At 32.1% G+C, this 288,358-nt stretch overlaps 1 protein-coding gene across 2 annotated transcripts; it reads left to right on the top strand.

Annotated features, from left to right (window-relative positions):
* Window positions 1–110,291: 110,291 nt before the first annotated feature.
* LOC143079341 (kelch domain-containing protein 10-like) lies at window positions 110,292–280,943 on the top strand. Of its 2 annotated transcripts, XM_076254601.1 has the most exons (10): window positions 110,292–110,434; window positions 122,154–122,290; window positions 136,854–136,938; window positions 155,528–155,682; window positions 186,956–187,098; window positions 218,551–218,635; window positions 230,359–230,425; window positions 243,924–243,971; window positions 252,273–252,412; window positions 280,634–280,943. In XM_076254601.1, the coding sequence occupies exons 1-10, from the start codon at window positions 110,344–110,346 to the stop codon at window positions 280,838–280,840; spliced, it is 1,158 nt and encodes a 385-aa protein (XP_076110716.1). In that variant the 5' UTR covers window positions 110,292–110,343; the 3' UTR covers window positions 280,841–280,943. The 2 variants fall into 2 exon arrangements, with proteins under 2 accessions (XP_076110716.1, XP_076110726.1); XM_076254611.1 differs by lacking the exons at window positions 218,551–218,635; window positions 252,273–252,412.
* Window positions 280,944–288,358: the final 7,415 nt, after the last annotated feature.

Raw genomic sequence — 288,358 nt, 5'->3', positions numbered from 1 at the left:
ACAGTTTATACCATACATAAACTGAATTGTTTATTATAATTTCCAGACCTTTAGGAAATTATCCCTTACTTGTCAAATGTTTTCCTATTTAATCCTATTTATTACAAAATGACAAACGTTAACAGTAAACATGAACTTCAATGAACAATTTCAATAATCCTAACTTTAAAAGATAAACTAGAAATAAAGCTTTAAAAGAGTCCGCTAAAAATGAAATATTCCTTTTAAACTTTGAAAACGCAATTTTTACTATTTTCCTTTACAATTTAACCTTTAAAAAAATAAGTTTCTAAGAAAAATTAACCATTTTGACTAGAATAAATAACGAGCAAATAAAAATACCAACTGTAAGAACCAAAAGTTTAAGCAGAACTGACGACCAAGCGTCGAAATTACGTCAATGTTGGATTGTTGGATTGTTGGATGGTTGGATTGTTGGATCGCGCGCTTGCCGTCCAACCAAATATTTGAATTCTTAAATAAATTACAAAAATCGCAATAATATACAATTTAAGTAACCTTTATATAATAAACAAAGTTTGCATGGTACTAAACAAATTTCTATGGTAACTAAAAATACAACAATATATACAGCGCCACCGGAAGTCACAATACGTAAACAACATTGCAAAAAGTTATGTGTGTCACCGGCGGACCAAAATGATAAATATCAAGGATAGTGAGCATGAACATCTTCAAAACATTGAAGACGTTTACTATAAATACTAAAAGGAATTCCAAGAAGTATGTGAAAACAGTTGCCAACACGTAAAAATAGTGTTTTTATTGAACAATCGTCCAAAGTGACACATGGGTTTTACTGCGCATGTCACTACATTTCATTCATAAAATTCTAGTACAGGTGCGTGGAATTTACTACGATTTACTACGATTGCTACAATTGGATCATCCCAAAAATACAAGACCTACAGTTGGATTATTCAGTGGATTATTACTATGAACTGGTAAATTATTACATGAACTTCAACTGGTTTATCAAATATATACAAATGACAGTAATTCAATATTTCTACAAGAATCATAATATTGTAATTGTTCTCACTTTACTTTATTAAATGTTAATTAAAACTTATTTGCTTCAATTATCATATGTTCCAGACTACAAGTATTACAAGTAGTATAAAAAAAGGGATCTCCTGTAGTTTCCTACATCATAACTTACATAAAAAATACAGAATATTAGACCGTATGCTTTATTAATACCAATTTAAAACATACATCAAAAGTATCTTGCATGTCTATAACACGTCACAATAAAATACATGTACCCTAGTCGTCGTACTCTACAATATAAACGAATATGTAGTATGATTGCCAAAACAATAAATGTCTTACAAATCTAAATCGCCCACTGGGAGGGAACTTTGATGATCTACTTTCACCTCTTCATCATCCACTAGGATTACATTACTATGGAACGCCATGACTGCCTTTTGTTAATGATCAGTATTATATTAAGTGCTCACAACATTATATGCAGTGCTCACACCATTATATGCAGTGCTCACAACATTATATAAAGTGCTCACAACATTATATTAAGTGCTCACAACATTATATGCAGTGCTCACATTATTATATGCAGTGCCCACAACATTATATGCAGTGCTCACAACATTATAGTAAGTGCTAAAAACATTATATTAAGTGCTCACAACATTATACGCAGTGCTCACAACATTATACGCAGTGCTCACAACATAATATGCAGTGCTCACAACATTATACGCAGTGCTCACAACATTATATATTAAGTGCTCACAACATTATATTAAGTGCTCACAACATTATAAGCAGTGGTCCAAATATTATATGCAGTGGTCACAACATTATATGAAGTGGTCAAAACATTATATGAAGTGCTCACAACATTATATGAAGTGGTCACAACATTATACGTTTTTTGTTGTATGATGAGATCATTCGGTAAACTTCCTTTTTTATATAATGTGGAAAATTACCGAATCCATAATTGGTAAATTACGGTAATGCCCAGCAAACAAATTTAAACAGTTATTAAAGTCATGTTATCATAAGGCAGTATACAATATTTTGAATCTGATTGAAATAGACAGACAGAATATTTTATTATTGTGTCACATACATACTAATACAGAACAATATCATACATCATAATATTTTGTATAAAAATACAAATAAAAATTTAAATCGAAGTTAAAATATCGGTATCCAGCCATAACTGATTTATGAGACACTTTTGCTTTAAAACTTATTCTAACATTACAAATGAATAAAAAAAAAACTTTTAAATTACATTAAAAAAAACAAAAAAACATACGGTTATAAACAATATTTTCTGCGAATAAACATAAAATTTAAGGATTTTGCTAAAAAGGGTTGTATACAGTCATGTGACATCAGAAAAATAAATTTGTCGTCATGATTAAAATCGTAAAAATTTAGGTTAATAGCACTTGCTTTTAAATATAGACCATATCGCAGATCTGAATAAAATTCACAATGCATTAAAAAATGTTTTTCGTCTTCTACACAAATCAACTGTACAATATTTACATTTTCTGTCATTAAGAAGAGTTTTTGGCTTGGTGTAACGATCTGTCTCTATAGCTTAAGGTAGAGACCCACTTCTTAAGTTAGATAAAATACGTCTATGTTGTCTATCTTTTACATTTTTGAGATATGAAAAGGAAAAGATGAAACTAAGAGGTTGAAGTAGTTCTGTTCGTCGTAAGAAATACGAATGGCAAAATGTAAGTTAAATAATAAAATGTTTATTTAATGAAATATCGAAGGAAAATTTGTATGATATATTCCTCGAGTTCATTTCCTACTGAAGAGCAAGGTGCCACTTTATAGTCCCGTACTCAGTTTTAAAAAGCTTAATTACCTTTTAAATAAGCTTCCTATAAAACATAAGTGCCATATTACGCTAGCTTATATATGTCACGATAGAGTCATTTTTGGCATCGAATTTCAGAATTTGACATTTTTACATAAATAAGTATCTAACAGGTATGGAAAATGCAGTTTAAAGCATTTCATTGTAGGTGTTTAACATAACTTTACATCAATTATTCCATTTTTTTTTACATGTTAGCGGGATACCAACCCTCCCTCTAACCTGGGACAGTGGCGTAACAGTACAACATATAGTTGGTATCCCGCTAACATGTTAAAACCCGCCGCACAGTCTGTATATATATATATATGGCTGTCCCAAGTCAGGAGGAGCCTTCATTTCAGTGGTTGTCGTTTGTTAATGTGTTTTATACATGTTAGTTTTTCTATCGTTTGTTTGTACATAAATTAGGAATGTTTTGCGTTTATCATTTCGGGGCCTTTTATAGCTGACTATGCGGTATGGGCTTTTGCTCATTGTTGAAGGCCGTACTGTGCCCGTTCAGTTGTTAATTTCTATGATGTAATTTTGTCTCTTGTGGAAAGTTGTTTCATTGGCAAGCATACCACTTTTGTTTTATATATATTAACCCTGCAAACAGACGAACAAACGTAGTAAACGTTTTATTCATCCCCACAAACTCGGTGATAACTTTAAATGAAGATGTTAAACTGGGTCTTGAAAGGGTAAATTTTTCTTATGTAAGTTTATATTTCTATATAAGACTGCTGATTATACTTAGAAGACAAACTACTTGGTGTGCTAAAAAGCTTGTAAAAAATGGAATAATTGATGTAAATTTATGTTAAACACCTACAATGAAATGCTTTAAACTGCATTTTCCATATCTGTTAGATACTTATTCATGTAAAAATGCCAAATTCTTAAAATCGATGCCAAAAATGACTCTATCATGACATATATAAGCTAGCGTAATATGGCACTTATGTGTTATAGAAAGCTGACTGTTTTATTTAAAAAGTAATTAAAATTAAGCTTTTAAAAACTGAGTACGGACTATAAAGTGGCACCTTGCTAAAGTTCTTCAGCAGGAAATGAACTCGAGGAATATATCATACAAATTTTCCTTCGATATTTCATTAAATACACATTTTATTATTTAACTTACATTTTGCCATTCGTATTTCTTACGACGAACTTCAATCATTTACTCTTAGTTTCATCTTTTCCTTTTCATATCTCAAAAAAGTAAATGATAGACAACATAGACGTATTTTATCTAATTTTAGAACTCTTTAGCTATAGAGACAAGCCAAAAACTCTTCTTATTGACAGAAAATGTAAATATTGTACAGTTGATTGTGTAGAAGACGAAAAACATTTTTTAATGCATTGTGAATTTTATTCAGATCTGCGATATGTAGTATATTTAAAAGCAAGTGCTATTAACCCAAAATGGTGTGAGCACTGCATATAATTGGTGTGAGCACTGCATATAATGCTGATCATTAACATAAGGCAGTCATGGCGTTCCATACATTACACTACAACTATTCTTTTTTCACTGCCTGTTAACTTTCTTAAATGTTTGAGAGATTATGGACTTGACAAAGGACGCATCAATACATTTTCTGCAATATACAGACTTGTCAGTATAATTTTTTGTTGTAGCTCTTTCCGTCTTTCAAACCAGTAAAATCAGAAATTTTACATGAGGAAAAGAGGAAATTCCTTCGATGTAGCGTACGATGGTACGAATTTCATTTTGCTATATACATATATAATTAGATTAGCATGAAAATAAATACGCAGACTGGTGGTCATTTCGATAATATATATATATAGTGATTGCTTGTTGAATTTATTACATGTGACTAGAAAATAAAGAAAAAAAGGAACTGAATAATAAAATATCAAGAATTATAATACTTAATTATCCAATTATTACGCAAAAACGTTATATTTTAAAGATCGGAGTTCCGTTTCTTTCCTATATATACTATGGTATGGATCATCCCTACCAAATCACCCCAGCTTGAGTTTCTTTGTTTTGAATGCTTTTCTTTGTTTTGAAATATTTTGGCGGGAGTGCTAAATCCACTATTAAACATTGAGAAAAGACACACATTTAAGATTTATGTCGAAAAAATCCATTGTCTATTCAGGGATTCGTACTAAGGACCTTTCGCATATCAACCCACGACGCATACCCCTACACCAGGACGTCTGGATACCAACGTACAGATGTGCTGTGTTTAAAAGAAACATTTTTGTCAGATTCTGTCCAAAACAAAGAGTTAAGATTAAGGGTTATGATACAAACAGAAAAGACAGATTTGGAAAATCTGGCGGTGGGTTTTTAATTTCTATTTCTAACATGTTAACCACAATAAGACGATATGAATTGGAAAATGATGATATAGAATCAATGTGGATCGAAATTATTTTTGTTCATCAAAAACCTATATTAATTGGTAACATTTATAGACCACCAAAAAGTAATGCAGAGTGGGTTACAAAATTTGAATTAATGTTAACAAATGTCGATATTGAAGATAAGGAAATGATTATTTTGGGTGACTTTAATATTAATTTGTCGTCGAGAAAGATTCCAGCTAAATGGTCACATTTAAAAAACATTTTTAACTTGTCTCAAATAGTCTAAGTTCCTACTCGAGTCACACAAACATCTTCCTCTTATTTTTACTAAAGTATTAAATCATCATGCTCCACTCATTAAAAAGAGAGTAAAACGTTTGTATCAAAATGAGTGGATGAATGATGAAATTCTAGATAGCATGAGAAAACGTGATTTTTATCATAAGAAAAAAGATATGTATAGTTATAGACTTTGGAGAAATAAAGTCAAATATGTCATCGAAAACTCTAAACAAAATTATTATACCAATATCATAGAACAAAAAAAGAGCATCAGCAGTAAATTATGGAAGCACCTACATACTGTTAGCGGTACCAACAATCATACCAGTATAAAAATCATAAGTGATTGTAACAAAAAGGAAATTTTAGAACCAAAAGGCATTGCTGATGTTTTTAATGCTTATTTCACAAATATCACAGATAATCTTAATATAGATCAAAACATCAACAATTCTAGTAGTTGTTTTAACAAACTTGGTGATTTTATATCGGGTCATGTACCAGATGATGTGTATTTTTCTATACTTGTGTGTTTGCAACTAAAAGCACTAGATGAATCAAAAGCAACAGGCCTTGATACCATAAGTGCAAAAATTTTAAAAGATGTCTTCTTATGCTATTTCACTACCACTTTGTCATATTTTTAATTTGAGTATCAAAAAATGTAATTTTCCATCCTCATTTAACCTGGAAAAAGTCATACCAGTTTATAAGAACAAAGGCTCAAAACAGGATGTTTTTAATTATAGACCAATTGCAATTTTACCACTCATTTCTAAAATCCTTGAAAAACATGTGAAAACACACTTAGTAAAATATCTTAATAAATACAAGTTATTGTAGTGAATGCAGTCAGGCTTTCGTGCAAACCATTCTTGTCAAACTGCTTTAACAGCTTTAATAGATAAATGGCTTTAAAGCCATTGTTGATGGCGATCTTGTTGGAGCAGTATTTCTAGAGCTAGCAAAAGCCTTTGATCTTCTCAATCATAAACTGCTTATTCAAAAATTAAACAAATACAAAATAGCTTATACTTCATTACGTTGGTTTACATCATATTTGGCTGACAGATCTCAGAAAGTATCTATTTCAAATACATTATCAGACGTACAAAAACAAAAAACGGGTGTACCTCAAGGATCCGTATTAGGACCGGCGTTGTTTTTAATTTTTATTAATGATCTTCCTTTGTCTAATCCTAATCATAACACCGATTTATTTGCTCATGATAGCACCATATCAGTCAGTCATTGGACAAAACAAAAGTTGCATCAGTAATACAGTTTTACAAGATATTTTTCGTTGGTGTGATGACAATAAAATGGCTGTAAATGTATCTAAAACGAAAGCTATATGCATATGGATCTAAACAAAAGCTTTCCGTTACATCAAATGAAAACAATGGACAACAAATTATAGAAAGTACATGTGAAAAAGTTCTAGGTGTTTTTATTGATGCATCTCTATCTTGGTCTTCTCATATCGATTATATAATCAAAAAAGTTAACTCATCTTTAGCTTTACTAAAAAGGATAAAGAAATATTTAAATCATAAAGCTAGACAAATGTACTATAACGCTTACGTTTTACCTCACTTAGATTATTGTTGTTCAATATGGGGAAACTGTAATAACTTTCTATCAGATAGTTTACTAAAACTGCAAAAAAAGGGCAGCAAGAATAATTTTAGACGAACATGATTACACCAAACCTTCAAGAAAATTATTTCACGAATGTAACATTGTGCCAATCACACATAGAATACTTTATTACAAATCATTACTACTGATGTATAAGGCAAAACATGGCTTAGCTCCAGAATAAATGTCAAGTCTTATTGTATCAGCTTCTGCAAACCAAAAATATAATACGAGATTTTCATCCTCAGATAATTTTATTATTCCAAAACCAAATACAGAGTTGTATAAGTCTAGTTTCTCGTACAATGGACCAAAAGTGTGGAATGCTCTTCCTAATTCAATAAAAAAAATCAAATACAATATCCCAATTTAAACATCAATACAAATCGATGTACTTTTAACATTACCATCATATTTATTTACACAAAAGACAAATAAATAACATTGGAAACCTTCTTCGAAAGAATCCAAGCGACAAAGTGAATAAAACTAAATATTATAACCTGAAGAAACAGTTGAAAACAAGGGTCAATCACAAAAAGAAATTATTTAAACAAAACATATATAACAAACTAACTATTAATTTTGATAACAATTCACAGGAATACTGGAAAACATTTTAAAGTCACTAAAACCTAAAGGCAATGAAGATAGAGATGTGGGGTATATTTATGAAAATACTAAAAATGCTGAAAATCACTTAAAAGACCAAGGCGCTTGTAAAAATGTTAACTTGGGTTTCCAAAAAAAAAACATAGAAAAATCCTTAAAAGAAGCTAAACTTGATCCAAAATGAGAACAGACTCCCCTATACCACACATTCTGAAGTTAAAAAGATATTAATAAAAATTAAAAAGGCAAATCAGCTGGGCCGGATGCAATTCCTAATGAAATATTCAAGCACACTAGTTGAGTAACCTTAAAAGCTATAACAAAACTTTTTAATTTAATACTTTCGTCTTGGTGCTACCCTACGAACTGGATGGAACCTATCTTTTTTTTTTATACCGGATCATAAAACATGGGACAAATCAGGCCCAAACAACTTAAGGGTATAGTGTTAACTAATTCCGTAGCAAAATTATTTAGTGCCATTATAAATAACAGAATAACAAATATTCTAGAAGATAAACTCAACAAATCCCAATTTGGATTTAGAGAAAAACATAGGACCACAGATAGTATTTTTATATTGAAATCTTTGATAAATAAATATATACACAAAAAGGAGCAAAAACTATATCTTTGTTTCATTGATTTAAAGAAAGCCTTCGACTCCATATGGAGAAATGGGTTATTATATAAATTAACAAATATGGGTAAAAAAATATATAAAAAACCAACTTAACCAGACTAGAATTTGCTTTAAACATAAAAATTTACAATCAAATCCATTCCATATTCAAAGAGGGGTACCACAGGGAGATTCACTAAGCCCCACCCTCTTTAATATATTTATAAATGATATTAGTGATCTCTTCAATAGCCAAGACTCAAACCCAGTCTCTCTAATTGAATCAAAAATAGGAAGCCTTCTATTTGCTGATGATCAGGACCCGGTTGCACGAACGTTAGTGAAATTTAACTCCTTGTCTGTAATTAACTATGAACTGTACAATGCTATGTATTAGAGATGAAATATCCCTTGACGAAATATCTTGCAGGCTTGGATATTTTGAGCACAGAAAGTTCACAAGCTCATCTATCTGGTTTTCGGAGTAACTAGACTCAACTGAGGGTTCCAAGAAAGGTATAAGGTGAACATCATTTGCTCTGGGTAAATTGTACCTTTCAGTATAATTTTCTAAGTAGCTCTGAATCTCTGCATGCATATTTTTAGCTTTCTCTACCAGACCAACTGCAAAAACAGTCAAGCGAATTTAAAAAGTGGTATATTAAAAGAAAAATGGTATGATATGTTGTATATATATGATAAATTAATTGAGTCAGGCACCGTTTATCACCCCCCCCCCCCTCCCCCGAGTTTATTTGGCTATTATCTTAACAATTATAAGAGATAGGTAGCACAAGTAACGATGTCTGAGTTGTGGTCCCTTATGGAGCAACCATTTGATTTTCTAGAGGGGGGCATGGATTTTACCCCCGCGACACACTTGGCGAAAAACAAGTATTTTCTTTCGCAACAAGGCAAAAACATTTTTTTTTATTTCAATTATACCGCCGTTGAAGCAAGTAAACTAAGATGAAAAAATATTTTTTTTTAAATTTCGGAAATTTTTTTGTTTTCAAAAAAATCCACCCACTACACCCCACCCCTCCCATCCCATCCCAACTTGAACACTCGCATATTCTCTCCCCTCCCCCGATTTTCAAATGGTTGCTCTCTTAAAGGTCTGTTTTCGTCGATTTTGGTTTATAACTGATAATGTTGCATAGCCCTGATTAATTAAGCCTCAAATGCTGGCTATTCTGTAATTACTTGGTGAAGTACTGTTTAATTCAAAATGTATTCATTGTCTTTTTTTTTATAAATTAAATTGCCCCATTTTTTTTTTTGCAGTTATTCTTTATTTCTTATTCCCCATTATTCTCTGTTTTAAATATTTTGCCTATTTCTCTCCGTATTCTTTCTGTGATTCATTCTTGCCAATTATTCTCTTTTCTGTAAAAACCCATCCACACCCTTATGGTCATAGTTACCCTTGGGTTGCCCCACAGTTGCCCCTGTTCTGAGGCGATGCAAAAGAAATTTGTGTTGTGACGAAAGCTTTATTTGTATTAATTTATTGTCTCATACAACGTGAAAACAATAGAAAAGAAAAAGATGCATCTGATCTTAACTTAACAGATTTTTTATATATATAAGCAATCAATCAGTCAATTTTATTGTCATAAAACATCTATAATGCTCGTGTTGAAGGCCGTACTTTGACTTATAATTGTTATTTTTTTTAAAACATTGTGACTTGGATGGAGAGTTGTCTTATTGGCACTTATACCACATACATGTATTTTTATTTATATATACATTATGTTTGTATAAGAAAGTAGTCATGAAGGGCTAACTTTTTTTTAACTTTCTACTCGGCCATTAATTAATTTGGGTGGCCTCTTCTGTGTATACACGTTTTAAAAGATGACGTCACGTCATGTTCTTGATATAAGTGTGCATGATTGGAATGTCAACATTGGAGTTGGATTATACACTCGAGTTTTACTGGAAATTTAGACTTTTTAATCGATAGACATTCAGTGAAAAGTCAGAATGACTATAAACATGTTCATATGTATGATTTTAGAAAACGTCAAACTTGTAATCATGCAATCTAAAGGAAAAAAAAAGGATTGAGTGTGTTCAATAATCGCTTGCTCTGTTAGATTGAGTACATATAAAGAGAAGGAATAACCAGTATTTGAAAGGTAAGTTCTTTTTTCTTCGAAATCGTAAAAAATGTGATTATTTTGCATTTTGTGACGTCATTAAAATGACTGTAACCCCAGCGTTTGTGAACAAAACAAATAGATACATGACAATAAAGAAAGATTGTCTAGCTAATACATGTATCTGTATATTTCATATAAAGTTATTTAGCATATGCATAATAAAATAATCGTACTCTCAAACACTGGAGGCATAGTGGACTCAAAACCACAGGATTTGGCCTGTCTTTCATCATTTCAATGATTTTTTCTTCCACGGCTTTGGTGCCGGCCCTCCTCCAGTCAATTTCGCCTTTTTTTTTACTTCAGGATATGTTTTTTTTGCATTCTGTTGTAAGTTTCCCCATTTATATATTACTTGCTTCATCGTTCTTTTTTGAAGTCCCATTGCGTTAATTTTAGAACATATTTCTGCCCACTTTTCATTTTTTTTGTTATTTGTTAGGGTGTTTGTTTGCTTTGATTTTAACACGAACTCATCCTTTTCTACAAGTTCTTGTAATTAAGTTATTTCTGAGATGCTCCAGTTTGGTTGCCTTTATCTCTTAGACGCCATGTCTGCCAAAAGTACGCGAAATTGCGCGAGGTCGAACATAACTGATTGTTAAATACCAAACTACTAGTTAAACGTAAATTAGTAAACTCAAACGTAACTAACTGTTGTGCAACGGATTTTTAATCAATAGTTACGTAACTTGCAGTTAAAATTTAAACTAACAGTTAAAGGCTTAACAGTTATTAAACTAACTGACGTTCGTGCAACCGGATCATTATCTCAGAAAGTCAAGAGGGACTTCAAAACAGTTTAAATAAATTAAAAGATTACTGTGAAAACTGGCAACTAACAGTGAATACTAAAAAATGTAAAACTATGACAGAAGGGCAATCAAAATGCAAAATTTTTCAGAAAAAGTGCAAAATCCTGCATTCTGACGATCTACTGGCACTTAAATTTTGTTCATGAAAACCCTAGTTTTTATGGGCAACAATTTTACATGACTTTTAAAAAAAAAATCAACTTCAAACTATACAATGAGCGTCACTGATGAGTCTTGTGTACACGAATTGCGCGTCTGGCGTACTTCATTATAATCCTGGTACCTTTGATAACTATACAAATTTGAAACATGAAACATGTGTCGAAAAGGCAACAATTAGATTTTATCAAACAAACGTAGAATATTTGGCTAAAATAGATACTAAAACTTTGTGTCACACACCTTGCCAGTGGACTTGACATGCTCCTGATTGGATTTTTTTTACAGAAAAAAGCAAAATGCTTGCAATTCCGTATGCATACCGGTTGCAGGAAATTAAGAAACTAAATTTTCCGCGCTCAACGTAGACAGACCAAGGAACAGATTATCAAAATTCCTTTTACAAAGACCAAGAAATAAACATGATCTACGGAATTTCTCATATATCAAGTCTGGGTAAGGCAAACGAGGAAAACTATGGCACTACGAACAATCTATTTACATTTTGAAAATGGTTACACCACAATAACGATCAATGAGTTCATAATGACAATGCTCAAACTGTTAAAGCAATGAGTTGAAATATAGTAGCAACATAGCAATGTTCAAACAACTTAAGAACAAACAAGGTTGGAACATTATCAGCTGATCCAGAGAGGGACATCCCAAATTCACCGTTATTTCTAAAGGCATCATGATTAGTATAGATACTCAGATGCACACACATATTGACTATTGTAAATCGTAATCCAATGTTTCATTGTCTACATAAAAATAAAAAAATAAAAAATGATAATTAACAATGTTGAAAAAGGTGTTCGATATAGCCTGTGCCAATGTGGCGTAAAAGCAACCAACAATCAATCAACCATATATTCCAGTGGGAAAAGTTGGTTATCGTGAAAAAACCGAGGAGATGCGTTTAGGCAATATAATGGAATAGCCTTTTCTAATAGGTTAAACGGGTTTGTTGTAACTCGTCTTAACTCTGGCATCAGCGACTATTTTTGTATTTCTATATATATTGGCATGCAGTTGGTGACCAAAAAAAAAATTTGTAAGAGTTTCGCGGAACCCAGTGTCTCGCCTACTTTATGAAGCTAATACATGTTTTAGGAACTTTAACTGCAGATTGTATTAATAATTCTAACTGGAAGAAAACTATGTTCATAATACAGTAACATGCAGAAAAACAGGAAATATATTTTTACAAAATTTCCTTCTTGATACAAAATTTCCTTCTTGATATTAGCTTTTGCTCATAAACAAACGTCTGTCCAAGTTTGGTAGAAATCCAGGAAGTTTAAGAAAGTTTTTAAATTTTAAAAACTTAAATCATGCACAGAGTTAATGTTATGTTAACTGGCAGAAAAAACTAAGTTCGTTTATAAGTAAAATAGGGAAAAAAGCATTTTTGTTTTACAAAATTTCCTTCTGGATATTATCTTTTGATCATAATTATTAAGTTAACAAGCTTCTATTGAAGTTTGGTAGAAATCAATAATAGTTTAAGAAAGTTATAAAAATTTCAAAAACGTTAACCACAGAGTGAATATTTGTTAGGACTGTGACGATGGAATGAGGGATTGCTATGTTTTGCTTTTTTTCGACAAAAGTCGAAGGCTCCACAAAAACTAGTCACTAAGGCTATCATTATGTACTTTATTTTTAAGGATCATGCAAAGGTTGGGACGTCTACTATGTGACTGTTGCTGGATTTATTTCCACGGCACATATTCGTAACACTTGCTTTCATATTTTAGGTGTCAGATACATATATATATAGGTAAAAATAGCCCTACTCTGACACAAACTAGTGTTTTTAATGTCATTGTTTACTTAAACTAACCAACAAATTTGCAAAAATGCAACTTTTGGTGAAAGAGAAATAAATTTAGACCATTTTGAGTAAAAATTACTGCATGGTCTATGAGTTTGCATTAAAAATTCAGGATTAAGACGCTCGTACATGAGTACTCTTATTTAAGATTTCCAGAAAACCCGGGGTTATTTTGGTAGTTAGTACCTGTGTTCTCAAGGTGATATTTTCTTATTGGAAGGTAGGTTAAAAATTGGCATGTATATATATGCAAAGAATCGATACAGGTATGATTCAGTATATATGTTACAGGGAATTTGTGAAATCAGAGATTTTGTAAAATCACTGAACTAATTAGTGATTTTAAAAATGACTAGTGATTTTACAAAATCCCTGAAATAATTAAGATTTTTTTTACAGATTGACTGATTAAATTCAGGGAATTTGTAAAATAAATTAATTCATTTTTATTAAGGATTTCTGTGAAAAAAAGCCTACTACAGTAACACTCAATAAGTTTAAGGTTAATCTAGGCTAATATAAAAAAGAAGATGTGGTAAGATTGACAACTATCAACAAAAGACCAAAATGACACAGACATTAACAACTATAGGTCACCGTACGGCCTAGTCAGCTATAAAAGGCCCCGATAAGACTATGTAAAACAATTCAAACGAGAAAACTTTATTTTAATATTATAGTTTTCATGCACTATACAACTGACATACTGTAGAACAATGGGCCATTCAAGTTAATGTCTGCTAAAAGGGGATGGATGGCTCAGGCACAGATGTCTTTAAATTAAGAGCAAACATACACACACAAAAGTTATTTCAAATAATTGAGGGAAAATTAAAGTGCAAAATATAGAACCGCGGAAAATATGATGAAATTTTGGAACATGTTGTCAATGAGCTTCAGAAAGAAGACAACACAAGCTCCAACACTACCTTGTTTGAAAGAAAGTTACTGTTTATTATAGTTTTTCTGTATTTACAAAACAAGCACCTACACTTCCTTGTTTGAAAGAAAGATACTGTTTATTATAGTTTTTTTCTGTAATTACTGAATAAGATAAAACCAATTATGTGAAAATTTTAAAATCAAATATAAAAATGGAAATTAAGGTTATTTGCTGTCATTAAAGAAAAAAATACATATATTAAAAAAAACACATTTCAAATAGCAAGTTATACTTAATTGTAATCAGGGATTTTACACAACCACTGAAACTTTTAGTGATTTTACAAAATCACTGATTTTACAAATTCCCTGTAACATATATACCTGGTTTCTTTCTATTAAGTGAAATATTTAGAAAGCTGGGAAACTTGCAAATTTTGTTGAACAGATAAGGATTTGGTCTGACATCTTTTAGCGTCATGGAACGCTAAATATCTTTAGCTTTTTTTCGAAGCACACAGCAGAATGTAAATTTTTGGTGTGTATATAAAACTCCGAAATTACGGGAAATAATATACAACCGAAAGTAAAATCACAAAAATACTAAACTTTGAGGAAAATTCAAAACGGAAAGTCCATAATCAAATTGAAAAATCAAAAGATAAAACACACCAAACGAATGGACAACAACTGTCATAGTCCTGGCTTGATACAGACATTTTCTTATGTAAACATAAGCGCAAGACGGAATTTTTGAATGTTTGGTTCTTTTTTTTTTAATTTTCTTTTTTTTTTTTTTTTTATAAAATTTACTTAACAAAGCTTGTAAAAATGTATTTTTAAAAGTTTCACACTAACTGTTCAATGATGAAAAAATCGTAAATTTCCAGAAAATTACTCGAATTCTGGTTTTCGTATATATGTTTTGTTCAAAATGCAACGTTCTTAGCAAACACTATTAAATTCTTTTAAGAAAAACAAATAGGCATATCGACTTAGCACAACCGAAAGACACGATTTTTTTTACCATAGCACAATACCATACTGACGGGATGTATAAGTACCGTGCCACGTCAAATAGATATTACCAACAATTGGCTTAACAATAAAAGTATGTATGGTGTTGTTGAAATTGGTTTATATTCCTAAGGTCCTGCTGGTACCTAGATTGTATGGATCTCTCTGAAATTATACTTCAAGGTTTCTTACTACAAAGGAAAGGCTGGAATTGAGTTTTGGAGTTCTTGCTCGATGGGGGGTTTCAATTAGTGAGGGGCCAAACTAGAGGCTCTCAAGAGCCTGTGTCGCTCACCTTGGTCTATGTGCATATTATCAATGGACACAGATAAATTCATGACAAAATGGTGTTTTTGTGATGGTGATGTGTTTGTAGATCTTTCTTTACTGAACATTCTTGTTGCACAATTATCTCTATCTATAATGAACTTGGACCAGTAATTACAGTGGAAAATATTTCCTAAACATTTACAAAAATTAACAAAAATTTATGAAAATTGTTAACAATTGACTACAAAGGGCAATAACTCCTTAAGGGGTCAATTGACAATTTTGGTCATGTTGACTTATTTGTAAATCTTACTTTGCTGAACATTATTGCTGTTTACAGTTTATCTCTATCTATAATAATATTCAAGATAATAACCAAAAACAGCAAAATTTCCTTAAAATTACCAATTCAGGGGCAGCAACCCAACAACGGGTTGTCCGATTGATCTTAAAAATTCAGGGCAGATAGATCTTGACCTGATGAACAATTTACCCCATGTCAGAAATGCTCTAAATGCTTTGATTTTTGAGTTATAAGCCAAAAACTGCATTTTACCCCTAATTGGCCCAGTAGTTTCAGAGGAGAAGATTTTTGTAAAAGTTAACGACGACGGACGACGGACGACGGACGACGAACGCAAAGTTATTGGAAAAGCTCACTTGGCCCTTTGGGCCAGGTGAGCTAAAAAGGGGTCCAAATAAGCAGTTTTGTATTTTCAGTCAATAACTTGTGTTCAAGTGTATAAATCTCTCTGAAATTATACCACAAGTTTCCATACTACAAAGGGATGGTTATAGGGGGTAATGGATCTAATCATTAAGCAATTAGGGACAAAAAGGGGGGAAACAAGGTTTTTTTTCTGGTTAAAGGACAATTTAGACAATTTAAATGCAGTGTTAGGGAGGTAATCAAATTCCGAAAATTTTTTTAAAGAATACGGACGCCATCACGAGTTGGTTGACCGTTATGGTATAACCGTTTCACAAATGATATCGGATATGTTTCTTACGTCGTAAGTACAATCACCTTCCCTTTCATGAATGTGACCTAACGAATTAGACTATTTACCGGATTTGTTATCACATAAGCAACACGACGGGTGCCACATGTGGAGCAGGATCTGCTTACCCTTCCGGAGCATCAGATACAGTACTTGCAACCTTAGGCGTTACTATTTCAGCGATCAATCAGCCGTCATCGATCAGTCAAGTTCGCGTCAAACTCACGTCAGCAATCCGTCAGACTTATAGTAAAAGTAATAGACTGATCGGACTGATCGGACAAATTATTTAGTACCGATTGACCTCAATAAGTCACATGATAAACTAATACAAATTACGGAATCTTAGTTTCGTTTAATTTAATTAAAATGGCAACTCGTGAAAATCGAACGTTCAATGATACATTTTGTTTATTAATTATTTAGCAAAGTTTTATGAATTGAAATGAAAAGAAATGTACAGAAAAAAATTAAATTAAGTTATTACATTGGTTGCAATGAATTACATTGATTTCCCAGTTAGATAAAAACCGATAATTTCACATGTGAAATAAACGTGGTTATTTCACTCTCTGACGTCATACAACAATAGGCGTTGTCAAGACGTCGATAACGTCGGATCAAAACAAATTGTCAATGCGTAGAAAAAAGATATAGTTCCTTACATTTTCTACATTAATTTCATAAAAAAAAGCCATTTGCCAATGTAATAAAAAGAATAACTAATCGCCGTATTTGAATATCAAAAATAAGACAACTTGTGACCGAACGCCGCTATGGATTAAACTCGTGCTGCGCACTCGTTTAATCCATGCGTCGTTCGGTCACGCGTTGTCTTATTTTTGATATTCAAATACGGCGATTAGTTATACTATAAATATCATCATTAAAAAATGGTCTTTTTTCGTTTTATTAAGGTTATATATATTTTCAAACCCGGCGAGTTCTAAAACGGTGTCTACATCGCGATTTTGATTTTATTATTTTACAAACATACTCGGGAAAAACAAAATGAAAGGATCAGTTATTGAAAAATGTAGTCTATTTTTTTTTTATTTTTTAAATTTTTGTATACTTACAGTGGCGGATCCAGAAATTTTTTTTGGGGTGGTCCCAAATGAATATTGAATGGTTTGAAAAAGGTTAAAAAATACCTTCGACATTATGGAAGATCATGAATTTGGACAACACCATGCAATGCACATATTCCTAGGTAAAGGAATTTAAAGAGATGTAAAACTGATTTTTATTTAAGACTCTTTACAATATCTTGCAATCTAAAATAGCACAACATACAACTGTCATCTGAATTAGACAAGCTGTAAAAAAAGTTTAGCTAAAATGTTCCAAATCGATAAAAATAGTTTTACGTAAAATTGTTCAAAATTTACTAATTTAAGAAAGAGTCGTTTATCAGGTCATTCAACATTATGTGTCGCGGTTGTTTTCTTGCAAAGTTATCTATAATTTGTTTCATGTTTAGTTCCAAACCGTAGTGCAGATGCATCAACGCAAGTCCGTTTAAACGCGATTGTCCCATAGTTGTTCTCGGGTAGGTTTTTAAAAGTGATAACTCACTGTTGGATCGCTCACATTCGCAACTCGTCACCCCATGGTAGCTATGATTTTTATGATAACAGAAATATTTGGAAAGTCTGTTTTGCAACATACTTTCAGAGCACCGGCTACAGTTTCTGGTTTTGAAAGCATTGACTCGCAAGTCTTTTGCTACAAACGCAGTTCGGACACCATTGCTCAAAGAGATAATTTAATTCATTCATAATGATTGTTTTTTCAATATGTACATAAATGAAATTTAAAACCGAGACTCCGTTAGTTGGACAATGCAATTATATATGGCAATTTCACTTAAAAATACAAAAATAATTTGTATTAACCTTTCAAAATAAGAAGTCAACTTTTTCATATTGACGAGCTGTTTTGACAATGTATACAGGCGAAACGCATTAATCCGTATTATATCATTGTGACAACGACAGGTATCCAGGTAATCCATAACCAATTAGTGCGATGAAAGGATTAATCTTAAGTGTTAATTTGTCAATTAGCTAGTTAAAGAAAATAGACATTTAAAAAAAAATTTGAGGTTCGTCATGGGGGTGGTCCGGTGCGCCGTGGGACCACCCCCTGGATCCGCCACTGACTTATCATCATAAAATTCTTTCAAAAAAACTTATCATAATCACGGACTTTCTATATTCCTGTCACAATCGACGCCTTTAAAATAACAAATTACAAAAATAAATGCTGTTCTTTTAACAAGAAATATGAATAATTTTAAACAAATAAAATAGTATCATTTTTAATAAAAAGAAGAATAATTTTGGTTATTTTAAACAATGCGAATAAAATTTTAGTATGATTTCCGACATTTTTTTTTAATTTTATGAAAAAAACACTATTCTTAACTATAAAAAGTACAAAATTCCAATGGCGGTCAATAATTTTCAGTAAAATGAAGAAATATTTGCATTTTAGGCAACGCATACAAAAAATTTAATATCTTTTTCCTTAAAGTAAGCATATTTTATGAAGAACAGCCAATCATGAAATGTACAAAAAGTACTGAAATCATATGACGGTTAATAATTTGTATCAAAATAAATCAAAAACTGCATTCTTATTCAACAAAAATAAAAGTTTAAGTAGTTTAAGTCTCATTATATCTCAATTCTAATTAGAAGACTTGTCTCAGGATGGTAAAAATTACTAATTTCAAATAAAATAGTATCATTTTTAATAAAAAGAAGAATAATTTTGTTTATTTTAAACAATGCGAATAAAATTTTAGTATGATTTCTCTGACATTTTTTTAATTTTATGAAAAAAAACTATTCTAAACTATAAAAAGTTCAAAATGCCAATGGCGGCCAATAATTTTGAGTAAAATGAAGAAATATTTGCATTTCAGGCAACGCGTACAAAAATTTAATATCTTTTTCCTTAAAGTAAGCATATTTTATGAAGAACAGCCAATCATGAAATGTACAAAAAGTACTGAAATCATATGACGGTTAATAATTTGTATCAAAATAAATCAATAACTGCATTCTTATTCGACAAAAATAAAAGTTTAAGTAGTTTAATTTTCATTATATCTTCATTCTGATTGGAAGAAATGTCTCAAGATGGTAAAAATAACTAATTTCAAATAAAATAGTATCATTTTTAATAAAAAGAAGAATAATTTTGGTTATTTTAAACAATGCGAATAAAATATTAGTATGATTTCTCAAACATTTTTTTAATTTTATGTAAAAAAAACTATTCTAAACTATAAAAAGTACAAAATTCCAATGGCGGTCAATAATTTTCAGTAAAATGAAGAAATATTTGTATTTTAGGCAACACGTACAAATTTTTTATATCTTTTTCCTTAAAGTAAGCATATTTTATGAAGAACAGCCAATCATGAAATGTACAAAAAGTACTGAAATCATATCACGGTTAATAATTTGTATCAAAATAAATCAATAACTGCATTCTTATTCCACAAAAATAAAAGTTTAAGTATTTTAATTCTCATTACATCTCAATTCTAATAAGCATACTTGTCTCTGGATGGTAAAAATAACTGATTTCAAATAAAATAGTATCATTTTTTATAAAAAAAGATTTATTTTGGTACTGCTAAACAATGCAAACAAAATTTTAATAACATTTCTTTGATATTCTTTTAATTTCATGAAGAAAAAAACCTATTCGAAACTATAAAAAATCAAATGGCGGTCAATAATAACCATGTTCGTAGGAAGAAGTTTATGTTAACAGAGTCATATAATATAATTGTGTCTCTGATGTTAACAATATTTATTATCTTACCTCCTATACATTTCCAGGAAAATGATTGGTTAAAAGCGTCCGCGTGCAAACCGTGTATATTTAATATTAGGTTAGTAGGGAGGCGGGGCTTATCTCATACACGGTTAGTAGTGGAGTTACGTCCCTTTATATTCCTTATTAGGTAAGAAGGGGGCGGGGCTTATTTCATACACGGTTAGTAATGGTGTTATGTCCCTTTGTAAAAAACAAAACGGTACTGAGAAAAAATCTTAAAAGTTCCAACAGACGAAGAAATTGATGATTAAGATTGAAACAAATTCATAAAACACATTTAAACCTTACAAGTCGTTATTGTTGGCATCTGTTTTTGTAGGATCAATGGAAGTATTTTCTTAGCGCTAACAGTATTGAAGACTTGCTCGTTTTGAGAATCACTAGTCTTAATTTCACACGTTAAGATAGTCGGTAAGATAAATTCGTTACATAGTGTGCTAGTGACGTAATACGGTATATATGGGGTCAGTAAATTCCATATGGGGATTCGAGCTTCGCTCTCACCCCATATGGAATTTACTGACCCAATATATACCGTATTAGGTCACTAGCACACTATGTAACTAATAATACAAAACTATTAATCAACACAAACAATTTAACGCTCTAAACGTCTTATTCTGTTATACTATTTTCACTTTTTTATTGCAACTAATTTTATACAAATTAACGTGTAAATTAAGGTGTCTTCGTAGAGGTCCGCGTTCATCGATTGTAAACTCTGTCGAGTTCGGTTTACATAAGAATTTTAAATATATACGTATCCGTCCGATCCGTGCACATATTTATTTATTGATTGATCGGTGACAGTTGTCAGGGTAACTCTCACATAGATTATTTGACTTATGTGACGGATCCTATGGGTCACCGATCACTCATCGATCAGTCAAACATTCGTCACCGATCATTCACCGATCAGTCAAGTTCACGTCAAACAGTAACGCCTAAGGTTGCAAGTACTGTATCAGACCTAGTTTTTTGTGGAGTTCGTGTTGCTTATCGATTTATGAGTTTGACTGTCCCTCTGGTATCTTTTGTCCCTCTTTTATATCGAGAAATCGAGAAATCGAGAAATCGAGAAAGCGAAATCGAGAAATCGAGAAATCGGGTAATCGAGAAATCGGGTAATCGAGAAATCAAGAATGCAAAAACGCGAAATCGAGAAATCGGGAAAGCGAAAACACGAAATCGAGAAATCTATTTCATTTCCCGTTTTCGCTTTCGCGTTTTCGCGTTTTTGCTTTCTCGATTTCCCGATTTCCTGATTTCTCAATTTCGCGATTTCGCTTTCTCGATTTCTCGATTTCCCGATTTCCCGATTTCTCGATTTCGCGTTTGCAAAGTGAAAGGAGAAAACGCGAAAACGCGAAATGGCCGCATCCGGCCACCATAATAACTTCAACATATATTAAATCTGCCTGTTAAGTTTCAGGGATCTGAGTTGTCGAGACTATAGGAGGAGTTGACTACATGAATTGGTACCCACTTTCCTGTGCCAACTCAACTTCACCATTGTATAACCGGTTTTGGTCTTCGCCCAACCCAGCAAAAATTAAAAACAGTTACAAAATAATAAATGACAATGCATTAAGGAATATACTTTGTTTAAAACTTAAAACAGAAAAACAAATCAGAATATTTGCTATTGCAATTACAATAAAAACATTCGTAAGGGTTCCGGAACCCAGTGTCTTGCCTACTTATGTTGGAAGTCACAGGCTAAAAAAAAGAGGAACCAGGTGCTCCGCAGGGTGCAGCTTTATACGACCGCAGAGGTCGAACCCTAAACAGTTGGGGCAAGTATGGACACAACATTAAAGCTTAATACAGCTCTGAATTTGAATTTGTGATCAAATTCTTGACATAATATGAGTTTCTGATTCAAAACAAATTTCAAGATCTTACAAATCTATTATGCAATATTGTGCAATTAAAGATTTCTTCTTCAAACTTTTTAAAAATTTGGAAAAAAAATTGAAAACTACTCCCTTTTTCTGGCAATAAGTCCAAAACCTGACATTTCTTTATACATTATTTACAAGTAGTTTAAGGGAGGTCAATCCGAACATACCAAACATTGTATGTTAACTGTTTTTGAATTACCTCCCTTACACTGCTTTTAAATTGTCTTAATTGTCCTTTGACCAGAAAAACCTAGCTTCTCACCTTTCCCCCTAATTTGGCCTTTTTTAACCCCTGATTCCTAAACATTTTGAGTCATAACCCCCCAAAGTCATTACTAACCATCCCTTCATGTTATTGAAACTTGTGGTATAAATCTAAAGTAATTGTCCGAAAACTAAATGCGTCTTCGGACGACGCAGACAACGACGACGACATGATACCATTATACGACGCGGTCGTATCAAAAAATTAATAACCAGTGCTCCGCAGGGCGCAGCTTTATACGACCGCAGAGGTCGAACTCTGAACAGCTGGTGCAAGTATGGACACAACATTCAAGCTTGAGACAGCTTGAGACAGCTCTGAATTTGGATTGTGATTAAATAGTTGACACAGCAAAGGTTTCTGACACAGAATGAATGTGGTCTTATGAACTTAAAATGTTTTTTTTTGCTTTTGAGGAATTCACTATGCTGTTGAATATTTATCCTTTGATATTTGAAGAAATTTTCTTTTTCATTTCTGAAATCTGAAATAAGAAACCAATGTTTTTTCCTCCCCCTTTTCCTTATTCCAAAAATGATCTCAATTCAAATTTTTAACGGAGTTTTCAACAATAACTACTCATTTAGATACATCATAAAATATAAAATGTCATACAGTCATGATTTAAGTTGATTTGACTACTATTCTGGACAAAGAAAGATAACTCCAATGCAACATTTTATATTGGCAAATTTCCAATGAAGTTCATTAAACTAAAGTTTTTGGCAAATTTCCAATATACATAATTTAAGAGCAGTTTAGGTGAGACATTAAAATGAGTTTCAAATTACCAACGTTGCACTGCTTTTAAATTATGTTTAAATCAAACTAAGTTTAATTTTGGACCCTTTGGACCTTAATGTAGATCAATTTGAAAACGGGACCAAAAATTAAGAATCTAAATACACGGTTAGATTCGGTATATCAAAGAACCTCAATAGTTCAATTTTTGATGAAATTAAACAAAGTTTAATTTTGGCCCCTTTTGGCCCTAATTCGTTGGGACCAGAACTCCCAAAACCAATCAAAACCTTTCTTTGTGGTTATAAACCTTGTGTTAAAATTTCATAGATTTCTATTAACTTATACTAAAGTTATTGTGCAAAGAAAAATGCTTATTTTGGGACCTGTTTTTGGCCCCTTATTCCTAAACTAGGTTCCATATAATGAAGGAAGGCTTGGTGTCAATCAGGCATGGGGTAATCGTAATCAGTAATCGTAATCAGCTGTAATCGATTACATTTTGCAGTGCAATCCTATGTAATCAGTAATCATGTCATTTCTGATTACAAGTAATCATAATGTAATCGATTACATGGCAAAAAACAGGTGTAATCATGATTACTTTTAGATTACTTTAAGATTACATTCATAAGATTACTTGATGATTACAAATCTTGTATAAATATTAAAATAGTTTTTGATAGACAAGATGAAAATAAGAAAATGTAAAGCTTGAATGAAAAATCATGAAACTAGTATCACAATGATGGGACCTTGTTTAATGTGATCATCTACATAACAAATTTGTATAACCAAGTGTTTTATTTTGTTTTAACAGTTTACAAAAAGAAATTTACTGTCCAGTATTTCTTTGTGAAATATGAGCTCTAATGATACAACAATATGCCTTGAAAGCATTTGTTTTCCTTGATTGAAAACTTTTGATATTAACTCCAATTTCACATTAGTTTACCCAATTTTTTTACATAAATACATTGAAATTCAAAGGCAGAAAACATTTAGTTCCTAATAGACTTTAATGGTCGGCATGAATATATAAGCCCACTTAATTCAAAATGGAAGTTAAAACCAGGTTTCATTTATTGACAAAATTGAATGAATTTTATTTTCCATAAATTCGTGTATAATATGTGTTTTCTTATTTTTATTCTTTATTAACTTTATTAGCCTTAAGGCTCACCAGTATAAACAAGTACATTTTGTACATGTACAGTGTATACATATGGCATAAATATTGCAAACAATATGCATAGTAAACAATAGGTGACGTCAGAAGTTTCATCAATACAATAAACTGTTGCTTAATATAAAGAGAAATGTATAATCTTTCCTAAGTTACAAAACTGTTTTGTGTTTTCACCTGACAATAATTCTATTAATTTCAAGTAGATCAAGTATTAAAAATTTTCAAACAAATAATGACAATCAACCACTTTTAACTTTATTTATATCGTTATTAAGACAATAAAATTTTAATACCCAAGCCCACCCATTGTTTGTTTAAAAAAATGGAAGTAGTGATTAACACCTGTAAAAACATTAATGGATGTGTCAATTATGTCCCAACAGACAATAAAACTATACTTAATTAATTTTTCCTTATTTTCAGTTTTTTTGTTAATTAGGCAGTTGGTTACAATTTGTAGTTAAAATTAAAGTTACATCTTTTACATAGAGAAAGGACACTTGTCTATAGCTATTTTATCAAATTACACATGTTACACTGTAACTGTAACTGTCTTGTCTATAAATTCTTTTAAAAGATGAATAAATTAGGGCTTTTAAAAAAAATCACCAAAATAAGCGGATAAAAAGTTATAAAAAAACTTTGATATAGCAATATACAATGTAATCATAAGTAATCTAAAGTAATCATGATTTCAATAAAGAAAAGTAATCTAATGTAATTGATTACATATGAAATAGGGTGTAATTGTAATGTAATCGATTACATATTATTAGCAAAGTAATTGTAATTTAATCGATTACATTTTAAAGTAATCGACCCCATCCCTGGTGTCAATTTGGGGTTTATATCCCTGAACATTTAGGAATAAGGGCCAAAAAAGGGCCCAAATAAGCAGTTTTGTTTTGTATTTTCAGTCAAAAACTTGTGCATTCTAATTCAACAACGTTTGTAACGTTCATTTTGATTGGATAACGTCACTTATTTACATGGCATCAATACTCTAGTTCAGGGAAAGCTTGTTCACGACCTAGAATTCTGAGTGGGTCAAGCGTTTAATTAAAATTCATGCGAGAATATGCGAGATTTGGATGAACTGGGGGCAAAGTCATTTATGGTACACATCAATATTCGGTGTTTAATAGGCGTTTATTAAGAAGCCTGCCGCTTTCCCGTTTACCTGTGAAGTCGATGAGTGTCATCTGTTTTTTGTTTGTTTATGTTTATGTGTAATAAAGTAAAATAAATAATATTTTGAAAATTTTTGGTACATAGTGTTTAAAAATTACGGGAGAAAATTGGAAAAGAAATTTGAAATTACTGCTTGAAAATAGCCAAAACGAAATGTTTGATAAAGAAGGAACGAGGTCCTTCAAGTCCCTGGAAGCTGTTAAGAACTTTGAAGAAGTTTATGTGCAGAAATATAATTTTTTGTCGATTGAGAATAATTTCCAGAAACATGCTGGCGTAATGGCATTAATTGCCAAAACAGTATATCATACAATGGTGACACTACATAATTTATTCTCTTTAGCTTTTTTTCGGGAGAATATAGATAAACAACCTAAACCATATGATTGTCATGTAAGACGGAGCATTTTGAAAAGTTGTTTCTGGTCATAACACATAGTCGTAATGAATGGTATTATGCGATGTATTCAATAAAAAATAAACATCATGGCTTCATAAATGTTATGCCGTTTTCAATATTGTATAAATAATCTGACCGTTGAACCTTGGTACAGTATATATACGTTCCTTGTTCAAATCATAATAAAATAAGTTCCCATAAAATCAAACAGCTACAAATCGTCATATGGAATTAAAATCTTAGCAAAAAAGCCGCACTCACTTATAAGATATATACAATGTCTTTACTCTGACTGTTGCATTTTGATCAAACGAGTGAAAGTCCATCGCAATGTAGAACAAAATAGTTTCAACATTCATATATCATTATTATGATCTTGACCTGCATGGATATGCATTTAACTTGCAACTTGACGATTAAACAAAACGGTTATTGATGACTGCACGAAAATCTTTAACCTCAGACAAAACATGAAATTAACTGTTCAGGAAAAACGAAGTCCATCTAGTAGTAAAATACGGAAAAATGAAAATAAATATTTGCAAAATTTTGCCCTGGATACTGTATTTTGGACATAAAGAAGCTCCCAATTTCCCGAAATTCCATTATGTTTGACAACGATTTTGATGTAAAACAAAACTTTGACCACAGACAGAACCTACATGCTGAATAAGTCGGCGTGAATGCTGACAACGGAACCTATCATCGCTAAATATCGCTTTCGCGAATCTTGTCAAAAAGAAGGATGTATGTCAAAAGATCCAAGTAGGCAGCCATTTCACTCATAAATCTTAAAGACCTCCTTGCTTTCGACAAGACGACAATACTTGTTTTCTTTTTGTCTAGGAGGGGGGGGGGTCCTTTTTTCTATAGTAATTGTAGTATAGCAAAAAAAATCTCATTTAGTATCATTTTTCTACCTACTAACGTAAATTTTCTGACACAAAAATAAATATACGACAGAACTGTTCATTAAAAGTTTGTAACCAAATGCCAAACTATATATATATATGTGTGTGAAAATTTACTTTCTGAAGATACAACAAAAAAATATAAAGATTTTTTTTTCTGTTTAAGATCTTAATAAATCTCATTGAAATTAACTAGATATTCTGTATACAATATTATGTATGCTTCACAATAGATCAAAATAAAATGCTGAACGACCCAGATCCCCCTCCTTTCAAAAATTGTCAATATCCGACGCATTTGAATTAAGCACAAAAAATTTATGTAAATACACGCATGCAATCAGGGCTAGCATTTTGAACATATATTTTAATGGTATCTAACTGTCAGAACATGATTACGATTATTAAGGGTATATTAATTGTCTCTAACTGTCGCCTGGTGAGATTTATAGTTTAAGGTAAAACTTTATGATACCATATAGCCTAGGTGTTGATTGACTTTTATTTTTATGACCTAAGATCAGTTCCTCAGATATGGTAATGAAATAGCACAATATACAGACGATCTGCTAAGTGAACACCACAGCATGAATCTGTCCATTTTTGCGTGAAGGTAACCGAAGGTAACACTCAAAGTTAGGTGACATATATATCAAACCGTTCCTTTTGTAATTAAGATTAATTAACATAACGGTCAAAATAGTCTGTTTTAATATGTCAGTGGAATCTTCAGTTTTAGAAGATTGTAACAAACTTTGTATTTATAAACGATATAAAGTAGTATTTGGTTTTGAAAGATACTTAGATTTTCATTGTAATGTATCTATATTAACAAAATTGTGTAGCGGCACACTTAGATTAAATGTTGATGTTGGTCGTTATCTGAATACTCAAAGAGAAAATATAATTTGGATATGTTGCAATATGAATGTTTTTGAGGACGAATATCATTTTGTTTTATCATGTCCTACGTATAGATCTGTGCGTATAGAATTTTATATTTATTCTACTATTCTTGGCCAAATGAAATCGGCACAAGTTAGATAATTTATTCTAAATCTCTGACAGTAAAACTATGCATTTATTCCGTGAAATGCAGCCACTTGAAAAAATAGATCACATGTAATGTCATAATATTATTGTATACTCTGTAACTTCTGTTCTCTGCTGATTTTTGTTTGTCATATGTTGTATATATTTTCGTTTGCCATAGCATGTGAAAATAAAGTATGCATTAATCTTACTACAGTAAAAACGATGCCGATCTGATAAGTCAATAAACTGATAATGCCCCCAGTTTATCAAATCTCGTATCTAATTATTCGATAACGCAAAATCACGATCGATCTTGCACATGCGCATTGTTTCCCTGAACTTAATAGGCCCAAGACCACAATTAATGACCCCGCTTTTCGTTGTTCACGAATATAGTTCCCTTTAATTTAAGTGTATTTCTTCTTAAATTTTTTTCTTTCCTTTTCTCAAACATTTCTTAGCTTTTATAAGGTGGAAATGAAAGAAGAGAGGTGAAATAATTTTTTAGATGTTTTATTTTAACTGATTTTGATTTGGAAAGAGTGATTAGGTCAGGTGCAAAAAGGTGATATTTACAGTTTTCGGAACATCTCTTGACTTGTCCATAGGGGTATGGATGTGTATTGGCTAAATTTGTAAGTTGTAAACATGCAATGTTTCTGAAACTTGGACATATTTTTGGACTTGTACTGTACATTACACACACAAAAGATCTGCCAAAAAGAACAGTTCAATTTTTTTTTATGAGACAAAACGTTATAAAGAACTAATAGAGGAATTAATTGTGGTCTCGGGCCTAAGAGGTGCATTTCAGCAAATTTTGAATTTATATTTTGACAACTTCTCTGAATGATCTATTGGTATTGATTTGTCAAACTATAGGAGAAGAAATGATTTCCACTTTTATTTGATAGAAATTTGTAAAAAAAAAGTCACTTTTCAGCCAATATGCCCAAAAAGTAGCTTTTTCACTTTTTTCAATATTTTTGCAAAATCAGCATCCTTAATTTTTCTCTGACAATTTTTTTCTGATATCTATTTGTGTTTGTGGTATTTATTTCATGTGCTTTACTCATTTGTGAACTCTGAATACAAAGAAAAGTGGATAAAAGCATAAAAAGAGTATAAAATGAGCTGTTTTAATAGTCTAGGTCTAGCGGTCCGTACGAAGCAAGTGAAATATGAAGTTCTATGCACTTTAAAATTGTATTTCTTTAAACAGATTGCACTGAATCTATATGAAAAGCACTTATTACTGGTTGTTTAAACCTGTCTGTTTCACAGAATACCTTTATTTTCTTCTGTTGGATGGCTGGTGGTTAAAATATTGGCATTTTAAGACTGAAATTCCATGCAGGTTTTAAACAGTAAATTGAAAAAACTTTGCATCAGACCATACTTTCTACATATACAATTAAAAGCAACAGTCTTGTTACATCCAGGCTTCAAATTTGATCATATCTCAGCAAGAATTTTGGCAAAAAGAAGCATATTTTCATCTCCAATATCATTTATATGCAATTAAATATGGAAATATAGGGAACGGCCAAAATTGACAACTTGTTATTTTAAGCTTGACATTGCTTAATACCATGTAAAACTCATGTGTTATGCTTTTTGAAACTTATATTTACATGAAAAGAACATTTATGATATGTTAAAAGTTTTGTTTTAACTTAGAAACTTCAGAAAATTGTTATAAGTGGAAAATATTACATTTCATATAAGGCCTCGCTTCATTTGAAAACCTCTATTTTTTGGCATAGGCACATATAAAATTAACTTTTGTCAAATTTTTATAAGTCTCATACATTAAGTATGCTATCATTAACTTTGAATATATAATATCTTATGCATTGAGACATAAAAAAGTGCAATTTGGTGTTTCGGGGGATTTTTGAAGCGAAAAATTTGAAAGTTGAAATTTTTCTATTTCAACGTCACAATTCAGCAACCAAAGTTGAGATATAAAAAATGCCACATTTTCTATAATATGTATCATATGGCTTTGAAACTTTGTAAACTGACTCATAATACACTAAGCTTAAATCATGCCAAGTTTTATTGGAATTGGTCAAGTTTTTGGCCCCTAATAGGCCCAAGACCACAATTAATGACCCCGCTTTTCGTTGTTCACGAATATAGTTCCCTTTAATTTAAGTGTATTTCTTCTTAAATTTTTTTCTTTCCTTTTCTCAAACATTTCTTAGCTTTTATAAGGTGGAAATGAAAGAAGAGAGGTGAAATAATTTTTTAGATGTTTTATTTTAACTGATTTTGATTTGGAAAGAGTGATTAGGTCAGGTGCAAAAAGGTGATATTTACAGTTTTCGGAACATCTCTTGACTTGTCCATAGGGGTATGGATGTGTATTGGCTAAATTTGTAAGTTGTAAACATGCAATGTTTCTGAAACTTGGACATATTTTTGGACTTGTACTGTACATTACACACACAAAAGATCTGCCAAAAAGAACAGTTCAATTTTTTTTTATGAGACAAAACGTTATAAAGAACTAATAGAGGAATTAATTGTGGTCTCGGGCCTAAGAGGTGCATTTCAGCAAATTTTGAATTTATATTTTGACAACTTCTCTGAATGATCTATTGGTATTGATTTGTCAAACTATAGGAGAAGAAATGATTTCCACTTTTATTTGATAGAAATTTGTAAAAAAAAGTCACTTTTCAGCCAATATGCCCAAAAAGTAGCTTTTTCACTTTTTTCAATATTTTTGCAAAATCAGCATCCTTAATTTTTCTCTGACAATTTTTTTCTGATATCTATTTGTGTTTGTGGTATTTATTTCATGTGCTTTACTCATTTGTGAACTCTGAATACAAAGAAAAGTGGATAAAAGCATAAAAAGAGTATAAAATGAGCTGTTTTAATAGTCTAGGTCTAGCGGTCCGTACGAAGCAAGTGAAATATGAAGTTCTATGCACTTTAAAATTGTATTTCTTTAAACAGATTGCACTGAATCTATATGAAAAGCACTTATTACTGGTTGTTTAAACCTGTCTGTTTCACAGAATACCTTTATTTTCTTCTGTTGGATGGCTGGTGGTTAAAATATTGGCATTTTAAGACTGAAATTCCATGCAGGTTTTAAACAGTAAATTGAAAAAACTTTGCATCAGACCATACTTTCTACATATACAATTAAAAGCAACAGTCTTGTTACATCCAGGCTTCAAATTTGATCATATCTCAGCAAGAATTTTGGCAAAAAGAAGCATATTTTCATCTCCAATATCATTTATATGCAATTAAATATGGAAATATAGGGAACGGCCAAAATTGACAACTTGTTATTTTAAGCTTGACATTGCTTAATACCATGTAAAACTCATGTGTTATGCTTTTTGAAACTTATATTTACATGAAAAGAACATTTATGATATGTTAAAAGTTTTGTTTTAACTTAGAAACTTCAGAAAATTGTTATAAGTGGAAAATATTACATTTCATATAAGGCCTCGCTTCATTTGAAAACCTCTATTTTTTGGCATAGGCACATATAAAATTAACTTTTGTCAAATTTTTATAAGTCTCATACATTAAGTATGCTATCATTAACTTTGAATATATAATATCTTATGCATTGAGACATAAAAAAGTGCAATTTGGTGTTTCGGGGGATTTTTGAAGCGAAAAATTTGAAAGTTGAAATTTTTCTATTTCAACGTCACAATTCAGCAACCAAAGTTGAGATATAAAAAATGCCACATTTTCTATAATATGTATCATATGGCTTTGAAACTTTGTAAACTGACTCATAATACACTAAGCTTAAATCATGCCAAGTTTTATTGGAATTGGTCAAGTTTTTGGCCCCTAAGAGGTGCATTTCAGCAAATTTTGAATTTATATTTTGACAACTTCTCTGAATGATCTATTGGTATTGATTTGTCAAACTATAGGAGAAGAAATGATTTCCACTTTTATTTGATAGAAATTTGTAAAAAAAAGTCACTTTTCAGCCAATATGCCCAAAAAGTAGCTTTTTCACTTTTTTCAATATTTTTGCAAAATCAGCATCCTTAATTTTTCTCTGACAATTTTTTTCTGATATCTATTTGTGTTTGTGGTATTTATTTCATGTGCTTTACTCATTTGTGAACTCTGAATACAAAGAAAAGTGGATAAAAGCATAAAAAGAGTATAAAATGAGCTGTTTTAATAGTCTAGGTCTAGCGGTCCGTACGAAGCAAGTGAAATATGAAGTTCTATGCACTTTAAAATTGTATTTCTTTAAACAGATTGCACTGAATCTATATGAAAAGCACTTATTACTGGTTGTTTAAACCTGTCTGTTTCACAGAATACCTTTATTTTCTTCTGTTGGATGGCTGGTGGTTAAAATATTGGCATTTTAAGACTGAAATTCCATGCAGGTTTTAAACAGTAAATTGAAAAAACTTTGCATCAGACCATACTTTCTACATATACAATTAAAAGCAACAGTCTTGTTACATCCAGGCTTCAAATTTGATCATATCTCAGCAAGAATTTTGGCAAAAAGAAGCATATTTTCATCTCCAATATCATTTATATGCAATTAAATATGGAAATATAGGGAACGGCCAAAATTGACAACTTGTTATTTTAAGCTTGACATTGCTTAATACCATGTAAAACTCATGTGTTATGCTTTTTGAAACTTATATTTACATGAAAAGAACATTTATGATATGTTAAAAGTTTTGTTTTAACTTAGAAACTTCAGAAAATTGTTATAAGTGGAAAATATTACATTTCATATAAGGCCTCGCTTCATTTGAAAACCTCTATTTTTTGGCATAGGCACATATAAAATTAACTTTTGTCAAATTTTTATAAGTCTCATACATTAAGTATGCTATCATTAACTTTGAATATATAATATCTTATGCATTGAGACATAAAAAAGTGCAATTTGGTGTTTCGGGGGATTTTTGAAGCGAAAAATTTGAAAGTTGAAATTTTTCTATTTCAACGTCACAATTCAGCAACCAAAGTTGAGATATAAAAAATGCCACATTTTCTATAATATGTATCATATGGCTTTGAAACTTTGTAAACTGACTCATAATACACTAAGCTTAAATCATGCCAAGTTTTATTGGAATTGGTCAAGTTTTTGGCCCCTAATAGGCCCAAGACCACAATTAATGACCCCGCTTTTCGTTGTTCACGAATATAGTTCCCTTTAATTTAAGTGTATTTCTTCTTAAATTTTTTTCTTTCCTTTTCTCAAACATTTCTTAGCTTTTATAAGGTGGAAATGAAAGAAGAGAGGTGAAATAATTTTTTAGATGTTTTATTTTAACTGATTTTGATTTGGAAAGAGTGATTAGGTCAGGTGCAAAAAGGTGATATTTACAGTTTTCGGAACATCTCTTGACTTGTCCATAGGGGTATGGATGTGTATTGGCTAAATTTGTAAGTTGTAAACATGCAATGTTTCTGAAACTTGGACATATTTTTGGACTTGTACTGTACATTACACACACAAAAGATCTGCCAAAAAGAACAGTTCAATTTTTTTTTATGAGACAAAACGTTATAAAGAACTAATAGAGGAATTAATTGTGGTCTCGGGCCTAAGAGGTGCATTTCAGCAAATTTTGAATTTATATTTTGACAACTTCTCTGAATGATCTATTGGTATTGATTTGTCAAACTATAGGAGAAGAAATGATTTCCACTTTTATTTGATAGAAATTTGTAAAAAAAAGTCACTTTTCAGCCAATATGCCCAAAAAGTAGCTTTTTCACTTTTTTCAATATTTTTGCAAAATCAGCATCCTTAATTTTTCTCTGACAATTTTTTTCTGATATCTATTTGTGTTTGTGGTATTTATTTCATGTGCTTTACTCATTTGTGAACTCTGAATACAAAGAAAAGTGGATAAAAGCATAAAAAGAGTATAAAATGAGCTGTTTTAATAGTCTAGGTCTAGCGGTCCGTACGAAGCAAGTGAAATATGAAGTTCTATGCACTTTAAAATTGTATTTCTTTAAACAGATTGCACTGAATCTATATGAAAAGCACTTATTACTGGTTGTTTAAACCTGTCTGTTTCACAGAATACCTTTATTTTCTTCTGTTGGATGGCTGGTGGTTAAAATATTGGCATTTTAAGACTGAAATTCCATGCAGGTTTTAAACAGTAAATTGAAAAAACTTTGCATCAGACCATACTTTCTACATATACAATTAAAAGCAACAGTCTTGTTACATCCAGGCTTCAAATTTGATCATATCTCAGCAAGAATTTTGGCAAAAAGAAGCATATTTTCATCTCCAATATCATTTATATGCAATTAAATATGGAAATATAGGGAACGGCCAAAATTGACAACTTGTTATTTTAAGCTTGACATTGCTTAATACCATGTAAAACTCATGTGTTATGCTTTTTGAAACTTATATTTACATGAAAAGAACATTTATGATATGTTAAAAGTTTTGTTTTAACTTAGAAACTTCAGAAAATTGTTATAAGTGGAAAATATTACATTTCATATAAGGCCTCGCTTCATTTGAAAACCTCTATTTTTTGGCATAGGCACATATAAAATTAACTTTTGTCAAATTTTTATAAGTCTCATACATTAAGTATGCTATCATTAACTTTGAATATATAATATCTTATGCATTGAGACATAAAAAAGTGCAATTTGGTGTTTCGGGGGATTTTTGAAGCGAAAAATTTGAAAGTTGAAATTTTTCTATTTCAACGTCACAATTCAGCAACCAAAGTTGAGATATAAAAAATGCCACATTTTCTATAATATGTATCATATGGCTTTGAAACTTTGTAAACTGACTCATAATACACTAAGCTTAAATCATGCCAAGTTTTATTGGAATTGGTCAAGTTTTTGGCCCCTAATAGGCCCAAGACCACAATTAATGACCCCGCTTTTCGTTGTTCACGAATATAGTTCCCTTTAATTTAAGTGTATTTCTTCTTAAATTTTTTTCTTTCCTTTTCTCAAACATTTCTTAGCTTTTATAAGGTGGAAATGAAAGAAGAGAGGTGAAATAATTTTTTAGATGTTTTATTTTAACTGATTTTGATTTGGAAAGAGTGATTAGGTCAGGTGCAAAAAGGTGATATTTACAGTTTTCGGAACATCTCTTGACTTGTCCATAGGGGTATGGATGTGTATTGGCTAAATTTGTAAGTTGTAAACATGCAATGTTTCTGAAACTTGGACATATTTTTGGACTTGTACTGTACATTACACACACAAAAGATCTGCCAAAAAGAACAGTTCAATTTTTTTTTATGAGACAAAACGTTATAAAGAACTAATAGAGGAATTAATTGTGGTCTCGGGCCTAAGAGGTGCATTTCAGCAAATTTTGAATTTATATTTTGACAACTTCTCTGAATGATCTATTGGTATTGATTTGTCAAACTATAGGAGAAGAAATGATTTCCACTTTTATTTGATAGAAATTTGTAAAAAAAAGTCACTTTTCAGCCAATATGCCCAAAAAGTAGCTTTTTCACTTTTTTCAATATTTTTGCAAAATCAGCATCCTTAATTTTTCTCTGACAATTTTTTTCTGATATCTATTTGTGTTTGTGGTATTTATTTCATGTGCTTTACTCATTTGTGAACTCTGAATACAAAGAAAAGTGGATAAAAGCATAAAAAGAGTATAAAATGAGCTGTTTTAATAGTCTAGGTCTAGCGGTCCGTACGAAGCAAGTGAAATATGAAGTTCTATGCACTTTAAAATTGTATTTCTTTAAACAGATTGCACTGAATCTATATGAAAAGCACTTATTACTGGTTGTTTAAACCTGTCTGTTTCACAGAATACCTTTATTTTCTTCTGTTGGATGGCTGGTGGTTAAAATATTGGCATTTTAAGACTGAAATTCCATGCAGGTTTTAAACAGTAAATTGAAAAAACTTTGCATCAGACCATACTTTCTACATATACAATTAAAAGCAACAGTCTTGTTACATCCAGGCTTCAAATTTGATCATATCTCAGCAAGAATTTTGGCAAAAAGAAGCATATTTTCATCTCCAATATCATTTATATGCAATTAAATATGGAAATATAGGGAACGGCCAAAATTGACAACTTGTTATTTTAAGCTTGACATTGCTTAATACCATGTAAAACTCATGTGTTATGCTTTTTGAAACTTATATTTACATGAAAAGAACATTTATGATATGTTAAAAGTTTTGTTTTAACTTAGAAACTTCAGAAAATTGTTATAAGTGGAAAATATTACATTTCATATAAGGCCTCGCTTCATTTGAAAACCTCTATTTTTTGGCATAGGCACATATAAAATTAACTTTTGTCAAATTTTTATAAGTCTCATACATTAAGTATGCTATCATTAACTTTGAATATATAATATCTTATGCATTGAGACATAAAAAAGTGCAATTTGGTGTTTCGGGGGATTTTTGAAGCGAAAAATTTGAAAGTTGAAATTTTTCTATTTCAACGTCACAATTCAGCAACCAAAGTTGAGATATAAAAAATGCCACATTTTCTATAATATGTATCATATGGCTTTGAAACTTTGTAAACTGACTCATAATACACTAAGCTTAAATCATGCCAAGTTTTATTGGAATTGGTCAAGTTTTTGGCCCCTAAGAGGTGCATTTCAGCAAATTTTGAATTTATATTTTGACAACTTCTCTGAATGATCTATTGGTATTGATTTGTCAAACTATAGGAGAAGAAATGATTTCCACTTTTATTTGATAGAAATTTGTAAAAAAAAGTCACTTTTCAGCCAATATGCCCAAAAAGTAGCTTTTTCACTTTTTTCAATATTTTTGCAAAATCAGCATCCTTAATTTTTCTCTGACAATTTTTTTCTGATATCTATTTGTGTTTGTGGTATTTATTTCATGTGCTTTACTCATTTGTGAACTCTGAATACAAAGAAAAGTGGATAAAAGCATAAAAAGAGTATAAAATGAGCTGTTTTAATAGTCTAGGTCTAGCGGTCCGTACGAAGCAAGTGAAATATGAAGTTCTATGCACTTTAAAATTGTATTTCTTTAAACAGATTGCACTGAATCTATATGAAAAGCACTTATTACTGGTTGTTTAAACCTGTCTGTTTCACAGAATACCTTTATTTTCTTCTGTTGGATGGCTGGTGGTTAAAATATTGGCATTTTAAGACTGAAATTCCATGCAGGTTTTAAACAGTAAATTGAAAAAACTTTGCATCAGACCATACTTTCTACATATACAATTAAAAGCAACAGTCTTGTTACATCCAGGCTTCAAATTTGATCATATCTCAGCAAGAATTTTGGCAAAAAGAAGCATATTTTCATCTCCAATATCATTTATATGCAATTAAATATGGAAATATAGGGAACGGCCAAAATTGACAACTTGTTATTTTAAGCTTGACATTGCTTAATACCATGTAAAACTCATGTGTTATGCTTTTTGAAACTTATATTTACATGAAAAGAACATTTATGATATGTTAAAAGTTTTGTTTTAACTTAGAAACTTCAGAAAATTGTTATAAGTGGAAAATATTACATTTCATATAAGGCCTCGCTTCATTTGAAAACCTCTATTTTTTGGCATAGGCACATATAAAATTAACTTTTGTCAAATTTTTATAAGTCTCATACATTAAGTATGCTATCATTAACTTTGAATATATAATATCTTATGCATTGAGACATAAAAAAGTGCAATTTGGTGTTTCGGGGGATTTTTGAAGCGAAAAATTTGAAAGTTGAAATTTTTCTATTTCAACGTCACAATTCAGCAACCAAAGTTGAGATATAAAAAATGCCACATTTTCTATAATATGTATCATATGGCTTTGAAACTTTGTAAACTGACTCATAATACACTAAGCTTAAATCATGCCAAGTTTTATTGGAATTGGTCAAGTTTTTGGCCCCTAATAGGCCCAAGACCACAATTAATGACCCCGCTTTTCGTTGTTCACGAATATAGTTCCCTTTAATTTAAGTGTATTTCTTCTTAAATTTTTTTCTTTCCTTTTCTCAAACATTTCTTAGCTTTTATAAGGTGGAAATGAAAGAAGAGAGGTGAAATAATTTTTTAGATGTTTTATTTTAACTGATTTTGATTTGGAAAGAGTGATTAGGTCAGGTGCAAAAAGGTGATATTTACAGTTTTCGGAACATCTCTTGACTTGTCCATAGGGGTATGGATGTGTATTGGCTAAATTTGTAAGTTGTAAACATGCAATGTTTCTGAAACTTGGACATATTTTTGGACTTGTACTGTACATTACACACACAAAAGATCTGCCAAAAAGAACAGTTCAATTTTTTTTTATGAGACAAAACGTTATAAAGAACTAATAGAGGAATTAATTGTGGTCTCGGGCCTAAGAGGTGCATTTCAGCAAATTTTGAATTTATATTTTGACAACTTCTCTGAATGATCTATTGGTATTGATTTGTCAAACTATAGGAGAAGAAATGATTTCCACTTTTATTTGATAGAAATTTGTAAAAAAAAGTCACTTTTCAGCCAATATGCCCAAAAAGTAGCTTTTTCACTTTTTTCAATATTTTTGCAAAATCAGCATCCTTAATTTTTCTCTGACAATTTTTTTCTGATATCTATTTGTGTTTGTGGTATTTATTTCATGTGCTTTACTCATTTGTGAACTCTGAATACAAAGAAAAGTGGATAAAAGCATAAAAAGAGTATAAAATGAGCTGTTTTAATAGTCTAGGTCTAGCGGTCCGTACGAAGCAAGTGAAATATGAAGTTCTATGCACTTTAAAATTGTATTTCTTTAAACAGATTGCACTGAATCTATATGAAAAGCACTTATTACTGGTTGTTTAAACCTGTCTGTTTCACAGAATACCTTTATTTTCTTCTGTTGGATGGCTGGTGGTTAAAATATTGGCATTTTAAGACTGAAATTCCATGCAGGTTTTAAACAGTAAATTGAAAAAACTTTGCATCAGACCATACTTTCTACATATACAATTAAAAGCAACAGTCTTGTTACATCCAGGCTTCAAATTTGATCATATCTCAGCAAGAATTTTGGCAAAAAGAAGCATATTTTCATCTCCAATATCATTTATATGCAATTAAATATGGAAATATAGGGAACGGCCAAAATTGACAACTTGTTATTTTAAGCTTGACATTGCTTAATACCATGTAAAACTCATGTGTTATGCTTTTTGAAACTTATATTTACATGAAAAGAACATTTATGATATGTTAAAAGTTTTGTTTTAACTTAGAAACTTCAGAAAATTGTTATAAGTGGAAAATATTACATTTCATATAAGGCCTCGCTTCATTTGAAAACCTCTATTTTTTGGCATAGGCACATATAAAATTAACTTTTGTCAAATTTTTATAAGTCTCATACATTAAGTATGCTATCATTAACTTTGAATATATAATATCTTATGCATTGAGACATAAAAAAGTGCAATTTGGTGTTTCGGGGGATTTTTGAAGCGAAAAATTTGAAAGTTGAAATTTTTCTATTTCAACGTCACAATTCAGCAACCAAAGTTGAGATATAAAAAATGCCACATTTTCTATAATATGTATCATATGGCTTTGAAACTTTGTAAACTGACTCATAATACACTAAGCTTAAATCATGCCAAGTTTTATTGGAATTGGTCAAGTTTTTGGCCCCTAATAGGCCCAAGACCACAATTAATGACCCCGCTTTTCGTTGTTCACGAATATAGTTCCCTTTAATTTAAGTGTATTTCTTCTTAAATTTTTTTCTTTCCTTTTCTCAAACATTTCTTAGCTTTTATAAGGTGGAAATGAAAGAAGAGAGGTGAAATAATTTTTTAGATGTTTTATTTTAACTGATTTTGATTTGGAAAGAGTGATTAGGTCAGGTGCAAAAAGGTGATATTTACAGTTTTCGGAACATCTCTTGACTTGTCCATAGGGGTATGGATGTGTATTGGCTAAATTTGTAAGTTGTAAACATGCAATGTTTCTGAAACTTGGACATATTTTTGGACTTGTACTGTACATTACACACACAAAAGATCTGCCAAAAAGAACAGTTCAATTTTTTTTTATGAGACAAAACGTTATAAAGAACTAATAGAGGAATTAATTGTGGTCTCGGGCCTAAGAGGTGCATTTCAGCAAATTTTGAATTTATATTTTGACAACTTCTCTGAATGATCTATTGGTATTGATTTGTCAAACTATAGGAGAAGAAATGATTTCCACTTTTATTTGATAGAAATTTGTAAAAAAAAGTCACTTTTCAGCCAATATGCCCAAAAAGTAGCTTTTTCACTTTTTTCAATATTTTTGCAAAATCAGCATCCTTAATTTTTCTCTGACAATTTTTTTCTGATATCTATTTGTGTTTGTGGTATTTATTTCATGTGCTTTACTCATTTGTGAACTCTGAATACAAAGAAAAGTGGATAAAAGCATAAAAAGAGTATAAAATGAGCTGTTTTAATAGTCTAGGTCTAGCGGTCCGTACGAAGCAAGTGAAATATGAAGTTCTATGCACTTTAAAATTGTATTTCTTTAAACAGATTGCACTGAATCTATATGAAAAGCACTTATTACTGGTTGTTTAAACCTGTCTGTTTCACAGAATACCTTTATTTTCTTCTGTTGGATGGCTGGTGGTTAAAATATTGGCATTTTAAGACTGAAATTCCATGCAGGTTTTAAACAGTAAATTGAAAAAACTTTGCATCAGACCATACTTTCTACATATACAATTAAAAGCAACAGTCTTGTTACATCCAGGCTTCAAATTTGATCATATCTCAGCAAGAATTTTGGCAAAAAGAAGCATATTTTCATCTCCAATATCATTTATATGCAATTAAATATGGAAATATAGGGAACGGCCAAAATTGACAACTTGTTATTTTAAGCTTGACATTGCTTAATACCATGTAAAACTCATGTGTTATGCTTTTTGAAACTTATATTTACATGAAAAGAACATTTATGATATGTTAAAAGTTTTGTTTTAACTTAGAAACTTCAGAAAATTGTTATAAGTGGAAAATATTACATTTCATATAAGGCCTCGCTTCATTTGAAAACCTCTATTTTTTGGCATAGGCACATATAAAATTAACTTTTGTCAAATTTTTATAAGTCTCATACATTAAGTATGCTATCATTAACTTTGAATATATAATATCTTATGCATTGAGACATAAAAAAGTGCAATTTGGTGTTTCGGGGGATTTTTGAAGCGAAAAATTTGAAAGTTGAAATTTTTCTATTTCAACGTCACAATTCAGCAACCAAAGTTGAGATATAAAAAATGCCACATTTTCTATAATATGTATCATATGGCTTTGAAACTTTGTAAACTGACTCATAATACACTAAGCTTAAATCATGCCAAGTTTTATTGGAATTGGTCAAGTTTTTGGCCCCTAAGAGGTGCATTTCAGCAAATTTTGAATTTATATTTTGACAACTTCTCTGAATGATCTATTGGTATTGATTTGTCAAACTATAGGAGAAGAAATGATTTCCACTTTTATTTGATAGAAATTTGTAAAAAAAAGTCACTTTTCAGCCAATATGCCCAAAAAGTAGCTTTTTCACTTTTTTCAATATTTTTGCAAAATCAGCATCCTTAATTTTTCTCTGACAATTTTTTTCTGATATCTATTTGTGTTTGTGGTATTTATTTCATGTGCTTTACTCATTTGTGAACTCTGAATACAAAGAAAAGTGGATAAAAGCATAAAAAGAGTATAAAATGAGCTGTTTTAATAGTCTAGGTCTAGCGGTCCGTACGAAGCAAGTGAAATATGAAGTTCTATGCACTTTAAAATTGTATTTCTTTAAACAGATTGCACTGAATCTATATGAAAAGCACTTATTACTGGTTGTTTAAACCTGTCTGTTTCACAGAATACCTTTATTTTCTTCTGTTGGATGGCTGGTGGTTAAAATATTGGCATTTTAAGACTGAAATTCCATGCAGGTTTTAAACAGTAAATTGAAAAAACTTTGCATCAGACCATACTTTCTACATATACAATTAAAAGCAACAGTCTTGTTACATCCAGGCTTCAAATTTGATCATATCTCAGCAAGAATTTTGGCAAAAAGAAGCATATTTTCATCTCCAATATCATTTATATGCAATTAAATATGGAAATATAGGGAACGGCCAAAATTGACAACTTGTTATTTTAAGCTTGACATTGCTTAATACCATGTAAAACTCATGTGTTATGCTTTTTGAAACTTATATTTACATGAAAAGAACATTTATGATATGTTAAAAGTTTTGTTTTAACTTAGAAACTTCAGAAAATTGTTATAAGTGGAAAATATTACATTTCATATAAGGCCTCGCTTCATTTGAAAACCTCTATTTTTTGGCATAGGCACATATAAAATTAACTTTTGTCAAATTTTTATAAGTCTCATACATTAAGTATGCTATCATTAACTTTGAATATATAATATCTTATGCATTGAGACATAAAAAAGTGCAATTTGGTGTTTCGGGGGATTTTTGAAGCGAAAAATTTGAAAGTTGAAATTTTTCTATTTCAACGTCACAATTCAGCAACCAAAGTTGAGATATAAAAAATGCCACATTTTCTATAATATGTATCATATGGCTTTGAAACTTTGTAAACTGACTCATAATACACTAAGCTTAAATCATGCCAAGTTTTATTGGAATTGGTCAAGTTTTTGGCCCCTAATAGGCCCAAGACCACAATTAATGACCCCGCTTTTCGTTGTTCACGAATATAGTTCCCTTTAATTTAAGTGTATTTCTTCTTAAATTTTTTTCTTTCCTTTTCTCAAACATTTCTTAGCTTTTATAAGGTGGAAATGAAAGAAGAGAGGTGAAATAATTTTTTAGATGTTTTATTTTAACTGATTTTGATTTGGAAAGAGTGATTAGGTCAGGTGCAAAAAGGTGATATTTACAGTTTTCGGAACATCTCTTGACTTGTCCATAGGGGTATGGATGTGTATTGGCTAAATTTGTAAGTTGTAAACATGCAATGTTTCTGAAACTTGGACATATTTTTGGACTTGTACTGTACATTACACACACAAAAGATCTGCCAAAAAGAACAGTTCAATTTTTTTTTTATGAGACAAAACGTTATAAAGAACTAATAGAGGAATTAATTGTGGTCTCGGGCCTAAGAGGTGCATTTCAGCAAATTTTGAATTTATATTTTGACAACTTCTCTGAATGATCTATTGGTATTGATTTGTCAAACTATAGGAGAAGAAATGATTTCCACTTTTATTTGATAGAAATTTGTAAAAAAAAGTCACTTTTCAGCCAATATGCCCAAAAAGTAGCTTTTTCACTTTTTTCAATATTTTTGCAAAATCAGCATCCTTAATTTTTCTCTGACAATTTTTTTCTGATATCTATTTGTGTTTGTGGTATTTATTTCATGTGCTTTACTCATTTGTGAACTCTGAATACAAAGAAAAGTGGATAAAAGCATAAAAAGAGTATAAAATGAGCTGTTTTAATAGTCTAGGTCTAGCGGTCCGTACGAAGCAAGTGAAATATGAAGTTCTATGCACTTTAAAATTGTATTTCTTTAAACAGATTGCACTGAATCTATATGAAAAGCACTTATTACTGGTTGTTTAAACCTGTCTGTTTCACAGAATACCTTTATTTTCTTCTGTTGGATGGCTGGTGGTTAAAATATTGGCATTTTAAGACTGAAATTCCATGCAGGTTTTAAACAGTAAATTGAAAAAACTTTGCATCAGACCATACTTTCTACATATACAATTAAAAGCAACAGTCTTGTTACATCCAGGCTTCAAATTTGATCATATCTCAGCAAGAATTTTGGCAAAAAGAAGCATATTTTCATCTCCAATATCATTTATATGCAATTAAATATGGAAATATAGGGAACGGCCAAAATTGACAACTTGTTATTTTAAGCTTGACATTGCTTAATACCATGTAAAACTCATGTGTTATGCTTTTTGAAACTTATATTTACATGAAAAGAACATTTATGATATGTTAAAAGTTTTGTTTTAACTTAGAAACTTCAGAAAATTGTTATAAGTGGAAAATATTACATTTCATATAAGGCCTCGCTTCATTTGAAAACCTCTATTTTTTGGCATAGGCACATATAAAATTAACTTTTGTCAAATTTTTATAAGTCTCATACATTAAGTATGCTATCATTAACTTTGAATATATAATATCTTATGCATTGAGACATAAAAAAGTGCAATTTGGTGTTTCGGGGGATTTTTGAAGCGAAAAATTTGAAAGTTGAAATTTTTCTATTTCAACGTCACAATTCAGCAACCAAAGTTGAGATATAAAAAATGCCACATTTTCTATAATATGTATCATATGGCTTTGAAACTTTGTAAACTGACTCATAATACACTAAGCTTAAATCATGCCAAGTTTTATTGGAATTGGTCAAGTTTTTGGCCCCTAATAGGTGCATTTCAGCAAATTTTGAATTTATATTTTGACAACTTCTCTGAATGATCTATTGGTATTGATTTGTCAAACTATAGGAGAAGAAATGATTTCCACTTTTATTTGATAGAAATTTGTAAAAAAAAGTCACTTTTCAGCCAATATGCCCAAAAAGTAGCTTTTTCACTTTTTTCAATATTTTTGCAAAATCAGCATCCTTAATTTTTCTCTGACAATTTTTTTCTGATATCTATTTGTGTTTGTGGTATTTATTTCATGTGCTTTACTCATTTGTGAACTCTGAATACAAAGAAAAGTGGATAAAAGCATAAAAAGAGTATAAAATGAGCTGTTTTAATAGTCTAGGTCTAGCGGTCCGTACGAAGCAAGTGAAATATGAAGTTCTATGCACTTTAAAATTGTATTTCTTTAAACAGATTGCACTGAATCTATATGAAAAGCACTTATTACTGGTTGTTTAAACCTGTCTGTTTCACAGAATACCTTTATTTTCTTCTGTTGGATGGCTGGTGGTTAAAATATTGGCATTTTAAGACTGAAATTCCATGCAGGTTTTAAACAGTAAATTGAAAAAACTTTGCATCAGACCATACTTTCTACATATACAATTAAAAGCAACAGTCTTGTTACATCCAGGCTTCAAATTTGATCATATCTCAGCAAGAATTTTGGCAAAAAGAAGCATATTTTCATCTCCAATATCATTTATATGCAATTAAATATGGAAATATAGGGAACGGCCAAAATTGACAACTTGTTATTTTAAGCTTGACATTGCTTAATACCATGTAAAACTCATGTGTTATGCTTTTTGAAACTTATATTTACATGAAAAGAACATTTATGATATGTTAAAAGTTTTGTTTTAACTTAGAAACTTCAGAAAATTGTTATAAGTGGAAAATATTACATTTCATATAAGGCCTCGCTTCATTTGAAAACCTCTATTTTTTGGCATAGGCACATATAAAATTAACTTTTGTCAAATTTTTATAAGTCTCATACATTAAGTATGCTATCATTAACTTTGAATATATAATATCTTATGCATTGAGACATAAAAAAGTGCAATTTGGTGTTTCGGGGGATTTTTGAAGCGAAAAATTTGAAAGTTGAAATTTTTCTATTTCAACGTCACAATTCAGCAACCAAAGTTGAGATATAAAAAATGCCACATTTTCTATAATATGTATCATATGGCTTTGAAACTTTGTAAACTGACTCATAATACACTAAGCTTAAATCATGCCAAGTTTTATTGGAATTGGTCAAGTTTTTGGCCCCTAATAGGCCCAAGACCACAATTAATGACCCCGCTTTTCGTTGTTCACGAATATAGTTCCCTTTAATTTAAGTGTATTTCTTCTTAAATTTTTTTCTTTCCTTTTCTCAAACATTTCTTAGCTTTTATAAGGTGGAAATGAAAGAAGAGAGGTGAAATAATTTTTTAGATGTTTTATTTTAACTGATTTTGATTTGGAAAGAGTGATTAGGTCAGGTGCAAAAAGGTGATATTTACAGTTTTCGGAACATCTCTTGACTTGTCCATAGGGGTATGGATGTGTATTGGCTAAATTTGTAAGTTGTAAACATGCAATGTTTCTGAAACTTGGACATATTTTTGGACTTGTACTGTACATTACACACACAAAAGATCTGCCAAAAAGAACAGTTCAATTTTTTTTTATGAGACAAAACGTTATAAAGAACTAATAGAGGAATTAATTGTGGTCTCGGGCCTAAGAGGTGCATTTCAGCAAATTTTGAATTTATATTTTGACAACTTCTCTGAATGATCTATTGGTATTGATTTGTCAAACTATAGGAGAAGAAATGATTTCCACTTTTATTTGATAGAAATTTGTAAAAAAAAGTCACTTTTCAGCCAATATGCCCAAAAAGTAGCTTTTTCACTTTTTTCAATATTTTTGCAAAATCAGCATCCTTAATTTTTCTCTGACAATTTTTTTCTGATATCTATTTGTGTTTGTGGTATTTATTTCATGTGCTTTACTCATTTGTGAACTCTGAATACAAAGAAAAGTGGATAAAAGCATAAAAAGAGTATAAAATGAGCTGTTTTAATAGTCTAGGTCTAGCGGTCCGTACGAAGCAAGTGAAATATGAAGTTCTATGCACTTTAAAATTGTATTTCTTTAAACAGATTGCACTGAATCTATATGAAAAGCACTTATTACTGGTTGTTTAAACCTGTCTGTTTCACAGAATACCTTTATTTTCTTCTGTTGGATGGCTGGTGGTTAAAATATTGGCATTTTAAGACTGAAATTCCATGCAGGTTTTAAACAGTAAATTGAAAAAACTTTGCATCAGACCATACTTTCTACATATACAATTAAAAGCAACAGTCTTGTTACATCCAGGCTTCAAATTTGATCATATCTCAGCAAGAATTTTGGCAAAAAGAAGCATATTTTCATCTCCAATATCATTTATATGCAATTAAATATGGAAATATAGGGAACGGCCAAAATTGACAACTTGTTATTTTAAGCTTGACATTGCTTAATACCATGTAAAACTCATGTGTTATGCTTTTTGAAACTTATATTTACATGAAAAGAACATTTATGATATGTTAAAAGTTTTGTTTTAACTTAGAAACTTCAGAAAATTGTTATAAGTGGAAAATATTACATTTCATATAAGGCCTCGCTTCATTTGAAAACCTCTATTTTTTGGCATAGGCACATATAAAATTAACTTTTGTCAAATTTTTATAAGTCTCATACATTAAGTATGCTATCATTAACTTTGAATATATAATATCTTATGCATTGAGACATAAAAAAGTGCAATTTGGTGTTTCGGGGGATTTTTGAAGCGAAAAATTTGAAAGTTGAAATTTTTCTATTTCAACGTCACAATTCAGCAACCAAAGTTGAGATATAAAAAATGCCACATTTTCTATAATATGTATCATATGGCTTTGAAACTTTGTAAACTGACTCATAATACACTAAGCTTAAATCATGCCAAGTTTTATTGGAATTGGTCAAGTTTTTGGCCCCTAATAGGTGCATTTCAGCAAATTTTGAATTTATATTTTGACAACTTCTCTGAATGATCTATTGGTATTGATTTGTCAAACTATAGGAGAAGAAATGATTTCCACTTTTATTTGATAGAAATTTGTAAAAAAAAGTCACTTTTCAGCCAATATGCCCAAAAAGTAGCTTTTTCACTTTTTTCAATATTTTTGCAAAATCAGCATCCTTAATTTTTCTCTGACAATTTTTTTCTGATATCTATTTGTGTTTGTGGTATTTATTTCATGTGCTTTACTCATTTGTGAACTCTGAATACAAAGAAAAGTGGATAAAAGCATAAAAAGAGTATAAAATGAGCTGTTTTAATAGTCTAGGTCTAGCGGTCCGTACGAAGCAAGTGAAATATGAAGTTCTATGCACTTTAAAATTGTATTTCTTTAAACAGATTGCACTGAATCTATATGAAAAGCACTTATTACTGGTTGTTTAAACCTGTCTGTTTCACAGAATACCTTTATTTTCTTCTGTTGGATGGCTGGTGGTTAAAATATTGGCATTTTAAGACTGAAATTCCATGCAGGTTTTAAACAGTAAATTGAAAAAACTTTGCATCAGACCATACTTTCTACATATACAATTAAAAGCAACAGTCTTGTTACATCCAGGCTTCAAATTTGATCATATCTCAGCAAGAATTTTGGCAAAAAGAAGCATATTTTCATCTCCAATATCATTTATATGCAATTAAATATGGAAATATAGGGAACGGCCAAAATTGACAACTTGTTATTTTAAGCTTGACATTGCTTAATACCATGTAAAACTCATGTGTTATGCTTTTTGAAACTTATATTTACATGAAAAGAACATTTATGATATGTTAAAAGTTTTGTTTTAACTTAGAAACTTCAGAAAATTGTTATAAGTGGAAAATATTACATTTCATATAAGGCCTCGCTTCATTTGAAAACCTCTATTTTTTGGCATAGGCACATATAAAATTAACTTTTGTCAAATTTTTATAAGTCTCATACATTAAGTATGCTATCATTAACTTTGAATATATAATATCTTATGCATTGAGACATAAAAAAGTGCAATTTGGTGTTTCGGGGGATTTTTGAAGCGAAAAATTTGAAAGTTGAAATTTTTCTATTTCAACGTCACAATTCAGCAACCAAAGTTGAGATATAAAAAATGCCACATTTTCTATAATATGTATCATATGGCTTTGAAACTTTGTAAACTGACTCATAATACACTAAGCTTAAATCATGCCAAGTTTTATTGGAATTGGTCAAGTTTTTGGCCCCTAATAGGCCCAAGACCACAATTAATGACCCCGCTTTTCGTTGTTCACGAATATAGTTCCCTTTAATTTAAGTGTATTTCTTCTTAAATTTTTTTCTTTCCTTTTCTCAAACATTTCTTAGCTTTTATAAGGTGGAAATGAAAGAAGAGAGGTGAAATAATTTTTTAGATGTTTTATTTTAACTGATTTTGATTTGGAAAGAGTGATTAGGTCAGGTGCAAAAAGGTGATATTTACAGTTTTCGGAACATCTCTTGACTTGTCCATAGGGGTATGGATGTGTATTGGCTAAATTTGTAAGTTGTAAACATGCAATGTTTCTGAAACTTGGACATATTTTTGGACTTGTACTGTACATTACACACACAAAAGATCTGCCAAAAAGAACAGTTCAATTTTTTTTTATGAGACAAAACGTTATAAAGAACTAATAGAGGAATTAATTGTGGTCTCGGGCCTAAGAGGTGCATTTCAGCAAATTTTGAATTTATATTTTGACAACTTCTCTGAATGATCTATTGGTATTGATTTGTCAAACTATAGGAGAAGAAATGATTTCCACTTTTATTTGATAGAAATTTGTAAAAAAAAGTCACTTTTCAGCCAATATGCCCTAAAAGTAGCTTTTTCACTTTTTTCAATATTTTTGCAAAATCAGCATCCTTAATTTTTCTCTGACAATTTTTTTCTGATATCTATTTGTGTTTGTGGTATTTATTTCATGTGCTTTACTCATTTGTGAACTCTGAATACAAAGAAAAGTGGATAAAAGCATAAAAAGAGTATAAAATGAGCTGTTTTAATAGTCTAGGTCTAGCGGTCCGTACGAAGCAAGTGAAATATGAAGTTCTATGCACTTTAAAATTGTATTTCTTTAAACAGATTGCACTGAATCTATATGAAAAGCACTTATTACTGGTTGTTTAAACCTGTCTGTTTCACAGAATACCTTTATTTTCTTCTGTTGGATGGCTGGTGGTTAAAATATTGGCATTTTAAGACTGAAATTCCATGCAGGTTTTAAACAGTAAATTGAAAAAACTTTGCATCAGACCATACTTTCTACATATACAATTAAAAGCAACAGTCTTGTTACATCCAGGCTTCAAATTTGATCATATCTCAGCAAGAATTTTGGCAAAAAGAAGCATATTTTCATCTCCAATATCATTTATATGCAATTAAATATGGAAATATAGGGAACGGCCAAAATTGACAACTTGTTATTTTAAGCTTGACATTGCTTAATACCATGTAAAACTCATGTGTTATGCTTTTTGAAACTTATATTTACATGAAAAGAACATTTATGATATGTTAAAAGTTTTGTTTTAACTTAGAAACTTCAGAAAATTGTTATAAGTGGAAAATATTACATTTCATATAAGGCCTCGCTTCATTTGAAAACCTCTATTTTTTGGCATAGGCACATATAAAATTAACTTTTGTCAAATTTTTATAAGTCTCATACATTAAGTATGCTATCATTAACTTTGAATATATAATATCTTATGCATTGAGACATAAAAAAGTGCAATTTGGTGTTTCGGGGGATTTTTGAAGCGAAAAATTTGAAAGTTGAAATTTTTCTATTTCAACGTCACAATTCAGCAACCAAAGTTGAGATATAAAAAATGCCACATTTTCTATAATATGTATCATATGGCTTTGAAACTTTGTAAACTGACTCATAATACACTAAGCTTAAATCATGCCAAGTTTTATTGGAATTGGTCAAGTTTTTGGCCCCTAATAGGTGCATTTCAGCAAATTTTGAATTTATATTTTGACAACTTCTCTGAATGATCTATTGGTATTGATTTGTCAAACTATAGGAGAAGAAATGATTTCCACTTTTATTTGATAGAAATTTGTAAAAAAAAGTCACTTTTCAGCCAATATGCCCAAAAAGTAGCTTTTTCACTTTTTTCAATATTTTTGCAAAATCAGCATCCTTAATTTTTCTCTGACAATTTTTTTCTGATATCTATTTGTGTTTGTGGTATTTATTTCATGTGCTTTACTCATTTGTGAACTCTGAATACAAAGAAAAGTGGATAAAAGCATAAAAAGAGTATAAAATGAGCTGTTTTAATAGTCTAGGTCTAGCGGTCCGTACGAAGCAAGTGAAATATGAAGTTCTATGCACTTTAAAATTGTATTTCTTTAAACAGATTGCACTGAATCTATATGAAAAGCACTTATTACTGGTTGTTTAAACCTGTCTGTTTCACAGAATACCTTTATTTTCTTCTGTTGGATGGCTGGTGGTTAAAATATTGGCATTTTAAGACTGAAATTCCATGCAGGTTTTAAACAGTAAATTGAAAAAACTTTGCATCAGACCATACTTTCTACATATACAATTAAAAGCAACAGTCTTGTTACATCCAGGCTTCAAATTTGATCATATCTCAGCAAGAATTTTGGCAAAAAGAAGCATATTTTCATCTCCAATATCATTTATATGCAATTAAATATGGAAATATAGGGAACGGCCAAAATTGACAACTTGTTATTTTAAGCTTGACATTGCTTAATACCATGTAAAACTCATGTGTTATGCTTTTTGAAACTTATATTTACATGAAAAGAACATTTATGATATGTTAAAAGTTTTGTTTTAACTTAGAAACTTCAGAAAATTGTTATAAGTGGAAAATATTACATTTCATATAAGGCCTCGCTTCATTTGAAAACCTCTATTTTTTGGCATAGGCACATATAAAATTAACTTTTGTCAAATTTTTATAAGTCTCATACATTAAGTATGCTATCATTAACTTTGAATATATAATATCTTATGCATTGAGACATAAAAAAGTGCAATTTGGTGTTTCGGGGGATTTTTGAAGCGAAAAATTTGAAAGTTGAAATTTTTCTATTTCAACGTCACAATTCAGCAACCAAAGTTGAGATATAAAAAATGCCACATTTTCTATAATATGTATCATATGGCTTTGAAACTTTGTAAACTGACTCATAATACACTAAGCTTAAATCATGCCAAGTTTTATTGGAATTGGTCAAGTTTTTGGCCCCTAATAGGCCCAAGACCACAATTAATGACCCCGCTTTTCGTTGTTCACGAATATAGTTCCCTTTAATTTAAGTGTATTTCTTCTTAAATTTTTTTCTTTCCTTTTCTCAAACATTTCTTAGCTTTTATAAGGTGGAAATGAAAGAAGAGAGGTGAAATAATTTTTTAGATGTTTTATTTTAACTGATTTTGATTTGGAAAGAGTGATTAGGTCAGGTGCAAAAAGGTGATATTTACAGTTTTCGGAACATCTCTTGACTTGTCCATAGGGGTATGGATGTGTATTGGCTAAATTTGTAAGTTGTAAACATGCAATGTTTCTGAAACTTGGACATATTTTTGGACTTGTACTGTACATTACACACACAAAAGATCTGCCAAAAAGAACAGTTCAATTTTTTTTTATGAGACAAAACGTTATAAAGAACTAATAGAGGAATTAATTGTGGTCTCGGGCCTAAGAGGTGCATTTCAGCAAATTTTGAATTTATATTTTGACAACTTCTCTGAATGATCTATTGGTATTGATTTGTCAAACTATAGGAGAAGAAATGATTTCCACTTTTATTTGATAGAAATTTGTAAAAAAAAGTCACTTTTCAGCCAATATGCCCAAAAAGTAGCTTTTTCACTTTTTTCAATATTTTTGCAAAATCAGCATCCTTAATTTTTCTCTGACAATTTTTTTCTGATATCTATTTGTGTTTGTGGTATTTATTTCATGTGCTTTACTCATTTGTGAACTCTGAATACAAAGAAAAGTGGATAAAAGCATAAAAAGAGTATAAAATGAGCTGTTTTAATAGTCTAGGTCTAGCGGTCCGTACGAAGCAAGTGAAATATGAAGTTCTATGCACTTTAAAATTGTATTTCTTTAAACAGATTGCACTGAATCTATATGAAAAGCACTTATTACTGGTTGTTTAAACCTGTCTGTTTCACAGAATACCTTTATTTTCTTCTGTTGGATGGCTGGTGGTTAAAATATTGGCATTTTAAGACTGAAATTCCATGCAGGTTTTAAACAGTAAATTGAAAAAACTTTGCATCAGACCATACTTTCTACATATACAATTAAAAGCAACAGTCTTGTTACATCCAGGCTTCAAATTTGATCATATCTCAGCAAGAATTTTGGCAAAAAGAAGCATATTTTCATCTCCAATATCATTTATATGCAATTAAATATGGAAATATAGGGAACGGCCAAAATTGACAACTTGTTATTTTAAGCTTGACATTGCTTAATACCATGTAAAACTCATGTGTTATGCTTTTTGAAACTTATATTTACATGAAAAGAACATTTATGATATGTTAAAAGTTTTGTTTTAACTTAGAAACTTCAGAAAATTGTTATAAGTGGAAAATATTACATTTCATATAAGGCCTCGCTTCATTTGAAAACCTCTATTTTTTGGCATAGGCACATATAAAATTAACTTTTGTCAAATTTTTATAAGTCTCATACATTAAGTATGCTATCATTAACTTTGAATATATAATATCTTATGCATTGAGACATAAAAAAGTGCAATTTGGTGTTTCGGGGGATTTTTGAAGCGAAAAATTTGAAAGTTGAAATTTTTCTATTTCAACGTCACAATTCAGCAACCAAAGTTGAGATATAAAAAATGCCACATTTTCTATAATATGTATCATATGGCTTTGAAACTTTGTAAACTGACTCATAATACACTAAGCTTAAATCATGCCAAGTTTTATTGGAATTGGTCAAGTTTTTGGCCCCTAATAGGCCCAAGACCACAATTAATGACCCCGCTTTTCGTTGTTCACGAATATAGTTCCCTTTAATTTAAGTGTATTTCTTCTTAAATTTTTTTCTTTCCTTTTCTCAAACATTTCTTAGCTTTTATAAGGTGGAAATGAAAGAAGAGAGGTGAAATAATTTTTTAGATGTTTTATTTTAACTGATTTTGATTTGGAAAGAGTGATTAGGTCAGGTGCAAAAAGGTGATATTTACAGTTTTCGGAACATCTCTTGACTTGTCCATAGGGGTATGGATGTGTATTGGCTAAATTTGTAAGTTGTAAACATGCAATGTTTCTGAAACTTGGACATATTTTTGGACTTGTACTGTACATTACACACACAAAAGATCTGCCAAAAAGAACAGTTCAATTTTTTTTTATGAGACAAAACGTTATAAAGAACTAATAGAGGAATTAATTGTGGTCTCGGGCCTAAGAGGTGCATTTCAGCAAATTTTGAATTTATATTTTGACAACTTCTCTGAATGATCTATTGGTATTGATTTGTCAAACTATAGGAGAAGAAATGATTTCCACTTTTATTTGATAGAAATTTGTAAAAAAAAGTCACTTTTCAGCCAATATGCCCAAAAAGTAGCTTTTTCACTTTTTTCAATATTTTTGCAAAATCAGCATCCTTAATTTTTCTCTGACAATTTTTTTCTGATATCTATTTGTGTTTGTGGTATTTATTTCATGTGCTTTACTCATTTGTGAACTCTGAATACAAAGAAAAGTGGATAAAAGCATAAAAAGAGTATAAAATGAGCTGTTTTAATAGTCTAGGTCTAGCGGTCCGTACGAAGCAAGTGAAATATGAAGTTCTATGCACTTTAAAATTGTATTTCTTTAAACAGATTGCACTGAATCTATATGAAAAGCACTTATTACTGGTTGTTTAAACCTGTCTGTTTCACAGAATACCTTTATTTTCTTCTGTTGGATGGCTGGTGGTTAAAATATTGGCATTTTAAGACTGAAATTCCATGCAGGTTTTAAACAGTAAATTGAAAAAACTTTGCATCAGACCATACTTTCTACATATACAATTAAAAGCAACAGTCTTGTTACATCCAGGCTTCAAATTTGATCATATCTCAGCAAGAATTTTGGCAAAAAGAAGCATATTTTCATCTCCAATATCATTTATATGCAATTAAATATGGAAATATAGGGAACGGCCAAAATTGACAACTTGTTATTTTAAGCTTGACATTGCTTAATACCATGTAAAACTCATGTGTTATGCTTTTTGAAACTTATATTTACATGAAAAGAACATTTATGATATGTTAAAAGTTTTGTTTTAACTTAGAAACTTCAGAAAATTGTTATAAGTGGAAAATATTACATTTCATATAAGGCCTCGCTTCATTTGAAAACCTCTATTTTTTGGCATAGGCACATATAAAATTAACTTTTGTCAAATTTTTATAAGTCTCATACATTAAGTATGCTATCATTAACTTTGAATATATAATATCTTATGCATTGAGACATAAAAAAGTGCAATTTGGTGTTTCGGGGGATTTTTGAAGCGAAAAATTTGAAAGTTGAAATTTTTCTATTTCAACGTCACAATTCAGCAACCAAAGTTGAGATATAAAAAATGCCACATTTTCTATAATATGTATCATATGGCTTTGAAACTTTGTAAACTGACTCATAATACACTAAGCTTAAATCATGCCAAGTTTTATTGGAATTGGTCAAGTTTTTGGCCCCTAATAGGCCCAAGACCACAATTAATGACCCCGCTTTTCGTTGTTCACGAATATAGTTCCCTTTAATTTAAGTGTATTTCTTCTTAAATTTTTTTCTTTCCTTTTCTCAAACATTTCTTAGCTTTTATAAGGTGGAAATGAAAGAAGAGAGGTGAAATAATTTTTTAGATGTTTTATTTTAACTGATTTTGATTTGGAAAGAGTGATTAGGTCAGGTGCAAAAAGGTGATATTTACAGTTTTCGGAACATCTCTTGACTTGTCCATAGGGGTATGGATGTGTATTGGCTAAATTTGTAAGTTGTAAACATGCAATGTTTCTGAAACTTGGACATATTTTTGGACTTGTACTGTACATTACACACACAAAAGATCTGCCAAAAAGAACAGTTCAATTTTTTTTTATGAGACAAAACGTTATAAAGAACTAATAGAGGAATTAATTGTGGTCTCGGGCCTAAGAGGTGCATTTCAGCAAATTTTGAATTTATATTTTGACAACTTCTCTGAATGATCTATTGGTATTGATTTGTCAAACTATAGGAGAAGAAATGATTTCCACTTTTATTTGATAGAAATTTGTAAAAAAAAGTCACTTTTCAGCCAATATGCCCAAAAAGTAGCTTTTTCACTTTTTTCAATATTTTTGCAAAATCAGCATCCTTAATTTTTCTCTGACAATTTTTTTCTGATATCTATTTGTGTTTGTGGTATTTATTTCATGTGCTTTACTCATTTGTGAACTCTGAATACAAAGAAAAGTGGATAAAAGCATAAAAAGAGTATAAAATGAGCTGTTTTAATAGTCTAGGTCTAGCGGTCCGTACGAAGCAAGTGAAATATGAAGTTCTATGCACTTTAAAATTGTATTTCTTTAAACAGATTGCACTGAATCTATATGAAAAGCACTTATTACTGGTTGTTTAAACCTGTCTGTTTCACAGAATACCTTTATTTTCTTCTGTTGGATGGCTGGTGGTTAAAATATTGGCATTTTAAGACTGAAATTCCATGCAGGTTTTAAACAGTAAATTGAAAAAACTTTGCATCAGACCATACTTTCTACATATACAATTAAAAGCAACAGTCTTGTTACATCCAGGCTTCAAATTTGATCATATCTCAGCAAGAATTTTGGCAAAAAGAAGCATATTTTCATCTCCAATATCATTTATATGCAATTAAATATGGAAATATAGGGAACGGCCAAAATTGACAACTTGTTATTTTAAGCTTGACATTGCTTAATACCATGTAAAACTCATGTGTTATGCTTTTTGAAACTTATATTTACATGAAAAGAACATTTATGATATGTTAAAAGTTTTGTTTTAACTTAGAAACTTCAGAAAATTGTTATAAGTGGAAAATATTACATTTCATATAAGGCCTCGCTTCATTTGAAAACCTCTATTTTTTGGCATAGGCACATATAAAATTAACTTTTGTCAAATTTTTATAAGTCTCATACATTAAGTATGCTATCATTAACTTTGAATATATAATATCTTATGCATTGAGACATAAAAAAGTGCAATTTGGTGTTTCGGGGGATTTTTGAAGCGAAAAATTTGAAAGTTGAAATTTTTCTATTTCAACGTCACAATTCAGCAACCAAAGTTGAGATATAAAAAATGCCACATTTTCTATAATATGTATCATATGGCTTTGAAACTTTGTAAACTGACTCATAATACACTAAGCTTAAATCATGCCAAGTTTTATTGGAATTGGTCAAGTTTTTGGCCCCTAATAGGCCCAAGACCACAATTAATGACCCCGCTTTTCGTTGTTCACGAATATAGTTCCCTTTAATTTAAGTGTATTTCTTCTTAAATTTTTTTCTTTCCTTTTCTCAAACATTTCTTAGCTTTTATAAGGTGGAAATGAAAGAAGAGAGGTGAAATAATTTTTTAGATGTTTTATTTTAACTGATTTTGATTTGGAAAGAGTGATTAGGTCAGGTGCAAAAAGGTGATATTTACAGTTTTCGGAACATCTCTTGACTTGTCCATAGGGGTATGGATGTGTATTGGCTAAATTTGTAAGTTGTAAACATGCAATGTTTCTGAAACTTGGACATATTTTTGGACTTGTACTGTACATTACACACACAAAAGATCTGCCAAAAAGAACAGTTCAATTTTTTTTTATGAGACAAAACGTTATAAAGAACTAATAGAGGAATTAATTGTGGTCTCGGGCCTAAGAGGTGCATTTCAGCAAATTTTGAATTTATATTTTGACAACTTCTCTGAATGATCTATTGGTATTGATTTGTCAAACTATAGGAGAAGAAATGATTTCCACTTTTATTTGATAGAAATTTGTAAAAAAAAGTCACTTTTCAGCCAATATGCCCAAAAAGTAGCTTTTTCACTTTTTTCAATATTTTTGCAAAATCAGCATCCTTAATTTTTCTCTGACAATTTTTTTCTGATATCTATTTGTGTTTGTGGTATTTATTTCATGTGCTTTACTCATTTGTGAACTCTGAATACAAAGAAAAGTGGATAAAAGCATAAAAAGAGTATAAAATGAGCTGTTTTAATAGTCTAGGTCTAGCGGTCCGTACGAAGCAAGTGAAATATGAAGTTCTATGCACTTTAAAATTGTATTTCTTTAAACAGATTGCACTGAATCTATATGAAAAGCACTTATTACTGGTTGTTTAAACCTGTCTGTTTCACAGAATACCTTTATTTTCTTCTGTTGGATGGCTGGTGGTTAAAATATTGGCATTTTAAGACTGAAATTCCATGCAGGTTTTAAACAGTAAATTGAAAAAACTTTGCATCAGACCATACTTTCTACATATACAATTAAAAGCAACAGTCTTGTTACATCCAGGCTTCAAATTTGATCATATCTCAGCAAGAATTTTGGCAAAAAGAAGCATATTTTCATCTCCAATATCATTTATATGCAATTAAATATGGAAATATAGGGAACGGCCAAAATTGACAACTTGTTATTTTAAGCTTGACATTGCTTAATACCATGTAAAACTCATGTGTTATGCTTTTTGAAACTTATATTTACATGAAAAGAACATTTATGATATGTTAAAAGTTTTGTTTTAACTTAGAAACTTCAGAAAATTGTTATAAGTGGAAAATATTACATTTCATATAAGGCCTCGCTTCATTTGAAAACCTCTATTTTTTGGCATAGGCACATATAAAATTAACTTTTGTCAAATTTTTATAAGTCTCATACATTAAGTATGCTATCATTAACTTTGAATATATAATATCTTATGCATTGAGACATAAAAAAGTGCAATTTGGTGTTTCGGGGGATTTTTGAAGCGAAAAATTTGAAAGTTGAAATTTTTCTATTTCAACGTCACAATTCAGCAACCAAAGTTGAGATATAAAAAATGCCACATTTTCTATAATATGTATCATATGGCTTTGAAACTTTGTAAACTGACTCATAATACACTAAGCTTAAATCATGCCAAGTTTTATTGGAATTGGTCAAGTTTTTGGCCCCTAATAGGCCCAAGACCACAATTAATGACCCCGCTTTTCGTTGTTCACGAATATAGTTCCCTTTAATTTAAGTGTATTTCTTCTTAAATTTTTTTCTTTCCTTTTCTCAAACATTTCTTAGCTTTTATAAGGTGGAAATGAAAGAAGAGAGGTGAAATAATTTTTTAGATGTTTTATTTTAACTGATTTTGATTTGGAAAGAGTGATTAGGTCAGGTGCAAAAAGGTGATATTTACAGTTTTCGGAACATCTCTTGACTTGTCCATAGGGGTATGGATGTGTATTGGCTAAATTTGTAAGTTGTAAACATGCAATGTTTCTGAAACTTGGACATATTTTTGGACTTGTACTGTACATTACACACACAAAAGATCTGCCAAAAAGAACAGTTCAATTTTTTTTTATGAGACAAAACGTTATAAAGAACTAATAGAGGAATTAATTGTGGTCTCGGGCCTAAGAGGTGCATTTCAGCAAATTTTGAATTTATATTTTGACAACTTCTCTGAATGATCTATTGGTATTGATTTGTCAAACTATAGGAGAAGAAATGATTTCCACTTTTATTTGATAGAAATTTGTAAAAAAAAGTCACTTTTCAGCCAATATGCCCAAAAAGTAGCTTTTTCACTTTTTTCAATATTTTTGCAAAATCAGCATCCTTAATTTTTCTCTGACAATTTTTTTCTGATATCTATTTGTGTTTGTGGTATTTATTTCATGTGCTTTACTCATTTGTGAACTCTGAATACAAAGAAAAGTGGATAAAAGCATAAAAAGAGTATAAAATGAGCTGTTTTAATAGTCTAGGTCTAGCGGTCCGTACGAAGCAAGTGAAATATGAAGTTCTATGCACTTTAAAATTGTATTTCTTTAAACAGATTGCACTGAATCTATATGAAAAGCACTTATTACTGGTTGTTTAAACCTGTCTGTTTCACAGAATACCTTTATTTTCTTCTGTTGGATGGCTGGTGGTTAAAATATTGGCATTTTAAGACTGAAATTCCATGCAGGTTTTAAACAGTAAATTGAAAAAACTTTGCATCAGACCATACTTTCTACATATACAATTAAAAGCAACAGTCTTGTTACATCCAGGCTTCAAATTTGATCATATCTCAGCAAGAATTTTGGCAAAAAGAAGCATATTTTCATCTCCAATATCATTTATATGCAATTAAATATGGAAATATAGGGAACGGCCAAAATTGACAACTTGTTATTTTAAGCTTGACATTGCTTAATACCATGTAAAACTCATGTGTTATGCTTTTTGAAACTTATATTTACATGAAAAGAACATTTATGATATGTTAAAAGTTTTGTTTTAACTTAGAAACTTCAGAAAATTGTTATAAGTGGAAAATATTACATTTCATATAAGGCCTCGCTTCATTTGAAAACCTCTATTTTTTGGCATAGGCACATATAAAATTAACTTTTGTCAAATTTTTATAAGTCTCATACATTAAGTATGCTATCATTAACTTTGAATATATAATATCTTATGCATTGAGACATAAAAAAGTGCAATTTGGTGTTTCGGGGGATTTTTGAAGCGAAAAATTTGAAAGTTGAAATTTTTCTATTTCAACGTCACAATTCAGCAACCAAAGTTGAGATATAAAAAATGCCACATTTTCTATAATATGTATCATATGGCTTTGAAACTTTGTAAACTGACTCATAATACACTAAGCTTAAATCATGCCAAGTTTTATTGGAATTGGTCAAGTTTTTGGCCCCTAATAGGCCCAAGACCACAATTAATGACCCCGCTTTTCGTTGTTCACGAATATAGTTCCCTTTAATTTAAGTGTATTTCTTCTTAAATTTTTTTCTTTCCTTTTCTCAAACATTTCTTAGCTTTTATAAGGTGGAAATGAAAGAAGAGAGGTGAAATAATTTTTTAGATGTTTTATTTTAACTGATTTTGATTTGGAAAGAGTGATTAGGTCAGGTGCAAAAAGGTGATATTTACAGTTTTCGGAACATCTCTTGACTTGTCCATAGGGGTATGGATGTGTATTGGCTAAATTTGTAAGTTGTAAACATGCAATGTTTCTGAAACTTGGACATATTTTTGGACTTGTACTGTACATTACACACACAAAAGATCTGCCAAAAAGAACAGTTCAATTTTTTTTTATGAGACAAAACGTTATAAAGAACTAATAGAGGAATTAATTGTGGTCTCGGGCCTAAGAGGTGCATTTCAGCAAATTTTGAATTTATATTTTGACAACTTCTCTGAATGATCTATTGGTATTGATTTGTCAAACTATAGGAGAAGAAATGATTTCCACTTTTATTTGATAGAAATTTGTAAAAAAAAGTCACTTTTCAGCCAATATGCCCAAAAAGTAGCTTTTTCACTTTTTTCAATATTTTTGCAAAATCAGCATCCTTAATTTTTCTCTGACAATTTTTTTCTGATATCTATTTGTGTTTGTGGTATTTATTTCATGTGCTTTACTCATTTGTGAACTCTGAATACAAAGAAAAGTGGATAAAAGCATAAAAAGAGTATAAAATGAGCTGTTTTAATAGTCTAGGTCTAGCGGTCCGTACGAAGCAAGTGAAATATGAAGTTCTATGCACTTTAAAATTGTATTTCTTTAAACAGATTGCACTGAATCTATATGAAAAGCACTTATTACTGGTTGTTTAAACCTGTCTGTTTCACAGAATACCTTTATTTTCTTCTGTTGGATGGCTGGTGGTTAAAATATTGGCATTTTAAGACTGAAATTCCATGCAGGTTTTAAACAGTAAATTGAAAAAACTTTGCATCAGACCATACTTTCTACATATACAATTAAAAGCAACAGTCTTGTTACATCCAGGCTTCAAATTTGATCATATCTCAGCAAGAATTTTGGCAAAAAGAAGCATATTTTCATCTCCAATATCATTTATATGCAATTAAATATGGAAATATAGGGAACGGCCAAAATTGACAACTTGTTATTTTAAGCTTGACATTGCTTAATACCATGTAAAACTCATGTGTTATGCTTTTTGAAACTTATATTTACATGAAAAGAACATTTATGATATGTTAAAAGTTTTGTTTTAACTTAGAAACTTCAGAAAATTGTTATAAGTGGAAAATATTACATTTCATATAAGGCCTCGCTTCATTTGAAAACCTCTATTTTTTGGCATAGGCACATATAAAATTAACTTTTGTCAAATTTTTATAAGTCTCATACATTAAGTATGCTATCATTAACTTTGAATATATAATATCTTATGCATTGAGACATAAAAAAGTGCAATTTGGTGTTTCGGGGGATTTTTGAAGCGAAAAATTTGAAAGTTGAAATTTTTCTATTTCAACGTCACAATTCAGCAACCAAAGTTGAGATATAAAAAATGCCACATTTTCTATAATATGTATCATATGGCTTTGAAACTTTGTAAACTGACTCATAATACACTAAGCTTAAATCATGCCAAGTTTTATTGGAATTGGTCAAGTTTTTGGCCCCTAATAGGCCCAAGACCACAATTAATGACCCCGCTTTTCGTTGTTCACGAATATAGTTCCCTTTAATTTAAGTGTATTTCTTCTTAAATTTTTTTCTTTCCTTTTCTCAAACATTTCTTAGCTTTTATAAGGTGGAAATGAAAGAAGAGAGGTGAAATAATTTTTTAGATGTTTTATTTTAACTGATTTTGATTTGGAAAGAGTGATTAGGTCAGGTGCAAAAAGGTGATATTTACAGTTTTCGGAACATCTCTTGACTTGTCCATAGGGGTATGGATGTGTATTGGCTAAATTTGTAAGTTGTAAACATGCAATGTTTCTGAAACTTGGACATATTTTTGGACTTGTACTGTACATTACACACACAAAAGATCTGCCAAAAAGAACAGTTCAATTTTTTTTTATGAGACAAAACGTTATAAAGAACTAATAGAGGAATTAATTGTGGTCTCGGGCCTAAGAGGTGCATTTCAGCAAATTTTGAATTTATATTTTGACAACTTCTCTGAATGATCTATTGGTATTGATTTGTCAAACTATAGGAGAAGAAATGATTTCCACTTTTATTTGATAGAAATTTGTAAAAAAAAGTCACTTTTCAGCCAATATGCCCAAAAAGTAGCTTTTTCACTTTTTTCAATATTTTTGCAAAATCAGCATCCTTAATTTTTCTCTGACAATTTTTTTCTGATATCTATTTGTGTTTGTGGTATTTATTTCATGTGCTTTACTCATTTGTGAACTCTGAATACAAAGAAAAGTGGATAAAAGCATAAAAAGAGTATAAAATGAGCTGTTTTAATAGTCTAGGTCTAGCGGTCCGTACGAAGCAAGTGAAATATGAAGTTCTATGCACTTTAAAATTGTATTTCTTTAAACAGATTGCACTGAATCTATATGAAAAGCACTTATTACTGGTTGTTTAAACCTGTCTGTTTCACAGAATACCTTTATTTTCTTCTGTTGGATGGCTGGTGGTTAAAATATTGGCATTTTAAGACTGAAATTCCATGCAGGTTTTAAACAGTAAATTGAAAAAACTTTGCATCAGACCATACTTTCTACATATACAATTAAAAGCAACAGTCTTGTTACATCCAGGCTTCAAATTTGATCATATCTCAGCAAGAATTTTGGCAAAAAGAAGCATATTTTCATCTCCAATATCATTTATATGCAATTAAATATGGAAATATAGGGAACGGCCAAAATTGACAACTTGTTATTTTAAGCTTGACATTGCTTAATACCATGTAAAACTCATGTGTTATGCTTTTTGAAACTTATATTTACATGAAAAGAACATTTATGATATGTTAAAAGTTTTGTTTTAACTTAGAAACTTCAGAAAATTGTTATAAGTGGAAAATATTACATTTCATATAAGGCCTCGCTTCATTTGAAAACCTCTATTTTTTGGCATAGGCACATATAAAATTAACTTTTGTCAAATTTTTATAAGTCTCATACATTAAGTATGCTATCATTAACTTTGAATATATAATATCTTATGCATTGAGACATAAAAAAGTGCAATTTGGTGTTTCGGGGGATTTTTGAAGCGAAAAATTTGAAAGTTGAAATTTTTCTATTTCAACGTCACAATTCAGCAACCAAAGTTGAGATATAAAAAATGCCACATTTTCTATAATATGTATCATATGGCTTTGAAACTTTGTAAACTGACTCATAATACACTAAGCTTAAATCATGCCAAGTTTTATTGGAATTGGTCAAGTTTTTGGCCCCTAATAGGCCCAAGACCACAATTAATGACCCCGCTTTTCGTTGTTCACGAATATAGTTCCCTTTAATTTAAGTGTATTTCTTCTTAAATTTTTTTCTTTCCTTTTCTCAAACATTTCTTAGCTTTTATAAGGTGGAAATGAAAGAAGAGAGGTGAAATAATTTTTTAGATGTTTTATTTTAACTGATTTTGATTTGGAAAGAGTGATTAGGTCAGGTGCAAAAAGGTGATATTTACAGTTTTCGGAACATCTCTTGACTTGTCCATAGGGGTATGGATGTGTATTGGCTAAATTTGTAAGTTGTAAACATGCAATGTTTCTGAAACTTGGACATATTTTTGGACTTGTACTGTACATTACACACACAAAAGATCTGCCAAAAAGAACAGTTCAATTTTTTTTTATGAGACAAAACGTTATAAAGAACTAATAGAGGAATTAATTGTGGTCTCGGGCCTAAGAGGTGCATTTCAGCAAATTTTGAATTTATATTTTGACAACTTCTCTGAATGATCTATTGGTATTGATTTGTCAAACTATAGGAGAAGAAATGATTTCCACTTTTATTTGATAGAAATTTGTAAAAAAAAGTCACTTTTCAGCCAATATGCCCAAAAAGTAGCTTTTTCACTTTTTTCAATATTTTTGCAAAATCAGCATCCTTAATTTTTCTCTGACAATTTTTTTCTGATATCTATTTGTGTTTGTGGTATTTATTTCATGTGCTTTACTCATTTGTGAACTCTGAATACAAAGAAAAGTGGATAAAAGCATAAAAAGAGTATAAAATGAGCTGTTTTAATAGTCTAGGTCTAGCGGTCCGTACGAAGCAAGTGAAATATGAAGTTCTATGCACTTTAAAATTGTATTTCTTTAAACAGATTGCACTGAATCTATATGAAAAGCACTTATTACTGGTTGTTTAAACCTGTCTGTTTCACAGAATACCTTTATTTTCTTCTGTTGGATGGCTGGTGGTTAAAATATTGGCATTTTAAGACTGAAATTCCATGCAGGTTTTAAACAGTAAATTGAAAAAACTTTGCATCAGACCATACTTTCTACATATACAATTAAAAGCAACAGTCTTGTTACATCCAGGCTTCAAATTTGATCATATCTCAGCAAGAATTTTGGCAAAAAGAAGCATATTTTCATCTCCAATATCATTTATATGCAATTAAATATGGAAATATAGGGAACGGCCAAAATTGACAACTTGTTATTTTAAGCTTGACATTGCTTAATACCATGTAAAACTCATGTGTTATGCTTTTTGAAACTTATATTTACATGAAAAGAACATTTATGATATGTTAAAAGTTTTGTTTTAACTTAGAAACTTCAGAAAATTGTTATAAGTGGAAAATATTACATTTCATATAAGGCCTCGCTTCATTTGAAAACCTCTATTTTTTGGCATAGGCACATATAAAATTAACTTTTGTCAAATTTTTATAAGTCTCATACATTAAGTATGCTATCATTAACTTTGAATATATAATATCTTATGCATTGAGACATAAAAAAGTGCAATTTGGTGTTTCGGGGGATTTTTGAAGCGAAAAATTTGAAAGTTGAAATTTTTCTATTTCAACGTCACAATTCAGCAACCAAAGTTGAGATATAAAAAATGCCACATTTTCTATAATATGTATCATATGGCTTTGAAACTTTGTAAACTGACTCATAATACACTAAGCTTAAATCATGCCAAGTTTTATTGGAATTGGTCAAGTTTTTGGCCCCTAATAGGTGCATTTCAGCAAATTTTGAATTTATATTTTGACAACTTCTCTGAATGATCTATTGGTATTGATTTGTCAAACTATAGGAGAAGAAATGATTTCCACTTTTATTTGATAGAAATTTGTAAAAAAAAGTCACTTTTCAGCCAATATGCCCAAAAAGTAGCTTTTTCACTTTTTTCAATATTTTTGCAAAATCAGCATCCTTAATTTTTCTCTGACAATTTTTTTCTGATATCTATTTGTGTTTGTGGTATTTATTTCATGTGCTTTACTCATTTGTGAACTCTGAATACAAAGAAAAGTGGATAAAAGCATAAAAAGAGTATAAAATGAGCTGTTTTAATAGTCTAGGTCTAGCGGTCCGTACGAAGCAAGTGAAATATGAAGTTCTATGCACTTTAAAATTGTATTTCTTTAAACAGATTGCACTGAATCTATATGAAAAGCACTTATTACTGGTTGTTTAAACCTGTCTGTTTCACAGAATACCTTTATTTTCTTCTGTTGGATGGCTGGTGGTTAAAATATTGGCATTTTAAGACTGAAATTCCATGCAGGTTTTAAACAGTAAATTGAAAAAACTTTGCATCAGACCATACTTTCTACATATACAATTAAAAGCAACAGTCTTGTTACATCCAGGCTTCAAATTTGATCATATCTCAGCAAGAATTTTGGCAAAAAGAAGCATATTTTCATCTCCAATATCATTTATATGCAATTAAATATGGAAATATAGGGAACGGCCAAAATTGACAACTTGTTATTTTAAGCTTGACATTGCTTAATACCATGTAAAACTCATGTGTTATGCTTTTTGAAACTTATATTTACATGAAAAGAACATTTATGATATGTTAAAAGTTTTGTTTTAACTTAGAAACTTCAGAAAATTGTTATAAGTGGAAAATATTACATTTCATATAAGGCCTCGCTTCATTTGAAAACCTCTATTTTTTGGCATAGGCACATATAAAATTAACTTTTGTCAAATTTTTATAAGTCTCATACATTAAGTATGCTATCATTAACTTTGAATATATAATATCTTATGCATTGAGACATAAAAAAGTGCAATTTGGTGTTTCGGGGGATTTTTGAAGCGAAAAATTTGAAAGTTGAAATTTTTCTATTTCAACGTCACAATTCAGCAACCAAAGTTGAGATATAAAAAATGCCACATTTTCTATAATATGTATCATATGGCTTTGAAACTTTGTAAACTGACTCATAATACACTAAGCTTAAATCATGCCAAGTTTTATTGGAATTGGTCAAGTTTTTGGCCCCTAATAGGCCCAAGACCACAATTAATGACCCCGCTTTTCGTTGTTCACGAATATAGTTCCCTTTAATTTAAGTGTATTTCTTCTTAAATTTTTTTCTTTCCTTTTCTCAAACATTTCTTAGCTTTTATAAGGTGGAAATGAAAGAAGAGAGGTGAAATAATTTTTTAGATGTTTTATTTTAACTGATTTTGATTTGGAAAGAGTGATTAGGTCAGGTGCAAAAAGGTGATATTTACAGTTTTCGGAACATCTCTTGACTTGTCCATAGGGGTATGGATGTGTATTGGCTAAATTTGTAAGTTGTAAACATGCAATGTTTCTGAAACTTGGACATATTTTTGGACTTGTACTGTACATTACACACACAAAAGATCTGCCAAAAAGAACAGTTCAATTTTTTTTTATGAGACAAAACGTTATAAAGAACTAATAGAGGAATTAATTGTGGTCTCGGGCCTAAGAGGTGCATTTCAGCAAATTTTGAATTTATATTTTGACAACTTCTCTGAATGATCTATTGGTATTGATTTGTCAAACTATAGGAGAAGAAATGATTTCCACTTTTATTTGATAGAAATTTGTAAAAAAAAGTCACTTTTCAGCCAATATGCCCAAAAAGTAGCTTTTTCACTTTTTTCAATATTTTTGCAAAATCAGCATCCTTAATTTTTCTCTGACAATTTTTTTCTGATATCTATTTGTGTTTGTGGTATTTATTTCATGTGCTTTACTCATTTGTGAACTCTGAATACAAAGAAAAGTGGATAAAAGCATAAAAAGAGTATAAAATGAGCTGTTTTAATAGTCTAGGTCTAGCGGTCCGTACGAAGCAAGTGAAATATGAAGTTCTATGCACTTTAAAATTGTATTTCTTTAAACAGATTGCACTGAATCTATATGAAAAGCACTTATTACTGGTTGTTTAAACCTGTCTGTTTCACAGAATACCTTTATTTTCTTCTGTTGGATGGCTGGTGGTTAAAATATTGGCATTTTAAGACTGAAATTCCATGCAGGTTTTAAACAGTAAATTGAAAAAACTTTGCATCAGACCATACTTTCTACATATACAATTAAAAGCAACAGTCTTGTTACATCCAGGCTTCAAATTTGATCATATCTCAGCAAGAATTTTGGCAAAAAGAAGCATATTTTCATCTCCAATATCATTTATATGCAATTAAATATGGAAATATAGGGAACGGCCAAAATTGACAACTTGTTATTTTAAGCTTGACATTGCTTAATACCATGTAAAACTCATGTGTTATGCTTTTTGAAACTTATATTTACATGAAAAGAACATTTATGATATGTTAAAAGTTTTGTTTTAACTTAGAAACTTCAGAAAATTGTTATAAGTGGAAAATATTACATTTCATATAAGGCCTCGCTTCATTTGAAAACCTCTATTTTTTGGCATAGGCACATATAAAATTAACTTTTGTCAAATTTTTATAAGTCTCATACATTAAGTATGCTATCATTAACTTTGAATATATAATATCTTATGCATTGAGACATAAAAAAGTGCAATTTGGTGTTTCGGGGGATTTTTGAAGCGAAAAATTTGAAAGTTGAAATTTTTCTATTTCAACGTCACAATTCAGCAACCAAAGTTGAGATATAAAAAATGCCACATTTTCTATAATATGTATCATATGGCTTTGAAACTTTGTAAACTGACTCATAATACACTAAGCTTAAATCATGCCAAGTTTTATTGGAATTGGTCAAGTTTTTGGCCCCTAATAGGTGCATTTCAGCAAATTTTGAATTTATATTTTGACAACTTCTCTGAATGATCTATTGGTATTGATTTGTCAAACTATAGGAGAAGAAATGATTTCCACTTTTATTTGATAGAAATTTGTAAAAAAAAGTCACTTTTCAGCCAATATGCCCAAAAAGTAGCTTTTTCACTTTTTTCAATATTTTTGCAAAATCAGCATCCTTAATTTTTCTCTGACAATTTTTTTCTGATATCTATTTGTGTTTGTGGTATTTATTTCATGTGCTTTACTCATTTGTGAACTCTGAATACAAAGAAAAGTGGATAAAAGCATAAAAAGAGTATAAAATGAGCTGTTTTAATAGTCTAGGTCTAGCGGTCCGTACGAAGCAAGTGAAATATGAAGTTCTATGCACTTTAAAATTGTATTTCTTTAAACAGATTGCACTGAATCTATATGAAAAGCACTTATTACTGGTTGTTTAAACCTGTCTGTTTCACAGAATACCTTTATTTTCTTCTGTTGGATGGCTGGTGGTTAAAATATTGGCATTTTAAGACTGAAATTCCATGCAGGTTTTAAACAGTAAATTGAAAAAACTTTGCATCAGACCATACTTTCTACATATACAATTAAAAGCAACAGTCTTGTTACATCCAGGCTTCAAATTTGATCATATCTCAGCAAGAATTTTGGCAAAAAGAAGCATATTTTCATCTCCAATATCATTTATATGCAATTAAATATGGAAATATAGGGAACGGCCAAAATTGACAACTTGTTATTTTAAGCTTGACATTGCTTAATACCATGTAAAACTCATGTGTTATGCTTTTTGAAACTTATATTTACATGAAAAGAACATTTATGATATGTTAAAAGTTTTGTTTTAACTTAGAAACTTCAGAAAATTGTTATAAGTGGAAAATATTACATTTCATATAAGGCCTCGCTTCATTTGAAAACCTCTATTTTTTGGCATAGGCACATATAAAATTAACTTTTGTCAAATTTTTATAAGTCTCATACATTAAGTATGCTATCATTAACTTTGAATATATAATATCTTATGCATTGAGACATAAAAAAGTGCAATTTGGTGTTTCGGGGGATTTTTGAAGCGAAAAATTTGAAAGTTGAAATTTTTCTATTTCAACGTCACAATTCAGCAACCAAAGTTGAGATATAAAAAATGCCACATTTTCTATAATATGTATCATATGGCTTTGAAACTTTGTAAACTGACTCATAATACACTAAGCTTAAATCATGCCAAGTTTTATTGGAATTGGTCAAGTTTTTGGCCCCTAATAGGCCCAAGACCACAATTAATGACCCCGCTTTTCGTTGTTCACGAATATAGTTCCCTTTAATTTAAGTGTATTTCTTCTTAAATTTTTTTCTTTCCTTTTCTCAAACATTTCTTAGCTTTTATAAGGTGGAAATGAAAGAAGAGAGGTGAAATAATTTTTTAGATGTTTTATTTTAACTGATTTTGATTTGGAAAGAGTGATTAGGTCAGGTGCAAAAAGGTGATATTTACAGTTTTCGGAACATCTCTTGACTTGTCCATAGGGGTATGGATGTGTATTGGCTAAATTTGTAAGTTGTAAACATGCAATGTTTCTGAAACTTGGACATATTTTTGGACTTGTACTGTACATTACACACACAAAAGATCTGCCAAAAAGAACAGTTCAATTTTTTTTTATGAGACAAAACGTTATAAAGAACTAATAGAGGAATTAATTGTGGTCTCGGGCCTAAGAGGTGCATTTCAGCAAATTTTGAATTTATATTTTGACAACTTCTCTGAATGATCTATTGGTATTGATTTGTCAAACTATAGGAGAAGAAATGATTTCCACTTTTATTTGATAGAAATTTGTAAAAAAAAGTCACTTTTCAGCCAATATGCCCAAAAAGTAGCTTTTTCACTTTTTTCAATATTTTTGCAAAATCAGCATCCTTAATTTTTCTCTGACAATTTTTTTCTGATATCTATTTGTGTTTGTGGTATTTATTTCATGTGCTTTACTCATTTGTGAACTCTGAATACAAAGAAAAGTGGATAAAAGCATAAAAAGAGTATAAAATGAGCTGTTTTAATAGTCTAGGTCTAGCGGTCCGTACGAAGCAAGTGAAATATGAAGTTCTATGCACTTTAAAATTGTATTTCTTTAAACAGATTGCACTGAATCTATATGAAAAGCACTTATTACTGGTTGTTTAAACCTGTCTGTTTCACAGAATACCTTTATTTTCTTCTGTTGGATGGCTGGTGGTTAAAATATTGGCATTTTAAGACTGAAATTCCATGCAGGTTTTAAACAGTAAATTGAAAAAACTTTGCATCAGACCATACTTTCTACATATACAATTAAAAGCAACAGTCTTGTTACATCCAGGCTTCAAATTTGATCATATCTCAGCAAGAATTTTGGCAAAAAGAAGCATATTTTCATCTCCAATATCATTTATATGCAATTAAATATGGAAATATAGGGAACGGCCAAAATTGACAACTTGTTATTTTAAGCTTGACATTGCTTAATACCATGTAAAACTCATGTGTTATGCTTTTTGAAACTTATATTTACATGAAAAGAACATTTATGATATGTTAAAAGTTTTGTTTTAACTTAGAAACTTCAGAAAATTGTTATAAGTGGAAAATATTACATTTCATATAAGGCCTCGCTTCATTTGAAAACCTCTATTTTTTGGCATAGGCACATATAAAATTAACTTTTGTCAAATTTTTATAAGTCTCATACATTAAGTATGCTATCATTAACTTTGAATATATAATATCTTATGCATTGAGACATAAAAAAGTGCAATTTGGTGTTTCGGGGGATTTTTGAAGCGAAAAATTTGAAAGTTGAAATTTTTCTATTTCAACGTCACAATTCAGCAACCAAAGTTGAGATATAAAAAATGCCACATTTTCTATAATATGTATCATATGGCTTTGAAACTTTGTAAACTGACTCATAATACACTAAGCTTAAATCATGCCAAGTTTTATTGGAATTGGTCAAGTTTTTGGCCCCTAATAGGTGCATTTCAGCAAATTTTGAATTTATATTTTGACAACTTCTCTGAATGATCTATTGGTATTGATTTGTCAAACTATAGGAGAAGAAATGATTTCCACTTTTATTTGATAGAAATTTGTAAAAAAAAGTCACTTTTCAGCCAATATGCCCAAAAAGTAGCTTTTTCACTTTTTTCAATATTTTTGCAAAATCAGCATCCTTAATTTTTCTCTGACAATTTTTTTCTGATATCTATTTGTGTTTGTGGTATTTATTTCATGTGCTTTACTCATTTGTGAACTCTGAATACAAAGAAAAGTGGATAAAAGCATAAAAAGAGTATAAAATGAGCTGTTTTAATAGTCTAGGTCTAGCGGTCCGTACGAAGCAAGTGAAATATGAAGTTCTATGCACTTTAAAATTGTATTTCTTTAAACAGATTGCACTGAATCTATATGAAAAGCACTTATTACTGGTTGTTTAAACCTGTCTGTTTCACAGAATACCTTTATTTTCTTCTGTTGGATGGCTGGTGGTTAAAATATTGGCATTTTAAGACTGAAATTCCATGCAGGTTTTAAACAGTAAATTGAAAAAACTTTGCATCAGACCATACTTTCTACATATACAATTAAAAGCAACAGTCTTGTTACATCCAGGCTTCAAATTTGATCATATCTCAGCAAGAATTTTGGCAAAAAGAAGCATATTTTCATCTCCAATATCATTTATATGCAATTAAATATGGAAATATAGGGAACGGCCAAAATTGACAACTTGTTATTTTAAGCTTGACATTGCTTAATACCATGTAAAACTCATGTGTTATGCTTTTTGAAACTTATATTTACATGAAAAGAACATTTATGATATGTTAAAAGTTTTGTTTTAACTTAGAAACTTCAGAAAATTGTTATAAGTGGAAAATATTACATTTCATATAAGGCCTCGCTTCATTTGAAAACCTCTATTTTTTGGCATAGGCACATATAAAATTAACTTTTGTCAAATTTTTATAAGTCTCATACATTAAGTATGCTATCATTAACTTTGAATATATAATATCTTATGCATTGAGACATAAAAAAGTGCAATTTGGTGTTTCGGGGGATTTTTGAAGCGAAAAATTTGAAAGTTGAAATTTTTCTATTTCAACGTCACAATTCAGCAACCAAAGTTGAGATATAAAAAATGCCATATTTTCTATAATATGTATCATATGGCTTTGAAACTTTGTAAACTGACTCATAATACACTAAGCTTAAATCATGCCAAGTTTTATTGGAATTGGTCAAGTTTTTGGCCCCTAAGAGGTGCATTTCAGCAAATTTTGAATTTATATTTTGACAACTTCTCTGAATGATCTATTGGTATTGATTTGTCAAACTATAGGAGAAGAAATGATTTCCACTTTTATTTGATAGAAATTTGTAAAAAAAAGTCACTTTTCAGCCAATATGCCCAAAAAGTAGCTTTTTCACTTTTTTCAATATTTTTGCAAAATCAGCATCCTTAATTTTTCTCTGACAATTTTTTTCTGATATCTATTTGTGTTTGTGGTATTTATTTCATGTGCTTTACTCATTTGTGAACTCTGAATACAAAGAAAAGTGGATAAAAGCATAAAAAGAGTATAAAATGAGCTGTTTTAATAGTCTAGGTCTAGCGGTCCGTACGAAGCAAGTGAAATATGAAGTTCTATGCACTTTAAAATTGTATTTCTTTAAACAGATTGCACTGAATCTATATGAAAAGCACTTATTACTGGTTGTTTAAACCTGTCTGTTTCACAGAATACCTTTATTTTCTTCTGTTGGATGGCTGGTGGTTAAAATATTGGCATTTTAAGACTGAAATTCCATGCAGGTTTTAAACAGTAAATTGAAAAAACTTTGCATCAGACCATACTTTCTACATATACAATTAAAAGCAACAGTCTTGTTACATCCAGGCTTCAAATTTGATCATATCTCAGCAAGAATTTTGGCAAAAAGAAGCATATTTTCATCTCCAATATCATTTATATGCAATTAAATATGGAAATATAGGGAACGGCCAAAATTGACAACTTGTTATTTTAAGCTTGACATTGCTTAATACCATGTAAAACTCATGTGTTATGCTTTTTGAAACTTATATTTACATGAAAAGAACATTTATGATATGTTAAAAGTTTTGTTTTAACTTAGAAACTTCAGAAAATTGTTATAAGTGGAAAATATTACATTTCATATAAGGCCTCGCTTCATTTGAAAACCTCTATTTTTTGGCATAGGCACATATAAAATTAACTTTTGTCAAATTTTTATAAGTCTCATACATTAAGTATGCTATCATTAACTTTGAATATATAATATCTTATGCATTGAGACATAAAAAAGTGCAATTTGGTGTTTCGGGGGATTTTTGAAGCGAAAAATTTGAAAGTTGAAATTTTTCTATTTCAACGTCACAATTCAGCAACCAAAGTTGAGATATAAAAAATGCCACATTTTCTATAATATGTATCATATGGCTTTGAAACTTTGTAAACTGACTCATAATACACTAAGCTTAAATCATGCCAAGTTTTATTGGAATTGGTCAAGTTTTTGGCCCCTAATAGGTGCATTTCAGCAAATTTTGAATTTATATTTTGACAACTTCTCTGAATGATCTATTGGTATTGATTTGTCAAACTATAGGAGAAGAAATGATTTCCACTTTTATTTGATAGAAATTTGTAAAAAAAAGTCACTTTTCAGCCAATATGCCCAAAAAGTAGCTTTTTCACTTTTTTCAATATTTTTGCAAAATCAGCATCCTTAATTTTTCTCTGACAATTTTTTTCTGATATCTATTTGTGTTTGTGGTATTTATTTCATGTGCTTTACTCATTTGTGAACTCTGAATACAAAGAAAAGTGGATAAAAGCATAAAAAGAGTATAAAATGAGCTGTTTTAATAGTCTAGGTCTAGCGGTCCGTACGAAGCAAGTGAAATATGAAGTTCTATGCACTTTAAAATTGTATTTCTTTAAACAGATTGCACTGAATCTATATGAAAAGCACTTATTACTGGTTGTTTAAACCTGTCTGTTTCACAGAATACCTTTATTTTCTTCTGTTGGATGGCTGGTGGTTAAAATATTGGCATTTTAAGACTGAAATTCCATGCAGGTTTTAAACAGTAAATTGAAAAAACTTTGCATCAGACCATACTTTCTACATATACAATTAAAAGCAACAGTCTTGTTACATCCAGGCTTCAAATTTGATCATATCTCAGCAAGAATTTTGGCAAAAAGAAGCATATTTTCATCTCCAATATCATTTATATGCAATTAAATATGGAAATATAGGGAACGGCCAAAATTGACAACTTGTTATTTTAAGCTTGACATTGCTTAATACCATGTAAAACTCATGTGTTATGCTTTTTGAAACTTATATTTACATGAAAAGAACATTTATGATATGTTAAAAGTTTTGTTTTAACTTAGAAACTTCAGAAAATTGTTATAAGTGGAAAATATTACATTTCATATAAGGCCTCGCTTCATTTGAAAACCTCTATTTTTTGGCATAGGCACATATAAAATTAACTTTTGTCAAATTTTTATAAGTCTCATACATTAAGTATGCTATCATTAACTTTGAATATATAATATCTTATGCATTGAGACATAAAAAAGTGCAATTTGGTGTTTCGGGGGATTTTTGAAGCGAAAAATTTGAAAGTTGAAATTTTTCTATTTCAACGTCACAATTCAGCAACCAAAGTTGAGATATAAAAAATGCCACATTTTCTATAATATGTATCATATGGCTTTGAAACTTTGTAAACTGACTCATAATACACTAAGCTTAAATCATGCCAAGTTTTATTGGAATTGGTCAAGTTTTTGGCCCCTAATAGGCCCAAGACCACAATTAATGACCCCGCTTTTCGTTGTTCACGAATATAGTTCCCTTTAATTTAAGTGTATTTCTTCTTAAATTTTTTTCTTTCCTTTTCTCAAACATTTCTTAGCTTTTATAAGGTGGAAATGAAAGAAGAGAGGTGAAATAATTTTTTAGATGTTTTATTTTAACTGATTTTGATTTGGAAAGAGTGATTAGGTCAGGTGCAAAAAGGTGATATTTACAGTTTTCGGAACATCTCTTGACTTGTCCATAGGGGTATGGATGTGTATTGGCTAAATTTGTAAGTTGTAAACATGCAATGTTTCTGAAACTTGGACATATTTTTGGACTTGTACTGTACATTACACACACAAAAGATCTGCCAAAAAGAACAGTTCAATTTTTTTTTATGAGACAAAACGTTATAAAGAACTAATAGAGGAATTAATTGTGGTCTCGGGCCTAAGAGGTGCATTTCAGCAAATTTTGAATTTATATTTTGACAACTTCTCTGAATGATCTATTGGTATTGATTTGTCAAACTATAGGAGAAGAAATGATTTCCACTTTTATTTGATAGAAATTTGTAAAAAAAAGTCACTTTTCAGCCAATATGCCCAAAAAGTAGCTTTTTCACTTTTTTCAATATTTTTGCAAAATCAGCATCCTTAATTTTTCTCTGACAATTTTTTTCTGATATCTATTTGTGTTTGTGGTATTTATTTCATGTGCTTTACTCATTTGTGAACTCTGAATACAAAGAAAAGTGGATAAAAGCATAAAAAGAGTATAAAATGAGCTGTTTTAATAGTCTAGGTCTAGCGGTCCGTACGAAGCAAGTGAAATATGAAGTTCTATGCACTTTAAAATTGTATTTCTTTAAACAGATTGCACTGAATCTATATGAAAAGCACTTATTACTGGTTGTTTAAACCTGTCTGTTTCACAGAATACCTTTATTTTCTTCTGTTGGATGGCTGGTGGTTAAAATATTGGCATTTTAAGACTGAAATTCCATGCAGGTTTTAAACAGTAAATTGAAAAAACTTTGCATCAGACCATACTTTCTACATATACAATTAAAAGCAACAGTCTTGTTACATCCAGGCTTCAAATTTGATCATATCTCAGCAAGAATTTTGGCAAAAAGAAGCATATTTTCATCTCCAATATCATTTATATGCAATTAAATATGGAAATATAGGGAACGGCCAAAATTGACAACTTGTTATTTTAAGCTTGACATTGCTTAATACCATGTAAAACTCATGTGTTATGCTTTTTGAAACTTATATTTACATGAAAAGAACATTTATGATATGTTAAAAGTTTTGTTTTAACTTAGAAACTTCAGAAAATTGTTATAAGTGGAAAATATTACATTTCATATAAGGCCTCGCTTCATTTGAAAACCTCTATTTTTTGGCATAGGCACATATAAAATTAACTTTTGTCAAATTTTTATAAGTCTCATACATTAAGTATGCTATCATTAACTTTGAATATATAATATCTTATGCATTGAGACATAAAAAAGTGCAATTTGGTGTTTCGGGGGATTTTTGAAGCGAAAAATTTGAAAGTTGAAATTTTTCTATTTCAACGTCACAATTCAGCAACCAAAGTTGAGATATAAAAAATGCCACATTTTCTATAATATGTATCATATGGCTTTGAAACTTTGTAAACTGACTCATAATACACTAAGCTTAAATCATGCCAAGTTTTATTGGAATTGGTCAAGTTTTTGGCCCCTAATAGGTGCATTTCAGCAAATTTTGAATTTATATTTTGACAACTTCTCTGAATGATCTATTGGTATTGATTTGTCAAACTATAGGAGAAGAAATGATTTCCACTTTTATTTGATAGAAATTTGTAAAAAAAAGTCACTTTTCAGCCAATATGCCCAAAAAGTAGCTTTTTCACTTTTTTCAATATTTTTGCAAAATCAGCATCCTTAATTTTTCTCTGACAATTTTTTTCTGATATCTATTTGTGTTTGTGGTATTTATTTCATGTGCTTTACTCATTTGTGAACTCTGAATACAAAGAAAAGTGGATAAAAGCATAAAAAGAGTATAAAATGAGCTGTTTTAATAGTCTAGGTCTAGCGGTCCGTACGAAGCAAGTGAAATATGAAGTTCTATGCACTTTAAAATTGTATTTCTTTAAACAGATTGCACTGAATCTATATGAAAAGCACTTATTACTGGTTGTTTAAACCTGTCTGTTTCACAGAATACCTTTATTTTCTTCTGTTGGATGGCTGGTGGTTAAAATATTGGCATTTTAAGACTGAAATTCCATGCAGGTTTTAAACAGTAAATTGAAAAAACTTTGCATCAGACCATACTTTCTACATATACAATTAAAAGCAACAGTCTTGTTACATCCAGGCTTCAAATTTGATCATATCTCAGCAAGAATTTTGGCAAAAAGAAGCATATTTTCATCTCCAATATCATTTATATGCAATTAAATATGGAAATATAGGGAACGGCCAAAATTGACAACTTGTTATTTTAAGCTTGACATTGCTTAATACCATGTAAAACTCATGTGTTATGCTTTTTGAAACTTATATTTACATGAAAAGAACATTTATGATATGTTAAAAGTTTTGTTTTAACTTAGAAACTTCAGAAAATTGTTATAAGTGGAAAATATTACATTTCATATAAGGCCTCGCTTCATTTGAAAACCTCTATTTTTTGGCATAGGCACATATAAAATTAACTTTTGTCAAATTTTTATAAGTCTCATACATTAAGTATGCTATCATTAACTTTGAATATATAATATCTTATGCATTGAGACATAAAAAAGTGCAATTTGGTGTTTCGGGGGATTTTTGAAGCGAAAAATTTGAAAGTTGAAATTTTTCTATTTCAACGTCACAATTCAGCAACCAAAGTTGAGATATAAAAAATGCCACATTTTCTATAATATGTATCATATGGCTTTGAAACTTTGTAAACTGACTCATAATACACTAAGCTTAAATCATGCCAAGTTTTATTGGAATTGGTCAAGTTTTTGGCCCCTAATAGGCCCAAGACCACAATTAATGACCCCGCTTTTCGTTGTTCACGAATATAGTTCCCTTTAATTTAAGTGTATTTCTTCTTAAATTTTTTTCTTTCCTTTTCTCAAACATTTCTTAGCTTTTATAAGGTGGAAATGAAAGAAGAGAGGTGAAATAATTTTTTAGATGTTTTATTTTAACTGATTTTGATTTGGAAAGAGTGATTAGGTCAGGTGCAAAAAGGTGATATTTACAGTTTTCGGAACATCTCTTGACTTGTCCATAGGGGTATGGATGTGTATTGGCTAAATTTGTAAGTTGTAAACATGCAATGTTTCTGAAACTTGGACATATTTTTGGACTTGTACTGTACATTACACACACAAAAGATCTGCCAAAAAGAACAGTTCAATTTTTTTTTATGAGACAAAACGTTATAAAGAACTAATAGAGGAATTAATTGTGGTCTCGGGCCTAAGAGGTGCATTTCAGCAAATTTTGAATTTATATTTTGACAACTTCTCTGAATGATCTATTGGTATTGATTTGTCAAACTATAGGAGAAGAAATGATTTCCACTTTTATTTGATAGAAATTTGTAAAAAAAAGTCACTTTTCAGCCAATATGCCCAAAAAGTAGCTTTTTCACTTTTTTCAATATTTTTGCAAAATCAGCATCCTTAATTTTTCTCTGACAATTTTTTTCTGATATCTATTTGTGTTTGTGGTATTTATTTCATGTGCTTTACTCATTTGTGAACTCTGAATACAAAGAAAAGTGGATAAAAGCATAAAAAGAGTATAAAATGAGCTGTTTTAATAGTCTAGGTCTAGCGGTCCGTACGAAGCAAGTGAAATATGAAGTTCTATGCACTTTAAAATTGTATTTCTTTAAACAGATTGCACTGAATCTATATGAAAAGCACTTATTACTGGTTGTTTAAACCTGTCTGTTTCACAGAATACCTTTATTTTCTTCTGTTGGATGGCTGGTGGTTAAAATATTGGCATTTTAAGACTGAAATTCCATGCAGGTTTTAAACAGTAAATTGAAAAAACTTTGCATCAGACCATACTTTCTACATATACAATTAAAAGCAACAGTCTTGTTACATCCAGGCTTCAAATTTGATCATATCTCAGCAAGAATTTTGGCAAAAAGAAGCATATTTTCATCTCCAATATCATTTATATGCAATTAAATATGGAAATATAGGGAACGGCCAAAATTGACAACTTGTTATTTTAAGCTTGACATTGCTTAATACCATGTAAAACTCATGTGTTATGCTTTTTGAAACTTATATTTACATGAAAAGAACATTTATGATATGTTAAAAGTTTTGTTTTAACTTAGAAACTTCAGAAAATTGTTATAAGTGGAAAATATTACATTTCATATAAGGCCTCGCTTCATTTGAAAACCTCTATTTTTTGGCATAGGCACATATAAAATTAACTTTTGTCAAATTTTTATAAGTCTCATACATTAAGTATGCTATCATTAACTTTGAATATATAATATCTTATGCATTGAGACATAAAAAAGTGCAATTTGGTGTTTCGGGGGATTTTTGAAGCGAAAAATTTGAAAGTTGAAATTTTTCTATTTCAACGTCACAATTCAGCAACCAAAGTTGAGATATAAAAAATGCCACATTTTCTATAATATGTATCATATGGCTTTGAAACTTTGTAAACTGACTCATAATACACTAAGCTTAAATCATGCCAAGTTTTATTGGAATTGGTCAAGTTTTTGGCCCCTAATAGGTGCATTTCAGCAAATTTTGAATTTATATTTTGACAACTTCTCTGAATGATCTATTGGTATTGATTTGTCAAACTATAGGAGAAGAAATGATTTCCACTTTTATTTGATAGAAATTTGTAAAAAAAAGTCACTTTTCAGCCAATATGCCCAAAAAGTAGCTTTTTCACTTTTTTCAATATTTTTGCAAAATCAGCATCCTTAATTTTTCTCTGACAATTTTTTTCTGATATCTATTTGTGTTTGTGGTATTTATTTCATGTGCTTTACTCATTTGTGAACTCTGAATACAAAGAAAAGTGGATAAAAGCATAAAAAGAGTATAAAATGAGCTGTTTTAATAGTCTAGGTCTAGCGGTCCGTACGAAGCAAGTGAAATATGAAGTTCTATGCACTTTAAAATTGTATTTCTTTAAACAGATTGCACTGAATCTATATGAAAAGCACTTATTACTGGTTGTTTAAACCTGTCTGTTTCACAGAATACCTTTATTTTCTTCTGTTGGATGGCTGGTGGTTAAAATATTGGCATTTTAAGACTGAAATTCCATGCAGGTTTTAAACAGTAAATTGAAAAAACTTTGCATCAGACCATACTTTCTACATATACAATTAAAAGCAACAGTCTTGTTACATCCAGGCTTCAAATTTGATCATATCTCAGCAAGAATTTTGGCAAAAAGAAGCATATTTTCATCTCCAATATCATTTATATGCAATTAAATATGGAAATATAGGGAACGGCCAAAATTGACAACTTGTTATTTTAAGCTTGACATTGCTTAATACCATGTAAAACTCATGTGTTATGCTTTTTGAAACTTATATTTACATGAAAAGAACATTTATGATATGTTAAAAGTTTTGTTTTAACTTAGAAACTTCAGAAAATTGTTATAAGTGGAAAATATTACATTTCATATAAGGCCTCGCTTCATTTGAAAACCTCTATTTTTTGGCATAGGCACATATAAAATTAACTTTTGTCAAATTTTTATAAGTCTCATACATTAAGTATGCTATCATTAACTTTGAATATATAATATCTTATGCATTGAGACATAAAAAAGTGCAATTTGGTGTTTCGGGGGATTTTTGAAGCGAAAAATTTGAAAGTTGAAATTTTTCTATTTCAACGTCACAATTCAGCAACCAAAGTTGAGATATAAAAAATGCCACATTTTCTATAATATGTATCATATGGCTTTGAAACTTTGTAAACTGACTCATAATACACTAAGCTTAAATCATGCCAAGTTTTATTGGAATTGGTCAAGTTTTTGGCCCCTAATAGGCCCAAGACCACAATTAATGACCCCGCTTTTCGTTGTTCACGAATATAGTTCCCTTTAATTTAAGTGTATTTCTTCTTAAATTTTTTTCTTTCCTTTTCTCAAACATTTCTTAGCTTTTATAAGGTGGAAATGAAAGAAGAGAGGTGAAATAATTTTTTAGATGTTTTATTTTAACTGATTTTGATTTGGAAAGAGTGATTAGGTCAGGTGCAAAAAGGTGATATTTACAGTTTTCGGAACATCTCTTGACTTGTCCATAGGGGTATGGATGTGTATTGGCTAAATTTGTAAGTTGTAAACATGCAATGTTTCTGAAACTTGGACATATTTTTGGACTTGTACTGTACATTACACACACAAAAGATCTGCCAAAAAGAACAGTTCAATTTTTTTTTATGAGACAAAACGTTATAAAGAACTAATAGAGGAATTAATTGTGGTCTCGGGCCTAAGAGGTGCATTTCAGCAAATTTTGAATTTATATTTTGACAACTTCTCTGAATGATCTATTGGTATTGATTTGTCAAACTATAGGAGAAGAAATGATTTCCACTTTTATTTGATAGAAATTTGTAAAAAAAAGTCACTTTTCAGCCAATATGCCCAAAAAGTAGCTTTTTCACTTTTTTCAATATTTTTGCAAAATCAGCATCCTTAATTTTTCTCTGACAATTTTTTTCTGATATCTATTTGTGTTTGTGGTATTTATTTCATGTGCTTTACTCATTTGTGAACTCTGAATACAAAGAAAAGTGGATAAAAGCATAAAAAGAGTATAAAATGAGCTGTTTTAATAGTCTAGGTCTAGCGGTCCGTACGAAGCAAGTGAAATATGAAGTTCTATGCACTTTAAAATTGTATTTCTTTAAACAGATTGCACTGAATCTATATGAAAAGCACTTATTACTGGTTGTTTAAACCTGTCTGTTTCACAGAATACCTTTATTTTCTTCTGTTGGATGGCTGGTGGTTAAAATATTGGCATTTTAAGACTGAAATTCCATGCAGGTTTTAAACAGTAAATTGAAAAAACTTTGCATCAGACCATACTTTCTACATATACAATTAAAAGCAACAGTCTTGTTACATCCAGGCTTCAAATTTGATCATATCTCAGCAAGAATTTTGGCAAAAAGAAGCATATTTTCATCTCCAATATCATTTATATGCAATTAAATATGGAAATATAGGGAACGGCCAAAATTGACAACTTGTTATTTTAAGCTTGACATTGCTTAATACCATGTAAAACTCATGTGTTATGCTTTTTGAAACTTATATTTACATGAAAAGAACATTTATGATATGTTAAAAGTTTTGTTTTAACTTAGAAACTTCAGAAAATTGTTATAAGTGGAAAATATTACATTTCATATAAGGCCTCGCTTCATTTGAAAACCTCTATTTTTTGGCATAGGCACATATAAAATTAACTTTTGTCAAATTTTTATAAGTCTCATACATTAAGTATGCTATCATTAACTTTGAATATATAATATCTTATGCATTGAGACATAAAAAAGTGCAATTTGGTGTTTCGGGGGATTTTTGAAGCGAAAAATTTGAAAGTTGAAATTTTTCTATTTCAACGTCACAATTCAGCAACCAAAGTTGAGATATAAAAAATGCCACATTTTCTATAATATGTATCATATGGCTTTGAAACTTTGTAAACTGACTCATAATACACTAAGCTTAAATCATGCCAAGTTTTATTGGAATTGGTCAAGTTTTTGGCCCCTAATAGGTGCATTTCAGCAAATTTTGAATTTATATTTTGACAACTTCTCTGAATGATCTATTGGTATTGATTTGTCAAACTATAGGAGAAGAAATGATTTCCACTTTTATTTGATAGAAATTTGTAAAAAAAAGTCACTTTTCAGCCAATATGCCCAAAAAGTAGCTTTTTCACTTTTTTCAATATTTTTGCAAAATCAGCATCCTTAATTTTTCTCTGACAATTTTTTTCTGATATCTATTTGTGTTTGTGGTATTTATTTCATGTGCTTTACTCATTTGTGAACTCTGAATACAAAGAAAAGTGGATAAAAGCATAAAAAGAGTATAAAATGAGCTGTTTTAATAGTCTAGGTCTAGCGGTCCGTACGAAGCAAGTGAAATATGAAGTTCTATGCACTTTAAAATTGTATTTCTTTAAACAGATTGCACTGAATCTATATGAAAAGCACTTATTACTGGTTGTTTAAACCTGTCTGTTTCACAGAATACCTTTATTTTCTTCTGTTGGATGGCTGGTGGTTAAAATATTGGCATTTTAAGACTGAAATTCCATGCAGGTTTTAAACAGTAAATTGAAAAAACTTTGCATCAGACCATACTTTCTACATATACAATTAAAAGCAACAGTCTTGTTACATCCAGGCTTCAAATTTGATCATATCTCAGCAAGAATTTTGGCAAAAAGAAGCATATTTTCATCTCCAATATCATTTATATGCAATTAAATATGGAAATATAGGGAACGGCCAAAATTGACAACTTGTTATTTTAAGCTTGACATTGCTTAATACCATGTAAAACTCATGTGTTATGCTTTTTGAAACTTATATTTACATGAAAAGAACATTTATGATATGTTAAAAGTTTTGTTTTAACTTAGAAACTTCAGAAAATTGTTATAAGTGGAAAATATTACATTTCATATAAGGCCTCGCTTCATTTGAAAACCTCTATTTTTTGGCATAGGCACATATAAAATTAACTTTTGTCAAATTTTTATAAGTCTCATACATTAAGTATGCTATCATTAACTTTGAATATATAATATCTTATGCATTGAGACATAAAAAAGTGCAATTTGGTGTTTCGGGGGATTTTTGAAGCGAAAAATTTGAAAGTTGAAATTTTTCTATTTCAACGTCACAATTCAGCAACCAAAGTTGAGATATAAAAAATGCCACATTTTCTATAATATGTATCATATGGCTTTGAAACTTTGTAAACTGACTCATAATACACTAAGCTTAAATCATGCCAAGTTTTATTGGAATTGGTCAAGTTTTTGGCCCCTAATAGGCCCAAGACCACAATTAATGACCCCGCTTTTCGTTGTTCACGAATATAGTTCCCTTTAATTTAAGTGTATTTCTTCTTAAATTTTTTTCTTTCCTTTTCTCAAACATTTCTTAGCTTTTATAAGGTGGAAATGAAAGAAGAGAGGTGAAATAATTTTTTAGATGTTTTATTTTAACTGATTTTGATTTGGAAAGAGTGATTAGGTCAGGTGCAAAAAGGTGATATTTACAGTTTTCGGAACATCTCTTGACTTGTCCATAGGGGTATGGATGTGTATTGGCTAAATTTGTAAGTTGTAAACATGCAATGTTTCTGAAACTTGGACATATTTTTGGACTTGTACTGTACATTACACACACAAAAGATCTGCCAAAAAGAACAGTTCAATTTTTTTTTATGAGACAAAACGTTATAAAGAACTAATAGAGGAATTAATTGTGGTCTCGGGCCTAAGAGGTGCATTTCAGCAAATTTTGAATTTATATTTTGACAACTTCTCTGAATGATCTATTGGTATTGATTTGTCAAACTATAGGAGAAGAAATGATTTCCACTTTTATTTGATAGAAATTTGTAAAAAAAAGTCACTTTTCAGCCAATATGCCCAAAAAGTAGCTTTTTCACTTTTTTCAATATTTTTGCAAAATCAGCATCCTTAATTTTTCTCTGACAATTTTTTTCTGATATCTATTTGTGTTTGTGGTATTTATTTCATGTGCTTTACTCATTTGTGAACTCTGAATACAAAGAAAAGTGGATAAAAGCATAAAAAGAGTATAAAATGAGCTGTTTTAATAGTCTAGGTCTAGCGGTCCGTACGAAGCAAGTGAAATATGAAGTTCTATGCACTTTAAAATTGTATTTCTTTAAACAGATTGCACTGAATCTATATGAAAAGCACTTATTACTGGTTGTTTAAACCTGTCTGTTTCACAGAATACCTTTATTTTCTTCTGTTGGATGGCTGGTGGTTAAAATATTGGCATTTTAAGACTGAAATTCCATGCAGGTTTTAAACAGTAAATTGAAAAAACTTTGCATCAGACCATACTTTCTACATATACAATTAAAAGCAACAGTCTTGTTACATCCAGGCTTCAAATTTGATCATATCTCAGCAAGAATTTTGGCAAAAAGAAGCATATTTTCATCTCCAATATCATTTATATGCAATTAAATATGGAAATATAGGGAACGGCCAAAATTGACAACTTGTTATTTTAAGCTTGACATTGCTTAATACCATGTAAAACTCATGTGTTATGCTTTTTGAAACTTATATTTACATGAAAAGAACATTTATGATATGTTAAAAGTTTTGTTTTAACTTAGAAACTTCAGAAAATTGTTATAAGTGGAAAATATTACATTTCATATAAGGCCTCGCTTCATTTGAAAACCTCTATTTTTTGGCATAGGCACATATAAAATTAACTTTTGTCAAATTTTTATAAGTCTCATACATTAAGTATGCTATCATTAACTTTGAATATATAATATCTTATGCATTGAGACATAAAAAAGTGCAATTTGGTGTTTCGGGGGATTTTTGAAGCGAAAAATTTGAAAGTTGAAATTTTTCTATTTCAACGTCACAATTCAGCAACCAAAGTTGAGATATAAAAAATGCCACATTTTCTATAATATGTATCATATGGCTTTGAAACTTTGTAAACTGACTCATAATACACTAAGCTTAAATCATGCCAAGTTTTATTGGAATTGGTCAAGTTTTTGGCCCCTAATAGGTGCATTTCAGCAAATTTTGAATTTATATTTTGACAACTTCTCTGAATGATCTATTGGTATTGATTTGTCAAACTATAGGAGAAGAAATGATTTCCACTTTTATTTGATAGAAATTTGTAAAAAAAAGTCACTTTTCAGCCAATATGCCCAAAAAGTAGCTTTTTCACTTTTTTCAATATTTTTGCAAAATCAGCATCCTTAATTTTTCTCTGACAATTTTTTTCTGATATCTATTTGTGTTTGTGGTATTTATTTCATGTGCTTTACTCATTTGTGAACTCTGAATACAAAGAAAAGTGGATAAAAGCATAAAAAGAGTATAAAATGAGCTGTTTTAATAGTCTAGGTCTAGCGGTCCGTACGAAGCAAGTGAAATATGAAGTTCTATGCACTTTAAAATTGTATTTCTTTAAACAGATTGCACTGAATCTATATGAAAAGCACTTATTACTGGTTGTTTAAACCTGTCTGTTTCACAGAATACCTTTATTTTCTTCTGTTGGATGGCTGGTGGTTAAAATATTGGCATTTTAAGACTGAAATTCCATGCAGGTTTTAAACAGTAAATTGAAAAAACTTTGCATCAGACCATACTTTCTACATATACAATTAAAAGCAACAGTCTTGTTACATCCAGGCTTCAAATTTGATCATATCTCAGCAAGAATTTTGGCAAAAAGAAGCATATTTTCATCTCCAATATCATTTATATGCAATTAAATATGGAAATATAGGGAACGGCCAAAATTGACAACTTGTTATTTTAAGCTTGACATTGCTTAATACCATGTAAAACTCATGTGTTATGCTTTTTGAAACTTATATTTACATGAAAAGAACATTTATGATATGTTAAAAGTTTTGTTTTAACTTAGAAACTTCAGAAAATTGTTATAAGTGGAAAATATTACATTTCATATAAGGCCTCGCTTCATTTGAAAACCTCTATTTTTTGGCATAGGCACATATAAAATTAACTTTTGTCAAATTTTTATAAGTCTCATACATTAAGTATGCTATCATTAACTTTGAATATATAATATCTTATGCATTGAGACATAAAAAAGTGCAATTTGGTGTTTCGGGGGATTTTTGAAGCGAAAAATTTGAAAGTTGAAATTTTTCTATTTCAACGTCACAATTCAGCAACCAAAGTTGAGATATAAAAAATGCCACATTTTCTATAATATGTATCATATGGCTTTGAAACTTTGTAAACTGACTCATAATACACTAAGCTTAAATCATGCCAAGTTTTATTGGAATTGGTCAAGTTTTTGGCCCCTAATAGGTGCATTTCAGCAAATTTTGAATTTATATTTTGACAACTTCTCTGAATGATCTATTGGTATTGATTTGTCAAACTATAGGAGAAGAAATGATTTCCACTTTTATTTGATAGAAATTTGTAAAAAAAAGTCACTTTTCAGCCAATATGCCCAAAAAGTAGCTTTTTCACTTTTTTCAATATTTTTGCAAAATCAGCATCCTTAATTTTTCTCTGACAATTTTTTTCTGATATCTATTTGTGTTTGTGGTATTTATTTCATGTGCTTTACTCATTTGTGAACTCTGAATACAAAGAAAAGTGGATAAAAGCATAAAAAGAGTATAAAATGAGCTGTTTTAATAGTCTAGGTCTAGCGGTCCGTACGAAGCAAGTGAAATATGAAGTTCTATGCACTTTAAAATTGTATTTCTTTAAACAGATTGCACTGAATCTATATGAAAAGCACTTATTACTGGTTGTTTAAACCTGTCTGTTTCACAGAATACCTTTATTTTCTTCTGTTGGATGGCTGGTGGTTAAAATATTGGCATTTTAAGACTGAAATTCCATGCAGGTTTTAAACAGTAAATTGAAAAAACTTTGCATCAGACCATACTTTCTACATATACAATTAAAAGCAACAGTCTTGTTACATCCAGGCTTCAAATTTGATCATATCTCAGCAAGAATTTTGGCAAAAAGAAGCATATTTTCATCTCCAATATCATTTATATGCAATTAAATATGGAAATATAGGGAACGGCCAAAATTGACAACTTGTTATTTTAAGCTTGACATTGCTTAATACCATGTAAAACTCATGTGTTATGCTTTTTGAAACTTATATTTACATGAAAAGAACATTTATGATATGTTAAAAGTTTTGTTTTAACTTAGAAACTTCAGAAAATTGTTATAAGTGGAAAATATTACATTTCATATAAGGCCTCGCTTCATTTGAAAACCTCTATTTTTTGGCATAGGCACATATAAAATTAACTTTTGTCAAATTTTTATAAGTCTCATACATTAAGTATGCTATCATTAACTTTGAATATATAATATCTTATGCATTGAGACATAAAAAAGTGCAATTTGGTGTTTCGGGGGATTTTTGAAGCGAAAAATTTGAAAGTTGAAATTTTTCTATTTCAACGTCACAATTCAGCAACCAAAGTTGAGATATAAAAAATGCCACATTTTCTATAATATGTATCATATGGCTTTGAAACTTTGTAAACTGACTCATAATACACTAAGCTTAAATCATGCCAAGTTTTATTGGAATTGGTCAAGTTTTTGGCCCCTAATAGGTGCATTTCAGCAAATTTTGAATTTATATTTTGACAACTTCTCTGAATGATCTATTGGTATTGATTTGTCAAACTATAGGAGAAGAAATGATTTCCACTTTTATTTGATAGAAATTTGTAAAAAAAAGTCACTTTTCAGCCAATATGCCCAAAAAGTAGCTTTTTCACTTTTTTCAATATTTTTGCAAAATCAGCATCCTTAATTTTTCTCTGACAATTTTTTTCTGATATCTATTTGTGTTTGTGGTATTTATTTCATGTGCTTTACTCATTTGTGAACTCTGAATACAAAGAAAAGTGGATAAAAGCATAAAAAGAGTATAAAATGAGCTGTTTTAATAGTCTAGGTCTAGCGGTCCGTACGAAGCAAGTGAAATATGAAGTTCTATGCACTTTAAAATTGTATTTCTTTAAACAGATTGCACTGAATCTATATGAAAAGCACTTATTACTGGTTGTTTAAACCTGTCTGTTTCACAGAATACCTTTATTTTCTTCTGTTGGATGGCTGGTGGTTAAAATATTGGCATTTTAAGACTGAAATTCCATGCAGGTTTTAAACAGTAAATTGAAAAAACTTTGCATCAGACCATACTTTCTACATATACAATTAAAAGCAACAGTCTTGTTACATCCAGGCTTCAAATTTGATCATATCTCAGCAAGAATTTTGGCAAAAAGAAGCATATTTTCATCTCCAATATCATTTATATGCAATTAAATATGGAAATATAGGGAACGGCCAAAATTGACAACTTGTTATTTTAAGCTTGACATTGCTTAATACCATGTAAAACTCATGTGTTATGCTTTTTGAAACTTATATTTACATGAAAAGAACATTTATGATATGTTAAAAGTTTTGTTTTAACTTAGAAACTTCAGAAAATTGTTATAAGTGGAAAATATTACATTTCATATAAGGCCTCGCTTCATTTGAAAACCTCTATTTTTTGGCATAGGCACATATAAAATTAACTTTTGTCAAATTTTTATAAGTCTCATACATTAAGTATGCTATCATTAACTTTGAATATATAATATCTTATGCATTGAGACATAAAAAAGTGCAATTTGGTGTTTCGGGGGATTTTTGAAGCGAAAAATTTGAAAGTTGAAATTTTTCTATTTCAACGTCACAATTCAGCAACCAAAGTTGAGATATAAAAAATGCCACATTTTCTATAATATGTATCATATGGCTTTGAAACTTTGTAAACTGACTCATAATACACTAAGCTTAAATCATGCCAAGTTTTATTGGAATTGGTCAAGTTTTTGGCCCCTAATAGGTGCATTTCAGCAAATTTTGAATTTATATTTTGACAACTTCTCTGAATGATCTATTGGTATTGATTTGTCAAACTATAGGAGAAGAAATGATTTCCACTTTTATTTGATAGAAATTTGTAAAAAAAAGTCACTTTTCAGCCAATATGCCCAAAAAGTAGCTTTTTCACTTTTTTCAATATTTTTGCAAAATCAGCATCCTTAATTTTTCTCTGACAATTTTTTTCTGATATCTATTTGTGTTTGTGGTATTTATTTCATGTGCTTTACTCATTTGTGAACTCTGAATACAAAGAAAAGTGGATAAAAGCATAAAAAGAGTATAAAATGAGCTGTTTTAATAGTCTAGGTCTAGCGGTCCGTACGAAGCAAGTGAAATATGAAGTTCTATGCACTTTAAAATTGTATTTCTTTAAACAGATTGCACTGAATCTATATGAAAAGCACTTATTACTGGTTGTTTAAACCTGTCTGTTTCACAGAATACCTTTATTTTCTTCTGTTGGATGGCTGGTGGTTAAAATATTGGCATTTTAAGACTGAAATTCCATGCAGGTTTTAAACAGTAAATTGAAAAAACTTTGCATCAGACCATACTTTCTACATATACAATTAAAAGCAACAGTCTTGTTACATCCAGGCTTCAAATTTGATCATATCTCAGCAAGAATTTTGGCAAAAAGAAGCATATTTTCATCTCCAATATCATTTATATGCAATTAAATATGGAAATATAGGGAACGGCCAAAATTGACAACTTGTTATTTTAAGCTTGACATTGCTTAATACCATGTAAAACTCATGTGTTATGCTTTTTGAAACTTATATTTACATGAAAAGAACATTTATGATATGTTAAAAGTTTTGTTTTAACTTAGAAACTTCAGAAAATTGTTATAAGTGGAAAATATTACATTTCATATAAGGCCTCGCTTCATTTGAAAACCTCTATTTTTTGGCATAGGCACATATAAAATTAACTTTTGTCAAATTTTTATAAGTCTCATACATTAAGTATGCTATCATTAACTTTGAATATATAATATCTTATGCATTGAGACATAAAAAAGTGCAATTTGGTGTTTCGGGGGATTTTTGAAGCGAAAAATTTGAAAGTTGAAATTTTTCTATTTCAACGTCACAATTCAGCAACCAAAGTTGAGATATAAAAAATGCCACATTTTCTATAATATGTATCATATGGCTTTGAAGACTCATAATACACTAAGCTTAAATCATGCCAAGTTTTATTGGAATTGGTCAAGTTTTTGGCCCCTAATAGGCCCAAGACCACAATTAATGACCCCGCTTTTCGTTGTTCACGAATATAGTTCCCTTTAATTTAAGTGTATTTCTTCTTAAATTTTTTTCTTTCCTTTTCTCAAACATTTCTTAGCTTTTATAAGGTGGAAATGAAAGAAGAGAGGTGAAATAATTTTTTAGATGTTTTATTTTAACTGATTTTGATTTGGAAAGAGTGATTAGGTCAGGTGCAAAAAGGTGATATTTACAGTTTTCGGAACATCTCTTGACTTGTCCATAGGGGTATGGATGTGTATTGGCTAAATTTGTAAGTTGTAAACATGCAATGTTTCTGAAACTTGGACATATTTTTGGACTTGTACTGTACATTACACACACAAAAGATCTGCCAAAAAGAACAGTTCAATTTTTTTTTATGAGACAAAACGTTATAAAGAACTAATAAAGGAATTAATTGTGGTCTCGGGCCTAAGAGGTGCATTTCAGCAAATTTTGAATTTATATTTTGACAACTTCTCTGAATGATCTATTGGTATTGATTTGTCAAACTATAGGAGAAGAAATGATTTCCACTTTTATTTGATAGAAATTTGTAAAAAAAAGTCACTTTTCAGCCAATATGCCCAAAAAGTAGCTTTTTCACTTTTTTCAATATTTTTGCAAAATCAGCATCCTTAATTTTTCTCTGACAATTTTTTTCTGATATCTATTTGTGTTTGTGGTATTTATTTCATGTGCTTTACTCATTTGTGAACTCTGAATACAAAGAAAAGTGGATAAAAGCATAAAAAGAGTATAAAATGAGCTGTTTTAATAGTCTAGGTCTAGCGGTCCGTACGAAGCAAGTGAAATATGAAGTTCTATGCACTTTAAAATTGTATTTCTTTAAACAGATTGCACTGAATCTATATGAAAAGCACTTATTACTGGTTGTTTAAACCTGTCTGTTTCACAGAATACCTTTATTTTCTTCTGTTGGATGGCTGGTGGTTAAAATATTGGCATTTTAAGACTGAAATTCCATGCAGGTTTTAAACAGTAAATTGAAAAAACTTTGCATCAGACCATACTTTCTACATATACAATTAAAAGCAACAGTCTTGTTACATCCAGGCTTCAAATTTGATCATATCTCAGCAAGAATTTTGGCAAAAAGAAGCATATTTTCATCTCCAATATCATTTATATGCAATTAAATATGGAAATATAGGGAACGGCCAAAATTGACAACTTGTTATTTTAAGCTTGACATTGCTTAATACCATGTAAAACTCATGTGTTATGCTTTTTGAAACTTATATTTACATGAAAAGAACATTTATGATATGTTAAAAGTTTTGTTTTAACTTAGAAACTTCAGAAAATTGTTATAAGTGGAAAATATTACATTTCATATAAGGCCTCGCTTCATTTGAAAACCTCTATTTTTTGGCATAGGCACATATAAAATTAACTTTTGTCAAATTTTTATAAGTCTCATACATTAAGTATGCTATCATTAACTTTGAATATATAATATCTTATGCATTGAGACATAAAAAAGTGCAATTTGGTGTTTCGGGGGATTTTTGAAGCGAAAAATTTGAAAGTTGAAATTTTTCTATTTCAACGTCACAATTCAGCAACCAAAGTTGAGATATAAAAAATGCCACATTTTCTATAATATGTATCATATGGCTTTGAAACTTTGTAAACTGACTCATAATACACTAAGCTTAAATCATGCCAAGTTTTATTGGAATTGGTCAAGTTTTTGGCCCCTAATAGGTGCATTTCAGCAAATTTTGAATTTATATTTTGACAACTTCTCTGAATGATCTATTGGTATTGATTTGTCAAACTATAGGAGAAGAAATGATTTCCACTTTTATTTGATAGAAATTTGTAAAAAAAAGTCACTTTTCAGCCAATATGCCCAAAAAGTAGCTTTTTCACTTTTTTCAATATTTTTGCAAAATCAGCATCCTTAATTTTTCTCTGACAATTTTTTTCTGATATCTATTTGTGTTTGTGGTATTTATTTCATGTGCTTTACTCATTTGTGAACTCTGAATACAAAGAAAAGTGGATAAAAGCATAAAAAGAGTATAAAATGAGCTGTTTTAATAGTCTAGGTCTAGCGGTCCGTACGAAGCAAGTGAAATATGAAGTTCTATGCACTTTAAAATTGTATTTCTTTAAACAGATTGCACTGAATCTATATGAAAAGCACTTATTACTGGTTGTTTAAACCTGTCTGTTTCACAGAATACCTTTATTTTCTTCTGTTGGATGGCTGGTGGTTAAAATATTGGCATTTTAAGACTGAAATTCCATGCAGGTTTTAAACAGTAAATTGAAAAAACTTTGCATCAGACCATACTTTCTACATATACAATTAAAAGCAACAGTCTTGTTACATCCAGGCTTCAAATTTGATCATATCTCAGCAAGAATTTTGGCAAAAAGAAGCATATTTTCATCTCCAATATCATTTATATGCAATTAAATATGGAAATATAGGGAACGGCCAAAATTGACAACTTGTTATTTTAAGCTTGACATTGCTTAATACCATGTAAAACTCATGTGTTATGCTTTTTGAAACTTATATTTACATGAAAAGAACATTTATGATATGTTAAAAGTTTTGTTTTAACTTAGAAACTTCAGAAAATTGTTATAAGTGGAAAATATTACATTTCATATAAGGCCTCGCTTCATTTGAAAACCTCTATTTTTTGGCATAGGCACATATAAAATTAACTTTTGTCAAATTTTTATAAGTCTCATACATTAAGTATGCTATCATTAACTTTGAATATATAATATCTTATGCATTGAGACATAAAAAAGTGCAATTTGGTGTTTCGGGGGATTTTTGAAGCGAAAAATTTGAAAGTTGAAATTTTTCTATTTCAACGTCACAATTCAGCAACCAAAGTTGAGATATAAAAAATGCCACATTTTCTATAATATGTATCATATGGCTTTGAAACTTTGTAAACTGACTCATAATACACTAAGCTTAAATCATGCCAAGTTTTATTGGAATTGGTCAAGTTTTTGGCCCCTAATAGGTGCATTTCAGCAAATTTTGAATTTATATTTTGACAACTTCTCTGAATGATCTATTGGTATTGATTTGTCAAACTATAGGAGAAGAAATGATTTCCACTTTTATTTGATAGAAATTTGTAAAAAAAAGTCACTTTTCAGCCAATATGCCCAAAAAGTAGCTTTTTCACTTTTTTCAATATTTTTGCAAAATCAGCATCCTTAATTTTTCTCTGACAATTTTTTTCTGATATCTATTTGTGTTTGTGGTATTTATTTCATGTGCTTTACTCATTTGTGAACTCTGAATACAAAGAAAAGTGGATAAAAGCATAAAAAGAGTATAAAATGAGCTGTTTTAATAGTCTAGGTCTAGCGGTCCGTACGAAGCAAGTGAAATATGAAGTTCTATGCACTTTAAAATTGTATTTCTTTAAACAGATTGCACTGAATCTATATGAAAAGCACTTATTACTGGTTGTTTAAACCTGTCTGTTTCACAGAATACCTTTATTTTCTTCTGTTGGATGGCTGGTGGTTAAAATATTGGCATTTTAAGACTGAAATTCCATGCAGGTTTTAAACAGTAAATTGAAAAAACTTTGCATCAGACCATACTTTCTACATATACAATTAAAAGCAACAGTCTTGTTACATCCAGGCTTCAAATTTGATCATATCTCAGCAAGAATTTTGGCAAAAAGAAGCATATTTTCATCTCCAATATCATTTATATGCAATTAAATATGGAAATATAGGGAACGGCCAAAATTGACAACTTGTTATTTTAAGCTTGACATTGCTTAATACCATGTAAAACTCATGTGTTATGCTTTTTGAAACTTATATTTACATGAAAAGAACATTTATGATATGTTAAAAGTTTTGTTTTAACTTAGAAACTTCAGAAAATTGTTATAAGTGGAAAATATTACATTTCATATAAGGCCTCGCTTCATTTGAAAACCTCTATTTTTTGGCATAGGCACATATAAAATTAACTTTTGTCAAATTTTTATAAGTCTCATACATTAAGTATGCTATCATTAACTTTGAATATATAATATCTTATGCATTGAGACATAAAAAAGTGCAATTTGGTGTTTCGGGGGATTTTTGAAGCGAAAAATTTGAAAGATGAAATTTTTCTATTTCAACGTCACAATTCAGCAACCAAAGTTGAGATATAAAAAATGCCACATTTTCTATAATATGTATCATATGGCTTTGAAACTTTGTAAACTGACTCATAATACACTAAGCTTAAATCATGCCAAGTTTTATTGGAATTGGTCAAGTTTTTGGCCCCTAATAGGTGCATTTCAGCAAATTTTGAATTTATATTTTGACAACTTCTCTGAATGATCTATTGGTATTGATTTGTCAAACTATAGGAGAAGAAATGATTTCCACTTTTATTTGATAGAAATTTGTAAAAAAAAGTCACTTTTCAGCCAATATGCCCAAAAAGTAGCTTTTTCACTTTTTTCAATATTTTTGCAAAATCAGCATCCTTAATTTTTCTCTGACAATTTTTTTCTGATATCTATTTGTGTTTGTGGTATTTATTTCATGTGCTTTACTCATTTGTGAACTCTGAATACAAAGAAAAGTGGATAAAAGCATAAAAAGAGTATAAAATGAGCTGTTTTAATAGTCTAGGTCTAGCGGTCCGTACGAAGCAAGTGAAATATGAAGTTCTATGCACTTTAAAATTGTATTTCTTTAAACAGATTGCACTGAATCTATATGAAAAGCACTTATTACTGGTTGTTTAAACCTGTCTGTTTCACAGAATACCTTTATTTTCTTCTGTTGGATGGCTGGTGGTTAAAATATTGGCATTTTAAGACTGAAATTCCATGCAGGTTTTAAACAGTAAATTGAAAAAACTTTGCATCAGACCATACTTTCTACATATACAATTAAAAGCAACAGTCTTGTTACATCCAGGCTTCAAATTTGATCATATCTCAGCAAGAATTTTGGCAAAAAGAAGCATATTTTCATCTCCAATATCATTTATATGCAATTAAATATGGAAATATAGGGAACGGCCAAAATTGACAACTTGTTATTTTAAGCTTGACATTGCTTAATACCATGTAAAACTCATGTGTTATGCTTTTTGAAACTTATATTTACATGAAAAGAACATTTATGATATGTTAAAAGTTTTGTTTTAACTTAGAAACTTCAGAAAATTGTTATAAGTGGAAAATATTACATTTCATATAAGGCCTCGCTTCATTTGAAAACCTCTATTTTTTGGCATAGGCACATATAAAATTAACTTTTGTCAAATTTTTATAAGTCTCATACATTAAGTATGCTATCATTAACTTTGAATATATAATATCTTATGCATTGAGACATAAAAAAGTGCAATTTGGTGTTTCGGGGGATTTTTGAAGCGAAAAATTTGAAAGTTGAAATTTTTCTATTTCAACGTCACAATTCAGCAACCAAAGTTGAGATATAAAAAATGCCACATTTTCTATAATATGTATCATATGGCTTTGAAACTTTGTAAACTGACTCATAATACACTAAGCTTAAATCATGCCAAGTTTTATTGGAATTGGTCAAGTTTTTGGCCCCTAATAGGTGCATTTCAGCAAATTTTGAATTTATATTTTGACAACTTCTCTGAATGATCTATTGGTATTGATTTGTCAAACTATAGGAGAAGAAATGATTTCCACTTTTATTTGATAGAAATTTGTAAAAAAAAGTCACTTTTCAGCCAATATGCCCAAAAAGTAGCTTTTTCACTTTTTTCAATATTTTTGCAAAATCAGCATCCTTAATTTTTCTCTGACAATTTTTTTCTGATATCTATTTGTGTTTGTGGTATTTATTTCATGTGCTTTACTCATTTGTGAACTCTGAATACAAAGAAAAGTGGATAAAAGTATAAAAAGAGTATAAAATGAGCTGTTTTAATAGTCTAGGTCTAGCGGTCCGTACGAAGCAAGTGAAATATGAAGTTCTATGCACTTTAAAATTGTATTTCTTTAAACAGATTGCACTGAATCTATATGAAAAGCACTTATTACTGGTTGTTTAAACCTGTCTGTTTCACAGAATACCTTTATTTTCTTCTGTTGGATGGCTGGTGGTTAAAATATTGGCATTTTAAGACTGAAATTCCATGCAGGTTTTAAACAGTAAATTGAAAAAACTTTGCATCAGACCATACTTTCTACATATACAATTAAAAGCAACAGTCTTGTTACATCCAGGCTTCAAATTTGATCATATCTCAGCAAGAATTTTGGCAAAAAGAAGCATATTTTCATCTCCAATATCATTTATATGCAATTAAATATGGAAATATAGGGAACGGCCAAAATTGACAACTTGTTATTTTAAGCTTGACATTGCTTAATACCATGTAAAACTCATGTGTTATGCTTTTTGAAACTTATATTTACATGAAAAGAACATTTATGATATGTTAAAAGTTTTGTTTTAACTTAGAAACTTCAGAAAATTGTTATAAGTGGAAAATATTACATTTCATATAAGGCCTCGCTTCATTTGAAAACCTCTATTTTTTGGCATAGGCACATATAAAATTAACTTTTGTCAAATTTTTATAAGTCTCATACATTAAGTATGCTATCATTAACTTTGAATATATAATATCTTATGCATTGAGACATAAAAAAGTGCAATTTGGTGTTTCGGGGGATTTTTGAAGCGAAAAATTTGAAAGTTGAAATTTTTCTATTTCAACGTCACAATTCAGCAACCAAAGTTGAGATATAAAAAATGCCACATTTTCTATAATATGTATCATATGGCTTTGAAACTTTGTAAACTGACTCATAATACACTAAGCTTAAATCATGCCAAGTTTTATTGGAATTGGTCAAGTTTTTGGCCCCTAATAGGCCCAAGACCACAATTAATGACCCCGCTTTTCGTTGTTCACGAATATAGTTCCCTTTAATTTAAGTGTATTTCTTCTTAAATTTTTTTCTTTCCTTTTCTCAAACATTTCTTAGCTTTTATAAGGTGGAAATGAAAGAAGAGAGGTGAAATAATTTTTTAGATGTTTTATTTTAACTGATTTTGATTTGGAAAGAGTGATTAGGTCAGGTGCAAAAAGGTGATATTTACAGTTTTCGGAACATCTCTTGACTTGTCCATAGGGGTATGGATGTGTATTGGCTAAATTTGTAAGTTGTAAACATGCAATGTTTCTGAAACTTGGACATATTTTTGGACTTGTACTGTACATTACACACACAAAAGATCTGCCAAAAAGAACAGTTCAATTTTTTTTTATGAGACAAAACGTTATAAAGAACTAATAGAGGAATTAATTGTGGTCTCGGGCCTAAGAGGTGCATTTCAGCAAATTTTGAATTTATATTTTGACAACTTCTCTGAATGATCTATTGGTATTGATTTGTCAAACTATAGGAGAAGAAATGATTTCCACTTTTATTTGATAGAAATTTGTAAAAAAAAGTCACTTTTCAGCCAATATGCCCAAAAAGTAGCTTTTTCACTTTTTTCAATATTTTTGCAAAATCAGCATCCTTAATTTTTCTCTGACAATTTTTTTCTGATATCTATTTGTGTTTGTGGTATTTATTTCATGTGCTTTACTCATTTGTGAACTCTGAATACAAAGAAAAGTGGATAAAAGCATAAAAAGAGTATAAAATGAGCTGTTTTAATAGTCTAGGTCTAGCGGTCCGTACGAAGCAAGTGAAATATGAAGTTCTATGCACTTTAAAATTGTATTTCTTTAAACAGATTGCACTGAATCTATATGAAAAGCACTTATTACTGGTTGTTTAAACCTGTCTGTTTCACAGAATACCTTTATTTTCTTCTGTTGGATGGCTGGTGGTTAAAATATTGGCATTTTAAGACTGAAATTCCATGCAGGTTTTAAACAGTAAATTGAAAAAACTTTGCATCAGACCATACTTTCTACATATACAATTAAAAGCAACAGTCTTGTTACATCCAGGCTTCAAATTTGATCATATCTCAGCAAGAATTTTGGCAAAAAGAAGCATATTTTCATCTCCAATATCATTTATATGCAATTAAATATGGAAATATAGGGAACGGCCAAAATTGACAACTTGTTATTTTAAGCTTGACATTGCTTAATACCATGTAAAACTCATGTGTTATGCTTTTTGAAACTTATATTTACATGAAAAGAACATTTATGATATGTTAAAAGTTTTGTTTTAACTTAGAAACTTCAGAAAATTGTTATAAGTGGAAAATATTACATTTCATATAAGGCCTCGCTTCATTTGAAAACCTCTATTTTTTGGCATAGGCACATATAAAATTAACTTTTGTCAAATTTTTATAAGTCTCATACATTAAGTATGCTATCATTAACTTTGAATATATAATATCTTATGCATTGAGACATAAAAAAGTGCAATTTGGTGTTTCGGGGGATTTTTGAAGCGAAAAATTTGAAAGTTGAAATTTTTCTATTTCAACGTCACAATTCAGCAACCAAAGTTGAGATATAAAAAATGCCACATTTTCTATAATATGTATCATATGGCTTTGAAACTTTGTAAACTGACTCATAATACACTAAGCTTAAATCATGCCAAGTTTTATTGGAATTGGTCAAGTTTTTGGCCCCTAATAGGTGCATTTCAGCAAATTTTGAATTTATATTTTGACAACTTCTCTGAATGATCTATTGGTATTGATTTGTCAAACTATAGGAGAAGAAATGATTTCCACTTTTATTTGATAGAAATTTGTAAAAAAAAGTCACTTTTCAGCCAATATGCCCAAAAAGTAGCTTTTTCACTTTTTTCAATATTTTTGCAAAATCAGCATCCTTAATTTTTCTCTGACAATTTTTTTCTGATATCTATTTGTGTTTGTGGTATTTATTTCATGTGCTTTACTCATTTGTGAACTCTGAATACAAAGAAAAGTGGATAAAAGTATAAAAAGAGTATAAAATGAGCTGTTTTAATAGTCTAGGTCTAGCGGTCCGTACGAAGCAAGTGAAATATGAAGTTCTATGCACTTTAAAATTGTATTTCTTTAAACAGATTGCACTGAATCTATATGAAAAGCACTTATTACTGGTTGTTTAAACCTGTCTGTTTCACAGAATACCTTTATTTTCTTCTGTTGGATGGCTGGTGGTTAAAATATTGGCATTTTAAGACTGAAATTCCATGCAGGTTTTAAACAGTAAATTGAAAAAACTTTGCATCAGACCATACTTTCTACATATACAATTAAAAGCAACAGTCTTGTTACATCCAGGCTTCAAATTTGATCATATCTCAGCAAGAATTTTGGCAAAAAGAAGCATATTTTCATCTCCAATATCATTTATATGCAATTAAATATGGAAATATAGGGAACGGCCAAAATTGACAACTTGTTATTTTAAGCTTGACATTGCTTAATACCATGTAAAACTCATGTGTTATGCTTTTTGAAACTTATATTTACATGAAAAGAACATTTATGATATGTTAAAAGTTTTGTTTTAACTTAGAAACTTCAGAAAATTGTTATAAGTGGAAAATATTACATTTCATATAAGGCCTCGCTTCATTTGAAAACCTCTATTTTTTGGCATAGGCACATATAAAATTAACTTTTGTCAAATTTTTATAAGTCTCATACATTAAGTATGCTATCATTAACTTTGAATATATAATATCTTATGCATTGAGACATAAAAAAGTGCAATTTGGTGTTTCGGGGGATTTTTGAAGCGAAAAATTTGAAAGTTGAAATTTTTCTATTTCAACGTCACAATTCAGCAACCAAAGTTGAGATATAAAAAATGCCACATTTTCTATAATATGTATCATATGGCTTTGAAACTTTGTAAACTGACTCATAATACACTAAGCTTAAATCATGCCAAGTTTTATTGGAATTGGTCAAGTTTTTGGCCCCTAATAGGCCCAAGACCACAATTAATGACCCCGCTTTTCGTTGTTCACGAATATAGTTCCCTTTAATTTAAGTGTATTTCTTCTTAAATTTTTTTCTTTCCTTTTCTCAAACATTTCTTAGCTTTTATAAGGTGGAAATGAAAGAAGAGAGGTGAAATAATTTTTTAGATGTTTTATTTTAACTGATTTTGATTTGGAAAGAGTGATTAGGTCAGGTGCAAAAAGGTGATATTTACAGTTTTCGGAACATCTCTTGACTTGTCCATAGGGGTATGGATGTGTATTGGCTAAATTTGTAAGTTGTAAACATGCAATGTTTCTGAAACTTGGACATATTTTTGGACTTGTACTGTACATTACACACACAAAAGATCTGCCAAAAAGAACAGTTCAATTTTTTTTTATGAGACAAAACGTTATAAAGAACTAATAGAGGAATTAATTGTGGTCTCGGGCCTAAGAGGTGCATTTCAGCAAATTTTGAATTTATATTTTGACAACTTCTCTGAATGATCTATTGGTATTGATTTGTCAAACTATAGGAGAAGAAATGATTTCCACTTTTATTTGATAGAAATTTGTAAAAAAAAGTCACTTTTCAGCCAATATGCCCAAAAAGTAGCTTTTTCACTTTTTTCAATATTTTTGCAAAATCAGCATCCTTAATTTTTCTCTGACAATTTTTTTCTGATATCTATTTGTGTTTGTGGTATTTATTTCATGTGCTTTACTCATTTGTGAACTCTGAATACAAAGAAAAGTGGATAAAAGCATAAAAAGAGTATAAAATGAGCTGTTTTAATAGTCTAGGTCTAGCGGTCCGTACGAAGCAAGTGAAATATGAAGTTCTATGCACTTTAAAATTGTATTTCTTTAAACAGATTGCACTGAATCTATATGAAAAGCACTTATTACTGGTTGTTTAAACCTGTCTGTTTCACAGAATACCTTTATTTTCTTCTGTTGGATGGCTGGTGGTTAAAATATTGGCATTTTAAGACTGAAATTCCATGCAGGTTTTAAACAGTAAATTGAAAAAACTTTGCATCAGACCATACTTTCTACATATACAATTAAAAGCAACAGTCTTGTTACATCCAGGCTTCAAATTTGATCATATCTCAGCAAGAATTTTGGCAAAAAGAAGCATATTTTCATCTCCAATATCATTTATATGCAATTAAATATGGAAATATAGGGAACGGCCAAAATTGACAACTTGTTATTTTAAGCTTGACATTGCTTAATACCATGTAAAACTCATGTGTTATGCTTTTTGAAACTTATATTTACATGAAAAGAACATTTATGATATGTTAAAAGTTTTGTTTTAACTTAGAAACTTCAGAAAATTGTTATAAGTGGAAAATATTACATTTCATATAAGGCCTCGCTTCATTTGAAAACCTCTATTTTTTGGCATAGGCACATATAAAATTAACTTTTGTCAAATTTTTATAAGTCTCATACATTAAGTATGCTATCATTAACTTTGAATATATAATATCTTATGCATTGAGACATAAAAAAGTGCAATTTGGTGTTTCGGGGGATTTTTGAAGCGAAAAATTTGAAAGTTGAAATTTTTCTATTTCAACGTCACAATTCAGCAACCAAAGTTGAGATATAAAAAATGCCACATTTTCTATAATATGTATCATATGGCTTTGAAACTTTGTAAACTGACTCATAATACACTAAGCTTAAATCATGCCAAGTTTTATTGGAATTGGTCAAGTTTTTGGCCCCTAAGAGGTGCATTTCAGCAAATTTTGAATTTATATTTTGACAACTTCTCTGAATGATCTATTGTTATTGATTTGTCAAACTATAGGAGAAGAAATGATTTCCACTTTTATTTGATAGAAATTTGTAAAAAAAAGTCACTTTTCAGCCAATATGCCCAAAAAGTAGCTTTTTCACTTTTTTCAATATTTTTGCAAAATCAGCATCCTTAATTTTTCTCTGACAATTTTTTTCTGATATCTATTTGTGTTTGTGGTATTTATTTCATGTGCTTTACTCATTTGTGAACTCTGAATACAAAGAAAAGTGGATAAAAGCATAAAAAGAGTATAAAATGAGCTGTTTTAATAGTCTAGGTCTAGCGGTCCGTACGAAGCAAGTGAAATATGAAGTTCTATGCACTTTAAAATTGTATTTCTTTAAACAGATTGCACTGAATCTATATGAAAAGCACTTATTACTGGTTGTTTAAACCTGTCTGTTTCACAGAATACCTTTATTTTCTTCTGTTGGATGGCTGGTGGTTAAAATATTGGCATTTTAAGACTGAAATTCCATGCAGGTTTTAAACAGTAAATTGAAAAAACTTTGCATCAGACCATACTTTCTACATATACAATTAAAAGCAACAGTCTTGTTACATCCAGGCTTCAAATTTGATCATATCTCAGCAAGAATTTTGGCAAAAAGAAGCATATTTTCATCTCCAATATCATTTATATGCAATTAAATATGGAAATATAGGGAACGGCCAAAATTGACAACTTGTTATTTTAAGCTTGACATTGCTTAATACCATGTAAAACTCATGTGTTATGCTTTTTGAAACTTATATTTACATGAAAAGAACATTTATGATATGTTAAAAGTTTTGTTTTAACTTAGAAACTTCAGAAAATTGTTATAAGTGGAAAATATTACATTTCATATAAGGCCTCGCTTCATTTGAAAACCTCTATTTTTTGGCATAGGCACATATAAAATTAACTTTTGTCAAATTTTTATAAGTCTCATACATTAAGTATGCTATCATTAACTTTGAATATATAATATCTTATGCATTGAGACATAAAAAAGTGCAATTTGGTGTTTCGGGGGATTTTTGAAGCGAAAAATTTGAAAGTTGAAATTTTTCTATTTCAACGTCACAATTCAGCAACCAAAGTTGAGATATAAAAAATGCCACATTTTCTATAATATGTATCATATGGCTTTGAAACTTTGTAAACTGACTCATAATACACTAAGCTTAAATCATGCCAAGTTTTATTGGAATTGGTCAAGTTTTTGGCCCCTAAGAGGTGCATTTCAGCAAATTTTGAATTTATATTTTGACAACTTCTCTGAATGATCTATTGGTATTGATTTGTCAAACTATAGGAGAAGAAATGATTTCCACTTTTATTTGATAGAAATTTGTAAAAAAAAGTCACTTTTCAGCCAATATGCCCAAAAAGTAGCTTTTTCACTTTTTTCAATATTTTTGCAAAATCAGCATCCTTAATTTTTCTCTGACAATTTTTTTCTGATATCTATTTGTGTTTGTGGTATTTATTTCATGTGCTTTACTCATTTGTGAACTCTGAATACAAAGAAAAGTGGATAAAAGCATAAAAAGAGTATAAAATGAGCTGTTTTAATAGTCTAGGTCTAGCGGTCCGTACGAAGCAAGTGAAATATGAAGTTCTATGCACTTTAAAATTGTATTTCTTTAAACAGATTGCACTGAATCTATATGAAAAGCACTTATTACTGGTTGTTTAAACCTGTCTGTTTCACAGAATACCTTTATTTTCTTCTGTTGGATGGCTGGTGGTTAAAATATTGGCATTTTAAGACTGAAATTCCATGCAGGTTTTAAACAGTAAATTGAAAAAACTTTGCATCAGACCATACTTTCTACATATACAATTAAAAGCAACAGTCTTGTTACATCCAGGCTTCAAATTTGATCATATCTCAGCAAGAATTTTGGCAAAAAGAAGCATATTTTCATCTCCAATATCATTTATATGCAATTAAATATGGAAATATAGGGAACGGCCAAAATTGACAACTTGTTATTTTAAGCTTGACATTGCTTAATACCATGTAAAACTCATGTGTTATGCTTTTTGAAACTTATATTTACATGAAAAGAACATTTATGATATGTTAAAAGTTTTGTTTTAACTTAGAAACTTCAGAAAATTGTTATAAGTGGAAAATATTACATTTCATATAAGGCCTCGCTTCATTTGAAAACCTCTATTTTTTGGCATAGGCACATATAAAATTAACTTTTGTCAAATTTTTATAAGTCTCATACATTAAGTATGCTATCATTAACTTTGAATATATAATATCTTATGCATTGAGACATAAAAAAGTGCAATTTGGTGTTTCGGGGGATTTTTGAAGCGAAAAATTTGAAAGTTGAAATTTTTCTATTTCAACGTCACAATTCAGCAACCAAAGTTGAGATATAAAAAATGCCACATTTTCTATAATATGTATCATATGGCTTTGAAACTTTGTAAACTGACTCATAATACACTAAGCTTAAATCATGCCAAGTTTTATTGGAATTGGTCAAGTTTTTGGCCCCTAATAGGTGCATTTCAGCAAATTTTGAATTTATATTTTGACAACTTCTCTGAATGATCTATTGGTATTGATTTGTCAAACTATAGGAGAAGAAATGATTTCCACTTTTATTTGATAGAAATTTGTAAAAAAAAGTCACTTTTCAGCCAATATGCCCAAAAAGTAGCTTTTTCACTTTTTTCAATATTTTTGCAAAATCAGCATCCTTAATTTTTCTCTGACAATTTTTTTCTGATATCTATTTGTGTTTGTGGTATTTATTTCATGTGCTTTACTCATTTGTGAACTCTGAATACAAAGAAAAGTGGATAAAAGCATAAAAAGAGTATAAAATGAGCTGTTTTAATAGTCTAGGTCTAGCGGTCCGTACGAAGCAAGTGAAATATGAAGTTCTATGCACTTTAAAATTGTATTTCTTTAAACAGATTGCACTGAATCTATATGAAAAGCACTTATTACTGGTTGTTTAAACCTGTCTGTTTCACAGAATACCTTTATTTTCTTCTGTTGGATGGCTGGTGGTTAAAATATTGGCATTTTAAGACTGAAATTCCATGCAGGTTTTAAACAGTAAATTGAAAAAACTTTGCATCAGACCATACTTTCTACATATACAATTAAAAGCAACAGTCTTGTTACATCCAGGCTTCAAATTTGATCATATCTCAGCAAGAATTTTGGCAAAAAGAAGCATATTTTCATCTCCAATATCATTTATATGCAATTAAATATGGAAATATAGGGAACGGCCAAAATTGACAACTTGTTATTTTAAGCTTGACATTGCTTAATACCATGTAAAACTCATGTGTTATGCTTTTTGAAACTTATATTTACATGAAAAGAACATTTATGATATGTTAAAAGTTTTGTTTTAACTTAGAAACTTCAGAAAATTGTTATAAGTGGAAAATATTACATTTCATATAAGGCCTCGCTTCATTTGAAAACCTCTATTTTTTGGCATAGGCACATATAAAATTAACTTTTGTCAAATTTTTATAAGTCTCATACATTAAGTATGCTATCATTAACTTTGAATATATAATATCTTATGCATTGAGACATAAAAAAGTGCAATTTGGTGTTTCGGGGGATTTTTGAAGCGAAAAATTTGAAAGTTGAAATTTTTCTATTTCAACGTCACAATTCAGCAACCAAAGTTGAGATATAAAAAATGCCACATTTTCTATAATATGTATCATATGGCTTTGAAACTTTGTAAACTGACTCATAATACACTAAGCTTAAATCATGCCAAGTTTTATTGGAATTGGTCAAGTTTTTGGCCCCTAATAGGCCCAAGACCACAATTAATGACCCCGCTTTTCGTTGTTCACGAATATAGTTCCCTTTAATTTAAGTGTATTTCTTCTTAAATTTTTTTCTTTCCTTTTCTCAAACATTTCTTAGCTTTTATAAGGTGGAAATGAAAGAAGAGAGGTGAAATAATTTTTTAGATGTTTTATTTTAACTGATTTTGATTTGGAAAGAGTGATTAGGTCAGGTGCAAAAAGGTGATATTTACAGTTTTCGGAACATCTCTTGACTTGTCCATAGGGGTATGGATGTGTATTGGCTAAATTTGTAAGTTGTAAACATGCAATGTTTCTGAAACTTGGACATATTTTTGGACTTGTACTGTACATTACACACACAAAAGATCTGCCAAAAAGAACAGTTCAATTTTTTTTTATGAGACAAAACGTTATAAAGAACTAATAGAGGAATTAATTGTGGTCTCGGGCCAGAGTATTGACAATTGATGCTATGGGACGTACGCGCAAGCGCAGACGGCATACGACAGATTTTAAATACATGTTTTAACTTTGTTTTCTGTCAGTTTTATTAGAATGGAGATAACAATATTGTATTTTAAGCTCCGACGGCATCAATTGGGGATTTGATGGTAGCAAATACCCGTTTACTGTCTCCGCTAACGCGTCGCCAGTAAACTTAATTTGCGACCATCAAATCCCCAATTGATGCCGTCGGAGCTTAAAATACAATACAGTTATCTCCTAAGTGTAACCGTAATGTGCAAATTGTTTATTTGTCTATGTCGCGGGTAGATTGATCGTCCCGCAATAAAATTGTGACAACTGTCTATTGTAATTTCCGGATTACTTAAACGATATGGTGCATGGAAACAAAGTGACTGACACTATTTTTGTTGCAAAAATAAAATAACAAAAACACCGAACTCCGAGGACCATCAAAACAGAAAGAACTCAAGAGCTCAAACACATCAAACATAAAATTGAGAATATACATTTTCGTATCATTATTGGAGAATAACTTTATACTTGTAAGCTTAGTTATTTGAGGGGGGGGGGGTCTTATTTGTATAACAATTGAAAAGAAACCCGCTGTTAATTATATCATAATCATACAATTGATGCGTGATTAACATTTATATATGTTGTGTACAAGTTGTAATGTTGTACAAATTATAATCTGTACAGAACTTTTGTACAAGTTATCAGTGTTTTATGACCTGCTGAACAAAAATGGATGATGCAAGCACACAGTCTTTTGCTCCGCATATTTCTGTCAATTTTTCACAACTTTATGATACAGTCTAATACTGAGCATTGATACAAAAACATTATAAGACCTCACAAAGATTTTGTATAGATATGAATATGGTTTAAGGGAAAAAATAAAATTAGAATTTAAACCATTCAGGTATCCTCATTTCCAGTTTGAAGGCAAGGAGAATATCACTAAATGTTAGGTTGACGTATATTTTTTTGAATTTAAAACATTACACTTGTACATTTTATAAGTTAAACCTGTATCACCTGTTGCAAGAAGGTAGGTGTCAAAAAACTTATAACTTGTACAAAAACCCTGTACAAATTATAATTTGTACAAACTTACATCTTGTACACAACATATATAACTTTATTGCAAAAACAGAGTTTTTAACAGCAATTTAATTTTATAGCACTTCACTTAGGTTTTCAAAGGTATTGACTTGGGCAGGGACAAAGATATACAACGGGATTGCATCTTTTTTATACTGAGTGGTGTATAGGTTCCAGACCGTATGAGTATTTGGACCGTATTTCAAAATACGCATACGGTCGGACCGTACGCGGTTCCTTCATAATCTCATAATATAAGTTCCAAATGGAAAAACTATTCTTGAATATTATTTCCACAGGAATAAATATTACAGTAGATGTTCCTAACGGAATAAATAGTATAGAATAGGTACAGGTATTATGACATTGTTTATAATAAAGTTTCCACTGGAATATCTGTTAGGTAGAACAAATATACGTTGACACGCGTACGGTCTGACTTATATAAGAAGTTGGTCACGTTTATCAGATACAAATGTATATAACAGATCAACATAGCTTACATCTCAAATTAATGTAAAAAGTTCAATAGTAATTGAAATAAAACAAAATAATGTTATAACTATTTTAAAAAACCACGTTTATTTAATCTGTTAATCTCCTGTATTTAGCATGTCAGTAATTCATATATGGAAGCCAAGTTTGCTAATTAAAATTGAAGTTATCGGAAGTAAACTTAGAGTGGGAGGACAATCGTTTTAGAATATTAAGGAACTTACAAAAAAAAATAATTCAAAGCAACGTGCATGAACAAATTATGTTACTGTAAAAAAATATGACGTTCTTTGTGGATGTCAGTGTCACCTTGAGTACCAAAATAGGAATCACGGATATAAAAATAAACACATATTTAATTTCAATTGTTCAATTAATCATTTCATCCATATACATGTAATAAAATCAATTTGTATAACTAAAAATAATGATTTTGATAAATATTTGTTTAAATTTAACCAATATGATCCCAAAACATCAGCTGGACCGTACGCGTATACTCATACGGTCCGCGGAACCGTACGCGTATGGTCGGACCGTACGAGTATACGTATACGGTCCGGACCATATACTCATACTGTCTGGAACATATATATTTGTCATGAGTGGGGCCAGTTGACAGAACGTATTTCAGCGGGATTTTCATAAGGGGGGCATGTTATCAAACCTATTTGCAATGGGAGTTTACCCTTTTCATAAGAGGGTTGAGTTGATAAACAAGAGTGGGGCGAGTTTGTGAAAAAGTGGGGCGATTAGGTGTGAGGCGATTTGTCATAGATTCGGTTGTGTAGTAATCGGGATCATTATCTTGAATGCGCTTGACAGTTTGTGTAAGCGGATAGGTAAACAACGATGGCACTGACAGTTCAGAAGTTTCAAACTGTAGGACCTGTAGAACAAGATGAAGATGTCGAAAATCAAAATGTACACCCTAATGAAATAGGTAATATTATCTCAATTGTATTTGAAGTATTTTTCGAATATCAAATTAATCTTGATCATTAATTTTAGCTGATCCTGACCTGTTTTGACACGGACTTGTCCAGCCCTTAAGGGCATACGATACAGTTTGATCCCGTATTTACAGTTTGATGAAAATTTTCATAAAGCCTATTTCTTCCCTGATTAAATCAAATATGTAATAAAAAATATACCTTCATGTGCTACTTTTTTAGTTAAATGAGGTCGAAATTTTTTATATTTGCTCAAAATTCGGAATTGTGTCGTATTTTCACTTTCGAAAGAAAGCCACAACTTTTTTGTTTTTAAAGATAAGCACAAATTGTTTTTTGTTAAATAATTTGTAATTTCTGTATTTTATAAGTATCCCAAAAATTTATGCATGTTTTATTCAGAAATAACTCATATTTATCAAATTGTCATGAATTGAAAAAAAACGTATTTTTTGGCTGTATATATTTATCAAAATAAAAAAAATGCACTATTTACAGTTTTATAAAATTTGGTCCACACAAAAATAGGGGTCCATGCACTCGTTTTCAAATTAAATCAGTTTGAATGATAAAAATCAGTAAAAAAATGGATCTCTTCCCAATATGTCATAGTTTGACGTCGCGAAAATAACATTTTATGTTAGCAAGGTCATTACCTCCCCTGTAACTGTATCTTATGCCCTTAAGGCAAAGTGTACGTAATTGCATGCCTTTAACGGAATACGGGAGTAAAAACGTTCGTCGTTAGTTATGCAAGTTATCTCCCTTACTCCAAGAAAGGACGAATCCGGGTCCGTCCGCCCTGATTCTGGTTCGCCCTAGTTTCTGTTCGCCTCGAGTCCGTTCGCCCTGATTTTATTTTTTAGTATAGTGTTGCGTTGTGTGTATATAATTGAATGTGTTGAAGTCAGTCTTCAATTTGGCCGAATATTTACGATGTATCTTGTTGTTTATAGCTAGCTGCTACTAGGACTAGGTTATAAGTTTCTGTACATTTCAGGACTACAAGATATTGTGGCTTCAAGGTATTGCCTTGAGGACTAAGTTTGTATCTGTATGTTATTACGTTACTAGGAAATTTAAGTTTCTGTGAATTTCAGCACTACATTGTATTTTTAAATGTAAAACAACTGAAGACTAAATTATTTGTATGTAATTGAATATGTTGAAGTTTACATTCACCGAATATTTATTTATGATGTATATCCTGTGGTACTGCTATTAGAAAATAAGTTTCTCGGAATTTCAGCACTACCCGTGATTGTATTTTAAAATGTGAAACAACTGAAGACTAAGTTGTTGTCTTGCTGCTACGAGGATAAGTTTCTGTGAATTCAAAGACTACAAAGTATTTGACATAAAACAACTAAAGAATAAGTCTATATTTAACTTTATTGATATATGTTAACAATATAAAAATATTCAGTTACAGTTATAACAATTAAGATCAATTCCGAACTGTACTTCGCACACCTTTATTTCCTAAACGAATATTTAAAAGCACTAATTTGAATTACTATTAGTGAAACAAATACCAAAAACACAGTCACACTGCTGCACATTGATCACTTGTCATCAGTGTTTTTACCCATCCAAGCTGACTATTTTATTTGAGAAAAATGTTATTTTCATTATTAATCCATCAAAGACAATTCATATAACAATCAATGATATCAAAGATTTCAAATGATACCTTATCAGCAATCAAAATTTTGGCAAATATTCTGTATTGAACTTTTAATAGATATACATATGATAAATTTCAATATATATATATATTTCGTTCATTAATGTAATATATACATATCATTAATGAATAAAGGGCGAACGAACCCAGGGCGAACGGACTATCAGGGCGAACAAACTCAGTGCGAACGAACCTAGGGCGAACATGTAATCAGGGCGAACGATCCCGATACCAGAAAGGACATATATATGAAAGAGAAACTACCTTTTGAGGTCTATAATGAATCCAACAAGCACACCTGTGCTGTCTTAAAACCTCATCGAAATTATCTGAATTACTCCAGTTAGAAATCACAGCATTCTGTGAGTTGTTCTTTGTGCAGCCTGACTTTAAAACACTGTTTTTTTTTGTTTAAGATGCGTAGGAGTAGGCATTTCGTGTTTATGATATCAGCTGAAAGAAAAACTGCCTCACAACAAAATTATAAACAAATAAACATGTAACAATTTTACTTCTGTTGATATCAAATTAATTAAAATGAAACCTGAATTGACCCAACAATAGTTTTAAAAAGCCGTAGTCTTGAACGAAAAACACAGTACTCAACGTAAAGTTTTATAATAGGTTACAAAGCTCGGGATTGACCCTTTCGGGATCCAGGAATTCTATTTCAGGATGTCGGGATTAAAATTTATTTAAATTCGGGACCTTGGGATTTCGTGTTTTTAAGCCCGGGATTTCCGGATCTTGACCCCTCCTTCCCCTCTCCCTCTATTAAAGTAAAGCGGTCAGGAAAGTTTTGTGACACTTGTATTAAACTGCAATTTAATATTTAGTGGAATGAGAGGTGAAATGTGTTCAGACTATTACATTTCGATAGCATTTTAAAGATTTTCTTTTTTAATTTAACTAAAGTTAAAGCAAGGAAAGTTTAACAACCTGGATGATTATCCATGAGGATCTCGCACTGGGTCAGCTCTAGGCTTTCACCTTGTTCATGATCATACAAGCCTGTGGTTTTCTAGTCTTATAATATAAGACTTTGGAGTTCATATCATTTACATTCAACATTTTTATCGAATATTTCTTTTTTACTATCAATGTTGAACCCCCTCCCCCCCCCCCCCAAAAAAAAAAAAAAAAATATTCGATAAAAAAAACGTTGAATGTACAATGTAAATGATATGAACTCCAAAGTCTTATATTATAAGACTAGTAACTAAACCACAGGCTTCTCAATTATTGTATGATCATGAACTACAGATTTTGCTTTTTCCACCTGCCCACCCGTGTCCACTCTAGCTATAATCTCTTTTTTGTAAAAATATTGATTACAAATGCCTATCTGCTTTTTAGCTCACCTGACCTGAAAGGTCAAGTGAGCTTTTCTCATCACTTGGCGTCCGTCGTCTGGCGTCTGTCGTCTGGCGTCCATAAACTTTTACAAAAATCTTCTCCTCTGAAATCACTGTGCCAAATTTAACCAAACTTGGCCACAATCATCCTTTGGGGTATCTAGTTTAAAAAATATGTCCGATGACCTGGCCATCCAACCAAGATGGCTGCCATGGCTAAAAATAGAAAACAGGGGTAAAATGTATATTTGGCTTATATCTTTGAAACCAAAGCATTTAGAGCAAATCTGATATGGATAAAATTGTTTATCAGGTCAAGGTCTATCTGCCCTGAAATTTTCAGACGAATAGGACAACCTGTTGTTGGGTTGCTGTCCCCCAATTGGTAATTTTTAAAGAAATTTAGCTGTTTTTTGTTATCATCTTGAATACTATTATAGATAGAAATAAATTGTAAACAGCAATATGTTCAGCAAATTAAGATCTACAAATAAGTCAACATTACCAAAATGGTCAGTTGACCCCTTAAGGAGTTATTGCCCTTTGTAGTCATTTTTTAACATTTTTCATTAATTTGGTAAATTTTGAAGTTTTTACAAAGTTTTTTCCTCTGTGACTAAAGGGCCAAGTTCGTTACAGATAGAGAAAATTGTAAGTAACAAAAATGATCAGTAAACTATGATCTACAAACAGTTACACATCACATCACCAAAACACAATTTTGTGATGAATCCATCTGTTTCCTTTGTTTAATATGCACATAAACCAAGGTGAGCGACACAGGCTCTTAAGAGCCTCTAGTTTATTATGGGCTGTTTTCAAGTTGGTCCATAATTAAACTTTGTTTGATTTCAACAAAAATTGAATCCTCGGGGTTCTTTGTTACATGTACTTATAATTTATATTATGGGCCAAGTTTTCAAGTTTGTCCAAATCGTGGTCCAAAATTAAACTTTGTTTGATATCAACAAAAATTGAATACTTCAATGGGGTTCTTTGATATGCTGAATCTAAACCTGTATTTAGATTTTTGATTATAGGCCCAGTTTTCAAGTTGGTCCTAATTGCTGTCCAAAATTAAACTTTGTTTGATTTCAACAAAAATTGTATATATGGGGTTCTTTGATATATGCTTAATCTAACAATCTATTTAGATTTTTGATGTTTGGGCCCGGTTATCAGATTGGTCCACATTGAGGTCTAAAGGGTCCAAAACTGAACTTTATGTGATTTCATCAAAAAATGAATTCTTGGGGTTCTTTGATATGCTGAATCTAACCATGTATTTAGATTTTGGATATTGGACCATAATAGGTAATGATCAATTTAGAATTTAAAGTTTTTAAGTTTAAGTTCTTAGACCACATTCATTATGTGTCAGAAACCTGTGTTGTGTCAACTATTTAATCACAATCCAATTTCAGAGCTGTATCAAGCTTGAATGTTGTGTCCATACTTGGTTAACAAATAAGGCATGGAACAAACAAATATTTTCTTATGTTACTGAAACTCCATTCAGCAAACATTACATCGTTCTTTGTCATAAGTTAAAGAATAGGGGAAAGTGATCCAACGGGAAATTTTGTAAAATTAAATACTTTTTTGCAGAGTTGCGTCACAAGCATGTGTGTAAACATCAGGGATGGGGTCGATTACTTTAAAATGTAATCGATTAAATTACAATTACTTTGCTAATAATATGTAATCGATTACATTACAATTACACCCTATTTCATATGTAATCAATTACATTAGATTACTTTTCTTTATTGAAATCATGATTACTTTAGATTACTTATGATTACATTGTATATTGCTATATCAAAGTTTTTTTATAACTTTTTATCCGCTTATTTTGGTGATTTTTTTTAAAAGCCCTAATTTATTCATCTTTTAAAAGAATTTATAGACAAGACAGTTACAGTTACAGTGTAACATGTGTAATTTGATAAAATAGCTATAGACTATGCAAGTGTCCTTTCTCTATGTAAAAGATGTAACTTTAATTTTAACTACAAATTGTAACCAACTGCCTAATTAACAAAAAAACTGAAAATAAGGAAAAATTAATTAAGTATAGTTTTATTGTCTGTTGGGACATAATTGACACATCCATTAATGTTTTTACAGGTGTTAATCACTACTTCCATTTTTTTTAAACAAACAATGGGTGGGCTTGGGTATTAAAATTTTATTGTCTTAATAACGATATAAATAAAGTTAAAAGTGGTTGATTGTCATTATTTGTTTGAAAATTTTTAATACTTGATCTACTTGAAATTAATAGAATTATTGTCAGGTGAAAACACAAAACAGTTTTGTAACTTAGGAAAGATTATACATTTCTCTTTATATTAAGCAACAGTTTATTGTATTGATGAAACTTCTGACGTCACCTATTGTTTACTATGCATATTGTTTGCAATATTTATGCCATATGTATACACTGTACATGTACAAAATGTACTTGTTTATACTGGTGAGCCTTAAGGCTAATAAAGTTAATAAAGAATAAAAATAAGAAAACACATATTATACACGAATTTATGGAAAATAAAATTCATTCAATTTTGTCAATAAATGAAACCTGGTTTTAACTTCCATTTTGAATTAAGTGGGCTTATATATTCATGCCGACCATTAAAGTCTATTAGGAACTAAATGTTTTCTGCCTTTGAATTTCAATGTATTTATGTAAAAAAATTGGGTAAACTAATGTGAAATTGGAGTTAATATCAAAAGTTTTCAATCAAGGAAAACAAATGCTTTCAAGGCATATTGTTGTATCATTAGAGCTCATATTTCACAAAGAAATACTGGACAGTAAATTTCTTTTTGTAAACTGTTAAAACAAAATAAAACACTTGGTTATACAAATTTGTTATGTAGATGATCACATTAAACAAGGTCCCATCATTGTGATACTAGTTTCATGATTTTTCATTCAAGCTTTACATTTTCTTATTTTCATCTTGTCTATCAAAAACTATTTTAATATTTATACAAGATTTGTAATCATCAAGTAATCTTATGAATGTAATCTTAAAGTAATCTAAAAGTAATCATGATTACACCTGTTTTTTGCCATGTAATCGATTACATTATGATTACTTGTAATCAGAAATGACATGATTACTGATTACATAGGATTGCACTGCAAAATGTAATCGATTACAGCTGATTACGATTACTGATTACGATTACCCCATGCCTGGTAAACATGACTAATGAAATAGGTTTATAATGTAGAAAATATCAAGTGTAAATCCTCAGAATAACACCATGCAGAAATGACGAAGATGAATATATATATGCAGAAAATAGGACTGGTCTACCTTTTTAAATACAAACATGCAAAAATAAATGTAAGATGGAAAAACGAGGTGTTTACCGGATCCTAATATTAAAACCGATCAATTCATTCTGACAACACTGTGTTAACCGGGACAAATTCAAACTCGATATTTGATTCATAAAACAAATTACAATCCATGCAAGCATTAAAAAAGGTGTGGAAACCACTGTAATATAGAAAAGAATAAAATCTACAGTAACTTTCTTTCATTTGCGGAAAATTTAATTACAAACTTGCAATTTGTTGGCGACAGAAATATTCTTTAAAATTAGTTTAGTTTATTTTCTTATCAATTTACAACGCTAGATCATTTGTAGTACATAGGAAGATGGGTGATACACTGCACGACATTGCTACGCCATTGTACGGTATAATAGAGTTACGACGTACATGTAGAAATTGTGGCGACATTACTGTAAACCATCACGTTGCCGAATAATTTTAATGTTCCAGCCAAACAAACAAACTTCAACAAGGAGTAGCGTAAAAACTAGCACAGTTGCTAAGGACTTCCGTTGCACTGATGGATTTGTCTTTCATTTTTGAATCGTATATCAATTTAAAAAAAAATTTGGTTTACCAACAAAATAGAAAATCTTAATAATGTAAAAATATCTGCTAATTTTGATGATTTTCCCTATATATCCTTTGTATTTTTGGCGAATCATGCTATTAATTTCAATGGCTCGTATCTCAAAAACGAAAATGGTTACCCTTTTTTTAATTTTATTTTCTGGTGTAATTTTACAAGCAGAATTTATATGTGAAATTTAAAAAAAATCCATTGTGTAATTTAATTACTTACACTTCGCCTTTAAAGCCGATGTGATTATCGTAAAGCTTGTTCTGAAAATTATGATCTGTACACTTTCTTCACAGACAGGTATTATAAAACTGTCCAGTAACAGCATAATTAAATTTTAGTACAAAATAGTAGCAGCAAAAAAAAATCCAATATAATTTACTATTGTTATAAAATCAGTGTCACTAACAGCAGGTAACATGAGGTTGCAGTGAAATATAAAAGATATATAATGATAAGCAAATTCAAGATGTTTCTCAAAACAATTTTTTTCATATGACATACATTTGTAGCATATAAACTGGACCTCTGTTGTGTTCACTTATCGCTACACTGACCACAGGTATGGCCTAAATACGTGGTCAGAATTATGTGCTATATGTTTATTAAGTATTTTACTGATTAGAAATCAAACGAGAAATTAGCACATTCATAACCCTAGTGTTCTTGATATGAATGATACCATAGATGTAATACCCCATCTATGATGATACCGACTCATTCTGTCAAGAACATGATAAAATGCATGTTGGTCATTTATCTACGCTACCACCATACCTTTTAGGGTTAATTAATAGATACTTGTTTATTTTGCGGCAGCGCAGTATTAACTATTCCTATCGCTATAATTGGTCTACTTTATTAGCAAATCGGTAGTGATTCTGGCTATTCCTACATTTTGAATTTTATAGGTAAGATAGTAAAATTTTATGTAGGAGTTCCCAGAATTTTTGTGTAAACAATGGGATTATGAAGAATATGTTGTAACAACACTAAACTAATGAGATCTAATGAATCAAGGTAAATCCAGGTAATTCTTGTAGAAAATAAAGAAAAAAAATAATTTATATGACAGTCTTTTATTTCATTTAATAATTTCATAGCACAGTTCATGTAAATAATATTCAAAAGCACAATATGAATATATAGCTATAATGGCATGCACAAGTAATTCCAATTATTTACAACAATATATACAAGTAAATAATGATATCATTTAAAATATCAATGTTAAATCATTTTTTAAATCAAAGCACTAAATTTTGAGTTACATTAAACAAAGCACCAAAATTATACTAAATTGACATTATTCATGGCACTCGCATATATATATATAGTAATACATTGATCATGATTGAACATATAAAAGAATACAAAGTCTTAATCAATGTGCAGGAGATGAGAAGCAGTATCTCCATACTCGACTGGAGTAAGTTCATCATTCTGTAACCTTATTTTCAGTTTCATGTTTGGAGTCTGTCATCTATTTCCCTGTACTTCCTCTTTCTTGGGATATGTTTCCCACCAGCTCTGTACTGAATCAATGTGAGAGCATGGAAGGCTTCTTCTTGTCTCAACACACTTATCATACTGAAGATGTTTGGGTGAGCTGCCTTTACTAACTTCTTTAGCTTACTATGCCAACCTTCTAAATGGTTTGTTGTTCTAGGACCTTCTGTTGCATAGTGATTCCACAGACTTTGGTTGTTCACTACTCAGTAGCTGGTTACATAGTCAGTAAAGTTAAGTGTTGGTGTGGTAGTATCTGAATCATCGATGTCTTCAAGTGCAATAAACCAAACATCTTCAATTGTATTGGGTGGTAAAAGTGGCAGTACTGCAGCTCTACGAACAAGTTGGAGACCATGCTTCACAAGTTAATAGTGTTCAAAGCTAATCAAAGTTCAAAGTCATTTGGCTTTGCTTAATCTATTAGGCCAATTTATACACTTATCTATGATAATTAAGTACTTTTGATATTATATTCATTTTTAAAAATCATAATTTGTTAAGATAATGAAATTAATAAATTCTTTGAGGCTGAAGTTGAAAGTGTGGGTAACTATTAATTTTTCTTTTTAAATACGTTTTATTTCAGACTTTCCAGATTTTTAAATTCTTTTACTACTTTTTCTTTCATTTTATTATTATTTTACCAATGCTTCTACTTCCTTTTCTTTCAATTAGTTTTATTTTTTAGAAATTCCATGGTATTAAAATACTTAAAATTATTACTATATGCATGTTTTCAAACAAAAAAGTCTCATTTTTGTCGAGCCTTCAACTTTTGTTGCAGAAAGCTCGACATAGGGATAGTGATCCGGCGGCGGCGGTGTTAGCTAACTTCTTTAAAGCTTTATATTTTAGAAGGTGGAAGACCTGGATGCTTCATACTTTGTATATAGATGCCTCATGTTACGAAGTTTCCGTCAGTCACATGTCCAATGTCCTTGACCTCATTTTCATGGTTCAGTGACCACTTGAAAAAAAAGTTCAGATTTTTTGTAATGTTGAATTCTCTCTTATTATAAGTAATAGGATAACTATATTTGATATGTGCGTACCTTGCAAGGTCCTCATGTCTGTCAGACAGTTTTCACTTGACCTCGACCTCATTTCATGGATCAGTGAACAAGGTTAAGTTTTGGTGGTCAAGTCCGTATCTCAGATACTATAAGCAATAGGGCTTGTATATTCGGTGTATGGAAGGACTGTAAGGTGTACATGTCCAACTGGCAGGTGTCATCTAACCTTGACCTACTTTTCATGGTTCAGTGGTTATAGTTAAATTTTTGTGTTTTGGTCTGTTTTTTTCATACTATATGCAATAGGTCTACTGTATTTGTTGTATGGAATGATTGTAAAGTGTACATGTCTAACGGGCAGATGTCATGTGACCTTGACCTCATTTTCATGGTTCAGTGGTTATAGTTAAATTTTTGTGTTTTGGTCTGTTTTTTTCATACTATATGCAATAGGTCTACTATATTTGTTGTATGGAATGATTGTAAGGTGAACATGTCTAGCGGGCAGATGTCATGTGACCTTGACCTCATTTTCATGGTTCAGTGGTCAAAGTTAAGTTTTTGAGTTTTGGTCTATTTATCTAATACTATATGCCATAGGTCAACTATATTTGGTGTATGGAAATATTTTATGATCTTTATGTCAGTAGCGCAGGTTTCTTTTGACCATGACCTCATTTTCACGGTTCATTGCACAGTGTTAATTTTTTGTGTTTTGGTCAATTTTTCTTAAACTTTAAGTAATAGGTCAACTATATATGTTGTATAGAAGCATTGTTAGCTGTACATGTCTGCTTGGCATGGTTCATCTGACCTTGACCTCATTTTCATGGTTCATTGGTCTTTGTTTAGTTATTTTGGTTAATGTTAAGTTAATGAGACAGTTGTAATAAAGCTTTATACTTAGGACTATCAACATAATATCAATGATTAGTATAGAAGGCGAGACATTTCAGCGTGTGCACTCTTGTTTACATAGAAATAATAATTTTTATTTAATTTCCACAGGTAAATTTACCTTTGACCAAATTAGACACTAATGACTAAAACAACATATTTTGCAATAACAACATGTATTGTTCTTTCACTAATCCCCCATGTAGGAATAGCCAGAATAGTAAAATATAAAATGTAGGAATAGCCAGAAGACACCAGCAAATCGTTGAATTTGTAAGACTCGTCCAATTAATGCCCATGTGACTGGCCCCAACTGTTCAGGGTTCGACCTCTGCAGTCGTATAAAGCTGCGCCCTGCGGAGCACCTGGTTATTTACTAGATAACTTTTAAAAAGCAAGGATAAAGCATTCATGTAGTCTGTTGTGAGTTGAAATCTTTCAGCAGTATTTTGACTATAAAAATATACAATTTAAATTTATTTTTTCTACAATGTGTAGTCATCAGTTTGCAATTACCAGATAATGCTCAAGTTTTAAAGACCTAGCCCTCAACTTTAAATGACCTGGTCCTTGACTATTGACCACCTAGCCCTCAACTTTTAATGACCTGGTCCTCAACTGTTGGCCAGGTAGCCCTCATTCAAATTGCTCAACTGTTGGACACCAAGCCCTCAACTATGATATTTTCTCAACGTTGCTCAACTAATTTGCAAAAGTTGAGCATTGATAGTTGAGGGCTACCTAATTTGCATGGCAAAAATCCAGGTAGCCCTCAACTGACCCTCAACTATTTGCTCAACTGATGGCCAGTTAGGGAGCTACCATTTGATTTTTAGGGGGGGGAGGCTAGGAGGAAAAATTTTGTCCTGCATTTTTTTTAGCTGTAATCTCTGTCCTGCCTTTTTATTTTTCACTCTGTTCGGTCCTGCATTTTTTTTTTAGTTTATCCTGACTTTTTTTTACCTAAATTGTCGTCCTGACTTTTTTTTTCCGCAAGTGTCTCATCCTGCCTTTTTTTTTACTCAAAACTCCTGTCCTGCCTATTTTTTTCAAATTTCATCCTAGCCCCCCCATAAAAATCAAATGGTAGCTCCCTTAGCCCTCAACTGGCCCTCAACTGTTAGTCCAACTGGCAGCCAACTGGCGGCCAACTGGCGGCCAGTTGAGCAATGCAGTTGGCCATCCTATCATTTTTTCTGTATGGGACATTACATCATTGTACATTGGACGGAGTTCATTAAAGTAGACCATGTGTTAAATAATTTCTAGAGAAATTGACCCTTTATGTATTTGTTTCTCTTTTGTAGACATGGATAGACTGTATCCAAGAAGTGGACACAGAGCTGTAGTAGATGATAGTAATATGTATGTGTTGGGTGGTTATAATCCTCGCTTTAGACATGTTGAAAATTCTTTGGACACATATTATCCTTTATTCAAAGAGGTAATATATATAATAATTAGAAGCATGTAGAAGATGCCTATTATTTCGAAAACAGTAAGTGATATAGACACACATGATCTTCAGTAATGACAAAAGGACAATAAAAAAAATCAATTAAAATATAGAATGAGTTCCTGGGTGTCATCCCAAACCCCTTCAATTTGAAAATGTGCTTTTCTCTTGTAAACCGTCACGATCCCCACCCCCTAAATAATATATACTAGACCACACGGTGACACCCGTGAAATTGTTGGTCGGTGACTGAACTAAAGTATATAACTATGTGTAAGCCTTATTGTAGCCTGGATATTTGTATTGATATTGTCATCTGATAAAGTCATGCTGATCATAAGATGCACAGTTTTCTCTTCTTTCAAAATCTTTCTGTTTGAAACCGTCGAACTGGAACTAATCAATTATTGGTAATATTAACTATTTGAAAAACAAAAGGGCTTGGAATGGAGTAATATTTTATCAACAGCATTGTCCAATATTAGTTATAAATAAAGTTGAATTCTTTGTTTCGCTGTTTTGCGTCATGCTGGCTAACACATTGGAAACTGTACCTATACGCCTTATTTTAAGTCTAGATTTTTAGTATTCGATAGAATTTAGTAGTGTCAACCCTGTGATTATGACCCGTGTATACATATAGCAAATCCCTTAATACATCGTTTGGTGGTGCGTCTGTCAGATGCGGAACGTACAGATAAGGTACATGTATATGGTAACAGGTGAATATACTATTGGTATCGGTATCGGATTCGACCCGAAACTTGTTAATTATTGGCAATATTAATTATGTGGAAAACGAAAGGGTCTGGAGTGGTGGAATTTTTAATCAACACCATTCTCCTATATTAGCTATATATAAAGTTGACTTCTTTGATTTGTCGTTTTTACCCCATGACGGCTGACAAATTGGACCTCGTTATTTTAGTATTATAGATATATTCATGTATGAGACAATATAACAAATCGAATGAAATATAGGGCAATTAAGTCCCTGGGGTCACCCCCTCCTGTTTGAGAACCTGGAAACAGTCGAGATCCCCGCCCTAGACCATATATATTCATGTATGGGACAATATAACAAATCAAGTGAAATATAGGGGGAGTCCCTGGGGTAACCCCAACCCCTCCTGTTTGAGAACTTGGAAACAGTCAAGATCCCAACCCTTAAACCATATATATTAATGCGCTACATTGAAGACCCATTGGTGGCCCAAGGCTGTTGTCTGCTATAGGTCGGGTTGTTGTCGCTTTGACACATTCCCCATTTCCATTCTCAATTTTATATTCATGTATTGTACAATATCACAAATCAGGTGAAATTTAGGAGGAGTCCTTGGGGTCAACCCCCCCCCCCCCCCTCCCTGTGGTCACCCCAGCCCCTCCTGTTTGAGAACTTAAATAGGGTCGAGATCCCCACCCCTCAACCATATATACAACAATGTATTCATGTATGGGACAATATAAAAAATCGAATGAAATATAGGGGTAGTCCCTAGGGTCACTCCAACCCCTCCTGTGTGTGTTTAAGAACTTGTAAACGGTTGAGATACCATCTCCTAAACCATATTAAATCCTGTTCATCATTTAAAAAAGATTTGAATGACATACAAGGTCAATCTCATAGGCGTCACATATGCATATCACTTTACTAGATCTAACCAATGTGTACTTGACTTTGCCCAATGTCAGGCGACCATGGGAATACATAATTATTGGAGCTTTGTTTGGGAGACTTCGTAACACTCATGAAAATATTTTTCTGAATTTTTTCTGAACTCGATGCTGAAATTTTACTGAACACATTTAGTAAACCCTTTTCTTAAAAATGCCTGAATTTGGCACGTTCCAGCAAGTTTTCAGCACATTTTCAGTAAAAATTCAGCAGTACGTTTTCAGTAAATATTCAGCAATATTCAGAAATAATTCAGCATTAATTCTGAATTTTTCTGAACACCTTGCTGAATTTTACAGAAACTATTAAAAACCTTTTGCTTAAAAATGTCTGAATTTGGCACATTCCAGCACATTTTCAGCCAATTTTCAGTTACAATTCAACAAGTCATTTTCAGTAAATATTCAGCAATATTCAGAAATAATTCAGCATTAATTCTGAATTTTTCTGAACACCTTTCTGAAATATTCAGAAGCTATAAAAAACCTTTTGCTTAAAGATGGCTGAATTTGGCACATTTCAGCAAGTTTTCAGCAAACTTTCAGTTACAATTTAGCAAGACATTTTCAGTAAATATTCAGAAATAATTAGTATTACTTCTGAATCTTTCTGAACAACTTGCTGAAATATTCAGAGCCTCTTAAACACCATTTTCTAAAAAAAACCCAGCTATAATTTAACCCGTTCCAGTGGGTTTTTAGCAAATTTTCTGTTAAAGTTCATCTAAGACTCTAAAGGTAAACTTTTCAGCATTTCTTTCTAAAATGTTGAACAAACAAAACAATATTTAAGCAAATATTCAGTAAAAATTTGAATTAATCTATACTCAGCCAATATTCAGTCTTCAGCTATTGTTCAGGATGGGTTCAGACCATTTTCAGCTTTAGCTTACATTTTTCAGGAAAGGTTCAGATGATTTTTAGTTATAATTGAGGAAAGTTTCCATTGGTATTTAGACAATATGACAGGGGCGTAGCTAGAAAGAAACAATGTGCAAGCAACTACTGCCGATCGGAGCGAGGCGAAAATTTTTTGGGACCCTTTTATGCAGAAAAAAATTTCTTTTCCGGTTTTCGGTCATAGGACGGTTAAAAGAGGAGCTATATGTAGATAGGACTTATAAAAAATTTATGAATGTAAAACTATTAATAAATCTTCTGAATAGAGTAATACATAAACAACACATATTTGTGATACAGAATTTACTCAAAATTGTCCAAAATCTGCTCTTCGGGTCTAGGCAGAATCAAACTTCTCTATTACTTTAATTGTCAATATTCACACTGAAATGCCGATGAATATGCAGTAATGCTAGTAACTGTCGTCGTTCATTGTTGATCGTACATTTGTTTTCAACATACGCAAAAAATAATGAGACTTTCCAATACTGTGTTGGCGTGTTTGCAGGGTGATTGGCACTGGTAGTCTGTCGACCACATCGCCTCGGCATATTTTCAACGATATCGAAGGTTCTGATAATTCTAATGCCGATTGGTACATCTCATTCCAAACTGATGATCCGTACACTGTAAAATTTGCTCCAAAAACTACATGTCTTAGACTGAGTATTACAAATTCAAATCTTGTAAAAGATACAAGTTACTGTCCGATTTTGTGATAATCTCCAATAACACTTTTATTTTGAAACCAAATGCCGTATGTTATAATGATATTTCATCAATTAAAAAAGTGACAACAGAGGTGTTTCCTTTAACATTCAATCTATAAATTTTTATCTTGCCATTTTTTTTTTGCATGCCGAATCGATGTGCACGCAACTGCGTGTTAGCGTATAGGGAGCTACGCGCCTGTATGAGCTTTTTAATATTCTGTCTGAAAGACACTATTTATCCAAAACAAATAAACATATTATTTAATAAATACAATGGTGTCATATGTGAAGTAGAATAATTAGTTGTGTCTTTGTCTTTTTTATTATTGCTTTTTATTTTGTGTCTTATATAGTTGCAATCAGATCAGTCAAGCCTTTTACGACTGATGATTAGTTTGTTATGTTGTGACATCAATGACCCAGCATTGTGACATAAGAAATTTATGAGAAAGTGGACACATTTTGAAGTCGGTTATACATAATACAGTATAGATTTTGCCCATTTTAATCTTTAACTGACCAGTAGTGACCGTTTAATATATCTCTGGGTTTTTTATTTTTTTTTTATCTATGAATTGTTTGCTCAGCATCAATCATGCCACATCTAATTATTGTCGAGCCTGCAACTTTTGTTGCAGCCTGCAACTTTTGTTGCAGCCTGCAACTTTTGTTGCAGAAAGCTCGACATAGGGATAGTGATCCGGCGGCGGCGGTGTTAGCTCACTTCTTAAAAGCTTTATATTTTAGAAGGTGGAAGACCTGGATGCTTCATACTTTGTATATAGATGCTTCATGTTACGAAGTTTCCGTCAGTCACATGTCCAATGTCCTTGACCTCATTTTCATGGTTCAGTGACCACTTGAAAAAAAAGTTCAAATTTTTTGTAATGTTGAATTCTCTCTTATTATAAGTAATATGATAACTATATTTGATATGTGCGTACCTTGCAAGGTCCTCGTGTCTGTCAGACAGTTTTCACTTGACCTCGACCTCATTTCATGGATCAGTGAACAAGGTTAAGTTTTGGTGGTCAAGTCCATATCTCAGATACTATAAGCAATAGGGCTAGTATATTCGGTGTATGGAAGGACTGTAAGGTGTACATGTCCAACTGGCAGGTGTCAGCTGACCTTGACCTCATTTTCATGGTTCAGTGGTTATAGTTAAATTTTTGTGTTTTGGTCTGTTTTTATGCAGTTAAGCTGCATTATGCGAGCACCCTAGATTTGTGTTCTACCCAATAAATGCTGAAATACTTGCCATTGTTATTATCTAGCTCGCTACTATGTTATATATAACTAATTGAACACTTTTTTAATACTTTTTATTCTGGATAACAAAAAATATGACCAGAAAAACCTTAAATGATCGTCGATTTATCCAAAAGTTTTAAAGTTATACATAGGAAGTAGTGCTTATTCAGAATCTTTGTGTAGTTCATTATGACTTGTGCTTTTAGCTAAGATGTCAAAGAACAACTGTATGAAATATTTAATCGCCGAAAATCTCTTAAGACAAGTAGTTTAGATTTCCCAAATGACAAAAGTCGTAGGAATATTGTTTGTCATCAATACGTAGTACAAGTACGTCAGTAGTCTATTATATAATAAGTTCAACTGTTCATGCTGTTGGCGGCAATTTCAAATTAGAAAAAGAAATTTTCGTAGCTTTTCAATTTGGAGGCAGGTGTGCAAATTAGCGGTGGTCCGAGGTCCGCGACCTTCCACTTTTGCAAGCGGAATTTCGACTAGGATAGTGGGTTTTTTTTAGCTACGTCCGACGTAGTCACCTTCCACTTGAAAGAGAATAAGAAATTACTTTGCAAACCTTTTCACCATGTTCACCAAAGTCTCCAATTAAACGAGCTAAAAACTTATTTTTATCATTATTATTCATGACAGCGATGTTCATTTTGTTCAACCGCTAGCTTTATACAGAAAATCGCCGACAAATATTGTATAAATTCGAGTAAAGTCGTATCTGATAGACAAAAACAACATTGTAAAACATAACAATGGCGGCCGTGAAGACAATATCGGACCCGATTCCGGAAGCGGATAAGGGTAATTCCGGGTTTGGCGATCATTTACAAAATAATTCCATGCAGGTGAAAAAATACATCTATGCATGGTAAAAAAGAAATAAAAAGCAGAAAAATATTTTATTCAGAAACTCAAAATTACTTTTTGACAAATTTTAATTTAAAAATCCAATACAACGTGACAGCTGGGAACAGTATATCTAACAATATACATGTTCATGGTCACAGTCTAAATTTTCTATATAAATGATAAATGATGATTATGCATGTGAGATGCTTTTAAAGTGTAAACATATTACTGCAATTTCAAAGGGTTATTTGTTTTTCTCAATTTTGAAGGGTCAATTAAAGTAGCTGAAAGTTTCTTTCTTTATTTTCACAAATAATGCAACTATATTATATATACCTTAATGTAAGTAAATCATATGATATATAGGTGTCATTCTTTGGGCCACTCTACCCCCTCCTGTTTGATAACTTGGAAACGGTCGAGCTCCCCACCCCTAAACCATATGAGGGGCAGATCCAGGATTTTAGGTTAAGAGGGGCGCAAACTTAAATTTTCGCCGAGCACAGTGAAGCTAAAATAAATTTGAGGTAAAATTATCGGAATATTCTTTATTAAGCTGAGAATAACCCATGCTTTGCAAATTTAAGGGGGGGTGCAAGCCCGCAACCCTCCCCCGTCTGAATCTGCCCCTGCATATATTCAAGTATAGGACAATATAATAAATAAAAAATGAAATATAGGGGGAGTCCCTGGAGTTACCCCACCCCCTCCTGTTTGAGAACTGGGAAGCGGTCGAGATCCACACCCCTTAACCATATATATTCATGTTTGTGACAATATGAAAAATCAAATGAAATATAGGAAGAGTCGCTGGGGTCACCCCACCCCTCCTGTTTTAGAATTTAAAAATGGTCGAGATCCCCACCATTAAACCATATATATTCATGTATGGGACAATAATATTATAACAAATCAGATGAAATATAGGGGGAGTCCCTTGGGTCACCCCACCCCCTCCTGTTTGAGAATTTGAAACCTGTTGAGATTGCCACCCTTTAACCATATATATTCATGTACGGGACAATATAACAATTCAAATGAAAGATAGGGGGAGTCCCTGAGGTCACTGTTCACCCTCCTGTTTGAGAACTTGGAAACGGTTAAGATCCTTACCCCTAAACCATATAACTCATGTACGGGACAATATAACAAATCAAATGAAATATAGGGGAAGTCCCTGTGGTCACCCCAACCCTCCTGTTTGAGAACTTGGAAATGGTCGTGATCCCCACACCAAAACAATATATATTCATGTATGGGCCAATATAACTAATTAAATGAAATATAGGGGGAGTCCCTGGGGTCACCCTACCCCTCCTGTTTGAGAACTTGGAAACCAATGAGATCCCCACCCCTAAACCATATATATTCATGTATGGGACAATATAACAAATAAAATGAAATGAAGGGGAAGTCCCTAGGGTCACCCTACCCCCAGTGGCGGATCCAGAAATTTTCATAAGTGGGGCCCACTGACTGACCGAAAAGGGGCCTGCTCCAGTCACGTTTCAGTGATTCCCTATATAAGCAACCAATTTTTTTCCCAAAAAGGGGGCCCCCTAAATCCTCTGCCTACCCCTACCTGTTTGAGAACTTGAAAACCGTTGAGATCCCCACCCTTAAATTCATATGTATGGGACAAAACAACAAATCATTTACATTTACTATGGGCAGGTCAGTCAGACCTCACCTTTGATCCCTGTTGTGGTGAACATTTGTCTGATTCGTGTCTCATAACTTTTGTACTATAGAAAACAAACTCAGTTTTCTTTCCAGGGAAACGGGTTGCCTTGGTTTTTGGTTAACTGCCTTCAGCGCTTACAGCGCTTTGATTCTCATACTATATGCAATAGGTCTACTATATTTGTTGTATGGAATGATTGTAAAGTGTACATGTCTAGCGGGCAGATGTCATGTGACCTTGACCTCATTTTCATGGTTCAGTGGTCAAAGTTAAGTTTTTGAGTTTTGGTCTTTTTATCTAATGCTATATGCCATAGGTCAACTTTATTTGGTGTATGGAAATATTTTATGATCTTTATGTCAGTCGAGCAGGTTTGATTTAACCGTGACCCCATTTTCACAGTTCATTGCACAGAGTTAAGTTTTTGTGTTTTGGTCTATTTTTCTTAAACTATAAGTAATGTGTCAACTATGTATGTTGTATAGAATCATTGTTAGCTGTACCTGTCTGCCTGGCATGGTTCATCTGACCTGGACCTCTTTTTCAAGGTTCATTGGTCTTTGTTTAGTTATCTTTGTTAATGTTAAGTTTATGTGACAGTTGTAATAAAGCTTAGCTTTATATTTAGGACTATCAAAATAATATCAATGATTAGTATAGAAGGCGAGACATTTCAGCGTGTGCACTCTTGTTTTTATATTTTGTATAATAAACTTATAATTGTCCCAATTGAAAGCTTCCATGCTGCTGTTGATACTTGGGCCAAGTATTGTACACCGTTAGGTTACCACACGAAAGGAGCACTACAGTAAATCTACATGTAATCTCACGTCTTTCACTTGAAACATTTCGTATCTATAACAGTAACATTAACAATATGCGTCTTGTTCTATTTTTCCAACTAAAAAAAAAATCTTTTGGACTCTTTCCTGTCCTTCAACCCTTTGAAATTTTCTTGTGTTAATAGGGAAAATCATCAATCCAATTTCAACGGCCTGATAATTATTTCAAATAATGTGAATCATGAATTATTCATGAACTTTTAATTCTATTAATTCAGAAATTGAGAATCATTTGTATATTATATAAAAATCAGATTATGATATATGTAAACTTCTCTTTCTTTCTGTATTAATCAAAATTGAAGTTTCAGAGCTTCAAACTTAGATCAGTTCAATTTCTGCTTGAATTTCAAAAAGTTTCTGTGGATTAAGATGCAGGACTTTCACCTGCAAGAAAATACAATCCACAAAGAATCCAATGTCTTACTTATTTTTTATTCAATATAAATTATGATTTTTTTATAATGCCATTTTTTTAATTAATTGATTTAATATCATGAAAAAAATAAATTTTAGAAGGGAAGCGAAAAAAAGTATAAACATTTCTTAGAGTTTTTTGTATTGAAAGGTGCAGATCCATGATTTTGTTGAGGAAAGGGCGCCCCTTTCTTTTAATGATCAATGCATTTGTCGATTTGAATTGGGACATATAGTTGCCGCACCCCCACTTTTTAAAATGTCTGGATCCGCTCCTGTTAGTTTGATTTTAACAAAAATTGAATCTTTGGGGTTCTTTGATATGGTGAATTTAAAAATGTACTTAGATTTTTAATTATTGGCCTAGTTTTCAAGTTGGTCCAAATGGGGGGTCCAAAATTAAACTTTGTTTGATTTCATCAAAAATTGAATAAATGGGTTCTTTGATATGCCAAATCTAACTGTGTAGGTAGATTCTTAATTTTTGGTCCAGTTTTCAAATTGGTCTACATTAAGGTCCAAAGGGTCCAAAATTAAACTAAGTTTGATTTTAACAAAAATTAAATTCTTGGGGCTTATTTGATATGCTTTATCTAAACATGTACTTTGATTTTTGATTATGGGCCCAGTTTTCAAGTTGGTCCAAATCAGGATTCCATATCAAGTATTGTGCAATAGCAAGAAATTTTCAATTGCACAGTATTGCACAATAGCAAGAAATATCTAATTGCACAATATTGTGCAATAGCAATTAATTTTCAATTGGAGTTATCTTTCTTTGTATAGAATAGTAGTTGATAATATATGTTGGAAATTTGCCAGACATGACTATGATATCATTTTCTATTTTTATTTGCCAATAACTTTATGTAAATAACTTCATTGGAAATTTGCCAATATAAAATGTTGCTGATGAAGCTTTTTTTCCTTATCTTATCTAAAATGTTTTTAGATAATGTATGTTGGACATCTGCCAGACATGACTATGATGTCATTTTCTATTTTTATTTGCCAATAACTTTATGTAAATAACTTCATTGGAAATTTGCCAATATTAAATGTTGCTGATGAAGGTTTTTTTTATTGTTTTATACAATAAACAATGTATATTCATTTTTACTACCAACCAATCTTTACCATTCAGTGATAACAAGCACTTTATTTTACATTTTAATATTTTATGATGTATTTAAAAGAGTAGTTATTGTTGCAAACTCCATTAGAAATTTGAATTGATATCAGTTTTGGAAAAAGGGAAACAGGGATGTGCAAAAAAAAATGGGGGGGGGGGGGGTTAAATTTTCTCATTTCAGATTTCATAAATAAAAAGAAAATTTCTTCAAACATTTTTTTTAGAGGATTAATATTCAACAGCATAGTGAATTGCTCAAAGGCAAAAAAAAAATTTTAAGTTCATTAGACCACATTCATTCTGTGTCAGAAACCTATGCTGTGTCATGATCAACTATTTAATTTTAGATTTAAAAAGTTTGAAGAAGAAATCTTTAATTGATTTGTAAAATCTTGACATTTGTTTTGTGTAAAAAAAAAACATGTAATGTCAAAAATTTGATCACAATCCAAATTCAGAGCTGTATAACGCTTGAATGTTTTGTCCATACTTGCCCCAACTGTTCAGGTCACGACCTCTGCGGTCATATAAAGCTGGGCCCTGCGGAGCACCTGGTTTAACATTTAATTGGCATTCTTTTTTGGTGGGTCATAATATATTGAAGGCATAATTCTAAAAATATGTGACAAATATCAATTGGGCAGCACCTTTAAACATATTGTTCAAACATCAATCCATATATCCAGAAGTCACCTTAGAGTAGTCAACAATGAGTTCACATCATGCAGTCATATCACTATTATACTATGAAAGTAAGTTGAAAATATTTATCAGTTTTAACTTAAAATCTTAGAATAAAATCACACATGAGACTATGTAATAACTTCAAATAATGCTTCATCAGATTATCCATACAACTTATTTACCCCACGTTATTGACAGCAGGGCCCACAGAGATGGCTCCCATCTCAATGGTATCTAGTTTATTGTGGAAGAAGAGAAGTGACACACGAAATGAGCTCTTCTCGTTTACTAATATAGAAACCCTTTAAATGAAAAACGTACTATGGAAAGATACTTGTCAATTTTTATACAATCAGAAAAAAATGCGGTTGTATATTGTTATTAAATTGTCGTTGTCATCGTTGTCCATGTTGTCTGAAGACATTAAGTTTCCGGACAATAATATAGTTTAAGTGAATGGATCTCTTTGAAATTTAAACACAAGGTTTGAAACCACAAAAGGAAGGTTGGGGATGATTTTGGGGGTTATGGTTAACAATTAAGGAATTAAGGGTCTAAAAAGGGTCCAAAAAAGCCTTTTTAGCTCACCTGGCCTAAAAGGCCAAGTGAGCTTTTCTCATCACTTGGCGTCCTGCGTCCGGCGTCGTCGTTAACTTTTACAAAAATCTTCTCTTCTGAAACTACTGGGCCAAATTGAACCAAACTTGGCCACAATCATCATTAGGGTATATAGTTTAAAAAATGTGTCCAGTGACCCGGACAACCATCCAAGATGGCCGCCATGGCTAAAAATAGAACATGGGGTAAAATGCAGTTTTTGGCTTATAACTCAAAACCCAAAGCATTTAGAGCAAATCTGACATGGGATAAAATTGTTTATCAGTTCAAGATCTATCTGCCATGAAATTTTCAGATGAATCGGACAACCCGTTGTTGGGTTGCTGGCCCTGAATTGGTAATTTTAAGGAAATTTTGCTCTTTTTGGTTATTATCTTGAATATTATTATAGGTAGAGATAAACTATAAACAGCAATAATGTTCAGCAAAGTAAGATTTACAAATAAGTCAACATGACTGAAATGGTCAGTTGACCCCTTTAGGAGTTATTGCCCTTTATAGTCAATTTTTAACCATTTTCGTAAATCTTAGTAATATTTTACAAAAATCTTCTCCTCTGAAACTACTGGGCCAAATTAATCCAAACTTGGCCACAATCATCTTTTGGGTTAGTAGTTTGAAAAATGTGTCCGGTGACCCGGTCATCAAACCAAGATGGCCCACATGGCTAAAAATAGAACATGGGGTAAAATGCAGATTTTGGCTTATAACTCAAAACCCAAAGAATTTAGGGCAAATCTGACACGGGATAAAATTCCCTGAAATTTTCAGATGAATCGGACAACCCGTTGTATGGTTGCTGGCCTTGAATTGGTAATTTTAAGGAAATTTTGCTCTTTTTGGTTATTATCTTGAATATTATTATAGATAGAGATAAACTATAAACAGCAATAATGTTCAGCAAAGTAAGATTTACAAATAAGTCAACATGACTGAAATGGTCAATTGACCCCCTTAGGAGTTATTGTTCTTTATAGTCAATTTTTAACAATTTTCATAAAATTTGTAAATTTTACTAACATATTCCACTGAAACTAATTGGCCAAGTTCATTATAGATAGAGATAATTTTAAGCAGCAAGAATGTTCAGTAAAGTAAGATGTACAAACACATCACCATCACCAAAACAAAATTTTGTCATGAATCCATCTGCTTCCTTTAATATTCACATAGACCAAGGTGAGCGACACAGGCTCTTTAGAGCCTCTAGTTCTAGTTTCCAGACAATTACTTGGGTGTAAGTGTATAGATCTTTCTGAAATTTTACAAAAACACTCCATACCAAAAAAGGAAGGTTGTGATTGATTTTGGGGGTTATGGCCCTAACTGTGTAGGAATTAGGGGCCAAAAACAATACTTATCTAATAGTATAAATTGGTTATTTCTTTACCTATTTCAATGTGTTTTATTCTTTAATATATGGTTAACTTTAATATGCTGAACCTAACCATGTATACAGTTTTTGTCTCGCCTTGAAGGAGTCAAAAAGCGAGACATAGGTATATGCTGTTTCAGGGTTCGGCGACGGCGTCAACAATGTATTAGTGTGTAATAAGGTCTAGTTTATGGTGAACCACAAGTGATAGGTCAATCATATTTGGTATACAGTTGTATCAGCATTGGCACATCTCATTTCCTTTGAGATTATTTGGCCCTGCCCATCAGTCATGGTCTATTGACTTCGAAACTTTTGCTTATTTTACATGTATTAATAGTTTGTGATTAGGTCAGTTTATGGGGAACCACAAGTAGTAGGTCAATGATATTTGGTATGCAGTTGTATAAGCATTGGTATATCACATTTCCATGGAGATAATTTGGCCCCACCCCTTCAGTCATGGTCTATTGACTTTGAATTTTTTTGTAAGTTATCATGTTTATTTTGTGTGATTAAGTCAGTTCAAGGGGAACCAATAGTGGAAGGCCAATGTTAATTGAGATTCAGTTGTATAAGCATTGGCACATCTCATTTCCATGGAGAATATTTAGCCTCCCCTCAGTCACAGTCTAATGACTTTGAAACTTATCTTAGTTTACATTTGAATTGGTCCACATTGAGCATATTGAGGCTCTAATATTAAACTTTGTTTGATTTTATCAAAAATTAAATATACATTGTATGGGGTTTTTGATATGCTGAATCTATCCGTGTATGAAGTTATCTGATTTTGGGTCTTTTTAAAAATTGATCCCCATTGAGGTCCAAAAGCTCCAAAAGTAAACTTTGTTTGATTTCATGATAAATTGAATTATTGAGGTACTTTGATGTGCCGAATTTTACCTTGAATTTTCTTATTTTTGGTCCCGTTTTCAAATTGGTCTACCTTAAGGCCCAAAGGGTCCAAAATTAAACTTAGTTTGATTTTATCAAATGAACTCTTTTGGTTCTTATACGACCGCAAAAAATAAAAATATTTTGGTCGTATATTGGTATCACGACGTCGTCCGAAGACAGATTGTTTCCGGATAATAACTTTAGTATAATTAAATAGAAATCAATAAAATTTTAACACAATGTTTATTACCACAAAATGAAGGATAATGTATTGATTTTTGGGTTATGGTTCCAAAGGTTGAGGAATTAGGGGCCCAAAGGGGCCCAAAAACAAGCATTTATCTAGTTTTAGGACACCAAGTTGTGTACAAGTATTTCAATTGCTCTGAAATTGTACCACAACGTTTAATACCATAAGTAGAAGGTTGGGATTCATTTTAAGGGTTATGAGGCAAACAGTCTAGGAATTATGGGCCAAAAAGGTGCCAAACACAAGCATTTTTTATGGTGGCCAGATGCGGCCATTTCGCCTTTTCGCCTTTTCCCGTTTTCTCCTTTCACTTTCACGCGAAATCGAGAAATCGAGAAAGCAAAAACGCTAATGATAATTTTGGAGATGCAATTGTTTTAAATTGATCATAGTAAACTAAAATATAAGTTGAAAATGCATTTAGCTTATTCAAAATATAGCTAAGCAACAGATGTCGAAGGTCTTCAGCTTGAATACATGTAATGACCAAGACAACATTAACACCAGATAGTTTTAAAACAAGAAAACAAGAAATTAAAGAATGAGAAGCAAAATCTCAATTAAGATAGTTGATTGAGGTGCCAAAGAACAGTAAAGGGGGGTCAGTAAAGCATCATGTACTAACTGTCCATTTTAATGTATTTTTCCTTGTCAATATTAATTTTTTTACCAAAGGCAATTAAGAACTTCCCGATTTCCCGATTTCTCGATTTCTTGATTTCTCGATTTCGCTTTCTCGATTTCTCAATTTCTCAATTTCTCAATTTCGCTTTCTCGATTTCTTGATTTCCCGATTTCACAATTTCTCGATTTCGCGTGAAAGTGAAAGGAGAAAATGGGAAAACCCGATAAGGCGAAATGGCCACATCCGGCCACACATTTTTTCTCTTTTCAAATTTCAGAAATTGAAAAGAAAATTTCTTCAAATATTTTTTTTAGGGGATAATATTCAACAGCATATAGTGAATTGCTCAAAAGCAAAAAAATATTTTATAGTGAATTGCTCAAAAGCAAAATTTATTTTTAAGTTCATTAGACCACATTCATTCGGAAAACCTATGCTGTGTCAACTATTTAATCATAATCCAAATTCAGAGCTGTATCCAGGTTGATTGAAGTGCACCCATACTTGCCCCAACCATTCAGGGTTCGACCTCTGCGGTCGCATCAAGCTGTGCCATGCCAAGCATGTTAATTCCTCTGTGATTTTATTTATTGTTTGTTTAATCATTGTTGTTAAATATTTGCAGCTATGGAAATTTAACTTCACTACTCAGAAATGGACATCATTGATAACAGATGGTATTATGCCAACAGAATTAGCATCACATGCAGGTTAGTATTTAAAATCACCTTTCACAATTATCTTTAAAACTTTTGAATACTTTTGATTTTTAGTTCACATAGTCCTTACTATTTGACCAATTTAAACCAAACTTGAATTAAATGCCCCTTTTGTATATATTAAATTTGTGTATTTGTACCTGACCACAATTACCAGATAATTCAATTTCCTAAAATGACAATGATAAATCAGTTTTTGTGTTTTTCTCTTTTATCCTGAAAACAATAATAATAATCAGCAGTACAATTTCTTTTCTGTTGTTCAGTTATAACCCTTTTCCAAGAATTCAATTGATGATGAATCAATCCATTTCTGTACAAAGGGAAATAACTAATTTTTTTAAAGACATTGTATTAAGGATAAATGATATTTTGAATGATTTTTCTTTTCTTTGGTGAATTGTTAGAAGATTTTACCAAAGAAAAGAAAAAACCCAAAATGTCATTTATCATTTTGAAATACAATATCTTTTAAAAAATTGGTTATTTTCTTTTTTGGTATGTTTGTTTGTTATTCTTTACAAATTAATTTTCTGAATGTTATATATATGATTTTTATACGACCGCAAATTTTTATTTTAGTTGTATATTGGTATCACGTCGATGTCGTCCTCAGGGTTGTCCGAATACAGGTGATTTCTGGATAATTACCTAAGTATAAGCAAATAGAAATCAAAAATTTTTTAACACAAGGTTTATAGCCATTAAAGAAAGATTGGGATTGATTTTGGGGGTTTTGGTCCTAACATTTTAGGAATAAGGGGCCAAAAGGGGGCACAAATAAGCATTTTTCTTGGTTTTCGCACAATAACTTTAGTATAAGTAAATAGAAATCTATGAAATTTAAAGGAAGCTATATAAAATCAAGAGTTCCAAATGGTGAAGTTGAAATCATCTCTTCGTAAATTTTACGGACGCCATCACAAGTTGGTTGACCTTTATGGAATAACCGTTTCACAAATGATAGAGGATATGTTCCTTAAGTTGTAACTACAATCCCCTTCTCTTTCATACATGTGACCTACAGAATTAGACTATTTACCGGATTTGTTATCTCATAAGCAACATGACGGGTGCCACATGTGGAGCAGGATCTGCGTACTCTTCTGGAGCACCTGAGATCACCCCTAGTTTTTGGTGGGGTTCATGTTGTTTATTCTTTAGTTTTCTATGTTGTGTCATGTGTACTATTGTTTGCCTGTTTGTCCTTTTCATTTTTAGCCATGGCGTTGTCAGTTTATTTTGGATTTATGAGTTTGACTGTCCCTCTTTTAAACGCAAGGTTAATGACCACAAAAGGAAGGTTTGGATTGAATTTAGGAGTTTTGGTCCCAACAATTTAGGAATTAGGGATCAAAAGGGTTCAAAATTATTGGGAGTCTTTGATATGCCGAATCTACCTTGTATTTAATTTTTTGGTCCAGTTTTCAAATTGGTCTACATTAAGGTCTAAAGGGTCCGAAATTAAACTGAGTTTGATTTTAACAAAAAATTAATTCTTTGGGTTCTTTGATATGCTGAATTTAAACATGTACTTAGATTTCTATACGACCGCAAAAATTTTAATTTTTCGTCGTATATTGCTGTCACGTTGGCGTCGTCATGGTCGTCCGAATACTTTTAGTTTTCTCACTCTAACTTTAGTAAAAGTGAATAGAAATCTATGAAAGTTTTATGACCACAAAAGGAAGGTTGGGATTGATTTTGGGAGTTTTGATCCCAACATTTTAGGAATTAGGGCCAAAAAGGGCCCAAATAAGCATTATTCGTGGTTTTCGCACAATAACTTTAGTTTAAGTAAATAGAAATCAATGAAATTTAAACACAAGGTTTATGACCACAAAAGGAAGGTTGGTATTGATTTAAGAAGTTGAGGTCTGAACAGTTTAGGAATTAGGGGCCAAAAAAGGGCCCAAATAAGCATTATTCTTGGTTTTCGCACAATAACTTTAGTTTAAGTAAATAGAAATCAATGAAATTTAAACACAAGGTTTATGACCACAAAAGGAAGGTTGGTATTGATTTAAGAAGTTGAGTTCTGAACAGTTTAGGAATTAGGGGCCACAAAGGGGCCCAAGTAAGCATTATTCTTGGTTTTCGCACCATAACTTTAGTTTAAGTAAATAGAAATCTATGAAATTTAAACACAAGGTTTATGACCACTAAAGGAAGGTTGGGTTTGATTTTGGGAGTTTTGGTCCCAACAGTTTAGGAAAAAGGGGCCCAAAGGGTCCAAAATTGAACTTAGTTTGATTTCATCAAAAATTGAATCCTTGGGGTTATGCTGAATCTAAAAATGTACTTAGATTTTTGATTATTGGCCCAGTTTTCAAGTTGGTCGAAATCGAGTCCAAATTAAACTTTGTTTGATTTCATCAAAAATTGAATAATTGGGGTTCTTTGATATGCCAAATCTTACTGTGTATGCAGATTCTTAATTTTTAGTCCCGTTTTCAAATTGGTCTACATTAAAGTCCAAAGGGTCCAAAATTAAACTAAGTTTGATTTTAACAAAAATTGAATTCTTGATCTTTTTTGATATGCTGAATCTAAACATGTACTTAGATTTTTGATTAAGGGCCCAGTTTTCAAGTTGGTTCAAATCAGGATCCAAAATTATTATATTAAGTATTGTGCAATAGCAAGAAATTTTCAATTGCACAGTATTCAGCAATAGCAAGAAATCTTCAATTGCGCAGTATTGTGCAATAGCAAGAAATTTTCAATTGCACAGTATTGCGCAATAGCAAGAAATCTTCAATTGCACAGTATTCAGATTTCATAAATAAAAAGAAAATTTCTTCAAACATTTTTTTGAGAGGATTAATATTCAACAGCATAGTGAATTGCTCAAAGGAAAAAAAAGTATTTTAAGTTCATTAGACCACATTCATTATGTGTCAGAAACCTATGCTGTGTCAACTATTTAATCACAATCCAAATTTAGAGCTGAATCCAGCTGGAATGTTGTGTCCATACTTGCCCCAACCGTTCAGGGTTCAACCTCTGCGGTCATATAAAGCTACACCCTGTGGAGCATCTGGTTGATTATGGGCTCAGTTTTCAAGTTGGTCCAAATCGGGGTCCAAAATTAATCTTTGTTTGATTTCAACAAAAAATGAACATATGGGGTTCTTTGATGTGCTGAATCAAACCATGTATTTAAATTTTGATATTTGGGCCATATCAAATTGGTTCACATTGAGTTCTAAAGGGTCCAAAAATTGAACTTTATTTGATTTCATCAAAAATTGTATTCTTGGGGTTCTTTGATATGCTGAATCAACCATGTATTTAGATTTTGGATATTGGACCGTAATAGGTAAATGTCTAATTTAAAATTTTTAAGTTCTTAGACCACATTCATTCTGTGTCAACTATTTAATCACAATTCAAATTCAGAGCTGTTTCAAGCTTGAATGATGTGTCCATACTTGCCCATACTGTTCAGGGTTAACCATCTGCGGTCGTATCTAGCTGTGCACTGCGGGGCATCTGGTTCTTTTATGAAGTTAACTCCTTCAATTAGATAATGAACTATTTTTTTAAGTCTCCTAAACAAAGGGTGTGGTTTACCATAGAACCCTATGGGATTTTATTTTTTATGCCCCATCAATGGGCATTATGTTTTCTTGTCTGTGCTTCTGTTCCTACAGTCGTTCGTCCTTCCCGCTTTAGGTTAAAGATTTTGGTTGGGGTAGTTTATGATGAAGTTGAAGTCCAATCAACTTGAAACTTAGTAAACATGTTCCCGATGATATGATCTTTTGAATTTTTGTCAAATTAGAGTTTTTACCACATTTTCACGGTCCACTGAACATAGAAAATGATAGTGCGGATGGGGCATCCATGTACTATGGACATGTTCTTTTTAAATTTTCATATGCATATAAAATGTGGTCTTCAGTAATAATCACAGAACAATAAAACAAATCAAATCAATATCACAAATAAAGGGTTAGTTTCCACCCCTGTCAATGAGAGAATGTGCTTTTATTTTTATACAACCGCAAAATTTTTTTGGTCGTATATTGGTATCACGTTGGCGTCGTCGTCTACGTCGCCATCGTCGTAGTCCGAAGACATTTGGTTTTTGCATTATAACTTAAGTATAAGTAAATAGAAATCTGTGAAATTTTAACACAAGGTTTATGACCTACAAAAGGAAGGTTCGGATTGATTTTGGGAGTTTTGGTCCCAACAGTTTAGGAATTCGGGGCCAAAAAGGGCCCAAATAAGCATTTTCTTGGTTTTCTCACTATAACTTTAGTATAAGTATATAGAAATCTATGAAATTTTGACACAAGGTTCACAACCACAAAAAGGAAGGTTGGGATCGATTTTGGGAGTTTTGGTTTCAACAGTTTAGGAATTAGGAGCCAAAAAAGGGCAAAAATAAGCATTATTCTTGATTTTCGCACAATAACTTTAGTATAAGTATATAGAAATCAATGAAATTTAAACACAAGGTTTATGACCACAAAAGAAAGGTTGGGATGATTTTGGGAGTTTTGGTCCCAACAGTTTAGGAATAAGGGGCCCAAAGGGTCCAAATTAAACTTTGTTTGATTTCAACAAAAAATGAATAATTGGGGTTCTTTGATATTGGGGTCTTCAGTAATAATCACAGAACAATAAAACAAATCAAATCAATATCACAAATATAGGATTAGTTTCCACCCCTTTCAATGAGAGAATGTGTCTTCAATGAATCTACAAATGTACTTAGATTTTTGATTATTGGCCCAGTTTTCAAGTTGGTCCAAATCGGGGTCCAAAATTAAACTTTGTTTGATTTCTTCAAAAATTGAATAATTGGGGTTCTTTGATATGCCAAATCTTACTATATGTAGATTCTTAATTTTTGATCCTGTTTTCAAATTGGTCTACATTAGGCTCCAAAGAGTCTGGCCAAAATTAAACTAAGTTTGATTTTAACAAAAATTGAATTCTTGGGCTTCTTTGATATGCTGAATCTTAACATGTACTTAGATTTTTGATTATGGACCCAGTTTTCAAGTTGGTCCAAATCAAGATCCAAATTTATTATATTAAGTATTGTGCAATAGCACGAATTTTCAATTTTCAATTGCACAATATTCAGCAATAGCAAGAATTCTTCAATTGCACAGTATTGTGCAATAGCAAGAAATTTTCAATTGCACAGTATTGCACAATAGCAAGAAATCTTCAATTGCACAGTATTGTGCAATAGCAAGTATTTTCAATTTATTGTGCAATAGCAAGAAATATCTTATTGCACAATATTGCGCAATAGCAAGAAATTTTCAATTGGAGTTATCATTCTTTGTCCAGAATAGTAGTTGAATCAACTTAAATCATTGTTTTATACACTATACAATGTATATTCACTTTTACTACCAACTGATAAATTAAAACAATCTTTACCATTCAGTGATAACAAGCACCTTTTTTACATTTTAATATTTTATGATGTAATAAATGAGTAGTTATTGTTGCAAACTCCATTAGAAATTTGAATTGAGATCAGTTTTGGAAAAAAGGAAAGGGGGATGTGAAAAAAATAGGGGGGGGGGGGGGTTCAAGATTTCATAAATAAAAAGAAAATTTCTTCCAACATTTTTTTGAGTGGATTTATATTCAACAGCAATGTGAATTGCTCAAAGGCAAAAAAAAATATTCTAAGTTCATAAGACCACAGTCATTCTGTGTCAGAAACCTATGCTGTGTCAACTATTTAATCACAATCCAAATTTCCAGCTGAATTCAGCTTGAATGTTGTGTCCATACTTGCCCCAACTGTTCAGGATTCAACCTCTGCGGTCGTATAAAGCTGCGCCCTGCGGAGCATCTGGTTTAAACGGTCGAGATCCCCACCCCTAAACCATTTATATTCTTTTATGGATCAAATGAAATATAGGGGGAGTCCTTTGGGGTCACCTCCGCCCCCTCCTGTTTGAGAACTAGTAAAAAGACCAGATCCCCACTCCTTAACCATATATATTCATGTATGGGAAATAAAACAAATAAAATAAAATATAGGGGAAGTCCCTGGGGTTCACTCCTCTTCTTTTTGAAAACTTGTAAACGGTCGATATCCCTCATGGCCCCCAAACCATATATATATGAATGTGTATGGTATCAATATCAGTTTAGAATGGTATCCATAGATAAAATTGAGAAAGGAAATGGGGAATGTGTCAAAGCGACAACAACCAGACCTTAGAGCAGACAACAGCCGAAGGCCACCAATGGGTCTTAAATGTATCGAGAAACTCCCGCACCCGGAGGCATCCTTCAGCGGGCCCCTTAAAAAATAAATATACTAATTCAGTGATAATGGACGTCATACTAAACTCCGAAATATACACAAGAAACTAAAATATAAAAATCATACAAGACTAACAAAGGCTAGAGGCTCCTGATTTTTGACAGGCGCAAAATTGGGCGGGGTTAAACATTTTTATGAGATCTCAACGCTCCCCTGATACCTCTTGCCAATGTAGAAAAGTAAACGCATAACAATACGCACATTAAAATTCAGTTCAAGAGAAGTCCGAGTCTGATGTCAGAAGATGTGTTACAAAAGAAAATAAACAAAATGACAATAATACATAAATAACAAAGGACTACTAGCAGTTAACTGACATGCCAGCTCCAGACCTCAATTAAACTGATTGAAAGCTTATGTCTTCATCATATGAATATCAGGCACAATCCCTCCCGTTAGGGGTTTAGTATCATACTATCATAAAATATATGAGAAGAACATAACCCGTGTCATGCCAACAACTGTTTTAAAAAAAAAAAATGTGTTTAGTTCCGATGCAAAGACCCTATAATTGAATCAATATTAAAGCCAAAATATGCAATCTTTAATGATCTGACATTAGTATCGTAACTATATCCCTTCTTAATAAGTCTGTTTAAAGGTTTTGTAAGTTTTTGGGGTGAATACTGACATTTTTGTGCTTTGTAAAGAATATTACCATAAAAGATTGGATGTGAAATACCTGAACGTATAAGATGTCTGCATGTTGAGTTATATTCCAATAACTTGAGGATATACGGAATTTCCAAAGTGAACGAAAATGTTATCAAGTAAGAATTTACTTATGACTTGTTACATGCATCTATATTGCATTTATATATTGTTTTAAAATTGTGTAAAATTATTATTGTCTGTATTTGGATTACGCCGCTATTGTGCTCTTTCAAATAAATATTGAATTGAAAACAGATCAAATCAAATATAGGGGAAGTCCATGGGGGTCAACCTTACCCTCTTCTTTTCAAAAATTTTTTAGCGGTCGAGATACCCACCCCAAAACCATATATATCTTGTATGGGACAATAAAACAAATCAAATGAAATATAGGGGAGACCATTGGGGTCACCCCACCCCTCCTGTTTGAGAACTTGTAAACGGTTGATATCCCCACCCCTCAACCATACATATTCATCTATGGGACAATAAAACAAATCAAATGAAATATAGGAAAAGTCCACAGGGGTCACCCCCATCCCCCTTTCTCTTTTGAAAACTTGTTAAGGGTTGAGATCCCAATGCCCAAAACCTTAAACTATAGGTTACAAGGTTCGCTACCGACCCCCTACAGATCCATAGAGGGTTAGTAAAATCCATAGGGGTGGGGCCGGATGCCTTATCTTCTATGTATTTTATTCACCCTCTATGGTCTGAAGGGGATCAGCAATTAACCGTATCAAAAATAACCAATCAAAATGTGATAATTTACCCGTAGTGCGATAAATATTCTTGTATGGAACAATAGAACAAATCAAATGAAATAAATCACTGAATCACTAAGAAACAAACAAATATGTAACAAAGAAGCACAAAATGGCATAAAGATCAAGCATATAATCAAAAATTAAAGACAAGAATACACAAATTTGTCATTTTGCGTTAGTATAATGCTATGATGTCGTCATCTTCGTCTGTGTCAGCATCCTCTGAAGACACATTTGGTTTCCGGACAATAACTTCAGATTAAGTGAATGGATCTCTATGAAATCCAAGAAGGTCCAATACCACAAAAGGAAAGTTTGGTTTTAGGGGTTAATGTATCAACAGGTTAGGAATTAGGATAAAAAAAGGAACCAAAAACAAGCATTTTTGTACTTTCAAAACACTAAATTATGTGTAAGTGTATGGATCTCTCTGAAATTGTACCACAAGGTTCAATATCTCAAAGGGAAGGCTGTGATTGAGTTTGTCACCCCAAACACTGTACAAAAAGTATCCCGTACAGTCAAGCTCTTAGAGTAAAGTGGATTTGCTCCTCTGACGAGGCTGTCACTCAATGGTTACAGGAATTTCGCGGATTTTTAACCAAATGAGGTTATAAGAAATGGGACATAGATAAGGGGTTTGCGCGTGCTAACAATAACGCAATAACCTATTACATAGAAGAAACATGCGTCTGGCGTATTAGATTATAATCCTGGTACCTTTGATAACAGTACAAAACTAGATGTGTCAAAGCTACACGAATCCCCCCGTCTCAAAAAGTTGAAAATCTGCAATTTCAATATAAACACATGTAGACACAAACATGATGGTAGTCTCACAAAAATCAGCTCAAAATCTGGAGGCGTATAGAAAAAAAATCCATATAACTGTGATTTTCAATAATTTATCAAAGTCCAAAGTTCGTTATTTTGGCAAAAAAGTCCGTGTTTTTGGCAAAAATTAGCCGAGCGGAACGAAACTTAAACTTGATCTGTAACTAATCATGGTTAACTCACATACCAAAAATCAGCCCAATATCTGAAGGTGTTTAGAAAAAAAGTCTATAACTGATTTCCAACAATTTCTCAAAGTCCAAAGTCCGTTATTTTGGCTAAAAAGTCTGTTATTTTGGCAATAAAGTCTGTTGTTTTGGCAAAAATTAGAGGAGCCGAACGAAACTTAAACTTGATCTGTAACTCATCATGGTTAACTCACATACAAAAAATCAGCCAAATATCTGAAGGCCTTTATAAAAAAACTCAGTATAATGGTTTGTTTCGGAATGACGGAATGACGGAATTTCGGAAAGATGGAATTTCGGACAAGGGTAAAACTATATGGCACCGACAACTTCGTTGCGGGGCCATAAAAAAGAGGCGCAGCTAAATAGTTCCATTTGTTTTAACATACTATCCCTCCTTTACTAACCTTTCACGCTCGATCTGTGCCAATTGGCAAAGTATTGCCAATCACCCTGAATTATCCAAAATCTTTCCCGATCCTCCTGTCTTAGCTTTTCGAGAACCATCGAGTCTCAAAGACTTATTTGTGAGAGCTGACGTCTCCTCCAATAAAAGCTGTTCAACTCCAGGATGGTGCAGGTCATGTGGTAACAGACGATGTTTGACTGGGCACGCCCAAGGTGATCTAAAAAAACTTACCATCACTATCATAGATCACAACCAGGATTGGTCAAAGGCCTACAGACTTGCTCAGGAAAGGTTTTGGGTAAGAAAGCTCAGGACAGTTTCCCCAGAGGGCATTAATGAAGAAACAAAGAAGAGTCACTCATTTTCCCTACCATCACTAATTTTCCTGCCATCACTTGTGTCCAGTAACTCCGGCTTCCGTACTGGACTCTTACACATTTCAGGAATTTTTTAATTGTACTAGTTTTAATTACAAAGTTGGCGGGGATGTATAAATACGCAGTCATGTTCAATTATTTAACCTTAATACAAATGTATTTATTAATTTTTCTAATCAAATTACTGTATATTTGGGATGTTTAGATACGCAGTCTCTGTTGCTATTGCTCTACCATTGTCATATTTTAAACATTATACCAGCTTAGATCGGATAGAGCTGTTTATTGGGACTGTATTTCCACACAGTTGTTGTTGCATCTCAACTGTCGTCACCTTTGGAATTTTAGAGTTGTGCCAGTTCACATCGCAAATAACTATTTTAATTTAGTATATCTTTTTGTCTTCCTTGTGTTTGGGAATTTAAAAATGTACCAGCGTCTCTGATGTTCGCTTTAACTGTTTTATTGTATAAATTTCAAGATTGTGATAGTATTAACAGAATAGATTGATATATGATTCATTTTAAAGCGTGATCATACTGATGAAGGATATTTGTTATCCGAAATACTAAACATTTTGTTCGTTTTATTGTTATTTTTGGTGATGTTGTACCCTTTTAGACTTGTTATATATTATATTTTGAATTATACTGTATCATTATTATATGATCCATCGCCCCGTAAGATTTATCGTTGACTATTATTCAGTCATTTAATATATATATTAAGTTTATTGTTTTCTGTTTAGTATTAAGTTTATATTAAGATCGATTTTGTAACATCTTGTGATCAATTTTATTTAGCAATCGCCAATGGCAGTCAGCAGGGTTAAAGAACATCAGTTGTTCAACCTGTTAGTCAAATGCGTTTTGTTTAAATATACTTTTTCACTTTTTTGGTCTTTTGGAAAACGTTGCTTGTGCTGTATTTAGACCCTTCTACAGCTAAATTTATTTTACATGCACACGTATATTTATCCAATGCAATCATAGGTTTGAACGTAGTTTTCAATTTAGACTTGTTTATATTTTTTCGTTTGGGGTTGTATCATATTTTCCCTCGGTTTATATGATCTGTTCATAGTAAAATTGAATCTTAAAATTCAAGAATCTGTCTAAAATTGAGGGTAAATTATATGGCCTTCCAAATACCGTTTCAATCCCTAACATCACTGAAGAGACATTTATTGTCGAAATCTGGATCTGGTGTATAAAAAAATATTGAGACCTCATGTTTGTGGCATAATATCTTGGCCACAAGTTTATTGTTTTCTGTTTAGTATTGAATTTAAATTAAGATCCATTTTTTATACGACCGCAAAAATTTTACATCACGTTGGCGTCGTCGTCGTCGTCCTGCGTCGTCTTGCGTCGTCGTCGTCCGAATACTTTTAGTTTTCGCACTCTAACTTTAGTAAAAGTGAATAGAAATCAATGAAATTTTAACACAAGGTTTATGACCACAAAAGGAAGGTTGGGATTGATTTTGGGAGTTTTGGTCCCAACATTTTAGGAATTCGGGGCCAAAAAGGGCCCAAATAAGCATTTTCTTGGTTTTCGCACTATAACTTTAGTTTAAGTGAATAGAAATCTATGAAATTTTGACACAAGGTTTATGACCACAAAAGGAAGGTTGGGATTGATTTTGGGAGTTTTGGTTCCAACAGTTTAGGAATTAAGGGCCAAAAAAGGGCCCAAATAAGCATTATTCTTGGTTTTCGCACAATAACTTTAGTATAAGTAAATAGAAATCAATGAAATTTTAACACAAGGTTTATGACCACAAAAGGAAGGTTGGGATTGATTTTTGGAGTTGAGGTCACAACAATTTATGAATAAGGGGCCAAAAAGGGGCCCAAATAAGCATTATTTTTGGTTTTTGCACCATAACTTTAGTATAAGTAAATAGAAATCTATGAAATTTAAACACAAGGTTTATGACCATAAAAGGAAGATTGGGTTTGATTTTGGGAGTTTTGGTCCCAACAGTTTAGGAATAAGGGGGACCGAAGGGTCCGAAATTGAACTTTGTGTGATTTCATCAAAAATTGAATAATTGGGGTTCTTTGATATGCCGAATCTAACTATGTATGTAGATTCTTAATTTTTGGTCCCGTTTTCAAATTGGTCTACATTAAGGTCCAAAGGGTCCAAAATTAAACTTAGTTTGATTTTAACAAAAATTGAATCCTTGGGGTTCTTTGATATGCTGAATTTAAAAATGTACTTAGATTTTTAATTATTAGCCTAGTTTTCAAGTTGGTCCAAATGGGGGTCCAAAATTAAACTGTTTATTTGATATGCTTTATCTTAACATGTACTTTGATTTTTGATTATGGGTCCAGTTTTCAAGTTGGTCCAAATCAGGATTCCATATCAAGTATTGTGCAATAGCAAGAAATTTTCAATTGCACAGTATTGCACAATAGCAAGAAATATCTAATTGCACAATATTGTGCAATAGCAATTAATTTTCAATTGGAGTTATCTTTCTTTGTATATAATAGTAGTTGATAATATATGTTGGAAATTTGCCAGACATGACTATGATGTCATTTTCTATTTTTATTTGCCAATAACTTTATGTAAATAACTTCATTGGAAATTTGCAAATATAAAATGTTGCTGATGAAGCTTATTTCCTTATCTTATCTAAAATGATTTTAGATAATGTATGTTGGACATTTGCCAGACATGACTATGATGTCATTTTCTATTTTTATTTGCCAATAACTTTATGTAAATAACTTCATTGGAAATTTGCCAATATAAAATGTTGCTGATGAAGTTTTTTTTCCTTATCTTATCTAAAATATTTTTAGATAATATATGTTGGAAATTTGCCAGACATGACTATGATGTCATTTTCTATTTTTATTTGCCAATAACTTTATGTAAATAACTTCATTGGAAATTTGCCAATATAAAATGTTGCTGATGAAGCTTTTTTTCCTTATCTTTTCTAAAATGCTTTTAGATAATTTTAGTTGGAAATTTGCCAGACATGACTATCATATGTCATTTTCTATTTTTATAATTTTCTGATGTATTTAAATGAGTGTTTATGGTTGCAAAGTCCATTTAAAATTTGAATTGAGATGATGATGATGATGGAGTGGCTTGACATTTGTTTTGTGTAAAAAACCCATATAATGTCAAAAATTTGATCACAATCCAAATTCAGAGCTGTATCACGCTTAAATGTTTTGTCCATACCTGCCCCAACTGTTCAGGGATCGACCTCTGTGGTCGTATAAAGCTGCGCCCTGCGGAGCACCTGGTTTACATCTTGTGATCAATTTTATTTGGCAATCGCCGATGGCAGTCAGCAGGGTTAAAGAACATCAGTTGTTTGACCTGTTGGTCAAATGCGTTTTGTAAAACAAATTTCGTTGTAGAAGGGTCTAAATACAGCCCAAACAACATTTTCCAAAAGACCAAAAAAGTGAAAAAGTATATTTAAACAAAACGCATTTGACCAACAGGTCAAACAACTGATGTTCTTTAACCCTGCTGACTGCTGCCCCAACTGTTCAGGGATCGACCTCTGCGGTCGTATAAAGCTGCGCCCTGCGGAGCACCTGGTTTACATCTTGTGATCAATTTTATTTGGCAATCGCCGATGGCAGTCAGCAGGGTTAAAGAACATCAGTTGTTTGACCTGTTGGTCAAATGCGTTTTGTTTAAATATACTTTTTCACTTTTTTGGTCTTTTGGAAAATGTTGTTTGGGCTGTATTTAGACCCTTCTACAACGAAATTTGTTTTACATGCACACGTCTAAAAATTGTGGTTTTTATCCAACACAACCATAGGTTTGAACGTAGTTTTCAATTTAGACTTGTTTATAAAAAGTTATCAAAGGTACCAGGATTATAATTTAATACACCAGACACGCGTTTTGTCTAAATAAGACTCATCAGTTACGCTCAGATCAAAATGGTTATAAAGCCAAACACGAACAACGTTGAAGTTTATTTTTTTGTTTGGGCTTGTATCATATTTTCCCCCCTCCGAGAAAATATGATACATAGTTTTCAATTTAGACTAGTATATATATGTTCCGGACCATATGAGTATTTGGACCATACGCGTATGGTCATGACCATATGCGTATACTCATATGGTCGGACCATATGAGTATATACTCGTTTGGTTATTAACGGGTCGGACTTTATGAGTATTTAGACCATATAGGTATTTTTTCAAATATGCATTAGACACGTTTCAATAAAACAATAAACTTTATCTTAAAAAAAACAATGATGGTCACATAGAAATGTATTAATGGTATAATTCAAAGGCAACATAGACATTAGATAAATATGCAACAGTCAGTTGATCTTATTTTTCTTTGCTAATTGTATTCTTGCATGTATGCTTAGGGTGACATTTACTTCCACAAGGTACTATAGCTTTTCTACATTTGCACGTCTTGGCTTTACACGATCCCTTTCAGTTACACGATTTGCTTGCGAGTGAAAAGCTATTGCCTTCATTGCTGCATGCGGCATGCAGTGATACTGAGGTCTCGGGTCATAACGATGTGTATACAGTGTTTTTAAGAAGCTCTAGATCTCCAATATCGTAAAATAAATGACATGAATGTAGTACACCATATTTACAAGGTATTTACCCATATGGTCATGACCATACGCGTATGGTGCACTCATATGGTCTGGAACATATATATATATAAGGGCCAAAAAGGGGCCAAAAACAAGCATCATTGAAGTTTCGGGACAATAACTTATGTTTAACTGTATGGATCTCTCAAACATTGTACCACAAGGTTCCGTATAATGAAGGGAAGGCTTGGTGTCAGTTTGGGGTTAATATCCCTGAACATTTAAGAATAAGGGGTCAAAAAAGGCCAAAAAGAAGCATTTTTCTAGTTTACAGACAATAACTTGTGTTTAAGTGTATGGATCTCTCTGAAATTATACTACAAGGTTTCATACTAAAAAGAAAAGGCTGGAATTGAGGTCTGGGGTTCTTGCTCCATTGGAAAAAGTAAAATCACAAAAATACTGAACTTATAGAGGAAAATCAATTTGGAAAGTCCATTATATAATCACATGGCAAAATCAAATAACAAAACGCATCAAAAACGAATGGACAAGAACTGTCATATTTATGACTTGGTACAGGCATTTTCAAATGTAGAAAATGGTGGATTAAACCTGGTTTTCTAGCGGTAACCCTCTCACTTTGATGACAGTCTCATCAAATTCCGTTATATTTACATTGATGCGTTAACTAAACAGACACAATAAATGAAATAGTCAGAATATGGGTACATCAGTCATCATTGTATAACAATTTTAAAAGGAACAATTTAACAGAACACAAAAACATCTATCTACAAACACATTCATTGATTTGTGTGTCTGACGTCAGAAAATTTGATACGTCACATAGATTTGTCGTTCAATGGGAGTTTCAATATGTGAGTGGCCAAAAAAGGGCTTAAATAAGCATTTTTGTAGTTTTTAGTCATTAAAAGAGGGACGAAAGATATCAAAGGGACAGTCAATAACAATAACTTGTGTTTAAGTGTATATATCTCTCTTCAATTATTCCACAAGTTTCCATACTACAAAGGGATGGTTATAGGGGGTAATGGATCAAATCATTAAGCAATAAGGGGTAAAAAAGGGGGGAAACAAGGGCTTTTCTGGTTAAAGGACAATTTAGACAATTTAAAAGCAGTGTTAGGGAGGTAATCCAATTCCAATTAAAATTTAAAGAATACTGTTATATATATATATATATTTGATTACTTGATTACCTCCCTTACACTGCTTGAAAATTATGTTAAAGGAAGTGATAGTTGTCTTGAGATGTGTAGCTGTAAATTTATTTTTATACGACCACAAAAACAGTTTGTGTTCGTTTAATGGTATGATGTCGTCTGCATCGTCGTCGTCGTCCAAAGACACATTTGGTGTCCGAACAATAACTTTAATTTAAGTAAATGGATCTCTATGAAATATTATCAAAAGGTTCAATACCTCAAAAGGAAGATAGGGATTGATTTTGGGGATGATGGTCCAAACTGTTTTGGAATTAAGGCCCAAAAGTGGCCAAAACAATTATTTTTCTACTTTCAGGATATCAACTTGTGTAAATAGTATTTTATTTGCTCTGAAATTGTACCACAATACCATAGGTCAAAGGTTTTGATTGATTTTTGGGGTAATGGTCCCAAAGGTTTAGGAGTTACAGGCCAAAAAGGGGGCCCAAAATAAGCATTTTTGTAGTTATCAAACAATAACTTGTGTTTAAGTGTATGAATCTCTTTGAAATTATACCACAAGTTTCCATACCATGAAGGGATGGTTAGTATTGACTTTGGGGGATAATGGCTCAAAATTTTATGGAATTAGGGGCAAAAAAAAGGTTTTTGGTCAATGGACAATTAGACAATTTAAAAGCAGTGTAGGTAACTAAGTGTAAGTAAGGAAGCAACTCAAAAATATTTAACATACAATTTTGGGTATGTTCGGATTTACCTCCCATACACTACTTTTAAATTATGTACCGCTACATTGACAACAACACTTAAGTAAACTGCATCTTTTATTGTCGACATGTTTCGCCGATTAGATCGGCTTCATCAGGACAAAGGATACAAAATTAGAACCCCTGAAGTACAAAAAAATGGTATCATGTATGTGACGTCATAATTGTCCATTGTTGACGTTGCTATGGGATACTCTATATCATTATGTAATGTTGAACAGAATTTGTCCTAATTTGGACAACACTTATAGGGCACACCCCTACCACTTCGACTGGGTTATTTTAGTGTGAAACCTTAAAAAGGATCTTTCAAAAGTAAATGGAGATGACACAAAACAGCCAAGATAGATTTCCAGTACTATTTAAAACCTGCAGGAAATTAAAGTTAAAAGAAGTAAGATACAAAGAACATAAATCCTTCCCACCACCATTTCCAGTTCAACCAACATTGCCAAGAAATTTTGCGACAGTAAACCACTTTACGGCATTCCCGACGCAATTGGAAGTAGTACCTCCGGCCAAAGGGAACCCAGTCGAAGTGGTAGGGGTGTGCCCTATAAGTGTTGTCCAAATTAGGAAGAAACTTTATAAAACTGTACACTGACATTGTACTTACATTCATGTTACACAAATTTAATTTCTATTTAAAAACACATTTTATTTATACACTTACCATTATAATAGTTTACAACCATTTTAAAGTTAAAGACAATTCGAAAAATTATAGATTAACTCTAAAGGAGTAGGTTCAGTAAGCCCCCTTTTTGGCCCCAAAATATAGCAGTTTTACAAAATTGTTAAAATGTAAACCTTTAGTTATTTATTTGACAGTAGAATGCTTCTGCTACATAAATATGGGCTGTTTTTGACAATACAATGCACATATATCGGGTACTAGCACCATTAAGTCATGCTAAATTACTGAAATCCTTATAATTCTAGCATTTTAGTTAAATTTTAGACGGTTATCGTGTAAAACGAAAGTGGCCGCATTCGTGTTCATCCTTAATATTGAAATGTAAGTTGTATTTTATGATAATACATAACATATATAAAGGTTGAGGATGAACACGGATGCGGCCACTTTCATTTTGACCAAAAACCATCTGAAAAGTGACGTTTTTCGTCATATTAGGTAGATTTTTCATATTTGAGCTTGAATCGGATCGTTTTTAATGACTAAATCTGTTAAAATCTTTCACATAAACTAATTAATTCAAATGAAATAGACACTTAAGTGTTTAAAAAGTGGTCAAAATCTTTCGTCAGATAAACCTGAAATTTGAGGCCAAAATCGGTCCTTACCGGACCTACTCCTTTAGTAACTTCATTTGCATTGTACTATGTTTGATTCATTTTCTGTTCAACATTACATAATGATATAGAGTATCCCATAGCAACGTCAACAATGGACAATTATGACGTCACATACATGATACCATTTTTTTGTACTTCAGCGGTTCTAATTTTGTATCCTTTAATTGTCCTGATGAAGCCGATCTAATCGGCGAAACATATCGACAATAAAAGATGCAGTTTACTTAAGTGTTGTTGTCAATGTAGCGGTATTTGATTTTTTTATCTGACAACCCTGCATACCATCTGGTATCCACTTAAGGTTCATACCAGCACAAAACATAAGAGGCCTTGGTTCAGCAGCTCTTTATTTATCTTTTAAATTATGTATAAAGAAATGTCAGGTTTTGGACTAATTGCAAAAAAAGGGGGGTGGTAGTAGTTTTCATTTTTTTTCCTCAGATTCCAAATTTTTGAAAAGTTTGAAGAAGAAATCTTCAATTGCACAATATTGAGTAATAGATTTGTAAGATCTTGACATTTGTTTTGTGTCAGAAACTCATATTATGTCAAAAAAATTGATCACAAACCAAATGCAGAGCTGTATCAAGCTTGAATGATGTGTCCATACTTGCCCCAACTGTTCAGGGTTCGACCTCTGCGGTCGTACAAAACTGGGCCATGCGGAGCACCTGGTTAGAAGTTACTGTTAATTAATATTTATTTTAACCATGACTATAAGTTGTTTTATATTTTAATACTTTATGATAAAATGTATTTAAATGAGTAATTATTGTTGCCAACTTGATTAAAAATTTGAATTGAGATTATTTTTGGAATAAGGGATTGGGGGAGGTGAAAAGAGATGGGGAGGGATGAGGGGTAAAATTTTTCTCATTTCAGATTTCAGAAATTAAACAGAATTTTTCATCAAATATTTTTTTTGAGGGGATTTATATTCAACAGCATAGCGTATTGCTCAAAAGCCAAAAACATTTTTTTTAAGTTCACTAGACCACATTCATTCTGTGTCAGACACCTTTCCTGTGTAAACTATTTAATCACAATCCAAATTCAGAGCTGTATCAAGCTTGAATGTTGTGTCCATACTTGCCCCAATTGTTCAGGGTTAGACCTCTGCGGTCGTATAAAGCTGTGCCCTGCGGAGCATTTTGTTCTCAATGAGATTATTATGATCATCAAATTTTTTACATTGTAGCTTTAAGGTGTGGCAGAAACTTGTTATATTTTGGAGGTACAGGTGTACCATTTGGTCACAGTAGTAGTAATGACTTTTACACCTGTAATTTAGACACTTTAAAGTGGAGATATGTGAAATGTAGGGGTGATATACCACAGAAGAAATATGGTCATGTAAGTTAATAACTTATTTATTTTGGAGCTTATATATACCAGTAAATTTACCAATAATGAAATATTGCCTGATGTCAATTTCTGTAAAAGTTCTTTTTGTAGGTATTAATTTTCATGGTTTTCATGAAATTGTGGATATTACTTTTTTTTTTTTAAATCCAGTGAAGAATTTGAAGCCAACAGAAACGGAGATTCTTGAAAATAATGATATATTGTTTTATAACGTTTTGTGGAAATTTGCGAAATAAGGTGTTCAATTTTCACTTATCTGCTGACAACTTTCATAATTTTTTTATTAACAATATTGCTTTGGAAAAAAAGCTGTTTCATCTATGTCTACAAATTATCTGGATTGAAGGAAATTGCAAAGTAAACATTTTTATACATTCACAAATTTTTTTTACGTTCGTATAATGGTATCATGTCGTCGTTGTCAGCGTCTTCTGAAGACACAAGTAGTACAACATACTGTAAAAATAATATTTAGAAAGCGGAGGTGGGATTTTTTAAATTTTCATTTATTGTCTTAAAAAATGCACTACAAAATAACTGTGGTCTCGGACCTAAGAGGTGAAATCAGTAAATATAGTATCTGTACTTTGGCAACTTCCCTGAATGATTTAATGGTGTCAATAATTTGTCAAATAGTATGAAACTAAAGGATTTAAACTTTTATTTGATAGAAATTCAGCAAAAATGACCAATTTTGGCATTATATGGTCAAAATAAGCATTTCATAGCTTTTTATACGACCGCAAAATTTGAAAAATTTTTCGTCGTATATTGCTATCACGTTGGCGTCGTCGTCGTCGTCGTCCGAATACTTTTAGTTTTCGCACTCTAACTTTAGTTAAAGTGAATGGAAATCTATGAAATTTTAACACAAGGTTTATGACCACAAAAGAAAGGTTGGTATTGATTTTTGGAGTTTTGGTTCCAACAGTTTAGGAATTGGGCCAAAAAGGGCCCAAATAAGCATTTTCTTGGTTTTCCCACTATAACTTTAGTTTAAGTGAATAGAAATCTATGAAATTTTGACACAAGGTTTATGACCACAAAGGAAGGTTGGGATTGATTTTGATAGTTTTGGTTTCAACAGTTTAGGAATTAGGGGCCAAAAAAGGGCCCAAATAAGCATTATTCTTGGTTTTCGCACAATAACTTTAGTATAAGTAAATAGAAATCAATGAAATTTAAACACAAGGTTTATGACCACAAAAGGAAGGTTGGGATTGATTTTGGGAGATAACGTCCCAACAGTTTAGGAATTAGGGGCCATAAAGGGGCCCAAATCAGCATTATTCTTGGTTTTCGCACCATAACTTTAGTATAAGTAAATAGAAATCTATGAAATTTAAACACAAGGTTTTTGACCATAAAAGGATAGTTGGGTTTGATTTTGGGAGTTTTGGTCCCAACAGTTTAGGAATAAGGGGCCCAAAGGGTCCAAAATTGAACTTTGTTTGATTTTAACAAAAATTGAATCCTTGGGGTTCTTTGATATGCTGAATCTAAAAATGTACTTAATTTAGATTTTGAGTATTGGCCCAGTTTTCAAGTTGGTCCAAATCGGGGTCCAAAATTAAACTTTGTTTGATTTCATCAAAAATTGAATAATTTGGGTTCTTTGATATGCCAAATCTAGCTGTGTATGTAGATTCTTAATTTTAATCCCGTTTTCAAATTGGTCTATATAAAGTCCAAAGTGTCCAAAATTAAACTAAGTTTGATTTTACCAAAATTTGACAACTTGGGCTTTTTTGATATGCTGAATCTAAACATGTACTTAGATTTTTGATTATGGGCCCAGTTTTCAAGTTGGTTCAAATCAGTATCCAAAATTATTATATTAAGTATTGTGCAATAGCAAGAAATTTTCAATTGCACAGTATTCAGCAATAGCAAGAAATCTTCAATTGCACAGTATTGTGCAATAGCAAGAAATTTTCAATTACTCAGTATTGCGCAATAGCAAGAAATCTTCAATTGCACAGTATTGTGCAATAGCAAATATTTTCAATTGCACAGTATTGTGCAATAGCAAGAAATATCTAATTGCACAATATTGTGCAATAGCAAGAAATTTTCAATTGATTGGAGTTATCTTTCTTTGTCCAGAATAGTAGTTGAATCAACTTAAATCATTGTTTTATACAATATACAATGTATATTCACTTTTACTACCAACTGATAAATTAAAACAATCTTTACCATTCAGTGATAACAGGCACCTTTTGTTACATTTTAATATTTAATGATGTATTTAAATGAGTAGTTATTGTTGCAAACTCCATTAGAAATTTGAATTGAGATCAGTTTTGGAAAAAGGGAAAGGGGATGTGAAAAAAAGGTGTGGGGGGGGGGGGGGTTAAATTTTTCTCATTTCAGATTTCATAAATAAAAAGAAAATTTCTTCAAACATTTTTTTAAGAGCATTAATATTCAACAGCATAGTGAATTGCTCAAAGGCAGAAAAAATATTTTAAGTTCATTAGACCACATTCATTCTGTGTCAGAAACCTATGCTGTGTCAACTATTTAATCACAATCCAAATTGAGAGCTGAATCCAGCTTGAATGTTGTGTCCATACTTGCCCCAACCGTTCAGGGTTCAACCTCTGCGGTCGTATAAAGCTGCGCCCTGCGGAGCATCTGGTTTTTGCAATATTTTCATTTTTAAAACCCCATATGTTAATGGTTGAAATTTTTCAATTTTAACGTCAAATTTTTAACACACAATGTTGAATATAGAATTTATCATAATATCGTATTGCCATGAAACTTTGTAAGCAGTCTCATAAAAGATGAACGAAAGATACCAGAGGGACAGTCAAACTCATAAATCGAAAAAAACTGACAATGCCATGGCTAAAAATGAAAAAGACAAACAGACAAACAATAGTTCACATGACCAAACATAGAAAACTAAAGAATAAACAACAACGAACACCACCAAAAGTAGGGGTGATCTCGTGTGCTCCGGAAGGGTAAGCAAATCCTGCTCCACATGTGGCACCCGTCGTGTTGCTTATGTGACAGTGATGGGGTAATCGTAATCTGTAATCGTAATCGATTGTAATTGATTACATTTTTTCCAGTAATCGACAGTAATCTGTAATCGAAGACATTTTCGATTACATGTAATCGTAATTTAATTGATTACAGCAAAAATTATGATGTAATCATCGATTACTTTTCGATTACATTTCGTTTACTTGAGTAAAATAGTTTGATGAAATATAACCTATTTTAAATGAAAATACATGTATGTATATATTCAATATTCATCACCTTGTAGTACAGATGAAATAGAATGTATTGATATGACTTAAAGAATTTTATATCAACTGCCTATTTTTATACGACCGCAAAAATTTTAATTTTTTGGTCGTATATTGCTATCACGTTGGCGTCGTCGTCTGCGTCGTCGTCGTCGTCCGAATACTTTTAGTTTTCGCACTCTAACTTTAGTAAAAGTGAATAGAAATCAATGAAATTTTAACACAAGGTTTATGACCACAAAAGGAAGGTTGGGATTGATTTTGGGTCCCAACATTTTAGGAATTAGGGGCCAAAAAGGGCCCAAATAAGCATTTTCTTGGTTTTCGCACTATAACTTTAGTTTAAGTGAATAGAAATCTATGAAATTTTGACACAAGTTTTATGACCACAAAAGGAAGGTTGGGATTGATTTTGGGAGTTTTGGTTTCAACAATTTAGGAATTAAGGGCTAAAAAAGGGCCCAAATAAGCATTATTCTTGGTTTTCGCACAATAACTTTAGTATAAGTAAATAGAAATCAATGAAATTTAAACACAAGGTTTATGACCACAAAAGGAAGGTTGGGATTGATTTTTGGAGTTGAGGTCACAACAGTTTATGAACTAGGGACCAAAAAAAGGGCCCAAATAAGCATTATTTTTGGTTTTTGCACCATAACTTTAGTATAAGTAAATAGAAATCTATGAAATTTAAACTCAAGGTTTATGACCATAAAAGGAAGGTTGGGTTTGATTTTGGGAGTTTTGGTCCTTACAGTTTAGGAATAAGGGGCCCAAAGGGTCCAAAATTGAACTTTGTGTGATTTCATCAAAAATTGAATAATTGGGGTTCTTTGATATGCCGAATCTAACTATGTATGTAGATTCTTAATTTTTGGTCCCGTTTTCAAATTGGTCTACATTAAGGTCCAAAGGGTCCAAAATTAAACTTAGTTTGATTTTAACAAAAATTGAATCCTTGGGGTTCTTTGATATGCTGAATTTAAAAATGTACTTAGATTTTTAATTATTGGCCTAGTTTTCAAATTGGTCCAAATGGGGGTCCAAAATTAAACTTTGTTTGATTTCATCAAAAATTGAATAAATGGGTTCTTTGATATGCCAAATCTAGCTGTGTATGTAGATTCTTAATTTTTGGTCCAGTTTTCAAATTGGTCTACATTAAGGTCCAATGGGTCCAAAATTAAACTAAGTTTGATTTTAACAAAAATTAAATTCTTGGGCTTATTTGATATGCTTTATCTAAATATGTACTTTGATTTTTGATTATGGGCCCAGTTTTCAAGTTGGTCCAATCAGGATTCCATATCAAGTATTGTGCAATAGCAAGAAATTTTGAATTGCACAGTATTGCACAATAGCAAGAAATATCTAATTGCACAATATTGTGCAATAGCAATTAATTTTCAATTGGAGTTATCTTTCTTTGTATAGAATAGTAGTTGATAATATATGTTGGAAATTTGCCAGACATGACTATGATGTCATTTTCTATTTTTATTTGCCAATAACTTTATGTAAATAACTTCATTGGAAATTTGCCAATATAAAATGTTGCTGATGAAGCTTTTTTTCCTTATCTTATCTAAAATGTTTTTAGATAATGTATGTTGGACATTTGCCAGACATGACTATGATGTCATTTTCTTTTTTTATTTGCCAATAACTTTATGTAAATACTTTCATTGGAAATTTGCCAATATAAAATGTTGCTGATGAAGTTTTTTTTATTGTTTTATACAATAAACAATGTATATTCACTTTTAATACCAACCAATCTTTACCATTCAGTGATAACAAGCACTTTATTTTACATTTTAATATTTTATGATGTATTTAAAAGAGTAGTTATTGTTGCAAACTCCATTAGAAATTTGAATTGATATCAGTTTTGGAAAAAGGGAAACGGGGATGTGAAAAAAGGGGGGGGGTTGAATTTTTCTCATTTCAGATTTCATAAATAAAAAGAAAATTTCTTCAAACATTTTTTTGAGAGGATTAATATTCAACAGCATAGTGAATTGCTAAAAGGCAAAAACAAACTTTTAAGTTCATTAGACCACATTCATTCTGTGTCAGAAACCTATGCTGTGTCAACTATTTAATTTTAGATTTTAAAAGTTTGAAAAAGAAATCTTTAATTGTAAAATTGTAAAATCTTGACATTTGTTTTGTGTAAAAAAAAAACATGTAATGTCAAAAATTTGATCACAATCCAAATTCAGAGCTGTATCACGCTTGAATGTTTTGTCCATACTTGCCCCAACTGTTCAGGGTTCGACCTCTGCGGTCGTATAAAGCTGCGCCCTGCGGAGCACCTGGTTTATTTATTGTCTCAAGCTGCATTATGTTCAACCAGATCTCCTACTAAAATTTTGAAACAAATAGATTCATGTGCTTGTCAGTAGTTCATGACCTTTTATATTAATATAAAAAATAAATTTGAAATAAGAAAATAGATTTAAAATAAGTAATGTTAGGTTCTGCACTACACTAAAGTAGAAAGGTAGGAAGCTTATTTCTATAGAATTCCTTAAAGCATAGAATATATATTAACAGTTGATTTCTTATAATGTTATGATATACATGTATATCAAAATTGAGAAAGTACACAATGAACCAATGACTATGCATTGAATTCTTTTTAGAAATAGATACATGTATCTCTCTTTGACACTATAAATATATTTTGTTTTTAATTTGATTAGACAATAAAACAAGTTGCTTTCTTTAAAAAAAGAAAAGCAATACATGAATCTAAGACCGCTGACTGCCGGGTCATCAAAAGATCATTGCTGAATATGTGTTTGCATTTGAATTGAAATAATTGACTGTGAATAGAAGAAGCCAGTTGAAAGTATATATTTACAGCTTTTATTTGAATAGTTATTTTAATTTTTCCAATTATAACCCTTTGGCAAATCCTAATTTCTACTAACCGGATGACTTAAGCAAATTCACAAACCTATCGCAATATAAATTTATGCACTCAGTTTGCTTTATAATCTGGAATTGTGGATGCATTTATTTTATCTATCATATCTTTATATTTTGTTTCCTACATGAATGACTTTATATTCTCAACTCGTATTTGAAGCTGTCTTTACTCATGGCAGATATTGTATGCGGCGAAACCTGCGGCATGCAATTGATTGGGACCTCTTATGAAGAGACTTATTTTGGTCTCATAAAACATCTCAAATTTAAAGAATTTCCTGATTTTACTTAAATCAATTGAAACATTCTACAGGGAAACTTAGTTTTGCCGAAGAATTTCTTAATTCAGAAGTTTATGAATACCTGTACACACTTTCAAAATAACCAATTTACATAAAAAGGTATGTAGATATAAAAAGATACGAGAATTAAAATGATGTATGCCAGACACGAATTAAGTCTACATAAAACATCAGTGACGATCGAATGAAAAAAGTTAAAAGGCTAAATATATTACAAAGTTAAGGAATCTATTCCTTGGGTAGACTATCCTTAGCTTTTTGTAAAGGTCAAAGTTTATGATAAGACAGTAACTCTAAAAAGAAACAAAAGAGAAACAACTCGAAGTCAGAACACCGTTAGTAATGATGACCGTGCTTGAAAGTCACATGTAAAGCTCTTTCTGCCGTGTCCTGAATTTAGATAACGAAAACGAAAATAAGCTTTCACGAGTGTATTTAATAGTAGTGCATGCAAATAGTCTTTTAGCGCACAAAATAGTAAATAGAAAGCATCTCACTGATACTAAGGAAAAGAATACGCATTTGCGTCATCACATATCTTAATCTAATAGTTGAATTCGAATGTCAAACGGCCTACATTAAATGTTTTGACTCCGAATTTATTAACGTTTTATCTGGAATTTTTGAGAACGCAAACCGATAGTGTGCTTTTGAAATGTGATTTATAATGTGAATGAATCTAGACGTGAAGGATAGTTGGTCAACACAATGAATACAATTTTCAGAACCGTACCATAGTACAAATATGTAGATGCTATAAGGTTAAACTATTAAAACATACAAACAAAAATTGATTTAAAATTTTATAATAAACTAACGTTCCTGTTAGTAATTTTTTTCAAATTCTTTTGAATATATATTAATATCAATGAACACGAACGTCAAGTATTTACGGATGGACATTTTATTTATCGAATGAATCAATTTTTAAAATCTAACATTCCACTATGTGAATATATATCTATACAAAATATAAGCAAAGACTTTTAAATCCATACTTAAACAGTATAAAATAATCAACATTATGGTTGTAATGAAATTTTGTTGAGATTATTGTAAACTATTTTTACAGTTGTTGTGAGCTGCAAGGATTTAAAATCATGCTTTATGAATTGAAAACACACAAGCATTTTATTCACGACCGTTGAAAATTTTATGGGTATATTACAATATAAAAAAATAAATAATAAATACTCATAAAACCTAAATACTAAAATGGTATGAAATAATTAATGTAGAAATATAATGATTATTGTTTATAAACATTTTTTTTTGTAGGATGTAAGAATTTATTTAGATTTAATTTTTATGTTTCCTTTACAAATAAATATTCAAAAATACCAAAGCAGAGTACCTCGTCATGTATAAAATACTTCATTTCGTAATTGCAACTGTGAAAATATTCTGATTTCAACCATTGTTAGTTTCTTTAGAAACATAAATACAGTATATAATTTGTATATTTATCTTTGATTCCGATTGAACTAAATACTTTTGATAAGCATATTATCTTTCTGTTTTCCGATCTAATATAAATATTTAAACCAGAATGCTCTCTCCCGTAAGTCTATGATGAAATACACAGTATCCCGTGGTTAAATCTTCAAACATAATTAGTTTACATGTTATCGAGACAACAGACAATACCACGTTAAAATTGACCCAGATACATACAGTGTACAGTGGTAGTTTTAAAACAAATATAATTGCGTCCTCAAGGGCCATCAAAGGACCATATCAAAGACGTAGATAACAACCTGTATAAATTACCGAAAACTTTCGAGACGTTCCGAGAATTTTATTCTGACTTCCGGCAGAGAGATATCGAGTGGCCCATAGACACATCCAAAACTCGCCAATATATCATTTAATGCAAAAAAATCTTAACAAACTTCATTACTTGATCAAATGATCAATCTCTTCTAATAAATAAGATACAGACTTTGTGTTTATTTCAATTACTGTATGTCTAATTAAGATGGAATTTTTACATTATTTTTCCCCAGGTTATAAATTGTACTCCATTGGCAGTTTTATAACCTATAATAAGGGTGGTTATCCAACAAAAGGATTAAATTATGCATCTAATTATTATGTCACCCGATCGACAATGTCGGGTGACATATTGCTTTTCCTCTGTTTCTTTTTCTGTATTATTATTATTATTCTTCCACCTATTTTGTCCGGCTGTTTTCTCGGAGCCAATGGAACCAATCTTAATGATAGTTAACCATAAGAAGGAACACAAAATTTCAGTTTCTGTAGGTCTTTAGACCATAACAAATGGCTGCCGTTACCATGGAAACGGAACAATTGTGAAAAATTCCAGTTTTTGGTTTCAATGAATTATTTGGAGTTTCTTTAACTTAGAATATCATTATATTTTGATACAATGTAGGTGCCAGACTTGGGGTCAATTACATTGGAATGTAATTTATTAAATTACACATTACATTGCAAATATGGTCAATTACACTAATTACACATTACACAATTTTTGAAATGTAATTAATTAAATTACAATTACTTTACTAAAGTAATTAATTAAATTACACATTACATTTCATCATAATATTTATTAACCAATATTATACATACCTGTATGTTTAATGTATGTGTAAAATATTCATGTAAACATAGTTTAAGCGTTGCATTTGATAATCATGAGTAATTTTAATGTTTTGTCATTTAGTCTGCATCTCTCTGGTCTGTACACTTTGACAGCCATTCTAAAAAGTAGTTCTATAGGAGCTAATGTGGCATATATCGCTTGATTAGAACATGGAGGTATTATACTTCCATAATATGTAGATGTGTTGATAGAAGAGAAAATTAGTTCCTATCAACTTGCCAATACATTAAGGGGTATTTTGACATCTCAGAAATGAAGTTATTTAAATAAAACATAGCATGAATAAAGAAATTATAAATAAATAAAAAAAAAATCACTTAATAATTATTAAAAGGTAGGCTTGTCACAACATTGAAAATAATTTTTAGTACAAACAATGTATACAATGTCTATATCTTAGCAATATTTTGCTAATTAGATAAAATACATGTAATAGTGGCATTGCCCCTGGACATTTTAATCTGAATAATTGCTATTTGTTTTTACAGCTGTTAATTTTTATCTCTATAATCCTTTTATGTATACTAATTTAACACTGATTGTGTGCAGTAAATTTAAATTCTAAATGAACTCACATAAAGATTTTTCACACATTTTTTTGTTTTTGTTTAACATGGTGATTTATTACTTTTCAATCTATTTAGTTAAAGATCTTTCTTAAAAACTTATGTATTTTTTCAAATCAGAAAATCAAGACTATTCAGAAAAAAATTCTGTTGGTCAAATAAGTAATATAAAAACTTTAGAATAAATTACAGAAAGTATGTGATATCAATATTTGAAAAATAAATATAATTTTACAATTTATATTATTGTATACCATTACATTTTGAATTACCCCATCCCTGGTAGGTGCCGGGCTTATACTGGTTTTGGATGATTTTGGCAATCATTGGAACTATCATGTTGCCATGGAAACTACACCAAAAATTTCCAAAATATCAAAATGCTCCAAATTTAATAAAACTCCACAGTAACGATAAGCAACATTGGTAGATGTGCAATTTGGCGTTGGAATTTCAAAAATGTCAAGCATTTTCAAAATGCTCCAAACTTAATGAAACTTAATATTATTGTTAACTGGCATGTATAGATGAGACTTTTGACTTCGGAGTTTTCAAAATGGCTGCCGTTGCCATGGAAAAAGAAGAAATGTGAACTTTTGACAATGCTCAAAATGTACTGAAAATTTACAGAAAGTTATATCGCAATGCATTGATCTGCATTCACTGTTAAATTGTTTTCAAATGGCTGCCGCTAAGTGTCAATAGGGGAAGGGTGACATCCGCTATTGCTTGCAATAGCAATTCTAGTTATGTCACCCGATCGACAATGTCGGGTGACATATTGCTTTTCCTCTGTTTCTTTTTCTGTATTATTATTATTATTATACTTCCACCTAATTTTGTCCGCCCGCTTTCTCAGAGCCAAAAGTACCAATCCGAATGATGGTGCACTATAACAAGGAACCCTGACTCCCCAGAGTCTGTGCAACTTTGGAACTAAAAAATGGCTGCCATCACCATGGAAACGGAAAAATGGTGAAAAAATATAATTTTGGAGTTCCTTGAATTATTTGAGAATGCTTAAGCTTAAAACCTTTAGATTTTAATACAATGTAGGTGCCCACTATATACTGGTTTTGGATGATTTTGGCACATTTTGGAACTGCTATGTTGCCATGGAAACTACACCAAAAATTTCAAAAATATGGAAATGCTCCAATTTTTTTGAAACTTTAGCATAACGATGAGCAACTTTGGAAGATGTGGAATTTGGCGTTGGAATTTCCAAAATGTCTGCCGTTTCCATGGAAACAATGCAAAAAGGTCAAAATGCTCCAAAAAGTTCCGGGTTTGGTGAATAACTTTGGTATGCTTGAACTTAAAATCATCAAATTTTTATGCAATATAGTTGTCCACTATATACAGGTTTTGAATGATTTTGATAATCATTGGAACTACTATGTTACCATGGATACAGGAGCAAAAATTTCAGAATGCTTCAAAATTGATGAAACTTGATATGATTGTTAACTGTCTAGTCTAGATATGACTTTTGAAGTTGGAATTTCCAAAATGGCCACGGTTGCCATGGAAACTGCAAAAATGTCAAAAATTCTCAAAATGGTTTTAACTTAATGAAATTTGATATTATTGGTAACTGACAAGTTAAGATGAGACTTTTGACTTTGAAATTTTCAAAATGGCTGCCGTTGCCATGGAAACGGTATAAATGTGAAATACTTTAAAATGCTCTGAATATACTGAAAATTTACAAAAAGATGAATAGCCATGCATATTTGTGCATTTACTGTTAAACAAGTTTGAAATGGCTGCCGTTTAGTGGCAATAGGGGGAAGGGTGACATCCGCTATTGCTTGCAATGGCAATTCTAGTTATTATTATTCTTCCACCTATTTTGTCCGGCTGTTTTCTCGGAGCCAATGGAACCAATCTTAATGATAGTTAACCATAAGGAGGAACACAAAATTTCGGTTTTCTGTAGGTCTTTAGAACATAAAAAATGGCTGCCATTACCATGGAAACAACAATTGTGAAAAATTCCAGTTTTTGGTTTCAATGAATTATTTGGAGTTGCTTTAACTTAGAATATCATTATATTTTGATACAATGTAGGTGCCGGGCTTATACTGGTTTTGGATGATTTTGGCAATCATTGGAACTATCATGAGAATTTCAAAAATGTCTGCCATTACCATGGAAACAAGTCAAAAATGGTCAAAATGCTTCAAAAACATTAAAGTGGCATTTACTTTCTTAAAATGGTAGGTCAAATCCATTGAAACTTTGATGGTATGTTCCCTCTCATGTACCAATGTGGTATCTGCCATTAGAAATTTGGAATGGTATCTGTTACCATAGAAACCAGCCAAAATGTCAAAAATTTCAAAATGCTCCAATATTGATGAAACTTAATATGTTTGTTGACTGTCAAGTCTGCATGAGACTTTTGAAGTTGGAATTTCCAAAATGGCCACCGTTGCCATGGAAACTGCAGAAATGTCAAGCATTTTCAAAATGCTCCAAATTTAATGAAACTTAATATTATTGTTAACTGGCATGTATAGATGAGACTTTTGACTTCGGAGTTTTCAAAATGGCTGCCGTTGCCATGGAAAAAGAAGAAATGTGAAACTTTTGACAATGCTCATGTACTGAAAATTTACAGAAAGTTATATCGCAATGCATTGATCTGCATTCACTGTTAAATTGTTTTCAAATGGCTGCTAAGTGGCAATAGGGGAAGGGTGACATCCGCTATTGCTTGCAATAGCAATTCTAGTTACTTTTGATTTTTAAAATAAGGTGAACAAATAAATTATTCTATCTTTTTTATATTTTTTTTCAGAGAAAACTTCATACCTTGTAAATAACTATGCAAAAATGTACCTGTCTTTACTGAGTAAAAACAATAAAGCTAACTAAGTCAGTATAAAAGCAAAAATTTTGAGAAAAAAACTTTGATATAAATAAGTACTTGATGAAATGCGATGTCATCTCTCATTCATATTGAAAGTAAAAGTTTTTTAATTTCTGATCCTCGGTAACAGATTCCTTCTAGAAAACAACTGTCAACTTATAACTAAGAAACAATGCTTCAAATACTGGTTTTGTAAAATTTCCACCATACAAATGTTGAAGCATGTGATTGACAGTAATCAAAAAGTAATGTAATTACTTTTGATAAAGTAATCGATTGCAATCGATAACATACAAAAATCTAAGTAATCATAAGAAATACATAATTTTTATACGACCGCAAAAATTGAAAAATTTTTGGTCGTATATTGGTACATGTATGACGTTGGCGTCGTCGTCTGCATCGTCGTCGTCGTCTGCGTCGTCGTCGTTGTCCAAATACTTTTAGTTTTCACACTCTTAACTTAAGTAAAAGTGAATAGAAATCTTTGAAATTTTAACACAAGGTTTATGACCACAAAAGGAAGGTTTGGATTGATTTTGGGAGTTTTGGTCCCAAAATTTTTAGGAATAAGGGGCCAAAAAGGGCCCAAATAAGCATTTTCTTGGTTTTCGCACTATAACTTTAGTTTAAGTAAATAGAAATCTATGAAATTTTGACACAAGGTTTATAACCACAAAAGGAAGGTTGGGATTGATTTTGGGAGTATTGGTACCAATAGTTAAGGAATAAGGGGCCAAAAAAAGGGCCCAAATAAGCATAATTCTTGGTTTTCGCACAATAACTTTTGTATAAGTAAAAAGAAATCAATGAAATTTAAACACAAGGTGTATGACCACAAAAGGAAGGTTGGGATTGATTTTGGGAGTTGAGGTCTGAACAGTTTAGGAATTAGGGGCCAAAAAGGGGCGCAAGTAAGCATTGTTCTTGGTTTTCGCACCATAACTTTAGTATAAGTAAATAGAAATCTATGAAATTTAAACACAAGGTTCATGACCACTAAAGGAAGGTTGTTTTTGATTTTGGAAGTTTTGGTCACAACAGTTTAGGAATAAGGGGCCCAAAGGGTCCAAAATTGAACTTAGTTTGATTTCATCAAAAATTGAATAATTGGGGTTCTTTGATATGCCGAATCTAACTGTGTATGTAGATTCTTAATTTATTGGTCCCGTTTTCAAATTGGTCTACATTAAGGTCCAAAGGGTCCAAAATTAAACTTAGTTTGATTTTAACAAAAATTGAATCCTTGGGGTTCTTTGATATGCTGAATCTAAAAATGTACTTTATTTAGATTTTGAGTATTGGCCCATTTTTCAAGTTGGTCCAAATAGGGGTCCAAAATTAATCTTTGTTTGATTTCATCAAAAATTGAATAATTGGGGTTCTTTGAGATGCCAAATCTAACTGTGTATGTAGATTCTTAATTTTTAGTCCCGTTTTCAAATTGGTCTATATAAAGACCAAAGGGTCCAAAATTAAACTAAGTTTGATTTTACCAAAATTTGACAACTTGGGCTTTTTTGATATGCTGAATCTAAACATGTACTTAGATTTTTGATTATGGACCCAGTTTTCAAGTTGGTTCATATCAGGATCCAAAATTATTATATTAAGTATTGTTCAATAGCAAGAAATTTTCAATTGCACAGTATTCAGCAATAGCAAGAAATCTTCAATTGCACAGTATTGTGCAATAGCAAAAAAATTTCAATTACTCAGTATTGTGCAATAGCAAGAAATCTTCAATTGCACAGTATTGTGCAATAGCAAATATTTTCAATTGCACAGTATTGCACAATAGCAAGAAATATCTAATTGCACAATATTGTACAATAGCAAGAAATATCCAATTGATTGGAGTTATCTTTCTTTGTCCAGAATAATAGTTGAATCAACTTAAATCATTGTTTTATACAATATACAATGTATATTCACTTTTACTACCAACTGATAAATTAAAACAACCTTTACCATTCAGTGATAACAGGCACCTTTTTTTACATTTTAATATTTTATGATGTATTTAAATGAGTAGTTATTGTTGCAAACTCCATTAGAAATTTGAATTGAGATCAGTTTTGGAAAAAGGGAAAGGGGATGTGAAAAAAAGGTGTGGGGGGGGGGGGTTAAATTTTTCTCATTTCAGATTTCATAAATAAAAAGAAAATTTCTTCAAACATTTTTTTGAGAGGTTTAATATTCAACAGCATAAAGAATTGCTCAAAGGCAATAAAACCCTAAAGTTATAGTGCGAAAACCAATGCGTCTTCAGACGACGACGACGCCAACGTCATACCAATATACGACTGCAAATATTTTTGCGGTCGTATAAAAACGGTTCTCATGAAATTGGGTTAAAAACATTCCTGGGTCATGTTGGCACAGGCACTAAAAAAAATAAAATTTGTTGTAAAATCACCTGTAAAATGAATAATAATTACAATATTTGAAATAATAACAGAAATTTAACCCCCCTCACCTCAGCCAGTTGTGAAAATTAGTGGTTTTGAAGTTCATCCAAACAAACTTCAAACCTCAGGGAATCTGTTAACACAATAAGTATAGCTTTCCAAAACACAATTCGAAAAATGAAAAAATAGGGGGGCCAAAAACAAGCCTTATCGTACCTTGTCCTTTCCACGACATTACACACATTTTATCTCTCCAAGGTACATGTTCAAGGGCAATAACTATGAAATAAAATGCTTCGCTGACGGCAGCCTGATACAGCCTCAGAGGTAAAAAAAAAATATGAACCCCTTTTAAAATTGGGACACCCCCTTGGAGTTATTGCCCCTAAACTCAATCCCAGCATTCCCTTTGTAGTATGGAACCTTGTAGATCAGTTAAAGAAAGTTCCATAAACTTACACAAGTTATTGTCTGGAAACTACAAAAGTGCACATTGTAGGCCCCCTTTTCCTAAACTAATGATACCCTTACCCTCAAAATCAATCCCAATCTTCCTTGCATGATATTGAACCTTCTTGTATAAATTCAAATTTATTCATTTATAAACTAAAGTTGTCGTCTGGAAACCAAATCATTCTTAAGATGATGAAGCAGACTATGACATCATAGCATTATTCGAACCAATAAAAAATATTTGCAAGAATTGTACATGGGACACCTCTAACAAGCACAGACAGACCCTTCACTAGCTATAGGGATCAATTAAAGTTCACATGAATAAATTGAATGAGGTTGAATTATTCACTTGCAAATGAATAATCTATTTGCAATGTTTCTTTGCTTATTTTGTAGCATGAACCAAACTGACTGTCATAATAAAAAACGAATTATTATTTCATTATTTCAATTTCATTAATGATCGATTGAACAAAAAAATAATACATTTTTTTTTTATTTCACATAGCTAATGCTCTTTCAAACAATGAGATCACAAGAAATGTAAAGGAGGTAATATAAAACATAAAAGAAATCATAGTTACCTTTACAGATATTTCTATCACATATAGTCAGCAACAATAACGGAATGCCAGCAAAAACGATTGACAACAACAAAATTATCTTATGGTTTTCTGAAATGAATAAATAAAAACATATGAAAAGCTGTCACTGTCATACATTTAACAAAGTCGTCAAGTCACTACTGGAGAATGTTCATTTTGATAATTAAACTAGAAACTTTTCATTTTTTCTCTCTATATCATTAAGGCGAAGTGTATGTAATTAAACTACTCAACAGATTAAAATGCTCTAAATGCTTTGATTTGAGTTATAAGCCAAATTCTACATTTAACCCCTATGTTCTATTTTTAGCCATGGCTGGTTGGCAGAGTCATGCCACACATTTTTTAAACTAGATACCCCAATGATGATTGTGGCTAAGTTTGGTTAAATTTGGCCCAGTAGTTTCAGGAGATTTTTGTAAAAGATTATTAAGATTTACGAAAAATGGTTAAAAATTGACTATAAAGGGCAATAACTCCTAAAGGGTTAAAACCACTTATTCAGGCCCGGTCGGAAAGAACATACAGGAAAGTAAATTTGGCCCAGTAATTTCAGAGAAGAAGATTTTTGTGAAAGTTAACGATGAGGGACGCTGGACGACGACGACGACGGACGCCAAGTGAGCTAAAAATGCACTCAATTGAATGACATTGACTTATAGATATTTAAAGCTGCGACGGGTCTCCAACTCTTTCCTATAAAAAATAGTAAACTATCTTGAGGTTACTTTCAACAATTTGAATTTATGAATTCTTTTTGAAACATGGTTTCTCAATGAAATAAACATAATAGTTATTGAACCAGATGCTCCGCAGGGCACAGCTTTATACGACCGCAGAGGTTGACCCCTGAACGGTTGGGGCAAGTATGGACACAACATTCAAGCTGGATTCAGCTCTAAATTTGGATTGTGATTAAATAGTTGACACAGCATAGGTTTCTGACACAGAATGAATGTGTTCTAATGAACTTAAAATTTTTGTTTTGTCTTTGAGCAATTCACTATGCTGTTGAATATTAATCCTCTCAAATTTTTTTTTTATGAAATCTGAAATGAGAAAATTCACCCCCCCCCCACCCATTTTTTTTTCACATCCCCCTTTCCCTTATTCCAAAACTGATCTCAATTCAAATTTCTAATGGAGTCTGCAACAATAACTACTCATTTAAATACATCATAAAATATCAAAATGTAAAAAAAGTGCTTGTTTAATCACTGAATGGTAAAGACTGTTTTAATTTATCAGTTGGTAGTAAAAGTGAATATACATTGTATATTGTATAAAACAATACTGTGCAATTGAAGATTTCTTGCTATTGCTGAATACTGTGCAATTGAAAATTTCTTGCTATTGCACACAATACTTAATATAATATATATAATTTTGAATCCTGATTTGGACCAATTTGAAAACTGGGCCCATAATCAAAAATCTAAGTACATGTTTAGATTCAGCATATAAATGAACCACAAAGATTTAATTTTTGTTAAAATCGAAAATAAGTTTAATTTTGGACCCTTTGGACCTTAATGTAGACCAATTTGAAAACAGGACCAAAAATTAAGAATCTACATACATAGTTAGATTTGGCATATGAAAGAACCCCATTTATTCAATTTTTGATGAAATCAAACAAAGTTTAGTTTTGGACCCCGATTTGGACCAACTTGAAATCTGGGCCAATAATCAAAAATTTAAGTACATTTTTAGCTCACCTGGCCCGAAGGGCCAAGTGAGCTTTTCCCATCACTTTGCGTCCGGCGTCCGTCGTCGTCGTCGTCCGTCGTCGTCCGTCGTCCGTCGTCGTCCGTCGTCGTTAACTTTTACAAAAATCTTCTCCTCTGAAACTACTGGGCTAAATTAAACCAAACTTGGCCACAATCATCATTGGGGTATCTAGTTTAAAAAATGTGTGGCGTGACCCGGCCAACCAACCAAGATGGCCGCCATGGCTAAAAATAGAACATAGGGGTAAAATGCAGTTTTTGGGTTATAACTCAAAAACCAAAGCATTTAGAGCAAATCTGACATGGGGTAAAATTGTTTATCAGGTCAATTTCTATCTGCCCTGAAATTTTCAGATGAATCGGACAACCCGTTGTTGGGTTGCTGTCCCTGAATTGATATTTTAAGGAAATTTTGCTGTTTTTGGTTATTATCTTGAATATTATTATAGATAGAGATAAACTGTTAACAACAATAATGTTCAGCAAAGTAAGATCTACAAATAAGTCAACGGGACCGAAATGGTCAGTTGACCCCTTTAGGAGTTATTGCCCTTTTTAGTCCATTTTTAACCATTTTTCGTAAATCTTAGTTATCTTTTACAAAAATCTTCTCCTCTGAAACTACTGGGACAAATTAATCCAAACTTGGCCACAATCATCATTGGGGTATCTAGTTTAAAAAATGTGTGGCGTGACCCGTCCAACTAACCAAGATGGCCGTCATGGCTAAAAATAGAACATAGGGGTAAAATGCAGTTTTTGGCTTATAACTCAAAAACCAGAGCATTTAGAGCAAATCTGATCGTAGTAAAATTGTTCATCAGGTCAAGATCTATCTGCCCTGAAATTTTCAGATGAATCGAACAACCCGTTGTTGGGTTGCTGCCCCTGAATTGATAATTTTAAGGAAGTTTTGCTGTTTTTGGTTATTATCTTGAATATTATTATAGATAGAGATAAACTGTAAACAGCAATAATGTTCAGCAAAGTAAGATCTACAAATAAGTCTACATGACCAAAATGGTCAGTTGACCACTTTAGGAGTTATTGCCCTTTATAGTCAATTTTTAACATTTTTTCGTAAATCTTAGTAATCTTTAAAAAAAATCTTCATCTCTGAAACTACTGGGCCAAATTTAACCAAACTTGGCCATAATCATCATTGGCGTATCTAGTTTAAAAAATGTGTCCGGTGACCCGGCCAACCAACCAAGATGGCCGCCATGGCTAAAAATAAAACATAGGGGTAAAATGCAGTTTTTGGCTTATAACTCAGAAACCAAAGCATTAAGAGCAAATCTGACAAGAAGTAAAATGGTTGATCAGGTCACGATCTATCTGCCCTGGAATTTTCAGATGAATTGGATAATCGGTTGTTAGGTTGCTGCCCCTGAATTGGTAATTTTGAGGAAATTTTGCTGTTTTTTTTTGTTATCTTGAATATTATTATAGATAGAGATAAACTGTAAACAGCAATAATGTACAGCAAAGTAAGAACTTAAAATAAGACACTATGACCAAAATAGTCAATTGACCCCCTAAGGAGTTATTGCCCTTCATAGTCAATTTTTAACAATTTTCTTAAAATTTGAAGATTTTCAATAACATTTTCCACAGAAAGTACTGTTATAGATAGAGATAATTGTAAGCAGCAAGAATGTTTAGTAAAGTAAGATCTACAAACACATCACCATCACCAAAACACAATTTTGTCATGAATCCATCTGTGTCCATTGTTTAATATTCACATTGACCAAGGTGAGCGACACAGGCTCTTTAGAGCCTCTAGTTAGATTCAGCATATGAAAGAACCCCAAGGATTCAATTTTTGTTAACTAAGTTAAATTTTGGACCCTTTGGACCTTTAAAAGAGGGACGAAAGATACCAAAGGGACAGTCAAACTCATAAATCTAAAACAAACTGACAACGCCATGGCTAAAAATGAAAAAGACAAACAGAAAAACAATAGTACACATGACACAACATAGAAAAATAAAGAATAAACAACACGAACCCCACCAAAAACTAAGGGTGATCTCAGGTGCTCCGGAAGGGTAAGCAGATCCTGCTCCACATGTGGCACCCGTCGTGTTGCTTATGTGATTACAAATCTGGTAAATAGTCCAACTCGGTAGGTCACACTCATGAAAGGGAAGGGGATTGTAGTAACGACGTAAGGAACATATCAGATATCATTTGTGAAACGGTTATTCCATAACGGTCAACCAACTCGTGATGGCGTCCGTAAAATTTACGAAGGGATGATTTCAACTTCACCATTTGGAACTCTTGGTTTAATAGCTTCCTTGTGAGCAGTAACCCTCTATCAAGAAAATCATAGGAAATGCAAGCACGGGAATATCGTATCAATTGGGAGATATATACCCCGTATGCAGGTGCTGCTGGAATGTTGCTACTTAGAAATGGAAAGTTCACAATTGGAAAGCTGAAATCATCTCTTTTGTCGTAAAGTTTTGTTTTCAACCGACCCTCATTGTCAATATCTAGTGTAGACCAATTTGAAATCGGGACAAAAAATTAAGAATCTACATACACAGTTAGATTCGGCATATTAAAGAACCCCAATTATTCAGTTTTTGATGAAATCAAACAAAGTTTAATTTTGGACCCTTTGGGCCCCTTAATCCTAAACTGTTGGGACCAAAACTCCCGAAATCAATCCCAACCTTCCTTTTATGGTCATAAACCTTGTGTTTAAATTTCATAGATTTCTATTTTCTTATACTTAAGTTATGGTGCGAAAACCAAGAAAAATGCTTATTTGGGCCCCTTTAAGGCCCCTAATTCCTAAATTGTTCAGACCTCAACTCCCAAAATCAATCCCAACCTTCCTTTTGTGGTCATACACCTTGTGTTTAAATTTCATTGATTTCTTTTTACTTATACAAAAGTTATTGTGCGAAAACCAAGAATTATGCTTATTTGGGCCCTTTTTTTGGCCCCTTATTCCTTAACTATTGGTACCAATACTCCCAAAATCAATCCCAACCTTCCTTTTGTGGTTATAAACCTTGTGTCAAAATTTCATAGATTTCTATTTACTTAAACTAAAGTTATAGTGCGAAAATCAAGAAAATGCTTATTTGGGCCCTTTTTGGCCCCTAATTCCTAAAATGTTGGGACCAAAACTCCCAAAATCAATCCCAGCCTTCCTTTGTGGTCATAAACCTTGTGTTAAAATTTTATAGATTTCCATTCACTTTTACTAAAGTTAGAGTGCTAAAACTAAAAGTATTCGGACGATGACGACGACGCCAACGTGATACCAATATACGACCAAAATTTTTTCAATTTTTGCGGTCGTATAAAAATGTGTCCATGAACTTGTTTTCAAATTAAATCAGTTTGAATGATGAAAAGCAGTCGAATTCTACATCTTTTCCCGATATGTCCGAGTTTGACATCGCAAAAACAATATTTTAAGTTATCAGCGTGAAATATCTGTAACTATATCGTATGGTATTAAACTTGGACCTTGGTCCAGACACAACTTCCCACAAGAGCCTATGCAATTATTTGCTTATTGCTGTTTCAAAGAAAGATTGAATGCATAGAATCATAAAACAAAGTTGATTCTTTTTGAATTATCATGAAATAATATAATTTAATTACGGGTGCCACATGTGGAGCAGGATCAGCATTCCCTTCTGGAGCACCTGAGATCACATCAAAGTTTTTTGCTTAATCTTTAGTTTTCTGTATTCTGTTTTGTAAACTATTGCATGTTTGTCATTTTCTTTTAAAGCCATGGCATCGATAGTTTATTTTTGATTATGAGTTTGTATGTCCCTCTGGTATCTTTCGTCCCTCTTTTACACCACATATGCTTGTTGCTATGCAATAAGTAGTGTTACATAAGATATTTTTTAAGTAAATGATCATTATGCACATGATGCATAATTGATCTTTTTATGTTAGTTTAGTTTTTATCAGGCATTTATATTATATATAAATACTTTTAAATTGTGCTTGTTATCCATGAATTGAGCGTGGGTTTTTTTCAAGTATCAGTTGGTTACTAGGCATTTATGTCATGAATAACTGTTGCTAAGGAGAGTTTTGCGTCTCTTAACGCACAATTTGACTGTCATTGTGTTTTATTTTATCACCAGCAGGCTTCTAGTGATTTATTTTGTGCATTTTTGTTTAAAATCAACATTGTATATTTTCAGCCTCAATAGGTTGCTATGCAAAAAAGATGATTGCCATGGAGATTTTATGCATATTTTTCTACTCAATTGAATACACTTTTATGTGACACCTATTTTTTCAGTACAAATTAATTCATATTTGCATTTTTTTATGATAGTGACCCCTATTAGGTGACAAAATTTGTAGTTTTTGTACAAAATTGCTTCTGAAACAGCATAATGTTGGGTAGCTGCCACCTATAAAAATTCAATAGTCTACCCAATTTTATTTTTTCTTTGAATTATATTATAGTCATCATTTTTGTCAGTACCATATTTTATATTATATACATCTGGATTTTTTACAATTTTGACCCAAATTTGCTTATTTTTGTGTAAAATTTATAAACTTGAACCCTTTGATTTTCCGGTTACCATAGCAACCACAAATAAACATTTTTTTAAGAACAGATTTTTTTTAGCTTATAATTTTAAGGTTATATAATTAAAATATTTACTTGCAATGACCACTATTCTTTATTCTGATATTATATTTCTTGTCGGAATATCCTGGTTTTTTAGCTCACCTGGCCCGAAGGGCCAAGTGAGCTTTTCCCATCACTTGGCGTCCGGCGTCGTCCGTCGTCGTTAACTTTTACAAAAATCTTCTCCTCTGAAACTACTTGGCCAAATTAAACCAAACTTGGCCACAATCATCATTGGGGTATCTAGTTTAAAAAATGTGTGGTGTGACCCGGCCAACCAACCAAGATGGCCGCCATGGCTAAAAATAGAACATAGGGGTAAAATGCAGTTTTTGGCTTATAACTCAAAAACAAAAGCATTTAGAGCAAATCTGGCATGGGGGTTAAATTGTTTATCAGGTCAAGATCTATCTGCCCTCAAATTTTCAGATGAATCCGACAACACGTTATTGGTTTGCTGCCCCTGAACTGGTAATTTTAGGGAATTTTTGCTGTTTTTGGTTATTATCTTGAATATTATTATAGATAGAGATAAACTGTAAACAGCAATAATGTTCAGCAAAGTAAGATTTACAAATAAGTCAACATGACCAAAATGGTCAGTTGACCCCTTTAGGAGTTATTGACCTTTATAGTCAATTTTTAACCATTTTTCGTAAATCTTAGTAATCTTTTACAAAAATCTTCTCCTCTGAAACTACTTGGCCAAATTAATCCAAACTTAGCCACAATCATCTTTGGGATATCTAGTTTAAAAAATGTGTGGCGTGACCCGGCCAACCAACCAAGATGGCCGCCACGGCTAAAAATAGAACATAGGGGTAAAATGCAGTTTTTGGCTTATAACTCAAAAACCAAAGCATTTAGAGCAAATCTGACATGTGGTAAAAGTGTTTATCAGGTCAAGATCTATCTGTCCTGAAATTTTCAGATGAATCGGACAACCCGTTGTTGGGTTGCTGCCCCTGAATTGGTAATTTTAAGGAAATTTTGCTGTTTTGGGTTATTATCTTGAATATTATTATAGATAGAGATAAACTGTAAACAGCAATAATGTTCAGCAAAGTAAGATTTACAAATAAGTCAGCATGACCAAAATGGTCAGTTGACCCCTGAAGGAGTTATTGCCCTTTATAGTCAATTTTTAACCATTTTTTCGTAAATCTTAGTAATCTTTTACAAAAATCTTCTTCTCTGAAACTACTGGGCCAAATTAAACTAAACTTTGCCACAATCATCATTGGGGTAATTTGTTTAATAAATGTGTGGCGTGACCTGGCCAATCAGCCAAAATGGCTGCCACGGCTAATAATAGAACATAGGGGTAAAATGCAGTTTTTGGCTTATAACTCAAAAAACCGAAGGATTAAGAGAAAATCTGACAGGGTTTAATTGTTTATCAGGTCAAGATCTATCTGCCCTGATGTTTTCACATGGATCGGACAACCCGTTGTTAGGTTACTGTCCTGAATTGGTAATTTTAAGGAAATTTTGCCGTTTTTTGTTTTTATCTTGAATATTATTATAGATAGAGATAAACTGTATACAGCAATAACGTTCAGCAAAATAAGATCTACAAATAAGTTTACATGACCAAAATAGTCAATTGACCCCTTAAGGAGTTATTGCCCTTTATAGTTAATTTTTAACATTTTTCATAAATTTTTGTAAATTTGTAGAAAATATTTTCCACTGTAATTACTGGGCCAAGTTCATTATAGACAGAGATAATTGTAGCAACAAGAATGTTCAGTAAAGTAAGATCTACAAACACATCACTATCACCAAAACACAATTATGTCATGAATTTATCCGTGTCCATTATTTAATATGCACAAGACCAAGGTGAGCGACACAGGCTCTTTAGAGCCTCTAGTTTTTCCTCAAATAGTGTCTCAGATTCACTAGTTTCTATCCCCATAGAAAAAGATGACAAAATTCCAGTGGAATTCCACTGGCAAAATCAGTGGATTAACCACTGGATTCCAGTGGAATTCCAGTGGAATCCAGCGGTAAAAAATGTCTGGAATTCCACTGATTTACCAGTGGTAACTCCAGTGGAATGCAACAAGTTCCAGTGGAATTCCAGTGGTATTTTCTCTGGCATTCCACTGATCTACTGGAATCTTCACTGGTAAATCAGTGGAATTTCAGTAGATTCCACTGGAATTATCACTGGTAAATCAGTGGAATTCCAGTAGATTCCACTGGAATTATCACTGGTCAATCAGTGGAATTCCAGTAGATCAGTGGAATGCCAGACAATTTCTCTCCAGTGGAATTCCAATAAAAAATTGTTGTATTGAATAATTTGCGGTCACAGTACTTGTTTTGGAAATTAGGGTTTCAGTAAATCATGCATCATGCTAACTCACAGTTTAACAAAAACAACCATAAATCTTTGTGGTATGATCATTCTTTAATCTTCACTATAAAAAATTCATTTCTACTGAAAGTACAAATATAATGAAGCAATTATAATATCCACACTATAAAAATTATACTGCATGAAAATTCCAATTTAAATAAAAAACTAAAAAGTTATGAGACATAGGATCAGCGTTTTCTTCAGAAAATTTGTTCAGATGGGGATATAATCACAAGCCCGCCTTGTTCTTAAATTGTATTAAAGAATACACCATTTTTGAAGGGGCATTAATTGAGAGGGATCTCCGTCATCCCTTGCTCTGAAGAAAACCCCTGAGGATGCCCCTATTGTTTTCTACACCTCTGAAACCGCTTGGCCAATTGGAACCAAACTTGGTCACAAAAGTCTTTGAGCAGTCCCATTTCAAAATTGTATCCGTCATGTCCACACATGATCCAAGATGGATGCCATTTTGGGAAAATGTATTCAAAGATCTCCTCTTCTGAATCTACTGTACCAGTTGGAACCAAACTTGGTGACAATGGTCCTTAGGTGGTTTTCTTTAAAAATTGTATCCGACATGTCCACACCTGATCCATTATGGCCACCAGCAGGGAACATAGTTTAACATTGGACCCTAGGGGAAAAGATTGCTCATTTTGTTCCAATTTGTCAAAAAACATGGACGGTTGCTGCTGTTGGGTATCCAACAGGTTACCAGGTGTGCGGCTCCAGGATCCAGGGAGCCTCTGGTTTTAGGCCTTATATATATTGTTTGTTCAATTATTACACGTTAATTTTGTATTTTTTTATTTTGTAATTAGAAATGTACATATGTCATTTGGGATCTATGCATTGTATCAGTATTTATGTTTATAATTCATATAGATTTACTTAAATTATATAAATTTAAAAAGGGCATGTTGTTTGTTATATATTATATTGTTTGTTCAATTATATAACTTAATTATATGTACATTTAAAATAAGATATTTTTTTTTCCTTTTGATAGTGCCCCCTGCGAAATGATTATGAATAATTCATGAATGTTCATGGATGATTCATGAATGATTCATGTGATGAACACAATTCATGAATTGTTCATAAAAGATTCATGAACAGTTAATGAACTAGATATGAACTACAAATGGACATGCATGTTCATGAACCAGTGAATAATGAACTATTCATGAACAGAAAGTGTTCATGAACTCTTTGGTTCATTAAAGTTCATGAACAAAAATAGTTCTTGAACTTTTATTATTCATGAATTGTTCATGATTTTATAGTTCATGAACACGCTTGTCCATTTGTAGTTCATGTCCTGTTCATGTATAGTTCATGAATTTTTTATGAATGATTCATGAATTTGTTCATGAAATATACCAGTCCATGAATCATTCATGAACACATGAACTACTGTGTTCATGAACTGTTCATCAGTAATTTAATTCATGAACATTGTTTGTCCACTTGTAGTTCATGAACTGTTCATCTAAAGTTCATGAAATTATTAAAAAGGATTTTCTTGAATATTCATTTTTGTGTTATTATCATAAGTAAACTTCTCTTCCTGTCTGTAATTGAAATTGCTGGACTTCCAACTAGAAATGCTACATAACATCTTGGTGAAGTTGTTCTGCTTGAAATTCTTCCCAGTTGAACAGATCTTTTAATCAATAAATGCATCTAAGTTTCCCCCTGCAAAATCAAAAATCACTCCACAAAGAATCAAAAGTCCTTGATATTTGTTTTAAATAAACACTCAAGATTAAACAGTTTCTAACAGGTATAATACAATGTAATAATTTAATTTAATAATTGTTGTTTTTATTAAAATATCAATAGAGTAAGATTAATAACATGAATACTACTTGCCTTTTCATGACATTTCAAATAATGTACCCCCCCCCCCCTTTTCCCCTTTTAATTTGCCCACACACAATCATAAGAATGGCTGAAGCATGAATTATGTTTACCTTGAAATAAAATATATTGTACAAATCTATCAGTTATTCCTGAATGGAAAACATTAAACCAACACTGTAAAATGTAAAGGTTACTTTCACTTTCTGGTGTTTTATATTTATTATAATTAATCAATAATTATTATAATGCTTCAACAAATAGTTATTTAGCCAAAAAAAATAATCAAAAATATATATAATTTACTTATCTGATAACAAATCTGCTTTATTTTAACAGCTATATTACTTCATCTTCATTTGTATTGTAAGCGTCAAAACCACCATTTTGCTGACGTAATTATGACGTTTTTCTATTCCCAGTCACTTGTAATCATTTGTCTGCATTGCAATCTTTTGTCAAAGTCATTGAAGCGTTTTACAATAGGTAAACGTAATTCATTAAATATGACACCGGTCTGCAATGTTTGGGAAAGAATGAATTGTCATTAATCTGGGCTTTGTTTCCAAGTTCCTCTATGTGCCGTATGATGGTTAAGAAAGGCACATGTTTGAACTTGGAGAGACAATCAGAAATTACATCTTTAGAAGAAAGAAATTAAGTTTACCATTGTCATGATTGTAAAAACGAAACATGAGAAACATCTCCAGCTCAAAGTAAGTTACAAAACTTCAAAGTTAGTCCCAAATTTTGTATGACTCTCAAAATGTAACACTCTTCTGGTGTAGTATGAAAAAAAAAAGAAAAAGGTGCTGAGCTAATTTCTGTTGTTCAATGAAAAGGAAATATTTTTTATGGACATACTTTTGCTTATAATTACTTAAGCTTACACTACATTTGTAAACACATTTGTATCACATGTATTGAAGTAATATGAGGCTCTACCTGCATGCTGTGAAAGGGAACTAATCAAATCTGTATGATTTTTTTTTAATTTTGCCTCTGCCATAGCGGAGGGGGCAATACGTTTTACCCTTGTCCCTCTGTATAGATGTACATGTACGTCCCAAAGTTGGTTTCAATTCTTTAAACTTTTGGGGAGTCGCAGCACAGCAAAAGTGAGTATATCAGTGGTTGTCGTTTGTTTATGTGTTATTTGTTTTTCGTTCATTTTTTCACATAAATAAGGCCGTTAGTTTTCTCGTTTGAATTGTTTTACATTGTCTTATCGGGGCCTTTTACAGCTGACTATGCGGTATGGGCTCAATGCTCATTGTTGAAGGCCGTACGGTGACCTATAGTTGTTGATGTTTGTGTCATTTTGGTCTTTTGTGGATAGTTGTCTCATTGGCAATCATACCACATCTTCTTTTTTATATATTTATATTTTTAATGCTTTTTGATAAACAAACATGTACATGTATTTACACTTTTGCTATTCAACTGAATTTTGTCTCAAAATGATCTCAAGATCTGTAAATGAATAACCTGGAGGTCATGCTAAAAGCACTTTAATTGTGATGTCATAATACAATGTATAGATGTTTATGAGAACTTGTATGACAGTCAAATTTATGAATTTATTTATGAACTTAATGAATTCATTTATTCATTAAAAGTTCTTAAAATGTTCATGAACATGTGTTATGAACAATTTATGAACATTATGAACTGACTCACAGTTCATTAAAGTTCAGAAAATATTCATGAACTGCATTTTATGAACTATTCATGAACTAAATTCATGAACAAACTTAATGAACTCATTATGAACAGTCATGCATTGTTCATGAACATTCACGAACAGTTCATGGTGGTTCATCATCAGTTCATGAATTTCATCTCGCAGGGGTCCAGTGGTATTCCACTGATTTTTTTTCCCACTGGTATTCCACTGATTTTTTTTCCCACTGGTATAATTTATTCAAAATTCCAGTGAAATGCATCTTTCCACTGGAATTTCAATGGTAACTCCACTGGAATACCACTGGAATAAGTCATTCCAGTGTTGTCCAGTGGTATACCACTGGATTCCAATGGTATACCACTGGTTTCCACTGGAATACCAGTGATATTTTCTATGGGGATGGTAACCATTATTTAACTGTCAAAAAACAAATTTTTTCCTCACAAATGATCGTTATTGTTTGTCGTATGATCTTTTAAGACTGAGATGTTTATTTTAAGCAAGGTTTGATGATTTTTTTTTTCACTTTCCACCTGAAGCTCTCTGCTCATTGGCACTGCCTCTTTAAAATGTTTTATAAAGGTTTTGGGACGACTTATAAAAAGTCAATGGTATTTGATATGCATTTGTATTAGCATTGGCACAACTCATTTACATGGAGATTGTTTAGCCTTGTAACTCAGTCATGGTTCATTGACATAACTTTTGTAAGATGAAGTATTGCTATTTTGAAAGAGGCGAGACATATCTCTGTGATAACAGTTTATTATTTAAAAGCAAAAAATACTGACATTACAGGAGATTCACACCAAACAGGATTGTGTAAATTATCATATTAAATATTGAGCAATCATAAAGCAAGAAATCTTCAAGTGCACAGTATTAAACAATAGCAGGAAATATTCATTGCACATTATTATGAAATAGCACAATAGCAGGAAATATTCATTGCACACTATTATGAAATAGCACAATAGAAAGAAATTTTCAAATGAAAAGTATTACACAATAGCAAGAAATATCCAATTGTACAATATTGCGCAAAAGCATTAAATCTTCAATTGCACAGTATTGCACAATAGCAAGAAATATCCAATTGCACAGTATTAAGCAATAGCAAGAAATCTTCAATTGCGCAATAGCAGAAAATGTTTTATTCAAAGTATTGCACAGTAGCACAATTTTGCACAACATCCCAGTATTGCATAATAGCAGTGTTGCGCAATTTGATTAATATAAATATTCTAACCCTGTTAAAAAAAATCACCACATTATACTCTTCCTCAGTAATTATTTCAGAAATATACTGTTTTAATTCTCAATTTTATTATATGTACCTGTCTGGAATGCCACAGATTTTAGTTTTACTTAAGGAACTTAAAACCTGCATAGAGTCAGCAAACATTTTTGAGGATAGTTAATTCAGCTTGAACTCCTCAATTAATAACTTAACATCACATTTCTTACAAAAATGTGTTAAAGTCACCCCAAAATTTTAATTTATTAGCCTCAAAAGTTAAACTTTGAGGTAATGAGAGGTATATGAATGGACCCAGAGGGACCTTTAATGAAAACAAAGAGGTACATCTTGATTATCATCTTAGATTCATCTTTTGTATCATATTCCAATGTTTTTATACATAGAGATGAATATTTGATCATTTATTGGTGAATTTATTGGTTCACACTCTATTCTATGATGAGGCAGCTAATTTCGTTTTTTGATGTAAGTTTCCTTAAATTGCCGAATCTGCATCACACATTCTTCTAAATTCATCTCAAACTATTAAACTGATTATAACAAAACTTGACAGTTGTACTTGAAGTATGTAGCATTTTTTAATCTTAGTAATCTTTTAGAAAAATCTTCTCCTCTGAAACTACTGGACCAAATTTAACCAAACTTAGCCATAATCATCATTGGGGTATCTAGTTAAAAAAATGTGTCCGGTAACTCGGCCAACAAACCAAGATGGCCGCCATGGCTAAAAATAGAACATTTGGGTAAAATGCAGTTTTTGGCTTATAACTCAAAAACCAAAGCATTAAGAGCAAATCTGACAGGAAGTAAAATTGTTGATCAGGTCACGATCTATCTGCCCTGGAATTTTCAGATGAATCGGATAATCGGTTGGTAGGTTGCTGTCCCTGAATTGGTAATTTTATAGATAGAGATAAACTGTAAACAATAATGTACAGCAAAGTTAGAACTAAAAATAAGTCAGTATGACCAAAATAGTCAATTCACCCCCCTAAGGAGTTATTGCCCTTCATAGTCAATTTTAACAATTTTCTTAAAATTTGAAGATTTTCAATAACATTTTCCACAGAAAGTACTGTTATAGATAGAGATAATTGTAAGCAGCAAGAATGTTTAGTAAAGTAAGATCTACAAACACATCACCATCACCAAAACACAATTTTGTCATGAATCCATCTGTGTCCATTGTTTAATATTCACATAGACCAAGGTGAGCGACACAGGCTCTTTAGAGCCTCTAGTTTTATATTCTATATTAAACATTATGTCTATGTCGAAATTCCAAGAGTCAAGATTTTATTGAATTTGCTGTAATTTCATGGCTGTGTGCATGTAACTGATGAAAATCATTATAAAAATATGAAATCTGCTTTTGCTAACCAAAAGTTAAATAAAGTTATTGTAATACTCATGATAGGGTTTTCACTTGCTATTTGCTATATTCACTTTGTAATGAGTGTGAAGGATATGTCACTTTTTCAAGTTTATTGGTATATGATAAGATCAAGATAATAGTATGAAATATTTATGAAGAGTTTTGAGATTTAAACAAAATTAATTAGTATGATATTTTATACAACTTTTTTTTTGCTCACTCTAACCTCTAAAGAATTGAATTGTGACCCTTTAAGGTTTAATTCTTATATGAATTTGTAGGCTATGGCAAGACTAGGAAAAGATGTGTATGTTTGTGGAGGAACTACAGGCTTTGTATATAACATGGATATTCATAGACTAGACATCTATACTGGTGTGTGGGAGAAATTACAAGTACAATCCAAATATACTCCAAGTAGTCGGTATGTAAAAATTTTGGTATAGTACTACTGTATTATAAACATGAATAAAAGGCTTCACTGACTGCAGCCGGATAGGATCGCAGAGATCGAACCCTTAACAGTTAAAGCAAGTTTGGACACAATATTCAAGCTTGACACTGTATGAATTTAAATTGTGATAATTTTTTTGACATGGTATAGATTTCTGACCCAAAATAAATGTGGTCAAAGGTCTTGAAATTATGTTGTGCAATACTGTTCAATTGAAACTTTTCAAAATTTTGAAGAAAAAATATATAAACCTGAAAACAGTTTGAAAAAACAAATACATGTACCCCAAAATTCAATGCCATCCTTTCCTTTGAGGTATGAAATCTTGTTTTAACATGTAAGGGAGATCAATACACTTGAACACAAGTGCTTGTTTGTTGCTCCTTTTTTGCCAATTATTCCTGCATGGTTGGGGCAATTACCCCCAAACTCAATCCCAGCCTTCCCTTTGTGATATGGCCCCTTGTGGCACAAATTAAGAGAGATCCATACACTTTCACACAAACTAGAATAACGCTTTGTCCCCTAGTTCGTAAACTACTTTTACCATAACCCTCCAAAATCAATCTCAAATTTCCTTTTTTTGGTATTGAACATTTTTGTAAAATTTAATAGAGATCCATTCACTTAAACCAAATTTACTGTCCGGAAACCAAATGTGTCTGGTTTTAAACCAGGGGGTTCCAAAATGTTGGGGGAGGAGGGAGATTTTTTTATATTCAATTTTTTTTTAATTTTAGAAAAGTTTCAAGAAAAAATCTTCAGTTGCACAGTATTGCGCAATAGATATAAAGGATCTTTGATCACATTTATTATCTGTCAGAAACCTATAATATCTCAATTTTTTTTTATCACAATTCAAATTCAGACAGAATCAAGCTTGAATATTGTGTCCAAATCTATCCCTACTGTTCAGGGTTTAATTGACCTCTGTCGTCGTATCAGGCTGCGTTCAGCAAAATAAGTCAACATGAACAAACAACCAAGACAAATTTAACCAAACTTGGCACAATTATTCAGGGATTCAGTGATCACTTACATTTAATATATCCAAGTGAACTTGAAATTAAAGATACTACCGACACAGATAAATCTGCTTCATATTTAGACCTTTTTCTCGAAATGACTACTGATGGTAGGTTGAATACCAAAATTTTATGACAAACGCGATGATTTTAGTTTTCCTATAATCAACTTTCCATTTCTGTGTAGCAACATCCCAGCGGCACCAGCATATGGAGTATATCTGTCTCAATTGATACGTTGTTTTAGAGCTAGCTCAAAGTACGTTTTTTTTTTGAACGAGGAATACTGATTTCTCAAAAGTTGGAAAGACAGGGCTATGAATCAATCAAATTAAGGTCATCACTCAAGAAATTTTACGGTTGCCATCATGAGCTGATTGGCCATTATGACAAAAGTGTGTCAGAAATCATATCTGATATTCTTCCTCAGTCATAATAACCTTCCATCATTACCGAACTGAACAAAGAAATAACACGACGGGTGCCGTATTAGGTGCAGAAAATGCTTACCCGTCCGGAGCACCTGATTTCACTGCCGGTTTTTAGTGGAGTTTGTGTTGTTTCTTATTTATTATTTATAACTGTTGATGTCAATGTCCTTTGGTTTTATGAGTCTTTGTTTACTTCTTGGTTTTGATTGTTATTGTCTTATGAATAAGGTATCTAGTTTAAAAAATGAGTCTGATGACCTCGCCTGCCAACCAACATGGACAACATGACTAAAAAAAGAACATAGGGGTAAAATGCAGTTTTTGGCTAATATCTCTGAAACTAAAGCATTTATAGCAAATTTGAAATTGTGTAAAAATGTTCATCAGGTTAAGATCTATCTGTCCTGAATTTTACACACTACACAGACAAGTCGTTGTTAGGTTGCTGCAACTGAAAAAGGAATTTTAAGGAAATTTTTGCAGTTTTGGTTTTTATCTTGAATAGAATAATAGATAAAGATAAATTGAAAACAGCTATAGTGTTCAGCAAAGTCAGATCTACAAATAAGTCAACATGACCATAATGGTCAATTGACTCCATATGGCTCTAACCATTGAGGAATTAGGGGCAAAAAAGGGAGAACAACTAGATTTGTCTGGTTAAAGGACAATAAAGACAATTTAAAAGCATTGTAAGGGAGGTAATCCAAATACATTAAAATACAATGGTGTTTATGTTTGGATTTACCTCCCTTTCACTACTTGTACAAAAAGAATAAAGCAATGCTAGGTTTTGGACTATTTGCCAAAAAGGAGAGGGGTTTGTAGTGGGGGAGTCAATAGGCAACAGCATAGTGTATTGCAAAAAAAGAAAAAAAAGGTGGGTTTGGGTTGGTGGTCAATTTGCAAAAGCACAAAATCAAAACATATATAAATTCAAATCATATAGCCAATTATAAGTTCTGCTGGATTTGGCAAAACTTTTAGGAATTTTGGTCCTCAATGCTCTTCAACTTTGTACTTTATTTGGCCTTTTTAACTTTTTTGGATTCGAGCGTCACTGATGAGTCTTTTGTAGACGAAACGCGCGTCTGGCGTATATACAAAATTTAGTCCTGGTATCTACATGTATGATGAGTGTATTTGACTACAGTTATTCTGTGTCAGAAACTTATTATGTGTCAAATAATTAATTACAATTCAAATTCAGACTGTATCAAGCGCGAATATTGTGTCCATTTTTACCCCAACTGATCAGGGTTGGACCTTTGCGGTCATGTCCAGCTGCGCTCAGCATAGCAATTTCTTCGCTAATGTCTCTGAAACTAAAGCAAAGTATAACAGTTGCATTAATAAAATTGAGAAAGGAAATGGTGAATATGTCAAAGCGACAACCACCCGACCATAGAGCAAACAACAGCCGAAGGCAACCAATGGGTCTTCAATGTAGCGAGAATTCCCGCACCCGTAGGTGTCCTTCAGCTGGCCCCTAAAATATGCATAATAGTACAGTGATAATGGACGTCATACTAAACTCTGAATTATACACAAGAAACTAAAATTTAAAATCATACAAGACTAACAAAGGCCAGAGGCTCCTGACTTGGGACAGGCGCAATATTGCGGCGGGGTTAAACATGTTTATGAGATCTCAACCCTCCCCCTATACCTCTAGCCAATGTAGAAAAGTAAAACAATAACAATACGCACATTAAAATTCAGTTCAAGAGAAGTCCGAGTCTGATGTCAAAAGATGTAACAAAAGAAAATAAATAAAATGACAATAATACATAAATAACAACAGACTACTAGCAGTTAACTGACATGCCAGCTCCAGACCTCAATTAAACTGATTGCAAGATTATGTCTTCATCATATGAATATCAGGTACAATCCCTCCCGTTAGGGGTTTAGTATCATACTATCATAAAATATATGAGAAGAACATAACCCGTGTCATGCCAACAACTGTTTTTTTAGAAATAAATGTGTTTAGTTCCGATGCAAAGACCCTATCAGTGAATCAATGTTAAAGCCAAAATATGCAATCTTTAATGACCTGACAACAGTATCGTAACTATATCCCTTTTTAATAAGTCTATTTAAAGGTTTTGTTAGTTTCTGAGGAGAATACTGACATTTTTGTGCGTTATAAAGAATATTTCCATAAAATTTTGGATGTGAAATACCTGAACGTATAAGATGTCTGCATGTTGAGTTATATTTACGAATTATTTCCTTATACCGGTGATAAAATTTAGTAAATGTTTTGACCAGTTTGTGATATCGAAAACCCTGGTGTAATAATTTTTCAGTAATACATAAATTTCTCTCGCTAAAATCTAATACATTGTTACATACACGAGCGAATCGTACAAGTTGAGATATATAAACACCATAAGATGGTGACAAGGGAACGTCACCATCTAAAAATGGATAATTAACAATAGGAAATGAAAAATCATCTCTTTTATCATAAATTTTTGTATTATGCATGCATTAATTGTAAATAAAAATATCAGGTGAGCGAGACAGGCTCCTTGGGACCTTTAGTTCTTATTTTAATGTTATGAAACCTACCGTATACACAATGATTATAACTACAAAACACTAATCCAGTTTGAATTTTGGTGACCTCAATTTTACCGTCCTAACATAATGCCCTTTTACAAATGGGGAAAATTGCTGATATTTTCGTTTATGTTCTCTTAATTAAGCATGCACCAACCAGATATTATGAAACTTATACGCAATGCTAATTACCACAAACACAGATCAAATTTGAATATTGGTGGCGTCATTTTTACCATTCTAGAGTTATGCCCCTTTACAAAACAGTTATAGGACAAACGCCAGATTTTGAGTTTCTTCAGCAAAATAGCCAGAACATTATCCAATTAACAGATTATTGATAAATCATTTATTCAAACACTTGTTTATTTGTCGTCACAGCAGGAAGCTTCTGATTACCACAATATTTTAGATGACTGACCAGAAATTACCACATGTGTACTATGTACTGTCAAAGTACTGTTCCACAAAAATAGATTGTTATCAGAATCAGCTAGTGGCAAATATTATGACTTTTGAATTTTATCTGTAAAAGACCCCCTTTATGATACAAATTTTGGCAATGCAAACATTTGAAAACAGAGTATTTGTATTCAGTATTTTATTTTTTATATTTAAGCATAATTATAACTAAATCTACAATATAAATATGAATAAGAAATTACTGATTTTGCAAAATATTTTCTTGTAAACTGGAATGAAACTTGAGAAGTTATTGAATTAAATGTTCTTGTACCACAGGCACACTTTGAAAATGTTTTCTCTTTTAAGCTTAGTAACGGTGTCAAAAATCCAACACAAGTTTTGACATTTTTAATAGTTCCAGTTTTAAAATTCGCTATTTGTCAAGCCTGCAAGTAAAGTGGCCAAATCTAGAAATAACAATCCTTCTATGGGGAACGGATTTTTATGCGTTTTTCTTGTTTCCAAATCCCTACATTTCTATTGTATTATTGCAACAGGGGGCATCATTTTTGTTTTCCAGACACAATAGTATCTTTTAAAAAAATCCAACATTGACTTTGTTATAATGCAGTTACTTCACAAATGAAGTGCGGTGATATCATTTTGTCTAGTTTTTATTTGAACTAACCTTTCTCAAACCTTAATTTTGAATTATTTTCTAAATACGGTAATGATATTTATAAAAAAATATTTTCCAATAATTTTAATTCAAGAATTTATTAGGGTCATATTTAAATGTAGGTACTCCTAACGGTGCCTTGTTGCATCCCCTTTTCAAAATCCTTTATTAATTTAGTAATTAAATCCTGTAAAAATCCTTTCAAATATATTTATACAAAGAACTCTTTTAAAAATATTTATACTATATACACATATGTTGTATTCCTGGAACAGATTTCACTCTATAAGTTTCTATACAATAGTGTACTACAAATTCTGAAATATACACTAATATATTGTTTTTGATTTGATCTATTTGTCTCTATGGTCAGTGGTCTGATAGTAGTCTCCAGACTTGGGGTCAATTACATTTGAATGTAATTAATTAAATTACACATTACATTGCAAAAATGGTCAATTACACTAATAACACATTACACAGTTTTTGAAATGTAATTAATTAAATTACAATTACTTTACTAAAGTAATTAATTAAATTACACATTACATTTCATCATAATATTTGTTAACCAATGTTATACATGTTTGTATAATGTATGTGTAAAATATTCATGTAAACATAGTTTAAGCGTTGCATTTGATAATCATGAGTAATTTTAATGTTTTGTCATTTAGTCGGCATCTCTCTGGTCTGTACACTTTGACAGTCATTCTCAAAAGTATTTCTATAGGAGCTAGCTAATGTGACATATATCGCTTTGTTAGAAAATGGAGGTATTATACTTCCATAATCTGTAGATGTGGTGATAGAAGAGGAAATTAGTTCTATAACTTGCCATTACATTAAGGGGTATTTTGACATCTCAGAAATGAAGTTATTTAAATAAAACATAGCATGAATAAAGAAATTATAAATAAATAAAAAAAAAATCACTTAATAATTATTAAAAGGTAGGCTTGTCACAACATTGAAAATAATTTTTAGTACAAACAATGTATACAATGTCTATATCTTAGCAATATTTTGCTAATTAGATAAAATACATGTAATAGTGGCATTGCCCCTGGACATTTTAATCTGAATAATTGCTATTTGTTTTTACAGCTGTTAATTTTTATCTCTATAATCCTTTTATGTATACTAATAATTAACACTGATTGTGTGCAGTAAATTTAAATTCTAAATGAACTCACATAAAGATTTTTCACACATTTTTTTGTTTTTGTTTAACATGGTGATTTATTACTTTTCAATCTATTTAGTTAAAGATCTTTCTTAAAAACTTATGTATTTTTTCAAATCAGAAAATCAAGACTATTCAGAAAAAAATTCTGTTGGTCAAATAAGTAATATAAAAACTTTAGAATAAATTACAGAAAGTATGTGATATCAATATTTGAAAAATAAATATAATTTTACAATTTATATTATTAAACATAAATCCTTATCATAAACACCATACAAGTACATGTAATTGAAATGTAATTCAAAAGTAATTGAGCATTACATGCTTTTTTCATTGTAATTAATTAAATTACCATTACAAGTAATTTAAAAAATGCTCAATTACACATTACATTCAATTACATGGAAAATTGTAATGCATTACACTTAATTACCATTACATTTTCAATTACCCCATCCCTGGTAGTCTTAGATTCTAATCTCTACCAGCAGGGAGTCTGATAAGAGGTTGTAATATGTTGAATGGGTTAATTAACATCAATAAATTGTGCAATTTGATATCTCCTAAATTTTAGGATGAAATTTGGCGTTTGTCCTATAACTGAAAAGGAAAAGTTAATGAAATTTCGTTTCCGTTCTCTTACTTTAGTTTGCCTCAACCAAATGATATAAAACCTATACACAATGCTAATTAACACAAAATGCAGATCAAGTTTGAATTTTGGTGTTTTCACTTACCATTCTAAAGTTAGGCCCTTTACAAACAAAAAAATGTTGAAAATTGTGCAATAGCACAACATCAAGAAGCCTTCAATTGCACAGTATTGGGCAATGACAAAAAATCTTCATTTGCACAGTATTGCGCAATAGCAAGACATCATCAATTGCACAATATTGTGCAATAGCAAGAAATCTTCAGTTGCACAGTATTACGCAATAGCAAGAAATATCCTATTGCACTGTATTGTGCAATAGAAAGAAAACTGTCCGTTACACAGTATTGCGGAATAGAACAGTATTGGGCAGTAGCACAATATCACAGTATTGTGCAATAGCACAGTACAATACAAATATTTTAACTCATTCCAAATTTTTAAGATCTTTCAATACATTTATTTTGTGTCAAAAACCTACATTTTGTCCGAAATTTGATCAAAATTGAAATTCAGATAGTATCAAGCTTGAATATTGTGTCTAAACTTGCACCAACTGTTAAGGGTTTGACCTCTGCAATCGTGTCGGGCTGGGCTTTTCCTGTCTTTTGGACTGAATAAAAAATGTGTTACACCATCCATCATCTTAGTATTTTTCAATGTCTTTATTACTAGGACTTTCAGGAAAACACACTATTGAAATAGTTTTACTCCTAGCCCAATCAAGTGCATCTGCCCTTCTTTTTTGAATTTGCAAAAAGACCCCTCACTTTCATTGAAAATATCTTTATATTGTTATCCATGGTTATAGCTGAAGTGATGATTTATAAAACATATAAGTATAAGTTCATAAGTAAATATATACAATTGTAACAAATTAGACATACATAAACATACACACATACAAACATAAGATGTCCCATATTATTTTCTTCATTCAACAATGAATAAATAAACTAATTTACAGTATGGCATGTAATAGTTATAAATAAATCTAGTGAAAGATTAGATGTGTTTATGTAAGATAAGATTACATATTTAGTTAATAATCAATATTTAGATTTGTTTCCCCTATACTGTTTATATAGTGACAGTATAATTTACATTTAATAAAACAATTATAAAGAGATATTTCTCTTATACTATTTACCGTATATACAGGAATTTGTAATTCAGAATTGACATTTAAAACTTCATCATTTATCTTTTACATTTATATCTATCTATTTATATTTACTTAAACTGTACATTTTCCAAAAATATGTAAAAAAAAAACCCAGATGTAACAGACTAAAATAATATCTGATTAGTTTCCGTCTCTAGATTTTTTTTTTCAATTCTATACGACTGCAAAAAATTTTGCGGTCGTATATTGGTATCACGTCGTCGTCCTCCTCGTCGTCGTCAGCATCGTCTGAAGACGGATCGTTTCCGGATAATAACTTTAGTAAAAGTATATAGAAATCAATAAAATTTGACACAATGTTTATAACCACAAAAGGAAGATTGGGTTTGATTTTGGGTGTTATGGTCCCTAAGCTTTAGGAATTAGGGGCCCAAAGGGGCCCAAAACAAGCATTTATCTAGTGTCAGTACAAACAGTTGTGTATAAGTATTTCAATTGTTCTGAAATTGTACCACAATGTTTAATACCATAAGTAGATGGTTGGGATATATTTTGTGGGTTATGGGGCAAACAGTCTAGGAATAAAGGGCCAAAAAGGGGCCAAAAACAAGCATTTTTGTAGTTTCAAGACAATAAATTGTAGTTATCTGTCTTTGTCCAGAATGGTTGTTGAATCACCTAAAACCAATGCTTTATGAATAATAAAGGCAACAGTAGTATACCGCTGTTCAAAACTCGTAAATTTTCTTTGAAAATTTGAGTTATTTTTCTTTGTCCAGAATAGTACATGTAGTTGAATCAACTTAAATCAATGCTATATACAATATACAATGCAATATTCACTTTACTACCAACTGATAAATTGAAGCAGTCTTTACCATTCAGTGATTTCAAGCAATTTGATTACCATTCTAGGGTTATGTCCTTTACAAATGGAAAAATTGAAGAATTTTTTATACGACTGCAAAATTTGAAAAAATTTTCGTCGTATATTGCTATCACGTTGGCGTCGTCATCGTCGTCGTCGTCGTCGTCCGAATACTTTTAGTTTTCGCACTCTAACTTTAGTAAAAGTGAATAGAAATCTATGAAATTTTAACATAAGGTTAATGACCACAAAAGGAAGGTGGGGATTGATTTTGGGAGTTTTGTTCCTAACATTTTAGGAATTAGGGGCCAAAAAGGGCCCAAATAAGCATTTTCTTGTTTTTCGCACAGTAACTTAATTTTAAGTTAATAGAAATCTATGAAATTTTGACACAAGGTTTATGACAATCAAAGGAAGGTTGGGATTGATTTTTGGAGTTTTGGTTCTAACATTTTAGGAATTAGGGGCCAAAAAGGGGTCCAAATAAGCATTTTTCTTGGTTTTTGCACCATAACTTTAGTATAAGTAAATAGATATCTATGAAATTTCAACACAAGGTTTATGACAACAAAAGGAAGGTTGGTATTGATTTTGGGAGTTTTGGTCTTAACAGTTTAGGAATTAGGGGCCAAAAAGGGGCCAAATAAGCGTTTTTCTTGGTTTTCGCACCATAACTTTAGTATAGGTAAATAGAAATCTATGAAATTTAAACACAAGGTTTATGACCATAAAAGGAAGGTTGGTATTGATTTTGGGAGTTTTGGTCCTAACAGTTTAGGAATAAGGGGCCCAAAGGGTCCAAAATTAAACTTTGTTTGATTTCATCAAAAATTTAATAATTGGGGTTCTTTGATATGCCGAATCTAACTGTGTATGTAGATTCTTAATTTTTGGTCCCGTTTTCAAATTGGTCTACATTAAGGTCCAAAGGGTCCAAAATTAAACTTAGTTTGATTTTAACAAAAATTGAATCATTGGGGTTCTTTGATATGCTGAATCTAAAAATGTACTTAGATTTTTGATTATTGGTCCAGTTTTCAAGTTAGTCCAGATCGGGGTCCAAAATTAAACTTTGTTTGATTTCATCAAAAATGAATAATTGGGGTTCTTTGATATGCCAAATCTAACTGTGTTAGTAGATTCTTAATTTTTGGTCCCGTTTTCAAATTGGTCTTTATTAAGGTCCAAAGGGTCCAAAATTAAACTAAGTTTGATTTTAACAAAAATTGAATTCTTGGGCTTCTTTGATATGCTGAATCTAAACGTGTACTTAGATTTTTGATTATGGGCAAAGTTTTCAAGTTGGTCCAAATCAGGATTCCAAATTATTATATTAAGTATTGTGCAATAGCAAGAAATTTTCAATTGCACAGTATTCAGCAATAGCAAGAAATCTTCAATTGTACAGTATTGTGCAATAGCGAGAAATTTTCAATTGCACAGTATTGTTCAATAGCAAGAAATCTTCAATTGACAGTATTGCGCAATAGCAAGAAATATCTAATTGCACAATGATGTGAAATAGCAATCAATTTTCAATTGGAGTTATCTTTCTTTGTCCAGAATAGATATTTGTGCTAAAGCAAGATATTTTCAATATTCTTTGAAAATTTGAGTTATCTTTCTTTGTCCAGAATAGTAGTTGAATCAACTTAAATCATTGTTTTATACAATATACAATGTATTTTCACTTTTCTACCAACTGATAAATTAAAACAATCTTTACCATTCAGTGATAAAAAGCACTTTTTTTTACATTTTAATATTTTATGATGTATTTAAATGAGCAGTTATTGTTGCAAACTCCGTTAGAAATTTGAATTGAGATCAGTTTTGGAATAAGGGAAAGAGGGATGTGAAAACAAAATTAGGGGGGGGGGTCAATTTTTCTCATTTCATTTTTCATAAATAAAAAGAAAATTTCTTCAAACATTTTTTTGAGAGGATTAATATTCAACAGCATAGTGAAATTTTTTTTTTAAAGTTCATAAGATCACATTCATTCTGTGTCAGAAACCTATGCTGTGTCAACTATTTAATCACAATCCAAATTTAGAGCTGAATCCAGCTTGAATGTTGTGTCCATACTTTCCCCAAATGTTCAGGGTTCAACCTCTGCGGTCGTATAAAGCTGCGCCCTGCGGAGCATCTGGTTAGTTTCTGTTTTCTTAACTTCTGTTTGTCTCAACTAAATTTAATGAAATGTGTATATGATGCTTATTACCTCTAAACTCAGTTTGAGTTCAATTTTTGGCAGCTACACTTTTACAGTTCTTGAGTTATGTCCCTTTATAACGTTATATGCTAGCGAGGGCATCATCTGTGTCCCTTTGGACACTGGCACTCCCCATTTTTTTTTTAGAAGTTATTATTTATTAATATTAATTTTAACCATGACTGTCTGACATTTTATATTTCAATATATTGCCTCGTCCGACGTCATTTCATTTCCGGACAATAATTTTAGTGTAATTAGGGCCCCGCCGACTAAGGCGGGTCGCCCTATAGTGATCAGTCTGTCCGTCCGTCCGTCCGTCTGTCCATCCGTCCGTCTGTCCGTCCGTCCGTCCGTAACACTTTAACTTTGTGTCCGCTCTATATCTTAAAAACCGTTATGATTTCAAAGTTTATACTTGACATCCATTTTAACCAACACCAGAGGGTGTGTCATGATGTATGTAAAACTTCCTAGGTCAAAGATCAAGGTCAAAAACTTTGGTTTCAGTTGACAACCCTGTGTCCTGTGGTGAAGATCGTGTCCGCTCTATATCTTGAGAACCGTTATGATTTCAAAGTTTAAACTTGACATCCATTTTAACCAACACCAGAGGGTGTGTCATGATGTATGTAAAACTTCCTAGGTCAAAGGTCAAGGTCAAAAACTTTAATTTCAGTTGACAACCCTGTGTCCTGTGGTGAAGATCGTGTCCGCTCTATATCTTGAGAACCGTTATGATTTCAAAGTTTATACTTGACATGTATATGAACCAACACCAGAGGGTGTGTCATAATTTATGAACGACTGCCTAGGGCAAAGTTCAAGGTCAAAAACTTTGGTTTCAGTTGACAACCCCATGTCCTATGGTAAAGATCGTGTCCGCTCTATATCTTGAGAACCGTTATCATTTCAAAGTTTATACTTGACATGTTTATAAACCAACACCAAAGGGTGTGTCATAATTTATTTACAACTTCCTAGGTCAAAGGTCAAGGTAAAAAGCTTTGATTTCAGTTGACAAACCCATGTCTTATGGTAAAGATACAATTTTTTAATGCACATTATTCACAGCGGGGCCCACAGAGATGGCTCCCATCTCAATGATATCTAGTTAGATAGAAATATATGAATTAAAACACAAGGTTTATGATCACACAAGGAAGGTTGGGATTGATTTTGGGGATTATGGTCCCAACAGGTGAGGAATTAAGGGCCAAAAGAAGACCACATAAGCATGTTTTTTAGTTTCTAGACAATAACTTATGAAATGATGTAAGGATCTCTCTGAAATTATACTACAAGTTTTCATACCACAAAGGGATGGTAAGAATTGGCTTTTTTGGTTATGGCTCAAATCACGACCGCAAAAAAAAAACAAAATTTGGTCGTATATTGGTATCACATTGTCGTCGTCAGCGTCGTAATCAGCGTCGTCCGAAGACAGATGGTTTACGGATAATAACTTTAGTATAATTAAATAGAAATCAATAAAATTTTAACACAATGTTTAAAACCACAAAAGAAAGGTTTGGATTGATTTCGGGGGTTATGGTCCTAAAGGTTTAGGATCTAGGGGCCCAAAACAAGTTTTTATCTAGTCTCAGGACAATAAGTTGTGTATAAGCATTTCAATTGCTCTGAAATTGTACCACAATGTTAAATACCATAAGTAGAAGGTTGAGATAAATATTAAGGGTTATGGGGCAAATAGTCTAGGAATTAGGGGCCAAAAAGGGGTTAAAACAAGCACTTTTCTAGTTTCAGGACACTAACTTGTGTAACTGTATGGATCTCTCTGACATTGTACTACAAGGTTCCATATAACAAAGGGAAGGCTGGGATTGAGTTTGGGGTTAATTTTCCCGACCATCTAGGAATAAGGGGTCAAAAAGGGCCAAAAAGAAGCATTGTTCTAGTTTACAGACAATAACTTGTGTTTAAGTGTATGGATATCTCTGAAATTATACTACAAGGATTCTAACTACAAAGGAAAGGCTGGAATTGAGTTTTGAAGTTCTTGCTGCAAAAGGAGGGGGGTTTCAATAAGTTTGGGGCCAACAAAGGAGCCCAAATAAGCATTGTTGTAGTTTCCAGTCAATAACTTGTGTTTAAGAGTATAAATCTCTCTGAAATTATACCACAGGTTTCCATATTACAAAGGGATGGTTATGGGGATTATGACTCAAATCATTTAGCAAATAGGGGCAAAAAAAAGGGAAAAAACCAGGGTTTTCTGGTTAAAGGACAATTTAGGCAATTTAAAAGCAGTGTAAGGGAGGTAATCCAATTCCATTTTAAGAATACTGTTATATATATGTTTGATTACCTCCATTACACAGTAACACTGCTTGAAAACTATGTATTAAGAAATGATGATTGTCTTGAGAAGATTAGCCGTAATTTTTATACGACCGCAAAAATTGAAGAACATTTTTTGGTCGTATATTGGTATCACGTTGTCGTCGTCGTCCGAATACTTTTAGTTTTCGCACTCTAACTTTAGTAAAAGTAAATAGAAATCTATGAAATTTTAACACAAGGTTTATGACCACAAAAGGAAGGTTGGGATTGATTTTGGAAGTTTTGGTCCCAACATTTTAGGAATAAGGGGCCAAAAAGGGCCCAAATAAGCATTTTCTTGGTTTTCGCACTATAACTTTAGTTTAAGTAAATAGAAATCTATGAAATTTTGACACAAGGTTTATGACCACAAAAGGAAGGTTGGGATTGATTTTGGGAGTTTTGGTTCTAACAGTTTAGGAATTAGGGGCCAAAAAAGGTCCCTGTCGAGATTACCGCGGGATTACGACGTTCCTAAGTTTGAACATTACCATTTGCGACGTTGGTGACTTCAGTGATGTCGCCGTGGGCTCTTTGAGTTGTTATTAAAAGTTATGGCTGAACAGACGTATTTGTTTATATTAGCGAAAATATCCTACTTTTAACCTCCACATTTATGGTACTGTGACGAATGGATTTAAGCAAGCTCAAATCGATAAGATCCGGGAACAGAAGTGCTGTTACAAAACTTATTCGCAAGATAGATGCAGCGAAGCAAGATACAGATTTCGATCCAGAAGAATTGAACACAACATTTGAAAACCTTCTTCAGAAGCAAAAGATACTGAACAATTTGAATGAGCAGATACTCAACCTAGCGGAAGCAGAAGATATTGAAAGTGAAATTCTAGACTCAGATGAGTATTGTATTACGTTAGAAACAAAAATAAGACACATAAGAAATTTTATTCAAGATACTCATACCACATCAGAGACACGTCAGAGTGAAACTTCATCGCAAATATTAAATGTTAACCCTCAACCGTTCGTCTCAGCAAACCTCACAGAAAACTCATGCACGCAGTTGTCACAAAATCCGTTCTCTCAAGCTACTAGTAACACAGTGAGTACTAATATAAATTCGTATACATCCGCAAGCAGTCAGAATCACTACTTACCCAAACTTACACTCCCGATATTCACATGGAATATATTAGAGTGGCAAACTTTCTGGGATTCGTATGAATGCGCCATACATTTAAACCCTTCATTGACCGATGCCCAGAAATTTAATTACCTCAAAGAGCAGTTACAGAATGAAGCATTACGCACCATAGCTGGGTTTGCACTTACTAATGCAAACTACGCAGACGCCATTATTTTATTGAAGGAAAGATTCGGACAAACACACAAAATCACGCAAGCATACATACAAGCATTATTAGAAATTCCATCACCACGAAACCATCTTGTCAGTTTGAGACAATTCTATGATCAAATGGAAACTTACGTCAGAGGGCTGGAATCTTTGGGCCAGTCACAAGACTCGTATGGAACATTACTTGTACCAATTATTTTGAAAAATTACCAGGAGAAATTAAAAAAAACCTTGCCCGTGAACATGGAACAGAAAACTGGTTATTACGAGACCTCCGGAAAAGTATTTGCAATGAAATAAACATAATTGATGCGGGACAAGACACTGAAACTTCTAACAATTTACCAAGTACATCATCTTTCTTTACCGGAACTAAATCAACAAAACCCTGCCAAAATCAAGTTCTGAATACAAGAAATATACGCCAGAATTTAGACACTAAACCTTGTGTATTTTGCCACGATGTACACGCACCAGTGCATTGCGCGAACGTATCTGATCCAGCATCACGCATGAACATTGTAAAACGGGAGAAATTGTGTTTCAACTGCCTTGGAACACATCGTATACATGAATGTAAGTCAAAACACTTATGCCGAAATTGCAACAAAAGACACCACACAAGTCTGTGTACTGTACGCAAATGTAACAACAAGAACCACGACAATGACAGGAGTAGACAAAGCTTGCAAAATACAAATTACAGCCAACAGCATATGAATTTTCATGGTAACAATGGACAAGCTAATCAGACATCTGTACATTTGGTAAATGACACGAATCAGAAGGAAGAGGACACGTCAATTTTTCACTCATCGTCAGTCGAGGTGCGTACAAATGTTCTTTTAAAAACTACAGTAGCACCCGTATGGTCAGACCACTCATGTAGAGACACCCATATACTTTTTGACAAGGGAGCACAGAGATCATTTGTGACTGAAGATTTAGCAAGAAAACTTAATTTACATTTAGAGGGAACTGAAATTCTACAGTTATCATCATTTGGAGATAGAAACAAAAACGTAAGACATTTAGATAAATCGACAGTGTTCGTAGAAACAGATGCAGGACAGAAAATATCGATACACATTCTAATTGTACCAATGATTGCCGTACCTTTGCAGAACAATATTCGCCAGATCAACAGAGGACTGAATTATTTATGGGGACTTAAGTTAGCACATCCGGTAACACAGGAAGAGTCTTTCGAAATATCGTTATTGATCGGAGCTGACTACTACTGGGACTTAGTCGAGGATGAAGTCATACGGGAAAATGGTCCAACCGCCGTGAGGTCAAAGTTAGGTTTCTTACTTTCCGGTCCAGTAAGCGACAAGAGGGATAACTCGTTGATGGGTACTAGCATTTTTAATATTCTTGTTTCTCATAAAACGGAGGAGCATGATATAGAAACATTTTGGAGATTGGAATCGATTGGTATTAACTCGAAGGAAACAGACGAAGACGATACGGATTTTTTGGAAACATATCAAGACACTTCGATTGAACTCAGAGGTAATAAATACTTTGCAAAGTTTCCATGGAAACAGGAACATGACGAACTACCATCAAACTATACAGTCACAAGAAGAAGAACAGAGAACGTTATTAAGAAACTTAGTCAAGATCCTAAACTACTAAAGAAGTATGGAGATATAATCGCTGAACAGGAACGCAGAGCATTTGTTGAGACAGTAGATGAAAAGGAACAAAAAGGCGTGAAAATTCATTACATTCCACACCACCCTATACACAAGGAATCTAGCACAACTCCTATACGAATAGTATACAACTGCAGTTGTCGTCAATCACCAAGTCATCCAAGTCTAAGTGATTGTCTGATGGACACACCACCAAAATTAAATGATTTGACAAAACTCCTAGTACAGTTTAGAGCCAACCAGTTTGCTACATGTACTGATATTGAGAAAACTTTCTTACATGTTGGATTGAGCGAAGAAGATAGAGACGTTACCCGATTTTTATGGCTTAGTGACCCTACAAACCCAGGAAGTCAGCTGAAAACTTATAGGTTCAAAGCAGTGTTATTCGGAGCGACGTCTTCGCCCTTTATACTCAACACCACAATACAGAAACATTTGAAACAATTCGGAAACAGTGAAACAGCTTAAGTTCTAGAAAGAGATATTTACGTTGATAACATATTGTCTAGTATGAACAAAGAGGAAGATTTACTTACGTATTTCAAAGAAGCAAGGAGCTTGATGGCTGGAGCTAGATTCAACATGAGATCATGGAGCTCAAACAGTGCTAAATTACTAGAATTAGCTAAAGAAGAAAACGTTCTAGATACGGATAAGTATACATAACATGTAACTAAACGAGAAGTTTTGAAATGTTCTTCAAAGATTTATGATCCGGTTACAATAAGAGCGAAAATCCTGATACAAGAGTTGTGGAAATGTGGATTAGATTGGGACGAACTTATACCAGATAATTTAAAGACTACGTGGATAGATTTGACCAAAAATTTGGAAAAGGCAATACAATTCACTATTCCTCGATATTATTTTAGCAAGCCATCAGCATCAACAGAAAGTACTTCATGTATTTACAGACGCAAGTCCAAAGGCGTACGGCGCAGCAGCTTATTTGAGTAACGAAAACGAAACAACTTTAGTAATGGCGAAAACCAGAGTAGCACCAGTCAAATGTTTAACCCTCCCACAACTTGAACTTATGGCAGCAATCATCGGCGCACGACTAGCTGCATATCTTCATTCAACACTTAATTATCCAAAAATTGTATTTTGGTCAGATAGCAGCATTGTTCTTCATTGGCTAACATCTACGAAGACTTTGAAACGTTTTATAGCTAATCGAGTGATGGAAATAACAGAATTGACGCATCCATACAAATGGTGGTATTGCCCTACTGATAACAACCCGGCAGATCTTCTTACAAGAGGACTTACAATTGAACAATTTGACCAGTTATACTTTGGCGGAAAGGACCAAATTGGTTAACAGATAGTACAAAATGGCCAGAACTAAACAGTGCAAAAAACACCGTTTTGACCTCACTGGTAGATGACAGCGAAAGTGAAGAGGAAATAGACAACTTGGATATGACGCACCAAAATAGTCCTTGCAGTATAACAAATATATTGGATATTTCGAACCATGGATCTTACATGAAATTACTACGTATTACCGCCTATGTCATCCCTTTTATCCGCAACTGTAGACGGGATAGGATTTCCAGAAAAAGCGGACTACTGGAGGTCAATGAATTTCAAACAGCAGTAAATACTTGGATTCTAGATTGTCAAGAGTCGACGTATACAGATGAAATGTCATATTTGAGAGGAGCACAACAAAGACACACAAAAGTACCCAGAGTCCGACAATTGGGACTTTTCTTAGACCAATCCGGTCTTATCAGATGTAACGGGAGAATACACAACGCACCAATACCAGAATCAGCGAAATTTCCGTACCTTATACCTGCAAATCATGCGTTAACTAGACTAATTGTATTGGACGCACACGAAAAATTACTTCATAGTGGAATGAATGCTACAGTCACCTATATTAGACAAACGTTTTGGATACGAACTATTCGACAGTATGCAAAGAAATTACTCCGCAAATGCGTTATTTGCCGCAAAGTGAATGGAAAATCGTACGTTGCACCAGACCCACCACCTTTACCAAAAATCAGATTACAGGAAGCACCACCCTTTACAGTCACTGTGGTGGACTTTACAGGAGCATTACTTGTAAGAGACGAAAATAGAATTTTAACAAAAGCATATATATGCCGGTTTTCCTGCGCTTCTACCAGAGCCGTTCATCTAGAGGTGGTCCCGAACCTAACTGAACATTTGTTTGTTCAAGCTTTTAGGCGTTTCGTAAGCCGCAAATCAATACCTAAGACACTTATATCAGATAATGCAACTACTTTCATTGCAGGAGCAGAGGAACTAAAACGATTATGTCGGCAACACTAAAAGAAACGTTGTCTATACGAGGAATAGAATGGAAGTTCATACCAAAACGCGCACCTTGGTATGGTGGATTCTGGGAGAGACTTATTGCGCTAACCAAGACAAGCTTGAAAAAGACACTTGGACGAACTCAAGTTAATATGGAAACTCTACAGACTGTCCTGACAGAAGTAGAAAGAATTTTAAATGACAGGCCACTTACATATTTTTCATCAGATATCAGAGATTGCGAGACGTTAACCCCCGCTCATCTTTTGTATGGTAGAAGAATATCAGCGCTGCCATATCCGCAAATAGACATAGAGGAATTCAACGATCCAACCTATATGAATCATAAAGAACTCAACAAATGTGCACACAGACAAACTTTATTAATACAACACTTCTGGACCAGATGGAAGTCCGAATACTTAACTTCATTGTGCGAATTTCACAAAACTTTAGGAAAAACGAACAATCTATTCAAATTGGGGACATAGTTCAAATACACAATGAATCGCCTAGAGTTAATTGGAAACTAGGTATAGTAAATGAACTTATTAGAGGCAATGATGGACATGTACGAGCAGCACGGATACAGACAAGCAATGGTGAGACATCCCGACCGATAGTTAAACTATTTCCGTTGGAAGTATCGGGGACACGTTCGAATGCTTCAAGCGATCACACTGACGAGCAACATGAAGACACAACGCAAAGAAGTACTAGACCGAAACGAAATGCGAGCATCAAGGCCCGGGAGAAAATACGAAAGTGGATAACCAATGTAGACGAAAATGATAAAGAAGACTAGAACTTTAACAATTTTAAAAAGGACTTTCGAAGTTATTTCAATTTTTCATTTATGTGAACAAGAACTTAGTTAATTCAATTTAGTTCATTCATGGAGATAGAGACTTTTTTAATTTGATTTATTTACAAATATGGACAGTTAATGTGAAATTTAAGATAATTTGCACTTTTTGCGGCCCCCAGTATGTCGAGATTACCGCGGGATTACGAAGTTCCTAAGTTTATACATTACCATTGGCGAAGTTGGCGACTTCAGTGACGTCGCCGTGGGCTCTTTGAGTTGTTATAAAAAGTTATGGCTGAACAGACGTATTTGTTTATATTAGCGAAAATATCCTACTTTTAACCTCCACAGTCCCAAATAAGCATTATTCTTGGTTTTCGCACAATAACTTTAGTATAAGTGAATATAAATCAATGAAATTTAAACACAAGGTTTATGAACACAAAAGGAAGGTTGGGATTGATTTTGGGAGTTGAAGTCCCAACAGTTTAGGAATTGGGGGCCAAAAAGGGGCCCAAATAAGCATTATTCTTGGTTTTCGCACCATAACTTTTTATAAGTAAATAGAAATCTATGAAATTTAAACACAAGGTTTATGACCATACAATGAAGGTTGGGTTTGATTTTGGGAGTTTTGGTCCCAACAGTTTTGGAATAAGGGGCCCAAAGGGTCCAAATTGAACTTTGTTTGATTCATCAGAAATTGAATAATTGGGGTTTTTTGATATGCCGAAACTAACTGTGTATGTAGATTCTTAAAATTTGGTCCTGTTTTCAAATTGGTCTACTTTAAGGTCCAAAGGGTCCAAAATTAAACTTAGTTTGATTTTAACAAAAATTGAATCTGTTGGGTTCTTTGATATGCTGAATCTAAAAATGTACTTAGATTTTTGATTATGGGCCCAGTTTTCAAGTTGGTCCAAAGCAGGGTCCAAAATTAAACTGTTTGATTTCATCAAAAATTGAATAGTTCGGGTTCTTTGAAATGCCAAATCTAACTGTGAATGTAGATTCTTAATTTTTGGTCCCGTTTTCAAATTGGTCTTCATTAAAGTCCAAAGGGTCCAAAATTAAACTAAGTTTGATTTTAACAAAAATTGAATTCTTGGGCTTTTTTGATATGCTGAATCTAAACATGTACTTAGATTTTTGATTATGGGCCCAGTTTTCAAGTTTGTTCAAATCAGGATCCAAAATTATTGTATTAGGTATTGTGCAATAGCAAGAAATTTTCAATTGCACAGTAATCAGCAATAGCAAGAAATCTTCAATTGCACAGTATTGTGCAATAGCAAGAAATTTTTAATTGCACAGTATTGCGCAATAGCAAGAAATTTTCAATTGCACAATATTGTGCAATAGCAAATATTTTCAATTGCACAGTATTGCGCAATAGCAAGAAATATCTAATTGCACAATATTGTGCAATAGCAAGAAATTTTCAATTGGAGTTATCTTTCTTTGTCCAGAATTGTAGTTGAATTAACTTAAATCATTGTTTTATACAATATACAATGAATAATCACTTTTACTACCAACTGATAAATTAAAAAAATCTTTACCATTCAGTGATAACAAGCACTTTATTTTACATTTTAATATTTTATGATGTATTTAAATGAGTAGTTATTGTTGTAAATTCCATTAGAAATTTGGATTGAGATCAGTTTTGGAAAAAGGGAAAGGGGGATGTGAAAAAAAATGGGGGGGGGGGGGGGGGGTGTGAAATTTTTCTCATTTCAGATTTCATAAATAAAAAGAAAATTTCTTCAAACATTTTTTTGAGAGGATTAATATTCAACAGCATAGTGAATTGCTCAAAGGCAAAAAAAATATTTTAAGTTCATTAGACCACATTCATTCTGTGTCAGAAACCTATGATGTGTCAACTATTTAATCACAATCCAAATTTAGAGCTGAATCCAGCTTTAATGTTTTGTCCATACTTGCCCCAACCGTTCAGGGATCAAGCTCTGCGGTCGTATAAAGCTGCGCCATGCGGAGCATCTGTTTTTTTTAGAAGTTGCTATTAATTAATATTAATTTTAACCATGACTGTATGACATATTATATTTTAATATTTTATGATGTATTTTAATGAGTAGTTATTGTTGCAGAACTCAATCAGAAATTCAAATTGAGTATATTTTTTTTTAGGAATTTGGGAAAAGGGGAGGTAAAAAAAAAAATGGGGGGGGGAATAAGAATTTGTGAGGGGGTACAATTTTTCTCATTTCAGATTTCAGAAATTAAAAAGAAAATTTCTTAAAATATTTTTTTTGAGGGGGATCAATATTCAACAGCATAGTGAATTGCCCAAAAGCAAAAACACATTTTAATATTACTTGTTACACTAATCTGATACAGATATCCTTACATTATGGATTATCTTTCTGGTATTTGGTCACATCTCGCTCAAAACGCTTGACTGATCAAGAATTCAAACCTTCCAGTGAATCAGATCAAGCATGATAACCCCTTCAGTATTCTCTCCGGCGAAATCCAAAGCGGTCACGTTTCTTTATTCGTCAGAATTAACGTGTCTTTAACACAATTTTTGCAAATTTAGTTTTCGTATGCGTGCAAGGATGACAGAAGCCACCGTTCACTACACGCTCAGTTTATTTTCTACTGCCAGCAGTCCAAAATTGTCAGTGGCAGGTGATGCTCGATATAAAATGACGGAGCCCAAAGCCTCGAGAAAGACCAGTTCCCGTAGGTCCAAGAAAAAGGACTAAGTCGAGGAACTGAATAAGAAATGGGAAAGCCGTTTCTCACAGATAGAATCCAGGTTTGATAATTTTTTTGATTTATTTAGTTCAAACGATGGTAATATAAACAAAGATACGGCACTTCAGGTGAGCAGAGGCCTTGTCAGAATCAATCTGAACAAGATATTGGCTCTTCAGGGGCGCACAGACTTGTTGAGGATTCTTACCATGAACATTTTCCAACAGATTCAGTTCGTGAAAGGGAAAATGATGATTTTGGTATCTTTGGCACCAAGCCATAGGGAAAGACATGATATAGGTTTACCATCAGAAGATGAGTTTTCTTTAAAAAGTGAAGCTGAAAATCCTCAAAAAGATTTAGTTAATATGTGAAGGGTAATGAAAGTGATTCAGATGAGAACAATAATGATCACTTTAAAACTTTATTTGGGGATTATGTAAAGACTAAAAGAGAGACAAGCTCTGGAGGTTTTATTCTTGACAAAAGTCAAATTGATATTTTATCTGGTTCTAGGAGGTGTAAAAATCCAGAATGATTGACAGCCTATAATGATGAGTATAGACACAGTTTTCCTGTTCACGAGAAAACTAGTGACATTTTAGCAGTACCTAGTCTAGATAATATGTTACCTGATTTGTTAACTGTTTATACAATCCATGTTTAAAATCCCTTGAAGAGTTGAGTATCAAGGCCAAGTAGCTGCACGCATGGGAATAATCACTACAGGATACACCCAACAAGCTTTGGACAATTTGTTAAATACTTTATCAGGAAATGAAGTAAATTTAGATAAATCTATCCAATTAGTAAGAGACATATTTGCAATGTCTACAAAATCTTTAGACCAAGTGACACGGGCTGGTGCATTTCACTACTTTATCAGCAGAAACGCTACTTTAGAGGACACAGGTCTTAATGATATTAAAGAACTTAAACATTCACTTGTGTTGTTACCCTTGACCAAGTCAGGTGTCATTGGTGACAATACGGAACAAACTCTAAAAGGTTTTTTTTCTTTTTAAACATTACAAAGGGCAGATCGTTACAACACTGGGAAACGTATGTGACCATAACAACAGATGCTTCAGATATTCAGAAAACTCAACATATCAATTGTCTAGAGTTGGAAGCTGTACTGAAAACAATACAGCATTTTCCTCAGTTGAAGGGGGAAAACGTACTTCTGAGATGCGACAACTCAACTGTTGTGCAATACATAAACAAACAGGGGGGCACCAAACCAAATCAGCTCTGTCAAAAACTTGGGATTTGTTGAAACTCCTAATAGAACACAAAATTCAGATAAAAGCAGCACATATATCAGGCAAAGCGAATGTGTTAGCGGATCTTCTATCACGGAAAAAAATAAGACACAGAGAGTGGTCTCTTCAGGAGACTGTGGCTCAACAAAGTTTTGTCAGGTTAGGCAGATCAATGATAGATTTGTTTGCGTCAGCGGAAAATCGCAAAGTGAAAATATTTTGTTCATGGTTTCCACATGGACCATATGCAATAGACGCTCTGTCCAAATCGTGGGACAATGTAATCGGGTATACGTTTCCTCCGATCTGTCCAGTACCGAAAGTGCTTCAACACATGAATCGATACAATTGTCAGCTAATTCTCGAAGCTCCTCATTGGCCAAGACTACACTGGTAACCAGAACTGCTAAAAATGATATCAGCACATTAAAATACCAGTTCCAAAAAATCTACTAAATCAGCCAAGAACAAAAATATACTATCCAAGCCCAAAAATATTCAGTCTGGTTGCATGGCCTCTATCAACAGAATTTTCAAAAAGAGAGGCTTTTCTAAAGAAACTAGACAACTCATGTCAGCTTCTTTGAGAACAGGAACTCAAAAAGACTATTCGAGTAAGTTCAAAAAATTCTGAGGCTGGTGTAGTGAAAGGGAAATTGATCCCTAATCTGCCTCTTTAACAGAAACCGCAGATTTCTTACAAGTCTGTATACCAGTGGTCTACAGTACAGTACGATTGGGGCTATGTTGTCAAGTGTTTTACCACCAGTCGAAAAACTACCAGTAGGTCAACACCCATACATTATTCGCTTATTGAAAGGTGTTTGCAGGCGTTCCAGTGATATGCAGGCCTTACGTTTGGGAGATGGAAATATTTCTGTTCATAACAGGGGAGTTTATTTTATTAGAGAAGGATTGTCAAAACAAGACCGTCCTGGACATTTTGTGCTAAGATTCTTGTACCTGACTTTGATGCAGAATAGCTTCTTGACCCTAAAAGGGCATGCACTTACTATTTAAAGAGCACTAACAATTTTCGTGGTGAGAACAGACAAGATGCTAAATTGTTTTTAGCAATTAGCAATCCACATTAGCCAATTTCAAGTCAAACAATTTCATTAGGGATTGTGAGTACCATTCAGATGGCATATAACGACAAAAAGAAATCTGTTAAGGCTCATTCGACAAGAGGTGCTGGTACTTCTTTGGCTCTTTATAAAGGTGCATCAATGCAGATCATCATGGAAGCTGCTGATTGGAGCAGGGAATCCACATTCACCAAATGTTACTTACGTCTCATAGATCCTCATGTTTTATCGAAATGAAAAAAATTTAAAAAAAAGTAGAAAAATACATTAAATTCAAAAAAGGAGAAAAATGTGTACAGTTTTTAACTTTTTAACTTAAGGGGGCTCCTGGGTATAAATAATTTTTTTTTTCTAATATAGGATTTCGCTATATTTTTTCATGAATGAACTTTATCATATACTTAAAAGAAAAATGAAATAAAAAAATGGGGTCACCGTTCATTTAAGCTAAAATCTGCCTCTGGAAGAAGCATACATTTTTGTTAATGTCCTTTTTTTCTGTTGAACTAATAGGAGAAAAAGAGGAAATATCGAAATAAAAAAATAACCTAATATAAGAAATCGCTTAAATTTTACAATTATTTAGTTTATGTACAGCTTATTTGAAAACAATAATAAAAAATATAGGTCACCGATGAGTTAAAAAAGATATTTCAAATTTAAGGCCAAAAAATGGCATTTTTGCACCAAAGGGAGATAATTTGGAGCTTTTTCAATTTTTAAAGTCATCTGGGGCCAAACCAAATCATTTTTTTGGGTTGTTTTTTGTACCATATCATAAAGTAACAACTAATAGTGAAATAAATAAAATTTGTAATGAAAAAATAGAGGTTTAATTTTTTGCTAAAATTTTTGTACCCACGAGCCACCTTAATATATTTTTTATAGTAATATAGTGTATACAGTGTTTGAACTAAACGAGATGCGATGCAAGTTTTTAAATCATTGTGTGTGCGATGAAAAAAGACATCTATTTGATGTGTTTACAGTCGAACAATTTAGGCTTTGTATATAATGTGATATAGTGTACATTATTTGTACAAAAGAATGACAGTCCACCGCTTGAGTTTGTACTGCTTTGGAATCTAATGATATCCATAATGTAAGGATATCAGGTAAGTGTAACAAGTAATATTAAAAATTGGAATTTTGTTGACGTAGTTACACTTACTTGATATACTACCCACCTCCTCCCCATCACTAATTCTTCTGGCAATCTGTTTGGATTTCGCCGGAGAATATTGAAGGGGTTCTCATGCTTGATCTGATTCACTGGAAGGTTTGAATTCTTGATCAGTCAAGCGTTTGAGCGAGATGTGACCAAATACCGGAAAGATAATCCATAATGTAAGGATATTAGGTAAGTGTAATTACGTTCGAAAACAGCATGCTTAATTTCTCTCTGACAGGTTTTTTCTGATATCTATTTGTGTTTGTGGTATTTATTTCAGTTGTTTAACTTATTTGTGAACTCTGAACACATTTAGTCGTTGGCAGAATGAATCTTATTGATGTTATATTTTGGTTGTTTTATGCAAGGATCAAGCTATTATATATGGAAGATTTGGTATGAGAGCCAATGAGACAAATCTTCATAGTATCAAACATTCAAACTCTAACAGAATTCTGTTTTAAGTGGGATATTTTTCTTGTCTGGAGAATGATGTATAAATGGGAATTTAATGCATTAAATTGGAGTTTATACATTTTACGTTCATGTCCTCATCATCTGTTACCCTTCTCATCATTTGTTCAATTTTAACAGAAACTTTAATAAGTTATTTTTGTCTACAGAGATAAGATAAGGATTTGACCAATCACATTACAGATAGGGAAGGGATAGGTGGTCATTTTATAAAGCTTGCTGCAGTTACAGCAGCCATTTTTGTATCTCCGAGATTTAAATTTACCCTCCCGCCATCCCCTTTCAGCACATGTTTTAATTGGGGCTACTTGTTCAACAAACAATATAACGAAGAAACACTATTCACTAAGAACACCAGGCCAACATAATTTCAGGGAAATTATTTTCCCCCAATTCATTTATACATTTTTAAAATTATTAAGTACATTTGTACACCTGCTGGCATCTACCGCAGGATCTATTTTTATTCGCATTAGGTAATCTGCTGGCATCTACCGCAGAATCTATTTTTATTCGCATTCACCTGCTCGGATCTACCACAGGCATAAGTAATATATATATTTTTGTATGTGTTGTCTGCTCGGATCTACCACAGGCATAAGTTGTATATATTTTGTGTATGTTATTCTTCAGAAACTGTAATGAGTAGCCCCCTAGAAAGCCAAATGTTACATCAAGGTATTAATATGTAAATGTTTTACTATTTAGTATGTTTTTTATGTTATATGAAAATGTTTTAGCTCTTAGCGAGTTTTAGATTTTGTTTTAATAAATAGTTTAGTTTTATATCTTATCTTAGTTATATACAGTTAGTAATTGTAGTTTTGGTATATGTTGGTTTGCCAAGATTATTCAGGACCACAAGCGACGGTACACACACTATCATACATACTGGTGCCCTTAGTCGTTGGCAGAATGAATCTTATTGATGTTATATTTTGGTTGTTTTATGCAAGGATCAAGCTATTAGATATGGAAGATTTGGTATGAGAGCCAATGAGACAAATCTTCATAGTATCAAACATACAAACTCTAACAGAATTCCGTTTTAAGTGGGGATATTTTTCTTGTCTGGAGAATGATGTATAAAAACTGAACTGACATTTTCAATAATTCTTTTTTTTAACAGAGCATGTAGTTTTGATTTATTTTTGTATGTCGTTTCCAATTGAAATAAGAAGCCAGATTAATATAAGCACTTGGTTTTTCTTTTCTATTCGCCACAATATAAATCTATATTGTATAAGATGTATTTAAAATCATAAAATTGTTTGCACTCACCTTACAAACGTAGAAATATATCTCTGGAAACTTGGTATTGTTCTGTTCGTTTCTTCCAAAAAAATTAAATGAACAGATGTAAACTAATTCCATATCATATGTGTAAAAAGGTACTCATCTTAAACAAAGGAAGATGACTCTTAGTAAAAAATATTCAATTATCCTAGGAAAAGGGTGTAGACCTGGCCTCACGGTCATAAAACTTTCGAGCATGATTTTTGTACTCAGACTCGAAAATCAACCAATCAAATTGCTGGATTTCATGTTTCGAGCATGATTTTTCTGCTCCAAGCACTGAGAAAAGTGTTATGCCTTCAAGGCCTGATGTCATTGTCTTCTATCCTTTTATTTTAGAACATATAACCTCAGGTGGTTCCATTAACATTTTGATATAACAACAAAAATATAGCTTCAGGTTATTTTGTTGAACCGGTCTTATCCTGGGAAATAAGTATAGATTATAACATGCCCTTTTCCATATTGACCATGGTATTATCCCTTGGATCCAATAAGCTGAGGGTCGATATGGGCCGAGGGATTATACCAGGGCAAATATGAAAAAGACATGCTATAATCTATTTATCACATATTTAAGTTCTGCAGAAAGGATAAAAAAACATGTTTTGACTATCTGACTAACTACAAAAGGTAAAATCATGTACTGCATACAAATTTATTTTGACATTCCCATTTTTTTTAATATGGAGCTACACAAAATCATAATTAGGCATAACTTAGACTAAATAAATAATCGTCACCAAGTCTAAAGTTCCCATGGACTAATTTTACAATACAAATAAACAAACCTCAACACATATTGAGCAATCACCATCTATTTATTAATGCATACTACATCTTTGCTGACCCTATGAATTCCTCAATTTTTGTGTTTATGTTATATGTACTAGTGCATTTAGTTCAGTAAATGATTTGCTTCTCTTTTTATTACAAGATAGTTCATTTAGCAATTTACTGATAGTACATTTTATAAAAATCTATCTTCTGTGGAATTTCTCGTTTAAAGATTCGAAATATCACCTTATCATATTCAGATCCAAAATTCTCTTCAAAACTACTTTGAATTTGCTCGTATGTAAAACTCGAAAGCCATTTGTCATACAATTCAATAGTTCTTGTTCCATTCTCGCTGCCAAGTGCATCTACACGTGTAGTTGGAAAAAACATACTTGCAATAACTGCAATTAAACTTATTCTATTGCTCATCATATTCACGCGTAATGTGGATCGCGTAAAAAACGTAAACGAAACATCTTGAATTGATCTGGCGAAACCAGTTGTATCATGCTCAATGTTATGAATAATTGATTGAACCTCTGAAAGAAGATTTTTCATTTCATTCTGGATCTCTTGAATTATCATTAGAACATCGTCACCTTCACACGATCTAATTATTCCCATACTTATTCTAGTAATAACTTCCTCGCCCAATGACATAGTTTGAACTGACTCCATTCTTCAAAAATTGAATAATTGGGGTTCTTTGATATGCCGAATCTAACTGTGTATGTAGATTCTTAATTTTTAGTCCCGTTTTCAGATTGGTTTACATTAAAGTCCAAAAGGTCCAAAATTAAACTAAGTTTGATTTTAACAAAAATTGAATTCTTTGGCTTTTTTGATACGCTGAATCTAAACATGTACTTAGATTTTTGATTATGGGCCCAGTTTTCAAGTGGGTTCAAATCAGGATCCAAAATTATTATATTAAGTATTGTGCAATATAGCAAGAAATTTTCAATTGCACAAAATTCAGCAATAGCAAGAAATCTTCAATTGCACAGTATTGTGCAATAGCAAGAAATTTTCAATTGCACAGTATTGCGCAATAGCAAAAAATCTTCAATTACACAGTATTGTGCAATAGCAAATATTTTCAATTGCACAGTATTGCGCAATAGCAAGAAATATCTAATTGCACAATATTGTGCAATAGCAAGAAATTTTCAATTGCACAGTATTGCGCAATAGCAAGAAATCTTCAATTACACAGTATTGTGCAATAGCAAATATTTTCAATTGCACAGTATTGCGCAATAGCAAGAAATATCTAATTGCACAATATTGTGCAATAGCAAGAAATTTTCAATTAGTTGGAGTTATCTTTCTTTGTCCAGAATAGTAGTTGAATCAACTTAAATCATTGTTTTATACAATATACAATGTATATTCACTTTTTACTACCAACTGATATATTAAAACAATCTTTACCATTCATTGATAACAAGCACTTTATTTTACATTTTAATATTTTATGATGTATTTAAATGAGTAGTTATTGTTGCAAACTCCATTAGAAATTTGAATTGAGATCAGTTTTGGAAAAAGGGAAAGGGGGATGAGAAAAAAAAATGGGGTGGGGGTTAAATTTTTCTCATTTCAGATTTCGTAAATAAAAAGAAAATTTCTTCAAACATTTTTTTGAGAGCATTAATATTCAACAGCATAGTGAATTGCTCAAAGGCAAAACAAATATTTTAAGTTCATTAGACCACATTCATTCTGTGTCAGAAACCTATACTGTGTCAACTATTTAATCACAATCCAAATTCAGAGCTGTATCCAGTTTAAATATTGTGTCCATACTAGACCCAACTGTTCAGGGTTCGACCTCTGCGGTCGTTTAAAGCTGCGCCCTGCGGAGCATCTGATTTTCACTTGTTATATCACATCTTTGTCTATGTGAAATTTGTAGAATTTTTGCCTGTTTAAAGGCATCACATTTTTAGGGCCAATTTTTATCTTACGAAAACTTAGTCCGTTTGTCATACTGTTAGTAGACTTACAGTCTTTTTAGGATTAATTACCCTTAGATGAAGATTTTTTAAAACATATTTGTGTCATTAGTTCTATTCTCGTCTACAATGTCGGAGAGTGTCCTTTGTTGAATATTGCACAAATTAGACCCGAGATGAGCGACACTGGAACTTTAGAACCTCTGCTTTGGAAACAGTGTCTTGTTTGTTAACCAACCTTACGCACATTCATGTCAAATTATAATGCATACTCAGATTGATTCATTGTCCAACATTCAGACTTTCTAGCCCTTTCTTTGTCCACAAAACCTGCAATATATATTGACTGATAGATATGTTATAGCCCTAAATGTGTCTCATACATTTGACACTGGACTAAGAAAACTTTTTATTACTCTCATGCATATGCAACAGACAACAGGGATTTGGAATTTCTGTATGATGTATTTGCCAGCCATGAGATATGTTAGTCATCAGTGTACATCAATTTTCAATATTATCTCTTTCTTCAAATATGAAGTCAAATTTCAATGAAAAATACACTAGTCTACACTATCCCATGAGAAATGTATGTCAATCAATATTAAAATCAATAATGAATTTATAAAAAGAGGAAATAAAAATAAGGTGTTTTCTACAATTGAGTATTATGAAAGGAATTACACCATAATGTAAAACTTCTATTTGTCAAAGTGTGGACACCTGTGAGAAAAAAAAACTTTACATGAAATTAGGAAATATCTTGTAATGCTTTATACAAGAACCACAAGAATACATAAACTAATTTAGAGAAATCTGTTATTAGGTAACTTGCAAAATGTAAACTAAAAACTTCAAACTATTATTTCATAGAATATTTTAAATTGGAATTTATCAGAATTTGTTTTCCAAACTCAGTGACTTGCTGAAATTAACACACATTTTATTGTCTAACGCCACCCCTCAACAGAGGACAAAAGTTAAGAATTGAAATTACCAACAAGGCTCTTTCAATCATTTCATTGGACAGTGATTTCCATCAAAATGATATACAAATTTCTTATTTTGTAGATATAGACACGAAATTGTTAGTGACGACTTTCGGTTGTATGTTTTTGGTGGTGGTACAGCACACTTAGCTTTTCCTCTAGATAAGGTATTTAAAATAGTTTCTAACAGTCCAAATCTGAAGTAACAGTTACCAAATTGCACTTATTTAGCATACTGTAAATTCAGAAATTATTGCAATGTTTTTATTATTGTGAAAAAATGCGACAATAATCGCAATAATTTAAAGTCGCATTTTGAATTTTTGTCCACTACCTATGAAGTCGAAGAGGACTTTAGGTTTGCATACCGTCTATCTGTCTGTTTGTCTGTTCATCATCATTCCGTCAAATTAGTTTTCCAAATTTTTTTTGTTCATGCTTGAAGATATTGATTTGATATTTGGTGTATGCTTTATCATGAAAAGTTACAAGTCAAGTTCAATTTTCACGATTTTATATTTTCTGCTTGTTCAGTTAAAGCCCTTCCCAAGAATTAATTTTTGCTGAAATACTCATTGATTACTAGATTTCTGTTCAATGGGAAATAACACATTTTTAGCTCACCTGGCCCAAAGGGCCAAGTTAGCTTTTCCCATCACTTGGCGTCCGTCGTCGTTGACTTTTACAAAAATCTTCTCCTCTGAAACTACTGGGCCAAATTAAACAAAACTTGGCCACAATCATCATTGGGGTATCTAGTTTAAAAAAATGTGTGGCGTGACCCGGCCAACCAAGATGGCCGCCATGGCTAAAAATAGAACATAGGGGTAAAATGCAGTTTTTGGCTTATAACTCAAAAACCAAAGCATTTAGAGCAAATCTGACTATTTATTGTTTATCAGGTCGAGATCTATCTGCCCTGAAATTTTCAGATGAATCAGACAACCCGTTGTTGGGTTGCTGCCTCTGAATTGGTAATTTTAAGGAAATTTTGCTGTTTTTGGTTATTATCTTGAATATTATTATAGATAGAGATAAACTGTTAACAGCAATAATGTTCAGCAAAGTAAGATTTACAAATAAGTCAGCATGACCAAAATGGTCAATTGACCCCTGAAGGAGTAATTACCCTTTATAGTCAATTTTTAACCATTTTTTCGTAAATCTTAGTAATCTTTTACAAAAATCTTCTTCTCTGAAACTACTGGGCAAAATTAAACTAAACTTGGCCACAATCATCATTGGGGTAACTTGTTTAAAAAATGTGTGGCGTGACCTGGCCAATCAACCAAAATGGCTGCCACGGCTAATAATAGAACATAGGGGTAAAATGCAGTTTTTGGCTTATAACTCAAAAACCGAAGCATTAAGAGAAAATCTGACAGGGTTTAATTGTTTATCAGGTCAAGATCTATCTGCCCTGATGTTTTCACATGGATCGGACAACCCGTTGTTAGGTTACTGTCCTGAATTGGTTATTTTAAGGAAATTTTGCCGTTTTTAGCTCGCCTGACCTGAAAGGTCAAGTGAGCTTTTCTCATCACTTGGCGTCCGTCGTCCGTCTTCCTGCGTCCGTCGTCCGTAAACTTTTACAAAAATCTCCTCCTCTGAAACTACTGGGCCAAATTCTACCAAACTTGGCCACAATCATCCGTGGGATATCTAGTTTAAAAAATGTGTGGCGTGACCCGTCAAACCAACAAAGATGGCCGCCATGGCTAAAAATAGAACATAGGGTAAAATGCAGTTTTTGGCTTATAACTCAAAAATCAAAGCATTTAGAGCAAATGTGACAGGGTTAAAAGTGTTTATCAGGTCAAATTCTATCTGTGCTGAAATTTTCAGATGAATGGGATAATCTGTTGTTGGGTTGCTGCCCTTGAATTGGTATTTTTAAGGAAATTTTGCTGTTTTTGGTTATTATCTTGAATATTATTATAGATAGAGATAAGCTGTAAACAGCAATAATGTTCAGCATAGTAAGATTTACAAATTCGTCAACACGAACGGAATGGTCAGTTGACCCCTTTAGAAGTTATTGCCCTTTATAGTCAAATTTTAACCATTTTTCGTAAATCTTAGTAATCTTTTACAAAAATCTTCTCCTCTGAAACTACTGGGCCAAATTAACCCAAACTTGGCCACAATCATTATTGGGGTATCTAGTTTAAAAAATGTATGGCGTGACCCTGCCAACCACCAAAGATGGCTGCCATGGCTAAAATAGAACATAGGGGTAAAATGTAGATTTTGGCTTATAACTCTAAAACAATAGCATTTAGAGCAAATCTAACATGGGGTAAAATAATCTATTAGGTCAAGATCTATATGCCCTGAAATTTTCAGACAAATCGGACGACCCGTTGTTGGGTTGCTGCCCCTGAATTAGTAATTTTAAGTTAATTTTGCAGTTTTTGGTTATTATCTTGAATATTATAATAGATAGAGATAAACTGTAAACAGCAATTTCCTTTTTAATGAATTTTAGAGTTTACGTTCCGATTTATGGGGTTTTATCATTAAAAAAAGGGGGATTTTCCAGTTTTCGGACAATAACTCAAAAAAACTTTCACCAATTGCAAGCAATTTTGGTGGATTGTTTATATCTAGTGGCATGAGCTCCCTTTTTTAGCTCACCTGGCCGTCGTCGTTAACTTTTACAAAAATCTTCTCCTCTGAAACTACTAGGCCAAATTTAACCAAACTTGGCCACAATCATCATTGAGGTATCTAGTTTAAAAAATGTGTCTGGTGACCCGGCCAACCAACCAAGATGCCCCTGAAATGGTATTTTTAAGGAAATTTTGCTGTTTTTGGTTATTATCTTGAATATTATTATAGATAGAGATAAACTGAAAACAGCAAAATTGTTCAGCAAAGTAAGATCTACAAATAAGTCAACATGACCAAAATGGTCAGTTGACCACTTTAGGAGTTATTGCCCTTTATAGTCAATTTTTAACCATTTTTAGCTCACCTGACCTGAAAGGTCAAGTGAGCTTTTCTCATCACTTGGCGTCCGTCGTCCATCGTCCGTCGTCCTGCGTCCGTCGTCTGTAAACTTTTACAAAAATCTTCTCCTCTGAAACTACTGGGCCAAATTCTACCAAACTTGGCCAGAATCATCCTTGGGGTATCTAGTTTAAAAAATGTGTGGCGTGACCCGTCAAACCAACCAAGATGGCCGCCATGGCTAAAAATAGAACATAGGGGTAAAATGCAGTTTTTGGCTTATAACTCAAAAACCAAAGCATTTAGAGCAAATCTGACATGGGATAAAATGGTTCATCAGGTGAAGATCTATCTGCCCTGAAATTTTCAGACGAATAGGACAACCTGTTGTTGGGTTGCTGCCTGTGAAATGGTTATTTTAAGGAAATTTTGCAGTTTTTGGTTATTATCTTGAATACTATTATAGATAGAGATAAACTGTAAACAGCAATAATGTTCAGCAAAGTAAGACCTACAAATAAGTCAACATGACCAAAATTGTCAGTTGACCCCTTAAGGAGTTATTGCCCTCTATAGTCAATTTTTAACAACTTTTCGTCATTTTTTGTAACTTTTCTAAAAATCTTCTTCTCCAAAACTACTTTGCCAAATTTAACCAAACTTGGCCACAATTATCATTGTGGTTTATAGTTGTAAAAAATGTGTCCGATGACCCAGCCTACCAAACAAAATGGCCGACATGGTTAAAATTAGAACATAGTGGTAAAATGCAGTTATTGCTTTATATCTTTGAAACTAAGACATTTAGGGCAAATCTTTCAAGATTTAAATGTCCATCAGAATAAGATATATCCCCTCACAAATTTTGAGTTGAATCGGACAACCTGTTGTTTGGTTGCTGCCCTAAAATTGGTGATTTTAAGGAAATTTTGCAGTTTTTGGTTATTATCTTGAATACTATTATAGATAGAGATAAACTGTAAACAGCAATAATGTTCAGCAAAGTAAGATCTACAAATAAGTCAGCATGATCAAAATTGTTAGAGGACCCCTTAAGGAGTTATTGCCCTTTATAGTCAATATTGAACAACTTATCGTCATTTTTGTAACTTGTATAAAAATCTTTTCTAAAACGACTTGGCCAAATTTAACCAAACTTGGCTACAATCATAATACTAGGGTATCTATTTAAAAAAAAAGTGTCTAATGACCCCGCCTACCAACGAAGATGGCCGACATCAGTAAACACATTAACAGGTGAGCGACACAGGCTCTTGAGAGCCTCTAGTTCTTAAATCTTAGTAATCTTTTAGAAAAATCTTCTCCTCTGAAACAAGTGGGTCAAATTTAACCAAACTTGGCCATAATCATCATTGGGGTATCTAGTTTAAAAAATGTGTCTAGTGCCCCGCAAAACCAACCAAGATGGCCGCCATGGCTAAACATAGAACATAGGGGTAAAATGCAGTTTTTGGCTTATACCTCAAAAACCAAAACATTTAGAGCAAATCTGAAGCAGGTAAAACTGTTCATCAGGTCAAGATCTAGCTGCCCTGAAATTTTCAGATGAATCGGACATTCCGTTGTTGGGTTGCTGCCCCTGAAATGGTAATTTTAAGGAAATTTTGCTGTTTTTGGATATTATCTTGAATATTATTATAGATAGAGATAAACTGTAAACAGCAATAATGTTCAGCAAAGTAAGATCTACAAATAAGTTAACATGACTGAAATGGTCAGTTGACCCCTTTAGGAGTTATTGCCCTTTATAGTCAATTTTTAACCATTTTTAGCTCACCTGGCCTAAAAGGCCAAGTGAGCTTTTCTCATCACTTGGCATCCGGCGTCCGTCGTCGTCCGTCGTCGTCGTTAACTTTTTCAAAAATCTTCTCCTCTGAAACTACTGAGCCAAATTAAACCAAACTTGGCCACAATCTTCATTGGGGTATCTAGTTTAAAAAATGTGTCCGGTGACCCGGCCAACCATCCAAGATGGCCGCCATGGCTAAAAAAAGAACATAGGGGTAAAATGCAGTTTTTGGCTTATAACTCAAAAACCAAAGCATTTAGAGCAAATCTGACAAGGGGTAGAATTGTTAAACAGGTGAAGATCTATCGGCCCTGAAATTTTCAGATGAATCAGATAACCCGTTGTAGGGTTGCTGCCCCTGAATTAGTAATTTTAAGGAAATTTTGCTGTTTTTGGTTATTATCTTGAATATTATAGATAGAGATAAACAGTAAACAGCATTAATGTTCAGCAAAGTAAGATCTACAAATAAGTCAAATGACCAAAATGGTCAGTTGACCTTTTTAGGAGTAATTGCCCTTTATAGTCAATTTTTTACCATTTTTCGTAAATCTTAGTAATATTTTACAAAAATCTTTTCCTCTGAAACTACTGGGCCAAATTAATCCAAACTTGGCCACAATCATCTTTTGGGTTAGTAATTTGAAAAATGTGTCTGGTGACCCTGCCATCAATCCAAGATGGCCGCCATGGCTAAAAATAGAACATGGGGTAAAATGCAGTTTTTGGCTTATAACTCAAGAACCAAAGCATTTAGAGCAAATCTGACTGGGGAAAATTGTTTACCAGTTGAAGATCTATCTGCCATGAAATTTTCAGATGAATCAGACAACCCGTTGTTGGGTTGCTGGCCCTGAATAAGTAATTTTAAGGAAATTTTGCTCTTTTTGGTTATTATCTTGAATATTATTATAGATAGAGGTAAACTATAAACAGCAATAATGTTCACCAAAGTAAGATTTACAAATAAGTCAACATGACTGAAATGGTCAGTTGACCCCTTTAGAAGTTATTGCCCTTTATAGTCAATTTTTAACCATTTTTCGTAAATTTTAGTTATCTTTTACAAAAATCTTCTTCTCTGAAACTACTTGGCCAAATTAATCCAAACTTGGCCACAATCATCTTTTGGGTTAGTAGTTTGAAAAATGTGTCCGGTGACCCGGCCATCCAACCAAAATGGCCGCCATGGCTAAAAATAGAACATGGGGTAAAATTCAGTTTTTGGCTTATAACTCAAAACCCAAATCATTTAGAGCAAATTTGACATGGGATAAAATTGTTTATCAGGTCAACATTTATCTGCTCTGAAATTTGTAGATGAATCGGACAACCCGTTGTTGGGTTGCTGACCCTGAATGTTAGTTTTAAGGAAATTTTGCTGTTTTTGGTCATTATCTTGAATATTATTATTGATAGAGATAAACTGTAAACAACAATAATGTTCAGCAAAGTAAGATTTACAAATAAGTCAACATGACCGAAATGGTCAATTGACCCCCTTAGGAGTTATTGTTCTTTATAGTCAATTTTTAACAATTTTCATAAAATTTGTAAATTTATACTAACATTTTCCACTGAAACTAATGGGCCAAGTTCATTATAGATAGAGATAATTTTAAGCAGCAAGAATTTTCAGTAAAGTAAGATGTACAAACACATCACCATTACCAAAACACAATTTTGTCAAGAATCCATCTGCTTCCTTTAATATTCACATAGACCAAGGTGAGCGACACAGGCTCTTTAGAGCCTCTAGTTCGTAAATCTTAGTAATATTTTACAAAAATCTTCTCCTCTGAAACTACTTGACCAAATTATTCCAAACTTGGCCACAATCATCTTTTGGGTATCTAGTTTAAAAATTGTGTCCGGTGACCTGGCCAACCAACCAAGATGGCCGCCATGGCTAAAAATAGAACATAGGGGTAAAATGCAGTTTTTGGCTTATAACTCAAAACCCAAAGCATTTAGAGCAAATCTGACATGGGTAAAATTGTTTATCAGGTCAACATTTATCTGCTCTGAAATTTTAAGATGAATCGGACAACCCGTTGTTGGGTTGCTGACCCTGAATTGTTAGTTTTAAGGAAATTTTGCTGTTTTTGGTCATTATCTTGAATATTATTATTGATAGAGATAAACTGTATACAACAATATAAATGTTCGGCAAAGTAAGATTTACAAATAAGTCAACATGACCGAAATGGTCAATTGACCACCTTAGGAGTTATTGTTCTTTATAGTCAATTTTTAACAATTTTCATAAAATTTGTAAATTTTTACTAACATTTTCCATTGAAACTAATTGGCCAAGTTCATTATAGATAGAGATAATTTTAAGCAGCAAGAATGTTCAGTAAAGTAAGATGTACAAACACATCACCATCACCAAAACACAATTTTGTCATAAATCCATCTGCTTCCTTTAATATTCACATAGACCAAGGTGAGCGACACAGGCTCTTAAGAGCCTCTAGTTTGAATAAATTTTTGGTTTTACAGTTCTGAGTTTTCGTCTTTATTTTTTTTTATTCTTTAAAAAAAGGGGTGATATTCCATTTTTAGCTCACCTGGCCGAAAGGCCAAGTGAGCTTTTCTCATCACTTGACGTCCTGCGTCCGTCGTCATCCGGCGTCGTCCATCGTCGTCGTCGTCGTCCGTCGTCGTCCTGCATTAACTTTTACAAAAATCTTCTCCTCTGAAACTACTGGGCCAAATTTAACCAAACTTGGCCACAATCATCATTGAGGTATTTAGTTTAAAAAATGTGTCCGGTGACCCGGCCAACCAACCAAGATGCCCCTGAAATGGTATTTTTAAGGAAATTTTGCTGTTTTTGGTTATTATCTTGAATATTATTATAGATAGAGATAAACTGAAAACAGCAAAAATGTTTAGCAAAGTAAGATCTACAAATAAGTCAACATGACCAAAATGGTCAGTTGACCACTTTAGGAGTTATTGCCCTTTATAGTCAATTTTTAACCATTTTTCGTAAATCTTCGTAATCTTTTAGAAAAATCTTCTCCTCTGAAACAAGTGGGTCAAATTTAACCAAACTTGGCCATAATCATCATTGGGGTATCTAGTTTAAAAAATGTGTCTGGTGCCCCGCAAAACCAAGATGGCCGCCATGGCTAAAAATAGAACATAGGGGTGAAATGCAGTTTTTGGCTTATAACTCAAAAACCAAAACATTAAGAGCAAATCTGACGGAGGTAAAATTGTTCTTCAGGTCAAGATCTAGCTGCCCTGAATATTTCAGATGAATCGGACATTCCGTTGTTGGGTTGCTGCCCCTGAAATGGTAATTTTATGGAAATTTTGCTGCTTTTATACGACCGCAAAAATTTTAATTTTTTGGTCGTATATTGCTCTCATGTTGGCGTCGTCGTCTGCGTCGTCGTCGTTGTCGTCCGAATACTTTTAGTTTTCGCACTCTAACTTTAGTAAAAGTGAATAGAAATCAATGAAATTTTAACACAAGGTTTATGACCACAAAAGGAAGGTTGGGATTGATTTTGGGAGTTTTGGTCCCAACATTTTAGGAATAAGGGGGCCAAAAAGGGCCCAAATAAGCATTTTCTTGGTTTTCGCACTATAACTTTAGTTTAAGTGAATAGAAATCTATGAAATTTTGACACAAGGTTTATGACCACAATAGGAAGGTTGGGATTGATTTTGGGAGTTTTTTTTTTAACAGTTTTGGAATTAAGGGCCAAAAAAGGGCCCAAATAAGCATTATTCTTGGTTTTCGCACAATAACTTTAGTATAAGTAAATAGAAATCAATGAAATTTTAACACAAGGTTTATGACCACAAAAGGAAGGTTGGGATTGATTTTTGGAGTTGAGGTCACAACAGTTTATGAATTAGGGGCTAAAAAGGGGCCCAAATAAGCATTATTTTTGGTTTTTGCACCATAACTTTAGTATAAGTAAATAGAAATCTATGAAATTTAAACACAAGGTTTATGACCATAAAAGGAAGGTTGGGTTTGATTTTTGGGAGTTTTGGTCCTAACAGTTTAGAAATAAGGGGCCCAAAGGGTCCAAAATTGAACTTTGTGTGATTTCATCAAAAATTGAATAATTGGGGTTCTTTGATATGCCGAATCTAACTAACTATGTATGTAGATTCGTAATTTTTGGTCCCGTTTTCAAATTAGTCTACATTAAGGTCCAAAGGGTCCAAAATTAAACTTAGTTTGATTTTAACAAAAATTGAATCCTTGGGGTTCCTTGATATGCTGAATTTAAAAATGTACTTAGATTTTTAATTATTGGCCTAGTTTTCAAGTTGGTCCAAATGGGGGTCCAAAATTAAACTTTGTTTGATTTCATCAAAAATTGAAAAAATGGGTTCTTTGATATGCCAAATCTAACTGTGTATGTAGATTCTTAATTTTTGGTCCAGTTTTCAAATTGGTCTACATTAAGGTCCAAAGGGTCCAAAATTAAACTAAGTTTGATTTTAACAAAAATTAAATTCTTGGGCTTATTTGATATGCTTTATCTAAATATGTACTTTGATTTTTGATTATGGGCCCAGTTTTCAATTTGGTCCAAATCAGGATTCCATATCAAGTATTGTGCAATAGCAAGAAATTTTCAATTGCACAGTATTGCACAATAGCAAGAAATATCTAATTGCACAATATTGTGCAATAGCAATTAATTTTCAGTTGGAGTTATCTTTCTTTGTATAGAATAGTAGTTGATAATATATGTTGGAAATTTGCCAGACATGACTATGATGTCATTTTCTATTTTTATTTGCCAATAACTTTATGTAAATAACTTCATTGGAAATTTGCCAATATAAAATGTTGCTGATGAAGTTTTTTTTTATTGTTTGATACAATAAACAATGTATATTCACTTTTACTACCAACCAATCTTTACCATTCAGTGATAACAAGCACTTTATTTTACATTTTAATATTTTATGATGTATTTAAAAGAGTAGTTATTGTTGCAAACTCCATTAGAAATTTGAATTGATATCAGTTTTGGAAAAAGGGAAACGGGGATGTGAAAAAAAGGGGGGGGGGTTAAATTTTTCTCATTTCAGATTTCATAAATAAAAAGAAAATTTCTTCAAACATTTTTTTAAGAGGATTAATATTCAACAGCATAGTGAATTGCTCAAAGCCAAAAAAAAACCTTTTAAGTTCATTAGACCACATTCATTCTGTGTCAGAAACCTATGCTGTGTCAACTATTTAATTTTAGATTTAAAAAGTTTGAAGAAGAAATCTTTAATTGATTTGTAAAATCTTGACATTTGTTTTGTGTAAAAAAAAACCATGTAATGTCAAAAATTTGATCACAATCCAAATTCAGAGCTGTATCACGCTTGAATGTTTTGTCCATACTTGCCCCAACTGTTCGACCTCTGCGGTCGTATAAAGCTGCGCCCTGCAGAGCACCTGGTTGGATATTATCTTGAATATTATTATAGATAGAGATAAACTGTAAACAGCAATAATGTTCAGCAAAGTAAGATCTACAAATAAGTTAACATGACCAAAATTGTCAGTTGACCACTTTAGGAGTTATTGCCCTTTATAGTCAATTTTTAACCATTTTTCGTAAATCTTGGTAATCTTTTAGAAAAATCTTCTTCTCTGAAACTACTGGGCCAAATTTAACCAAACTTGGCCATAATCATCATTGGGGTATATAGTTTATAAAATGTGTCCGGTGACCCGGCCAATCAACCAAGATGGCCACCATGGCTTAAAAGAGAACATAGGGGTAAAATGCAGTTTTTGGCTTATAACTCAAAAACCAAAGCATTTAGAGCAAATCTGACTGAGGTAAAATTGTTTAGCAGGTCAAGATTTATCTGCTGTGAAATTTTTTATTCATAGGCCAACCTGTTGTTGGGTTGATGACTCTGAATTGTTAGTTATAAGGAAATTTTGCTGTTTTTGGTTATTATTTTGAATATTATTATAGATAGAGATAAACTGTAAACAGCAATAATGTACAGCAAAGTAAGAATTAAAAATAAGTCACTATGACCAAAATATTCAATTGACCCCCTAAGGAGTTATTGTCCTTCATAGTCAATTTTTAACAATTTTCTTAAAATTTGAAGATTTTCAATAACATTTTCCACAGAAAGTACTGTTATAGATAGAGATAATTGTAAGCAGCAAGAATGTTTAGTAAAGTAAGATCTACAAACACATCACCATCACCAAAACACAATTTTGTCATGAATCCATCTGTGTCCATTGTTTAATATTCACATAGACCAAGGTGAGCGACACAGGCTCTTTAGAGCCTCTAGTTCTGATAATAATTCAAATATGCTTTCAGCAGGTCTCACAAAATTTTGGATAGTTTGACATCAGATCCCTTTCTATTTTTATAAATGTTAGATTTAATGTTTCCGAGTTATGGGGTTTCATTCATTAAAAAGGGGAGATTTTTCCGTTTTTGGACAATAACTAAAAAATGTTTTCAGCAGTTCTAATTAAACTTTGGCGAATCGAATTGTGTATATCTATCGATGTACGTTCCCTTTCAATTTTTTAAAATTTCTGATATGACATTGAGAAGTTGTTAAACTGTATTCTTTGAATACGCGACGGACATATTATTAAACTGTATTCTTTGAATACGCGACGGACATATTATTAAAATGTATTCTTTGAATACGCGATGGACATATTATTAGACTGTATTCTTTGAATACGCGACGGACATATTATTAAACTGTATTCTTTGAATACGTGACGGACATATCATGCGCTCAGACGCAGCTGTTCATTGTGTTTTGTCTGTTTTCTAATACTGTATGCAATAGGTCTACTATATTAGATAGTGTCCTTTTTTGGCCCAACTTCTTAGGGTTGTACATCTGCAGTCGTATACAGCTGCACTCTGCGAAGCAATTTATTACAAATTGTGATTAGAATGGAGGGTTGTCTCACTGGCACGCATACCGCATCTTCTTACATCTATAAACCTCATTTTTATGGTTCATGGTAATATGTTCATTTGTAAAAAAATTTTGTTATGTTTTGATATAAATAATTTAATTATTTACAAACGATACACCAGGATAATAGATACATTAATTTTCTTTTATATTTATGTTTTATTTCTCAAGATCCCAGCTTTTGAAGTACAATCTGGAATATGGCAGGAAACACAAACAAAACCTGATAAAGTGCATGGTATGTTAAATGAAAAGATAGACAAATATTAAAATTATAGTGAGTCAGCAAATCTTCACTGGCAACACAGAAAAAACACTGAAATAGGTCAATATACAATACAATTAAAACATCCATTTTCTCAAAGGAAAGTTGTGTCTTAAAATCATTCATCAGACCTTAAAATGTTTAGCTCACCTGGCCCGAAGGGCCAAGTGAGCTTTTCCCATCACTTTGCGTCCGGCGTCCGGCGTCGTCCGTCGTCGTTAACTTTTACAAAAATCTTCTCCTCTGAAACTACTGGGACAAATTAATCCAAACTTGGCCACAATCATCATTGGGGTATCTAGTTTAAAAAATGTGTGATGGACCCGGCAAACCAACCAAGATGTCCGCCATGGCTAAAAATAGAACATAGGGGTAAAATGCAGTTTTTGGCTTATAACTCAAAAACCAAAGCATTTAGAGCAATCTGACATGTGGTAAAATTGTTCATCAGGTCAAGATCTATCTGCCCTGAAATTTTCAAATGAATCGAACAACCCGTTGTTGAGTTACTGCCCCTGAATTGATAATTTTAAGGAAATTTTGCTGTTTTTGGTTATTATCTTGAATGTTGTTATACATAAAGATAAACTGTAAACAGCAATAATGTTCAGCAAAGTAAGATCTACAAATAAGTCAACATGACCAAAATGGTCAGTTGACCACTTTAGGAGTTATTGCCCTTTATAGTCAATTTTTAACCATTTTTCGTAAATCTTAGTAATCTTTTAGAAAAATCTTCTTCTCTGAAACTACTGGGCCAAATTTAACCAAACTTGGCCATAATCATCATTGAGGTATCTAGTTTAAAAAATGTGTCCGGTAACCAAGATGGCCGCCATGGCTAAAAATAGAACATAGGGGTAAAATTCAGTTTTTGGCTTATAACTCAAAAACCAAAGCATTTAGAGCAAATTTGACAGTGGTTAAATTGTTCATCAGGTCAAGATCTATCTGCCCCGAAATTTTCAGATGAATCGGACATTCCGTTGTTGGGTTACTGCCCCTGAAATGGTAATTTTAAGGAAATTTTGCTGTTTTTGGTTATTATCTTGAATATTATTATAGATAGAGATAAACTGTAAACAGCAATAATGTTCAGCAAAGTAAGATCTACAAATAAGTCAAATGACCAAAATGGTCAGTTGACCACTTTAGGAGTTATTGCCCTTTATAGTCAATTTTTAACCATTTTTCGTAAATCTTAGTAATCTTTTAGAAAAATCTTCTCCTCTGAAACTACTGGGACAAATTAATCCAAACTTGGCCACAATTATCATTGGGGTATCTAGTTTTAAAAATGTGTGATGGACCCGGCAAACCAACCAAGATGTCCGCCATGGCTAAAAATAGAACATAGGGGTAAAATGCAGTTTTTGGCTTATAACTCAAAAACCAAAGCATTTACAGCAATCTGACATGTGGTAAAATTGTTCATCAGGTCAAGATCTATCTGCCCTGAAATTTTCAGATGAATCGAACAACCCGTTGTTGGGTTGCTGCCCCTGAATTGATAATTTTAAGGAAATTTTTCTGTTTTTGGTTATTATCTTGAATGTTATTATACATAAAGATAAACTGTAAACAGCAATAATGTTCAGCAAAGTAAGATCTACAAATAAGTCAACATTACCAAAATGGTCAGTTGACCACTTTAGGAGTTATTGCCCTTTATAGTCAATTTTTAACCATTTTTCGTAAATCTTAGTAATCTTTTAGAAAAATCTTCTTCTCTGAAACTATTGGGCCAAATTTAACCAAACTTGGCCATAATCATCATTGAGGTATCTAGTTTAAAAAATGTGTCCGGTGACCCAGTCAACCAACCAAGATGGCCGCCATGGCTAAAAATAGAACATAGGGGTAAAATGCAGTTTTTGGCTTATAACTCAAAAACCAAAGCATTTAGAGCAAATTTGACAGTGGTTTAATTGTTCATCAGGTCAAGATCTATCTGCCCCGAAATTTTCAGATGAATCGGACATTCCGTTGTTGGGTTACTGCCCCTGAAATGGTAATTTTAACGAAATTTTGCTGTTTTTGGTTATTATCTTGAATATTATTATAGATAGAGATAAACTGTAAACAGCAATAATGTTCAGCAAAGTAAGATCTACAAATAAGTCAAATGACCAAAATGGTCAGTTGACCACTTTAGGAGTTATTGCCCTTTATAGTCAATTTTTAACCATTTTTCGTAAATCTTAGTAATCTTTTAGAAAAATCTTCTTCTCTGAAACTACTTGGCCAAATTTAACCAAACTTGGCCATAATCATCATTGAGGTATCTAGTTTAAAAAATGTGTCCGGTGACCCAGTCAACCAACCAAGATGGCCGCCATGGCTAAAAATAGAACATAGTGGTAAAATGCAGTTTTTGGCTTATAACTCAAAAACCAAAGCATTTAGAGCAAATTTGACAGTGGTTTAATTGTTCATCAGGTCAAGATCTATCTGCCCCGAAATTTTCAGATGAATCGGACATTCCGTTGTTGGGTTACTGCCCCTGAAATGGTAATTTTAACGAAATTTTGCTGTTTTTGGTTATTATCTTGAATATTATTATAGATAGAGATAAACTATAAACAGCAATAATGTTCAGCAAAGTAAGATCTACAAATAAGTCAAATGACCAAAATGGTCAGTTGACCACTTTAGGAGTTATTGCCCTTTATAGTCAATTTTAACCATTTTTTGTAAATCTTAGTAATCTTTTAGAAAAATCTTCTCCTCTGAAACTACTAGGACAAATTAATCCAAACTTGGCCACAATCATCATTGGGGTATCTAGTTTAAAAAATGTGTGATGGACCCGGCAAACCAACCAAGATGTCCACCATGGCTAAAAATAGAACATACGGGTAAAATGCAGTTTTTGGCTTATAACTCAAAAACCAAAGCATTTAGAGCAATCTGACATGTGGTAAAATTGTTCATCAGGTCAAGATCTATCTGCCCTGAAATTTTCAGATGAATCGAACAACCCGTTGTTGGGTTGCTGCCCCTGAATTGTTAATTTTAAGGAAATTTTGCTGTTTTTGGTTATTATCTTGAATGTTATTATACATAAAGATAAACTGTAAACAGCAATAATGTTCAGCAAGGTAAGATCTACAAATAAGTCAAATGACCAAAATGGTCAGTTGACCACTTTAGGAGTTATTGCCCTTTATAGTCAATTTTTAACCATTTTTAGCTCACCTGGCCCGAAGGGCCAAGTGAGCTTTTCCCATCACTTTGCGTCCGGCGTCCGTCGTCCGTCGTCGTCGTCCGTCGTCGTTAACTTTTACAAAAATCTTCTCCTCTGAAACTACTGGGCCAAATTAAACCAAACTTGGCCACAATCATCATTGGGGTATGTAGTTTAAAAAATGTGTGGCGTGACCCGGCCAACCAACCAAGATGGCCGCCATGGCTAAAAATAGAACATAGGGGTAAAATGCATTTTTTGGCTTGTAACTCAAAAACCAAAGCATTTAGAGCAAATCTGACATGGGGTAAAATTGTTTACCAGGTCAAGATCTATCTGCCCTGAAATTTTCAGATGAATCAGACAACCCGTTGTTGGGTTGCTGCCCCTGAATTGATAATTTTAAGGAAATTTTGCTGTTTTTGGTTATTATCTTGAATATTATTATAGATAGAGATAAACTGTAAACAGCAATAATGTTCAGCAAAGTAAGATTTACAAATAAGTCAAAATGACCGAAATGGTCAGTTGACCCCTTTAGAAGCTATTGCCCTTTTTAGTCCATTTTTAACCATTTTTCGTAAATCTTAGGTATCTTTTACAAAAATCTTCTCCTCTGAAACTACTGGGACAAATTAATCCAAACTTGGCCACAATCATCATTGGGGTATGTAGTTTAAAAAATGTGTGGCGTGACCCGGCCAACCAACCAAGATGGCCGCCATGGCTAAAAATAGAACATAGGGGTAAAATGCAGTTTTTGGCTTATAACTCAACCAAAGCATTTAGAGCAAATCTAACAAGGTAAAATTGTTTACCAGGTCAAGATCTATCTGCCCTGAAATTTTCAGATGAATCGGACATTCTGTTGTCAGGTTACTGCCCCTGAAATGGTAATTTTAAGGAAATTTGGCTGTTTTTGGTTATTATCTTGAATATTATTATAGATAGAGATAAACTGTAAACAGCAATAATGTTCAGCAAAGTAAGATCTACAAATAAGTCAACATGACCAAAATGGTCAGTTGACCACTTTAGGAGTTATTGCCCTGTATAGTCAATTTTTAACCATTTTTAGCTCACCTGGCCCGAAGGGCCAAGTGAGCTTTTCTCATCACTTGGCGTCCTTCGTCCGGCGTCGTCCGTCGTCGTCGTCCGTCGTCGTCCTGCGTCCGGCGTTAACTTTTACAAAAATCTTCTCCTCTGAAACTACTAGGCCAAATTTAACCAAACTTGGCCACAATCATCATTGGGGTATCTAGTTTAAAAATTGTGTCCGGTGACCCCGCCAACTAACCAAGATGGCCGCCATGGCTATAAATAGAACATAGGGGTAAAATGCAGTTTTTGGCTTATAACTCAAAAACCAAAGCATTTAGAGCAAATCTGACATATGGGGTAATATTGTTAATCAGGTTAAGATCTATCTGCTCTGAAATTTTCAGATGAATCTGACATTCCGTTGTTAGGTTGCTGCCCCTGAATTGGTAATTTTAAGGAAATTTTGTTGTTTTTGGTTATTATCTTGAATATTATTTTAGATAGAGATAAACTGTAAAAAGCAATAATGTTCAGCAAAGTAAGATCTACAAATAAGTCAACATGACCAAAATGATCAGTTGACCACTTTAGGAGTAATTGCCCTTTATAGTCAATTTTTGGAAAATGACGCAGTCATTGTTCCATAACTGCCGACCTGAACTTCATTACATTGCTCTGCCTACCGCGCTTGGTTTCGTATTTCCTATTTTCCAAACAAACTGGAATCTGCTTGTGTTATCATTATGCATCATTGTGTAGTATTAAACCAGCCAGGACCCAGTTTACACTGGTTTTTGCTTGTATTCCACTACACTCGAACAAAGTGTTGTAGTTTGACGGGAACCAGTTTTAGAATTTGTAAACTACAAAACGTAATCGGTTATTGTTCATTCCGTTTTGGTGTTTCATACCGACTTATATGGTTTGAATAAGCTTAAGACCATTCAAACATTAATGTGATAGGTATATTAAAGATTGTTTTACAAAAGGATTGAACTGTTTTACTTTCAAAGTCGTACTATAGGGATATCTGTCATATACGGATTTCCACTCTCACCGGTTAATTTCTTCTTTTACACGTGCTTTGGAAACTTCCTGTTTAATCGCAAGTTTTAAAATTGTTTTTGAGTGAATTAAACTTATTTTAACAATCATGAAGCGTTCCAGAATCATTTTAAAGCAGTTTCTTCTTCTCTTTGATGATGGAAAATAGGTTTTCTCAAGAAAATACCGCAAACGATCGCAGAGGAATTGAAACGTACAAGTCAAGTCGGCACCTGGTTAAATTTGCATCTAGTCAAATCGGCACCTATTCGACGTCAATTCGGCATCCAATAATATTTGATATAATATTTTCTATTCAATTAATTAATTACTGTTACCAAGTACATAGTGAATATGTTGTTGTGTATTTTGGTAAACCACGAAACGAAAGTGGATATGTAGTGTATAAAGGTAAACAACGAAGCCCTTACCAAAGCTGTTGTTTTAACAATTAGACAATTTGTGTAATTGTAAAAACAAGTCAATTATTAAAATAAAATGGAAAACTACGAGTCCCTTTCAATAAATCAAACTTTCATGCCAAATAATTAGCAAATTTAAGGTGTTTGTTTTTCAGTAAAGTTTAAACAGCATTAAACCAACAATCCTGTAAAATGCTCAACTGGTTAAAATAATGCAGAAAAATACACAATATCTCATGTATTAGTCCAAATAATTATGACGTCTGGCAAGGCTATTTTATTATTTTTCTGGGACGCCTTCCTACGACGTTCAGGTGCCAATTTAACTAGGTGCCAGTTTGACTAGAATTCTTTGACAAATGTTTGAAACTATCTGAGTTTCATTAGACCTTTGATAACAGTAACAAAAAGATTATTTACTTAATATTTTGTGGGAGAAGGGGGTTCAGACTGTGTGGCATCAGGTCTGTTTGTGCCCAATACATTTTCGCACCCTACACGTTCGCACATTCACACTCTACTCATTCACGCCCAATTTTAATTCAAATTCAAGTTGAATAATTGGATAATTATGGTTGTTGTTTTAAATTGCTTTGGTGTAAATACTGAATGTATTTATAGCTTGGTATGAGTAAAACATTGAAGATTTTAAAGGAAAAAACACAAAAGATAATTGTTTTTAACAGCTTGGTCCCATTTATCTGAAACAACGAAACAATAAAACATAGAAACCAAAATATAGCAATCCACTAATATAACCAAAACATGATAAAATTTATTCAACACGCAGAAACAAACATAGTCAGAATCTCACTTCATTTTGAAACAAGTCAATGAAACAAGTTATAGCAATACACTAACCAAAACATGATTAAGAGTTATTCAACACAAAATAAAACGTTGACAAAATACCACTTTATTGAGAAAGGATTATTATTATTTTTAGCAATACCTTATCCAAAACATAATTAAGATTTATTCAACACAAAAAAAAAATTGCTGTCTCACTTTATTTTGAGACAATGACAACAATTATACTTATAAGAAAACACTTGCTTACATAGTTATTAAACACAAAACCAATTAAGATTGGGTGCGAACATGTAGGGTGTGAAAGTGAAAGGGGTGAAAATGAGTGGGCGCAAACGTGAATGGAAGCGAACGGACTCAGATTCAGACTATGTACCAGTGAGAAATATACAAGCCTTTCTACGGTATTTATTTGTACAATTCAGCTAGTCTTGACCTATTCATTTGTCTTAAAAAACCAGCCAGTTGTCACCTTCACTTCACACACACACACATATACGAATATCAATTATATGCTTACGATACATGTTGCATTGTTAAACTAATTACGGTATGTGAAAATCAAGACTTGCATAAAAACTATCCCAATATTAGAGACAGTGGCGTCATTTTTCTTCAGAGCTTTCAGCTCTTTGATTAACCATTTTTAGCTCACCTGGCCCGAAGGGCCAAGTGAGCTTTTCTCATCACTTGGCGTCCGTCGTCCGTCGTCGTCAGTCGTCCGTCGTCCGTCGTCGTCGTCGTCGTCCGTCGTCGTTAACTTTTACAAAAATCTTCTCCTCTGAAACTACTGGGCCAAATCAAACCAAACTTGGCCACAATCATCATTGGGGTATCTAGTTTAAAAAATGTGTGGCGTGACCCGGTCAACCAACCAAGATGGCCGCCACGGCTAAAAATAGAACATAGGGGTAAAATGCAGTTTTTGGCTTATAACTCAAAAACCAAAGCATTTAGAGCAAATCTGACATGGGGTAAAAATGTTTATCAGGTCAAGATCTATCTGCCCTGAAATTTTCAGATGAATCGGTCAATCGGTTGTTGGGTTGCTGCCCCTGAATTGGTAATTTTGAGGAAATTTTGCTGTTTTTGGTTATTATCTTGAATATTATTATAGATAGAGATAAACTGTAAACAGCAATAATGTTCAGCAAAGTAAGATCTACAAATAAGTCAACATGACCAAAATGGTCAGTTGACCCGTTTAGGAGTTATTGCCCTTTATAGTCAATTTTTAACCATTTTTCGTTAATTAAAGTTATCTTTTACAAAAATCTTCTCCTCTGAAACTGCTGGGCCAAATTAATCCAAACTTGGCCACAATCATCTTTGGGGTATTTAGTTTAAAAAATGTGTGGCGTGACCTGGTCAACCAACCAAGATGGCCGCCACGGCTAAAAATAGAACAAAGGGGTAAAATGCAGTTTTTGGCTTATAACTCAAAAACCAAAGCATTTAGAGCAAATCTGACATGGGGTAAAAATGTTTATCAGGTCAAGATCTATCTGCCCTGAAATTTTCAGATGAATCGGTCAATCGGTTGTTGGGTTGCTGCCCCTGAATTGGTAATTTTGAGGAAATTTTGCTGTTTTTGGTTATTATCTTGAATATTATTATAGATAGAGATAAACTGTAAACAGCAATAATGTTCAGCAAAGTAAGATCTACAAATAAGTCAACATGACCAAAATGGTCAGTTGACCCGTTTAGGAGTTATTGCCCTTTATAGTCAATTTTTAACCATTTTTCGTTAATTAAAGTTATCTTTTACAAAAATCTTCTCCTCTGAAACTGCTGGGCCAAATTAATCCAAACTTGGCCACAATCATCTTTGGGGTATTTAGTTTAAAAAATGTGTGGCGTGACCTGGTCAACCAACCAAGATGGCCGCCACGGCTAAAAATAGAACAAAGGGGTAAAATGCAATTTTTGGCTTATAACTCAAAAACCAAAGCATTTAGAGGAAATCTGACGGGATAAAAATGTTTATCAGGTCAAGATCTATCTGCCCTGAAATTTTCAGATGAATCAGTCAATCGGTTGTTGGGTTGCTGCCCCTGAATTGGTAATTTTGAGGAAATTTTGCTGTTTTTGGTTATTATCTTGAATATTATTATAGATAGAGATAAACTGTAAACAGCAATAATGTTCAGCAAAGTAAGATCTACAAATAAGTCAACATGACCAAAATGGTCAGTTGACCCGTTTAGGAGTTATTGCCCTTTATAGTCAATTTTAACCATTTTTCATAAATCTAAGTAATCTTTTACAAAATCTCCACTGAAACTACTAGGCCACAATCATCTTTGGGGTATCTAGTTTGAAAATTGTGTCCGATGACCTGGCCATTCAACCAAGATGGCCGCCACGGCTAAAAATAGAACATAGGGGTAAAATGCAGTTTTTGGCTTATAACTATGAATTCAAAGAATCTAGAGCAAATCTAGAGTTAAATTGTTAATCAAGTCAATATCTATCTGCCCTGAATTTTTCAGATGAATTGGACAACTGGTTGTTGGGTTGCTGCCCTCCAATTGGTAATTGTTAAAGAAATTTTGCCGTTTTTGGTTATCTTGAATACTATTATAGATAGCGATAAACTGTAAACAGCAATAATGTTTAGCAAAGTAAGATCTACAAATAAGTCAACATGACCTTAATGGTCAATTGACCCCTTAAGGAGGTATTGCCCTTTATAGTCAATTTTTAACAATTTTCATTAATTTGGTAAATATATGTAAATTTTTACCAAATATAGTTCTCTGTTACTAATGGGCAAAGTTCATTATAGATATAATTGTAAGAAGCAAAATCGTTCAGTAAAGTAAGAACTTCAAACACATCACCATCACCAAAATACAATTTTGTCATGAATCCATTTGTGTCCTTTGTTTAATATGCACATAGACCAAGGTGAGCGACACAGGCTCTTTAGAGCCTCTAGTTCGTAAATCTTAGTAATCTTTTAGAAAAATCTTCTCCTCTGAAACTGCTGGGCCAAATTATTTGAAACTTGGCCACAATCATCATTGGGGTATCTAGTTTAAAAAATGTGTCCGGTGACCCCGCCAACTAACCAAGATGACCGCCATGGCTATAAATAGAACATAGGGGTAAAATGCAGTTTTTGGCTTATAACTCAAAAACCAAAGCATTTAGAGCAAATCTGACATTGGGTTAAATTGTTAATCAGGTGAAGATCTATCTGCCCTGAAATTTTCAGATGAATTGGACAACCTGTTTTTGGGTTGCAGCCCCTGAATTGGTAATTTTAAGGAAATTTTGCTGTTTTTGGTTATTATATTGAAAATTATTATAGATATAGGTAAACTGTAAACAGCAATAATGTTCAGCAAGGTCAGATTTACAAATAAGTCAACATGACCAAAATGGTCAGTTGACCTCTTTAGGAGTTATTGCCCTTTAAAGTCAATTTTTAACCATTTTTCGTAAATTTTATATATCTTTTACTAAAATCTTCTTCTCTGAAACTGCTGTGCCAAATTGATCCAAACTTGGCCACAATCATCTTTGGGGTTTCTTGTTTAAAAAATGTGTCCGGTGACCTGGCCATCAAACCAAGATGGCCGCCACGGCTAAAAATAGAACATAGGGGTAAAATGCAGTTTTTGGCTTATAACTCAAAAACCAAATAATTTAGAGAAAATCTGACATGAAGTAAAATTGTTAATCAGGTCAAGATCTATCTGCCCTGAAATTTTCAGATGAATTGGACAACCTGTTTTTGGGTTGCGGCCCCTGAATTGGTAATTTTAAGGACATTTTGCTGTTTTTGATTATTATATTGAATATTATTATAGATATAGGTAAACTATAAACAGCAATAATTTTCAGCAAAGTAAGATCTACAAATAAGTCAACATGAACGAAATGGTCAATTGACCCCTGTAGGAGTTATTGACCTTTGTAGTCAATTTTCAATCTGCTTCCTTTGTTTAATATTCACATAGACCAAGGTGAGCGACACAGGCTCTTTAGAGCCTCTAGTTCGTAAATCTTAGTAATCTTTTAGAAAAATCTTCTCCTCTGAAACTACTGGGCCAAATTTAACCAAACTTAGCCATAATTGGGGTATCTAGTTAAAAAAATGTGTCCAGTAACTCGGCCAACAAACCAAGATGGCCGCCATGGCTTAAAATAGAACATGGGGGTAGAATGCAGTTTTTGGCTTATAACTCAAAAACCAAAGCATTAAGAGCAAATCTGACAGGAAGTAAAATTGTTGATCAGGTCACGATCTATCTGCCCTGGAATTTTCAGATGAATCGGATAATCGGTTGTTAGGTTGCTGCCCCTGAATTGGTAATTTTGAGGAAATTTTGCTGTTTTTTTTGTTATCTTGAATATTATTATAGATAGAGATAAACTGTTAACAGCAATAATGTACAGCAAAGTAAGAACTAAAAATAAGTCACTATGACCAAAATAGTCAATTGACCCCCTAAGGAGTTATTGCCCTTCATAGTCAATTTTTAACAATTTTGTTAAAATTTGAAGATTTTCAATAACATTTTCCACAGAAAGTACTGTAATAGATAGAGATAATTGTAAGCAGCAAGAATGTTTAGTAAAGTAAGATCTACAAACACATCACCATCACCAAAACACAATTTTGTCATGAATCCATCTGTGTCCATTGTTTAATATTCACAAAGACCAAGGTGAGCGACACAGGCTCTTTAGAGCCTCTAGTTTGTAAATCTTAGTAATCTTTTAGAAAAATCTTCTCCTCTGAAACTACTAGGACAAATTAATCCAAACTTGGCCACAATCATCATTGGGGTATCTAGTTTAAAAAATGTGTGATGGACCCGGCAAACCAACCAAGATGTCCACCATGGCTAAAAATAGAACATACGGGTAAAATGCAGTTTTTGGCTTATAACTCAAAAACCAAAGCATTTAGAGCAATCTGACATGTGGTAAAATTGTTCATCAGGTGAAGATCTATCTGCCCTGAAATTTTCAGATGAATCGAACAACCCGTTATTGGGTTGCTGCCCCTGAATTGTTAATTTTAAGGAAATTTTGCTGTTTTTGGTTATTATCTTGAATGTTATTATACATAAAGATAAACTGTAAACAGCAATAATGTTCAGCAAAGTAAGATCTACAAATAAGTCAACATTACCAAAATGATCAGTTGACCACTTTAGGAGTTATTGCCCTTTATAGTCAATTTTTAACCATTTTTCGTAAATCTTAGTAATCTTTTACAAAAATCTTCTTCTCTGAAACTACTGGGCCAAATTTAACCAAACTTGGCCATAATCATCATTGAGGTATCTAGTTTAAAAAATGTGTCCGGTGACCCAGTCAACCAACCAAGATGGCCGCCATGGCTAAAAATAGAACATACGGGTAAAATTCAGTTTTTGGATTATAACTCAAAAACCAAAGCATTTAGAGCAAATTTGACAGTGGTTAAATTGTTAATCAGGTCAAGATCTATCTGCCCTGAAATTTTCAGATGAATCGGACATTCCGTTGTTGGGTTACTGCCCCTGAAATGGTAATTTTAAGGAAATTTTGCTGTTTTTGGTTATTATCTTGAATATTATTATAGATAGAGATAAACTGTAAACAGCAATAATGTTCAGCAAAGTAAGATCTACAAATAAGTCAAATGACCAAAATGGTCAGTTGACCACTTTAGGAGTTATTGCCCTTTATAGTCAATTTTTAACCATTTTTCGTAAATCTTAGTAATCTTTTAGAAAAATCTTCTCCTCTGAAACTACTGGGACAAATTAATCCAAACTTGGCCACAATCATCATTGGGGTATCTAGTTTAAAAAATGTGTGATGGACCCGGCAAACCAACCAAGATGTCCGCCATGGCTAAAAATAGAACATAGGGGTAAAATGCAGTTTTTGGCTTATAACTCAAAAACCAAAGCATTTAGAGCAATCTGACATGTGGTAAAATTGTTCATCAGGTCAAGATCTATCTGCCCTGAAATTTTCAGATTAATCGGACATTCCGTTGTTGGGTTACTGCCCCTGAAATGGTAATTTTAACGAAATTTTGCTGTTTTTTTGTTATTATCTTGAATATTATTATAGATAGAGATAAACTGTAAACAGCAATAATGTACAGCAAAGTAAGAACTAAAAATAAGTCACTATGACCAAAATAGTCAATTGACCCCCTAAGGAGTCATTGTCCTTCATAGTCAATTTTTAACAATTTTCTTAAAATTTGAAGATTTTCAATAACATTTTCCTAAGAAAGTACTGTTATAGATAGAGATAATTGTAAGCAGCAAGAATGTTTAGTAGAGTTAGATCTACAAACACATCACCATCACCAAAACACAATTTTGTCATGAATCCATCTGTGTCCATTGTTTAGTATTCACATAGACTAAGGTGAGCGACACAGGCTCTTTAGAGCCTCTAGTTTATTGTTATATAAAAAGGGAGTTGAAATTAAGATACCATAGTGTTATTTAAACTCATACATTGAAAATGAACTGAAAACGCCATGATTTAAAAAACAAAGAGACATACATAAACAATAGTACACAAAACACAACATATAAAACTAAAGACGAACCCCTACAAAAATTGGGGGTGATCTCAGGTGCTCCTGAAGTAAAGCGAATCCTGCTCCACATGTGGCAACTGTCTGGTCAGAGTAAACAGTTATTTCATAGTGCATTTCTTTAAGACAATAAATGAGAATAAAAAAAGCTCATCAGCGCTTTCTCAAGAATATTTTTACAGTGTGTTGCAATACTTTTTTAATGATCAGTAAAGCAGCTGAGACATTTCAGTGTGTGTAATCCAATTTTTTTACCCGTGCTTTCAAATTTTGAAAAATCAATTACATGCGCATCCTTATGTAAGGCACATGGACTATTACACTGATGAAATAGCTTGTAATTTATAAACTGTAACAAAATTTATAGTAATTAAAATACATACTTTTTATTGCATTTAGGATATCCTAGAACTAGAAAGTGTCACAGTTGTTCATTGTTTAGAAATGGTAAGTTAAATAAATACATAGTTTGTAAGCTAGTAAAAAGGTGTATTTTCAGAAAAATGGCATTGTCTTTCAAAATAACTTTCTTAAACTATCCATGATTTGTACCAAACTTGGAAAGAAGCTTGTATATGACCAAAAGCTAGTATTTAGAACGAAATTTAGTCAAAATTTTGTTCCTGTTTTTCCATATTTTACTAAGAATTGGACCTAGTTTTTCTTCCAGTTAGCATTACATACAGTCTGCAGTTCAAGTTTTTAAAACATTAATAGAATGATTCATAAACTATCCTGTATTTTTACTTGACTTGGACAGAAGCTTCTAACAATCAAAAGATACTATCGAGAGAACTATTTTTATACAACCGCAAAAAATTTTGCGGTCGTATATTGGTATCACGTCGTCGTCCGAAGACTGATGGTTTCCGGATAATAACTTTAGAATAAGCAAATAGATAACAAAATTTTTTTAAACAATGTTTATAACAACAAAAGGAAGGTTGTGATTGATTTTGGGGGTTATGGTCCATAAGGTTTCGGAATTAGGGGCCAAAAAGGGCCCAAAATATACATTTATCTAGTTTCAGGACAATAAGTTGTGTATAAGTATTTCGATTACTCTGAAATTGTTCCACTATGTTCATACCATTAAGTAGAAGGTTGGGATTAATTTTAAGGGTTATGGGGCTAACAGTATAGGAATTAAAGGCCAAAGAGGGGCCAAAAACAAGCATTTTTATACGACCGCCAAAATTTAAAAATATTTGGTCGTATAATGGTATCACGTGGTCGCCGTCTGTGTCAGTATCGTCAGCGTCGTCCGAAGACAGATTGTTGCCGGATAATAACTTTTGAATAGGTAAAAAGAAATCAATAAAATTTTAACACCATGCTTATAACCACAAAAAAAAGCTTGGGATTGATTTTGGGGGTTATGATCCCAAAGGTTTAGGAATTAGGGGCCCAAAGGGGCCAAAAACAGCATTTATCAAGTTTCAGGACAAAAAGTTGTGTATAAGTTTTTCAATTGTTCTAAAATTGTACCACAATGTTTAATACCACAAGTAGAAGGTTTGGAGACATTTTAAGGAATTATTGGGCAAACTGTCTAGGAATAAGGGGCCAAAAAATAAGCATTTTTCTAGTTTACAGACAATAACTTGTGTTTACGTGTATGGATCTCTATAAATTTTTACAAGAAGGTCCAATTCCACTAAAGGAAGGTTGGAATTGATTTTTGGGGTTATGGTCCCAATTGTTTAGGAATGAGGGGCCAAAAGGGTCCCAAAATAATAATTTCTATACAACCGCAAAAAATTTTAATTTTTGGTTGTATATTGGTATCATGATGGCGTCGTCGTCGTCATCGTCGTCCGAAGACATTTGGTTTTCGCACTCTTACTCTTACTGTAAAAGTACATAGAAATCTATGAAATTTTGACACAAGGTTTATGACCATAAAAGGAAGGTTGGGATTGATTTTTGGTGTTTTGGTCCCAACAGTTTAGGAATTAGGGGCCAAAAAAGGCCCAAATAAGCATTTTTCTTGGTTTTCGCACAATAGTTTTAGAATAAGTTAACAGAAATCTACGAAATTTTAACACAAAGTTTATGACCACAAAATGAAGGTTGGGATTGATTTTTGGAGTTTTTGTTCCAACAGTTTAGGAATTAGGGGCCCAAATAAGCATTATTCTTGGTTTTCGCACCATAACTTTAGTATAAGTAAATAGAAATCTATGAAATTTAAACACAAGGTTTATGACCATAAAAGGGAGGTTGGGTTTGATTTTGGGAGTTTTTGTCCCAACAGTTTAGGAATAAGGGGCCCAAAGGGTCCAAAATTGAACTTTGTTTGATTTCATCAAAAATTGAATAATTGGGGTTCTTTGATATGCCAAATCTAACTGTGTATGTAGATTCTTAATTTTTGGTCCCGTTGTCAAATTGGACTACATTAAAGTCCAAAGGGTCCAAAATTAAACTAAGTTTGATTTTAACAAAAATTGAATTCTTGGGCTTTTTTGATATACTGTATCTAAACATGTACTGTACTTAGATTTTAGATTATGGGCCCAGTTTTCAAGTTGGTCCAAATCAGGATCCAAAATTATTATATTAAGTATTGTGCAATAGCAAGAAATTTTCAATTGCACAGTATTCAGCAGTAGCAAGAAATCTTCAATTGCACAGTATTGTGCAATAGCAAGAAATTTTCAATTGCACAGTATTCAGCAATAGCAAGAAATCTTCAATTGCACAGTATTGTGCAATAGCAAGAAATTTCCAATTGGAGTTATCTTTCTTTGTCCAGAATAGTAGTTAAATCAACTTAAATCATTGTTTTATACAATATACAATGTATATTCACTTTTACTACCAACTGATAAATTAAAACAATCTTTACCATTCAGTGATAACAAGTACTTTATTTTACATTTTGATATTTTATGATGTATTTAAATTAGTAGTTATTGTTGCAAATTCCATAAGAAATTTGAATTGAGATCAGTTTTGGAAAAAGGGAAGGGGGGATGTGAAAAAAATGGCAAAAAACAAATTTTAAGTTTATTAGACCACATTCATTCTGTGTCAGAAACCTATGCTGTGTCAACTATTTAATCACAATCCAAATTTAGAGCTGAATCCAGCTTGAATGTTGTGTCCATACTTGCCCCAACCGTTCAGGGTTCAACCTCTGCGGTCGTATAAAGCTGCGCCCTGCGGAGCATCTGGTTTATGTTATGTTCCCAATTTCTTAATTGGTCTACATTGAGGTCCAAAGGTTCAAAAATTAAACCTTGTTCTATTTCATCTAAAACTGAATTAGTGTTGCTTTATGATACACTGAATCTCATAGAGCATTTAGATTTTAGAAAGTTTGCTATAGCTTGATATAGCAATAAACTTTCTAAAGGCATCGGCCTCTTACTGGAAGTGACAGACTATCTTACTTTAGGATGTGTGTCCCATTTCAAGATAATGAAGTATGTGTGTTTGAAAACTAAATCTTGGCTTTTTAGCTCATCTGGCCCTAAGGGCCAAGTGAGCTTTTCTCATCACTTGGCGTCCGGCGTCCGGCGTCCGTCGTCCGTCGTCGTCGTCGTCCGTCGTTAACTTTTACAAAAATCTTCTCCTCTGAAACTACTGGGCTAATTTCAACCAAACTTGGTTACAATCATCATTGGGGTATCTAGTTTAAAAATTGTGTCCGGTGACCAGGCCAACCAACCAAGATGGCCGCCATGGCTAAAAATAGAACATAGGGGTAAAATGCAGTTTTTGGCTTATAACTGAAAAACCAAAGCATTTAGAGCAAATCTGACATGGGGTAAAACTGTTTATCAGGTCAAGATCTATCTGCCCTGAAATTTTCAGACAAATCTGACAACCCGTTGTTGGGTTGCTGCCCCTGAATTGGTAATTTTAAGGAAATTTTGCTGTTTTTGGTTATTATCTTGTATATTATTATAAAAAGAGATAAACTGTAAACAGCCATTATGTTCAGCAAAGTAAGATTTACAAATAAGTCAACATGACCGAAATGGTCAGTTGATCTCTTTAGGAGTTATTGCCCTTTATAGTCTATTTTTAACCATTTTTCGTAAATCTTAGTAATCTTTTACAAAAATCTTCTCCTCTGAAACTACTGGGCCAAATTAATCCAAACTTATCCACAATCATCTTTGGGGTATATAGTTTAAAAAATGTGTCCGATGACCTGGCCATTCAACCAAGATGGCCGCCATGGCTAAAAATAGAACATAGGGGTAAAATGCAGATTTGACTTATAACTCAAAAACCAAAGCGTTTAGAGCAAATCTGACATGGGGTTAAACTATTTATCAGGTCAAGATCTATCTGCCCCGAAATTTTCAGATGAATCGGACAACCCGTTGTTGGGTTGCTGCCCCTGAATTGGTAATTTTTAAGGAAATGTTGCTGTTTATATGCCCCACCTACGATAGTAGAGGGGCATTATGTTTTCTGGTCTGTGCGTCCGTCCGTCCGTCCGTCCGTCTGTCCGCTCGTTCGTCCGTCCGTCTGTCCCGCTTCAGGTTAAAGTTTTTGGTCAAGGTAGTTTTTGATGAAGTTTAAGTCCAATCGACTTCAAACTTAGTACACATGTCCCCTATGATATGATCTTTCTAATTTTAATGCCAAATTAGAGTTTTTACCCCAATTTCACGGTCCACTGAACATGGAAAATGATAGTGCGAGTGGGGCATTCGTGTACTGAGGACACATTCTTGTTGGTTATTGTCTTGAATATTATTATAGATAGAGATAAACTGTAAACAGCAATAATGTTCAGCAAAGTAAGATTTACAAATAAGTCAACATGAACGAAATGGTTAATTGACCCCCTAAGGAGTTATTGTCCTTTATAGTCAATTTTCAACAATTTTTATAAAATTTGTAAATTTTTCCTTACATTTTCCACTGAAACTACTGGGCCAAGTTCATTATAGATAGAGATAATTGTAAGCAGCAAGGATGTTCAGTAAAGTAAGATGTACAAACACATCACCATCACCAAAATACAATTTTGTCATGAATCCATCTCCTTCCTTTGTTTAATAGTCACACAGACCAAGGTGAGCGACACAGGCTCTTTAGAGCCTCTAGTTAATTTTTAGCTTTTCTATTTTGATTAGCTTACAGCTCGACTTAAAATGTACTATATGTTCATCGATAATTCAAATGATTTAACTTCATTTTGAAATGGCTATCACAAACACTACTGCGCGGATCTGTACTGTGCGGAAAGTAAAATCAATACACACACGAGACAGCAGTTTCTTACCTTTCTCCTGTTGAAGATCAAATAAATACCGTGTTTAAAATATTTCATGATTGAACATTTTTCGACGCTTACTACGATTTTTAAAAATGTTTATTAAAGACCCGAGTGTATCGAAAGTAACTTGATACCTCATCTCATCTCCGCTCACAACAAACTCGGACTATAATAAACTCTGCCTTTCACGCATTCGGCATCAGAAAATATGACTATAACAAAATTCGTAATTATACTACTTGCTATTAAGACTCCCAAACAAAATTTTTGCTCAGTTCATATTATTTTTCTTCTTTAGGTCTATTTAGGGGTATTTTGAGGGGCCAACAGAAGGGAGGAATTTACTACAGAACCCTACGGGATTTATTTTTTTAAATTTTCAAATGACTATAAATTGAAAACAGTAAGTGATAGGCACACATGATTTTCAGTAACGATCACAGGACAATCAAATAAAATATAGGTTGGGTCCATAGGGTCACCCCACCCAACCCATTCTATTTGAGAACTTGTAAACAGTAATGATCCCCACCCCTAAACCATATATATTCTTGTATAGGGCAACAAATCAAATTAAATGAAATATAGTGGGAGTCCCTCTGGGTCAGCCCCACCCCTTCCTGTTTGAGAACTTGTAAACGGTCGAGATCCCCACCCCTTAACCATATATATTCTTGTATTGGACAACAAAACAAATCAAATGAAATATAGTAGGATTCCCTCTTGGTCAGCCCCACACCCTCCTGTTTGAAAACTTGTAAACGGTCGAGATCCCCACTCCTAAACCATTTATATATTTTGTATGGGACAATAAAACGAATAAAATGAAATATAGGTGGAGTCCCTTGGTGTCACCCTAGCCCATTTTGTTTTGAGAACTTGTAAACAGTCATGATCACCACCCGAAACCATATATATTCTTGTACAGGACACTAAAACAAATCAAATGGAATAAAAGGTGAGTCCCCTTGAGTCACTCCCACCCCCATTATGTTTGAAAACTTGTAAACGGTCGAAATCCCCACCATTAAATTAATTAAACCATATTTACTCTTGTATGGGACAATAAAACGAATACAATGAAATATAGGGGGAATCCCCGGGTGTCACCCTACCCTACCCTGTTTTAAGAACTTGTAAATAGTCAAGATCCCCACCCCTAAACCATATATATTCTTGTACGGGACAATAAAACAAATCAAATGAAATAAAATGTGAGTCCCCTGGAGTCACTCCCACCCCCTTCCTGTTTGAGAACTGGTAAACGGTTGAGATCCCCACCCTAAACCATATATATTTTTGTATGGGACACTAAAATAAATCAAATGAAATATAGAGGAAGCCCCCCTTCTTTTGAAAACTTGTAAACGGTCTAGATCCCCACACCTAAACCGTATATATTCTTGTATGTGGCAACAAAACAAATCAAATGAAATATAGTGGGATTCCCTCTTGGTCAGCCCTATCCCCTCCTGTTTGAAAACTTGTAAACGGTCAAGATCCTCACTCCTAAACCATGTATATTTTTGTATGGTACAATAAAACGAATAAAATGAAAAGGTGGAGTCCCTTGGTGTCACTCCACCCCATCCTGTTTTAAGAACTTGTAAACAGTCAAGATCCCCAGCCCTAAACCATAAATATTCTTGTACGGGACAATAAAACAAATCAAAAGAAATAATAGGCGAGTCCCCTGGGGTCACTCTCACGACCTTCCTGTTTGAGAACTTGTAAACGGTTGAGATCCCCAACCAAAACCATTTACTAGTATATTTTTGTATGGGACAATAAAATAAATCAAATTAAATATAGAGGAAGTCCCCAGGGTTCACACAACCCCCTTCTTTTAAAAACTTGTGAAAGGTCTAGATCCCCACCCCTAAATCATATATATTCTTGTATGGGGCAACAAAACAAATCAAATGAAATATAGAAGAATTCCCTCTTGGTCAGCCCCAACCCCTCATGTTTGAAAACTTGGAAACGGTCGAGATCCCCACTCCTTAACAATATATATTTTTGTATGGGACAATAAAACAAATAAAATGAAATATAGGTGGAGTCCCTTGGTGTCACCCCAACCCATCATGTTTTGAGAACTAATGTCAACAGCCAAGATCCCCACCCGAAATCATATATATTCTTGTACAGGACACCAAAACAAATCAAATGAAATAAAAGGCGAGTCCCCTGGAGTCACTCCCATCCCCTTCCTGTTTGAAAACTTGTAAACGGTCAAAATCCCCACCCCTAAACCATATATATATCCTTGTATGGGACAATAAAACGAATGAAATGAAATATAGGGGGAGTCCCCGGGTGTCATCCCATCCCATCCTGTTTTAAGAACTTGTAAACAGTCAAGATTCCCACCCCTAAACCATATATATTCATGTACGGGACAATCAAACAAATCAAATGAAATAATAGGCGAGTCCCCTGGGGGTCACTCCCACCATCTTCCTGTTTTAGAACTTGTAAACGGTTGAGATCCCCACCCTAAACCATATATATTATTGTATGGGGTAACAAAATAATCAAATGAAATATAGTGGGATTCCCTCTTAGTCCAGATCCCAAACCCTAAATCATGAATATTCCTGTTCGTGATTTGAAGAAGATTTGAATAACATACAGGGGTGATCCCTAGGCGTCACGTATGCATATCACTTTACTAGACCAAACCAATTTGTACTGGACTTTGTTCAATGTCAAGCGACCGTGGGAATGACTAATTACGGGAGCTTTATTTTTTGAGACTTTAACAGCATCCTGTTACAATAATATCTTGTATTAAGAAAAAATAATTTAGGAAGGAAAAAAAATTAACCACGCACTTTACACATTTACAACCTATTTGAAATATTACAATCTACCGTTGCAAACTTTCCACAAGTGCTATCCAGCACTTTGATTTATTTTGGGCCCTGTTTTCAAATAAGTCCTAATTGAGGTTTGAAGGGTTCAAAATAAAACTTTGTCTGGTTTCAACTAAACTAGATTTTTGGTGTTTTTCTATATGCTGAATCAAACGTTGTTGTTAGATTTTGGATATCTAGGTAATGAAATGTCCCCTTTTAAAATTTTAAGATCTTAAACCATCTTAAACCACATTTATTTTGTAACAAAAAATATGTAAGGTACCAGGCTTATAATTTGATACACCAGACGTTCATTTCGTCTAAATAAGACTCATCAGTGACACTCAAATCAAAATAGTTTGAAAGAATCTATATTAATATGTCAAAATCTGTATCACAATTAAAATTCAAATGTATCAAGCTTAAATATTGTGTCCAAACTTGTCCCAATTTTTCAGGGTTTACATTCTGTGGCCGTTTCAGATTGTGCACGGCGAAGCATTTGATTTTAAAAGAGTTATGACCCTAAGGAATATTAAATTTACGGAAAATGGTCACATTAGTGATTTCACATTTTTTTAGGCTAAATGGGGTGTTAGGTTTCTTTTGTGATCTTGAATAAATCTTGAATACATTTTATAGAAGCATATGTATGTGGTGGACTTGACGGAGAAGATATAATGGATGATATATGGAAGTTAAATTTAACTACTTATGAATGGACAAAGTTACCAACAAGTTTACACCTTCCAGTCTACTTCCATTCAGCGGATATCACACCAGTAATTATTTAGATTAGTTGTATCTCTATGCTGCCTACAAAACAGTTGGATGCCTGCATCTCCATCCATGCATGCAATCAAAACCTTATGCTGATGCTTAATAACTATATGTATCCGATTACCACTCCTTTTAAGAAACCAAAAAAATGTTGTTTTTAGGTAAACATTATCTAGAATGTTTTTGCCCATATACATTTCAAGCAATATTTTATTGAAACTTATACTAAGATAATGTAAATTCAAAGTGATGAGTACTTGTCAAGAACTCGTAATTATTGAAAAATCAAATTATCATTAGTGAAACTAGCTTTCAGTTCTAAAAATAGTCATTAAAGGTGATATGAAGATATTTATGATTAAGAATATGCCTGCCATCCATTGTTAAAACACTCCAATTGTTAACTTTTAATTCCAAATGCAAAATGAGGTCATGACTCACCTATGATCATATGATTAAGAATATGCCTGCCATCCATTGTTAAAATACTCCAATTGTTAACTTTTAATTCCAAATGCAAAATGAGGTCGTGACTAACCTATGATCATAAACTTTTAACACAGTGAGTTCAGATCATACCGGCCAAAATTTACTACAAATATCGAATATAAATTGTAAATTATTGTTTCTAGTGATTTCTAGAGTGACACTTGTTTGCAAAAAAACCAAAAAAAAACAGTTGGCATTTAATATAATCTATTTGCGTATTAGAGATAAAGGGAAAGGAACAAAGCGTGTTGATCTGAGGTCATCAGATAAAAGGGTTAACGGTCAAAATTAATACAATACATGATTTTTTTTAGTCCCCTACTGCCCAAGTCTATGGGGACTTAAGGTTTGCATTCTGTTTGTCCCGCAAATTAGTTTTCCACATTTTTTTTCGTCATGTTTGAAGATATTGATTTGGTATTTTGTGTATTGTTTTATCATGACAAGTTACAGATCAAGTTCGAATTTTGTTTTGATCTTATGATTGTGTTAAGGTCATTTGACTTAGACAATTCTCTAAAACAGGCAGTCTGTGAGTAAAGCACTGCAATACATAGTCCCCATCAAGTACAAAATTTCATTGTACAGGAACAAAATGCTAACTTGATCTATAACGTGTAATGGTGTAAACTATATAGCAAATATCAAGGCAATATCTTCAAGATCTTCAAGATTGACAACGAAAAGTGTTAAAATCTGATTCTAGGACCATCATTCTGCATAAAATCATCAGACCAGAACAAAATTCGAACTTGATCTGTAACTCGTCAAAGCTAAAAAACAATTTTTAAATTAGTATCTTTAAATCATGACATATAAAAAAAGGAAAACTGATTATTTGAGTGAATTTTCAGTCCAAGGACCATAATTCTGCATAAAAGCATAAGACTTGAACAAAATTCAATTTGAACTTTAACTTGTCACGATAAAACCATATTCCAATTATCAAATCAATATCTTCAAGAATGACTAAAAAGTGCAGAAAACTGATTATTATAGTTAATTGATTAAGGACCATTACTCTGCTCAAAATCATCAGAAAGGTACAATTTTCAAATTGATCTTTAACTTGTCATGGTACAATTTATATAACAATACACCAAATACTGAATCAATATATTCAAGCATGACAAAAAAGTTGAAAACTGATTTGCCTGACTGACAGATGCTCAGACAGATGGATGGAGTGCAAGCCTAAAGTCCATTTCGACTTCGTCTGTAGGAGACTAAAAATTAGTTGGGATATGGCAACATGAAAATGGAACATGTTCGCACATTGTACGCTTTAGCTTATATTTGGGTTAAATTATTCTGTTTTCCCACAGAAATAAGATTTGGTCTTCTTTGAATGTACACTACAAACCAGTATATATATAGACAGTCTGAAATGGCCTATATCCATACTCGACTGTACTGATTTGTACTTGACCCTTATCTTTGACGTTGAAAATAGTCGTATTACTCGACCAGTATGAAACAGCCTTAACCTCTTCTCGACCTGTATTCGACCAATTTTGTCAGTCTTAACCATATTCGACCAAAGGTCTGAACAATACTCGACCTGTCTGAACCATACTTGACCAAATAACCTCTCTTTTTATTTTTTATGCCCCACCTACGATAGTAGAGGGGCATTATGTTTTCTGGTCTGTGCTTCCGTTCGTCCGTGCGTCCATTCGTCCGTCTGTGCGTCGTACCGTTTGCTTCAGGTTAAAGTTTTTGGTCAAGGTAGTTTTTGAAGAAGTTGAAGTCTAATCAACTTGAAACTTAGTACACATGTTCCCTATGATATGATCTTTCTAATTTTAATTCCAAATTAAAGTTTTGACTCTAATTTCACGGTCCACTGAACATAGAAAATGATAGTGCGAGTGGGGCATCCGTGTACTTGGGACACATTCTTGTTTATTTTAACTGTTTTAGATAAATTTCTATTTAACTGACATGCCAGCAATAATACATCCTGCTTGGGGCAAACTCATCAAACAGTTCAAACCTGGTCTGAGAGTAATAGATTTTAAATAACATTCATTCAAAATTGCAAAATCCTGTATAACTTAAATCGCCAGGCCTTTTGAATTCGATTGATAAGTAATACACGAGTTTAGGTTTTTTTTTTACCTGTAAAACACGTTAGTACTGATATAATTGAAACTTATTAAGTGTTTCTTGTATGCCAATGTCTTTAATTTCGAGAAAAAATATTTGAATTTATATGTAAAAAAATCATATAAATTACTGCAACGTTTGAACAGATTTCATTTTTGTAGAGACTGTGACTTTTGTCGCAGAAGCTCGACATAGGGATAGTGATCCGGCGGCGTTAGCTAGCTTCTCAAAAACTTTATATTTTAGAAGTTAGAAGACCTTGATGCTTCATACTTTGTATATGGACGCCTATATGTTAGGAAGTTTCCGTTAGTCTCATATCCAATGTCCTAGACCTCATTTTCATGGTTCAGTGACTATTTGAAAATAATTTTTTTTTAGATTTTTGGTAATGTTAAATTCTATCTTATAAGGAATAGGATAAATATTTGTTATGAGCGTACCTTGTAAGTCCTCATGTCCTTCAGACAGTTTTCACTTGACCTCGAACTCATTTCATGGATTAGTTAGCAAGGTTAAGTTTTTGTTGTCAAGGTTCCATATAACGAAGGGAAGGCTTGGATTCAGTTTGGGGTATATATATCTCTGAACATTAAGAAATAAGGGGCCAAAAAGAAGCATTTTTAGCTCACCTGGCCTAAAAGGCCAAGTGAGCTTTTCTCATCACTTGGCGTCCGGCGTCGTCCGTCGTCGTCGTTAACTTTTACAAAAATCTTCTCCTGAAACTACTGGGCCAAATTAAACCAAACTTGGCCACAATCATCTTTGGGTATCTAGTTAAAAAAATGTGTCCGGTGCCCTGGCCAACCATCCAAGATGGCCGCCATGGCTAAAAATAGAACATAGGGGTAAAATGCAGTTTTTGGCTTATAACTCAAAAACCAAGGGGTGCATTGAAACCAGGTCATGTGCACACCCATGAAGACATGATCCATGCACATTTTACATAATCAAAACTGTATGAAATTTGTAGGTTTTTACCTGGCCTTTCAAAAAAATCTTGTTTCAGGGTACGGTTTCCTGCTCCGAAAAGAGCTACAGTGGCTGCAAATAAGTTTTCAATTTTCACTGCCAAAAAAACAGGATGTTTACAGTGTTGTCTCCCCTCAAAACATGTAAAGTTAATATAATTTTTAAAATTATTTCAATCATTCAATCATTTCCCTCCATGGTTATTTTTAGGCGGGGAATAACCCCTAGTTTTTTATACGAAACAGTTTATAGCACCCTTAAGGCAAAACTTTATATGCGATATATTAAAATTTCTTAGCTTTTCTGAATCTGTACACTATACCGATTAAAATGATGTCTGACTTTAAGGATTGTGACCACGAATAGTGAAAATACTGCTCTTTTTTCATGTCGCGTAGTACTGGCATATTGGCCAGTGGCAAACAGTTTAACCAGCAAACTCCAAACATTTCCTGTATCTCATTTTCATCAGTTTTACAAAGAAAATAAATCATAAAATAGGGTTTCTTTTGAATAAATAGAATAAAAACTATGAAATAAGCATGAATAAAGTTACTTTAAATATATTTTGTCCCTAGTGTTATGTGAACTAAGTTATAGCTGAGTTGAGAAAAATATGGAAATAGTGTTTTTCTTAGGAATGGCACTTGTACCTTTATGACTTTAAAAAGTACCAAATATATATTATAATGAATTAAAATTTATGTCACACTGATCAGAAATACAGGTCAAAGTAGAAATAATCTACACTTTGCATGTGCAACTTTTGGTTCCAAATATATGAGAGATTGAATAAAATATCATGACGTCACAAAAAGTTGAAAAAAACTTCAATATTCGCGCGAGTCTGGTTTTCTTATTTCTGGTTGCTATGTACAAATCTGTAATATTTGCATTAAATATACCAAACAGATGCTTTTAAATTAAAGTATACGTGCCGTACAATATTTTTCAGAATTGTTTTACTCCATTCGCATACACATTTCTATGCGAAAACATCACTATAATATATATTTGTGCAATCAACAGTTTTTTTCTATGACGTCACATTTTGAGGGACCATGCATAAGTGACCCGTAGTGGTGGACTGATTAATAAAGATACTTGTATAAAACTAGATATCACTGGAATCAGAATGTTCTCTAGTTTATAATGAAATAAAAATAATGTGTACTTTTAATATATAAAAAATATTCCATCCAATGAACATGGGGGAAAAAAGGTCTAATTTGAACATAAAAAACTTGAAACCAGGTCATGTGCACACCCATGAAGACATGATCCATGCACATTTTACATAATCAAAACTGTATGAAATTTGTAGGTTTTTACCTGGCCTTTTAAAAAAAATCTTGTTTCAGGGTACGGTTTCCTGCTCCGAAAAGAACTACAGTGGCTGCAAATAAGTTTTCAATTTTCACTGCCAAAAAAACAGGATGTTTACAGTGTTGTCTCCCCTCAAAACATGTAAAGTTAATATAATTTTTAAAATTATTTCAATCATTCAACCTGTTTTAATTCAAAGCTAATTAACTAATTTTTACAATCAAAGACAAAAAACATGATACTTTTTCACCAATTTAGTAAATAAACAGGGGTTTCCCTCCATGGTTATTTTTAGTCGGGGGAATAACCCCTAGTTTTTAGCTCACCTGACCTGAAAGGTCAAGTGATCTTTTCTCATCACTTGGCGTCCGTCGTCCGTCGTCCGTAAACTTTTACAAAAATCTTCTCCTCTGAAACTACTGGGCCAAATTCTACCAAACTTGGCCACAATCATCCTTGGGGTATATAGTTTAAAAAATGTGTGGCGTGACCCGTCAAACCAACCAAGATGGCCGCCATGGCTAAAAATAGAACATAGGGGTAAAATGCAGTTTTTGGCTAATAACTCAAAATCCAAAGCATTTAGAGCAAATCTGACAAGGGTAAAATGGTTGATCAGGTCAAGATCTATCTGCCTTGAAATTTTCAGACGAATAGGACAACCTGTTGTTGGGTTGCTGCCTGTGAAATGGTTAATTTAAGGAAATTTTGCAGTTTTTGTCGAGCCTGCAACTTTTGTTGCAGAAAGCTCGACATAGGGATAGTGATCCGGCGGCGGCGGCGGCTACGGCGGCGGCGTTAGCTCACTTCTTAAAAGCTTTATATTTTAGAAGGTAGAAGACCTGGATACTTCATACTTCGTATATAGATGCTTCATGTTACGAAGTTTCCATCAGTCACATGTCCAATGTCCTTGACCTCATTTTCATGGTTCAGTGACCACTTGAAAAAAAAGTTCAAATTTTTTGTAATGTTGAATTCTCTCTTATTATAAGTACTAGGATAACTATATTTGATATGTGCGTACCTTGCAAGGTCCTCATGTCTGTCAGACAGTTTTCACTTGACCTCGACCTCATTTCATGGATCAGTGAACAAGGTTAAGTTTTGGTGGTCAAGTCCATATCTCAGATACTATAAGCAATAGGGCTAGTATATTCGGTGTATGGAAGGACTGTAAGGTGTACATGCCCAACTGGCAGGTGTCATCTGACCTTGACCTCATTTTCATGGTTCAGTGGTTATAGTTAAATTTTTGTGTTTTGGTCTGTTTTTCTCATACTATATGCAATAGGTCTACTATATTTGTTGTATGGAATGATTGTAAGGTGTACATATCTAGCGGGCAGATGACATGTGACCCTGACCTCATTTTCATGGTTCAGTGGTCAAAGTTAAGTTTTTGAGTTTTGGTCTTTTTATCTAATACTATATGCCATAGGTCAACTATATTTGGTGTATGGAAATATTTTATGATCTTTATGTCAGTCACGCAGGTTTTATTTGACCCTGACCTCATTTTCACGGTTCATTGCACAGTGTTAAGTTTTTGTGTTTTGGTCTATTTTTCTTAAACTATAAGTAATGGGTCAACTATATATGTTGTATAGAAGCATTGTTAGCTGAACATGTCTGCCTGGCATGTTTCATCTGACCTTGACCTCATTTTCAAGGTTCATTGGTCTTTGTTTAGTTATCTTGGTTATAATGTTAAGTTTATGTGACAGTTGTAATAAAGCTTAGCTTTACACCTACACTGGGGTAAAGCTGATGACCGTAACTGCATTCACGGTCATCCCAAGATGTCGGATGAAAAATTAGGTCAGTTTCTGTATTGTCTGATAAAGTGTTTCTATATCATTTTCTTTACAAATTATACATTGAAACGATGTAAATTTATAAAAGAATCACTCGAAAATCACTAATTACTTCCGAGAAATGTGCATGAAACGGGAAATTCGATTTGAAAAAATTGTTAAGATGACCGTAAATCATAATCAAAATATTTTCAAGATGACCGTAACATATAACAAGGATGACCGTGATTGGTAAAAAGATGACCGTAACTTGTAAAGGATGACCGTAATTTGTAAAGACTGACTGTAATTTATATAGGACGACCGTAACTTTTATAGGATGACCATCAATTCTAAGAAATATCCGTATTGTATTCAAAGCTTTTTTGTTGAGTTTGTCGATCTCAATAGGGGCTCGGTTAGCGGATATAAATATGTGTCATAAATTTCTTTTTTTAAACTATAATATAATTGGCCATATTTAGGATTTATAACAATGATAGTAAATTGCATATTTCTCGTAAACAATGAAATATTTATTGATATCGACGTTAAAATTTTAACACAAATTGACAGCGATACGACGAAAATTTGAAGAAACATGAATGTGTCCCTAGTACACAGATGCCTCATCTACACTATCATTTTCTATGTTTAGTGGACTATGAAAATGGGATAAAACTGTAATTTGGCATTAGAATTAAAAAGATCATACCATAGGGAAAATGTGTACTAAGTTTCAATTTTATTTAACTTGAAGCTGGACAAACGGACAAACAAACAGACGAAGGGACGAACGTACGCACAGACCAGAAAAACATAATGCCAATAAATGGAGCATTAAAAACATTAATAATACATACGAATATTTGGTAATCGAGCCCATGTGTATGGTTCCAATGAAGCAGATTAAAATCTTAATTTGTCTTGATATATGCAGGCGGAAACACTTTTGAAATAGAACTAAAGAATCGAAGCTCTGTGTTTATCGAGAAAGCGATAAATGTTAACTGTAATGTTTGATATAGTAACAAAATTTTAAAAAGTTAATAGAAACAAATAAAACGACAATTTTCTTATTTTAAAAACACCATTTGCATAAGTTTTCAATGTATCTATTACATAGTAATGCAAAACAATAAGATATCAAGTCGACGACATGGTTCTTATCTATGGCACGCCGTTATTATATTTATTCAATTTCGAGATATCTTATTTAGTTAAATAAGATATCTTATAAACTAATTGAGATATCTTATCAACTTTTAGAGATATCTTATATATTAATTGAGATATCTGATTTATTAAATAAGATATCTTATATATTAAATAAGATATCTTATATATTAAATAAGATATCTTATTAAAATGTTTATAAAGATATCTTATTAAAATGTTTATAAAGATATCTTATTAAATATATAAGATATCTTATTTAAAATATAAGATATCTCTATTGATTTATAAGATATCTTATTAACTATATAAGATATCTTTTATATAGTTTATAATAGAGATATCTTATATACTTAATAAGATATCTCCCTAAGTTAATAAGATATCTCTATTAGTTTATAAGATATCTCTATTAATTAATAAGATATCTCTATTAGTTTATAAGATATCTCTATTAATTAATAAGATATCTCTATTAGTTTATAAGATATCTCTATTAATTAATAAGATATCTTATAAAGTATGTATTTAAAAGATATCTTTATAAAGAAGTAAGATATCTTATATACTTTATAAGATATCTTATTAATTAATAGAGATATCTTATTAATTAATAGAGATATCTTATTAACTTATAGAGATATCTTATAAACTAATAGAGATATCTTATAAACGAATAGAGATATCTTATAAACTTTTAGAGATATCTTATTAACTTATAGAGATATCTTATTAACTTATAGAGATATCTTATAAACTAATAGAGATATCTTATAAACTTTTAGAGATATCTTATTAACTTATAGAGATATCTTATTTAATTGGTTATAAAGATATCTCTATTAGTTTATAAGATATCTCTATTAATTAATAAGATATCTCTATTAGTTTATAAGATATCTCTATTAATTAATAAGATATCTTATAAAGTATGTATTTAAAAGATATCTTTATAAAGAAGTAAGATATCTTATATACTTTATAAGATATCTTATTAATTAATAGAGATATTTTATTAACTTATAGAGATATCTTATAAACTAATAGAGATATCTTATAAACTAATAGAGATATCTTATTTACTTTCAAATTAAATAAGATATCTTATAAAAATTAAAGATATCTTAATACTTAATAAGATATCTTGTTAAATAAATAAGATATCTTCAAATTTGAATAAATATAAAAACGGCTTGCCATACTTATCGGGGCTTTTTATAGCTGACTATGCGGTATGGGCTTTGCTCATTGTTGAAGGCCTTACGGTTACCTATAGTTGTTAATGTTTGTGTCATTTTGGTCTTTTCTGGATAGTTGTCTCATTGGCAATAATACCACATCTTCTTTTTTTATATATTATAGTATCTATAAGTTGGATGTAGAAAATGCATAACCTCCGAATTTTTTTTTTATCACGGACGGAGAACATATCAATCTTTTAGTTCAGAAATTTTCGTGTCTGCCCTTCCATTATGTGAATCAAGAAAAAATTCCCCAAAACAGGTAACGATTGTATCGAAAAGAGAAAAATCGAGTGCACCTTTTTATGTTAGGGCATGTTTGGGTGTATATTGTGTCTTTAAAACGTACAAAGCAAGAGTATTTTATATAGTATCTCGCTTCAGATTCTATCATTATTATATATCAAAGCTACAGGTTGACTTTATAACGTAAAAAAATGACAGTACGAAAAGATGAAATATATGGGTCAAGTGAGATACCTATCTAATGAATCACAAAAACAGAGTAGGTGTGTTCGAATAGCTATTTTTTCTAAGTACTTGACAACAGTCTTTTAATTTGGATAATGAAAATGGATATCTTCGAAAAAATATTATTTTCTTGTGTGTGATAACTAGGGTTTATAATCTTCAACCACTGAAAATGTTTAATCTGCCCTTCCACGAAATATTTAATTAGAATTTTTTTAAATGCTTAAGAATTTTCAAAAATTCCATCTGACATCCGAACAGACAATATTTTTAAGTTGAATCAATGCAGACAAGATCATTAACTAATGCTCATTAGCTAGTAGATACATTTGTCTTTTAAAATATAACTGACATATAACGATCGATCGTAATGGTGCTATGTGGATAAATTTATCAGTTTTCAAAAGCAAAATTGGCAGAGCGTCATCCCTACAATGGCTTCCATTTCTACGATTGTGAGCATGAACTGGCGTAATGGGGAGATAATTTTGAAGAAGTAGAATCTGAATGTATGAATAACATTTCTGTATATATACAAATTGACAACGTTCCGCCTTGTGATACGCTTTTCGTACAATACTATTTTAAGGATCTACTTTGCTGGAGCTCACCTTCACTAGTTTATTCGAATGATATTTTCAAAATATTTCTGTTATTTTATTTGCACGACAAAATGAAAGACGATATACTATCAATGGGTGTACATGCAATTTTTTGGCATTTTTAAAAATGTGTATTTATTATATGTCATTAAAAGGAATCCCAGAAACAAAAAAAAATCTTTTGTCGAGCAGTTGAAGGCTGTGCACCGCATTTTTTTCATTATGCTTATAAGGTGTCATTTTATCGCGCTTTTGTAGCATGTTTTCCCTTCCTGTTCATTTGCATGTCTTTTGGCAAATTTATTTTAAAAAATAAACCCTCTACTGTAAAAAAGATACATATGGTAATCTTTGCATTTGAAGCACGTCTTATTTTCTTCTACCTATAGGATAAAACTCTCATATTAATATGTGTATACATGTACCAACACGATTAATCATTTGATACAAAAAGATAGTTATATAAATACGGATATTTCTTAGAATTGAGGGTCATCCTTTAAAAGTTACGGTCATCATTTACAAATTACGGTCATCTTAAAAGCAGTTACGGTCAGCCTTGTTATGAATCGCTGATTCTGTTACGGTCATCTCGATTGTGATTTACGGTCATCTTGGCGATTTTTTCAAATCGAATTTCCCGTTTCATGCACATTTCTCAGAAGTAATTAGTGATTTCCGAGTAATTCTTTTATAAATTTACATCGTTTCAATGTATGATTTGTAAAGAAAATGATATAGAAACACTTTAACAGACAATACAGAAACTGACCTAATTTTTCATCCGACATCTTGGGATGACCGTGAATGCAGTTACGGTCATCAGCTTTACCCCAGTGCACCTAGGACTATCAACATAATATCAATGATTAGTATAGAAGGCGAGACATTTCAGCGTGTGCACTCTTGTTGGTTATTATCTTGAATACTATTATAGATAGAGATAAACTGTAAACAGCAATAATGTTCAGCAAAGTAAGACCTACAAATAAGTCAACATGACCAAAATTGTCAGTTGACCCCTTAAGGAGTTATTGCCCTTTATAGTCAATTTTTAACAACTTTTCGTCATTTTTTGTAACTTTTCTAAAAATCTTCTTCTCCAAAACTACTTTGCCAAATTTAACCAAACTTGGCTACAATTATCATTGTGGTTTATAGTTTAAAAAATGTGTCCGATGACCCAGCCTGCCAAACAAAATGGCCGACATGGCTAAAATTAGAACATAGTGGTAAAATGCAGTTTTTGCTTTATATCTTTGAAACTAAGACATTTAGGGCAAATCTTTCAAGATTTAAATGTCCATCAGAATAAGATATATCCCCTCACAAATTTTGAGTTGAATCGGACAACCTGTTGTTGGGTTGCTGCCCTAAAATTGGTGATTTTAAGGAAATTTTGCAGTTTTTGGTTATTATCTTGAATACTATTATAGATAGAGATAAACTGTAAACAGCAATAATGTTCAGCAAAGTAAGATCTACAAATAAGTCAGCATGATCAAAATTGTTAGAGGACCCCTTAAGGAGTTATTGCCCTTTATAGTCAATATTGAACAACTTTTCGTCATTTTTGTAACTTGTATAAAAATCTTTTCTAAAACGACTTGGCCAAATTTAACCAAACTTGGCCACAATCATAATACTAGGGTATCTATTTTTAAAAAAAGTGTCTAATGACCCCGCCTACCGACGAAGCTGGCCGACATCAGTAAACACATTAACAGGTGAGCGAAACAGGCTCTTGAGAGCCTCTAGTTTTTTTTATACGAAACTGTTTATAGCACCCAGAGCATTTAGAGCAAATCTGACATGGGTTAGAATTGTTAAACAGGTGAAGATCTATCTGCCCTGAAATTTTCAGATGAATCGGATAACCCATTGTTGGGTTGCTGCCCCTGAATTAGTAATTTTAAGGAAATTTTGCTGTTTTTGGTTATTATCTTGAATATTATTATAGATAGAGATAAACAGTAAGCAGCAATAATGTTCAGCAAAGTAAGATTTACAAATAAGTCAACATGACTGAAATGGTCAGTTGACCCCTTTCGGAGTAATTGCCCTTTATAGTCAATTTTTAACCATTTTCTTAATTCTTAGTAATATTTTACAAAAATCTTCTCCTCTGAAACTGTTGGACCAAATTTAACGAAACTTAGCCAAAATCATAATTAGGGTATCTAGTTTAAAAATTGTGTGCAGTGACCCGGCCAACCAACCAAGATGGCCGCCATGGCTAAAAATAGAACATAGGGGTAAAATGTAGATTTTGGCTTATAACTCTGAAACCAAAGCATTAGAGCAAATCTGTCTGGAGTACTGTCTGGATCAAATTGTTTATTAGGTCAAATCTATCTCCCCTGAAATTTTCAGATGAATCAGACAATGGGTTGTTGGGTTGCTGCCCCTGAATTGGTAATTTTAAGGAAATTTTGTCCATTTTCGGTTATTATCTTGAAAATTATTATGGATAGAGATAAACTTTAAACAGCAATTATGTTCATCAAAGTAAGATCTACAAATAAGTCAACATGATCAAAATGATCAGTTGACCCCTTAAGGAGTTATTGCCCTTAATAGTAATTTTTACCAATTTTTCATAAATTTTTGTTATCTTTTACAAAAATCTTCTCCTCTGAAACTACTGGACCAAATTTAACGAAACTTAGCCAAAATTATAATTAGGGTATCTAGTTTAAAAACTGTGTAGGGTGACACAGCCAACTTAACAAAGATGGCCGCCATGGCTAAATAGAACATATGGGTAAAATGTAGATTTTGGCTTTTAACTCTGAAACCAAAGCATTTAAAGCAAATCTTACAAGGGATTAACTTGTTTATCTAGTAAATATCTATCTGCCCTGAAATTTTCAGATGAATTGGACAACTGGTTGTTGGGTTGCTACCCCCAATGGGTAATTTTTAAAGAAATTTAGCCGTTTTTGGTTATTATCTTGAATACTATTATAGATAGAGATAAATTGTAAACAGCAATAATGTTCAGCAAATTAAGATCTACAAATAAGTCAACATTACCAAAATGGTCAGTTGACCCCTTAAGGAGTTAGGAGTTATTGCCCTTTATAGTCATTTTCAGAGAATGTTTTGATTAAATCAGAGTGATCCTTTACAAAGTAGGATTTATCCCTCCCTAAGACAAGATACTTGTATCTACGTTTGTCATTCTTTTTTTTTATGAAAAAAAGCAATACCAAATCTTTCAATTTGTCTTTTAGTTTGGAATGTGGAATACTTGTGTAGAAAAGTCAAATGTTTTAATACTATTGATGAAAGAGAGTTATATGTACTCTAAAATTCTTTGGATTTTTTTAGTATCTACATCTGATTCACGCCACCTCTAGAATAGGCAGCTTCACAATAACTTTGAAGCCCGGCTTTAATAGCTGATAAAATAGATGTTAATAATTTAGAAAGAGGTTTCGTGGAGCACTTGGAAGACCCAGCAATATACCGTTGTTTTTAAGAACACTTATGAAGTTTAGGTAAAATTGAGAATGGAAATGGGGAATGTGTCAAAGAGACAACAACCAGGTATCCAGGTATTGCTGTTTTTATTTTACCCCCTGTAGGTTGCACTTTGTTATTACAGCTGTATCTCGAACCACGTCCTTTTTGGGAGATATATAATATTCATAGATAATTAACTCTATTTACGTACTGGTTCCCAGATATGATCTCTATATTTCATATCGTAGAGACATTACTTAGAAATGTTACCAGAAAATATGGATATGCATTTTGGTCTAATTGAAATCTATGGGAACCCTAAAGTCAAGGTTGTGGTAGTACAGAATTTTAGTGTAAGTTCGGGGCAAAAAATGTTGAAAATATGCCGCACAGCCCTAAATTTTGACCTTTTAAAAAATAGTAGTGCATATAAATTTTCCATTCTAGAATGGAATTTTTTTCAAAACGTCATTGTAAAAGTGGCACAACTTAGCCGTAAAAGGAGTTGCATGGTAGATATTTACAGAAATGCAACCTGTAAGATAACAAATTAGCTACAAGATTCAAATAATCTAAAGCTGCAGAATTATTTCTTAAATAAATATAAATATATATAGAATTTCATCACACTGGTTTTTACAAAGAGAAAAACGCATGATTTATTTAACTTTCTATAAAACAACCAGTATAGAGTGTCCAAACCATATTATATTTCTAGGTTACTATTGTGAGTCAAATCGAAGACTCAAAAGACATAAGATCTTTTACCAGACCTCCATGATACATTGTCTTCTGCATGTTAGTTAGGAAAACCTTAAACACTGTCATATCAGGGTTATAGGACATATGCAAAGCAAAGGACACCAATTAGCTTGATAACAACAAAGCTAATTGAATTTATATTGCATTATAAAGTCTTCTGTTTTGTTTATCGATTTATCAGTCTTGGAATCTGTCATATTTGAACAAAATTGGAACAAAATAGTTACTTTAGATTCAAATGGGAAACATCATTTGTATGATCATACTAGCTTTTCACTTTTTATACGACCGTATATTGGTATCACGTTGGCGTCGTCGTCGTCGTCCGAAGACATTTGGTTTTCGCACTATAACTTTAGTATAAGTTAATAGAAATCTATGAAATTTTGACACACGGTTCATGACTACAAAAGGAAGGTTGGGATTGATTTTGGGAGTTTTAAGTTCCAACAGTTTAGGAATAAGGGGCAAAAAAAGGGCCAAAATAAGCATTATTCTTGGTTTTCGCACCATAACTTTAGTATAAGTAAATAAAAATCTATGAAATTAAAACACAAGGTTCATGACCATAAAAGGAAAGTTGGGATTGGTTTTGAGAGTGTTGGTCCCAACAGTTTAGGAATAAGGGGCCCAAAGGGTCCAAATGAAACTTTGTTTGATTTCATCAAAAATTTAATAATTGGGGTTCTTTGATATGCCGAATCTAACTGTGTATGTAGATTCTTAATTTTTGGTCCCGTTTTCAAATTGGTGCAGATCTACATTAAGGTCCAAAGGGTCCAATATTAAACTAAGTTTGATTTTAACCAAAATTGAATTCTTGGGCTTCTTCTCTGAATCTAAACATGTACTTAGATGTTTGATTATGGGCCCAGTTTTCAAGTTGGTCCAAATTAGGATCCAAAATTATTATTTTAAGTATTGTGCAATAGCAAGAAATTTTTAATTGCACAGTATTCAGCAATAGCAAGAAATCTTTAATTGCACAGTATTGTGCAATAGCAAGAAATATTCAATTGCAAAGTATTGCGCAAAAGCAAGAACTCTTCAATAGTACAGAATGGTGCAATAGCAAGTATTTTCAATTGCACAGTATTGCGCAATAGCAAGAAATATCTAATTGCACAATATTGGGCAATAGCAAGAAATTTTCAATTGGAGTTATCTTTCTTTGTCCAGAATAGTAGTTGAATCAACTTAAATCATTGTTTTATACAATATACAATTCAATGTATATTAACTTTTACTACCAACTGATAAATTAAAACAATCTTTACCATTCATTGATAACAAGCACTTGTTAATATTTTATGATGTATTTAAATGAGTAGTTATTGTTGCAAACTCCATTAGAAATTTGAATTGAGATCAGTTTTGGAATAAGGGAAAGAAGGATGTGAATAAAAATTGGGGGGGGGGGGGGGGTCAATTGTTCTCATTTCAGATTTCATGAATAAAAAGAAAATTTCTTCAAACATTTTTTTGAAAGGATTAATATTCAACAGCATAATGAATTGCTCAAAGGCAAAAAAAAAAATTTAAGTTCATTAGACCACATTCATTCTGTGTCAGAAACCTATGTTGTGTCAACTATTTAATCACAATCCTAGTTTAGAGCTGAATCCAGCTTGAATGTTGTGTCTATACTTGCCCCAACCGTTCAGGGTTTAAACTTTGCGGTCGTATAAAACTGCACCCTGCGGAGCATCTGGTTCATCTTGATAACCTTGCCATATAAGGTATTGTCACCCAAGTAATCTGTTATTAAGGACATAGAAAAATAGTTCATATTCTATTTCAACCTCCCCCCGAATAGTGAATCCGGGGTCAAAATACCCTATGGTAAATTAACCCAGGGGTCATTCTATCGCATGGTATTTTGACCCTTGGGTAATTTTTCCCATGTGGTATTTTAACCCCCACCATGGAAAATTGAACCCTCCTGTTTTAGATAAATCGTATTGCAGATTATCAAATGTACAATATGTTGGCTTATAAAAAAGAAGATGTATGATTGCCAATGAGACAACTCTCGACAATAGACCAAAATGACACAGAAATTAAATTTTTTTTTTCAAATGATATGACAATAGTAGGTGGTAACATATACCATGGCAGGGGGTAAAAATACAATGGATAAGTAAAATCTTTAAAAAATCTGTTCCAGCTTGTTAAATACATAAAAAATATTTATTGTAAGTATTTTAACTATGTCAGAGAGTTAAAATAGCTAGATTTTTTTGTAAATTTGAGGTCTATAGTAGGGGTTCAATATACTATGGCATACATTGTATGTATTTAACATGCTGGAAAAGATGTTTTGAAAATGTTGTTTAGCCATGGTTTTTTTACCCCCCCCCCCCAAACACACACCCCACCCCCAACTTGGTAGGTATACGGACCCCCCCCCCCTTTTGACCTTCAATTTAAAATATCTAGCTATTCCAACTTCTTTACACAGTAATAATATGCCTATTAGTAGTTTGTATACATTTAACATGCTGGTAAAGATGTTTTGAATTTTTTCCTCAGCAATGGTATTTTGGCTCCCCCCCCCCCCTTTTCACCTTCAATTTAAAAATTCTAGCTATTATACCTCCTTTATAAAGTTATAATACTCTGGAAAATATGTGTTGAAAACTTTACTTAACCATGGTATTTTGATCCCCCTCCCAACCCTGCCATAGTATTGATGCATGAATCCCCCACTCTACACCTCAAATTTCCAAAATTATATATATTCAAACTATTTTTCATAATTTTAATTATGTAAGTATTCGATATATATGAAACTTGAAGGAAAATGATTTATAAAACTTTTTCTTATATATAATATTTCGACAACCTCCCCTTTTTCCTCCCACCCCCACCCCTTGTCTAAACACATCCAATTTAAAAAATTCCATACATATGTTGCAACTTGTTAAATACATACAAACTCCATAATGGAGGATTATAACTATGTCAGAGAGTTAAAATAGCCAGAATGTTTTTAATTAAAGGTCTATAGTAGGGGGTTCAATATACTATGGCATACATTGTATGTATTCCAGATGCTGGAAAAGATATATTGAAAATCTTGTTTAGTCATGGTCTTTTGACTTGACAACCCCACCCCCCCCCCCTTTCCCCGTTATTTTTATGTACCCCCTTTTGACCTTCAATTTAAAAAATCTAGCTATTCCAACTTCTTTACACAGTAATAATATGCCGATTAGTAGTTTGTATCCATTAACATGGTGGAAAAGATGTTTTGAATTTTTTTCCTCAGCAATGGTATTTTGACCCCCCTGCCATGGTATATTGACTCCACTCTTTTCACCTTCAATTAAAAAACTCAAGCTATTCTAACTCCTTTATATAGTTATAATACTCTACAAAGTAGTTTGTATGTATTTAACATGCTGGAAAATATGTGTTGAAAACTTTACTTAGCCATGGTATTTAGATCCTTCTCCCATCCCTGCCATAGGATTGATGCATGAACTCCCCACTCTACACCTCAAATTTCCAAAATTATATATATTCAAACTACTTTTCATAATTATAATGATGTAAGTATTCGGTTTATATGAAACGTGATGGAAAAGAATTTTTAAAACTTTTTCTTAGATATAATATTTCGACCCCCCCTTTTTTCCCCCCACCCCCACCCCTTGTCTATTATACACATCCACTTTCAAAATCAAATCATTTAAAAAAAAAAATCAAAGTTTTAATACCAGCTTATTTATATATGGTACATATATGATAAAGATGTTAAATTTAACAATTTTACTGAGCCATGGTAAATTGAACCCCCTCATTTTTTACCAAGGGAAATTTTACTCTCTTTGTATGTTAGGATTTCAAATAATCAAAGAATTCAATGTACATGATCTAGTGATAATGTTTCAATAAGTATTTTGAATTAAACTGAAGTTGGTAAAACTTCACCATGTTCAAGGCATGGTATTTTTTCCGACTGTGGTTTTCAATCTATAATGAGCTTATAGTATAATGTATTATGTTCTACTAATTATCTAGAATTAAAAAAAAACTGAGGGATTTAATTAACCATTGGGGCAATTTTCCATACATGGGGGAGGGGCAAGCATTTTACCATAGCAGTATTTTGACCCCGGTGTCAATTTTCCATGGGGATTAAAATACCATATGACACTGGTCTTTCTGACTGTCTGTTTGTAAGCACGCATGTGTACAGTTCTTCCCAGATATTTTTTATGTCAAAAGTTTAATATCAGCGACTTCTCGACCAAATTTGAAAATCAAGTTTGGATCAACTATTTCGAAAAGAGTTGTTCCCCCTAGAAATTTTAGTTGCATAAAAATTGTTCCGTAGAAATGAAAATTCAATAGAAAATATGTTGTAGGTAAAGCATGCGTGAGTGAACAAATCTTTGTAGATATTTATGAAATCTATATCACAGGTTTATATCGACTAGTTAGAAAATCAGTACTCATTTAATCCTGTTATAAGCACTCTCACACGATTAATATTTATGTTTATATCAAAGACTTGTATATCAGTTAAGTCTTCATATGAGTCAATTCATGTGGACATAGATAATTAAGGTTTTTAGCTCACCTAGCCTGAAGGGCCAAGTGAGCTTTTCTCATCACTTGGCGTCCGGCGTCCGGCGTCGTTAACTTTTACAAAAATCTTCTCCTCTGAAACTACTGGGCCAAATTTAACAAAACATGGCCAAAATCATTATTAGGGTATCTAGTTTAAAAATTGTGTCCGGTGACCCGCCCAACCAACCAAGATGGCCGCCATGGCTAAAAATAGAACAAAGGGGTAAAATGCAGTTTTTGGCTTATAACTCAAAAACCAAAGTATTTAGAGCAAATGGGGTAAAATTGTTTATCAGGTCAAGATCTATCTGCCCTGAAATTTTGAGATGAATCGGACAACCCGTTGATAGGTTGCTGCCTCTGAATTGGTAATTTTAAGGAAATTTTGCTGTTTTTAAACGACGGCAAAAATTTTAATTTTTCGTCGTATATTGCTATCACGTTGGCGTCGTCGTCGTCCGAATACTTTTAGTTTTCGCACTCTAACTTTAGTAAAAGTTAATAGAAATCTATGAAATTTCAACACAAGGTTTATGACCACAAAAGGAAGGTTGGTATTGATTTTGGGAGTTTTTGTTCCAACAGTTTAGGAATAAGGGGCCAAAAAAGGGCCCACATAAGCATTTTTCTTGGTTTTTGCACCATAACTTTAGTATAAGTAAATAGAAATCTATGAAATTTAAACACAAGGTTTATGACCATAAAAGGAAGGTTGGGATTGATTTTGGGAGTTTTGGTCGCAACAGTTTAGGAATAAGGGGCCCAAAGGGTCCAAAATTGAACTTTGTGTGATTTCATCAAAAATTGAATAATTGGGGTTCTTTAATATGCCAAATCTAACTGTGTATGTAGATTCTAAATTTGTGGTCCCGTTTTCAAATTGGTCTACATTAAGGTCCAAAGGGTCCAAAATTAAACTTTGTTTGATTTTGACAAAAATTGAATCCTTGGGGTTCTTTGATATAATGAATCTAAACATGTACTTAGGTGTTTGATTATGGGCCCAGTTTTCAAGTTGGTCCAAATCAGGATCCAAAATTATTATATTAAGTATTGTGCAATAGCAAGAAATTTTCAATTGCAGAGTATTCAGCAACAGCAAGAAATCTTCAATTGCACAGTATTGTGCAATAGCAAATATTTTCAATTGCACAGAATTGCGCAATAGCAAGAAATATCTTATTGCACAATATTGTGCAATAGCAAGAAATTTTCAATTGATTGGAGTTATCTTTCTTTGTCCAGAATAGTAGTTGAATCAACTTAAATCATTGTTTTATACAATATACAATGTATATTCACTTTTACTACCAACTGATAAATTAAAACAATCTTTACCATTCAGTGATAACAAGCACTTTTTTTACATTTTAATATTTTATGATGTATTTAAATGAGTAATTATTGCTATTTCTTTTATTTTTTTGAGAGGATTAATATTCAACAGCATAGTGAATTGCTCAAAGGCAAAACAAACATTTTTAGTTCATTAGACCACATTCATTCTGTGTCAGAAACCTATGCTGTGTCAACTATTTAATCACAGTCCAAATTTAGAGCTGAATCCAGCTTGAAAGTTGTGTCCATACTTACCCCAACTGTTCAGGGTTCAACCTCTGCAGTCGTATAAAGCTGCGCCCTGCGGAGCATCTGGTTGGTTTTTATCTTGAATATTATTATAGATAGAGATAAACTGTAAACAGCAAAAATGTTCAGCAAAGTAGGATCTACAAATAAGTCAACATGACCAAAATGGTCTGTTGACCCCTTTAGGAGTTATTGCCCTTTATAGTCAATTTTTAACCATTTTTCGTAAATCTTAGTTATCTTTTACAAAAATCTTCTTCTCTAAAACTAATGGGCCAAATTAAACCAAACTTGGCCACAATCATCATTCGGGTATCTAATTTAAAAAATTGTGTCCGGTGACCTGGCCAGCCAACCAAGATGGCCGCCATGGCTAAAAATAGAACATAGGGGTAAAATGCAGTTTTTGGCTTATCACTCAAAAACCAAAGCATTTAGAGCAAATCTGACATGTGGTAAAATTGATTATCAGGTCAAGATCTATCTGCAACAACAAAAGAGAGTTTTTAACGACCTCAGCTGACTATACAACCCTTGCACAATCAACTGAATTTTGCAGAAATCATTAATAGGATAGATTGCCCTTATATGATAATGTTTTATTACCTTTTTGGTTTTTTTGGCAAAGGGGGAGCGGGGGGTGGGGGGGGGGGGGGTTGCGCAACAACAAAACAACTTCACAACTTTCTCATTACTTTGCATTTCTCGTTAGATAAATTTTACAAAATTCTCCCCTGAAATTAAATAGTCAAATTTAAACAAACTTGGTTTAAATCACCACTAGGATATCCAGGGACCACTGTGTATGATGATTCTGCCTGCCCACATGACTGAAATCAAATGCACTTTTTAGTATTATATCTCTGAAACTAAACGACAGTACAACAGTTGCATTTATCATGCTTCAATTGTAAATAAAAATATCAGGTGAGCGACACAGGGTCCTTGGACCCTCTAGTTTTCAGTTATTACACTTACGACAGATACTCTTAGATACGGCTTTAACTGCATTTGGACCAGCGGGTAAACAGCGTCAAAGATCAACTCAAAACAAACCATGGTTTAAAAAAGACTGCAAGATTATGCGTGATGAGTTCCACAGAGGAAGAAGGAAATACAAAAAAATTAAGACTGCTGATAACAAAACACTGATGAATATGAAGGCTAAAGAATACAGACAACTCCTTAACAAGAGTTATAAAAAATACCAAGAAAATTGTGCAAACGAGCTTCGATCATTATCAAAAACAAACACAAAAGCATTTTGGAATACACTTCACAAATTTTCAAGTAAAAGAAAAGATAACCCACAGGTAGAGATTGACACTTTTTAACCGGATTTTTGTGACAAAAATGTCGGTTATTGATTTGGGGATGTACGGCGGGCGGCCGGGCGGGCGGTCGGGCAGTCGGGCGGGCGGGCGGGCGGCAATCAAATGTTGTCCGTGCATTAACTCATGAACCGTTCAACCAAAGCTTTTAAAATTTTAATATGTTGTTACTGACAACTAAATGAAGGTCAAGTTCAATAATGGCGATTTTGACTTTTACCGTTCAGGAGTTATGGTTCTTGAAAGATTGAAAAATGGAGTTGTCCGTGCATTTACGCATGAACTGTTCTACCAAAGCTTCCCAAATTTTGATATGTTGTTACTAATGAAAGAATGGAGGTCAAGTTCAATAATGACGAATTTGACTTTTACCGTTCAGGAGTTATGGTTCTTGAAAGATTGAAAAATTGAGTTTCCAGTCGTGTCCGTGCATTTATGCATGAACTGTTCTACCAAAGCTTCCGAAATTTTAATATGCTGTTACTGATGACAAAATGGAGGTCAAGTTCAATAATGACGATTTTGACTTTTACCGTTCAGGAGTTATGGTTCTTGAAAGATTGAAAAATGGTTTTTCCCATCGTGTCCATGCATTTTCTCATGAACCATTCAACCAAAGCTTTTGAAATTTTAATATGTTGTTACTGATGACAAAATAGAGGTCAAGTTCAATAATGACGATTTTGACTTTTACCGTTCAGGAGTTATGGTTCTTGAAAGATCGTAAAATGGCGTTTCCATTCAGGTTGTTGCATTTACTCATGAACCATTCAATCTAAGCTTTTCAAATTTTAATATGTTGATACTGATGACAAAATGGAGGTCAAATTTGATATTGACGATTTTCACTTTCACCATTCATCAGTAATGGTTCTTGTGATATTGCCAGGACACAAATAAATGTTAATAAATCCGGTTTGCTGTCGTTGTGACAGCCTCTTGTTTTGAATATTTTAAAAATTTAAATGCAAGTAAAGATGATGAGGGAGATTTTAGTTTGAATATTGATAGCATTTGTGAAAATCCTGTATATGATGAGTTATTAAATGGAAAAATAACAGAATTAGAAATATGTGATGCAATAAAGGACCTGAAAAATAACAAAGCTCCAGGTACAGATAAAATTTTTAATGAATATTTGAAATATTCAACTCCATTGTTACTTTCTATATATTGTGAGCTTTTTAATTTAGTCTTAGATACTGGTATTATTCCAGAAAGCTGGACCAGTGGAATTATAAAACCTGTTTTTAAGAACAAAGGTAACCCGTCTGACCCTGATGATCAATTTCAGGGCAATCAGACTTATCAGTTGCCTAGGGAAATTATTTACGTCTGTTATAAATTCTAGATTAAATATTTTTGCTAACGAATTGAGTCTCATTTCCGAAAACCAAGCTGGTTTCAGGAAAGGATATTCAACAGTTGACAACATTTTTGTATTGCATACTCTAATTGAGTTATATTTTTCGTTTGGCAAGAAGCTTTATTGTACTTTCGTCGACTTTCGGAAGGCGTTTGACACCGTCTGACGATCGGGGCTATGGAATAAAATTACAAAATTGTGAGATTAAAGATAAATGTTTTAAGGTTATCTTTAACATGTACCATGATATTAAATCTTGCGTTCAGTATAACGGTGACCAGTCTGAATTTTTCCCTTGTCTTACTTGTGTAAGGCAGGGGGGAAATTTATCACCGTTTCTTTTTTCTATATATCTAAATGATCTAGAAAGTTATTTCAGCCAGTTAGACGGTGAACCTGTTAATATTATTAAAGAAAAGCTCGAAAGTGAGTTACACATTTTTTATAAATTATTTGTTATTTTATATGCAGATGACACTGTCATTCTATCTGAAAGTATGGAAGGTATGCAAAGAGCTCTAGACATTTTTATACGACCGCAAAAATTTTAATTTTTCGTCGTATATTGCTATCACGTTGGCGTCGTCGTCCTGCGTCGTCTTGCGTCGTCGTCCGAATACTTTTAGTTTTCGCACTCTTACTTTAGTAAAAGTGAATAGAAATCTATGAAATTTTTACACAAGGTTTATAACCACAAAAGAAAGGTTGGGATTGATTTTGGGAGTTTTGGTCCCAAAATTTTAGGAATTAGGGGCCAAAAAGGGCCCAAATAAGCATTTTCTTGGTTTTCGCACTATAAATTTAGTTTAAGTAAATAGAAATCTATGAAATTTTGACACAAGGTTTATGACCACAAAAGGAAGGTTGGGATTGATTTTGTGAGTTTTAGTTCAAACGGTTTAGGAATAAGGGGCCAAAAAAGGGCCCAAATAAGCATTATTCTTGGTTTTAGCACAATAACTTTAGTATAAGTAAATAGAAATCAATGAAATTTAAACACAAGGTTTATGACCACAAAAGGAAGGTTTGGATTGATTTTGGGAGTTGAGGTCTGAACAGTTTAGGAATAAGGGGCCAAAAAGGGGCCCAAGTAAGCATTATTCTTGGTTTTCGCACCATAACTTTAGTATAAGTAAATAGAAATCTTTGAAATTTAAACACAAGGTTTATGACCATAAAAAGAAGGTTGGGTTTGATTTTGGGAGTTTTGGTCCCAACAGGTTTTTAGGAATAAGGGGCCCAAAGGGTCCAAAATTGAACTTTGTTTGATTTCATCAAAAATTGAATAATTGGGGTTCTTTGATATGCCGGATCTAACTGTGTATGTAGATTCTTAATTTTTGGTCCCGTTTTCCAATTGGTCTACATTAAGGTCCAAAGGGTCCAAAATTAAACTTAGTTTGATTTTAACAAAAATTGAATCCTTGGGGTTCTTTGATATGCTGAATCTAAAAATGTACTTCGATTTTTGATTATTGGCCCAGTTTTCAAGTTGGTCCAAAATTAAACTTTGTTTGATTATATCAAAAATTGAATAATTGGGGTTCTTTGATATGCCAAATCTAACTGTGTATGTAGATTCTTAATTTTTAGTCCCGTTTTCAAATTGGTCTACATTAAATACCAAAGGGTCCAAAATTAAACTAAGTTTGATTTTAATAAAAATTGAATTCTTTGGCTTTTTTGATATGCTGAATTTAATCATGAACTTAGATTTTTTATTATAGGCCCAGTTTTCAAGTTGGTTCAAATCAGGATCCAAAATTATTATATTAAGTATTGTGCAATAGCAAGAAATTTTCAATTGCACAGTATTCATCAATAGCAAGAAATCTTCAATTGCACAGTATTGTGCAATAGTAAAAAATGTTCAATTGCACAGTATTGTGCAATAGCAAGAAATCTTCAATTGCACTGTATTGTGCAATAGCAAATATTTTCAATTGCACAGTATTGCGCAATAGCAAGAAATATCTAATTGCACAATATTGTGCAATAGCAAGAAATTTTCAATTGATTGGAGTTATCTTTCTTTGTCCAGAATAGTAGTTGAATCAACTTAAATTATTGTTTTATACAATGCACAATGTATATTCACTTTTATTACCAACTGATAAATTAAAACACTCTTTACCATTCAGTGATAACAAGCACTTTTTGTTACATTTTAATATTTTATGATGTATTTAAATGAGTAGTTATTGTTGCAAACTCCATTAGAAATTTGAATTGAGATCAGTTTTGAAAAAAGGGAAAGGGGGATGTGAAAAAAAAATGGTGGGGGGGGGGGGTAATTTTTCTCATTTCAGATTTTATAAATAAAAAGAAAATTTCTTCAAACATTTTTTTGAGAGGATTAATATTCAACAGCATAGTGATTGCTCAAAGACAAAAAAAATATTTTAAGTTCATTAGACCACATTCATCCTTTGTCCAAAACCTATACTGTGTCAACTATTTAATCACAATCCAAATTTAGAGCTGAATCCAGCTTGAATGTTGTGTCCATACTTGCCCCAACCGTTCAGGGTTCAACCTATGCGGTCGTATAAAGCTGCGCCCTGCGGAGCATCTGGTTCAATCATATTGTGATACATGGAAACTACAGGTTAATGTTAATAAAACTAAAGTAATGATTTTTTGTAAAAGAAAAACGAGACAGAATTTTACTTTTACTTTGCAGGATTGTAACCTTGAAATTGTTTATACATATTCATACCTAGGTGTTATTTTCAAATATAATGGAAAGTTTATTAACACAAGGAAGAAACATGTTGAGCAAACACAAAAGACGTTATATTGCATTTACAAACTATTTCGAAATGCATCAATACCTATAGATATACAATTAAAAATGTTTGATTCTATGATTGAACCAATTTTATTGTACGGTTCAGAAGTGTGGGGTTTTGAAAACCTAAAAATTATTGAACAAATCCGCTTGAAATTCTGTAAGAGAATTTTGAAAGTTCGAAATTCAACTGCATCATTATGTGTACTATTATTTTTCTGTTTGTCTTTTTCATTTTTAGCCATGGCGTTGTCAGTTAGTTTTAGACTTACGAGTTTGACTGTCCCTTTGGTATCTTTCGTCCCTCTTTTATGGTTTATGGAGAACTTGGGAGGTTTCCACTCGAAATTCGGGTCAAATTGAGTTTGATTTCTTTTTGGAGTAAATTAGTATTAAATGACAATAAACTTGGCAGTACTTTATACAAGTTGATGCTATGTTTAAAAAGCAATCATGGAGTGAATTTCAAGTGGATAAACCACTTAGAATCTATATTTAATGAGTTAGGCATGAGCTTTATTTTTTTAAACCAGTTTGCTGTTTACGAAAAGGTTTTAGTAAAACAAATTTTGTGTGACCAGTTCATACAAAAATGGTACAGTGATTTGCACACCACTTCGCGTGGACAATTTTATTCACTGTCCAAAAAGAGTTTTGAAATAGAAAGATATCTTATTAATTTACCAGAGTCATTTATAATTTGGATTTCAAAACTAAGAACTGCAAACTTACGATTGCCAATAGAAACTGGTAGATGGTACAATATACCAAAATCAGAAAGAAAATGTAATTTATGCAAAGAAGATATTGGTGATGAATATCGTGTATTATTTATTTGTAAAAATGCACAGATAGTAGATTTGAGAAACAGATATTTACCACAATATTATAGAAATAATCCAAATATTGTAAAAATGGAAGGTCTTTTGTCACTTTGCAATATTGAATTATATAAGAAATTGTCCATGTTTATCAGAAAACTGTCTTCTCTTCTTTAGATTTTGTTTGTAATAATTTGTTAATCACTTGTTCATTTCTGTCATATTTAATGTATATATATGTTATCAATAATATCCTCTTGTAACACATTGTAAATGTGTCTGAGTGTTTTCCTAAAAAATCTTGAAATCTTGACAGATAAAATAAAACACAGGGCTCACTGGAACACTGTTCTTTTATTTATAAGAAATTTTTTAGAGTGTCCAGTATGATGCCATAAAATGTCAATAATTTTTTTTTTATGTAAATTCCAATGACAGTTGTAATGGTACGCCTCTTTACCAGACGAATTATTATATTCCTTTGTCCTTCCGTACGTATATACGCCCTAAAGTTGGTTTCCGTTCTTTAACTTAAGTTTGCATCAACAAAATGTTATAAAAGTTATATATAATGCTTATTTCCACAAAAGACATCTATCAAGTTTGAGTTTTGGTTGCTGAATATTTGGTTTCCTGTCTCTTACTTACGTTAGCCTCAACCAAATGTAATGAAACTTATATATATATGGAAGTTTTTAACGACCTTGACTGGCTATACAGCCCTTGCACGGTCGGTAAATGAAACTTATACACAATGCTTATAACCACAAGATACAGATTATATTTGAATTTGGGGATGTCACTTTTATTGTTGTAGATTTATGATCCTTAACAAAGCGGGGATATCATATGTGTCACATTGACACATTTCCCATTTATTTTAATCATTTATTCTTAGAAAAACTTTTATAATGTTTTATTTGAAATAGAATGAACAATTTACCAAGATGCAAGTAAATTGTAATATCGTTATTTGGTTTTGTTTTCTTTCTTTTTACTGCTTTTAAAAAGAATAGTAACAAATATGCAGATGACCACTGTGTATGGTTATTACCTGGAGTAAGCATTGGTTGGAAGAGTCTTTGCAAGAAAGGTGAAATAGCTGGCTAATTAAAAGTTATTTCATTAATTAGATATAAGAAGATGTGGTTTGAGTACCAATCACTTATAATGATATCACATCATTCTTCTTCATCTGCTGCGACTTTATCTAGATAAACATATGTCAAAATTGTTTTAATTGCATTTACTGTTTACTATGAAAGGACCTTTATCCTTTTATAATGAAAACCGGTAGGTAGCAATATATATTTGAATTCAGTTTGAATCTGTTTCAGGATGGTTGTTTGTACATATTTGGAGGTGTAACACGTATTGACGATATCAGAACGAACTGTGTACAAAGAATCTGGTTAATATTGCCCACTCTCCAAGAGCTGTGTTGGGAGAATATGTGTTTAACATTAGATATGAATAGACTACAAAAACACAGAAGTAAATTATTTGAAATTGGAGTTCCTATACACTTCATAGAACGCCTGTGATATTTTACCCGTAAATTGTGAAAATATTTTAAATAACATACATGTTTGAAGGATATGCGTTGAACCATTGCACATTGTTCAATAATTAAATAGGTATGATGCCCAAAACAGTTGTTGGCATGACACGGGTTATGTTCTTCTCATATATTTTATGATAGTATGATACTAAACCCCTAACGGGAGGGATTGTACCTGATATTCATATGATGAAGACATAATCTTTCAATCAGTTTAATTGAGGTCTGGAGCTGGCATGTCAGTTAACTGCTAGTAGTCTGTTGTTATTTATGTATTATTGTCATTTTATTTATTTTCTTTTGTTACATCTTTTGACATCAGACTCGGACTTCTCTTGAACTGAATTTTAATGTGCGTATTGTTATTCTTTTACTTTTCTACATTGGCTAGAGGTATAGGGGGAGGGTTGAGATCTCATAAACATGTTTAACCCCGCCGCAATTTTGCGCCTGTCCCAAGTCAGGAGCCTCTGGCCTTTGTTAGTCTTGTATGATTTTAAATTTTAGTTTCTTGTGTATAATTCGGAGTTTAGTATGACGTCCATCATCACTGTACTATTATGCATATTTTAGGGGCCAGCTGAAGGACACCTACGGGTGCGGGAATTCTCGCTACATTGAAGACCCATTGGTTGCCTTCGGCTGTTGTTTTCTCTATGGTCGGGTGGTTGTCGCTTTGACATATTCACCATTTCCTTTCTCAATTTTATGAGTAAAATTGTAAGTTTATTGTCCTTTGATCTATATTGCCCTGAGGCGTAGCTGAGGACAGTAGTTGTATTTGAGGGGACAATAAACTTACTAATCCACAAATATCCAGTAAGTAAGTTTTTTATTCAATCGAAATGACAATAGACAATAAATCATTGGGATAGAATAAATCGACTATCGACATATGAAAAGCAGAAACCCAACCATTCCATTTAACGTTTAATCCCGTAGCTGAATTTGAAATTCTGCAAAAAATGAATGACTATTACGGTCATATAGTATTATCGAGGTACAATGGATGGAAACTCTTGACCGGTTCACTAACTTTAGTTTGCCTCAATCAAATGTTATGAAACTTATACACGATGCTTATTACAACAAAATACAGATGAAGTTTGAATTTTGTTGGTGTTACTGATAGTGTTCTACAGTTATGTCCCTTTACAAATGTAAAAATGTCTGAATTTTTCGTTTCCGTTCTCTAACTTAAGTTTGCTTCAACCAAATTTTATGAAAAAGTACACAATGATCATAACCACAAAATACAGATTGATTTGAATTTTTGTGTACATCTTTAACTGTTCTAGATTTATGCCAATTTTCAAAACAAGCATTTATCTAGTTTCAAGACAATAAGTTGTGTATAAGTATTTCAATTGCTCTGAAATTGTACCACGATGTCTAAACCCATAAATTGAAGGTTGGGATTTATTTTATGGGTTATGGGGCAAACAGTCTAGGTATTAAGGAGGCTCGAGGGTATAAAAATTTCAGAAAAAAATGAAACATTTGTTTTTCATTACAAATTTTATTTATTTCCTTTTGTAGTTGTTACTTTATCATATGGTACACAAATCATTCAAAACAATCAATGCGTGTTGGCCCCAGATGACTTTTAAAATGTATACATCATTAAAAAAGTTCCAAATTATCTCCCTTTGGTGGAAAAATGCCAGTTTTTGGCTTTAAAATTGAAATATCTTTTTCATCTCATCGGTGACCTATCTTTTTTAATATAATTTCCATATAAGCTGTACTTAAACTAAATTTCTGTAAAATTTGAGCGATTTCTGTAATAAATATATTTTTTTATTTCGATATTACCTTTATTTCTCCTATTACTTCAACAGACAAAAAACACCTTTACAAAAATGTATGCTTCTTTCGAAGGCAGATTGTGAGCGCAAATGAACGGTGACCGCACTTTTTTATTCTACTTTTCTATTAACTATAAGATAAAGTTAATTTATAGAAAAATATAGAGAAATCCTATATAAATGATTTAGACCCGCAAACCCCCTTGGGCCAAAAAAAGGGGCCAAAAACCAGCATTTTTCTAATTTCAGGACAATAACTTGTGTGTAACTGTATGGGTTCTCTCTGACATTGTAACACAAAGTTCCATATGCAATTTGGAAGGCTTGGATGGAGTTTGGGATAAATTTCCCTGAACATGTAGAAATAAGGGGCAAACAAAGGGCCAAAAAGAAGCATTTTTCTTTTTTACAGACAATAACTTGTGTTTCAGTTTATGGATCTCTCTGACATTATACTACAAGGTTTCTAACTACAAAGAAAAGGCTGGAATTGAGTTTTGGGATTCTTGCTCCAATGGGGGTTTCAATAAGTTGGGGTCCAAAAGAGGGGCCCCAAATAAGCATTTTTGTAGTTTCAATAACTTGTGTTTAAGTGTATAAATCTCTCTGAAATTATGCCACAAGTTTCCATAATACAAAGGGACGGTTATGAGGGGTTATGGCTCAAATCATTTAGCAAATAGGGGCAAAAAAGGGGGGAAAATGAGGGGTTTTTTTTTTTTTGGTTAAAGGACAATTTAGACAATTTAAAAGCACTGTAAGAGAGGTAATCAAATTCCATTTAAAGAAAACTGTTATATATATGTTTGATAACCTCCCTTACACTGCTTGAAAATTATGTATTGAACGATGATTGTTAAAATAAAAATTGTCTTGAGATGATAAGCTGTAATTTATTTTTCAGAAGTTACTATTAATTAATATTAATTTTAACCATGACTGTATGACATTTTATATTTTAATATTTTATGATGTATTTAAATGAGAACTTTTTGTTGCAAACTCCATTAGAAATTTGTATTGCGATAATTTTTGAATTATTGGAAAGCGGGAGTTAATTAATTTCATTTCAGATTTCAGAAATTAAAAAGAAAATTTCTTCAAATGTTTTTTTTAGGGGATCAATATTCAACAGCATAGTGAATTGCTCAAAAGCCAAAAAATATTTTTAAGTTCATTAGCCCACATTCATTCTGTGTCAGAAACCTATGATGTGTCAACAATTTAATCACAATCCAAATTCAGAGCTGTATCCAGCTTGTATGTTGTGTCCATACTTCCCCAACTGTTCAGGGTTCGACTTCTACGTTCGTATAAAGCTGCGCCCTGCGAAGCATCTGGGTTTTTTTTTATAGGAAAGAAGAATGCTTCTGCTACATGAATATGGGCTGTTTTTGACAATACAATGGACATATATCGGGTACTAGCATCATTAAGTCATGCTAAATTACTGCAATTTTCACAATTTTAGCATTTTAGTTAAATTTTTGATGGTTTTCGTCTGAAATGAAAGTGGTCGCATTTGTGTTCATTCTTAATATTGAAATGTAAGCTGTATTTGATATACATAACATATATAAAGGTTGAGGATGAACACGGATGCGGCCACTTTCATTATTGACAAAAATCATCTCAAAAGTGACATTTTTTGGCATATTTGATAGATTTTTCATATTTAAGCTTGAATCGGAGCGTTTTTAATGACTAAATCAGTTTAAAATCTTTCACATATACTAATTGAATCAACTGAAACAGACACTTAAGTGTTTAAAAAGTGTCCAAAATCTTTCGTCAGATGAACCTGATATTTGAGGCCAAAATCAGCCCTTACTGGACTTACTCCTTTTATGAAACTTGTACACAATGTTTTTACCACAAAATACAGATATTTAATTACATGAATATTCAGATTTTGTAAAGGTTTTAGTGCATATATGTCATAATGTAGTCTGTTTTATATTTCTAGAGTGTCATTATATTTTTAATTCAATTAGAATGGATGAAATACATATTCTGTACTATAATATCTAGTCTTTTATCAACAGGATTTGCCATAACTAACTAACCCATACTTTGAGTTAAGGTTATATTTCTGTAGGATTATATTTGTTAGTCCAAAGAGACTTTTATTATGAAATTATTCGATGAATCTTGTGAAAAATGTATATTGTAACATCATATTGAAATTCAGTAAAGTGCAAATTTACAGGATTAAATGGTTAGGTTTGTTAAGTGCAAAAATGTCATGTGTTTTATCTTTTCTTTAAATTCATTGCTGAACCGAACTCCACAAATTACATTGTATAGTCACAACAGTCTCACAGATATCAGAGACATGTCTCTGCATGTTTTACTATTAATGGTGCCATTCATGGTCTTTCAGAAATGTTAGAACATAACTTGAACCCAAGGTATATACTGACAATTTTTTGCTGAACCACAGAAATATTTTTTACAGAGCTTAAACACTTTTCCAATTGGATACATGAATTTATTTCGAAATGCCTCCCTTTGCCCTACATTTGCTCAAATTTGACTTTATTGGTATTAAGTAATTAGTTTACAAACAAAATGCACCAGTTTTTGGTTTTAATGTTTTACTCCACAAAAAAACATAACATTGTTAATAATTAGCACATAGATTTCCACTTAAACAGTGCAGGTGTATTTTATAACTTTAAAATCGTTTAGTGATATATCTATGCAACATCCTTTTTTGTCTTCCAAACCACAGTACACACCATTGGTATATGCAGTTTATTTTGTGATTTAAGATTATATTAGTTTTTATTATAATATTGTGAATAAACGTTCCTAAATTTAGTTTCTTTGTATATACAGAGATATGTGTTTGTATGTTTTCCCTTTATTTTATTTTAATTTTGTTTTATTTTAAAAAGTCTGATTACAGTTTGGATTCATTGTGAAAAGGAGATATTTATGATAATAAAGTAAGTGCAATGAAACCTTTTAAAAAAAAGCTTTGTTTTAATAAACACAAGTTTAAATAATTAGAAATCTTCCCTATGTCCTGAAACAAAATGTTTCTGGACTATACCCGAATTGTTAATATATTATTTGACTATGTAATGTTCCGTTAATACACATGTTTGGACTATACAGGATATGGCTTATACGATTCTTATACATGTTCAACTGAACTAAGAAAATTAACACAAGAAAAGCACTTTGCTTTGAATGTCAATTGATGTCATTATTAAGTTGAATGTTTCATTCTTATGTTAAATTTTATCTTATAAAAGATGATTTTTTAATGAATCTAATATTTGTGCAGCCAGTCGCGAAAGCGAGACTAATCCACGGTGTAGAATGGTAACGGACTTATCGGGGTTTTGTCGGCGTTTCCGCACTTATCGTGTTCGGAAACGGACTTATCGCGTTTTGTTTTCAGACAGTGTGACACAAAATGAGCCAAATAGACGAAAAGAAGTCGTTAGTGTTTATGTTGATATGATCACGGAAGGCACCGATGATCTAAGTTTGCAAAATTTTTCTTTTTGCTTCGGTACCACTTATGGCTTTTTCAAAGAGCTCCACACTAAATGACCAAACACAGCTACTAATGGTGTGTTGTCCGTTCAAATACACAGTATATTAGAATGTGGACTTTTTGTGCTCCGTTATTTTATGCAAAATACCACTGGTGTGCATTCAAAAACTAAAAATATCATATATTAAAGCTTTTTCAAAATTGCTTTGCAGTGGACTAATCGGGTTTCCCTAAAATGACGTCTTTTTTGGCACCGAACTGTTGAGGTTTATTGACTTATTGTGTTATTATTGTTTTACCAGGGTATAAAATAATGTTTTCGTATTTTTTGTCTGTTGACATTTTAAAAAACCCATTTGACATCGTGTGCTAGAATATACAAGTCTGGAACTTCTCACGGACAAGTGTTTTTTTACAATCTTGATCAGTGTACAATATGATAGAAAATAAAGGGACATTGAGTAAAATTACATTGGTATGGGGCAATATCACATGCAATGCCAAACAAAACACAAATGACCAAGGAATAAGGCCTTATTTCTTTAGGGGCCAGCCGAAGGACACCTCCGGGTGCGGGAATTTCTCGCTGCATCGAATACCTATTGGTGACCTTCTGCTGTTGTCTGTTTTATGGTCGGGTTGTAGCAACTAAAGAAAAACTTTGATATTTTTATTACAATTCTGTAATTAACTGATAAACCGATTACTGACACGTTAACACCGACAGCAGCAATCGATGACGAGTGTACGATTTTTGTCGAGTCTGCGAAATGTATTTCTTGAAAGCGAGACAGTGATCCTAGATTCCATCGTTAGCGTCGGCGTTTCGGTTCAGTCGTGGTTAAAGTTTTATTTCATCAATCTTTGTCAGAACTTCATGAAATTCGGTTACATTTGAACACAAGTTTTTTATGACTCATTATATACCGTATTCAGAGCAAACATTTGAAAATATTTTTATATTGCTTCTACGTATTTTTGTCTCGCTTGACGGAGTCAAAAAGCGAGACATACGTATGCTGTTTCCGGTGTCGGCGGGGGCGGCGACTTAAACAATGTTTTAGTTTGTGATTAGGTCTAGTTTACGGTGAACCACCACTAGTGGTAAGTCAAAGATATTTGGTATGCAGTTGTATTAGTATTGGCACATCTCATTACCACGGAGATTATTTGGCCCCGCCCCCTCAGTTATGGTCTATTGACTTTGAAACTTTTGCTTAGTTTTCATGTATTAGTTTGTGATTAGTTCAGTTTATGGGGAACCACTAGTGGTAAGTTAATGATAATTGGTATGCAGTTGTATAAGCATTGGCATATCACATTTCCATGGAGATTATTTGGCCCCGCCCCCTCAGTCATGGTCTATTGACTTTGAAACTTTTGCTTAGTTTTCATGTATTAGTTTGTGATTAGGTCTAGTTGACGGTGAACCACCACTAGTGGTAAGTCAATGATATTTGGTATGCAGTTGTATTAGCATTGATACATCTCATTTCCATGGAGATTCATTGTTTAGCCATGTACCTTCAGTCATGGTTCATTGATTTTGAACATTTGCAAAACTTACATGTTAAAGTGTTACTATATTTTGGCTACGAGCATCACTGAAGAGACATGGATTGTCGAAATGCGCATCTGGTGCAAGAAAATTGGTACCGTTAATTTTATTAATTACAACATTTGCAATTATCGAAAATACAAAAAAGCGAGACATAGAATGAAATTCAAAACAGTGTAGCTGTGGCCATTGATTGACACATTAAATTTATTCATTGACTGGGAAAATTTAGGTGAACGTTTGTATGTAACGACCACTGCTCACTATGTACTTTTTAAAGACACTTAAACTATGGGGTCACCAAAGGTTCTCAACACATAAAGTAATTCGAAAAATTAATCAGAAATAACACGATGTTTTAATTTATATATATTATATAAATCAAAACATAAAGGTTATTCCTGATTAATTTTTCGAATTATTTTATAATTAAAGGCGTTAAGAAACCTTTGGTGACCCCATAGTTTAAATGTCTATCGTAGGTACGTCGTGAACAGTGGTCGTTACAGACAAACGTTCACATAAATTGTCCCAGTCAATGGATGAATTTAATGTGTCAATCAATGGCCACAGCTACACTGTTTTGAATTTCATTCTATCTCTGTGTTAACAGTTTATACTGAT

Source organism: Mytilus galloprovincialis, chromosome 1 (genome assembly GCF_965363235.1).
Source record: "Mytilus galloprovincialis chromosome 1, xbMytGall1.hap1.1, whole genome shotgun sequence".
In the NCBI taxonomy this organism is placed as follows: Eukaryota; Metazoa; Mollusca; class Bivalvia; order Mytilida; family Mytilidae; genus Mytilus; species Mytilus galloprovincialis.
Note: the sequence above shows the minus strand (reverse complement) of the source record. Positions and strands in the feature narration are given on the sequence as shown.

Excerpts from the sequence above, each read along its gene's own strand:
- LOC143079341 (XM_076254601.1), top strand. The coding sequence starts at position 110,344 with ATGGCACTGACAGTTCAGAAGTTTCAAACTGTAGGACCTGTAGAACAA. Across the intron at positions 110,435-122,153 it reads TGTACACCCTAATGAAATAG|ACATGGATAGACTGTATCCA; the intron begins GTAATATTATCT and ends TCTCTTTTGTAG. Across the intron at positions 218,636-230,358 it reads TAGCTTTTCCTCTAGATAAG|ATCCCAGCTTTTGAAGTACA; the intron begins GTATTTAAAATA and ends TTATTTCTCAAG.